The 288358-nt window shown below is 34.5% G+C and overlaps 1 protein-coding gene across 2 annotated transcripts; it reads left to right on the top strand.

Annotated features, from left to right (window-relative positions):
* Positions 1-65814: 65814 nt before the first annotated feature.
* On the top strand, positions 65815-222528 carry LOC148941599 (cytochrome P450 2U1-like). Of its 2 annotated transcripts, none has more exons than XM_089103924.1 (7): positions 65815-66435; positions 109607-109811; positions 113158-113283; positions 123545-123744; positions 144261-144423; positions 197904-198175; positions 222334-222528. In XM_089103924.1, the coding sequence occupies exons 1-7, from the start codon at positions 66081-66083 to the stop codon at positions 222513-222515; spliced, it is 1503 nt and encodes a 500-aa protein (XP_088960050.1). In that variant the 5' UTR covers positions 65815-66080; the 3' UTR covers positions 222516-222528. The 2 variants fall into 2 exon arrangements, with proteins under 2 accessions (XP_088960050.1, XP_088960051.1); XM_089103925.1 differs by lacking the exon at positions 65815-66435 and adding an exon at positions 87785-88136.
* The last annotated feature ends 65830 nt before the right edge of the window (positions 222529-288358 follow it).

Raw genomic sequence — 288358 nt, 5'->3', positions numbered from 1 at the left:
TTCCATAAGACCCATATATACCCCCAAGACATAACTTATAAGGTCTGCCCCGGGCCCTGGTGGGTTGTGTCAATACCGGAACTTTGGTTATATAATCTTTGAACTATTTTTAACAAAATAGTTATCTTAAAATTTGTATTGGATGTATTTGGAAAAATAGGGTTTAGGTGGGGGGAGCTGGTTACCCTCCAATATCTTTTGAAGCTTAAAAAGTGAACTAGAACTTTCAATTTCCAATCAAATGAGCCCTCTCGGAAGTTTATACGACAATGTTGTCTATAAAAAACCTTATATGCCCCTAGGGCATAACTTACAACATTTGCCCCGAGGGCTGTGGGGGAGTTCTCATCCTCAAGGACCTAATTTCCAGAACTTAAAACTATGTTTAATAAAATGGCTGTCTCAAAATTTTGAGTGGATGTGTTTGGGCAAAATGTGGGCGTGAGAGGGGGGTTAGTTGCCGTCAAATCACATTTGACTATGAAAAAGGGACTGGTCCTTTGGATTTCCAATCTAATGAGCCTTTTTTGAAGTTTCTACGACACCGCCTTCTATAAAAACCTTATATGCCCCAAGGATATAACTTAAAACCCTTACCTTGAGGGTTGTGGGGGAGTGTTCTCCTCAAAAATATATTTTCTATGTGTAAATCAACTACGCTGAACAAAATGGCTATCTCAAAATTTTGATTGGATGTGTTTGAGGGAATGATGGCCGGGGGGGGTAGTTGCCCTCCAATCACTTTTATCTATTGAAAAGAGCGCTAGCCCTTTGAATTTCCAATCGAATGAGCCTTTTTTGAAGTTTCTACGACAACGCCTTCTATACAACCCTATATGCCCCCAGGGCATAACTTAAAACGCTTGTCCTGAGGGTTGTGGGGGATTGTCCTCCTCAAAATATATTTTCTATCTGGAAATTAACTACACTGAACAAAATGACTATCTCAAAATTTTTATTGGATGTGTTTGGTGAAATGATGGGCGTGGGGTGGGGGCAAGTTGCCCTACAATCATTTCAAATATTATAGAGGGCACTAGCCCTTTGAATTTTCAATCGAATGAGCCTGTTTTGAAGTTTCTACGACAACGCCTTTTATAAAAACCTTATATGCCCCCAGGGCATAACTTAAAACCCTTGCCCCGAGGGTTGTGGGGGAGTGTCTTACTCAAAAAAATATTTTCTATCTGTATATCGAATAGGCGGAAAAAAATGGCTATCTCAAAATTTTGATTGGATGTGTGTGGGGGACTGAGGGGCGGGGGGGGACTAGTTGGCCTGCAATCAGTTTTGACTATTAAAAAAGGCACTAGAACTCTCGATTTCCAATCGAATGAGCCCCCTTTGAAGTTTCTATGACGACCCCTTCCGTATGAAGTGCTTCTGGGGAAAAAAATAAAACATTGGAGCCGTATGGTCTTTACTATAGGCAACGCTACAGCGTTGCCTCTAAAAGAGAAAAAAAGTTCCACTTCAGTTCTGAACTTTCTCAAAGAACAGAAAAAAAGATCAAGTTCTGTTTTGAATTTTTATATCCGAGAGAAAAAAGTTACGCTTCGATTCAGAAAAAGTTCAATGAGTTCTTTGATGAGTTCAATGAGTTCAATGAAGTAGATTTCAATGAAGTTCTACTCCAAAGAAGAGAAAAAGTTCTACTTCAATCCTGAATTTTCTCACAGAAAGGAAAAACAGTTACATTTCGATGCTGGATTTTTCCAAAAAAAAGGGGCAAAATTATTCATATCCCAGCACAAGATAAGCTTTTCAAAAATATTTATGATATCATTTCAGAATAAGTTCTTTTCTTAATATTCCTCCTAACTCCATCTTTTCAAGTTGAATTACATATCTTTTCACTCCCAAATTCGACTTTATGCATATCCCAACACAAAGCCGTTTTTTCTTCAAGATTTTTTTGTCTTCTTTTTGAGTTTTTTTTCTTAATGATGTTTCTTTTTCTTCCTGGCTTTTTTCTTCTATTTGTTTTATTTTCTTCGAGCTGTTTTTTTCTTCGCGAGTGTTTTTGGGACATTTTGTACTTCGAGACGTTTTTCTTCCGAGACGATTTTTTTCTTCGTGACGGTTGGAGTAAACAGCTTTTTCACTCTCAAATTCGACTTTATGCATATCCCAACACAAAGGACGTCTTTTTTCTTCAAGCTGTTATTGTTTTGCTTCTCCGGGCCTTTGGTTCTAACTGTGTTCTTGCCTGTTACTAAGTCTGTCTTTGTGTCTTTTTGTGTCTGACTCTTTTCGTTTATTTGTGTTTTGTCTCTCTCTCTCTCTCTCTCTCTCTCTCTCTCTCTCTCTCTCTCTCTCTCTCTCTCACACTCCGTGCTGTGTGCCTGACTGAGGGTTTGCCTGTCTCTGTGTCTGGCTCTGTGTGTTTTTGCATCTTACTCTTTTTTTGTTTTGTGTGTTTTCTGTCTCTCTTTCTCCTGTACCTGTGTGTCTGACCATGTGTTTGCCTGTCTCTGTGTGTGTCTTTGTTTGTGTTTTTGTCTCTCTCTTTGTGCCTTTGTGTCTGACCTTGTGTTTTCCTATCTCTGTGTCTGTCTTTGTCTGTCTGACTGTGTGTGTTTCTGTGCTTTTTTAATGTCTCTCTCCGTGCCTGTGTGTCTAACTGTGTGTTTGTCAGTCTCTTTTTCTAGCCTTGTGTGTTTGTGTGTCTGATTCTGTGAGTTTTTTGTCTGTCTCTCTCCGTGCCTGTATGTCTGACTGTGTGTTGAACTGTCTCTATGTATATTATGTGTGTTTATGTGTCTGATTCTGTGTGTTTATGTGTGTGTCTTTCTTTTGTCTCTCTCTCCATTACTTTGAGTGAAATTTTGTCTTTGCCTATCTCTATGTCTGTCTTTGTGTGTTTGTGTGTCTAGCTCTGTGAGTTTGTGTGTGTCTTGTGTCCGTCTCTCTCCGTGGCTGTGTGTCTGACTGTGTTGATGTCTGTCTTCGTGATTGAACGTCTGACTCTGTGTATTTGTTTGTGTTTTTTTTTGTATATCTTTCTCCGTACCTGTGTATGACTGTGTGTTTGCCTGTCTCTGTGTCCGTCTTTGTGTTTTTTGTCTGTCTCGCCCTGTCCCTGTGTTTTTGGCTGTGTGTTTACCTGTTTCTGTGTCTGTCTTTTTTTGTCTTTTTGGCTGACTCTGTGTGTTTTTGTGTTTTTTCTGTCGCTCCGTGGCTGTGTGCCTGACTGTGTGTTTGCCTGTGTCTGTGTCCGTCTTCGCATGTTTGTGTGTCTTACTCTGTGTGTTTGTGTATTTATTGCCTCTCTATCTCCGTGCATGTTTGTCTGACTATGGGTTTGCCTATCTGTATGTCTGTCTTTGTGTGTTTGTATGTCTGACTCTGTGTGTTTTGTGTGTTTTTGTTCATTTGTCTCTCTCTCTCTCTCTCTCTCTGTATGTTTGTCTGACCGTGTGTTTGCCTCTCTCTTTGTCTGTCTTTGTGTGTTTGTGTGTCTGACTCTTCGTGTTTTTGTTCTCTCTTTCTCTCTCTTCGTGCATGTGTGTCTGACTGAGGGTTTGCATTTCTCTGTGTCTGGCTTTGTTCGTTTTTGTGTCTGACTCCTTGTGTTTGTTTGCGTGTGTGTTTTTGTCTCTATCTCTCCGTGCCTGTGTGTCTGACTGAGGGTTTGCTTGTCTCTTTGTCTAGCTTTGTTTGTTTTTGCGTCTGACTCTTTGTGTTTGTGTGTGTGTTTTTCTGTCTCTATCTGTCCGTGGCTGTTTTTCTGACCGTGTATTTGCCTGTCTCTGCGTGCGTGTGTCTTAGTGTGTACTTTTTGTCTCTCTCTTCGTGCCTTTGTGTCTGACTTGTTTTCCTGTCACTGTGTCTGCCTCTGTGTGTCTTAATCTGTGTTTTTGTGGGAGTATTCCTCTCTCCGTGCCTCAGTGTCTGACTGCGTGTTTAGCTGTCTCTGTGTCTGACTTTGTCTGTTTGACTCTGTGTTTTTTTTGTGTGTCTCTCTCCTTGCCTGTGTGTCTGACTATGTGTTTGCCTGGGTCTGTGTTTGTCTTTGCGCGTTTGTTTGTCTGACTCTGTGTGTGTTGTTTGTCTCTCTCTCTCCATGCATGTGCTTCTGACTGTGTGTTTGTCTGTCTTTGTGTGTTTTGTGTCTGTCTCTGTGGGCTTGTCTGTGTATTTTGTCTGTCTCTCCAAGCCTGTGAATCTGACTGTGTGTTTACCTGTCTCTATGTCTGTCTTGTCTGACTCTGTGTTTTTGTCTGTGTGTGTGTGTATTTCTGTGTTCCTATGTCTGACTCTGTGTTTGTGTGTGTGTGTGTTTGCTTATCTCTCTCTTTGTCTATGTGCCTGACTCTGTGTTTGTGTGTGTTTTTGTCTCTGTTTTTGTCTTTGTGTTTGTGTGTCTGTCTTTGCGGGTTCGTGTGTTTGACTCTATATGTTTGTGAGTGTGTTTTTGTCTCTTTTTCTGTTCCTGTGTATCCTTCTCTGTGTGTTTGTGTGTGAGTTTTTATTTTTAAGTCTATCTTTGTGTGTTTCTGTGAGTGACTCTGTTTGTTTGCGTGTTTTTTTGTCTCTCTCTTTCTCTCTCTCTCTCTCTCTCTCTCTCTTTCTCCCTCTCTCTCTCTCTTTGTGCATTTGTGTCTGACTATGGGTTTGCCTGTCCTTGTGTCTGTCCTTTTGTGTTTGTGTGTCTGCCTCTGTGTGTTTGTGTGTTTTTTATCTATCTATTACTGTGTCTGTGAGTCTAAGCATTTGTTTGACTGTCTCTGTGTCTGTCTTTGTGTGTTCGTGTTTCTGAATTTCAGTGTTTGTGTGTGTGTTTTTTTCTCTCTCTCTCTGTACCTGTGCGTTTAGCTGTGTTTTTTTCGTCCCTGTGTCTGCCTTTGCGTGTTCGTGTGCCTGACTCTGTGTGTTCGTGTATGTGTTTTTGTCTCTCTCTGTGTGTCTCTGTGTCTGGCTCCGTTTGTATGTTTTCGTCTCTGTGTCTTTCTTTGTGTGTTCGCGTGTGTTTGTTTGTTTGTGTGTTAGTCTGTCTATGTTTTTGTCTCCGTCCCCGTGCCTGTGTGTCCGACTTTGTGTTTGCCTGTCTCTGTATCTGTCTTTGTGTGCTTGCGTATCTGGCTCTATGTGTTTGTGTGTGTGCTTTTGTCTCGCTCTCACGGTTCCTGTGGGTCTAACCATGTGTTTGCCTGTGTCTTTGTGTTCGTGTGTTTGAATCTCTGTGTTTGTGTGTGTGTTTTTGTCTCTCCCTCTGTTCCTGTGTTTCTGACTTTGTGTGTTTTGTCCCTGTATCTGTATTCGTGTGTCTGACTCTGTATGTTTGTGTGTGTGTTTTTTGTCTCCCTCTCTGTGTCTGACTTTGTGTGTTTGTGTGTGTGTTTTGTCCCCCTCTCTTTACTCGTTTGTCTGAATCTGTGTGTTTTTGTCTCTGTGTCTGTCTTTGTGTGTTCGTGTGTCTGTATTTGCGTGATTGTGTGTCTGACTGTGTGTTTTTTGTGAGTGTATTTTTGTCCCTCTTTTTTTACCTCTGTGTCCTACTCTGTTGGTTTGTGTGTGAGTTTCTATTTCTGTGTCTATCCTTGTGTGTTTTTGTGTCTGACCCTGTGTATGTCTGTGTCTCCACTTTGGTAGTGGTGTTTTTGTTGGACAATAGCTTAAAAAAAGCGTTAGGAGTGATCATGTGTGCCGTAGGGTGCCACAGGGCTTTCAAATATTGCCACGGTGGAGCGTAAAGCGTGTTGAACTGGCGTAAAATGCGCTTGTAAATCTGGGAGAATGTGCAAATCAGCGCTTGCACAAACCAATGGAGTAAAAAAATTATATTTATCAAGAAAATGTCCGAAAATGCCTTAGAAATTATAATGTTTGCCAGACGGTGCCACGAGCTAGCTAGAAAGCTTTAAATGGTGGGAATTGTCATAGAGTTTCACCATCTAATAATGAAATGGTATGTTCCCACTGTTCAAATAATAAATATCTGTTAGGATATTCAAACGTCAGACAACGCTACAGGAATTATAATGGGTGTCACAGGCTGCCATCATGCAGCCAATTCTTACGAAATAACTAGAGGTAAAGAGAAGGCTCATTCGAGAAAATATTTTAAATTCTATGCCCTTTTTAACAATAAGGAAATATAAAATTCAAGACGAAAAGTTACTGAAATATATCAAGTGTTTTTCTAAAAGTAAGGGGTTATGTTAAAACTTAAGACCCATACCTCAAATGCACGGAGGAGGTTTTCCTCTTTTTAGAAGGTAATTTCTGTGTGTTGTAGAAGGTTTTAATTTTAACAGGGCAAAATTTATGAGACCACTGGTTGAAAGGAATAAGGAAAATGTTTATTCAAGAAAATTTTAGATACATTATATGGTTTATAATCGTTCTTTTTGAATTACAAAGATTCTCAGACCAAATGAGAAAGTGAGTACAAGATTTATGGATTAGAAGTAACGGTTTTAGATAGATAAATATTGGCAAAAGAACTATCACAAACCATAATGGGCCGAATTTGCATTTCTTAGTGAAATAAAATACAATAACAAAAGTAATACAATAACAACACATAGTTACCACTGTAACGAAAACACAACAGGTAACAGTCAGAAAATACAAAATACAAAAGTCATAAATATAGGTCATAATTATAAAATATTTTATAGGTCATAATATAAAAAGATAAAAAGGGTAACAAATAAAATAACCAGATATTCAAAAATGAAAAAATAATATATAATAAAACAGTTTAAATTTTTGGCAAACATTTGGCAAAAAATTTGGTTGATTTTATTTGTAAAAAGGGTAATAAAAGTTTTTTTTATAACTTAAGGAAGAAAAGGGCACGGGAGAAAAAATGGGGCTGGGTTGGGACACTATACGGGGTTTCTTTTGGGTGAATGGTGGCTAAGAGAGAGGTTTTCAGTACAGGGGTTTATTTATGCTGACTTCCCAAAACGGAGGCATAAATTTTTTTTCTGGACTCGAGGGTATCAAGTTTTGAAGTTTCAAGAAGGTAGGAATTTGGGACCTTGCCTTCCTTATCAATAATCCTCAGGGCTTTTTTTTGAATATTTTAGTTTTTTTGGGTACTTCAATTGAGAGACCCGGACGCCAGACAGGACAAGCGTACTCGAAAAAAAAGACGTACAAAACAAATATATATCTTTAGTAACTGAGATGGGGGGGGGGTCAACTAAATTTATTCAGAATTTTCAGAAGAAAAAGTTACAGGTTTGCTTGACGGAGGATGTTATTTACATGGGTGTCCTACTTCCAATCAGAAGATATGGTAACACCTAGGAGTTTAAAGTAAGAAGCTGAAATCTCAGGGGGAATAGGATGAAGAAAAAGAGGAGGGGACTGTAGGAAACTGACAGATTATATGGCGGATTTAGAAGGATTAACCGCCATATCAAGAGAAGAAGCCTCGCCTGCAATGTCATGGAGGATACCCATTGGATTGCTATAAATATTTTTATAACACGTCTCTACAACTGGTAGGTTATCGACAAATTTCTATTTGTTAGGGTAATCCATTAAAAGGCTGTTGAATCATAACAGAGAACAGGAGGGGGCCAAGAAAAGTAGCTCGGGGAATACCATTGTGAATACGAATTTGGTTGGAATAGCAATCCTGATATTTGAATGCCTTCGATCTGTTAGAAAGAAATGAAGCAACGAGCTTTACTAAAATTTTTCGACCTGGAATTCGTTGATAAGTTTTTCTATCAAGATATTATGGTTAACCAGGTCGAAAGCCTTTAAACGTCAACAGAAATTAGGCTTAGCCAGGTGTTTGTTCTCTCAAGTAGCTTCTCCATGGAATCAACGAGGTAGATAAGGTAATGTGAGGTTGATGTAGATTTAAGATTTCCAAACTGCCTAGGATCAACAAGGAGATGAACTTGGTCCCTAAGCCATTCAGCAAGAAGGCTTTCGTACAATTTTGAAAAAATAGAAGTCAGAGAGAAAGGACGAATGCCATCAAAGTCTGGCTTACCGTTTTTCTTTTTTATTGGAGTTATGAAATCTTGTTTCCAAACAGAAGGGAACAGTCCAGATTGGGTGCACTGATTGAAAAGAATAGAAACAGGCTTTGAGAGGTAATCACTTAAGGCTTTAATAAATGGGACAGGAGTATCCAGTGGGTAAGTGCTTGATTTTTTTTTTTTCGATTTTTTTTATCACGTCAAATGGATAAGTATTAAAGAAATTAAAGGGGGTTGCAACACTAGAAGTTACATAGGATAGGGGAAGTTGGTTTTGGACAATTGAAGCAGAGAACTCGTTCAAATTATTTGCTGTTGTCTTTGGGCGTTCATCTAAATTGAAGTTTAGTGGTTTTGGTCTCTTGCTGGCAAGTATTTTGATCTGGGAATACCAATTTTTGGGTTTATCCTAACCCAAATGTAGACAATCCTCGGTTGAGCAACCTCTTAGTGGAAAATAACCGTTCCCTAGCTGTATAATGTTGATTTCAGTGCCTTAAGAAAAATCTGTTTCAATAATGTTTGTAAATTTGTTTATTGATAAAAATTGTATGTAAAATAAGAAGTCTTTGTCTTACAAAGCCATTCGAGAATCAAAACAGAGTCTTTTCTAGCTCACGTCAGAAAATTAATAACAATATAACAGCCAGGTGGGTCTAATAGATCAATGGACAATTACAGTGTTGGATTCTTGCACGACCTCGGGGAGAATTGATATATAACACGCAATCCATAGCTTTATCGATCTAGGAACTCTGCAGATATTACTACGAAAGAGCTTATCACATACAATTTATTTCTTGGAATACAACATTCGGAATAATTTGCTGGTACTGATGGTTAAGGCAGCATTTCGTTGGGGACATCTCTGGTCCTACGTTTGATTCCTAAAGTGGACAAAAATGTCTCGAAGATAAAATTTTTAAGAAAAAGAAAGAAAATAAATCTTGAAGAAAAAGAAATATCGAAGAAAAAAACTTGAAGAAAAAGAAATCTTAAAGGAAAAATATCTCGAAGAAAATAAAACCTTGAGGAAAAAACCTTGTTGCATAAATCTCTTAAATTATTACCCACTTGACTAACCTATCCCTACGGTATTATATAACACCCAGGTATACATAATCAATACCACTATCTTGAAGAAAACATTTGCATAGGCAAACAAGAAATTCCTGTTACGTAACAAACATGTGTACTATAGCATTACGTAACAAACCGCTTTACTATAGTATTACGTAAGACCCAGCTGCGCGTACTAACGTCTTGAAGGATTGGTAATTCCAATAGTATACCCCTAAGGGCTTCATAGCAAGCCTTATGGCGTCACTACTCTGATCGTCGGAATATTTGAAACAAACTGTCAATCTAAAAAATTTAATTGGATACACTTGGGAAAAAGAGGTTGTGTGTCTGTGGGGGGAGGGGGTTTAGATGCCCTAAGCTCACTTTTGACTCATACAAAGGTAAGCAGACCTTTCAATTTCCAATCAAATGAGCCACCTTTGAAGTATGTATTACCACCCTTTACATAAAAACTTTATACGCCCCGGGGTATAGCTTAAAACACTTTCCTCTCGGCTCTGGGGGGTTGTGTCAACCCCGGAGTTTAGGTTATCCGATGGTTGAACAATTTACAAGAAATTGGTGTCTCAAAATTTGTATCGGATTGGTTTGGGGGAAAAGGGCGTGAGGGAGCTAGCTGCCCTTCTATCTCTTTTGACTCTTAAAAATTGAACTAAAACTGTCAATTTAAAATCAAACAAGCCCTCTCTGAAGTTTTTACGAGTATCCCTTCCATATGAACCATATATGCCCCCAGGGTATAACTTACAACGCCTGCCCCGGGCCCTAGGGGTTGAGTCGACAACGGAGTTTTTGTTATCTGACCTTGGAACTATATTAAACAAAATGGCTATCCCAAATATTTATCTGATGGCTTTTGGGAAAAAAGGGCGTGGTGATGGGGGGCTAGTTGCCCTCCAATCACTTTCGACTCTTAAAAAGAGGACTAGAATTTCGGATTTCTAATCGAATGAGCCCCCTCAGAAATTTAATAGTTTCGGTTAATAGCAACTTCAACCAATTTTTTTTTACTATGTAAGGTATGGGAGTTTAGTTTTTTTGTTTTTTTTTACCTCAATTTCTTCTTCTTCTGAGTATGAGCAAAAAAAAATAATTTGTCCAGCAAATAATTTTCGTATACTCGTAAAAGAGCTATACTACGTATAATTACTACGATATCGAATCTTAGACATGATCATAATGCGCTTTTTGAGTCCGACGGAATAATGCTTGAACTGTGAAATGTGAAATGTTGCTCACTTTTTCCTTAATAATATAAATATGGCCCTGACTCTGTTTATCATTTGTAAAATATAAATAAAGGCAAAACGAATATTGCAAGTTTAAACATAATGTGGCAATGAAAAAGCATAAAAATGACAAGTTCGTACCTAAAAACATTAACATTTTTTAAGTGCTCTATGGGTTTTTCCTTCCACAGCATAGTTGCCAGGTAGTGCGCGTTTGCGTCATTATGGCACAAGTGGCATCCAAATGGTGCCATTCTGGTGATTGCGCATTGAATTTTTCAAATTGGCGCATTGTGCATGTCAAAAAAATTCGGCGCAAAGTGGGCGCATTTTGCTTTCACAATAACAATGACAAAACTCAAAATTTTAAAGTCTAGTGTTCACTGACAGCTTCTACTGACAGATTTAGGAATCTGTCTATAAAGACAGGTGGAATATTCCGAACCCCGTAAGGATTCTCATATTGCATTCCAGGTTTTATGACGACCTAAATTTTAAATTATCAAAGCGTGCATTATCCTTAGCGTGAAAAATCAAATGGGACAGTGGTCAAATTTCGATAAAAAATAATACAGAAAAGAGTGGGAAAAGCTGACCATTGTTTGACATAGCTCGAGCAGCTCTTTCTGTTTTAAGCTCACCCATCAGCAACCCCTTCGTCGAGAGAGTGTTTTCTGTTATGAATCTTGTCAAGAACAAAATTCGAAACAGGATGCAGTTTAAAATGCTTAACTCTACTGTGACCATCCGACTTAGGCTAAATTGCCAGGGAAAGTGCTGCAGGGACTTAGATCCTACACCCGCTATGCTGAATAGATCTCCCATTGACATATATGACATCAAAAAACCATTCAATGGCAATGACAATGAAACTCTTGAGGAAATTTTGGGTGATATAGAAGGAGGGTTTGCTGTTTAACTTTGAAAATGATCTTGAATACTAGTAGAAGATAAATACAATATATGATTAAAAATGTAAAAAACTAATTCGAAGTTCATTAAAAGGAAAACACAAATAAAACAACAATAGGAACTGTTGAAGGGCCTTGCCAAGCACAGTTTTGTCTCATATGTATGTCTTTCGCTTCTGTTTCATGACAAAATCTTAGAACATTGTCCTTAGCCAGCAATTTTATTGATAGTTGCATTAATGACGGCCGGTCTAATTTCTTATCTTTGACATTAATGACGGCCGTTGCATTAAGTTGCATTAATGATGGCCGGTCTAATTTCTTATCTTATCTTTCGGTCGCTTTTGTCGTTCTAATTTATATTTTGAAAGCTACGAAACATTGTGTTCTCATAACAGTAGTAAGCTAGAATGCACTCAAGCCAGTGATTGCGTAATATGCCTTACCAGGGCCAGTCACCTATTACTAGGAACGGTACTTGCCCTACCAAACGGGTTTTCTGGATATGCGTGGTAGACGGGTTTCTGCAAAGTGTTATGGGCTTCATTGAAAAAATACCAGTTTAAAAAAAAAAATAAACATGTATCCATGATCTTTCTTCTGGCAAAAAAAAATACAATTTCCAATCAAAACTGGTCAAACGTGTTAATAACCTGTAAGTTATACCTATCTGATAACTCGTTCAGTATCGCATATATTATTAGCGGTATCAATGGTATTTCATTTGCGTAAAGCTATCTCGATTTGACAAAACTTTTATCGTTCGCATAAAACTAACTCAATTTGTAAAAATGGTATTCCATTTGCGTAACTCTGCTCTGAATGTACTTAATGAGGATATAAATAATATAGAATGACATTGTGACTTGACCTAGCTTTACCTCTCCGATGTGGTCTGTATAATACACAAGTAACGTTTGAAAAGTATTGTCAATTTAAAATAGGATATTAAGTTCCCTTCGTCCCCCCAGTTCTGAGGGGGCAGGGGATGGTAGGAGAGGGGGAGGAGGAGTCAATTTTGGAGATTTCTGATAACAAATACCATTCATTGCGATCGTAGCTCTATGTTGGCTCGTTTTAAATACTTCAGCTTATCTATTCATTTGTGTTAAATAAAAATCTTGAATCTGGAAAATGAAAAAATAAGTATTTAAACAAAATGTACGATGCTGCTAATTAAAGAATAGTAGGCTACACTCAGAATTGTTTGCTTGAGGGTTCAGTTAAAGAGGTCTCACTTGCACGAGGGTTCAGATGCATGGGGGTTCACTTGTTTGGGGTTCAGTTACACGGGGATTCAGTTACAATGGAACCCACACAAAAACAATGGGGCACACATAAAAGCCAAATGAATGACATTGCGACTTGACCTAGCTTTACCTCTCCGATGTGGTCTGTATAATACACATCTGGGGACCATTTATCAGATAGCGAAGGAGGGTTCAGTTACATGAGGGTTCAGTAAAAGAGGGTTCAGTTGCGTGAGGGGATTCAGAAGCTTGGGATTCACTTAAAGAATACCTCCTCGACAGATATATTTTTTTAGTGTATTTTATAGCTATTACCAAAACGTCTAGAATAAAGAACAAGGTATTTCGGAGGGGGCAGCTCGCTTCATATACGGGATAATTTGCATTCGTTTTAGTTTTTAATGATATTCCTTATTTCCACTTGAAAATGCTTATTTTTTAATTTAATTGGGATGAAAAGTTAAAGTCTAGCATAAAGAGAGCGCCCAACTTATGTTAATTTCTGCTCGTTTTGAGTTTGACTCGGTTAATTATTGTAATTTCTGTTCATTTTGGGTTTCATTTATTTATCGATGCTGATTTGTGGCAGTTTCACGATTGGTAGATTATTTGATGTTATTTTTGCTAATTTTTTGTTTGATGGAGTTCTTTACTTTTCTTTGAAAAACTTATTTGTGGAAAAAGTGTTTTTTTTTAATTTTTTCTAATTAAGAACGAAAATCCTTTTGTGGGAACAACTTATGTTTTTGCGAGGAACGTCATTTTTGTAATGAGACCCAGAAAGCGTTTCAAAAAAAAATTCTTCCCTGGATTTGCCATAAATTCGCTGCTTACGCTGAATAACCAAGTAAGCAAATACATCGAAGAAAAGAAGGTGCCTGTAAAGGTATTTCAGTCCTTTACGTACACGTAAAGGAACCAAAATCTTCCCTCAAAAAGATAATTTTATAAAATGGTGCACATTTCAACTGGACTCAGAAATACTACGCTTTAATATCGTGAATCGTGCTTCAAAAATTCCGGATTGTTACAAGATTAATTAAAAATAGGACGTTAGCCCAATAAGTTTTATCAAATAGTTCATAGTGTTAAATTGTTATGAAGGAGCGACTTAGCTCAATTGTAATCGAAACTCAAAAATGGAATTTTGATAACAGATGACAAGAATTGGGTTTTTATGCAGATTGCAAATATATAAATTTCATTACGTTTAATATCTAGCCACCAAATGCTCCAATGCATGGGGGTTCAGTTGCTTGGGGTTCTGTTACACGGGGATTCAGTTACAATGGAGCCCAACAAAAACAATATTTTGACTACTTTATATGAAGTGAGGGGGATGGGGGCAAGTATTCAGTTAAAATAAAGCTAGGAAGGGGGAAATTAAGTTTTGAGGGATGTGTAAAAATGCTACTTATTTAATACCCCGGTAAACATTTCAATTGAAATGCTTCAGGAGAAATAGACTATTGCTTCTTTCTGAACTGTCTGGGGGGGGTGGGTAGGGACAAGTATTTAGTGAAAATAATGCTAAAAAGGGGGAAAAATAGAAGCTGTTTCCAAAAGATTTTTTAATTTTTTCTAATTAAGAACGAAAATCCTTTTGTGGGAACAACTTATGTTTTTGCGAGGAACGTCATTTTTGTAATGAGACCCAGAAAGCGTTTCAAAAAAAAATTCTTCCCTGGATTTGCCATAAATTCGCTGCTTACGCTGAATAACAACATCATAACATATATCAAATAAGACAAAACGCGTGTAAGAGGATCTCCGTCCTTTACGTACACCTAAAGGAACCAAAAGCGTCCCCAAACAAGAGAATTTCCTAAAATAGTGCACTTTTAAACTGGAATCAGACATACTAAGCTTTAATAGCGTGAATCGTGCTTCAAAAACTCCGGTTTGCTACAGGATTAATTAAAAATAGGACGTTAGCCCAATAAGTTTATCAAATAGTTCATAGTGTTAAATTGTAATGAAGGAGCGACTTAGCTCAATTGTAACCGAAACTCAAAAATGGAATGTTGATAACAGTTGACAAGAATTGGGTTTTTAACCAGATTGCAAATATATAAATTTCATTACGTTTAATATCTAGCCACCAAATGCTCCAATGCATGGGGGTTCAGTTGCTTGGGGTTCTGTTACACGGGGATTCAGTTACAATGAAACCCACACAAAAACAATATTTTGACTACTTTATATGAAGTGAGGGGGATGGGGGCAAGTATTCATTTAAAATAATGCTAGGAAGGGGGAAATTAAGTTTTGAGGGAGGTGTAAAAATGCTACTAATTTAATACCCCGGTAAACATTTGAATTGAAATGCTTCAGGAGAAATAGACTATTGCTTCTTTCTGAACTGTCCGGGGGGTGGGTGGGGGCAAGTATTTAGTGAAAATAATGCTAAAAAGGGGGAAAAATAGAAGCTGTTTCCAAAAGATTTAGGATTCATTAACATTTTTCAACTTTTATTTTTTTTTTTTTGTACATATATTAAAATGTCAAAATATGCTTATGGTTCTAACAATTGTGCTCTATGATTGGTCAGAGACACGATGTGGCTTTCCCAATGGAGGTTTTATGACTCCTCCCCACAATGAATTCAGATGGTTTTAGGACTCATCTCACTACCCATAACTCCACTCAACCTTGAGCGAAGGTATAAAAGTTTGATGAAGTATTTTTCTACTTAACAACTACATTAATAGCCTCCAAGATGATAGGACTGTATGACACAGAATTTATCGGATTAAAAAAATCATCTTGTGGTGTTATATTTGAATGTGCTTTTTTATTATTCTCTATGGATCTCGAAGAAATTGACTGTTATCATTGGATAGTGAACTATAATCTGTTTGAGTATGATAAAAGCTTGTGGAGTACTACATTACGTTATATAAACAGACTGGGATTCTATGATAGAGTGATTACACCACTTAATAGTACTGCTCAGGAACTGAGAAATGTTCAGGAGGAAGTCAGTGAAATTTGCAGCTTTTTCGGGGTTGAAGCACTCTACGTAAAGGGTAATGTACCTACAGATAAAGTTTTAATTCAAAAGTGTGACCCTAGGATTCCACTTTTCAATCTAGAAGAGATTAAGTGTCCTAAATTTGAAGGGGGTTATCACCGTCCTGAAGACGAGGTTAGGTTCTTCGTGCAGTGGATACCTAAGGACATACCTGATCGTGATAAATCCACAAGACATGGTGAAAAAAAAACTATTCTATATCCTGGGATCATCGTTTCTGGATGTTTAAGTGTGAACTATAAGTACTTTTTTAATTTAAATTTTTGGTTTTGTTTTTTTTTGTTTTTTTTTCTCAAAAAAAAAATTTTAATACGTTTAATCAATAAAAATATTTAATCTCAACCCGTCTTTATTCTTTAGAATAGTTTTATTCATTTCATTAAATTATGAAGAAATTGTAAGTAAGTAACAGTAGCTTTCTTGAATTCGCTTCCTGGAGACAATACATATATTTAATTCAAGTAATCATAATAAAATAGCAAGTAAGCAATAAAGTATTTATTGTTTTCACATATTGGATACACAATACTGAAATTTCATTCAAGAAATTATGAAGGAATTGTAAATAGGTAACACACTCATTCTTGAAGTCACCTCTTGTATACACAATGAGGAAATTTCATTTAAGAAATTATCAAAAATTGTAAGTAAGTAGCAAATTCTTTCTTGAATTCGCCTCCTGGATAAATAAAAAAAGACATTTCATTCATGAAATTATGTCAAAATTCTAAGTAAGTAACAAACTCTTTCTTGAAGTTACCTCATGGATACACAATGCAGAAATTTCATTTAAGAAATTATCAAAAATTATAAGTAAGTAGCAAATTCTTTCAAAAATATGTTAATACGTTTAAGCAATAAATATCTTTAAGCTTAACCTGTCTTTATTCTTTAGAATAGTTTTATTCATTTCATTAAATTATGAAGAAATTGTAAGTAAGTAACAATAGCTTTCTTGAATTCGCGACAATGCAGAAATTTCATTTAAGAAATTATCAAAAATTGTAAGTAAGTAGCAAATTCTTTCTTGAATTCGCCTCCTGGATAAATAAAAAAGACATTTCATTCAAGAAATTATGACAAAATTCCAAGTAAGCAACAAACTCTTTCCTGAAGTTACCTCATGGATACACAATGCAGATATTTCATTTAAGAAATTATCAAAAATTGTAAGTAAGTAGCAAATTCTTTCTTGAATTCACCTCCTGGGTAAATAAAAAAGACATTACATTCAAGAAATTACGACAAAATTCTAAGTAAGTAACAAGCTCTTTCTTGAAGTTACCTCATGGATACACAATGCAGAAATTTCATTTAAGAAATTATGAAAAAATTGTAAGCAAGTAACAAACTCTTTCATGAAGTCACCTCGTGGATACACAATGCAGAAATTTCATTAAAGAAATTATGAAAAAAATGTAAGTAAGTAGCAAATTCTTTCTTGAATTCACCTGCTGGATAAACAAAAAGACATTTCGTTGAAGAAATTATGACAAAATTCCAAGTAAGTAACAAACTCATTATTGTTTTCACAACTTAGATACACGATGTAGAAATTTAATTCAAGAAATTATGAAAAAATTCTCAGTAAGTAACAATTTCTTTCTTGAAGTCAACTATTGGATACACAATACGGAAATTTCATTCAATAAATTATGAAGGAATTGTAAGCAAGTAACAAACTCTTTCCTGAAGTCACCTCTTGGATACACAATGCAGAAACTTCATTTAAGAAATTATCAAAAATTGTAAGTAAGTAGCAAATTCTTTCTTGAATTCGCCTCTTGGATAAACAAAAAAAAAGTCATTTCGTTCAAGAAATTATGACAAAATTCCAAGTAAGTAACAAACTCATTATTGTTTTCACGACTTAGATACACGATATAGAAATTTAATTCAAGAAATTATGAAAAAATTCTCAGTAAGTAACAATTTCTTTCTTAAAGTCAACTCTTGGATACACAATACGGAAATTTCATTCAATAAATTATGAAAAAATTGTAAGCAAGTAACAAACCCTTTCCTCAAGTCACCTTTTGGATACACAATGCAGAAATTTCATGTAAGGAATTATCAAAAATTGTATGTAAGTAGCAAATTCTTTCTTGAATTCGCCTCTTGGATAAACAAAAAAAAGTCATTTCGTTTAATAAATAATGACAAAATTCTAAATAAGCAACAAATCCTTTCTTGAAGTTACCTCATGGATACACAACGCAGAAATTTCATTTACGAAATTATCAAAAATTGTAAGTAAGTAGCAAATTCTTTCTTGAATTCACCTCCTGGATAAATAAAAAAGACATTTCATTCAAGAAATTATGACAAAATTCTAAGTAAGTAACAAACTGTTTCTTGAATCCTCCTCCTGAATGCACAATACAGTAATTTCAATTAAGAAATTATGAAAAAATTGTAAGCAAGTAACAAACTCTTTCTTGAATACACCTCGTGGATACACAATGCAGAAATTTCATTAAAGAAATTATGAGAAAATTGTAAGTAAGTAGCAAATTCTTTCTTGAATTCACCTGCTAGATAAACAAAAAGACATTTCGTTCAAGAAATTATGAGAAAATTCCAAGTAAGTAACAAGCTCTTTATTGTTTTCATGACTTAGATACACGATGTAGAAATTTAATTCAAGAAATTATAAAAAAAAGAGAGTAAGTAACAAACTCTTTATTGATTTCACCTCTTGGATACAAAAAAAAACAAAAAACATTTCATTCAAGAAATTATGACAAAATTCTAAGTAAGTAAAAAACTCATTCTTGAAATCGCCGTTTACATGTACAATACAGAAATTTCATTCTATGGGACCTCTACACGTGATTAAACACGTTTTGAAACTACATGCTATTTGCTTGCCTTTCCTTGGCACCTTTCCAAACGAGCGGGGATTCCCCACTGGTTCCTACACATTGCAAAAAAGTGACCAGTACGAAAACTCCACGTTTTCAACCAGACTGATATATATATATATATATATATATATATATATATATATATATATATATATATATATATATATATATATATATATATATATATATATATATATATATATATATATATATATATATATATATATATATATATATATATATATATAAAGGAACTTGCTCTGAAATGTTTTTTGAAAAGTATTTCATCCAAAAAGTTGGGTTGATCTAGGTTCACTTAGAGTGGCGCGCCACTCTTTTTTTACTGACTTGGAACTTACTTGTTCCAAGTTTGTTACTTACTTGGAATTTTCTCATAATTTCTTCAACGAAATGTCTTTTTGTTTATCTAGCAGGTGAATTCAAGAAAGAATTTGCTGCTTACTTACAATTTTCTCATAATTTCTTTAATTAAATTTCTGCATTGTGTATCCACAAGGTGTATTCAAGAAAGAGTTTGTTACTTGCTTACAATTTTTTCGTAATATCTTAAATGAAATATCTGTACTGTGCATTCAGGAGGAGGATTCAAGAAACAGTTTGTTACTTACTTAGAATTTTGTCATAATTTCTTGAATGAAATGTCTTTTTTATTTTTCCAGGAGGCGAATTCAAGAAAGAATTTGCTACTTACTTACAATTTTTGATAATTTCGTAAATGAAATTTCTGCGTTGTGTATCCATGAGGTAACTTCAAGAAAGGATTTGCTACTTATTTAGAATTTTGTCATAATTTCTTGAATGAAATGACTTTTTTTGTTTATTCAAGAGGTGAATTCAAGAAAAAATTTGCTACTTACATACAATTTTGATAATTTCTTAAATGAAGTTTCTGCATTGTGTATCCAAGAGGTGACTTAAGGAAAGAGTTTGTTACTTGATTACAATTTTTTAATAATTTCTTGAATGAAATTTCCGTATTGTGTATACAAGAGTTGACTTCAAGAAATAAATTGTTACTTACTGACAATTTTTTCATAATTTCTTGAATTAAATTTCTACATCGTGTATCTAAGTCGTGAAAACAATAATGAGTTTGTTACTTACTTGGAATTTTGTCATAATTTCTTGAACGAACTGACTTTTTTTTGTTTATCCAAGAGGCGAATTCAAGAATGAATTTGCTACTTACTTACAATTTTTGATAATTTCTTAAATGAAGTTTCTGCATTGTGTATCCAAGAGGTGACTTCAGGAAAGAGTTTGTTACTTGCTTACAATTTTTTCATAATTTATTGAATGAAATTTCCGTATTGTGTATCCAATAGTTGACTTTAATAAAGAAATTTTTACTTACTGATAATTTTTTCATAATTTCTTGAATTAAATTTCTACATCGTGTATCTAAGTCGTGAAAACAATAATGAGTTTGTTACTTACTTGGAATTTTGTCATAATTTCTTGAACGAAATGTCTTTTTGTTTATCCAGCAGGTAAATTCAAGAAAGAATTTGCTACTTACTTACAATTTTTTCATAATTTCTTTAATGAAATTTCTGCATTGTGTATCCACGAGGTGACTTTATGAAAGAGTTTGTTACTTGCTTACAATTTTTTCATAATTTCTTAAATGAAATTTCTGCATTGTGTATCCATGAAGTAACTTCAAGAAAGAGTTTGTTACTTACTTAGAATTTTGTCGTAATTTCTTGAATGAAATGTCTTTTTTATTTACCCAGGAGGCGAATTCAAGAAAGAATTTGCTACTTACTTACAATTTTTGATAATTTCTTAAATGAAATTTCTGCATTGTGTATCCAAGAGGTGACTTCAAGAAAGAGTTTGTTACTTACTTAGAATTTTGTCATAATTTCTTGAACGAAATTTCTTTTTTATTTATCCAGGAGGCAAATTCAAGAAAGAATTTGCTACTTACTTACAATTTTTGATAATTTCTTAAATGAAATTTCTGCATTGTCGCGAATTCAAGAAAGCTATCTTTACTTACTTACAATTTCTTCATAATTTAATGAAATGAATAAAACTATTCTAAAGAATAAAGACAGGTTAAGCTTAAAGATATTTATTGCTTAAACGTATTAACATATTTTTGAAAGAATTTGCTACTTACTTACAATTTTTGATAATTTCTTAAATGAAATTTCTGCATTGTGTATCCATGAGGTAACTTCAAGAAAGAGTTTGTTGCTTACTTAGAATTTTGACATAATTTCATGAATGAAATGTCTTTTTTTATTTATCCAGGAGGCGAATTCAAGAAAGAATTTGCTACTTACTTACAATTTTGATAATTTCTTAACTGAAATTTCTACATGGTGTATACAAGAGGTGACTTCAAGAATGAGTGTGTTACCTATTTACAATTCCTTCATAATTTCTTGAATGAAATTTCAGTTTTGTGCATCCAATATGTGAAAACAATAAAGACTTTATTACTTACTTGCGATTTTATTATGATTTCTTGAATTAAATATCTGTATTGTGTCCAGGAAGAAAATTCAAGAAAGCTATTGTTACTTACTTGCAATTTCTTCATAATTTAATGAAATGAATAAAAATATTCTAAATAATAAAGAGGGGTTAAGCTTAAAGATATTTTTTTCTTAAAAGTATTAAAATATTTTTTTTTGAAAAAAAAAAAAAAAAAAAAAAACAACACTACATATTTATTTAAAAATAGCACTTATAGTTCACACTTAAACATCCAGAAACGATGATCCCATGATATAGAATAGTTTTTTTTTAGCATTGTCTTATGGATTTATCCCGATCAGGCATGTCCTTAGGTATCCACTGCGCGAAGAACCTAACCTCGTCTTCAGGACGGTGATAACCCCCGTCAAATTTAGGACACTTAAACTCTTCTAGATTGAAAAGTGGAATCCTAGGGTCACACTTTTGAATTAAAACTTTATCTGTAGGTATATTACCCTTTACGTAGAGTACTTCAACCCCGAAAAAGCTGCAAATTTCACTGACTTCCTCCTGAACATTTCTAAGTTCCTGACCAGTATTATTAAGTGGTATAATCACTCTATCATAGAATCCCAGTCTGTTTACATAACCTAATTTAGTACTCCACAAGCTTTTATCATACTCAAACAGATTATAGTTCACTATCCAATGATAACAGTCAATTTCTTCGAGATCCATAGAGAATAATAAAAAAGCACATTCAAATATAACACCACAAGATGATTTTTTCAATCTGATAAATTCTGTGTCATACAGTCCTATCATCTTGGAGGCTATTAATGTAGTTGTTAAGTAAAGAAATACTTCATCAAACTTTTATATCTTCACTCAAAGTTTAATGGAATTATGGGTAGTGAGATGAGTCCTAAAACCGTCTGAATCCATTGTGGGGAGGAGTCATAAATCCTCCAGTGGGAAAGCCACATCGTCTCTCTGACCAATCATAGAGCACAATTATTAGAACCATAAGCATATTTTGACATTTTAAGATATGTACAAACAGAAAAATAAATAAAAGTTGAAAAATGTTAATGAATCCCAAATCTTTTGGAAACAGCTTCTATTTTTCCCCCTTTTTAGCATTATTTTCACTAAATACTTGCCGCCACCCACCCCCCCGACAGTTCAGAAAGAAGCAATAGTCTATTTTTCCTGAAGCATTTCAATTCAAATGTTTACCTGTGTATTAAATAAGTAGCATTTTTACACCTCCCTCAAAACTTAATTTCCCCCTTCCTAGCTTTATTTTAACTGAATACTTGCCCCCATCCCCCTCACTTCATATAAAGTAATCAAAATATTGTTTTTGTGTGGGTTCCATTGTAACTGAATCCCCGTGTAACAGAACCCCAAGCAACTGAACCCCCATGCATTGGAGCATTTGGTGGCTAGATATTAAACCTAATGAAATTTATATATTTGCAATCTGCATAAAAACCCAACTCTTGTCAACTGTTATCAAAATTCCATTTTTGAGTTTCCGTTACAATTGAGCTAAGTCGCTCCATCATTACAATTTAACACTATGAACTATTTGATAAACTTATTGGGCTAACGTCCTATTTTTAATTAATCCTGTAACAAACCTGAGTTTTGAAGCACGATTCATGCTATTAAAGCTTAGTATTTCTGAGTCCAGTTGAAATGTGTACCATTTTAGAAAATTCTCTTTTTGGGGGAAGCTTTTGGTTCCTTTACGTGTACGTAAAGGACTGAAATACCCTTACAGGCGTCTTCTTTTCTTCGATATATTTGCTTACTTGGTTATTCAGCGTCAGCAGCAAATTTATGGCAAATCCTGGGAAGAATTTTTTTTGAAACGCTTTCTGGGTCTCATTACAAAAATGACGTTCCTCGCAAAAACATAAGTTGTTCCCACAAAAGGATTTTCATTCTTAATTAGAAAAAATATAAAAAAAAACACTTTTGCCACAAAATAAGTTTTTCAAAGAAAAGTAAAGAACTCCATTAAACAAAAAATTAGCAAAAATAACATCAAATAATCTACCAATCGTGAAACTGCCACAAATCAGCATTGATAAATAAATGAAACCCAAAATGAACAGAAATTACAATAATTAACTGAGTCAAACTCAAAACGAGCAGAAATTAACATAAGTTGGGCGCTCTCTTTATGCTAGACTTTAACTTTTCATCCCAATTAAATTAAAAAATAAGCATTTTCAAGTGGAAATAAGGAACATCATTAAAAACTAAGACCAATGCAAATTATCCCGTATATGAAGCGAGCTGCCCCCTCCTAAATACCTTGCTCTTTATGCTAGACGTTTTGGTAATAGCTATAAAATACACTAAAAAAATATATCTGTCGAGGAGGTATTCTTTAACTGAATCCCAAGCTTCTGAATCCCCTCATGCAACTGAACCCTCTTTAGCTGAACCCTCATGTAACTGAACCCTCCTTAGCTATCTGATAAATGGTCCCCAGATGTGTATTATACAGATCACATCGGAGAGGTAAAGCTAGGTCAAGTCGCAATGTCATTCATTTGGCTTTTATGTGTGTCCCATTGTTTTTGTGTGGGTCCCATTGTAACTGAATCCCCGTGTAACTGAACCCTAAGCAAGTGAACCCCCATGCATCTGAACCCTCGTGCAAGTGAGACCTCTTTAACTGAACCCTCATGCAAACAATTCTGAGTGTAGCCTACTATTCTTTAATTAGCAGCATCATACATTTTGTTTAAATACTTATTATTTCATTTTCCAGATTCAAGATTTTTATTTAACACAAATGAATAGATAAGCTGAAGTATTTAAAACGAGCCAATATAGAGCTACGATCGCAATGAATGGTACTTGTTATCAGAAATCTCCAAAATTGACTCCCCCCCCCCGCTCCTACCATCCCCTGCCCCCTCAGAAATGGGGGGACGAAGAGAACGTAAGATCCTATTTTAAATTGACAATACTTTTCAAACGTTACTTGTGTATTATACAGACCACATCGGAGAGGTAAAGCTAGGTCAAGTCACAATGTCATTCTATATTATTTATATCCTCATTAAGTACATTCAGAGCAGAGTTACGCAAATGGAATACCATTTTTGCAAATTGAGTTAGTTTTATGCGAACGATAAAAGTTTAGGCAAATCGAGATAGCTTTACGCAAATGAAATACCATTGATACCGATAATAATACATGCGATACTGAACGAGTTATCAGATAGCTATAACTTACAGGTTATTAACACGTTTGACCAGTTTTGATTGGAAATTGTATTTTTTTTTTTTGCCAGAAGAAAGATCATGGATACATGTTTATTTTTTTTTTAAACTGGTATTTTTTCAATGAAGCCCATAACACTTTGCAGAAGCCCGTCTGCCACGCATATCCAGAAAACCCGTTTGGTAGGGCAAGTACCGTTCCTAGTAATAGGTGACTGGCCCTGGTAAGGCATATTACGCAATCACTGGCTGGAGTGCATTCTAGCTTACTACTCTTAACTAAGTTTTAGAACTCACATCTTTTTGAAGCCTAGAATTGCAATGTCATAAAAACATTGTATAAAGAAGTAAACTTTGGAGTTACTTACCTAAATAACATTTTGGAGAGATGTGACCTTCAAGGATCATGCTTATCTTTAGTTCTATAACAGAAAATCACATCTATTCAAATCTTTATCAAATGCGCCTTTAACTTCCACGTTTTTGTATAGCTTATCCATGGTGTATAGCACGACCAGTTTACTGAGTACCTATTTCTTTCTTTTTTAGTTCTTTAATCACAATTCCTATTGTTGATAGGGATTAATTCAGCATATTACCCAGAAAGTAATGTAAAATACCACCTTAGATATTGGCGAGTGTTTTTTTTTTTTGTTAGATCTTCTTTAATTCCCTTTTTGTTTAATTCTCTGACATACCAGAGAACTAAGGAAAATATCTTTCTTTTCAAGCCAGAGACTGAGAACAGAAAATTTCAACCACAAAAGCGCAAGTGAAAAATGCTTCACTGTTTCAGATTTCGGAATATAAAGCCGAAATCTGTCAATGAAGAATTTATCCTACCAATTTTGAGTTCTAGTATTCTGAAAAGCAAAATTCACACTATTTGGTAACATTGTCTCTGAATTTCTTTTTTTTGCACTGATCCCTGCAAAATCTAATTTACCCTGAATTTTGAACTCTATCTAAATAATATATAGCAAAAATGCACCGATGGCGCATTTTCGCTTCCCTTGATGCGCTATCTAAAGTCAGTTACCTGGCATCACTGCTTCCACACATAATAAACTGTGCGTTATTTAATTTGGGTTCTTTGGGGAAATGAAAATATACAAAAGAAAAGAAAGAAAAATAATAAAACCCTTTCTAGTTATTATTTTTTTTAATGCCATTACACTTAAACCATATAATTCACAGAAATATTTAAGATGGAACTTATAGTTGTAATACTGTAGTTGTGTCAATTTTTGGAAGCAGTATATTAATATTGAGTTTGACAAATGATATATACACAAAATATTTTTTTACTAAATGTAAAAGTCCCAAATATTAATACTTTGAAATACCACATACGTATTGATTTTAACATTCAAAGCTCGGAATAGTGGCACTTATCATTGGAGTCGCCATGAAAATATATTCTCAAATATATTCTTCATTTTTTGATAGATTTCCATTTATATACTGTGAGGAGGCGTGTTTGAATCAATATAGACATTCAATTTTGTTTATACGCCAATGAATGGAAGTGTTTATTTAATATGTGAGTTCTATTTCCTATTTATTTATATTTTTTCTTTTGTTTGTTTTTTTTGTGTGTGTTTTTTTTTATTTTGATGTAAGTTAAGGTTTTTAAAAAGAACATTTTTTGTTTCATTTTTTTCTTTTCTTTTTTTTCCGTTGAGAAAGTCTCCCGGACGTGGGGCCGAAATATTAGGAGTATTTTTGTTTAATTAAGTATTTATTTTATTGTATTCACTGATTTATAAAAATTAAAACCCGTTTTAATTGCTTAATTTTTCCTCAAACTAGGCCACCTCCTTCTGTATAAACACCTTAGGGGAGTCCGAAGCGAATGTACAAAACTGTTTTCTACGAGTAATGTTTCCTATAGACGTTACTAAAGTAAGTGTTATTCTCCCTGTCATACAGCCACTCCTCTCTACCTATCCCTATCACTCCTCAAATGAAGCCACGCCTGTTCTCCACTCCTAGGCGTTGTCGCCTTCTGGAGCTGGAAAATTTGGGCTCAAGTTATATTTGTGAGATCACAAAGTGTTTTAAGAGCCACAGCCCCCAAATTACCGGCACCCAAGGTAGGATATCCTTTATGCGCCCTCGAGTAGAAGCATTAGCTTTATGATGCAAACATTTTTTTTTGGTTAGTTCAATATCCCTCACAACAAGCCCTGTTAGTTTCAACTTCACACACCAAACTGTTCCTAAGATATTGCTGTTATACCCTTTTGACAACCTGCATACAGAGGGAATGTTCTGATTCAGTTCATCTCCCCCATCAAAATTTCCTGAAAATTTTCCTTTCATACCATAGGCATAGTTGTAATAGTAGTCACAGTAGTAGTATTGAAATTAATAGTAATAATACTGAATAGCGGTAGCACTACTAGCAGCAGTAATATTAATCTATTGCCTTTTGGTCAATAAAAAATCCCTCTAATCAAGTCCTGGAAGTTTCAACTTAATACAATTTGCCACTGCTATGATATTGATGATATGTCCTTTTGATAACCTGTATGTTCATATACTTCTTGAAAGGTTCATATCAATGCTCTTAGCCCTACAAGTAGTTGCAATAGAAATTGTAGCAGGAGTAGTAAATGTAGCAGTAACAGTAGTATTAGCAGTAGTGCGTACATATTGGCTGTTGGTGAGATGATCTTCCCCTTTAAGTATTCTCTAGAAGTTCCAACTTAATACCCAAATCAATTCTTAAGATATGCTTTTTTGACAATGGGCAGGCATATATCCAGTGGCTACGTTTGGGGGGGGGGCCAAATGACGCCATTTCGAAAACATTAAACATTTACATTTCGAAAAAAATCAAACATTTCGAAAAAAATCCAAAATAAACTTTGAAACGTCAAGAGAATGTAACAGTTACGTGGTAAATCACAACAAAACACTATTGAAATATTTCAACTCTTTCATTTCAACGAAAAAAATCCAAAATGAACTTTGAAACATCACGAGAATGTAACAGTGACAATGTGAACAAGGACAAAATACTACTGAAATATTCCAACTCCTGCATTTCAACGAAAAAAAATCCATATGAACTTTGAAACATCACGAGAATGTAACAGTGACATGGTAAACCATGAGAAAACACTACTGAAATAATCCAACTCTTGCAATTTCAACGAAAAAGATCCAAAAAGAACTTTGAAACATCAAAAGAATGTGACAGTGACATGGAAAACCATGAGAAAACACTACTGAAACATTCCCACTCTTGCATTTCAAGGAAAAAGATCCAAAATGAACTTTGAAACGTCAAAAGAATGTAACAGTGACATGGTAAACCACGACAAAACACTACTGAAATATTCCAACTCTTGCATTTCAACGAAAAAGATCGAAAATGAACTTTGAAACATGAAAACACATGTGCACAAAAAAAAGTATTAAAAAAATGGGAGGAGGGAGAGGAGAGGGGAGGGGGAGAGAGGAGGGGGAGAAGGGGGGGAGGAGAGGAGAGGAGGAGGAATGGGAGGAGAGGGGGAGGTAGGGGAGGGAGAGGTGGCCCCTTCGGGGGGCTCGCGGGGCCTTTGGGTAGAGGGACCGCTTTGGTGGCCCGCGGGGATGGGGCCCTTTGGGGTTGGGGTAGAGGACCTCACAACACTATTCAAATGGAACTTGTGTATTATAACGACCACAGAGTTTCACCCCAAATCATCTTCTAAAATTTCTCAAACTGTTTTGCCTAAATCATCTTCTAAAATGTCTCAAACTGTTTCGCCCAAATAATCCCCTAAATGTAATTTCTGCGTTGTCCTTTGTTTCGGCATCCCTGCGCTGTCACATTTGAAATTCCCAGGAAACCATTTCCCGCGTAAAAAATATTCAATCTGTGTTCATCTCTAAGGTGTTCCTAGCTACACTATTAAGGTTTCGATAGAATATTAATTTTTCTCTCAGACCTAAAGAATTTTAAATTTGATATCACATATACACTGCAAACTACATGCTTCATCTCTTCCCCTAAGTGAAGCCATATGCATTCCGCTCTGTATCTGTTGCACTTAGAAACATCTTAAATCTATGTTATCCAAGAGATGAAGTCAAGAATCAAGTTGCGTTATTAAGACTTTGAAAGAATATTAATTCCTGAATTTATCACTAAGCCTAAAGACCAGAGAAGCCATATTTAAAAATGGAATCCCTCATGAGAGAATTCCCCGTCAGATCACGTAAATCAATTTTGTTGGACTCATGTCTACATCCAGCAATTGTTTTTGAACAGATGCTGACATCCAGCAATTGTTGTTGGACAGATGTTGACATCCAGGAAAACAACAAATAAATTGACCAACACACATAACCATCAAACAATCATCCAATAACCAGATGTCTACATCCAAGTTGTTGTTGGCCTTATGTTGACATTCAAGAAAACAACAAATAAATTGACCAACACTCATAACCATCCAAGAAACATCCAGCAATTGTTATTGGACTTATGTCTACATCCATCAACAGTGAGAAAAACCATGAAAATACATCAAAGTGAGAAAAACCATGAAAAACATCCTCAGTGAGAAAAACCATAAAAACATGCATAATATATGTTATTTTCGGAGTAATACCTGACTTCATACTGTCAAGATAAGTACTGTTGAAGTATTACAGTCCTTTCTATCAGAAGAATTTTTTTCTCAAATTGTTCAATCATAGCTCAGAATTAGCTAATAAATGTGGTTTTAGAGGTCCTGAATTGCCCCGCAACGTAAAGTTCAAGTGAAAATAGGTGGGGGTACAATACTTCCACATGAGACAGCGCTAGAATTTTTCAAAAATACAGTGTTGTATCCTGTTATTGATGTTTTAACTACACAAATTGAAAGTAGACTAGAAGAGAACAGTTTGGACGTTTTGAACAACTTATGCGTAATGCTAGGTGCAAATAAAATGGACAAAGACGCTGTAAGCCTTGTGCGTGAATACTATAAGCTCGATTTCGGACGTTGTATGTCTGAGCTACAGTGTTTGTACGGTGTTGAGGATATAAAAAAAAGAACATTCTAGAAAGAGCATCTGTTTTTGATGAAAAACGCTTGAAATGTGTGTTTTCTCTGATATTTGATTTATTTAAACTGTACTTCACTATTCCTATGAATTCTGCGTCGTGTGAAAGATCTTTTTCTTGCCTTCAATGGTTGAAGACATACTGTCGCAACACCACGAGGTAAGAAAGATTTTCTTCACTTGCATTTTTGGCAATTGAAAGAGAACTACAGATTGACCATGAAAAAGTGATAATGGAATTTAAGATAGAAAAACATAGACGACTACAATTTTCGTAACAAGTCGGTGTAATACAGAGCCAACACATTGATTTTTTTATTCCAGGATTAGTGTGTATTGTAGCTTTATTTTATATGTAAATTTGTCTAATTTTGAAGTGTCATATGATTCATATTACAATATAACATTAGATTTGGAATTATATGTAATAAAACTTGGAATTATCCTGTATTTTTGCTTTATGTGGCCCGCTTATTTCAATACTATTTATTAATATAAAGCAGTGATTTTACAATCAAATCAATTTAATAAAAATTCACAAATAATATCTCAATGAATCGCGCATAGTAAAAGTTTAGCACGACAAATTTAATCTTACAGAGTCAAAATCTGTTCAGAATTGCCTGCAACTAAATAGCACAATACACGGGGATGTTAGGATGGTGCTTGGTTCAACTATAAGATTGAGCATCCTTTGCTTGGAAGCGAGGTTGGGGAAGTCGAAGGGGATGGGCTTTGCAACATTAGTGATGAAGCCTGCTGAAAAAAGTCCAATGTATATGAAATTCACCTTAGTCCACACAAAACCTTTTCTAAACTATACTACTGTAACCTGTATCAATTCATTGATCATAATTTTAGTAAAAGCTTGATCACCATATTACTAAATTTTATGGTTATTTAATGTGTGTTTATTGTTTGTTATGTATTGTATAATATTTTGAATTTAACCTAGTAGCGTCTTCGGTAAACGGTAACTTTTCTTCAGTAGCGGTGGAATAAAATTCTTGCACCCCCAATAAAATGCTAGCGCTACGCCCCTGCATATAGCGTCGTTTGATTTAGTTCAAATTTCACCTTAATACTGTCGATGGAGTAGTGTGGTAGTAGCAGTGGTGGTAGTTGTAGTAGTATTGATTGCATGCAAATATTGCCTTTTTGATCATATCCCTTATCGTTTCCTGAATTTTTCAAATTAATGTAGATAGATAGATAGATTTTTTTTTCCATATACCATACTCAGTTATTTCTATGTTGAACCTTTTTGACAATCCATATACGCATAAAGTGTTTTGATTTAGTTCAACACTCCCCTCATTATTCCCTGAAAGACCCACCTGAATCCCATAGTCTTTTTGGAAAGCAAAGTTCAAACATGCATACCTTTCTCAGTAACATATACTAGGTGTAAACAATGAACTAAAATCCTAACTTACAGCCCTTGTCCTGAAAACTGTGGGGAGGTTAAAATTGCCAAAGAAATAATTACTGGACTTTCAACAAGGCTGAACAAAATAGCTCTCTTAAATTTTGATCGGATATGAAATGGGGAATGATGGGCTTGGAGGGAGGTGGCTGATTACCCTCCATTCACATTTGGCTCATGAAAAGGGCACTACTACTTCCAACTTCCAATCAAATGAGCTCCATATGATCCAAAGTCTATACAACTACCCGTTCCATAAAAACCTTATATGCCCCGGGCATAACTTACAACCCTTGCCAATAAGCTGTGGGGGATTGTGTCCACCCTAAGGACACTAGGCTCGTTTTTTAGCATTAAGATCTTACATCTAAGATCTTACATCTTTCTGCAAAGATTATCGTTTTTTAACTCATATTTGTTCTAAGATCTTACTGATCCATATATGGGCATAGACTCCCTAGGGGAAATGGATTTCTGAGAAATTGATTGCGTAATCGAAGAGAAAGTGGATTTCCGAGAACTTGATTGCGTAATCGATTGTGAATTGTATTGATCCGATAACGAGAAACAAATCACGTGTCTCCTTCTAAGCCAATCAGAGAGCTGGTTACATATTAGCGGGAGAGGATTGCAGGGAATATAAGGAAAGGATTTTTGCTATAGTTTTTATTAGTCTGTGAATAAAATTCCAAGGAGTGACAAGAAGAACAGAAAAAAAAAAAAAAAAAAAAAAACGAAAATCTAACCTTTCGAAGTTTACTGTACAAAGACAGAACAGACACTGAATAAAAAATTCACTGTTTTTTTTTTTTTTTTTTTTTTTTTTGTTTAGCACTGAGGAAGACTTGGCGGAGGTCCTTGTCGAAATATTTGCTTATATTTTGTCATCTTCATGGTTCGCTGGCTGACAAAATCCTCGTTTTTCACCCTTTTTTGATTTTATTTTTCATTTTGTTACTTTCTCTCCTCTCTGAGTTTCGTTTGTCAATTAGAGAGAGAGGGAGACAAGGGGACCTCAATTAAGATAGAGTGATGGAGAGGGGGGAATGCTACGCTGATTAGTGACGCTCAATACCACCCCCATTTTTTTTTAAATAGCCCAAAAATTAGGACTATTGGGAATGTATCAACTCATAGAATCATTAAAAGGACAAAAAATTGTTTTTCTCCTATCACATTAAAATTTTTAGGGTTTGTACACTGGACCAAGGGGATCTTAACAAGAACAATAAATTTTAGAAGAAAAATGCGGTTATATCGATTTTTTTGTGCGAAAAATTAAAGTGATTGTAATTCATGCACAGTTCTAACTAGCTAACGCTAAATTTGTTAAAAATGGGCCATTTTCCTAAGAAAAAACTCAAATTTACGGAAAACCAAGTCAGTTTCAATTCATTGAAAATTAGCAAGTGTCTATCTTCATTATACAAAAATTCAATCATGTCTTAAAAAGTTATTTAAACTCATATCAACTATTGGAAAAACATCGCCTACATTTGAACTATTCATCATTATATCTCTGTCTATTTTTCAATTTGCACTGATTTTAAAACCTTCAAAACCACGAAATAAACTATAATAACGGTTAATTATTACGAAAATCAAACGAGGTGAAGAATACAGAATACTAATTGTCCACCATTTATCACATATCCCCCTTGGGAAAGGTTTCGATCAGATACAAATATCTTTCATCAACATTTATATTTATCTTTCTAAACCCTAACGGCACTTTTCCCCAAATTGTCTGGAAAAAGTGACGGGGGTAAAGGTTTCTTCATCCCCCATGGGGAAAGGTTTTATAAGTTATGAAAACTATACATAAAGCCAGTAAAAGTTGCGATATAGTTCGATTAGGATAATTAAATGATATTGAGAAAAAATTACCTTTCGATAATTCAGTTATATCAATCAGAGAGTTTTATTCATAAAATGAATACATTGGTTTATCATTAAAGACATTTTCAATCTCATATCTGCAAAAATGTGGAATTTCATAATTTAATAAATGAAATATCAAGGATGCATGTTTACTTATTGTTTTTTTTTTCAAGGGATGATCCCATTGATCCAGTGAATACAGACCGTCAAGAGAATGATTCATTCTGATGGAAAAAAGATTCTAGTGCCCCTTTTAAGTCACAAAAATAATTGGAGGACAACTAGATCCCCCTCACGCATCACCTTTTTTGCAAATTCATATAATCAAATTTTGAGATGGACTTTTTCTTCAACATAGTTGAAAGGCTCAATAACTATGTCTTTAGAGATAAAATGACCCCTTCAACCCCTGGGGAAATGTTTTAAGTTATGAAATTTATACATAAAGCCGGTTAAAGTTGGGACTGAAAAAGATTCGTACTCCAGATCGAAACACGACCGTCGAGAGAGGGTTCATTCTAATGGAAAAAGATTCTAGTGCCTCTCTTAAGTGACAAAAATAATTAGAGGACAACTAGGCCCCCTCCCACATTACCTTTTTCCAAAATCGTCTAATGGGAGTCGTGGAGCCGAAGGCCGGCTGCGGACGAGACCCTCCACCCCCCGGGAGCGCAGACTGAAGGACCACCGTGGGCGGGACCCTCAAGTCCCCGGGGTCACAGGACAAAGACCGGCAACGGGACAGGAGCCCCCACCCCCAGGGGGGCAGGCTGAAGGCCCACCGTGGGCGGGACCCCCCATTCCCCGGGGCCGAAAGCCGGCCACGGAACAGGATCTCCCATCCCCGGGGCCACAGGCCGAAGGCCGGCCGCAGGCGGGACCCCCCCCCCCCCATCCCCTGGGGCCACAGGGCCAAAAGCCGGACACGGACGGGACCCCCATCCCCAGGTTAGGTTAGGTTACCTAACATTTCTAGGGCTAGCTTAGGTTAGGTTACACAAGGTTAAGTGGCGCGCCAGTTAACCTAGTGTAACCTAACCTAAGCTAACCCTGGAAATGTTCGGTAGCCTAACCTAACCTGGGGATGGGGGTCCCGTCCGTGTCCGGCTTTCGGCCCTGTGACCCTGGGGGTCTGGGGGGGCCCGCCTGCGGCCGGCCTTTGGCCTGTGGCCCTGGGGGTGGGGGATCCTGTTCCGTGGCCGGGCTGCAGCCCTGGGGAATGGGGGGGTCCCGCCAATGGTGGGCCTTCAGCCTGCACCCCCGGGGGGTGGGGGATCCTGTCCCGTGGCCGGCCTTCGGCCTGTGCCCCCGGGGAATTGAGGGTCCCGCCCACGGTGGTCCTTCAGCCTGCGCTCCCAGGGGATGGAGGGTCTCGTCCGTAGCCGGCCTTCGGCTCCACGTCTCCCATTAGACGATTTTGGAAAAAGGTAATGTGGGTGGGGGCCTAGTTGTCCTCCAATTATTTTTGTCACTTAAAAGAGGCACTAGAATCTTTTTCTATTAGAATGAACCCTCTCTCGACGGTCGTGTTTCGATCTGGAGTACGAATCTTTTTCATTCCCAACTTTAACCGGCTTTATGTAAAAATTTCATAACTTAAAAACCTTTCCCCCAGGGGTTATTTTATCTCTAAAGACATAGTTATTGAGCCTTTCAACTATGTTGAAGAAAAAATCTATCTCAAAATTTGATTATATGAATTTGGAAAAAAGGTGATGTGTGAGGGGGATCTAGTTGTCCTCCAATTATTTTTGTCACTTAAAAGGGGCACTAGAATCTTTTTTCCATCAGAATGAATCCCTCTCTCGACGGTCTGTATTCACTGGATCAATGGGATCATCCCTTGAAAAAAAAACAATAAGTAAACATGCATCCTTGATCTTTCATTTAGTAAATTATGAAATTCCACATTTTTGCAGATATGAGATTGAAAATGTCTTTAATGATAAACCAATGTATTCATTTTATGAATAAAACTCTCTGATTGATATAACTGAATTATCGAAAGGTAATTTTTTCTCAATATCATTTAATTATCCTAATCTAACTATATCCCAACTTTTACTGGCTTTATGTATAAATTTCATAACTTATAAAACCTTTCCCCATGGGGGATGAAGAAACCTTTACCACCGTCACTTTTTCCAGACAATTTGGGGACATGTGCCGTTAGGGTGTAGAAATATAAATATAAATGTTGATGAAAGATATTTGTTTCTGCTCGAAACCTTTCCCAAGGGGGATATGTGATAAATGGTAGACAATTAGTGTTCTGTATTCTTCACCTCGTTTGATTTTCGTAATAATTAACCGTTATTATAGTTTATTTCGTGGTTTTGAAGGTTTTAAAATCAGTGCAAATTGAAAAATAGACAGAGATATAATGATGAATAGTTCAAATGTAGGCGATGTTTCTCCAATGGTTGATGTGAGTTTAAATAACTTTTTAAGACATGATTGAATTTTTGTATAATGAAGATAGACACTTGTTAATTTTCAATGAATTGAAACTGACTTGGTTTTCCGTAAATTTGAGTTTTTTCTTAGGAAAATGGCCCATTTTTAACAAATTTAGCGTTAGCTAGTTAAAACTGTGCATGAATTACAATCACTTTAATTTTTCGCACAAAAAAATCGATATAACCGCATTTTTCTTCTAAAATATATTGTTCTCGTTAAGGTCCCCTTGGTCCAGTGTACAAACCCTATAAATTTTAATGCGATAGGAGAAAAACAATTTTTTGTCCGTTTAATGATTCTATGAGTTGATACATTCCCAATGGTCCTAATTTTTGGACTATTTAAAAAAAATGGGGGTGTTTTTGAGCGTCACTAAGCAGCGTAGCATTCCCCCCTCTCCATCGCTCTATCTTAATTGAGTTTCCCTTGTCTCTCTCTCTCTCTCTCTAATTACCGCGTAAGTCTAAGCCGATCAGAGATGCGGGACCCACACCCCCCCCCCCTCGAGCCCGCACTTTACTTTTAGTTGAAAAATGCCCTCTTGTGGAAAAAAAAGTTTTTGTCACTCTAACGAGTTTATCACTAGATATAAGTTTACTGAAAATTTAAGTTTGAACAATTATTCGTTATTATTTCTGGTCGTCCTTGATTTTGTCTATCTGCTCTTTAACTCTCGTTGAAAAAAATGCTCTCTGGTGGAAAAAAAAAGTTTTTGTTATTAACAAGTTTATATCAGTACACAATTTTACTGAATATTTAATTTCTAACAATTATTCCTTATTGTTCCTGGTCTTCCTTTGTTTAGTCTAACTGCTCTTCACCTCTCGTTGAAAAAAATGCCCTCTTGCGGAAAAAAAGTTTTTGTCGTTCTAGCAAGTTTATCACTAGACATAAGTTTACAAAAAATTTAAGTTCGAACAATTATTCGTTATTATTTCTGTTCGTCCTTGGTTTAGTCTAGCAGCTCTTTACCTTTCGTTGAAAAATGCTCTCTTGTGGAAAAAAAAAGTTTTTGTCACTATCAATTTTATATCTGTACATAAGTTTACATAAAATTTAAGTTTGAAAAATTATTCTTTACTATTTCTGTTCGTCGTTGGTTTTGTCTATCTGCTCTTCACCTCTCGTTGAAAAAAATACCTTCTTGTGGAAAAAAAAGTTTTTTTCAATATAAAAATTTTATCAAAATACATAATTTTACAGAAAATTTAAGTTTGAAAAATTATTCGTTGTTATTTCTGTTCTTCCTTGATTTATTATAGAAGCACTTTACATTTAGTTGAAAAAAAATGCCCTCCTTTGGAAAAAAAGTTTTTTTCACTAACAAGTTTATCAATAGATATAAGTTTACAGAAAATTTAAGTTTGAACAATTATTCGTTATTATTTCTGGTCGTCCTTGATTTAGTCTAGCTGCTCTTTACTCTTAGATGAAAAATGCCATCATGTGGAAAAAAAAAGTTTTTGTCACTCTAAAAAGTTTATCACTAGATATAAGTTTACAGAAAATTTAAGTTTGAACAATTATTCGTTATTATTTCTGGTTGTCCTTGATTTAGTCTAGCTGCTCTTTACTTTTAGATGAAAAATTCCCTCTTGTGGAAAAAAACTTTTTGTCACTCTAACAAGTTTATCCCTAGATATAAATGAAAGTCCGGAAATCCGATAATACAATACCAATTCGGGCCCATGGAATATCCTATGAAAATTGTATATTACATAATTTATTTCGTCAAATCAGTGTCTACATCAATGGCACGCTGGTGAGCACAAGCAACAATCTCTCAAATTATGCAAGTTATATACAATTGATGCTGATGACACCCAAGTCATACAAGGAATTGAGAGGCACTTCTATTGGATGTGAATATATTAATAATACCGATACTACGGATTCACTTAAAAAGGCTACAACTAGTGAGTTAAATCTAGTTAGAAAAACAAGTAATGAAATATTTAATTTACCCCTATGGCTATCACCCAATATTAAATTGGATATAAAACTGACGCTTGCGCCATCTAATTTCATATTGAGAAAAGAACTTGCTGCCAATTCTGATGTATGTCTCTCCCTCACCTCGGCCATACTTCATGTACGCTAACAACAGGTCATGAGTTCTGTTGCTTTGGCAGTGGAAAAACTGAGAGCCAATGGAAATAATATTAAACTACTTGTTCCTCATACAATCACCAATCAACGTCATATTGCCTTGGGGTTACGCACCTTCACCGATTCATCCTTTATCAATGGCGAAATTCCGTCAAAACTTGCTTTGGAATTTGTAAAAAGCGCTAGTGCAATAGGATCGTGGACTGGATGCCCACATAAATTCGAGATGTTTGGGCTTTCATCTCTTATGTGCAAAGTGAATGGTCTCCCACTCTACAATCTATCTTTAGATAAATCCTATAGAAGATAGTTCGAGTTGACCATACAAACCCTAGATCATAATTCACAACTATTAAAAAATGGTATAACCGAAGAAATGTTTGCTGAAACACATGGTATCATTGTATTGGATTTGTCTGGTACACAGGATTTGAGTATAGTACGTACGGAGACTATGCGTTTAGAGGGTACATTTACTGACCCATTAGCTGAGAGAATTGCACTAATCTCACTAAATCAATATAAAAGCTATTGGGAAATCACTCCCGAAGGCAGTGTTCTACTAGACTTGGCACCATGAACACCAGTCAAATAATCAATGTATTTAATATGGATCCCTACATGTCCCAGTACAAATCCTATTGTCTGCCCTCAGACTTTCTTGGAAAAATTCAAAGCGCGAACAATAGCTTAATGAATGTTAATAGCAGTCCGTCGACTGTGCTGACGGGTCATTGGCTGTGCATCTTTCAAACAATGAAGACGATTGAATTTTTTGATCCTCTTGGCCTACCCTATACATTCTACACACCCTACATCAGCAACTATATTGAGAGTAGTGGGAAAACTATTATTCAAAATTGGAAGAGGGTGCAGGATCTAACGACTAAAAGCTGTGGCTTCCATGCACTACTATATCTTTTGTTCCGTTGTCATGGTTATACTTACGAGAAGTTTCTCCACATTCATGATGACAATCCACGTCTGAACGACTTTCTAGTGGAAAATATCCTCTCAGACCTATATAATATTGATTTCAGTGCCCTAAGAGTAAAGTGCTTAAAAAATGTTTGTGAATTTGTTTGTTAATAAAATGCATATATATATATATATACAACAATGTTTTTAAATCTTCACTTTAGATTTCTTCATCGGTGTATAGGCAACTGTCGTAAACCACTAATGCCGGTAAATCATTTGGACTCACCTTATATTGATCTTGCTTGACTGCAAAGTCAGGGTCACATTTTCTACAGTATAATGTAACTTCACTCTTGTCATATCTCTTTGTATAGTCAATGATACTATTTGCATTCATATTATGAAATTCACGAGTATCAATCTGTCTATTTGAAGCAATATCACATACAGTATTTTCAAATGGTGAATCACATTCGGTAACTGCCAATTAAAAATCACTAGGTTTATAGTCATAGTAGGCAGTGTCGTCACAACGATGACGTAGAAACCAAATTGTCTTGTTACCCCAAAAGTTGAATCGTAGACCTGATTCCTCTTCCCAGAATAATTTAAATCCACGACGATACCAATCTCGTAGAAATAAACTAAAATCACGTTTGGGATTCTTTCCAATCATAGCGGGGTAAGTATTCTCCCACTGATAACATTTATCATAGTGACAATTGGAGTACAGATGTCCTCTAGGGTGAGATTCACAAATCTCCTCAAGACATGAATTACATCCTTTAATTTGTACTGCATAGTCTCTATGTAATTTACAAGGATTACATAACTTACACTTTTCACTATAGTCATCAATAATTGTACAATTCTCACATTGAGTCCAACTGTCAAGAGTGTATATGCATAATGGACATGTATAAAACATTTTTTGGCTCCAATGTCACTTGACTCTCTCACAGCTAAAACGAAACTGATCGTTCCTGACGACAGATAAATTCAAAGTGGAGGAATGAGGGAGGAGTAGTTCTGTGACCTCACCACTTTCGAATGGTGTATGGGAGCCATCTACATTGAATCCATTGGCAATGTTTTCAAAAGTGTATCCACGATATTATTCTGCTTTGTTCCAATTAATATATCAATAAATTGAGCATAAGCATTTGAGTCACATCTTAAAAGTTTCATACAATAGTCCAATGGCGGAGAATCAGTTTTCATTATATTGTCAAGTGTTCTCTGAGAGAATATCCTGCGTTGAAGAGATAACTCGAGAAAATCGTCATCCAAAATCAAATGTTTTTCCATAAACACTAGATTTGATCTAATTCTCTCTTTCTCAAATTTATTCATTTTTCAATCCTTTCACTCTGACTGCTGACTCTAGACTGACCATGAATCGTTAGCCCTAGCTTTCTAACCTAACCAGAAAAGAAAGCGAACATTTTTGATTTCGAAACAATTTTATTGAATAATTAAAACAACAATAATACTAAGCATGTACAATTAGCGATACAGGTTATTGTCTTCGATTTGTTTCACTAATGCACTTAAAGCACATTGAAGTCTATTCACATGTGCTATATCTACTTTTCCAGTGAAACATAATTGATCCTCCATTTTAAATTTTCTCAAGGATATTACATATCTTGCATATACTTCATCCCATTCCAGACAAAGTCGTGATCCTCTCGTGATTTCCACCGCAATGTTTGGTGCTATTTTATTATTACCAGCGACTCCACTATCAACTTCTAATAGGGTAAACATTCCACTCGTCAACACAAATATATATCCAAATGAGTAAAGTCAAACTGTTCTTCTTCTCACTCCTTTGAATTCTATGCACAGACTAATAGAAACTATAGCAAAAATCCTTTCCTTATATCCCCTGCAATCCTCTCCGGCTAATATGTAACCAGCCTTCTAATTGGCTTAGAAGGAGACACGTGATTTGTTTCCCGTTATCGGATCAATCAAATTCACAATCAATTACGCAATCAAGTTCTCGGAAATCCACTTTCCCTTCGATTACGCAATCAATTTCTCAGAAATCCATTTCCCCTAGGGAGTCTCTGCCCATATATGGACTCCCCCGTCACGAGCTCATGAGGTTAGGCTAGGTTACGCAATCAATTTCTCGGAAACGTGTTCTCCCTGGGGATTCCATGCCCATATATGGTGCCCCGTCAGACTGACAGCACATCTGTTCTCCCTAGGGACTCTATGCCCATATTTGGAGTCCCCCCGGGAGTACTAGGGTCCTCTCTACTAATATATTTAAATTTAAATAATCTAAACCACGCCGATACACAAGCCGTTCCTAATATCTTAGGAACCGCTTTGTGTATGAAAGTAAAACCTAAAGGGTATGTTGTGGGGGATGTTCAACTAACCAAAAAGGCATATTTGCATCCTACTGGTACTCTGCTACTACTTCTACTGCTACTACTAATACTACTGCTGCTAATCCTATTGCTACGGCTACTTCTACCATTGTTGCTAGAGAAAAGGATATCGTGTTATGTACATACAGCTATTAATGAAAGAGTATAAAAGCAATATCTCAGGAACACCTTCGATTATTAAATTGAAACTTTCAGGGTACGCTGTGAGAGATTTGAACTAACACAAGGCACAAATTATACTGCTAATATTTCTACTGCGATTGCTGTAACTAATGATGCTAAGGGTATTAAAGCGAAAATCTTAGGGAACACTTGGGGGGAGTTTAAATTACCGTAAAATCTATATGCATGCAGTTTTCAAAAGGGCATATAAACAATATCATAGACAGCGCATTGCAATCGATGACATTTTGGACGGAGCTCATTCAACAGTAAATTAAAAATTCTAGTAACCCTTTTAACAGCAAAACGTCATTGAAGGGAAACAACCTCTTTCAAGTGCAATTATTCTCCAAACACATCCAATCGAAATTTTGAGATGGTCGTTTTGTTCAGCATAGTTGAATTGTTCCCCAACTATATTTCTGGGAGTGTCAACCAACCACAACTTTCAGAACAAGGGCTCTGAGTTATGCAATATGCCCATTGCTTTATATATATAGTATTATTATTGAGAAAGAAGGCATGTTTGACCTTTAGTGTTCAAAAAGACCAATTGCATTCAAGAGAAGCTTTCGGAGAATGTTGAGGGGAGTGTTCAACTAAATATAAACATGTTATGTGCATACAGGTTGTCAAAAGTGGGAAACTCAGGAATTACTGACGGTATTAAGTTGGAGTCATCAGGGAATGATGAGTGGATGATCAATTGACCAAGGGCATGTTGAATTAACCTAAGGCGCTATGTGCATGTTACCAATATTACTAATATTACGACTGCTACGACTTCTACTTTTACAGAGGTTAAGGGTATTTAAGTTAACATTTCATACAATATTTATGGGGCTTTTGTAGTAAATCAAAACAAACCGTGTGCATTGAGGTTGCCAAAAGGATGTATGAGCAGGAACAGCTTAGTGTAGGCTACTTTCAGGTTGAAACTTTCAGGGCGTGTTGAGAGGGAAGTCCAACTAACCCAAAGCCTTCTGTGTGTACTGCTACCACTAGTACAGCTCTAAAAAAAAGTATGACTTTCTCTTCGACGAGATATAAATAAGAAAGTTTCGAAATAATCCTACTCCTAGCATCAAATGTGCCTTTATTATCCATTATAGAAGCTATATATAATATGTCAAATTGCATGATTTACGACTCTTGTCCCAGGGGCTCTAGGGTCCACTCTACCCACAGAGGTATATTTATTGGACCTATTGACTACTGTGGAAAAACTGGGAATATCAATATTTTGATTGACTGTATTTGGGGGATAAGGGAGGGAATATTGTAAAAGAAAATTGCCGCATAATTACCTTCAACTTTATATAAGGCATTAGAAATTTCAATTTTAAACCGAATGAGCCACCTCTAAAGTGTCAAAGATCATTACTTCCATACGACTTAGCATGGGCGATACTGCGCTGCTCATGACAGCCTTCACTATATGGCATGATAAGCCATCTTTGCTTTTCATCGGATATTGGTCACTGGTAATTGTGTTGCTACTATTTCTTATATTTCTGTCTCCATTTAATGGTGATCACCAAGCTTTACTCTCTCCACTTTGAGGGCTAAACAAGTAGAGTTTTGAGAATATTTGATGTTTTTTAACAGAAGGATATGCCCCAAGCACCTCTTCCATAATGCTTCCGGTGTTAGTCACCAAATTTGACTAGTTTATTGGCCACTCGATAAAGAAACAGAGAGACTACCCGTAATAAATGTTGGGACTTACGAAATTTTCGTTCTATTTATTGGCTTAAGATTTCAAACAGAAGAATCAGTCAGGTGGAATATAGCTTCTTTCTTTTTGCTGGTCTGTCTTGACATAGGAGAACCATCCTGTTTTTAAAAAGGCAAGCTTATTTGTTACTCCAGAAATTAAATAAATACAGCAACAATGTGATTGGGTTGGGAGAAGACTTCACAAACGTTAACCAACGATATTAATTCGCACATTATACCATTACAAAAACTGCTCTCACTTTTTGTCTTCGACTGCATATGGTGCCGTGTCTACAAATGACGCAGTTAATAAAGCCCGTTTTTTTTTTTCAGATAACACGGTTAGGACAATAGAAGCATGGTCAATTTTCAAATAATTTGCCTTTTTAGTCGATATTTGCAACAAATCTCACAGAAGGTGTAATAAAAGGTCTTTGCTTTCCATTGGATATTCGTGACGGGCAGTTTTGTTGTTAAGATATGGTTGTTCACGAATATCTCCTCTATTTGTGAATTACAGTCGATGCTTCGATTCTAATATACATTCCACGTGCACCATTTATCATGCAATCCATGAAAAATGAAGCTACATTAAAAGGAAGAAAAAGAGGCTGACTATGAATACTTCCCTTTGGATTCAACGAACCATTATCAGTAGAACGGCGGGGAATTTTCAGAGAAACCTAAAAAGATGTGTCAAACGAAGCACAATGAACTGATAAAAATAAATAAAATAGAAGACACAATAAATGAAGAAGAAACAAAAAAAAATAAAAATGAGAATTAACAAAATCCAAGAAAACTAAATGCAAAGAAGACGAAAATAAACGTTTTAGATGAGGCATGATGAAGCAATTGAAAAAAAACTCAAACAGAGTATGGTTTAAAACGCACAAGGGGAGGTAAAACACTTGGAATCTAAAGGAAAGAAAAAAAAGACGAAAACCTAACGAAAAGTTTGTTTTTTAAACATGAAACTAAAATAGCAGATATTTTGAAGAACGAACGGAGATCTAAATTGTCGCTCACTCAGGCTGACCCTAATAACTTTTGATGGGCGTGTGGGTTTCATATTTGCAATCACTATGAAAAGCACAATCTTTTTACGTATATATTCCTATGAACATTCGTTTTAGACTTATTTGCAATTGGCATACTCACTCTTTGCTTACAGCTTGGTTAAATAATCATTGCCGTTAAAAGGGAACAGAGAAGATTATTATTAATTAATAACGAAGTTTTATAAGAGTAATAATGATGTCGTCATTAGATTGTACTCACCTTTATTCTAATCTTTAGAAAGCTCCAATGATTAGACACGACGTCCCAGAGGAGATACTTACAAGAAATGTTCAAGAATTAGCCTTTATATAATATCTCCAGGTTATAGTAACTCTATTAGGGCAGAACATGTTTTGTACTTTTCTTACTGCATTCTCCATTATTCAAAGAGAGAGTGAGATATGAATATTCTTGATTCAAAAGGAAAGACTGTTTATCTTGAAATAAGTGATGATAATAAAAAAATTCTTGATTACGAGAATATTCCACGAAACTAAGCGATTATTCCAGTTTTTCTAGCATTAATGTATTAAAGGTTCCATATAAGATTTGATATTATATATTGATTATATTAACTAATGTAATTATTAAAATGATTGTAATTAAACTTAAGTAACTATCATAATTTAAATAATTATTTTGATACTATAATTTAAATTCGTTGCTGATTGTTTTCATCAACAGTTGTTGGGCAGGTACCTATTTTTGGTTACGATAACGCGCTTGTTGAACAAAGATATCTTGTAAGGACAAGTTTTTGGTCCCCTACCATGACCAATACTATGACAAGAAAAATTGCTTTTCGCATTTTTGTACATTAGAAGACAAAAAGCCTTCGTAGAGTAACTCGTCACTCACCAGTAACCACTCACAACTCACCACTGGAGTAGCTCAGGACGGAGGCTTCCCTTCATTCGAATAACTATTCATGATGGGCCTGTTGTGGATCGATGGAGAGTCGAAGGGTGCGAGGTGAGTGTAGGTGGGAACAATTTTTTAAAGGCATCTTAAAGGGTATTAATGAAGATGATGATACTTGAGGTCAATGATAACCTCAAATACAAAAGGTCCACATAAAAGACAGCAAAGATGATTTTAATAATGAAGAAGATTAAAATTGCACTAATAAACAAAGATGTCGATGGTATTGTTAGCTCCAACGCTTGCATTCTATGTTCATGACGACGAAGATAACAGGAAAACTGTTGTCAAGGGTGACAACAAAACAAAATGGTACTTTCCGATTATATGGGCCTCTCTAAAGAAGTTCAATAAGAGATGCTACAGTCAAACGGGAGAGACGCAATGAAAACCCCGTTTTTACGAGATGATTCAATACACCGCTGCAGAGAAATACATTGTATAGCGTGGTTTTAAGATATTTAAAGTGTTATTTTTTGGGGTTTTGGGAGGGAAAAAGGTACCTAGGTTAGATTAGGTTAGGTCACGTATTTAATATATACTATGCTTTGCCCCCCGCTTTCCAAAATGTGCACAATATATAGCCCAAATTTGTTTCTAAACTATTGTATCTTCGTCCTACTTTAGTTCATTTCATTAGCATTAACCAAACTTGACTTTTAGAGAGGCCCGGATAATGGGAAAGTACCAACAAAATTTCTTACATGATCATATCGAAACATTGATGATTATGTCAATCTTACGAAACTAATTGACTATTTTTGCGCGATTATAATAATGATTACATTTTATTATAGTTTATTTATAAAAAAAAATGTATAACAAAATAAATTATCCGAATAATGATAGGATTAAAAAGGAGAAACAGCAGAAATGGACTTTTAAAAATATAATAGTATAAAGAAAATAAAAAGAAGGAAACGTATGATTCTTGTATTGGTTAAATAAAAAAGACAAGTTTTTTTTTACAAAAGTAAAGAGTGAAACTATGTCTTGAGCAGAGCAAGAAACTAGAAAAAATTATAGTGAACAATGAATTAAAAGTTAAAAGAAACAGATATTAGACTTAACTTATAATGCACCAAAAATAAAACTGATATTCAACACATAACGAACAGGAATTACTAGATATATGAAGTGGGAAGTTGTCCCTCTTGTAGCATAAGTATAGCGCGGGTGTCATTCGCACTTCACTGAAAACAATATATATTTTAAGAGATTTCAAAGGGAAAGCAAAAAAAAATGACGTTTTGTCAAATAAAACTCAAGGACGTAGCCAGAGTGAAGGGTTCACCGGGATTCACCTCATCCCCCCGCAACTCCCGAAGGTTTAATTTTACCCGTAAGAAGGCTACGGATATGCAAATAAACAAATCTTAATACGTTTTGCAAGGTTTTTTTAGTACCCACCCCCCTCGAAAAAACATAAAAACAAAGCATCCAGAGCAAAGGGCCGGGCTTCGGCACTCAAATCTGATCTAGTCATAGAAAGGCTACAAACAAATTTTGATGCGTTTTGAAAATTATTTCGTTTGAAAATTTTGATGCGTTTTGAAAATTTTTGTACTCTACCCCCAAACAAATCATAATCTTTCCCCTAAGAAATCTAGATATGACCCTATAAAAGCTAAGCTGTTTAAAATACATGTTGTTTTCAATGAAATCAGTTTAGAAATTGTAAAACGAAGAAAGAGCGAAAAACACACTTTTTTTGTAAATATTGATTAGTCCAGGGATGTCATTTTTCTTTGCTGTAGTGTTGTTGATGTTATAACAAATAAAAACTAATTTAATTTTTAAATGAACTACTAAATAAACCAAAATAAATTGAAAACTAAAATTATAATTACTCCGGGAGCCACTAAAGCGTATCTCGTTTATTTCTGAGTTGAGGTGGTCAGAAAGACACAGTCAGTTTGACAATAGTTTCCGACTATATTGACCACGCTGAATCCGAATATGGGTGGAGGCAAAGTTGGAGATCACGGCTTGACCTTGTAAAAGCAAAAAACACCCTTTTTAGGCCTATAAAACGTGTACAGACTCTTTATTTTTTTTTTCTAAGGTTCTACCACTCCTACTTAGTGGTGCGACATCTCGATTTGGTCCTAATATGGTCTTCTCATAGAATATGCTAATTTTTTTTCGATATCTTGCATAGCCCAGGAGCTATAGGCTAATATTTATTAATTTTCCCCGAAAATCTTAAAATTCAAAGGTTCATTTTCAACTAAACCACGTACCTCGGACCTTTCTATAATTATTGTGTTTTTCATTCTTTTCCAGAATTTACCTTTTGTATTTAGGTTCACTTTGCCGTAAAGCTCAAAGCTTAAACTATTCGGTGAAGCCGTGTAGAATTTTTTGAAAAAGTATAGGCCAAAAAATATCTGCAAAAATTCATTTTTCCAAAATGGATGATGTGACACATCTTTTATGCTAGAATTTAATACTAAATCCGAATATGAACTTTACTTTTCAACCAAATATCAGCTTTTTTTTTGTCTTAATTCAAACTGTATTTACAATGCTGACTGATTTTCAGTTTATCTGCTGATAAGACTTCGCAGCCCAATCTTAAATTTGTTTGTTATAGGCTAATTACTTAATTGTAGGCCTAAATTATTTTATTTTTTTTATTTATGGTATTGCAGGACATGTTTTTATGCCAAATTTTGACGCCGAGTCCAACGGTAGTGTTATCTTGGTCATCGTGATTCAACTTCAACGATTCGTATCAAAAATGCCTCAACGTTTCCAATGCTTTTAAACCACTAGCACGTGCACTCAGGAGGGTCTTTGCCACTGCTTTATCAGCGACTTCATTTGAAATGATATTCACCAATGATTCCTCGTCACATGTAAAGGGATCAATATGGTCTTCGACAACAGAGACCACATTACTAACAAGGTTTTCTCGGCGCTTCTCAAAGGTTCTATTTTTGCTTCCTTCACCATCAAATTCACTCATGCTCTCAATTCCAGCAAGTCGATAAAGAGTAGAGGAAACTTCAGCAGAGAACGGTATGGTGGTAGTCCACTTGGCAACTGCCAATGAGTTCAGTGTGATTTCCTTTATTCCTCCCTTTTGTTTTGATTCAAAGTTGAGTGTGGATTCCAGTGCATGATCTGGGGAAACACAATTCATCTTGCAGTTTTTCCGCTTCACGTTCAATAGTCCTTTGACAAAGATATCATGCAAGCTAGGTGGCAAGGTTTTCATGTCATTCAAATACTGGAGTAGGCATGTAGTATACTTATAATACCCCGCAGCTGTCAAATACGGCAACATGAGGGTTATACCAATAATATGACCTTCCCAGTCTCCCCCACGCTCTGCAATCAGGAACTGGAGAAGAATCAGCACAAGATTCATATACTCCATCCACAACTTCGTTGTAAGGTTTTTGTCACGCGAATTGTTGAACTGGTTCATCAAAGGCTTCATATATTCCAGGTGTTTGTCTAGGTTGTCAAAGGAGCCTCCGCAATTCATGAACGCAGACATTAAATCTGACAGCTCATCAAAAATACTTGCTTCTTTGTCTGATTCAATGCAATACTGTTCAAGAGCATTCCAATATACTCTATACAAGGCCTCTACTACGATGATGTGAGCCGATGATGTAATAGGGTTTTCCAGTCATAGCTTTTTTAGCAGTTCCAGAGAGTAAGATTTTTTTTTTTTTATTCTAATATTCACGGCGCCAGGTACTTCAAAGTATCTGATTTGCTGGTATTCATTTACCTCTTTCAATGGCCTCGAGGTTTTAAATGTCTATTGAACCTTCTTTTGAAGGTGTCAAGAGAGGGATTTGCAGGGATAATATCCCCAGGAAGATCGTTCCAGATAGAAGTGCAACGCCGGATGAAGCTGTTCCTCAAGTACTTGGTTTTCGGCGTAACCTTCTTTAGATAATTGGACCAAGCTGTGTGCCTTCGCGTCTGCCTTGTCGGCTGGACAAAGGGGGGCAAAATTTGAAAGAGCTCGTCTGAGGGAGGCGAATTCATGTACTTGTAGAAAACAGCCATCGACGCTACATCAAACCTTTCATTTAGAGGCTGGAGCAATTATTGTGTAGAGGCGCAGCCCGCCCTATTTGCCCTATTCTTGATCTTCTGAAGTGGTGCCAACAGCGTTTTCGGAGCACCAGCAAATAGCGGGCATCCATATTCAGCTATGGGTCTGATGCAAGACTTGTAGAGTGGGATGATCGAGCTTCATGGAAGAAGGTTTTTGAAGCGAAGAGTAACTCCCAGCCTTCTTGAGCAGAGGGTTCTCACCCGATCAAGGTAATTGTTCCAAGTGTAATCGGTGGCGAAATGAATCCCCAGTAGACGAAGCTTGTCGACTCTCTTTATAGCTTCATTTTTGAAGATGAAACTGGGGTTTTCACGTGGCACCTTTAATCGGGTAATTAGAAGTTCCTTTGTTTTCGATGCATTGAAATTGATCATCCATGCATCAGACCACTTTTCAATTTTCAAAAGATCCATCTGTAGGGAAAGGGAGGCTTGTGTGGGGTCTTCGTGCTTAGGGACGGTTGAGTGTGTCGTGGTATCGTCGGCAAAGTAATGCAGATGGTTTGCGAGGTTGTCTCCCATGTCGTTTATGTAGATAAGGAAGAGCGTAGGTCCCAAGACACTGCCCTGGGGTACCCATGCTTTCACTGGATATTCGCAGGAAATAAACCCGTCAAGAACAACCCGCAATGAACTATCGGAAAGTAAGCTCTCAATCACTTTTAACAGACATCCACGAACACCATACACATAGTTTTTTTAGCAGGCCACGGTGCCATACTCCTTCAAAAGCTTCCGCAATGTCGAAGGATAGTAGCCTGATGTCGTATCCCATTGCCAGTAGTTCTATCCACTCCTGATACTGGGCCACTAGGCAGTCTAATGTTGAGTGTTTCCGGCGGAATCCATATTGGCGATCACCTAGAAGGTTATTTGACTCCAGGTACTGATGGAGTGTTTTATTGGAGACGCTCTCGTAGACTTTGCCAACACAGGAGAGAAGGCTAATAGGCCTGTAGGATCCCACGCTCGTTAGATCGCCTTCTGGCTTTAGAGTAGGCATAACATGGGCGGACTTTGATGTTCGTGGGAAGGTACCGGAGCAAAAGCACAGTCGGAAAAGCAATGACAAAGGTCCAGCTAGTTCGGCACTGCAGGACTTGAGGACAACATTTGGTATGTTGTCAGGACCCGTGGCTTTGGTCACATCCAGATGTTGCAGAATGCGAAGGATCTTGGGAGAAGAAAAACGAAGATACCAGCCTTACTAAGGATTTCTTCAAGCCCTGAGCCTTTCTTGAGGTACCCAATCACACCAAGGAAGTTCATACACAGATGCAATCCACCCATGCTTGGAATAACTCTTGAACAGTATTACATTGAATCAGACAAAGTAAGCAAGAAGCTACAGGCTTTGCCTGTAGCTTTAATTACAGTAATTAAATTAATAAACCCTCTTTAATCATGTTACAGGTTTAAGCTTTCAGCTTCTGTCGAGCATGGTTCTTCCGTGGCCGTTTACTACCTTGCAAAGCATCGTGGGTTGATTATGATCTAAATTTACAACAATATTTGTAAGGAAATCGAAATTTACAGCAAATTAAATAGCATATAGCAACTAAAGTTAAAACACGATGACCAAGTTAACACTAGCGTTGGACTCAGCGTCAAAATTTTGCGTAAAAACATGTCCTGCAATACCATAAATAAAAAAAATAAAAAAATTAAGGCCTACAAATAAGTAATTAGCCTATAACAAACAAGTTTAAGATTGGGCTGCGAAGTCTTATCAGCATATAAACTGAAAATCAGTCAGCATTGTAAATACATTTTGAATTAAAAGAAAAAAAAAGAAAAAAAAGTTGATTTTTGGTTTAAAAGTAACGTTCATATTGGGATTGGGCGTTAAATTCTAGAATAAAAGATGTGTCACATCATCATTTTGGAAAAATGAATTTGTGCATATATTTTTTGGCCTATACTTTTTCAAAAAATTCTACACGGCTTCACCGAACAGTTTAAGCTTTGCACTTTACGGCAATGTGAACCTAAATACAAAAGGTAAATTCTGGAAAAGAATGAAAAACACAAAAATTATTAGAAAGGTCTGAGGTCCGTGGTTTAGTTGAAAATGAACCTTTGAATTTTGAGATTTTCGGGGAAAATTAATAAATATTAGCCTATAGCTCCTGGACTATACAAGATATCAGAAAAAATTTAACTTATTCTATGATAAGAGTATATTAGGACCAAATTGAAATGTCGCATTACTAAATCGGAGTGGTACAACCTTAGAAAAAAAATAAAGAGTCTTTACACGTTTTATAGGCCTAAAAAGGGTGTTTTTTTGCTTTTACAAGGTCAAGCAGTGATCTCCAACTTTGCTTCCACTCATATTCGAATTCAGCGTGGTCGATATAGTCGGAAACTATTGTCAAACTGACTGTGTCTTTCTGACCACCTAGTTGTCACATTATAGTGGTCTGGCTCCCGGTCTAAATAACAATAAACATCACGCAAAAGAAAATATGTATGTCTTAAAAACAGTTTTATTTCTAAATTCTTCTTTTTCGGTCAATTTTAATTATATATACGGAGCAATGGTACATTAATTACATTTTAGAAATGAATAGTTTTAATTTTTGAACAAATCCATTTCATTCTTTGAATAGAAGTTTTGCAATGAATCTATTCGGTTCTTGTATGCATTTTAAAGGAAATTGTTTAGAATGAAGAAAGTATTAATGGATGTCTAGTATATATCAGCCTCATGGAACTAGATTGATAGTATAAAATACAATCGCATTAATATCAAGATCTTTCGTTAATCTATTTATTTCTGAATGTTACTATTATAAAAGAAAAATTACTTAAAATATATATTACTTTCAGTTAAGCGCGAATTACATCCGTTCTATAATTGGGTTGCAAGGCCAACTATCATGAATATATAATAAGTCGGAAGTAATAGGCTTGAGACTTTCTGTGCAGGATTTCGACTCTTGTTGATAGAAGCGTATCGCCAAGTGCTGAAAACACTGTTGTAACCAAGATGAAAAGAGGATTGCACAAAGCCTCCATTCATGCTGGATGTCCCAGGGACTTCTTGCTGTCCGGTTCTAAGGCGGCTTGCACTTCGGTGTAGACTCGAAAAAATATGATGATCCCAGTCCTGCACTTGTATCCGGGATCATTGCTTTTCCTGCGGCCAAAATGATTTCAATGATTTAAAAAACATGTAAATTGGAAATTGAAACATTATGACGTTAAAAAATGGCTATCATATCGACGTTTTGAGTAAAGTCCTTCTATTGAATTTGCCAAGGTCCCCGTACCAAACAGGTTTTTCTGATAGGTATAGTATGCTACTGGTCATTACACCCTTTCAAAGAGATTTACGCAATTAATTAAACCTGTATTATAAAACCAGCGCGTCTTGTTTCGAGTTTTAACGGACAAGTTTTTGAAAAGCAGACAGTTTTTTTTTTCTTGTTTAGCATTTGCAAAAAAGGGGTAATTAGTGAGTGGAAAATTTTTTAATGCATTTTCAATCGGAGATGTTTGATTAACCTTTGCAAAAAAAAGAGGTAATGGGATTTGTGAATTGGAGGAGATGCCATGGTTATGCACTGTATAATACACAAGTGATGTTTTGGAGCGTATTGTCAATTTTACGAGAAAATGACTGAAAAGTGTTTTGAGGGAGATGGGTTGCATGGAGGGTTGAGTTGCATGAGAGTTCAGTTAAAGGGGGTACAGTTACACAGGGGTTTCGGTTATACAGGGGTTCAGTTACAAGAGGGTTCAGTTGCACGGGGGTTGAGTTAAATGGGGGTTGAGTTCCACGAGAGTACGAGAAAATGACTGAAAAGTGTTTTGAGGGAGATGGGTTGCATGGAGGGTTGAGTTGCATGAGAGTTCAGTTAAAGGGGGTACAGTTACAAGGGGTTTCGGTTATACAGGGGTTCAGTTACAAGGGGGTTCAGTTGCACGGGGGTTGAGTTAAATGGGGATCGAGTTCCACGAGAGTAGTGCTTTGTCGTGGTTTAGCTTGTCACAGTTTTAAAAGAGCTTTACGGGGATTGAGAGACTCAGTTGCATAATTCCTTGTGATTTTTCTTTACTTGATGGACATTAAAAAAGAAATTTTTGTTTTAAATAAGTAGTTTTTGTATCTTTTAAAAGAGCTTTAAGGGGTTTGAGAGACTCAGTTGCCTAATTCCGTGTGGTTTTTCTTCACTTGGTGGTCATTAAAAACGAAATTTTTTTTTTAAATAAGTAGTTTTTGTATCTTTTAATAGAGCTTTACAGTGTTTGAGAAACTCAGTTTCCTGATTCCGTGTGGTTTTACTTTACTTGGTGGTCATTAAAATCTAAATTTTTGTGTTAAATCAGTAGTTTTTGTATCTTTTAAAAGAGCTTTAAGGGGACTGAGAGACTCAGTTGCCGGATTCCGGGTGGTTTTTCTTTACTTTGTGGTCATTAAAATAGAAATTTTTGTGTTAAATAAGTAGTTTTTGTATCTTTTAAAAGAACTTTACGGGGATTGAGAGACTCTGTTGCCTGATTCCGGGTGGTTTTTCTTGACTTGGTGGTCATTAAAAACTAAATTTTTGTGCTAGATAAGTAGTTTTTTTATCTTTTAAAAGAGCTTTACGGGGCTTGAGAGACTCTGTTGCCGGATTCCGTGTGGTTTTTCTTTAATTGGTGTTCATTAAAAACGAAAATTCTGTGTTAAATAAGTAGTTTTTTTATCTTTTAAAAGAGATTTACGGGGATTGAGAGACTCAGTTGCCGGATTCCGTGTGATTTTTCTTCTTTTCAGTAAAGACACTCGATATCCTAAAAGTGTCTAATTCAAACTTTTTTAAAACTTCAAAATTTTTCAACTTTATTTATTTTTTCTTTTTGTACATAACTTAAAATGTCAAAATATGCTTACAGTTCTAACAATTGCGCTCTGTGATTGGTCAGAGACACGATGTGACTTTCCCACTGGTATTCTATGACCGGTTATTGACACTACCTAATCTCTTGCATGTATTAAATCAGTATTTTTTACTCAGTGTAACGATAAAAAAATAAGTCATATATATAAAAAAAAGTTAAGATGTATCATTTTAATAAAGTGTTTTTACATAACAAGGTTATTGTAGCATTGAATGCTGACAAAGAGAAGTATTTAAACTTTGAAACAAGTACAGGTGGTAGCACTATTGGAAATGTATGCATGCATAGTCATGACAGTAAGGAATTAAATTTCTTTGGAAAACCGAAAAAATTCAGCTCTTATGTTGGTGGTTATGTGAGATTGAGATCTCCAGAGATGATTGCACTAAAAAAGAATGCCAACATAAAAATAATCATTGATGATATAGGACAACTCCTTGCTACTGTTGCAGGTAACACATTACCTACTGATACATCCAATCGTCACCTTTCAGGTATTAGCATTCAACGGAAGATCAATAAAAGAAAGGCCTACTCTTCTACTAATATCGTAAACCATATCTTGTCTATGTGCCGAAACTGTTACCTGTGTAGAAATAATGTGATAATAGACAGTGAAATTGCCGGAAAAATAAAAAGGGCATTGTCAGAAAATATCACGATGGAATATAAAGATGAATCGATGAAAAACAAAGCACCAGCAAACGTTACTGCCATTGAGCAAACAGTCATTGAATCAAATAATACCAAAGACGAAAAGCATATTGAGCCTGTTGATGAGACACCAGTAAAAATTGTGGATGACTCAAAATGGAATAATGATTATTCTACTGATTACGAACTAAGAGAAGACAATAGCTATAATATCAAGAGAGAACATGGTGAACTATTTTATGGAACAGATTCAAAATGTCCAAAGTTAATCATTGATAATAATAATGTAACGTAATATATTTATTGTATTAATATTCTACATAGCATTATTTCATTAAAAATATATTATTCATTACATTGTTTTGTGTTCATTATTTTTAGAGTAAGCTAGCATGTCAAACGTTTAGAATGTCTAATAAAACGTCGGAGATGTAAGAAAAGGAATTTTCATACATCTATTGTCAGACACATGGGAACAAATTCTTTCTTGAATTCGACTCCTGGATAAATAAAAAAAGACATTTCATTCAAGAAATTATGACGAAACTCTAAGTAAGCAACAGACTCTTTCTTGAAGTTACCTAATGGATTCACAATGCAGAAATTTCATTTCAGAAATTATCAAAAATTGTAAGTAAGTAGCAAATTCTTTCAAAAATATGTTAATACGTTTAAGCAATAAAGATCTTTAAGCTTAACCCACCTTTATTCTTTAGAATAGTTTTATTCATTTCTTTAAATTATGAAGAAATTGTAAGTAAGTAACAATAGCTTTCTTGAATTCGCTTCCTGGACACAATATAGATAGTTAATTCAAGAAATCATAATAAAATCGCAAGTAAGTAATAAAGTCTTTATTGTTTCCACCTATTGGATACACAATACTGAAATTTCATTCAGGAAATTATGAAGGAATTGTAAATAGGTAACACACTCATGTTACCTCATGGATACACAATGCAGAAATTTCATTTAAGAAATTATCAAAAATTTTAAGTAAGTAGCAAATTCTTTCTTGAATTCGCCTCATGGGTAAATAAAAAAGACAGTTCATTAAAGAAATTAGGAAAAAATTGCAAGTAAGTAGCAAATTCTTTCTTGAATTCTCCTGCTGAATAAACAAAAAAGACATTTCGTTTGAGAAATTATGACAAAAGTTCAATTAAGTAACAAAACCTTTATTGTTTTTATGACTTAGATACACGATGCAGAAAGTTAATTCAATGAATTATGAAAAAAAATTCTCAGTAAGTAAAACTTTCTTTCTAGAAGTCAACTCACGGATGCACAATACGGACGTTACATTCAAGAAATTATGAATTAAAAACAATTTCTTTCTTGAAGTCAACTCTTGGATACACAATACGTAAATTTCATTCAAGAAATTATGAAAATATTTGTAAGTAAGTAACAAACTCTTTTTTTTTTAACCTCTTGGATATACAGTAAATATACTTCATTCAAGAAATTATGAAAAAACCGCAATTAAGTAACTTTTTTTTTCTCTTTATCAAAAACAATTTTCAATTAGCTACACGATGTAGAAATTTAATTCAAGAAATTAGGAAAAAATTCTCAGTAAGTAACAATTTCACCCAATTTCTTGAAGTCATCTCTTGGATACGCAATACGGAAATTTCATTCAAGAAATTATGAAAATATTTGTAAGTAAGTAACAAACTCTTTATTGATTCCACCTATTTGATATACACTACATATACTTGAGAACATAATGTGTTAAAAACACGCCATGACTTCTATTAATAGCCTATTACTCAAATATAAGGGTATCGTAGATCACTGATGGAGACATTTTATAACTTACATATTAGATATTTTACAAGAAATTAACAATATCATTCTGTTATTGAATACCGTTATATGTACTCCGTTCCTTTGATTCAAGAAATTATAAAAAATTGTAACTAAGTACCAAATTCTTTCTTGAATTTAACTCTTGTACAAACAAAAAAGATATTTCGTTCAAGAAATTATGGCAAAATTATAATTAAGTAACAAACTCTTTTTTGTTTTCCCAAGTTAGATATATGACGTAAAAATTTAATTCAAGAAATTATGGAAAAATTATCAGTCTAAGTAGCAAATTCTTTCTTGAATTCACATGTTGGATAAACAAAAAACATTTCGTTAAAGAAATTATGACAAAATTATAAGTAAATAACAAACTTTATTGCTTTCACGAGTTAGATATACGACGTAGAAATTAAATTCAAGAAATTATTAAAAAATTTTCAGTCTAAGTAGCAAATTCTTTCTTGAATTCACCTGTTGGATAAACAAAAAAAAACAAAAAAAAGACATTTCGTTCAAGAAATTATGACAAAATTCTAAGTAAGTAACAAACTTTATTGTTTTCACGAGTTAGATATACGATGCAGAAATTAAATTCATGAAATTATGAAAAAATTCTCAGTAAGTAACCATTTCTTTCTTGAAGTCAACTCTTGGATACACAATACGGGAAATTTCATTCAAAAAATTATGAAAATATTTGTATTTAAGTAACACACTCTGTATTAGTGTCTCCTCTTTGGATATGCAGTACAGATACTTCTTTCAATAAATTAGGAAAAAATCACTAGTAAGTAGCTTTTTTTTTCTTTTTATCACAGACAATTTTCACTTAACTGCGCGACATATAAATTTAATACAATAAATTATGGAAAAATTCTCAGTAAGTAACAATTTCTTTCTTGAAGTCAACTCTTGGATACACACAATACGGAAATTTCATTCAAGAAATTATAAAAAATATTTATAAGTAAGTAACAAGCTCTTTATTGATTTCACCTCTTGAATATATAGTACAGATACTTCATTCAAGAAACGTGATTAAACACATTTTGAAACTGCATGCTATTTGTATGCCTTTCCTTGGCACCTTTCCAAACGAGTGGGGGTTCCCCACTGGTTCCTACACATTGCAAAAAAGTGAGCAGTATAAAAACTCCACAGTTTCAACCAGACTGGTTTTTTTGGGTCCAATAAGGGGTGTTATGCAAAGTCGACATAGCTTTATTTCATTTTTTTAAGGTTCATTTAGACGAGGTTACGTGCGCGCACGTAACGTACGTGCGCGCACGTTACGTGCATTAATTTCTACGTCGTATATCTAACTTGTTAAAACAATAAAGAGTTTGCTACTTACTTAGAAATTTGCCATAATTTCTTGACCGAAATGTCTTTTTTGTTTGTCCCGCAGTTAAATTCAAGAAAGAATTTGCTTATTAGTTACAATTTTTTCATAATTTCTTGAATCAAATTTACGCATTACGTATCAAAGAGGTGACTTCAATAAAAAAATTGGTACTTACTGAGAATTTTTTCAAGAATTTTTTGAATTAAATTTCTACATCATTTAGCTAAGTGAAAATTGTTTGTGATAAAGAGAAAAAAAAGTTACTTACTTGCGATTTTTTCATAATTTCTTGAATGAAGTATCTGTACTGTATATACAAGAGGTGGAATCAATAAAGAGTTTTTTACTTACTTACAAATATTTTAATAATTTATTTAATGAAATTTCAGTACTGTGTATACAAGAGTTGACTACAAGAAAGAAATGGTTACTTACTGAGAATTTTTTCATAATTTATTGAATCAAATTTCTACATCGTGTATCTAAGTCATAAAATTCTTGAATGAAATTTCCGTATTGTGTATCCATGAGTTGACTTCAAGAAAGAAATTGTTACTTACTGAGAATTTTTTCCTAATTTATAGAATTAAATTTCTACATCGTGTAGCTGAGTTAAAATTGTTTTTGATAAAGAGAAAAAAAAAGTTACTTACTTGCGGTTTTTTCATAATTTTTTGAATGAAGTATCTGTACTGTATATCCAAGAGGTGAAAAAAAAAAGAGTTCGTTACTTACTTACAAATATTTTCATAATTTCTCGAATGAAATTTCCGTATTGTGTATCCAAGAGTTGACTTCAAGAAAGAAATTGTTTTTATTACATAATTTCTTAAATGAAATTTCCGTATTGTGTATCCAAGAGTTGACTACAAGAAAGAAATTGTTACTTACTGAGAATTTTTTCATAATTTCTTGAATTAAATTTCTACATAGTGTATCTAAGTCATGAAAACAATAAAGAGTTTGTTACTTACTTAGAATTTTGTCTTAATTTCTCGAACGAAATGTCTTTTTTGTTTATCCAGCAGGTGAATTCAAGAACGAATTTGCTACTTACTTACAATTTTTTCATAATTTCTTTAATGAATTGTCTTTTTTACTTAACCAGGAGGCGATTCAAGAAAGAATTTGCTACTTACTTAAAATTTTTTATAATTTCTTAAATGAAATTTCTGCATTGTGTATCCATGAGGTAACATGAGTGTGTTACCTATTTACAATTCCTTCATAATTTCCTGAATGAAATTTCAGTATTGTGTATCCAATAGGTGGAAACAATAAAGACTTTATTACTTACTTGAGATTGTATTATGATTTCTTGGATTAAATATCTGTATTGTGTCCAGGAAGCGAATTCAAGAAAGCTATTGTTACTTACTTACAATTTCTTCATAATTTAAAGAAATGAATAAAACTATTCTAAAGAATAAAGGTGGGTTAAGCTTAAAGATCTTTATTGCTTAAACGTATTAACATATTTTTGAAAGAATTTGCTACTTACTTACAATTTTTGATAATTTCTTAAATGAAATTTCTGCATTGTGTATCCAAGAGGTAACTTCAAGAAAGAGTTTGTTGCTTACTTAGAGTTTCGTCATAATTTCTTGAATGAAATGTCTTTTTTATTTATCCAGGAGGCGAATTCAAGAAAGGATTTGTTCCCATGTGTCTGACAATAGATGTATGCAAATTCCTTTTCTTACATCTCCGACGTTTTATTAGACATTCTAAACGTTTGATATGCTAGCTTACTCTAAAAATAATGAACACATAACAATGTAATGCATAATATATTTTTAATGAAATAATGCTATGTAGAATATTAAAACAAAAAATATATTACGATACATTATTATTATCAATGATTAACTTTGGACATTTTGAATCTGTTCCATAAAATAGTTCACCATGTTCTATCTTGATATTATAGCTATTGTCTTCTCTTAGTTCGTAATCAGTAGAATAATCATTATTCCATTTTGAGTCATCCACAATTTTTACTGGTGTCTCATCAACAGGCTCAATATGCTTTTCGTCTTTGGTATTATTTGATTCAATGACTGTTTGCTCAATGGCAGTAACGTTTGCTGGTGCTTTGTTTTTCATCGATTCATCTTTATATTCCATCGTGATATTTTCTGACAATGCCCTTTTTATTTTTCTGGCAATTTCACTGTCTATTATCACATTATTTTTACACGGGTAACAGTTTCGGCACGTAGACAAGATATGGTTTACGATATTAGTAGAAGAATAGGCCTTTCTTTTATTGATCTTCCGTTGAATGCTAATACCTGAAAGGTGACGATAGGATGTATCAGTAGGTAATGTGTTACCTGCAACAGTAGCAAGGAGTTCCTCTATCATCAATGATTATTTTTATGTTGGCATTCTCTTTGAGTGCAATCATCTCTGGAGATCTCAATCTCGCATAGCCACCAACATAAGAGTTGAATTTTTTCGGTATTCCAAAGAAATTTAATTCCTTACTGTCATGACAATGCATGCATACATTTCCATTAGTGCTACCATCTGTACTTGTTTCAAAGTTTAAATACTTCTCTTTGTCAGCATTCAATGCTACAATAACCTTGTTGTGTAAACACACTTTATTAAAATGCTCCATCTTCACTTTTTTTTAAAGATATGACTTATGTGTTTATCTTTCCACTGCGTAAAAAATACTGATTTAATACATGCAATAGACTAGGTAGTGTCAATAACTGGTCATAGAATACCAGTAGGAAAGTCACATCGTGTCTCTGACCAATCACAGAGCGCAATTGTTTGAACTGTAAGCATATTTTGACATTTTAAGTTATGTACAAAAAGAAAAAAATAAATAAAGATGAAAAATTTTGAAGTTTTAAAAAAGTGAATTAAACACTTTTAGGATATCTAGTGTCTTTACTGAAAAGAACAAAAATCACACGTAATCCGGCAACTGAGTCTCTCAATCCCCGTAAAGCTATTTTAAAAGATACAAAAACTAATTTTTAAACACAAAAATTTCGTTTTTAATGACCACCAAGTAAAGAAAAACCACCCGGAATCCGGCAACTGAGTCTCTCAAACCCCGTAAAGCTCTTTTAAAAGATACAAAAACTACTTATTTAACACAACAATTTCGATTTTAATGACCACCAAGTAAAGAAAAACCACCTGGAATCAGGCAACAGAGTCTCTCAATCCCCGTAAAGCTCTTTTAAAAGATACAAAAACTACTTATTTAACACAAAAATTTCGTTTTTAATGACCACCAAGTAAAGGAAAACCACCTGGAATCCGGCAACTGAGTCTCTCAATCCCCGTAAAGCTCTTTTAAAAGATACAAAAACTACTTATTTAACACAAAAATTTCTATTTTAATGACCACCAAGTAAAGAAAAACCACACGGAATTAGGCAACTGAGTCTCTCAAACCCTGTAAAGCTCTTTTAAAAGATACAAAAACTACTGATTTAACACAAAAATTTCTTTTTTAATGACCACCAAGTGAAGAAAACCACACGGAATCAGGCAACTGAGTCTCTCAAACCCCTTAAAGCTCTTTTAAAAGATACAAAAACTACTTATTTAACACAAAAGTTTCGTTTTTAATGACCATCAAGTAAAGAAAAATCACACGGAATTAGGCAACTGAGTCACTCAATCCCCGTAAAGCTCCTTTTAAACTGTGACAAGCTAAACCACGACAAAGCACTACTCTCGTGGAACTCAATCCCCATTTAACTCACCCCCCTTGCCACTGACCCCACTTTTAACTGAACCCCTGTATAACCGAAACCCCCGTGTAACTGTACCCCCTTTAACTGAACGCTCATGCAACTCAACCCTCCATGCAACCCATCTCCCTCAAAACACTTTTCAGTCATTTTCTCGTACTCTCGTGGAACTCAATCCCCATTTAACTCAACCCCCGTGCAACTGAACCCCCTTGTAACTGAACCCCTGTATAACCACCACAGGGAATCAGGCAACTGAGTCTCTCAAACCCCTTAAAGCTCTTTTAAAAGATACAAAAACTACTGATTTAACACAAAAATTTAGTTTTTAATGACCATCAAGTAAATGAAAACCACACGGAATTAGGCAATTGAGTCTCTCAAACCCTGTAAAGCTATTTTAAAAGATACAAAAACTACATATTTAACACAAAAATTTCGTTTTTAATTACCACCAAGTGAAGAAAAACCACTCGGAATCAGGCAACTGAGTCTCTCAAACCCCTTAAAGTACTTTTAAAAGATACAAAAACTACTTATTTAAGACAAAAATTTCGTTTTTAATGACCATCAAGTAAAGAAAAATCAAACGGAATTAGGCAACTGAGTCTCTCAATCCCCGTAAAGCTCCTTTAAAACTGTGACAAGCTAAACCACGACAAAGCACTACTCTCGTGGAACTCAATCCCCATTTAACTCATCCCCCGTGGAACTGAACCCCCGTGTAACTGCCCCCCTGGCTATCCGATCCCCCCGTGTAACTGTACCCCCTTTAACTGACCTCTCATGCAACTCAACCCTCCATGCAACCCATCTCCCTCAAAACACATTTCAGTCATTTTCTCGTACTCTCGTGGAACTCAATCCCCATTTAACTCAACCCCCGTGCAACTGAACCCTCTTGTAACTGAACCCCTGTATAACCGAAACCCCTGTGTAACTGTACCCCCTTTAACTGAACTCTCATGCAACTCAACCCTCCATGCAACCCATCTCCCTCAAAACACTTTTCAGTCATTTTCTCGTTAAATTGACAATACGCTCCAAAACATCACTTGTGTATTATACAGTACATAATCATGGCATCTCCTCCAATTCACAAATCCCATTACCCCTTTTTTTTGCAAAGGTTAATCAAACATCTCCGATTGTAAATGCAATAAAAAATTTTCCACTCACTAATTACCCCTTTTTTGCAAATGCTAAACAAGAAAAAAAACTGTTTGCTTTTCAAAAACTTGTCCGTTAAAACTCGAAACAAGACGCGCTGGTTTTATAATACAGGTTTAATTAATTGCGTAAATCTCTTTGAAAGGGTGTAATGACCAGTAGCATACTATACCTATCAGAAAAACCTGTTTGGTACGGGGACCTTGGCAAATTCAATAGAAGGACTTTACTGTTTTGACTGACGAATTCAGACGATTCAAACTGGACTTATTAGGAGTTTCAGAAACTCATATCCCAGGGGTAGGAAGCATGAAATTACTTGATATAACGTGAATTTGTATACCCATGCAGGAAGGATGGGGTACATAGACAGGGAGGAATGCTCATGATGAATAAGGAAGCTGCTATGTCTTGTTCAGACTGAGACGGTATTAATAATAGAATACTAATTACTCATTTTATAACTAAAAAGTGCAGGGTACCAGTTATAGTAGTATATGCCCCTGTAGAACCGACTGACGGAGAAACTGGTGACTCAGATGAATTTTACTTGCAGTTACAGGAGCAAACAGACAGGGTCCGAGATAGAAATATTGTGTTTTTAGTGGTAAATTTTAACGCTCAGATCGGTAGAAATAGGGATAGATAGTATCCTAGCCTAAACAAATTTGGTGTAGGAAAAAAAAACAGTAATGGCTACAGACCTTTGCAATTTTTTAGGTTTAATAATCTAGCTATAACCAATACGGTGTCTGGTCATCAAATGGCCCATAAGTTAACATGGTATTCACGTGATGGTAAAACAGCAAAACTTATTGATTATTTTATAGTAAACCGAAGACTGGCAGGATCAATACAAGATACTAGGGTATATAGGAGTGTTGTTATTGATGTTAAAAGAAATGATCACCATCTAGTAGTACCTCCCAGGAAGTTATGATGTTGGTATACTCCAGGATGATAATCTGAGAGAAACTTTCCAGGAACAGTTGAATACTAAACTTGAGAATTTAAAATTTGACAATGTGGAAGATGATTGGAATAATTTTAGAAAAAAAATTGTCAAGCTGCTAATGGGGTCTTAGGGATGAAAGTTAGGACTGCAGCTAGGAATATAGTGAAAAAGGTTCATGTTACACAGAGAGAAGGTGGGGCTTATACAAGAATTGTCTGAGTGATAAATAATACGAAAACAAAAGGAATGTAAAGAGAGTGGAGAAATCATTAAAATATGAACTAAGGAGGTGTGAAGTGGAGGCCATGGATAAAATTACCGAGGATCTGGAAGATGCAGCTAGACGGCATAATGGTAAAATATTGCAGTGGTATGTTAATAAATTGAGAGGGAGTGGTCTATCCAGAATTAAAGTCCCAGTTAAAGATAGGAACGGTACTACAATTAGTGTTAAGGAAAGAGTTGAAAAGAGATGGGCACAACATTTTGAGAATGTGCTAAACCGAGATAGAGTTGCAGGAAAAGATATAGAGGAAAGTGAAAACGTTTGTGATACCTTGGAAGTAAGGAAGATTTGTTTTGTGAGGATAAATAGCGACAGTATTAAAGGATTGAAAAATAATACGGCTCCAGGTGCTGATTGTGTGGTAAATGAGTTTCTTAAATATTTTGGTTCTGAGGTTAGAATTAAGTTGCTGAAGATTATGGATATGATCTTTGAAAAAGGGGAAGTACTTAACGATTTTAGGAAAATCTTAATTAAACCATTGTATAAGAAAGATGATAAGAGTGAGTGTGTTAATTATAGAGGCATTAGTCTGGTCTCTGTAGGTAGAGAATCACTTAGTAATATAATAATTTTTAGATGGAGAGATGCTGTAGACAAAGTTTTAAGAGAGGAACGGTGCGATTTTAGAAATGGTAGAGGATGTGTCGACCAAATTTTCACTTTTAGGTTAATAATTGAGAAGTGCCTGAGTTGTCAAACACATTTGGTCTTAAGTTTTATAGATTATGAGTAACAGTTTGATTCTATTGATACTAGAGCTTTAGAAAAGGTCTTATCCTTGTATGGTATACCAGACAAAGACGTTAAAGTGATTAGTGCTATGTACGAGAATAACACTGCTGCGGTTAAGGTAGGAAATGAGGTTAGCAGCTGGTTTTTGTATTAAATCAGGATTTAAGCAGGGTTGTATTCTATCCCCCTTTATATGGGTCATTTTGATGAACTTTGTCTTAAGGAGCAAAGGAAAGGCAATTGGAGACCATGGAATCAAATGGGGGGACTACCCTGGACTTAGATTATGCTGATTATTTAAGCATCCTAGATGAAAGTGTGGGCAAAAGGAATGCATTTTTAGAAGTCTTGCGAGTTCAGGGTGCAAAAATACGTTTGAAAATTAGTGTTAATAAGACTAAGTCACTAAGGCTGGGACTAAGTGAAGTTGAAAAGGTGATGTTGGATAAGGAAAAGATTTATTAATTGGGAAGCTTCTCTTACCTTGGTAGTATTATTAGTAAAGACGGTGGGAGCAGCTAAACTATTAAAAGTAGAATAGTCAAGGCTCGGGGTGTTTCTTCACAATTTAAAAAAGTTTGGAAGAGTGGAAAGATAAGTCTGCAATTGGCTTTTCGGTCAATTGATAATATCCCTTACCATTTCCTGAAAGTTCAAAATTAAGACACTCAGTCATTCCTGATTTACGTACTTTTGATAACCCTTATGTACATAACGTGTTTTGATTTAGTTCAACACTCGCCTCAACACTCTCTGAAAGGTTCACCTGAATGCCCTTCGTCTTGTTGGACACCAAATGCCAAACATGCCAACCTCTTTCCCTAGCAAAAACTATATGTAAACAATGGGCAAATTGCATAACCTGCAGCCCTTTTCCCAAGGGCTGTGGGGGAGGAGATGCATTACCCAACAGATATAGTTACTAGACTTTTCAACTATGCTGAGCAAAATGGCAGAAATTTTTTATTGGATGTGTTTGGGGAACCGATTGGCGTATGAGGGGGGGTGTGGTTGCCCTCCAATCACTTTCGGTTCTTGTTTGGCTTTAAAACCACTTGTGAATTCCACTGTTTTCTTAATTTTGTAAACCAGTAGCTTCGTGAAATTAATTTTAGGAAACTTTACACAGTTATGTCTTCAGACATAATCATAACTTCAGACATAATCATTCTTAAGGAAACTTCAGTTATAATCATCAATTAATAATGCTAGTTTGTTTTAGATAATTGACAAGGACTATGAAAGCGTGGTGAATTTTCAAACAGTTTGATTTTACAGACAGTATTCCGGATAAATTCACCAGATGGTTTCATTATACTGCTTCCTTGTCCATTGAATATTCATAACTGACACTTTTTTGGATTTAAAATACAGTTTGTTGCGAACATCCCCCTTTAAGGGAGTTTTGCGAAGGCCCTGTGGGTCTTTTAAGGCTTTTTCAGTGAACTGAGGTTACTTGCAACAAAGAAACAGTGATAAAAAAAATATTCCAATTTATATTCTTTTGACTAGCTTAAACTAAACAAAGCAACACATCGGGTTTAAAAAGGCGGATCTTTCCTCGCTGGCACACTCTTAAAGAATCTTGTGATTGGCTTACGAAAATACATTAAAGGCAAGAGCCAATAAAACGCGACTTCAGAAAAGGAATCTCTTTTCTTCTCCTGTAGGAGATTATTATTGCACAAACTGAAGTTTGTTTGAAAACTAACATTATATAGATGGTAATTTTGAAATTATTGTGAAGATGAGCATTCTTTTAGGAGTGACCTTCTTCTTCTTCTTCAGCAAAGTTTTGTCGAGCTAGGTCGTAGCAATGTTTTGTCGAGGTGTGTTATCTGCATATCTATCTATCATCTATCTCAACAGATTGTATAATTATCTTTCTATAATTATTTATCATCCTAAATGTTACTCACTAATGTAAACATTTTCCTTATCTTGTTCTTTCCATAAAGTACAGTTTTTTGAAATACTGAGATCACGTCTAGTTATGATCGCAGAGCTTATGATTGACTTTAATTTTGTTCATCAGTTATGTTCAGGGTTTCCACAGGCGGGACATTTTACAATTTCCTGTAGATTTTATTTCAGATTACTGGCTTGTGACTATATCTAACAGTTAACTTGAAAAAAAATTTGTATTTTGCGCAATGTATTTGAGTTTTGTAGTGTTATATTTTGTTTTTTCGTATCGCAGTATTTGTTGCTGGTAAAGGAATAAGTTTCAGGAAGCAAAGAGGCAAAACTAGTAACGTAATTACTTGTGTGATTTTTAATGAAAAGTGCGATGGAAATACTAATTCTGTCAATGTTTCTGCTGTTACTATTCTTCCATTGGCTATATCAGTATTTCCTTAGTGATATTAGCTTAAAAAAGTATAGACTCCCACCCGGTCCGAAAGGATGGCCACTGGTTGGAATACTCCCATCTTTTATAGGAAAAATAGGCTTGGAGGAATTCCAGAAGTGGAGTGATATATATGGTGGGATTTATTTTTGTAAAATTGGTTTGCGGAATCTTGTCGTTGTTACTGATTCAAAAGTTGCACAGGAAATGACGATCCGGCAAGTGGATAAATTTCATACTCGTCCTAAGGATTTACTGCTTGGCAAAATCTTAGGTGGAAAAGGTAAGACTCTTTCAGTCTTTATCATATTTGCACCGTGAGACTGAAATCTATTCATTCGCAAATGATAATTTTTTAAGCTAAATAGGGTAACTGCATTTTTATTCCATCTATTTTTATTGTTCAAAACCATTTCGTACATGCCATTCTAGGCATATAAATTTTTAACATTTCAAAGAAATTGGAAATGTGTTCGCGAAATGCTCTAGCAAACTAACACTTATAGCCTTGTGCAGGATATATCTCACAAAACATTTCAACTATCCTGTATCCCTGGCGTATAGCTTACACAAAGAATGGGGGACTTCTAGGCTAACCCCCCCCCCCCTAACAAGAATCCTAATTTTGTATAGTTGTTCATGCTAAATCCAATGTTAATGTATCTTTTCAAATTTGCCCCCCCCCCTGAAAGATTGAACCCTCACCAACTAAAGGCCTACTACTTTCTTAGTGTGTCTGAGAAATCTTGCCTGAAATAATTCATTGATCCAACCTAGAAAGTTTAGGTGCATACCCGCGCCTCGAGCAGGATTTACATTTTGGGATGGAGAGGGTGTAGACACTAAATTCTGGAGAAGGGATGGGTGCCGAGGGTCGGAGAGCCTCCAAAATGCAACTGTAGAACCAATCTCCTTCTCGCACCCCTTCCCTTAAAAGGTTGGAAAAAATTGTGCATATTATTTGGTCCAATAAAAATCAAAGGACTAAAGATCAACTTCACTTATATAAAAACTAATCAGGAATGCCAAGACTTGAAAACTCATAGGGTGAAAAATGTTGGCGCTTTGGATTTATTACAAGTGGCCGAGGATAAAATTATCTCCAAAACTATTATTGAAGGCTATTCTCTCCCCCCCCCGCCCTCAAAAGGCTCAAAACATGTTTGCATATTATTTGGTCTGCCACCACCCGAACGAACAAAAACCCATTTCAGTTGTATAAAACCAGTTTAAAGATCATCAGACTTGAAGATATGGGGTGAAAACTTCTGTTACTTTTAGTTAAATTCTAGCAGAAAAGACTGTCGAACAACCCGCATGAAAACAAACCAGGCGTGAAATATTTTGTGAGGACATAGGAAATTTTTATTTACCCCTTCTCCCCAACACAAAATTGAAAATCCCCTTGTTAAAATATCCAAAAAGGTGATAAGGGTAATACTTGCTTGGTTTCAGGTACCCATTATATACCTTTACAGATTTTTTTCGAATCTAAAGATTGGTGATTGACCCCATGGCAGCTATAAAGGCAAACTGAATAATGACAGCAATTCAATATTTTTGATAGAAATTCTGTTGTCTCTATCACTGCTCCCTTTACCAATCTTCGGAGGCAAATAGCAGATGGTAATAGCCATGGTAATAGACCATGGTAATAACACAGGAAGAAGGTTGTTTTGATCCACAAAACAACAAAATATTTCCCTAATAAATAAATATCTGTTAAAAATTTCGTGTTTGTAAACCAAATTCATCTTTTTGTCTAAGGTTGTGTTTCAACTCGTTCAAAACTAAAAACACTGTTTTTGCGAAAAATATTAGCAAAATCACAAAAACAGGGTATATAGAAGGGATGCTGAACCTAAAAAAAACATCATATTCCTTCAGTTTAAATTTTGCATGAGTTTGACAAAAACAGCATTTGCCTTAAGTATAAGAATGAGCTATCAACCCGTCACGGCACCTACATTACAGAATTCGTTAGAAAGCTTCAACAGTTAAAAAATTAGGAGTAGCCTATAAATATAATTTTCGAGACTTAAGGCACACTCCACACACACTCACACATACACCTACAAAAGGATATACCAGCCCTCCTTCATAATATACGACACGCAATTATACATCACTGTACATAATTTCATCAAGCCTGAAACATAGGCGCCCATAAGCTGAATTCCAGGGGGGGGGGGAAACTCGTCTAATTGACACTTTTAATGCTACATAATAAAAATCTCAGAACAAAAATATAAAAACAAGGCGGCATCATTCAGCCGGGGGGGGGGGGCGCCCCCCTGTCCTCCTTATGGGTGCCCATGGCCTAAAATGGATCTACTTAGTTTAATGTGGATTTCTTAGTTTAATGTGGAATTAATAACTATAGTAAATGTTATTTTGTATGAACTACGCGCAACTTCACGAGCGATCATCGCACGGCATTTCTGTCTCTGAAACTGAGAATCTCCCTACACAATTTTCGGTACTTGTCAATAAGCTGGAGCCCACGCGAGAAGTGAAATTTGGTTAATGCTAATGAAATAAATCAAAATATGATGAAAATATAATAGTTTAGAAGCAAATTTCGGCTATATATTTGCACATTGGCTATCTCAGATTTTTGTATCGGTAGCATTTGCTCCCTCTACGGGGACTCCCTCTACGCGCAACTTCACGAGCGAATTTGCCAATTATTGTATAGCCCGAAATGGTTGAAAAAACCACTATCCCTTGGCATATTCTTATAAGCTACCTAAGAGGTACATTATAACTTTTAAACGATGTTCAAATAACTCTGGTTCAAATTTTTTAAGACCATTGGTTCGATCCGATCACTTCTGAAAAAAAAACCTACAAATGAATGAACACGGCTCCGTGATAGTTCTTCTCAAAAAAAAAAAATCCAAAATTTCACGTATTTGTAAATAAGCATCTGAGGCCTTTGCAATCGGATATGCTAAATTTGATGATGCAATGTTTATCAAGATCAAATACCTTTTCCCCAGTGTTTTGCCCTTTTTTAAAACCATTCAAACTTTTCTTAGGCTCGTAACTTTATCTGGGTCGCCTTGAATTTAATGAATTTTACATATCCAAAATTACCCTAAAAAGTCAATTCTTTTGATGTATGTGTTACCATAAAAACTTCTACTTTCGGAATGTCGATAATTAGCAAGAGTAGCTCCTTCCTTGCAGCTTGTTACACCAAACTTTCGGATAACCAGACTTAACGCAATTAAATTACCGTCCCTGTTGCTGCACCCAATGTTCTAAATAAGGTATTACACCATTATACAACTTTGACAAGAAGGTTAACGCAATTAAATTACCGTCCCTGTTGCTGCACCCAATGTTCTAAATAAGGTATTACACCATTATACAACTTTGACAAGAAGGTTAACGCAATTAAATTACCGTCCCTGTTGCTGCACCCAATGTTCTAAATAAGGTATTACACCATTATACAACACTTTGACAAGAAGGTTAACGCAATTAAATTACCATCCCTGTTGCTGCACACAATGTTCTAAATAAGGTATTACACCATTATACAACACTTTGACAAGAAGGTTAACGCAATTAAATTACCGTCCCTGTTGCTGCAACCAATGTTCTAAATAAGGTATTAAGTAGTAATCAAGGTTATACTTTGGGTAGATTATGTTCCATCCTGTGTTATTTGTCCCACTTTACATTCCATGGCACCTTTCCCTGGCACCTTTCCACTAGACTGATCATTGCTATTGATGTCAATTGAATATGAAATTATCGCGAAATACACATGTACTTTCACAAGCCTGAGGCATGGATATGTATGCAGTTTAACCGGTATATTGACTTACCACGGGTCAGTCAACTATTACTACGAACGATACTTGCCTTAGCAGACGGGTTTTCTAATGTAACACACATTTTTTTGTGTGTCAGTCGGTTAGGGGGAGCTGGCGGTTAGTCCATATGATGACTTGATTAGTCGGTTTTTTAAAAAACTTGGCAAGCTATAATGTACTCAAGCAAAGTTTAACCGGTACATTGGCTTACCACGGGTCAGTTACCTATTACTACGAACGGACTTTCAGTCCTACATTCACGGGTGTCTGCAAAGTGTTATGGGCTTCATTGAAAAAATACCAGTTTAAAAAAAAAAATAAATAAACATGTATTCGTGATCTTTCTTCTGGCAAAAAATACAAAATCCAATCAAAACTGGTCAAACTTGTTAATAAGCAGTAGGCTATAGCTACCTGATACCTCGTTCAGTATTGCATGTATTTTTAGCGGTATCAATGGTATTTCATTTGCGTGAAGCTCTCTCGATTTGCCAAAACTTTTATCGTTCGCATAAAACTAACTGAATTTGCAAAAATGGTATTCCATTTACGTAACTCTGCTCTGAATGTCCTTAATGAGGATATAAATAATATAGAATGACACTGTGACTTGACATAGCTTTACCTCTCCGATGCGGTCTGTATAATACACAAGTAACGTTTGAAAAGTATTGTCAATTTAAAATAGGATCTTACGTTCCCTTCATCCCTCCCATTTCTGAGGGGCAGGGGATGGTAGGAGAGGGGGAGGGGGAGTCAATTTTGGAGATTTCTGATAACAAGTACCATTCATTGCGATCGTAGGTCTATGTTGGCTCGTTTTAAATACTTCAGCTTATCTATTCATTTGTGTTAAATAAAAATCTGGAATCTGGAAAATGAAAAATAAGTATTTAAACAAAATGTACGATGCTGCTAATTAAAGAATAGTAGGCTACACTCAGAATTGTTTGCATGAGGGTTCAGTTAAAGAGGTCTCACTTGTAGGAGGGTTCAGATGCATGGGGGTTCACTTGCTTAGGGTTCAGTTACACGGGGATTCAGTTACAATGGAACCCACACAAAAACAATGGGGCACACACAAAAGCCAAATGAATGGCATTGCGACTTGACCTAGCTTTACTTCTCCGATGTGGTCTGTATTATACACATCTGGGGAGGGGAGAATGGAGGTAGGTATTTAGTTTAAAAAATGCTAGGAGGACTTGAGTTTTGTGGGTAGGGTGAAAAATGGTACTTATTCAATATCCTGGTAAACATTATACCTCATTCTTTTATTCTAACTTAACTTCTAGGAATAGGACTTCATTCCATCGGCTAAATCAGTTTATTCATCTATAACGGTGAACAAAAAGACTATTAATTCTCCATATTCTTCTGATCTTGCACCCATTCCTCCTTCTCTCTTCTTCCTCTGATCATGCGCCCACTCCTCCTTCTCACTCGGGGTCAGTTGACGTCTCAGTATCCGGTAAAAAGCCATGTTATTTGCTTGTGTGTATAGGAATTCCCTTGTTATTTGCTTGCGTGTATAGGAATTCCCATGTTATTTGCTTGCATGTATAGGAATTCCCACGTTATTTGCTTGCGTGTATAGGAATTCCCATGCTATTTGCTTGCGTGTATAGGAATTCCCATGTTATTTGTTTGCATGTATATGAATTCCCATGTTATTTGCTTGCATGTATAGGAATTCCCATGTTATTTGCTTGCATGTATAGGAATTCCCATTTTATTTGCTTGCGTGTATAGGAATTCCCATGTTATTTGCTTGCGTGTATAGGAATTCCCATGTTTTTGGCTTGCGTGTATAGGAATTCCCATGTTATTTGCTTGCGTGTATAGGAATTCCCATGTTATTTGCTTGCGTGTATAGGAAGTCCCATGTTATTTGCTTGCGTGTATAGGAATTCCCATGTTATTTTCTTGCGTGTATAGGAATTTCCATGTTATTTGCTTGCGTGTATAGGAATTCCCATGCTATTTGCTTGCATTTATATGAAGTCCCATGTTATGTTCTTGAATGTTTAGGAATTCACTTGGGATTTTCTTTAGAGTATATTAATTCCCATGGTAGTATATTGATTGTATATGAATTCCCTAGTTATTTGCTTGAATGTATAGGAATTCCCACGTTATTTGCTTGCGCGTATAGGAATTCCCATGATATTTGCTTGCGTGTATAGGAATTCCCATGTTATTTGCTTGCATGTATAGGAATTCCCATGTTATTTGCTTGCGTGTATAGGAATTCCCATGTTATTTGCTTGTATGTATAGGAATTCCCATGTTATTTGCTTGCGTGAGTAGAAAGGCCTCAGGAGGTCCCACGATTACCACGTGGTTTATGGTTTTGTCAGTGAGAATTAAAAAACAGGAATTTTCTCAATTGAAAAAACATGAATTTTCTCACTTTGATGGTTGTTTTCTTGGACGGTTATGGGTGTTGGTCAATTTATTTGATGTTTTTCATGGATGTCAACAGTAATTCATGTCTGTTTTATGGTTTTTGTCAGTGAGAATGAAAAAACAGGAATTTTCTCACATTTATGGATGTTAACAGCAATTTATGTCTGTTTTATGGTTTTTGTCAGTGAGAATGGAAAAACAGGAACTTTCTCACTTTTATGGATGGTTATGGGTGTTGGTCAATTTATTTGATGTTTTTCATGGATGTCAACAACAATTTATGTCTGTTTTATGGTTCGTTGTCAGTGAGAATGAAAAAACAGGAATTTTCTCACATTTATGGATGTCAACAACAATTCATGTCTGTTTTATGGTTTTTGTCAGTGAGAATGGAAAAACAGAAACTTTCTTACATTTATGGATGTCAATAGCAATTTATGTCTGTTTTATGGTTCGTTGTCAGTGAGAATGTACATGTTCGACACGAATGTTATGAGTTTCCAGGAAACAGTTAGATCACGTGTTTCCTTCTCAGCCAATCAGCGAGTTGGTTACATCTCCCTTCTCGGCCAATCAGAGGGCTGGTTACATATTAGCGGCGGTGGGAATATAAGGAAAGGGTTTTTTGCTATAGTTTTATTAGTCTGTGAATAGAATTCAAAGGAGTGAGAAGAAGAGCAGTTTGACTTTACTCATTTGGATATATATTTGTGTTGATGGCGATGAGTGGAATGTTTACCCTATTGGAAGTTGATAGTCTAGTTGATGATAATAATACAAGAGCACCAAACATTGTGGTGGAAATCACGAAAGGATCACGTCTTTGTCTGGAATGGGATGCAGTATATGCAAGATATGTGATATCCTTGAGCAAATTTAAAATGGAGGATCAATTATGTTTTGCCGCTAAAGTTGATATAGCACATGTGAATAGACTTCAATGTGCTTTAAGTGCATTGGTGAAACATATTGAAGACAATAAACAGTATCGCTAATTGTACATGCTCTGTATTATTGATGTTGTTGTAATTATTCAATAAAATTATTTCGAAATCGAAAATGTTTTCTTTCTTTTCTGGTTAGGTTAGGCTATGGGGCTAACGAATCGAGTCAGTCTAGAGTCAGCAGTCGGAGTGAAAGGATTGAAAAATGAATAAATTTGAGAAAGAGAGAATTAGATCAAATCTAGTGTTTATGGAAAAATATTTGATTTTGGATGACGATTTTCTCTAGTTATCTCTTTAACACAGGATATTCTCTTGTCAGGGAACACTTGACAATATAATGAGGAGTGATTCTCCCCCCTTGGACTATTGTATGAAACTTTTAAAATGTGAATCAAGTACTTATAGTCAATATATTGATATATTAATTGGAACAAAGCAGAATCATGTTGTGGATATACTTTTGAAAACATTGCCAATGGATTCAATGTAGATGGCTCGTCCTTCAAAAGAGGTAACGTTACAGAGCTAATCCTCTCCCCCATTTCCCCTCATTGAATTTATGGAGCGAGGACGATCAGTTTCGTTTTAGCTGTGAGAGAGTCAAGTGACATTGGAAACCAAAAATATTCTATACATGTCCATTGTGCATGTACACTCTTGGCAGTTGGACTCAATGTGAGAATTGTACAATTATAGATGACAATAGTGAAAAGTGTAAATTATGTAATCCTTGTAAATTACATAGAGGCTGTGCAGTACAAATTAAAGGATGTGATTCATATCTTGAAGAGATTTGTGACTCTTACCTTAGAGGGCACCTGTGCTCCAATTGTCACTATGATAAATGTGATCAATGGGAGAATACTTACCCCGCTATGATTGGAAAGAATCCTAAACGTGATTTTAGTTTATTTCTACGAGAATGGTATCGTCGTGGATTTAAATTATTCTGGGAAGAGGAATCTGGTCTACGATTCTACTGTTGGGGTAACAAAACAATCTGGTTTCTACATCATCGTTGTGATGACACTACCTACTGTGACTATAAACCAAGTGATTTTTATTTTACAGTTACCGACTGTGATTCACTAGTTGAAAACATTGTATGTGATATTGGTTCAAATAGACAGATTGAAACTCGTGAATTTCATAATATGAATGCAAATAGTATCATTGACTATACAAAGAGATATGACATGAGTGAAGTTAAATTATACTGTAGAAAATGTCACCCTGACTTTGCAGTCAATCAAGATCAATATACAGTGAATCCAAATGATTTACCGGCATTAGTGGTTCACGACAGTTGCCTATACATCGATGAAGAAATCTAAAGTGAAGATTTAAAGACATTGTTGTATATATATGCATTTTATTAATAAACAAATTCACAAGCATTTTTTAAGCACTTTACTCTTAGGGCACTGAAATCAATACTATATGGGTCTGAGAGGATATTTTCCACTAGAAAGTCATTCAGACAGCCGGCCGCGGGCGGGAACCCCCACCCCCCTGGGTGGCCACGGGAAGGGCCCTCCCCCCCACCCCCGGGAGCCGCGGGGCGAAAATGGATTGTACACAATAGTTGTCCGGTCACTGCTGTTGCTGCTACAGGTTAGGTGGGGGTTGGGTTAGTTGAGGTTAGTTAATTTATGAATGGGTTCAAAGTGGTTAGTTGGAGCATTTAATTTATGAACGGGTTGGGTGGAGGGGGGGGTTAATGGTTGGGTTAGTCAGGTTAGGTTAATTTATCCAGACCAAGTTGATTGCGATAGTCTATGAATTCAACTCGGTCTGAAATACGGTAGCGGCCATGAGGTTGGACACTCACACCATTCATTGCGCCAGTGGAATGTGACCGTCAATTTCAAAGAACCATCCTTGTGGCCCATTGTCCTCGACGGTGGTAATGTCGGGGAACTCACAAGGATTCTCAAGCCATTGATAGTCTATGTGCTCGAGAATGGTGTGAGTGTCCAACCTCATGGCCACTACCGTATTTCAGACCGAGTTGAATGCATAGACTATCGCAATCAACTTGGTCTGGATAAATTAATCTAACCTGACTAACCCAACCACTAACCAACTAACCACCACCAACCCGTTCATAAATTAAATGCTCCAACTAACCACATTGAACCCATTCATAAATTAACTAACCTCAACTAACCCAACCTCCACCTAACCTGTACCAGCGGCAGCAGTGATTGGACAACTATTGTATACAATCCATTTTCGCCCCGCGGTTCCCAGGGGTGGGGGGGGCCTTCCCACGGCCGTCCAGGGGGTGGGGGGGGGGGGGTCCCGCCCGCGGCCGGCCGTCTGAATGACTTTTTAGTGGAAAATATCCTCTCAGACCTATATAGTATTGATTTCAGTGCCCTAAGAGTAAAGTGCTTAAAAAATGTTTGTGAATTTGTTTATTAATAAAATGCATATATATACAACAATGTCTTTAAATCTTCACTTTAGATTTCTTCATCGATGTATAGGCAACTGTCGTGAACCACTAATGCCAGTAAATCATTTGGATTCACTGTATATTGATCTTGATTGACTGCAAAGTCAGGGTCACATTTTCTACAGTATAATGTAACTTCACTCTTGTCATATCTCTTTGTATAGTCAATGATACTATTTGCATTCATATTATGAAATTCACGAGTTTCAATCTGTCTATTTGAAGCAATATCACAAACAGTGTTTTCAAGTGGTGAATCACATTCGGTAACTGCAAAATAAAAATCACTTGTCTTATAGTCATAGTAGGTAGTTTCGTCACAACGATGGCATAGAAACCAGATTTTCCTTTTGGTCCAGCAGTTGAATCGTAGACCTGATTTTTCCTCGAATAATAATTTAAATCTGCATTGATACCAATCTTATAGAAATAAACTAAAATCACATTTGGGATTCTTTCCAATAATAGCGGGGTAAGTATTCTCCCACTGGTCACATTTATCATAGTGACAATTGGAGCACAGGTTCCCTCTAGGGTGAGAATCAAACACCTCCTCAAGACATGAATTTCATCCTTTAATTTGTACTGCATAGCCTCAATGTAATTTGCAAGGATTACATAATTTGTACTTTTCGCTATACTCAGCAATAACTGTACATTTCTCACATTGAGTCCAACTGCCAAAGTGTACATGCATAATGGACATATATAGAACATTTTTGGTTTCCAATGTCAATTGACTCTCTCACAGCTAAAACGAAACTGATCGTCCTCGCTCCATAAATTCAATGAGGGGGGAAATGATGGAGACGAGTAGCTCTTTGACGTTACCTCTTTTGAAGGAGGAGCCATGGACATTGAATCCATTGGCAATGTTTTCAAAGATGTATCTACGATATGATTTTGCCTTGTTCCAATTAATATATCAATAAATTGACTATAAGCACTTGAGTCAGATTTTAAAAGTTTCACACAATAGTCCAATGGGGGAGAATCACTCCTCATTATATTGTCAAGTGTTCCCTGACAAGAGAATATCCTGCGTTTAAGAGATAACTCGAGAAAATCGTCATCCAAAATCAAATGTTTTTCCATAAACATTAGATTTGATCTAATTCTCTCTTTCTCAAATTTATTCATTTTTCAATCCTTTCACTCCGACTGCTGACTCTAGACTGACCCTGATTCGTTAGCCCCATAGCCTAACCTGACCAGAAAAGAAAGAAAACATTTTCGATTTCGAAACACTTTTATTGAATAATTACAACAACAACAATAATACAGAGCATGTACAATTAGCGACACTGTTTATTGTCTTCGATATGATTCACTAATGCACTTAAAGCACATTAAAGTCTATTAACATGTGCTATATCAACTTTAGTGGCAAAACATAATTGATCCTCTATTTTAAATTTGCTCAAGGATATCACATATCTTGCATATACTGCATCCCATTCCAGACAAAGACGTGATCCTTTCGTGATTTCCACCGCAATGTTTGGTGCTCTTGTATTATTATCATCAACTCCACTATCAACTTCTAATAGGGTAAACATTCCACTCATCGCCATCAACACAAATATATATCCAAATGAGTAAAGTCAAACTGTTCTTCTTCTCACTCCTTTGAATTCTATTCACAGACTAATAAAACTTTGGAAAAAAACTCTTTCCTTATATTCCCACCGCCACTATTATGTAACCAGCCCTCTGATTGGCCAAGAAGGGAGATGTAACCGACTCGCTGATTGGCTGAGAAGGAAACACATGATCTAACTGTTTCCTGGAAACTCATAATATTCGTGTCGATCATGTACATTCTCACTGACAACGAACCATAAAACAGACATAAATTGCTATTGACATCCATAAATGTGAGAAAGTTCCTGTTTTGTCATTCTCACTGACAAAAACCATAAAACAGACATGAATTGCTGTTGACATCCATAAATGTGAGAAAGTTTCTATTTTTCCATTCTCACTGACAACGAACCATAAAACAGACATAAATTGTTGTTGACATCCATGAAAAACATCAAATAAATTGACCAACACCCATAACCATCCATAAAAGTGAGAAAGTTCCTGTTTTTCAATTCTCACTGACAACAAACCATAAAACAGACATAAATTGCTGTTAACATCCATAAATGTGAGAAAGTTCCTGTTTTTTCATTCTCACTGACAAAAACCATAAAACAGACATGAATTACTGTTGACATCCATGAAAAACATCAAATAAATTGACCAACACCCATAACCGTCCAAGAAAACATCCATCAAAGTGAGAAAATTCATGTTTTTTCAAGTGAGAAAATTCCTTTTTTTTCATTCTCACTGACAAAACCATAAACCACGTGGTAATCGTGGGACCTCCTGAGGCCTTTCTACTTGCGTGTATAGGAATTCCCATGTTATTTGCTTGGTTTTTCTTTACTTGGTGCCCATTAAAAACAAAATTTTTGTGTTAAATAAGTAGTTCTTGTATCTTTTAAAAGAGCTTTACGGGGTTTGAGAGACTCTGTTGCCTGATTTCGTGTGGTTTTTCTTTACTTGGTGCTCATTAAAAACGAAATTTTGTGTTAAATAAGTAGTTATTGTATATTTTAAAACAGCTTTAAGGGGTTTAAGAGACTCGGTTGCATTGTATTTTCCATAATTTTCTTACAAGAAACTAGAGTTTACGACCAAAAACCCTTATTAGCTCAGATTCTATAGAAATGGTTTTATTTTTCGATCTGAAAATAGACTAAAGTTTCAGATTTGAACCAGAGAATTGTATTTTCCATAATTTTCTTACATCTTTGGAAATCATTAACGATAACAAACATGTTTTCGACCAGATAGGTTTTTGAAGGCACATTCAGCATGGCGTGCGCTATTTTTTTATCATGAACCCTTTAAAGACCAATTTGATCAACTTGGAGAAAGCTCAAATAGAATCGTTACTGATATTGATATTAGTGCGTAAACTACAAACTGACAAAAATATCCAGAACTTTTTTTCTTATAGCCTTGACTTTGAAGACATTTCTTCATCTTAATTGGCCTTAGAAATATCATGCAAAATAAAACTAACCAAACAGTCGTTGCTTTATCGAATTTTGAGCAAACAAAAGGATTGTAACACCTGATTGGCTCGTTTGTATGCAATTTCAAGCCAGTGAAAAGAACGAAGTTTTTCAGTAAGGACACTCGATATCCTAAAAGTGTTTGATTCAAACTTTTACCTTGAGAATCGATGTTGTTAGCAGAATTTCAAAAGGATCGTTTATGAGTGCTGACGTATCTGATGAAATAATTTAGGTCGTATGATAATTTTTTTTTTTTTAATGCAGTAGTTTTTAGTAAGGACATTCGATATGCAAAAGGGTTTGATTCAAACTTTTACCTTGAGAATCGATGTTGTTAGCAGAATTTCAAAAGGATCGTTTTTGATTGCTGGCCTATCTGATGAAATAATTTAGGTCGTATTATAATTTTTTTTTTTTTTTTAATGCAATAGTTTTTCAGTAACTTTTATTCTGCGTGTTTTTTTTTATTATTTACTTAGTGATCATTCAAAAACCGAGGATTTCAGTTAAATAAATAATTATTGTAACTTTTAAAATAGCTTTACGAGGTTCGAGAGACTCTGTTGTTTTATTCTGTGTGATTTTTTCTTTACATGGTGATCATTCAAAAAGCGAGGATTTCTGTTAAATAAATAATTCTTCTACCTTTTAAAATAGTTTTACAGGGTTTGAGAGACTCTGTTGTTTTCTTCCGTGTGATTTTTTCTTTACTTGGTGATCATTCAAAAAGCGAGGATTTCTGTTAAATAAATAATTCTTGTACCTTTTAAAATAGCTTTACGGGGTTTGAGAGACTCTGTTGTCTCCAGCGATCAGAAATTAAGTTATAAAAAAGTTTCTTCACCTCTTGAATACACAATACCGAAATTTCATTCAACTTTCATGTAAGAAAATTATGGAAAGTACAATTCTCTACTTCAAATGAGAAAATTAAGTCCGGTTTTGGATACTCATAATGATGAGGACTGATGGCACTAATTCAATATTTTTTTTCGTAAAAACATACTATTTTTTTCTTTTTTAATTTCGAAATTATTCAACTTTATTTTTTTTATTTTTTTATTTTTTTTTGTACGTATCTTAAAATAACAAAATATGCTTACGGATTTAACAATCGTACTCTATGATTTCTCAGAGACACGATGCGGCTTTCCCATTGGTGCTCTTTGGCCGGTTATCGACACTACCTAGTTTATTGCATGTATTAAATCAGTATTTTTACGCAGTGGAACGATAAACACATAAGTCATATCTTAAAAAAAAAAGTGAAGATGGAGCATTTTAATAAAGTGTGTTCACATGAGAATGTTATTGTAGCATTGAATGCCAACAAGGAGAAGTATTTAAACTATGAAACAAGTACAAGTGGTACCACTATTGGAAATGTATGCATGTATTGTCATGACAGTAAGGAATTAAATTTCTTTGGAATACCGAAAAGATACCGTTGTACAAATGGTGGATATGCGAGATTGAGATCTCCGGAGATGATTGCACTCAAAGAGAATGCCACCATAAAGATAATCGTTGATGATAGAGGACAACCCCTTGCTACTGTTGCAGGTAACACATTACCTACTGATAAATCCAATCGTCATCTTTTAGGTATTAGCATTCAACGGAAGCTCAAAAAAAGAAAGGCCCACTCTTCTACCAATATCATAAACCATATCGTGTCTACGTGCAAATACAGTTTCCTGTGTAAAACTAATATTAGAACGTATAGCGAAATTACAGGAAAAATAAAAAGAGAATTGGCAGAAAATATCACTATGGATAATAAACAGGAATCAATAAAAAAAAAAGTACCAGCAAACGTAATTGCCATTGATCTAACAGTCGATTAACCAAAAAATACCAAATACGAAAAGTATATTGAGCCTGTCGATGACACGCCAGTAAAAGATGTGTATGACTCAAAATGGAATAAAAGTTATTCTACTGATTACGAGCTGAGAATACAATGGATACAGTATCGAGAGAGAAAATAGTGAAATATTCTATGGAACAGATTCATAATACTCAAAGTTGATCATTGATATTATTAATGTATCATAATATGTTTTTGTATTAATATTCTACATAGCATTATTTCATTAAAAATATATTATACATTACATTGCTAGGTGTTCATTATTTTTAGAGTTAGCTAGCATATCAAACGTTTAGAATGTCTATTAAAACATCGGAGATGTAAGAAAAGGAATTTGCATGCATCTATTGTCAGACACATGGGGAACATGTTGAACTATTTTATGGAACAGATTCAAAATGTCTAAAGTTGATCATTGATATTAATAATGTATCATAATATATTTTTGTATTAATATTCTACATAGCATTATTTCATTAAAAATATATTATGCATTACATTGCTATGTGTTCATTATTTTTAGAGTATGCTAGCATATCAAACGTTTAGAATGTCTATTAAAACATCGGAGATGTAAGAAAAGGAATTTGCATGCATCTATTGTCAGACACATGGGATAACATTGACGAAATCTAGGTATCAGAATGAATAAATTCTTTATCAACATCCGTTGTTGGATATGTCATTATTTCATTATGAAAAAATTTTAAGTAACAAAGTAACTAACAAAATCATTCATGAATTCACCTCGGGGATTAACAATACAGAGATTTCATTCATAAAAACATGAAAAAGACTTGAACAGATCTCTTTTTAACATTCATTATCGATTGAAGTCGTTTCCTAGACAGACAATACAGCAATTTCACTAAATCTAAGTATAAGAGTGATTAAATTCTATATCAACATCCATTTCTCGGATACATAGGAAAAAGTTAACAAAATCTAAGTGTTAGAGTGAATAAATTTTATTTATCAACATCTTTTGTCAGATACATCGGATAAAATTGACAGAATCTAAGTATCAGAGTGAATAATTTTTCTTTATCAACATCCTTTATCAGATACATTAAATAAAATTGACTGAATGTAAATTTCATAATAAATAAATGTTTTAACAACATCCTTTATCGGAAATTTTGGATAAAATTGACAAAATTTAAGTATCAGAGTGACTAAATTCTATATCAATATCCTTTTCTCGGATACATAGGATAAAATATCGGATAAAATGGACAAAATCTAAGTATCAGATTGATTAACTTCTATATCAACATCCTTTTCTCAGATACATGGGAATAAAATTGACAAAATCTAAGTATTAGATTGATTAAATTCTATATCAGCATCCCTTTCTCGGCTACATGGGATAAAATTGACAAAATCTAAGTATCAGAGTGAATAAATTCATTATCAACATCCTTTGTCGGATATGTCGGATAAAATGGACAAAATCTAAGTATCAGAGTGATTAATTTCTATATCCACATCTCTTTCTCGGATACATGGGATAAACTTGACAAAATCTAAGTATCAGAGTGAATAAATGCATTATCAACATCCTTTGAATGCATAATCTAAGTACCTCAAGGTAAAGGTAAGTACCTCAAGGTAAGTATTCTCAAGGTAAAAGTTTGAATCAAACACTTTTAGGATATCGAGTGTCCTTACTGAAAAACTTCGTTCTTTTCACTGGCTTGAAATTGCATATAAACGAGCCAATCAGGTGTTACAATCCTTTTGTTTGCTCAAAATTCAATAAAGCAACGACTGTTGGGTTAGTTTTATTTTGCATGATATTTCTAAAGCCAATTAAGATGAAGAAATGTCTTCAAAGTCAAGGCTATAAGAAAAAAAGTTCTGGATATTTTTGTCAGTTTGTAGTTTACGCACTAATATCAATATCAGAAACGATTCTATTTGAGCTTTCTCCAAGTTGATCAAATTGGTCTCTAAAGGGTTCATGATAAAAAAAAATAGCGCACGCCATGCTGAATGTGCTTTCATAAACCTCTCTGGTCGAAAACATGTTTGTTATCGTTAATGATTTCCAAAGATGTAAGAAAATTATGGAAAATACAATTCTCTGGTTCAAATCTGAAACCCTAGTCTATTTTCAGATCGAAAAATAAAACCATTTCTATAGAATCTGAGCTAATAAGGGTTTTTGGTCGTAAACTCTAGTTTCTTGTAAGAAAATTATGGAAAATACAATGCAACCGAGTCTCTTAAACCCCGTAAAGCTCTTTTAAAAGATACAAGAACTACTTATTTAACACAAAAATTTCGTTTTTAATGGGCACCAAGTAAAGAAAAACCAAGCAAATAACTTGGGAATTCCTATACACGCAAGCAAATAACATTGGAATTCCTATACATGCAAGCAAATAACATGGGAATTCCTATACACGCAAGCAAATAACATGGGAATTCTTATACATGCAAGCAAATAACAAGGGAATTCCTATACATGCAAGCAAATATCATGGAAATTCCTATACTCGCAAGCAAATAACGTGGGAATTCCTATACAAGCAAGCAAATAACATGGGAATTCCTATACACGCAAGCAAATAACTTGGGAATTCCTATACAAGCAATCAAATAACATGGGTATTCCTATAGACGCTCGCATAGAACCTGGGAATTCCTATACACGCAAGCAAATAACATGGGAATTCCTATACACGCAAGCAAATAACATGGGAATTCCTATAAACGCAAGCAAATAACATGGTATTTCCTATAGAGGCAAGAAATTAACCTGGAAATTAATATACTCGCAATCAAATAACAGGGGAATTCCTTTATATTCAATTAAATAACATGGAAATTCCTATACACGCAAGCAAATAACATGGAAATTCCTATAAACGCAAGCAAATAACAGGGGAATTCCTATACACGCAACCAAATAACATGGGAATTCCTATACACGCAACCAAATAACAAGGGAATTCCTATACACGCAAGCAAATAACATGGGAATTCCTATACACGCAATCAAATAACATGTGAATTCCTATACACGCAAGCAAATAACATGGGAATTCCTATACATGCAAGCAAATAACATGTGAACTCCTATACACGCAAGCAAATAGCATGGGAAATCCTATACACCCAAGCAAATAACGTGGGAATTCCTATACATGCAAGCAAATAACATGGGAATTCCTATACACGCAAGCAAATAACATGGGAATTCCTACACACGCAAGCAAATAACAAGGGAATTCCTATACACACAAGCAAATAGCATGGCTTTTTACCGGATACTGAGACGTCAACTGACCCCGAGTGAGAAGGAGGAGTGGGCGCATGATCAGAAGAAGAAGAGAGAAGGAGGAATAGGTGCATGATCAGAAGAATATGGAGAATTATTCGTCTTTTTGTTCACCGTTATAGATGAATAAACTGATTTAGCCGATGGAATGAAGTCCTATTCCTAGAAGTTAAGTTAGAATAAAAGATTGAGTCATAATGTTTACCAGGATATTGAATAAGTACCTTTTTTCACCCTACCCACAAAACTCAAGTCCTCCTAGCATTTTTTAAACTAAATACCTACCTTCATTCTCCCCTCCCCAGATGTTTATTATACAGACCACATCGGAGAGGTAAAGCTAGGCCAAGTCGCAATGTCATTCATTTGGCTTTTGTGTTTGCCCCATTGTTTTTGTGTGGGTTCCATTGTAACTGATTCCCCGTGTAACTGAACCCTAAGCAAGTGAACCCCCATGCATCTGAACCCTCGTGCAAGTGAGACCTCTTTAACTGAACCCTCATGCAAACAATTCTGAGTGTAGCCTACTATTCTTTAATTAGCAGCATCGTACATTTTGTTTAAATACTTATTTTTCATTTTCCAGATTCAAGATTTTTATTTAACACAAATGAATAGATAAGCTGAAGTATTGAAAACGAGCCAACATAGACCTACGATCGCAATGAATGGTACTTGTTATCAGAAATCTCCAAAATTGACTCCCCCTCCCCCGCTCCTACCATCCCCTGACCCTCAGAAATTGGAGGGACGAAGGAAACGTAAGATCCTATTTTAAATTGACAATACTTTTCAAACGTTACTTGTGTATTATACAGACCACATCGGAGAGGTAAAGCTATGTCAAGTCACAATGTCATTCTATATTATTTATATCCTCATTAAGAACATTCAGAGCAGAGTTACGTAAATGGAATACCATTTTTGCAAATTGAGTTAGTTTTATGCGACCGATAAAAGTTTTGGCCAATCGAGATAGCTTTACGCAAATGAAATACCATTGATACCGCTAAAAATACATGCAATACTGAACGAGGTATCAGATAGCTATAACTTACAGCTTATTAACAAGTTTGACCAGTTTTGATTGGAATTTGTATTTTTTGCCAGAAGAAAGATCATGAATACATGTTAATTTTTTTTTTTTTTTTAAACTGGTATTTTTTCAATGAAGCCCATAACACTTTGCAGAAACCCGTGAATGTAGGACTGAAAGTCCGTTCGTAGTAATAGGTAACTGACCCGTGGTAAGCCAATGTACCGGTTAAACTTTGCTTGAGTACATTATAGCTTGCCAAGTTTTTTAAAAAACCGACTAATCAAGTCATCATATGGACTAACCGCCAGCTCTCCCTAACCGACTGACACACAAAAAAATGGGTGTCACATTAGAAAACCCGTCTGCTAAGGCAAGTATCGTTCGTAGTAAGAGGTGATTGGCCCGTGGTAAGCCAATGTACCGGTTAAACTGCATGCATATCCATGCCTCAGGCTTGTGAAAGTACATGTGTATTTCGCGATAATTTCATATTCAATTGACATCAATAGCAATGATCAGTCTAGTGGAAAGGTGCCAGGGAAAGGTGCCATGGAATGTAAAGTGGGACAAATACCACAGGATGGAACATAATCTACCCAAAGTATAACCTTGATTACTACTGTATTTGACCATTATACAACTTTGACAAGAAGGTTAACGCAATTAAATTACCGTCCCTGTTGCTGCACCCAATGTTCTAAATAAGGTATTACACCATTATACAACTTTGACAAGAAAGTTAACGCAATTAAATTACCGTCCCTGTTGCTGCACCCAATGTTCTAAATAAGGTATTACACCATTATACAACACTTTGACAGGAAGGATAACGCAATTAAATTACCGTCCCTGTTACTGCACCCAATGTTCTAAATAAGGTATTACACCATTATACAACACTTTGACAAGAAGGATAACGCAATTAAATTACCGTTCCTTTTGCTGCACCCAATGTTCTAAATAAGGTATTACACCATTATACAACTTTGACAAGAAGGTTAACGCAATTAAATTACCGTCCCTGTTGCTGTACCCATTGTTCTAAATAAGGAAATTACTCCATTATACAACTTTGACAAGAAGGTTAACGCAATTAAACTACCGTCCCTGTTGCTGCACTCAATGTTCTAAATAAGGTATTACACCATTATACTACTTTGAATAGAAGGTCTACGCAGAGCCGTTCCCAGGATTAGTGGTGACTGGGGAAAATTTATTACAGCACCCCCTCTCGTAAATACAAGCAAAACAACGAATCAAAGTGGGCAGCCCTCCAGCCGTGGCGTCGTTCCCAACCATGGCACCAGGGCCAGCTGTCCCGGTTGCCGCCTTTGAGCGGTTCCTGGTTTGTGCCCAAAAGAAAACCCAAGACTATGTTTTCAAGCTTACTACTCCAGCTTTTTTATGCCCTTGATATGTAGCAAAGAAAAACACTTGCGATTATTCAACATTAGAAAAGATTTTAGTTGTTAAACCAAAACCTGATTTTAGGCATGAAAAAATGGGTACTGGTCTTTATATGGACACTTCTAAAAAGTCAAGTTTGGTTAATGTTAATGAAATAAAATAGGATGAATACATAATAGTTTATAAACAAATTCGAGCTATATATTTGCACAGTGTGGGGGGGGGGTTAAACTTAGCATATATTAAATACGTAACCTAACCTATGTACCTTTTCCCCCCTTAAACCCCAAAAACAATCGTTTAAATATTGTAACTCATTGAGAAACCATGGCTTTGCAGTCATTTATGTATAGCGGTCTCTTGAGAACAGCTTGTTTGACGGGTTTTTCGTGTCTAGCTTCCTTGTACAATATATAAAAGTGTCCGTGTTACGCACCAGTGCCAAAAAATATCCTTAGGCCTAACGTACATCCCTCTTCTAACCGCCAACTGTTAAATATAATGGTGGCGGTTTCTGGTACTTGCGTGTTATAGCTAATAATGGGTAAATGGTAATAAGCTTACCTAAGCTATGGATGCCACATCTTGATTATGTTTAAACATTTGAATTTTAACCTGATGATGACCGGCACAGGTCCTGTAGAAATTATCATTTAAACAAAATCAAGACCAAAACTTATTACCATCTACCATTATTATGTATAATAGTCAGGTTGGCCCCAGAGAATATAGCGACCACACTCAAGTTCTTGATCTGACTAAAATTGGTTTCTCTGTCTGCATTCGAAGATAATTAGCTTAGTGTTAGTGAGATAAAGTACTATAAAGGTATGTTTCAATTAAATATTTAATATATAAAGTTTGTTAGGTATTTAATATATTGAGTTTTGAGCGGCCTGGTTTCAATAATTCTCTATTGTATTCCATAATTTTGTTTCTAAAATATTATATTTTCCTCATATTTGGTGTATTTCATTAGGATTAACCTAACTTCACTTCTTTGCTAAGGTCGCTATAATTTTGTAAATTTCAAGTTTATTTCACCTTTTTACAATACACATTTTTTTTTTTATTTATTTACTAAAATCTATAACCGAAAACACCGCCTCCTTGTTTTGAGAACGAGGCTGGCAACTGAAAATATTTCCCGTCATTACGCTTCTACAATTTTTATAACCGGATTTAGAACAATTAAATTAGTCACGGAGAAAATCCCTAACTCTTTCCGATTGATTACATAAGCGTTCTTAAACCGCTGTCCAAGCATTTGCCGCTCAACTTTGCATCAAAAATCCAGTTTATAAACAGCTCTAGTAGCAAAATGATTTTACTCATAACACTGGCTCTGCTCATAATAATTCATTGGATTTATCAATATGCAATTAGTGATATTAAGCTAAGGAAGTTCAACCTACCACCAGGACCAAAGGCATGGCCCCTATTTGGTGTCCTTCCATCTTTAGTTGGTAAAGTAGCGTTGGAGGAGTTTCATAAGTGGAGTGATATATATGGTGGAATGTATTTTTGCAAGATAGGAGTGCATAATATTGTAGTTGTGACTGATGCCAGAGTTGCCAATAATATGACGATAAATCAACCAGATAAATTTAGTCAGCGTCCTAAAGACTTGCTTCTGGGGAGAATTCTTGGCGACAAGGGTGAGTATGGTAACACAAGCGCTTGTAAAACCAGCTGAAATTCTGTTATTGTGGGTCACTGTATATAAATTTATATACATACTTATATGCATATAGATACATATATAAATTTGTATACATACTTATATACATATATACATAAATTTATAATTTATATACATATACTTTGTTTAAATTACTAAATTTTCATGTTTCTAAGATTTACTAGATATGGAGACTTTAAGATTTACTAAATTTTCATGTTCGATTTTTTTTTTCAAATACGGTTTATCATTTGTCAATCGGGAAAGAGAGATCGAGCGGTTGCGTTAGCCTTGTGTAAATAAATTCCATCTCGGGAAGGGGTATAGAAATAAAAAAAGAAGTGACAGCAAAAGGAGAGATTGAGGGAACATAGGAAACTGGAAGAATTGCATAAAAGTTGAAGTTGGAGGGCAGAGAAAGAGCAGAGGTCTAAACCCCCTCCCCCCCCCCCCCCAGCGTATTTGCTTAAGGGTAGTTGGAGTAAAAAAAAATTTTTTTTGGGGGGGTCGAAATATAATGCTTAGGTATTAAATTTAACGTTGGAAGTCAGAGATAATCCTATTTTTAATGCTTCAGTCGAAAGGTAACAATAATTTTGGTTTATTCCAAAATTCGCATTTCTGAATCTAAAAAAGCTTTCATCGGAAGATAATTTAATAATGATAGGTGACAACCACTAGAGGGTTTTATTCATTTGGTTAAAAGATTTGTTAAGTAAATCTCGGTTTAGGCGTGGAATTTTTCTTTATTTCATAAAAAAACAGAGATTGACCAATTATTTGTGAAAAATCCACAAGTCAAAATGACCTGCAAGTTAGCTTTTATGTATCCTCTAACCCCTATCCATCTTACAATTTTGACTGTAACACATTTGCAGCTATGTTACCAGAGGCTTGGTTTATGATTGCGCAGTCTGAAAAAAGTGTACAAAAGCTATTTTGGTACTTGTTTAGAATCCAGTAAACACGCGAGAAAGACTGCATCGAAATCTCAAAGATGCTATATGAAAAATAGGTTTTCGCTGCCTAATGCGGTATTGCTCACTCCGTGACAAAGATTTAAACTTGAGTTTTGGGGTTGAAGGGGCAAGAAAAAGGTAACTAGGTTAGGTTACGTATTAAATATATGCTATGCTGACCAAACCCCCCCCCCCTAATGTGCAAATATATAGCCCAAATTTGTTTCTGAACTATTATATTTTCATCCTGTTTTGTTTTATTTCATTAGCATTAAGGAAACTTCACTTCTCGCGTGTTTACTGGATACTAAATAAGTACCACTATTTTTTTCAGTATTTACCTGTTATAACCACCATACTCAAGTTCTTCATCTAAGTAGAACCGATTTTTCTGACCATGTATGAAATTCATTTAGTTTTCGATCTGTATTGATAGAAATTAGTGTCTGATCATGGATGGCTGACCTAACCTAACTTTACCATAATTTTGTTAATGAATTAGGCCTATTATATTTTCATCACATTTTGGTATATTTCCTTAGGACTGAGCGTCAGGGAAACCGGTCTACTCAAAAGAAGAACTTAAGCGTGGTGGCTATAACAGATAAGTACCTTTTTTCGACCGAAAATGTATCAAAAGCCAAATTAAAATCGCCTTGGGAAGCCTGCCAAATTGAAAAATTCAATGCGCAACAACCTCAGGAAAGTGCCTAGACGGTGTAAATTTGCCCAATCTTGCAACACAGCCTTACAAAGTCTTACAAAGCTACCGAATCTTTTGTGCCTGTATTCTCATTTCACATACCTATGCTGACAAGAGCTTCCCTCCCCTATATCTTGACCTGTGTGCATATAGGTCTACATAGTTGCATTTCACTCTTTCTCCTGCAAAATGATGATGATGATGATCTTTCTCCTACCATTCCAATGATTACTGCACACATCGGGCTAAAACCATGTGAAAAAGAAGAAGAAGCGACAATTTCGTAGTGACAAAATAATGTTAAATGTTCTCTTGATATTTAATGTTTACAAAATTAGTCCAATGCTCAAATTTAAGTAATTTATAACTCTAATTACTTAACATAATTAAGTACTTGAATTCAGAATTTTCTTAAATTTTTTTTTAGTAGATTCCTTGTTGTGTCAGGTCTAAAGAATAATCAGGACGGGATACACCACTAGTTAGTCCCATTTTTACCCAGGGTTCTACCCTATTCCTATTTTTATTGAATTCTATCTTACAGAATCCAATCAATGGGATGTTAGAGATTATGCCCCCCACGAGACCAACCCAAATGGCAGTACAGCGTCTGACAAAGCTAATCTTTTAATGCTCAGTACAACTTGTCCATTCTTATAGGCTAGGGTGTCCTTATGGAAACTAGTATTTTTTTTTTTTTAGAGAGAGAGCGAAATTTATTAAAAAGAAAATAAGGGAAAAATTACATAACAAATACTACAAATTTAAATCAACAACTCTTTCCCTAGAGACCTCGGTGAAGTCCGTTTTAGGGTCAATTCTCATTATAATTTGTTTTTTATTTAATGTCACGTCAAGTATCATTGATGCCATGTCAAATCTCGAGAAGGTGCCATGGTGTCCGATCGGTAGCCTTCTACACCTAGTCCCTAAAATAGCCTACTATTTAGACTCATCTGATGTGGGATCAACGGAGTCTTAGGTGGTCCTGCTGGAAGCTTATGTGCATATTTGACAACAGGATAGATAGAAGGCTTTTAAAAAGAGGTGATTGAGCTAAATGGTTCTTAGAAAGAAGATCTATACAACTCTATCCCGCTGGAGGACTAGGAGCGATTGAGGTGTGCTCCCCCATTCGTGAAATGTCTGATGAGAAACGCATTCCTAGACGACGTGTCTCTTGAGAGCTTATGTTTCAAAGGTGGTCAGGATGTCAACATAGGACCTTTGAATGGGTGACTTGTACCAAGTTATTTAATCAATGGCCATTGCCTATATCCTATATTGAAAAAAAAAACAGTAATTAAATAGCATAGTTAAAATAAAAGAACGTTTGCTTATCACAAACGCCGCATCCTAGTTTTTGTTTTAGATCTTTACATGAAAATGTTAAAAAAAAAAGATTGAGCGCAGGGCTTCATTTCCATTTTCTTGTCAGATAAAGGGGGGGGAGGCATTTTCTAGTGGGGGGATAAGAATAAATTAATCTCTAGACTTAAAAATCATGGTGGTCTTAGCACCCTTCTCCTTGAAATGATGTCCCTGAGTAGCAATAAATGAACTACAGAACTCACTCATGTGCAGACCATTCATGTGAAAGGCAAAATCACTGTCGGCAAAATTTCTTGAACTATTCTTGGAACTTTGTTCAGGTTTTATCTGGAATATTAGAAGAACATTTCCCAAATTTTCTCGAAAATATGGTAATCCTAGCTTCTCGCATGAAAAGACATGGAATTAAGTAAAGGATGCCTTAGACCTCGGAAGTTCAAACTCAAATAAACTCTCATGTCTGCGGCTATTCTATGTCTTGCTAAGTAAGAAACTGATTAATCATGTTTCCCATTCCAAAAGTTTTGGAAGATCGACATGGTCTGAATTCCAAATTCCAGATTATAGCTCAAGCTCCACTTTGAGCAATACAATCGATCTTTCAAGCTATTTGGCATTTAAAATCGAAGAATAAAAAGAAACAGTTTGTTCGATTAGAAACTAAAACACAAGCTTTTAATAAGAATTTTAGGTATAATTTGAAATTGTAATTACTGTGTTTTCATCATTTATAGTTTTTGTTTAATGTTTTGCTTTAGAAAATGAAGTGTTTCGGATTTTTCAAGAAAATAATTTTAAGTCCTTCCGCGAAGTCTCTTGTTTCTTTAAGCTGAACTAAAAAATTAATAATTTGAATTTTTTATTCAGAGATCATAGTCCTTTGTGTAATGATTTCAAATGATAAAAATGCAATGGGACCTATTAAAGTCTTATCAATATTTCAAATTTAACAAAATGAAAATTCAGTAGGTAACTATGAAACATAATTAGAACTTTTTTTCGCAAAAAAACCCTAATCCCCCAAATAATATTCAATCAAACTAAATTTGGGTTACACATTCGAAATGTTGGGCTAAAAACGTGTATATTGTTGCTCAGTTGTAAACTTTCATAAGATGTCGACATAGTAAAAAAAAATCCCAAACGACGTGCCGTCTTCTTTCATGAAAATGGAGAAGCTCTGCTTCCAAGATGTTTAATTTTTCCAGCATTGTTGATTTTTTGGACCTCTCATCGGAAAAAAATAAGCGTGTCGGTCATCGGGATTTTGCCAGATTTTCGGTAAGAAACATCCTTATGTCTGATTTCTAGCTCTTTTAGATTTATTTTTAACTTTAGAAGGATTTTCGAAGTAGCAAAATTGGTGAGCCTTTCTATTAGTTATTTGCAAAAGACCCTTACCCCTAGTTCATAGAGGAAATAATCTTGAAAGTTTGTGCGTGTGCTTTTGCACCTTCTGTCAATTTCAGATCTAAGGAATCTTAAAGTAAGTTTTTTTGCCAATTAACTTTGTATGTTATTGTTAACAAAGTCAAGGAGATCTTGAGTAATATAGTTTACTATGGCTGCTCATGCAGGTTCCACCGAGTTTTGTCATTTGTATCTAGACCCAGATACCTTGCTTCTTCTCAATTTTTTTTTAGGTTTACCCAAATTGGGGCTGTGAAGCATATATAATTCAGTAACAATCTGGCATATTCCATTGCATATACCCTCTGAATTATCTAAATTACACATTAATAAAATTTTGGCGTTATTCTTTAGTTTCAAGTCATAGGGTAGCAAATCAGCAATTTCAGTTGAATTAAGAGATTTTGGCCTGAATTGAACTCCTTCTTCCTATTTATCTTTTATAGACGCTCAAATAACATGCCCCACCATTAACCAAAAATTCCAGTATTTCTACAGCGCCAAACAATAACAACTTCAAGCATTTTTCTTCCCGATCCATTTCGTTCCTGTTTCATTCACCTATGGTACACCTCTCCTAAGAATCAAATCAAATCAATTTAATTTATTTATCAATACAAACAAATTTACAGCAACCATCTACAAAAACCCGAAGGTTTGTTTACGATGGCTGCAAATTTATTATTATAAAGCTCTACAACTACTACATAAAAAAAAAAAAAAAAAAAAAAAAACAGCCACATAACAGCTATCTCTTGAAAAATCACCATTTGAATTAAATCATCATAAATAACATCCACTCTAAAAGGATTGCTCTCTAGAAATTAACAAGTGAGAATATCATCCATCATTCTTACAACATCCACTCAAAAAAAAAATTGCAACAACAGAGGTAAGAAAAAAAAATTGAGATACTTCTAACTAAATCAACTATGACAAATTCAATAAGTATCAGCTAGGCTATAGAGCCTACGTGGTGCGCTTTGGCTGGGTATTTTCGCGGAAATGCGACTTTTGTTTGTCCTAGCATTTTTCACACCAAACATTTTTCACATCCAACTTTCTAATCATTCAATTTGTTATCCAAAAGGTAACACTTCAATCTACTCTTGAGCTGGCTTACATTATCAGCTTGTCTAATACCATTTGGGAGGGAATTGTACACCCCCGGTCCTGCAAAACGAGGCAGAAACGCAGCACGTTGAGTCTTCCGGAGCTCAGATGCAAGGACATTCGTATTTCTAGTCTCATAACAGTGATAAGATGAATTAGCTTTTAAAATTTCCCAAGATACCTCCGGTGAACAGTTATTCAAACATGTATAAATAAAAATTGCTAACTGGTAATCCCGTAACTGATAAATGTTTAAAATTTTCAAGCTTGTAAAGCAATTCAACGTGCTATTATCAAACTGAATATAATTACCTAAAATACGAACTATTTTATTCTGTAAAATTTGGAGCTTTCTAAAACTTGAAATAAAACTACTAGTCCAAAGCATGCAACTACTACTACTACTGCTACTACTAACAACTCACTACAGCACCAAATCGTTTGATGCCAACGCAGCTATGCATGCTCCTCCTCCATTCCAATCTATATAATGCCTCCATTTTTACACCCGCCAACAAAGTTCCCATTTCCTTCAAATCTTTCTTTATGACGTCCTCCCAAACCCAGACGGGGGCGACCTGCTTTCCGTTTAGCCCTAGATGGTTGGCCAAAAAGAACAATCTTCGGCAATCTGTCATCCTTCATCCACACAACATGCCCTAACCACCTCAACCTTTCTTTCATTATAGACCTAGAGAGCGGTTATTGAACCACATTTTTCGTATAGCCTATTGTTTGAATTATGGTCAGTCAGCCGGGTACCCAGAACCATCCTTAAGTAGTTTCTCTGGAAAATATCTTCAGCAAGTCTCCACCTAGTTTTCTGATGGTCCTTGCTTCAGAGCATTATTGGACCAGTGTCACCACTATTGCTCCTAATATTCCAGTATTGTTTTTCAGACTAATCTTCCAATCCTTCCCAACTTTTTTTTAACTATGAAAAAAACACCTAGAGCCTTGGCTATTCTACTTTTAACATCTTCACTGCTCCCACCATCTTTACTAATAATACTACCAAGGTACGTGAAGCTGCCTACCTGATCAATCTTTTCATTACCCAACGTCACCTTTTCATCTTCACTTATTCCTAGCCTTAGTGACTTAGTCTTCCTAACATTAATTTTCAAACCAATGCTAGCTCCCTGAACTCGCAAAACCTCTAAAACTTCATTCATTTTGCTCACACTTTCATCTAGGTTGCTTAAATCATCAGCATAATCCAAGTCCAGGAGACTTTTTCCTCCCCATTTGATTCCGTGGTCTCCCATTGCCTTTCCTGTGCTCCTTAAAACAAAGTCCATCAAAATAATCCATATAAAGGGGGATAGAACACAGCCCCGCTTAACTCCTGATTTAATACAACACCAGCTACTAACCGCATTTCCTACCTTAACCGCTGCAGTGTTATTCTCGTACATAGCACTAATCACTTTAATGTATTTGTCTGGTATACCATACAAGGATAAAACCTTTACTAAAGCTCCTCTATCAACAGAATTGACCGCTTGCTCATACTCTATAAAACTGAGGACCAAAGGTGTTTGAAAACTCAGGCACTTCTCAATTATTAGCCTAAGAGTGAAAATTTGGTCGACACATCCTCTACCTTTTCTAAAACCGCACTGTTCTTCTCTTAAAACTTTGTCTACGACATCTCTCAGTCTAAAAAGTATCATATTACTAAGCAATTTGCTATCTACAGAGACCAGACTAATGCCTCAATAATTACCACACTCACTTTTATCACCTTTCTTATAAAGTGGCTTAATTAAGGTTTTCCTAAATTGTTAGGTACTTCCCCTTTTTCAAAAATCATGTTCATAATCTTCGATAACTTATTTCTAATCTCTGAGCCACCACATTTAAGAAACTCATTTACCACCCTATCAGCACCTGGAGCCTTATTATTCATTAATCCTTTAAGTACTGTTGCTAATTCCTCCTCACAAAACAAATATTCCTTCACATCCAAAGTATCACATACTTTTTCATTTTCCTCTATATTTTTTCCTACAACTCTATCTCGGTTAAGCAAGTTCTCAAAATGTTCGGCCCATCTCGCTTTAGCTTTTTCCTTATCGCTAATTGCCACCCCATTCCTATCTTTAACTGGGACAAGTCTGGATTGACTACTACCTCTCAATTTGTTAACGTGCCAGTACAATATTTTACTATTATGCCGTCTAGCTGCATCTTCTAAATCCTCGGCAATTTTATCCACTTTCTTTACATTTCTTTTGTTTTCATGCGATCTATCACTCAGATAATTCTTGTTCAAGTCCTTTCTCCTTTCTATTAAACATAAAGCTTTTTCACTAATATTCTTAGCTGCAGTTCTTGCTTTCTTCCCGAATACACCTTCAGCAACTTCACAAATTATTTTTCTAAAATTATTCCAACCATCTTCCACATTATCAAATTTTAAACTTTCAAGCTTAGTATTCAACTGTTCCTGGAAAGTTTTTCTCAAATTCTCATCCTGGAGTCTACCAACATCATAACTTCCCGGGAGGTAGTTACCCTTCATATATTTCATCTTTAAATTAACCCTTGACACTATTAGATGGTGATCCTTACTTTTAACATCAATAACATCCCTCCTATATACCCTAGTATCTAGTATTGATCCTGCCAGTCTTCGGTTTACTATAACATAATCAAAAAGGTTTGCTGTCTTACTATCACGTGAATACCATGTTAGCTTATGAGCCATTTTATGACCAAACACCGTATTGTTTTAACTAGATTGTTATGCCTACAAAATTGCAAAAGTCTGTATCCATTACTGTTTTTTTGTCCTACACCAAATTTACCTAATCTGGGATACCATCTATCCCTATTTCTACCAACCTGGGCGTTAAAATTTTCCCAGTAATATCATATTTCTTCCGGGGACCTTGTCTATTTGGTCCTGTAACTGTAAGTAAAATTCATCTGAGTCCCTAGTATCTCCGCCAGTCAGTTCTACAGGAATGTATACTACTATAACTGATTCCATGAACTTTTTCGTCATAAACAGAGTAATTAGTATTCTATTTTAAATACCTTCCCAGCCTAAAAAAGACTTAACAGCTTCCTTATTCATCATGAGCTCTACTCCCTGTCTATGTACCCCATCCTTTATACCTGAGTAAACAAATTCTATTTCACCTAATTTCATGCTTCCTACCCCTGGGATATGAGTTTCTGAAACTCCTAATAAATCCTGTTCGAATCGTGTGAATTCGTCAGTCAAAATGTCGATACGACAGTGATTTTTTAATGTCGTGACATTCCAAGTTCCAATTTTCATGTTCTTTAAATCATTGAAATTATTTTCGCCTTAGGAAAAGCAATGATCCCGGATACCAGTGCAGGAGGGGGATCACATATCTTCTCAATTCTACACCGAAGTGCTTAAGCCGGCTTAGAACTGGACAGCAAGAAGTCCCTGGGACCTCCATGAATGGATGCTTTGTGCAATCCTGGGCCCATCTTGGTCACAACATGGTTTTCAGCACTTGGCGATGCTCTTCTATCAACAAGAGTCGAAATCCTGCACAGACAATCTCAGGCCTATTACCTCCAACTCATTATATATTCATGCCTACAAATATCATGCTACTACGGGGAGGCAGCCCATAATAGATAAATTAGTTAGGAAGAGGTTTTTCAGCCCGAAGACGCCCATAAAAACATACCAAGCCCAGAAAAATTGTCCATTAGTCAGAATCCCGTGCGAATGCTGTGTCGTTTACTAGGCTATAATTTCCTCGAGGGTTGCCACTTCTCAAGTGGGAACAGAGTTGACCGCAAGGTCCCCAGTCTTGCAGGTACCCCGAAAAGGTCGAGGCAGCCCTTTGCAGAGGCCGTTGTCCATAGATCTGGATCTCACGCCCTGCCGCATTTGTCCTCCTATAGAGGATCCTCCCGTGATGGTGTTCTGCATCACCATGCAATTTAACCCATTACTGGGAGAAGGTTTGCAACTCATGGAACTTGTGGACAAACCAGTGGGCCCTTTTGAGTGTGCAATTGAGGGGCTTTCTTCCTCCTCCGCCTGTATTTATGACCCCGGGTGAGGGTGCCCCAGATTCTATTATGGACCCCCAGGGACAAGGTCCCCCTTGGTCCATGCGTCCTATGGAGGTACCCTACATATCTGTAGAGTGTTCCCCTATTGCCACCTGGGGACACGCTGAATGGCCTGGGGGAGGCCAGATAAACGGATCACTTTTGTTTTGCAAAGGCCATAACTCAGTGACATATTTAACCTACTACTTACAAATATACATAACTCACTGACTAGACCTATATAAGTTATATACAGAAATATATAACTCAGTGACATATTTAACCTACTACTTATAAATATGTGTAACTCACTGATATAAATATGTGTAAATATGTGTGACTCACTGAAGTTAATTTCTGACTAGGCCTGTATAAATAAGATAAATTCTGAAGTTCCTTGGCAAACTTCTTTTTTGTTGTGATGCAGATGGAACTAACAGGACTACTACTACTACTACTAACAACTCATTGCAGCACCAAGCTACCTGAGACCAACACAGCTGCGCACGCTCCTCCTCCATCCCAATCTATTCAAAGCCTCCCTTGTTACACCCTCTCATGAACTTCCCATTTCCTTTAAATCTATTTTATGACGTTTTCCCACCCCAGACGAGGACGACCTGTTTTCTTTTTAGCCCTAGACGGTTGGCCGAAAAGAACAATCTTCAGCAATCTGTCATCCTTCATCCGTACTACGTGCCCTAGCCATCCCAACCTTTCTTTCATTGTAGCTCTAGAAAGCGGTATTGAACCACATTTTTCGTACAGCCTACTGTTTGAAATACAGTCAGTCAGCTGGGTTCCCAGAACAATCGTTAAGGAATTTCTCTGGAAAACATCTTGCAAATCTTCATCCCCTTTTCGAAGCGCAAATACTTCAGACCCATATTTGACTGCTGTCATCACTGTAGCTTCTAATATTCTTCTTCTTCTTCTAATCTTGATTCTAATCTTGATATTCTAATCTTGGTTTGCAGACTTATCTTCCAATTCCTCCAAACTTTTTTTAATTGTGAAAAAACACCCTGAACCTTGGCTATTCTACTTTTAACATCTTCACTACTCACACCATCTTTACTAATAATACTACCAAGGTAAATGAAGCTGCCCACTTGATCAATCTATTCATTACCCAACGTCACATTTTCATCTTCACTTATTCCTAGTCTTAGTGACTTGGTATTCTTAACATTAATTTTCAAACCTATTCTAGTAGGCTACCCTGAACTCGCAAAACCTCTAAAAGTTCTTTCATTTTGACGGTAGTTGATATTTCAGTCTTCTTATCACACCCAACCCTCTTGATATCTTAACTGCCACAAGATCACAATGTGATTTCCAACTTAAATTAAAATCAAGACTAAAGCCCAAGTATTTAACACAATTTACATGCTTTAAAAATTCACCATTAAAAATAATTGTATTATCTAAGACACATGAAACTCCATTTCTACAGAATGCCATGAAATTTGTTTTTGAAATATTCACTGCCAAATAATTAGAATTTGTAAAACTTATCAATTCAGCGAGGGCCTTATTTGTCTTCTCACATTAACTGGCTCAGACAATTAGCTGTAATCGTAAACACCGTGTCATCAGCAAAAGACGTTATCAGTGCATCTGATATATAAAAACGCATGGTATCAACGTAAATTATATAAAGAAGTGGGCTAAGCACGGAACCCTGAGGCACACCAGAATTAACGATAGAAGTTTTTGAAATAGAATTTTGAATACAGATGTGAATAATACGTTGGTTAAGATATGATTCAAACCATTTCAGAATAACACCTTGGATCGCTAAACGGCTTAGCCTACGTAATAAAATTTCATGAACCACCGTGTCAAATGCCTTTATAAAGTCTATAAATACTAAAAGTACCAGTACATTTTTTTTGACAGTACTATTAATGAAATCTATTAGGTGCTGGAATGCATGTATTGCAGAGGGCTTTTTCCTGAATCCAAACTGGGTATCACTAAGAAAACCGAAAGTAGTAAGATGGTTATAAAGTCGTCGATGCATCACTTTTTCATACAGCTTAGCAAATAGGGGCAATATTGAAATCGGCCTCCAATTAGACGGATCTGTCTTTGAACCCCCTTTGTGAAGCGGAATAACCTTAGCCTCTTTTAGCCGAGTAGGAAATTCACCTTTCTTCAAAGAAAGGTTAATCAAATTAACAATACAAGGCAACAACTATACCATAACATGCTTGAACGTTTTCAGCTTAATTCCATCATTCCCTGAAGAACTTGATTTTATCAATCCTATTATCTAGCGGTCAAGGCACAAACCAGTGTTTTATTGTATTAGCGGGATTTTAGGCTTTTCTTGGGAGGACAACGATCAGAAGAGGGGAGGGCACCTGTTGCAGCGGCCGCAGAGGTACCTGCCTGGTCCTTTGACTCTTAAACTTCTAGGAATAGGCAGCGGGGCTCTATGCTTCCCTCATTTTCTTCGACGTAAAAGCTCTTAAGAGAGTATTGAGCTGTACCATCTGTAAGCTTCATACAAAACAGGGCGATTCCCTGTCCTGCAACAAACAGTTCCATACGAAATGCTTGAAGATTCTGTCTGCCGACGCAAAAGTGATTGCACAGAACTGGGAATGCAAACTTTGCGCCTCCTTTTCGCCCGAAAACACCAGAGCCCAAGCGGGGTGAGTTGTGACCTCTTCTTCTGGTAATTAAGGAAATCAGTTTCCCCTTCCCTTACCCTTGTCTCAAGGAAAACAGCCAATTGCAGTCAACAACCGAAACGACCCACCCCAATAGACGAAAATATCTTTCCAAACTTCAGACGAACCGTGCAGCTACTGCACCTCACCGGTTAGAGAGGAAGCTGCGGCTTTTTGTGGACTGCTGGAGCATGCCACTTCTAGAGGAATCTAAGATGTTCTCTTCCTTGCAATCAACATGCACGATCAGAATTTGACCGTTTTCAAGTACGATTGCCGAAGCTGCTGTAAAGAAGTGTCTCTTACCTGCAGCTGAAGCTAAGGGAAAGCCTTCAAACAGGTGGAACTTCGGTTTCGTAACTAGTAGCGCTGGCCTCTCATCAAACTGCGAACCAAGCTCCCATCAAATAATTCTCGACTCTAGCCCTACTGTCGATGTCCTGCTCAAAGCAGAAAACGAGAAAATACTGAGGGAAGAGAAACAAACAAACTGCGTTGTTTTTGGACTTCCAGAATCAAAGTTCGTGCCTGACAAAGAGACGGTGATCAAACTAATTGCAAAAAAAACATGAGCGCAGAACTGCAAATCGACGACATATCCGACTAAACTGACGACAGAGAAATCGAAGAAAACTGAGAAAACAACTGTCAAATGCATTTACTTCAACGCTGACTCGCTTTTCAATAAACTCTCAGAAACAAAGGCATTAATCAGGAAGCAAAACTGATATTGTTGCTGTAGTCAAAGTGAAGCCGAAAAATTGCAGATACTTACCGACACGGGCCGAATTTAAACTGGATGGCTACACTACCACTGCCTTAAGCCTGTTAGATCAAAGCGACAGAGGAATAATATGCTACTGTTCCGAAGAACTCTCAGCTCAGCGCGTTTCCTTCGGAAATTCTAACCCTCACGAGTGCCTTTGGATCAAGCTAAATATCCCTAACGGCAACAGCATTGTTGTAGGGGTAGCCTACAGAAGTCCCAACAGCTTTTTGGAAAATGATCAGGCAATATTTTTCACAATCTCCTCTGTAGCAAGTGAGCAAGATCTGAGGCTTGTAATTTTTGGTGACTTCAACTTACCTAAGGTTGGCGGGCAACAACGCTACACTGGCACTTTGACGCATGGGCCAACACGACTTCACATAAAAACGTTCAACGAAAACTATCTGGAACAGCTGATAGATGAGCCCACGAGGGTGTGTGGCACCAACACCCCAAGCCTCTTAGATCTCGCGAGTGATATTCCATCTCTTTCCATAATTCGGACGAACCTTGCAGGTACTGCAACTCACCAGTTAGAGAGGAAGCCACGGCTATTAGATGCTCTTTTTGCGGAGAGCTGGAGCATGCCGCTTGTAGAGGAATCGAAGCTGCTCTCTTCCTTGCAATCAAGATGTACGATCAGAATTTGACCCTTTTCAAGTACGAGTGCCGAAGCTTCTATAAAAGAAGTGTCTATTATCTGCAACTGAAGCTAAGGGAAAGCCTTCAAACAGGTGGAACTTCGTTTTCGTAACGAGTAGCGCTGGCCTCTCATCAAACTGTGAACCAAGCTCCCATCAAAAGCTTCTCAACTCTAGCTCTACTGTCGATGCCCTGCTCAAAGCAGAAAACTAGAAAAGACTGAGGGAAGAGAAACAAACAAACTTTGTTGTGTTTGGACTTCCAGAATCAAAGTCTGTGCCTGACAAAGAGACCGTGATCAAACTAATTGCAGAAAGCAACATGGGCGCAGAACTGCAAATCGACGACATATCCGAAACACTGAGAATAGGAGCCCAAAGAGGAGACAAAAAGCCCATAAAGTGCACCCGAAACCTTAGAAGTTCTAATGACAACTTTATGAAATCTAACATTTTCATAAACCTTAATCTTACACCATTGCAAAGAGCTAATCAAGCTGCAAAGCGTCAGGCTAGAAGGTTGGAAAACCTGTAAAATCACTTGAGAAACCCACAAGGACTGTCCAAAATCCCAGGAGATCCTATTGAATAGATACAACTAAACTGACGTCAGAGAAATCGAAGAAAAACAGAGAAAACAACTATCAAATGTATGTACTTCAGCGATGACTCACTTTTCAATAAACTATCAGAAACAAAGGCATTAATCAGGAAGCAAAACCCAGATCTTGTTGCTATAGTCGAAGTGAAGCCAAAAAATTGCAGATACTTACCAACACTGACCGAGTTTGAACTGGATGGCCACACTACCACTGCCTTAAACCTGTTAGATGAAAGTGGCAGAGCAATAATATGCTACTGTTCCGACGAACTCTCAGCTCAGCGCGTTTCCTTCGGAAATTCTAATCCTCACGAGTGACCTTTGGATTAAGCTAAATATCCCTAGCGGCAACAGCATTGTTGTAGGGATAGCCTACCGAAGTCCCAACAGCTTTTTGGAAAATGACCATGCGATATTTTTCACAATCTCTTCTGTAGCAAGTGAGCAAGATCTGAGGCTTGTAATTGTTGGTGACTTCAACTTACCTAAGGTTGACTGGCAACAACACCACACTGGCACTTTGACGCATGGGCCTACACGACTTTACATGAAAACGTTCAACGAAAACTATCTGGAACAGCTGATAGATGAGCCCACGAGGGTACGTGGCACCAACACCCTAAGCCTCTTAGATCTCGTGAGTGATATTTCATCTCCTTCCATAATTCGGACGAACCTTGCAGCTGCTGCAACTCACCAGTTAGAGAGGAAGCTGCGCCTATTAGATGCTTTTCTTGTGAAGAGCTGGAGCTTGCCGCTTGTAGAGGAATCTAAGCTGATATCTTCCTTGTAATCATGATGAATGATCAGAATTTGACCCTTTTCAAGTACGAGTGCCGAAGCTTCTATAAAAGAAGTGTCTCTTATCTGCAGCTGAAGCTAAGGGAAAACCTTCAAACAGGTGGAAATTCGTTTTCGTAACGAGTAGCGCTGGCCTCTCATCAAACCGCGAACGAAGCTCCCATCAAACGCTTCTCAACTCTAGCTCTACTGTCGATGCCCTGCTCAAAGCAGAAAACTAGAAAAGACTGAGGGAAGAGAAACAAACAAACTTTGTTGTGTTTGGACTTCCAGAATCAAAGTCTGTGCCTGACAAAGAGACCGTGATCAAACTAATTGCAGAAAGCAACATGGGCGCAGAACTGCAAATCGACGACATATCCGAAACACTGAGAATAGGAGCCCAAAGAGGAGACAGAAAGCCTCATCTTCTGGTGGTCAAGCTCAAGAAAAATTTGTCCGATTACCTCGAAAAGCGAAATAAGACAGTAAAGGGCACCCGAAACTTTAGAAGTTCTACTGACAAATTCATGAAATCGAACATTTTCATAAACCTTAATCTTACACCTGTGCAAAGAGCTAATCAAGCTGCAAAGCGTCAAGCTAGAAGGTTGGAAAACCTGTAAAATCACTTGAGAAACCCACAAGGACAGTCCAGAATCCCAGGAGACCCTATTGAAGAGATACAACTAAAATGACGTCAAAGAAATCGAAGAAAAACTGAGAAAACAACTATCAAATGTATTTACTTCAGCGCTGACTCGCTTTTCAATAAACTCTCAGAAACAAAGGAATTACTCAGGATGCGAAACCCTGATCTTGTTGCTATAGTCGAAATGAAACCGAAAAATTGCAGATACTTACCGACACTGACCGAGTTTAAACTGGATGGCTACACTACCACAGCCTTAAACCTGTTAGATGAAAGTGGCAGAGCAATAATATGCTACTGTTCCGAATATATCTCAGCTCAACGCGTTTCCTTCGGAAATTCTAACCCTCACGAATGCCTTTGGATAAAGCTAAGGGAATGGACTGGCTGATGGAAATTAATATCCCGAAAAGCCAACACCTGATGGCTTTATATATATATATATATATATATATGTATATATATATATATATATATATATATATATATATATATATATATATATATATATATATATATATATATATATATATATATATATATATATATATATATATATATATATATATATTGCCGCCGCTGGTGAAAAACTGTGGCAATTTTCCCCACAGATTGTACACTTTTAGTAGCCATACTGGTCGGAGCTTTGTCACCTCCACAGCACAAATAATGGTAGGGGCAGTACTCGTAGCATCTGTGGCCCGTCACAGATAGTCCACAAGGGAACAAGGCCATTTGGCACTCACACTGGATCCAGCGTTGGCCCTGTGCTACTAAGAATTGGAAACAAATTATATTAATTAGTGAGGTTACTAGATGCTATACTTTCTTTGGCGTTAACTGCAATCTTCTTATACTAAATCGTAAAAGATCTAACTCTTATCATTTTTCCGTTTTGTTTGGGATGTGTTGTTTACTAATATTTTCAGATATCGAACTCTTTGAATTTTCCAAATATGAAAACCCTTTGTTCGTTTCTATATGGTGCTTCATTGAGGCATATTTACGTTGATCCACAGTTGTGAACAGCACTTGATACTAACAAGTTTTTGCTTGCTCCCGGAAACAGAATTGTTAATTAAATAATGCTTGCTACTAAGAATTCGCTGAAACATATTAATTGGTCTCAATTATAAATGGGACACTCAAATATAAAAAATGGTTTAAAACACCATTCCGAACTTCAAAAAAGTATAAAAATGATTCATAAGATTATATGATTAATGTTAGAAATCTTTGAATCTCATACTCAAAATCAAGCGAATTTTCCCCCGTAGCATTTCGAACTGTAGAGAATTTTCCTAACAGTTTTTAATAAAAATTTCCTGTTAGCTTAGGAGACGACAATATTTTGTGGGAATGGTGAAATTTCTCAGATCTGTTTCTTTTCTTGGCGCTGAGCATCTGTTTGAAAGAGTTCTTCAGAGGTAAATGTTCCATCCGAGTGTTCAATGGAATCCTTAAAATGAAAATCTGGCAAATATATCATCGCTATTATCCCTATATGTCGTACCTAACATTATCAAATGTCTGAGCTAACTGCCAAAATTGTTTACTAAGGTGTTCTCAAAGGCTTCAAAGGTCAATGTATGTTTCATATTTTATCGCGGTAAGGCCAAAGAGTCATATCTGATATACTTACACCTATAAAATAATTGCCAAAAATCGTTCGCAATGCTGTTCTCCGCAGCTTAAGCTGAGAACCCGCAGGTGAATGCATGTTCAATGTCACTCTATCTTCTAGATCAACCTTGCCCTTCTGATCCCTCCTTCAAGTACAGCTGAGAAACGGTTTCTGGTGACTATCTCAGACATATGAAAATGTCAGATACGACCTTTAAGGCTGTCTGCGGTGATTTCCCTCGGAACATGAAAAAATTAGGCAGCAGTGATTTATTTTACTTGTGTTATCATTAACTGGTTATTCAACTGCGATATAGCTTGTCACCCGTAAGTCAAACTCATGCGATGGTGACGAAAGTGGTGAAATATATAGAATTTAAATACATTGTCAGCTCTCAGAGGGATAATCAGCAGATCAATGCACGTGTAATCATACTCATATCCACCATGGCCAAGCACATATTAATACTACTACTAGCAACTCACCACAGCACCAAGCCACCCGAGGCCTACATAGCTACGCACGCCCCATAACCATCCCAACCTATTCAAGTCTCCCTATTTACATCCTCCGATGACGTTTCAAAGCTAGTAAATAGCTTTTGGCAATTATTGTAGGTTTGTAAAAATATCAGATATGCCCTTTAGGCACGACAGCATTAAAATAGGGGTTCACTTAAAGTGGAAAACCTTCATTTTGACATTTCTAAGTACCATTCTAAAGCGTATCTGAAACTGAAGATTTTTTCACGTGTGTAGATTGAATAAATTCTAATTCTTAGATTTTAAGGATATTTCAATAGTTTCTGAAAGGTCTACAAAGAGTAAGAAGTTTTCCTATCATAGTAACCAGGGAAAATATCCATGGGGCTTTAATTTTCCTTTCTTGCTTTTTTGTTCTCAGCTGTTACAGACACTTATTACAGCAAACTCGTACTAAAATTGCATACTTTTCACCGTTCTTACAAAATTGTTCCAAAAATGAGGAATTTTAAGCACTTCACTTCAGGCATAGCCATCTCAAAAAAAAAATTCTTGGGCATCACTTCTAATACCATACCTTTTAAATACGACCTGTGCTAAACTTTATCAAACATTGAACCAAACAACCCTTACCCGTAGGTTTGAATCAATTTTTCAAATATTAATTTTTGCGAATTTTTGTGGACTAAATTTCTGAAAGCTAGTCTCTGGAGAGTCCTGAAGCAATACAAGCAAGAAGTTAAAAAACCCTTCCTTTTTAATCATTTATTAGTGTTTTATATTATATCTCTATTTTTATGGCTTCAAAAGAATAAAAGGAATTTCAAGGAAAACCTACTTAAAGTATTATCCTAAAAAAAAAAAAAAATAACAAATACTTCTAAAGGGATTTTAAGTGCTTCTTTTTTGCTCATAGGGATTCATTGCATTTGAATTCCTTGTTGTTGTTTTTTGCGTTGTTTTATTTAACACAAGCTTGTTAAAAGGATAAGCTTGAGCCATACCTGACAAAATTCAAAGATTATGCAACACCCAAAACAAACTGCGTGTTTGCAAGGTACGTCTTTCAGAAACGTGACCAACATGAGGGAGAAAAAATAGAAAGCTACATAACAGAGATGAAAACCTTGGTTAAGGCCTGTAGCTACAGGGACGCAGACGAAATGGTACGAGATAGAATAGTCTGTGGAATACTGAACCCAAGTATCAGAGAGTGCCTGCTAGTAAAAGGGGATGCCCTGACCCTTGAAACAACTATAAAGAAATGTCGCATGTTTGAAACAACCCAGACACAGCTAAGAACGTTTGATGAAGGTAGGATAAAAAAAAAGAAGTTGCTTCCGTTCACAAAATCAATTGCCATCCAAGCCGAAGAAACGACGAGTTCAAGACCACAAGCCTAAGATCTAGAGAATGCTACTTCTGTGGAGGCAGTTACAGCCCTAATCCTGCATGACCTGCAAAAGGAAAAACATGTACAAAGTGCCGCAAGCCTAACCATTTTGCACGCGTCTGCAGAAGCAACAAGGTCGTAAATGTAGTTTCAGGCACCAACAACATACTTGAAAACTCTGATGATAAGGACGAGATATTTCTGCATGAAGTCTCAGAAACAAATAATAAGGAAGAAGCCATAGTTTTCCTCACAATAAACGCCCAGTTGCCAGTTAGCTACAAAGTTGACACAGGAGCGCAAAGCAAATATCCTTCCTATTAAGTATTTTGACATGCTCTTGCCAAAGCCAGAAATAACCAAGGCTAGGCAGAAGCTTACTAGTTACTGCGGTGGCAGGATTATATATAGATATATATATATATATATTTTTTTTTTTTTGATATTATACATATATATATATATATATATATATATATATATATATATATATATATATATATATATATATATATATATATATATATATATATATATATATATATATATATATATATAAGGATCACGGTTAAAAAACGCAATTAAAAAACGCGATCACAAAAAATATCATCATAAAAGGATCACAATTAAAAAACCGATATACATACACGATTACATATGCACACATATATATATATATATATATATATATATATATATATATATATATATATATATATATATATATATATATATATATATATATATATATATATATATATATATATATATATATATATATATATATATATATATATATATATATGTGTGTGTGTGTGTGTGTGTGTGTGTGTGTGTGTGTGTGTGTGTGTGTGTGTGTGTGTGTGTGTGTGTGTGTGTGTGTGTGTGTGTGTGTGTGTGTATATATATCCGTTTTTTAGTGTGATCCTCTTATGAGCAGTAATATATATATATATCTGATATATAATAGTCATATATATATATATATATATATATATATATATATATATATATATATATATATATATATATATATATATATATATATATATATATATATATATATATATATATATATATATATATATATATATATATATATATATATATATATATATATATATATATATATATATATATATATATATATATATATATATATATATATATATATATATATATATATATATATATATATATATATATATATATATATATATATATATATATTTTTTTTTTTTTTTTTTTTTTTTTTTTTTTTTTTATTATATATATATATATATATATATAAGATAATTTCTTAAACCACATTGGCCTGACATCACATAAAGAAGAGAAAACGAGCAAAAATGGGTTTTATAGGTCAAATGAAGATACCGAAAAAACGAAGCGAATATTTCGAGAGGACAAACGCCTCTCTTCTTCAGCGCGAAAGAAGAGTTTCGCGCTGAAGAAGAGAGGCGTTTGTCCTCTCGAAATATTCGCTTCGTTTTTTCAGTATCTTCATTTGGCCTATAAAAACCCCATTTTTGCTCGTTTTTCTCTTTATGTATATATATATATATATATATATATATATATATATATATATATATATATATATATATATATATATATATATATATATATATATATATATATATATATATATATATATATATATATATATATATATATATATATATATATATATATATATATATATATATATATATATATATATATATATATATATATATATATATATATTTTTTTTTTTTTTGACAGTGGTTGCATTCCACTGTCTTGTATAAAAATTTCCCTGTTGTTCCCTGTTGATTTTAGGTCCTTCCTTCTTCCTGTCCCCCACGCAGACATTCATCTGATAATCAGGGCCAGGGGCCCAAAACCAATGCTATTGGATTAAGAGTGAAGTCTCAGTAAGGGATAATTAATCTGTATTTATCTTGTTTTCAAGAATTATTTTATCTCAAAGTTCAGTCTGCAAAATTGTCGACTTGAGATAACATTGGCAGCTCAAGTATACTAGTTGACTTTTTCCTGGTAGGTCTATCGGTGACAAAATTTCCCTTTCTTTTCGCCTTTCCTACGTTTTAAAGCATCTGAAATGAAAAGTATGCATATGTTTAGAGTAGGCTAAAAAAGTGACCAACTCGCTAAATGATCAATGGTGCAGTTGAAAGCGCCAGTTACAGCTCTTGTAAGTTTCCTCCATACTTTGGTACATTTTTCATGCCTATTTTTTTGTTTTTAGGCATACCATTTAACGATGGACCATCATGGAAAGAACACAGGATGTTCGTGGTTCAGGAATTTAGAAAGTTTGGACTAACGAAACCAGAAGTAGAGACTAGAATCCATGATGAAGTTCAAATATTCTTGGAAAAGCTATCAAAAAGAATAGGGGAACCGACTTCTATCAATACCTATCTTGCCACAGTTACTTACAATATAATCTGGTAATTTGTTTTAGCAGTATATACTTCCTGAGACGACACTGTCTATGCCGTCACCTAGCTAGGCTAGTATTGGCTATAAATCATCCCCCTTTTTTTCTTAACTATTTTTCTTCGTTATTCGTGTTTTTCATACATCATTGTTTAGGAGCATTTTACTGTCAAGCCCTTGCTGTCACAATCGAGAGAAAAATATAAATCATCGTCATTGAATTAGCACATCTTAGTGGCATTGGGCGATTTGTAGTTTTCTCGCTTGTAACAAAATTAACGGATTTAAGAAACAAATTTAAGAAACAAAATTTCTTTCAAGTCTCTATAGAAATACTTTACTTCTAGCAATCTTCCTATAAAAAGGCTTAGAAAACACTAATACGATAATTAAAAAGTGACGCATTTTAAAATAAGGAATTTTAAACCAAATAATGAGCGTCTACATTTATGTATATATATATATATATATATATATATATATATATATATATATATATATATATATATATATATATATATATATATATATATATATATATATATATATATATATATATATATATATATATATATATATATATATATATATATATATATATATATTTAAGTGAATGAACGAAAGTTATTTCCCTTTTTAAATATTAGTAAAAAGATAGCAATAAAAAAGACAAAGGGGGAATTTTAAACCAAATAATGAGCGTCTACATTTATGTATATATATATATATATATATATATATATATATATATATATATATATATATATATATATATATATATATATATATATATATATATATATATATATATATATATATATATATATATATATATATATATATATATATTTATATATATTTAAGTGAATGAACGAAAGTTATTTCCCTTTTTAAATATTAGTAAAAAGATAGCAATAAAAAAGACAAAGGGGGAAAAAACAGAAATATGAATTGCGATACAATATGCACAACAACAAAAACGAATATTTTTCAACAAATCAACTAAAACAAAAGAGATAGAATATACTTTAATAAAATAACACGTAAAAACCATGGTTCGGATCAAACGAACTTCTAAATTTATTCTTTTTCAATAACAGCAGTAAGAGGATTTGTAGCTCCATAATTTACTGTTTCTCTGGAATTTCTGGTCCGAGGTGGGAGGTAAAGAAGGTTTAAGAATGCTTATAATAATGAAAACGGAGAGCTCTTTTATTCCCTTCCGATAGGATGGGCCGTAAGGGAGATAATGATAGAATTTGCAGGATAACGAAGACGCTATAAGAGCAAACAAGTAATAAAGATTAAGCATAAGTTTACTGCCAACAAGGACTCTGTAGGTACGAGTGGGCTTTTTCAGAAAAATGGTGAACAAAACCTGAACGAGTCAATTTGAGATTTGACGGAATTGGAACGCCCAGATAAGTAATGTTACTAGATGCGATATAAACTTAAGTGCCGAGCCGAACAGAAGTTGTTGAGAACGAGGTGATAGCTTATAATGCTGAAGAACACTTAAAAGGAGGGTGCGCATGTGCACTGGGATAAAAAGCTCTCCTAACATTGTGCGCTGCCAATATAAGCTTTTCATCCTTATCATTAGCATCATTCAGCGCCGCTGAATGATGCTAATGATAAGGATGAAAAGCTTATCTAATGATGCTAATGATAAGGATGAAAAGCTTATCAGCGGGTGTGTAAGGAGGCATCGTAGATAACTTAGGCCTGCTTTATAGCCAAAACTGGGATTGGATGTTTGATTGGGAGTTTGATTGTATTGATAATTAGGAAATGGTCAGATACTTTAATGTCAATCATCACTTTTGTCATTGCTTCAGCGTTTGTTTGTTTAAAAATCAGGAAGAAGTCCAGATAAGAGGTTGAATCTCAGTTTTGAATATGAGTGAAGTCGATATAATTTTTTACATTATCCAAATCCTTATACAAAGAAAGAAGGATATTAGCTCGTGGGCTAGATTCATCTTAAAAATTAGAATTGAAAACTCTAGTATAATATATATATATATATATATATATATATATATATATATATATATATATATATATATATATATATATATATATATATATATATATATATATATATATATATATATATATATATATATATATATATATGGTCCACCTGATTGCGTAGTAATAGAAGGGGAACCCCCCTCCCGCTTATTTGGAGGTTGTGTTATTTGTTACAGATTTAGCCAACATCACCTTTTTACCCTCATTTATTCTTATCCTAAGGGACTTGTTATTCTTAATACTAGTTTTCAAAGCTATTCTTGTATCTTAAACGCTCAAAACATCCAGAAATTCATTAATTTCTGAGCGGTATAGTAGAGGTGACAGCTTTTATCCGTCAGATCCAGGAATACCCACATTATTGATATTGAAACTTGCCTATTATTCTCACCCACACTCAGTGTAGCCAATTGGCTTTGTTGACTTGGAATCAGGGGCGTCGTTCGGGGAGGGGGGAGCAAGGGGGTAGTTGCCCCCAACAATCTGGAGAAAAAATTATTATATATCCAATGCCGCTTGACTATCCGAATATGGACCGCTCTTGCCCCTCCTCTCCCCCGCCCCCCCCCCCCCCAATAAAATGCTGGAGATTCATTCCTGCCTAAAAACCGTTCAAAATCATACTCCAGAATGGAAGCTCTCCTCTCTTTACTTCTAGGTTATCAGCTGTTGCTAGTCAAAGAATGTCATTAAATTATGCTGTTGGGTTAGCTCTATCTCTGATCATGTACATCTGATGATGTTTTTCTAAAAAGAGGGGAAAAGGCAGTAAAAAGTGCAAGTTAATAATCTGAAATTTTTTTTTGTGGACAAAGGGCTTTTAGTCTTCGATTAGGGGAGTTGAGGAAATTTTAAAGTTGACCCCGCCGAGTGTAGGTTTCTATGTCAATGATACAGTATTTTAACACTTATTAAAAAAAAATCAAATGGAAGAGGTACGCTACTATTTTATTGAAGATTTTCAAGAAACCCTCGAAAGAGTCAGCAAATGCTTTTAGTTCTACTGACAGGTTCTGCTGTAATAAGCTTTTTTTTTTTTTTGCGGCACTCTATATTCCAGACTTCGAAGACTATAAATGAATACGACCGCCCGACTTGCCAAATTTGCCTAAATTGAACTCCTCTCATATTTTGACTCGAAATATATGTTTTGTGGAATAAAAGAGATTTCAGATGCATTGAAAAAGTGGCAAATATTATCCGATCCAGCCAATTTTTTTTTATAGATTAATAGCTAAACAGGGCTAAACTAAGGGATTAGAAAGTTGCATATTTTTGTTTCATTTTTCACTGGTACTGTAACTATTCTTCCTCTTCTAGGTCAGTCATAAGTGGTCAAAGATTCAATTGGGATGACAAGCAATTATCTAACCTATTTAAGAATATGGAGGCAAACCTAGATGCCGTTGAAATCGTTGGAGCTCACAATTATTTTCTCCCGCTAATGTTAGTAAGGATATACGCTGTTCAATCACTAGTGAATAACTTCTTCTTGTTTAAACAGTGGCCTGGAAATCATTCCTACTAAGTTGATGTTTTAGCGGATCTCTCGATATCAATATTGAACACATTTAGGTTTAAATTTAAAATATGTAATAGTATTTTTCAGGTGAGTTAATTACAAAAGAAATAATAGATACAGAAATATCAGATCTAAAGTCTACATGCCAGATTAAACTTTAAATGAGAACATTTGGGATATTGCTCAAAATTTCTCGGACTAAATGAGTTTGCGGTGAAATTTATGTTCTTCTCATGCAGCTGCATCTGTGCGACTTCAACTGCAGTTAACAGTAGTAATAATTGTAAACTTCCTATTTTTACAATTCACTACTGCTAAAACTCACTGCAATACCGAGCCATCTAAAGCCAGCACATCTAAGCGCGCCCCTTCTCCAACCAAGTCTTTTCAAAGCTTCACTTTTCACCCACTCCTATGAAATTCTGATTTCCTTTAAATCATTCTTAATGACAGCTTAATGACAGCTCATTGACAATTGACAGCTCAATGACAGCTCATTGACCTGACAGCTTAATGACAATAATTCTTAATGACAGCTTCACCTCCCATTCGGAGATTAACTCTTTTTTGCTTGGCCCCAGGGGAATGGCCTGAAAGAACAATCTTTGGAAATCGGTCATCCTTCGTTAGTAAGACGTGTCCAAACTACCTTGACCTTTCTTTCATTATGGCCCTAGAGTATCTACAGTTATCAAACCACAAATACGAATGTAATGAAATTTTCTAGAAATAACCCAGAGAAAATAATAAAATACTAAACAAAATACATAATAAATATGATATACTTTGATTTTCAATTTTTTGATTTTGAATTCAAATTTTGAACAAATTTGCACAAAACTCGATGCATGGCCATAACTGCTCGGTGAGTCACCATTAGCCATAATTGTTTCCAACTAATTGTCTCCATTTTCCTTACACAAAAATACATCGTGAAGACCTAGACATTATTGAGCCAGTGGAAGTATATTTAAAGTAATACATAAAGTCTTATTGTTCATTTTAGGGAAGCATATCATCAAACAGTTCGCTGTAATGAACTGTAAGTAGGAGCGATGCAGCTCAATAGTAAAAAAACTCTAAAAAATGGAATATATTTTAGCCAATTCCTTTGATATTAATAGATATATCAAAAGATTTGGCTTATTATTCTGATTTCAAATATATAAGATTCATTAAGTTTAGTGCTACCCACCAAGGGCTATGAGCCTGACAAATTTGCCTGAATTTGGTAAAAACGGGGAAACACCCCCTGAAAGTCAAGGAATTTTAATGAAAATTACGACATCAAATTCAGCGTATCCGAGAACCCCACTGAGGAGGTTTCAAGCTCCCATCTGGAAAAATGTGGATTTTTTTGCCAGAAGAAAGATCACAGATGCGTGCTAATTGTTTTTTTTTTCACTGGTGATCGTATCGAATCAATGGCTCTAGAATATCGGGAGAGGGCAAATTTCAACTGAAATTAAAAGTTCAAGTGCCCTTTTTAAGCGACCAAATATATTGGAGGGCAGCTAACCCCCCCCCCCCTCTCACACCTCTTTTTCCCCAACGTCGCATTTGATCAAAAATTCGAGAAAGCCATTTTGGTCAACATAGTTGAAATGTCCTATAACTCGAAAGGTCCTTTGGAGATAACATGACCGCCCACAGCCCCTGGAGAAAGGTTTTTAAGTTATGAAATTTGCCATTGGTTACGTATAGTATTTGCTATTGGGAAGTATGCATACATGTTTTGCTTCGGGGGGGGGGGATTTTCCACAGGAAGAATTTTCAATGCGGAGGGAAGTTTACGATGGTGAACTTTTCATGGGAAATTTACACTGGGGGAATTTTCTAAAATGCCTATATTAAATTCTTTTTATTTGTCTTACTTCCTCTTTTGCCGATTCAATTTTACATGTAAAGACGTTAAGGGTGATTGTCTGGGGTAAATTTTCACAGGGATTGAAATTTTTAGAGGATCTTTCTGTGGTGGAGGAGTTTGTTCGTTGAGAGGGAGACGAGTTGGGATTCACGACACTATTGAAAAAGTTTTCAGCTGAAAGTAAGGAGTCATTTAAAATGAAAAGAAGTTGTTACATATGCGAGGGGTTTGTACCCTCCTCAACATCTCGCTGTTTACCCTAAAGTTTGACTTTTTGTCCCGATATTCTATTCCCAATGCTGCATGTGACATACACTGAGATCAAGCTCGTTAAAATGAGCGAATCTTATAATTTTCCAGAATTTGAGCTCACTGATAAAATGGCTCCAAAAAAATCACTGATCCTCTTTTACGTCTCAGGATTTCGTTAGTATATGTTTTTTTTCCGCACATGATATTTTGAGGTAACATTGCCATTCTGATCTCCGTGTATCCAATTAATCTGCCAGTACCAACTGAGAAACAAGATAAGTCTATTGATGTTTAAGTTGAACAGGTGGCATGGAAAAAAATACTTTCTTATTAATTCATAATGGAGTATTAGCTCCTCTTATATGATGCTAACTCATCATCTTCTTCTTTCTCAATCAGCTCTCTCCACGTGAAATTGAAATCAAAGGGATTTTGGTGATGATGGCAAATTTAAGAGTGACTACCATTCTTTAATACCCAGGTATGATCCTGAACCCCAAAAATGGCAAAATGGTGAGAAGCGTATTGACTTAGCCATCTTCACGGGGTTTGTTCTGTTACACTCTATTAAACAGTAAACTTTTGATTAAAACAGTAAGTGATCATTTTATATGCAGCCATACCAGATTTGCAGCATGTTAGAATATTCCAGGGGGGGGGGGGGGGTGAAAAAGAAAAAAATGTGTTCTTGCACCACATTTCTTTCAAATTTTGTAAAGGAGAATTATCTATAAGATTCTGTGGAGGTATCATCAGTCTCCCCCTTTGCGTAGTAAGGGTGATTGACTCGGCTTTTCTTTGACCAAATGGTTTGCAGTGATGAGAAAGTACATTTTATTGGCATTCAATATAAAAAGTTAGGGATCATAGCCCCTATAAGAAGAAAGAATTTGCTTTCCAAGACCCTTAAATAACATGGCCATTCAGCCTCCCCCAGGCCATTCAGCGTGTCAGTTGGCGATAGGGGAACACTCTACAGATATGTAGGGTACCTCCATAGGAGGCACGGACCAAGGGGGGACCTTGTCCCTGGGGGTCCATAATAGAATCTGGGGCACCCTCGCCCGGGGCCATAAATACAGGCGGAGGAGGAAGAAAGCCCCTCAAATGTACACTCAAAAGGGCCAATTGGTTTGTCCACAAGTCCCATGAGTTGCAGACCTTCTCCCAGTAATGGGTTCAATTGCATGGTGATGCAGGACATCATCGCGGGAGGATCCTCAATAGGAGGACAACTGTGGCAGGGTGTAAGATCAAGATCTATGGACAACGGCCTCTGAAAAGGGCTGCCTCGACCCTTCGGAGTACCTGCAAGACAGGGGACTAGCGGTCAACTGTATTCTCACTTGAGGAGTGGCGGCCGTCGAGGAAATTATAGCCTAGTAAACGACATAGCATTCGCACGGGATTCTGACTAATGGACAATTCTTCTGGGATTGGTTTGTTTTGATGGGCGTCTTTGGGCAGAAAAACCTCTTCCTAGCTAATTTATCAATTACGGATTGCCTCTCCGTAGTAGCATAATATTTGTAGGCATGAATATATAATGAGTCGGAGGTAATAGGCTTGAGATTGTCTGTGCAGGATTTCGACTCTTGTTGATATAAGAGCATCGCCAAGTGCTGAAAACCATGTTGTGACCAAGATGGGCCCAGGATTGCACAAAGCCTCCATTCATGGAGGTCCCAGGGACTTCTTGCTGTCCGGTGCTAAGCCGGCTTAAGCACTTCGGTGTAGACTTGAGAAGATATGTGATCCCCGTGCTGCACTGGTATCCGGGATCATTGCTTTTTCTGAGGCGAAAATAATTTCAATGATTTAAAGAACATGAAAATTGGAACTTGGAATGTTACAACGTTAAAAAATGACTATCGTTTCAACATTTTGACTGACGAATTCGGAGGATTCGAACTGAATTTATTAGGAGTTTCAGAAACTCATATCCCAGGGGTAGGAAGCATGAAATTAGTTGATATAGAATTTATTTACTGAGGGAGGAATGATGGGGTAGACAGGGAGTAGGGCTCATGATAAATAATGAAGCTGCTAAGTCTTGTTTAGGCTGGGAAGGTATTAATAATAGAATACTAATTGCTCATTTTATGACTAGAAAGTTCAGGGTATCAGTTATAGTAGTATACGCCCCTGTAGAACCGACTGACGGAGATATAGATATAAATAGGGATAGATGGTATCCCAGCTTAGGTAAATTTGGTGTAGGAAAAGAAAACAGTAATGGATACAGACTTTTTGCAATTTTGTAGGTATAACAATCTAGTTATAACCAATACGGTGTTTGGTCAGAAAATGGCTCATATGTTAACATGTATTCACATGATGGCAAGAAAACAAACCTTATTGATTATGTTATAGTGAACCGAAGACTAGCAGGATCAATACAAGATACTAGGGTATATATGAGTGATGTTATTGATGTTAAAGGTAAAGATCACCATCTAGTAGTGTCAAGGGTTAATTTAAAGCTGAAATATCGGAAGAGTAATTACCTCCCGGGAAGTTATGATGTTATTAGACTCCAGGATGAGAATTTGAGAGAAACTTTCCAGGAACAGTTGAATACTAGACTTGAAAGTTTAAAATTTCATAATGTGGAAGATGGTTGGAATAATTTTAGAAAAATAATTTGTGAAGTTGCTGAAGGTGTATTAGGGAAGAAAACTAGGACTGCAGCTAAGAATATTAGTAAAAAAGCTTTATGTTTAATAGAAAGGAGAAAGGACTTGTACAAGAATTATCAGAGTGATAGATCGCATGAAAACAAAAGAAATGTAAAGAAAGTGGAGAAAGCATTGAAATATGAATTAAGGAGGTGTGAAGTGGAGGCCATGGATAAAATTGCCGAGGATCTGGAAGATGCAGCTAGACGGCATAATAGTAAAATATTGTACTGGCACGTTAACAAATTGAGAGGTAGTAGTCAATCCGGACTTGTCCCAGTTAAAGATAGGAATGGGGTGGTATTTAGCGATAAGGAAAAAGCTAAAGTGAGATGGGCCGAACATTTTGAGAACTTTCTTAACCGAGATAGAGCTGTAGGAAAAAATATAGAGGAAAATGAAAAAGTTTGTGATACTTTGGATGTGAAGGAAGATTTGTTTTGTTAGGAGGAATAAGCAACAGTACTAAAAGGATTAAAGAATAATAAGGCTCCAGGTGCTTATAGGGTGGTAAATGAGTTTCTTAAATATGGTGGCTCTGAGGTTGGAAATAAGCTACTGAAGATTATGAATATGATTTTTTTAAAAGGGAAGTACCTAACGATTTCAGGAAATCCTTAATTAAGCCACTTTATAAGAAAGGTGATAAAAGTGAGTTTGGTAATTATCAAGGCATAATTCTGGTATTTTTAGGTAGCAAATTACTTAGTAATATGATACTTTTTATACTAAGAGATGCCGTAGACAAAGTTTTAAGAGAAGAACAGTGAGGTTTTAGAAAAGGTAGAGGATGTGTCGACCAAATTTTCACTCTTAGGGTAATAATTGAGAAGTGCCTGAGTTTTCAAACACCTTTGGTCCTCAGTTTTATAGATTATGAGCAAGCGTTCGATTCTGTTGATAGAGGAGCTTTAGTAAAGGTTTTATCCTTGTATGGTATACCACACAAATACATTAAGTGATTAGTGCTATGTACGAGAATAACATTGCTGCAGTTAAGGTAGGAAATGAGGTTAGCAGCTGGTTTTGTATTAAATCAGGAGTTAAGCAGGGTTGTGTTGTATCCCCCTTTATATGGATTATTTTGATGGACTTTGTTTTAAGGAGCACAGGAAAGGCAATGGGAGACCATGGAATCAAATAGGGAGGAAACACTCTCCTGGACTTGGATTATGCTTATGATTTAAGTATCCTAGATGAAAGTGTGAGCAAAATGAATGAAGTTTTAGAGGTTTTGCGAGTTCAGGGCGCTAGAATTAGTTTGAAAATTAATGTTAGGAAGACTAAGTCACTAAGGCTAGGAATAAGCGAAGATGAAAAGGTGACGTTGGGTAATAAAAAGATTGATCAGGTGGGCAGCTTCCCTTACCCTGGTAGTATTACTAGTAATGATGGTGGGAGCAGTGAATATGTTAAAAATAGAATAGCCAATGCTCAGGGTGTTTTTTCAAAGTTAAAAAAAATTTGGAAGAATATGAATAAAAGTCTGCAAACAAAGATTAGAATATTAGAAGCTACAGTGATGACAGTGGTCATCACTATGGCTGGTCAAATATGGCTCTGAAGCATGGACGCTCCGAAAAGCGGATGAAGATTTGCTAGATGTTTTCCAGAGAAATTGCTTAAGGATTGTTCTGGGTACCCGGCTGACTGACCGTATTGCAAACAATAGGCTATACGAAAAATGTGGTTCAATACCGCTTTCTAGGTCTATAATGAAAGAAAGGTTAAGGTGGTTAAGGCATGTTGTGCGGATGAATGATGACAGATTGCCGAAGATTGTTCTTTTCGGCCAACCATCTAGGGCTAAACGGAAAGCAGGTCATCCCCATCTGGGGTGGGAGGACGTCATAAAGCAAGATTTAAAGGACATAAGAACTTAATGGAAGGATGTAAAAAGAGAGACGTTGAAAAGACTGGTATTGAAGAAGATCATGTGAAGCTGTGTTCTCATAAGATAGCTTCGTGCTTCGATGAGTTGTTAGTAATAGCAGTAGTAGTAGTAAATAATATGGTGACTCTTAGCCTACATTGATACTACTTTTGCTGAAAACCAACTACCCACCGAATCATACTGTGGCTTCTTTTTTAGAGAACTTACTCGCAACCCTGCTTTTAGCAATCACTGGGAGACTTTTAGCCCACTTTGACAGTAATTTTGCTAGAATCCAACTACCCACTAAATCCCCGAATTCACTCGCGACCCTACTTTTTATAATCACGTGGAGCCTTTTAGCCCGCTTTGAAACTACTTTTGCTGAAATCCACCTAAACATCAAATCTCTATAAGACTTTTTTTTAAGAGAACATAATTGCAACCTTGCTTTTTGCAATAAGTTTTTCTAAAATAAAGGGGGTTATACAGTGCGAAAGATGTTATGAGAGAAAAGTGGCATGATAATCAGAAAAGGAAATATCTTGACGAAAAATACAAAAATAATTGCTATTGAAACTTTTTGGCAGTGTTTATAAAATGTTTGGTTTCTTTCACAAAGTAACTTCATAAGCTAAAACCTTTATATTTGAGACATTTTGAGCGTCGTTGATAGAGTTTATGTTCACAATTATTTTCTCTCATTAACTTAATGTTAGTAACGGTCTGCGTTGTTCGCTCACTAATGGGCATCATTTCCTTGTTTTTGCAACAGCTTCCATGAAGGAAAGGGAAATGTTCATCATGGAAAAGGTTATAAGAGAATAATTATTGAGTGGGATAGTTCTAAGGAAAATATTTTAAAGGGAGAAAAACGTGAGTGTGTTAAAACAATTAAAGAATTTTGTAAGAAAACAATTTGTTTGAGAAAACAGTGAATTTAATATAATATTTAATTTTAATATTTAATTTAATTTAATATTACCTGGTCTTTCAATAGAAAAAAGTCCATAAAAAAGTTCATAAAAAGTCCATAAATGTTTGAGAAAAGCATGAATAATGACATATCCGATGCAGCTGATCATCCAAACAAATCATTCGAAGACTCGGCTAGCTTCAGCTTCATTGTCCTATTGCAAATTGGGATAAGCAAGACAATGTTGACGTCTTAGAAGGTTTGACTCTTTAGCTCTCTCAAATAATTCCTTTTATTCTACATTTAAGCGAAATTTGGTCAGTAAAGACTGATAATTATCAGAAAATAGTACCCACGTTTGAAATTATTCAATACCTACTAATGAAGACCTAGGTAGGCTCCTTCACTCCTTCATTTGACCACGGACCAAAGCACAAATAAAAAATACCACCGGCTAATGAATTTCAGCCAGCCAGCTATCAAAAATCACCTTATATGGACAAGAAACAGCACGTGCCTTCAACAACGACTTCATAAGAGATGGACAGACAACATCCAGACCTATAAACTCTGCCAGCTACTCCATCTATGATTGTATTGATCAGAATTTAAAAACCATACTCCATACATTTTCGGAAGAGACAAAGCCCAAATACAGCTTTAAAGAACGGAATGGACTGTAGTCAAGTAAGTCAAGATACGGAACGTTCAAAATGTTCCCGGACCTCAAGGCTAGAAGGCTCCTTACGAGGTATTTTTGGTAATGTTAAAGTGTATGGTACAAATTAAATTGCTTTTGTATTATACTTATCATCGAAGCATTTTAATTTTTGAATTTCTTGTATTTCTTTTTGATTGAATTTGCTCTCAGCATGTTTGAGAGAACCTAAACTACAGGATACAGTTCAAAATCTTAGCTGCAGAGAATGTCAGTTAAACTACACATACAATTATTTTTAATTAATGCCAAGAGCTAGTGCCATCATGGAAAAAAGGTGTTAGGAGGGTCCAAAAAATTGGCCCCCTGAGTCCAGCCTTGACTCTGGATGATCTACAATATAATTTTCGGAAATATAACCGGTATTCCCTTACTTCGTTCAAGAATTAAAGCAGGTGAAAACCATACAGCGGTATCTTCGCAAGAGCCTTTCTTTAGCATAAGTTTTGAAAATGAATTTTTTCACATGGCTTAAAATTTAAGTATTTAATTATTTTAAAGTGCTTGGACGATGTCTCAACCCTTGAAACTTATCATCCACTGACCACAGCATAAATATTAAATAACATATAATTTATGCTGTGTCCAGTGACAGATAATTTTCTAGAAAGGGTCACTGCTAGCCAATCAGGTAAATTCAAAGCATATACTCTTTAAGATAATGGTTGACATAATCGCTAATAATTGTACCAAACGTCCAAGTGACATCTTTTGTCTTTCAATATCCAACTGATTTATCAATAAAGACTTTAAAAAGCCTATTTTGCTAAGCCTTCAGTTTTATATTTTTTCTTAAGGTTTAGCGTATGAGTACTTGATTTACTCTCAGTTTTATTCAGTCACATTGATAGTGATATTAAAAAAATAAGGGTTGATGTTGAAGTGGAACAAAGCACTTTTTCGCCATTAAATATTAAATAACTAGCTTCAAAGGTAATTTGATCAGGGTAATTAATGAGCTACTGATATATTGAAAACAGTTTTTTTAATTTTAAATTAAGATTGTTTGACATATTATGTGCAAAAACTCAATAAATATTTACTATTATAAGGTGCATACACTTGAGATCTTAAAATTCACAAGTTCTGTAACATGTTGCTATCTTTTTTTGATGACGGGTATGACTATTGACGTATATCAGAGCCCTTATAATATACCAGAAGTATACCATATGCCAGAACCCTTTAGAAATCCTCCATTGCCTTACAAACACTAAGAAAAACGTATCTTTCTGTTGGTAAATAGCAAGGTGATAGGGGCGTATTAACAGGGGCGGGATTTCGTCAAAGTCGTGGGGGGAGGGGGGTCAAATTAGAAACCAATTTTCCCTAGTCATGTGATAATGAGCCATATAGTATCCTAGAAATAAAGGTACACTAAAAAAAAACCTGATCTGTTTCTATGAATGCTTGAATTATGAAGGCCTATCTTACTTTTGACAAGATTTTTGAAGACAGCAAATTTCAGCTGGAGAGGGGGGCCAACTGGGGTCTGTGGGGGACGACTGTTAGCCCCCTGCCCTATAGCAAATTAAATCCCTGGATATTAAGGGACATATTATATTTTATTATTTTGATAGATAAAGAAAATTTTCCATGTTTATGCACAAATACAAAGCCAAAATGTTTAAGGAATTTTTTTCACCAGATGATTTTATGTATTGAATTATAAACCACAGCAAATTTTTACTTGGAACTTCCTCTATAGTTACCATTACGGACTTGGTAAAAAATAACCTCTAAACCAACTTCACATTCAGGGACTTCTACTGCTCTTTGTGCTGCAACTTTTCAACACATTTCTAAAGGACATTTAATTTCCCCTTTTGTGTGGAAGAACGTTGGCTTGTGGAGATGACATTAATTACTTTTTCTCCTTAGGGCCTACCAACTGGTGAGGAATAATCCACCAAAGCTGTTAAAAATCGTAATTTCCCGCTTCATGTATTTCAACAGATTAATTAATTCTTCTCAAAACCGGCAAGAAGAAGAAGAAGATACTATTTCAGAAAATATGATTTTTGACTACTTGAAAGAACTCAACCAGCGGAAAAAGACAAACAAAGGAACAACTTTCTCAAGTAAATAGATTTGATGAGATTCTTGCCTCTAGTTTCATAGCTAAGCTTGTTATTTGCATTGCCAAGAGGTAGAAGCGAGTAACGAGTGGAAAGTAAATAACCTTTTCCCTGTTCAAATTACAATTGTTTTCTTCACACTTGCGTTTAGAATATTTTGTCAAAAATTACATAATTTTGGCAAACTCTGGAAAACAAAAATCAAGCCATCCAAAAGAACATAGCGTACAATTGGAGAAATTCAGCCTACACTGGATTCCCATCGTTCAATGTTGTTTCTAAAAAATATATAGGTTTGATTCGCAAATTAATAAAAATAAACTTTTATTAACTTACTTATAAACTTAATACTGAGGAATATAAAAAAAGGAAAAATATTCTCCTAAGAACTCACGGTAGCACCAAACAGCCTGAGGCCAATATAGCTGTGCACACTCTTCTTCTGCCCTAACATATTCAAAGCTTCACTATTAACTCTCTCCCGCTTTTTGTTTCTCTTCTGGTGGATGGCCAAAAATTACAATATGTTTGGCAATATGACAATATTTGACAATCTTTGGCAATATTTTATCCTTCACCCGCGTATAGTGCCCTAGCCAACGTAGTATTTCCTTTATAATAACCCTAAAAACTGGAATCGAACAACCTTTTTAGTACAGCTCAAACTCAATAATATTTGGTCAGTAAAATGAGCACCTAAGACACCTTAAAGATTATCCCAAGACATTTCTTCTGGAAATCATCCATTAAATCTTCCTTAGACTTTCACCCAACTACGTTTCAGAACCGTACTTTACACATTATCATTACCATGGCTTCCAATATTCTAGTCTTACTTTGCAGAACTGTCTTCCATTTTTTGCTGCCTTTTTTTAGTTGTGAAAAAAATAACCTCCCCTCCCCTAGATGCATGGGATAAGTAATCCGTGATTAATATCTCTAGAGTTTTGAATGACACTAAGCAGTAGACTGATCATCCTCTTAACACATACTTCAAAATTATCTCGTATTGAGAAATTTTAACTATTTTTCAACTGATGGCAGTTCGGCTATTTTCACTCTAGATAACACACGCGTGTCATGGGATTGGCTGTTCCGGGAGGGATTGAACATTTTTTGTATTGTACTAAGAAACCTTATAAAGACCAATCATCCGATAAAACGATTTTCTTGTCTTTTATCCATATGGAAGGTCTTGATCCTCAAACCTTATCCCCTTGTCCACTATTACTTCTGAAATCTCATTAACCCACAAAAATAGTCAAGGGTCTAGCTGGGGGGCAATCACGGCCAAAAATTCGTCCCTACTCGACTATCGAAGCAAGTGCAATGCTGGGATCAGATAATAAAACCACACTCGTTTGCCATCCTCACCTTCTAGATACCCAATTGGCCTCTAGAAGAAGCCTCTAGAAAAACAAGACAGGAATCTTCAGAAATTATACAATACTATTGTTTATCCAGTTGTAGATGTTATACATTTAGTATATTGCGACCCAAGCTGCCTTTTCAGTCATATTAAAATATAGAAACTGGAGGGGGAAAATAGCATACTTAAACATAATTTTTTCTCTACGCTGATTTCCGATATCTAACTCTTGTCAAGGTTAGAACTATAGCTCTCCAGTAAGGCTAGGAGATCACTAATCGCAGCAACACCCATCTCTGAACGTATGATCATGATCAGCCTGAAAGGCTCACCAGCGAATTTTGCAATTATACAAATATGCGCACCCGACTCTAGCAGAGATGATGAAGAATCAAAAATTTCTATCTTCAGTGTCTAGTGAACTCCGTGCCAACAAAAGATATAGCGTTTATCATCGGGGACTTCAACTCCGTTTTTGGTGGCAACCCATCTGACAACGAGGACGTAATGAGTAAACTTGGCCATGGCAAGCTGAACAAAAGAGGTGAACGCCTAATCGAATTTTACCGAGATGACCTTGTTATCACTAACACATTTTTTTCTTCATTTAAACTACGTCTAAAACCAGCCCCGAAACTCTCCAAAAAGCCCCTCAGATTCAGAGTAGACCCCTTAAGAGACCAATCTATCCGACAAAATACATCGCTACTCTTTCCAAAAGAATTTCTGAACTCCTCTCTACATCCCCACAAACTCTATCAAAGGATGACATCGATAATCTTGTACAGATTAGCTCGTAGGTTATTTGTGATGTTGCCCAGTTGACCCTGGGAGTCCGAAAGACGGACAAAAAACCTTGGATTACGGATGAAATAATCTCACTATGCGAAGAAAAACACAACCACATTAATAAACTAGATAGAGAAAGTTTGGATATGTACAAACGATTGAAGTGTGTGGTAGAGAAAGTCACTCGCCGGGCTCACCACCTCTATATAAGGGAACAATGTGAGTAATGCGAAATGGCACTCAAGAACGGTGACACTCACTTCATGTACAGGCGAGTGCAGGAACTAACCAAAAAAAAAGGATTGAAAGCCTGTACACTCTTCGATGAAGAAGGTAACCAGATCCAAACTACAGACGGGATCAAAACCAGTTGGAAAGAACACTTTGAGAGCAAATTAAACTCAACGATCCTCCCAGACCCAGAGTTGCTTAAAAGTCTCCCCGTAATCACAGCATACCCAATCCCACCCCCACTTCTTTCTGAGATAGAATCGGCTATCAAGGGCTTAGGGACAAACAAAGCTGCATGCCCAGATGGAATCCAACCGGAGCTGCTAAAAGTAAATTGCGATCCCCTTGTTGACCTATACCTTAAACTTGCTGCTGCTGCTTGTGAAGAAGTTCACTTCCCCTCCTCATGGTGTGAAGTCACGATAGTTCCATTTCATAAGAAAGGCTCAAAAGTAATATGTGATAATAACCGGCCTATAAGCCTTGCGAGCCACATCACTAAAATACTCACTAGAGTAATGCTAGAACGTATAAGAGCTACAGCTTCAAATGTTATTCCAGAATATCAGGCTGGTTCCTGCCCAAACAGGTCAATAATTGACCAGATATTTACGGTCCGTCAAATTATATAAAAATATCTTGAATTTGGACGTAGTATTTTCCAGCTCTTTATTGACTTTCAGCAGGCTTTCGACCTCATATGGAGAGAAGATCTTTGGCACATTCTTTTCCACTTTGGTATACCACAAAACTTAGTATCGATGATCAGAGATATGTACTCAAATTTCAAAAGCCGCGTCATGACGAAAGAGGGCCTTTCCGATAGCTTTGAAACATTGACTGGTGTGCTGCAAGGTTGCTTACTTTCACTGGAACTGTTTAACTTGTTCCTTACCGCTGTCCTATCACTCCTTGACAACTCTTCGGGTGTCCTCAACGGGGGAATATTGATTGATAAATTAGCTTATGCAGACGACATAGACCAAATAAATGAAAACCTTGGGGATCTTCAGTCCCAGGCCGACAACATCCAATCAACCACCAGCCGATTTGGAATGACCATCAATTTCACAAAGAGGAAAGGCTATGCTCTGTTCACGAAAGCCAGAAAACAAAAAAAGCCTAAGCCTCCAGCTCGGTGGCAACAACATAGAATGGGTTGAAGATTTCACCTACCTTGGTAGCCTTATAACATCTTATAAGCACCACTCGAAATATATTAAGAGGCGCCTGATGCTTTCCAGCTCTAGCTTTAAAGCCTTGATGCCGAGCTGGAGGAACAAGAATTTGTCGACACTGCTAAAAGCAAGACTGATTTTCCCCATTGCCATTTGCGTTTGTGAATCATGGACCCTCAAAACAGATGACCAACGTCGCCTAGCTGCATTTGAAACAAAGTCACTTTATTTTATGGTGGGCATTATATACCTGGACATGGCCTCTAATATTAGGCTGTTCGAAAACCTCAAGATCAAACACACCATACCTGACAGAACAAAACTGCAATAACTTAGGTGGCTAGGTCACATCCAGCGTAGGGAAAATTCCCGTATTCCAAAAATAGTCTTCCAGGGTCGCTTGCATGGTTCTTGCCCAAGAGGTTGGCCCCCGAAGAGATGGAAAGACAACTTCTCTACACTCAACCTGCTGCAACTTCTACGCCTGTGTGAAGATAGATGCTCATACAGACGCCACATCAATTATATAGTGAATGAAGAGGCCCCAAAACAACCTTCGAGGATGGATGAGACTTAGGTCAAGTAAGTCAGAATTGTGTATTAGAAAGTCTGTTTGATTGAAACAAATTGGGAGAGTTTTAGACAACCCATATATTTTTTTAGTTAATTCGGGTATGCAACCACCCTCATAGAGTGCTTATTTGAGGGTTATATTTGAACAGAAATTTGTTCTATCATGCGTGCAGCAGTAGCTGAAGCCAGGTAGAGAGTGGACCAGCGCCTGCAATACCGTAAAAAAAACAGATTTTAAAAGAAACCGTCTTGTGACCAATATCCTCATGTAATACTATTTTGGAAATAGTAACGTTTAATTGATAAATTAAACGAAAACTTACCAAGTTTGAAGTTTGATTGTAATTCTACTCCAAAGAAGGAGCGCCAGCGTAGCTGCGAGTTCAACTGAGATAGACGCGTGCAATCGCATCGATTGACCAAAGCAACACCAGTACTTTCAAATCATTATAATATACAGCAGTTAAGCTCATGATGAAACGCTGAGAGTTCAACGGGAAGGGAAATTGGGAGTGCAGTTGAACTCTCAGCTACGCTGGCGCTCCTTCTTTGTAGTAGAACTGCAACCAAACTTCAAACTTGGTAAGTTTTCGTTTAATTTATCAATTCTACTCCAAAAGGAGCGCCTTAGCTCGGCCTTCGAGTTCAACTGAGATTTTAAAGTTCAGCATGAGCTTATACCAACACTAATGATCAATAATAGCCCAATTCATTAAAAGAGGCTGTTATACAAAAATTCATTTATAGGAAGATATTTCAAATATAACAAATTACAGTGAATAAATTCAAAAGACAGATAACTGCTGACCACTTTCAATTGGTTTATTATAAAACCTTGCAAATGTTTTGGCATTTGTCCAGCCTATATGTTTTATGATTTTATCTAGATCAACTCCTCTTGCTTGAAGGTGGGACGTTAAGGCAGACCGTGTGCTATGAGCACTATAAAAACTGATATCTATACCTGCAAGAAATATAACTTCCTTCATCCATCTAAAGAAAGATGACTTGGACGCAGCAGTATGAGGCTTACGATATGTAAGAAAAAGTGCGTCGTTTCTGTTTGGATGTGATGTCATTCTAATATACCTAGCTAGGTGCGTCGCCAGACACAGGGACGACTCTTGAAAAGGCCGAAATTTAACTTCTGATTTGTGGTTGCCCGGTTTCGTTGTTTTTAAAAACACATTGATTTGAAAATCAAAACTTCCTTCGTCATTGTGTATCATATTACTAAATGATAAACTTGTCAAAAACTGAACTCTTTTACAAGCTGATAAAATAAATAAAACTGCTAATTTTTGTGTTAGTGTCTTTAATTGAAGATTTTCAATATCCCAAGCTGGCAGTCTAAAGAGATCGAATACACATTTTACAGCCCAAATACTTGAAATCTTCGGTAGACTAGGTCTTCTATTAAAGACACCTCTCATAAACTTCTTTGTGATGTGATTACTGCCTAACTGAAGGCTTGGTAAAATTGCCGATAAAGCACTCCTCGCAGTATTAATAGCACTGTATCCAACACCTGAGTGAAAAAGTTCTGTAAAAAAGGTCAAAGTCTCCGGTAGAGTTGCCTCCAAAGCCTGGATTGTGTTTCTTCCACAAAAGTCAATCCATTTTTCAGTGTTAACTTTGTACTGGTGTTTAGTGGAATCCCGCAATCCATCCATTATAATATCAACTGCGGAGGGAGAATATCCTTGGTAGTGAAGTCCTTGCTGGAGACGACCCAATCCTCTAGGCTTGTGTCACAAAGGATGGTGCAAGGTCGGTTTCTGGGGGAGAGACAAAGTAAAAATATCTTTTTGTAGAAGTATGGGACTTCCTACTAAAAGCTTTAATAGTAAGCGATACCAGACTTGAGTGGTCCAATTTGGAAAGATCAAAATACCAGTGGCTTGATCTGTTTCCACCTTCTGAAGGGTCCTCAGAAGTAAACTGAATGGGGGGAATGCATAAAAGAAATAAGGCTTCCAATTCATTGCAAATGCATCTACGAAAAATCATTCTGGATCTGGTTTCCCAGAAACAAATGGTTTAATCTAAAAATTTAATCTTGTCGCAAACAAATCAATATCTATTGACTGACATACCAAAAAAATCAAAATAATAAATATTTCCGAATCCAATTTCCATTCCTTTTCATTATCAAATTTTCGTGATATTTTATCTGCGATATTAGCAACCCCAGGCACATGTTCTGCAGATATCCACTCTTTGCCCTGCAATACTAGCTGCCAGACCTTATTTGCGAAATAATTGTAAAACTTAGATTTTGATCCTCCCATTTTATTTATATAAGCTACTGTGGTTATATTGTCAGAACGCAGCCGGACATGCATGCCTTTAATATCCTGGGCAAAACATTTTAATCCCAGATAAACGGCCTTCGTTTCTAAGACATTGATACCGAATCTCTTCTCTTCTGAGGACCATTCACCTGTGGCCGTTTTCATGGAATATTCATCACGAGTGCCCAACCTAGTCTCGACGCATCACTACACAAATATTTGTCAATTGATCTAGACTCAATTGGTTTAGAAGCATGATTGGCAATATCCAACCACCATTGTAGTTCCGAATTTACAACGGATGTTAAAACTATACTTGCCGCAAAATCACCCTTCGCGTACTTTAATGCTTGAGTTCTCAACGATTCCGCTTTCCAGTAATATAAAGGCCCTAATTCTACTGCTGGAAATGTTGAAACAAGAACGCCAAGAGTTTCGGCCAATTCTTGAATCGTAGTCATTTTTTGACTAAGAATTTTTGAAACCAAATGTATAACTTTTTTAATTTTTCTTTCCGGCAGGAAAATACGCATTGATCGCGAATCTAACAAAAAACCCAGAAATTCTATTTGTTGGCTTGGAATCAGAACTGACTTTCCTGGGTGAATCACAAACCCCAGCTCTGACAGTAATTTCGCTGTTTCATAGACATTATTTTTACATTCTAAATATGACCTTCCCAGAAGGAGAGAATCGTCTAAATACACAACTGACAAATACCCTTTTCTTCGAAGCAGGGAGATAACAGGTTTCATAAGTTTCGTAAGAACCCTTAGAGCAGATGATAACCCATTTGGCAGTGAAGTGAACGCATAACAAACGTCTACTTCAAAACAAAGCCACATTTGATTATCAAAGTCAACAGGGCATGAATAATAAAAATCGACTGGGTCAATAGTGGCCATATAACAATTTTTGGTCATCAAAAGAACCGCAGAATAAACACTTTCCATTTTAAAATGGTAATAATTAATGTTTTCGTTTAAATTTTTAAGATTAAGAATAAACCGAGTAGACCCATCTTTCTTTGGGTCTGTAAAAATGGGAGAAAAACAACGTATTTCCTTTATTCTGAAGTCGGGTACTTTAACAATAACACCTTTATGCAATAAAATATAAACTTCTTTTCTTAAAGCCTGCATTTCTTCAAACATAAAACTTTTGTTTTTTTTTCAAAGTTTGTATTGGTGTTTTCTCAAATTCAATCTTATAGCCTGAGGCTACAATATTCAAAATATTCAAATCACTGGTTATTGACTGCCATTTTGAGATGTACTTACTAATTCTCCCAGCTTTAAAGTTATCAGCCAAATGTTGTGACTGCCTATTGAAATTAACAACAAAATCATAAAAATCAAGGGCGGGGTATGTTAAATAGTACATACCAGCTATTTGCGATCCCTTTTCTGGAAATTCTGGAATTTCTGGAATTTGGACCTCTCTTGACGGTCCTGGCCCTGCCGTCTGCGATAATTTGGACGGGGGGCCTCGTTCTGCCATCGGCAATAACGGTAGCCCCCCCCCCTTGTGTGTTTTTTGGTTTTCCAAAAGATTTTTTCAAATCCGCCACGGATTTAGCTTTAGATGTTGTTTTTGCAACATCTTTGCCAAAAAGAAACTCCGTGACTTTGATTTCAGGAGCACATAAAGCTGATGCTACAGTGGGATCTGGGCTCAATTCGAATTTCATCGCATGCGGTCTTTTTAAACTTAGATCGTAATTGGTGAGGCCAAGCATGTGAACTGCATCTGTAAGGTTTTTGACAACCTTTTTGTTGGGGTTCAACTCCTGTTTCTTTTCCTTTCAGATAGATGACCTATTTTCGTTTCTTTAATTACATTTGCTTATAGTATAATTTCAAAAGACAGGTTAAATTCCCGTTACTAAGCGAAAGGGATTTTGCAATAGGTAAGCTGTGAAGCAAGTTTATTTTTACTTCCTGGTTGGGAGTCATTGATAGATAAATCTAAGAGGTAAAATTGGGTCTGAATGAGGAGGTAGCTGATTGGCGTGGCCAATTGACGGTCCACCCATACAAACAGTGCTGTACAAATTATTATTATGTTTTTAGTCTGCGTTTGGATCCAAGTCAGGGATATATATATTTTTGAGGTATTTACGACCCTTTTTGGAAGAATACAAGCAAGGTATTTTCTACAAACTGTGTACTATTTTCTGTAACCTAGCCAGGGTAGGAATAGAGCTACAAGGTACCGTCATGATTATATTGACAGGGAGGGTTGTTACCTCCAAGGAGAGAGTAGCGATTTTCTAGCCGTAACCCAAGGCGGGTACATCGGGCTTTAGAAAATGGCCATTTGACCACTCGATCGCGTTATCATACCCTGGGACAGGGTATACTGTAAATAGGATAGTACCAAACCCGATATTTGCAGAACCGTTGGGGTAAGAGCGGGAAACTCACTAACATTTGGGCCGACAAGGGGTTCTCCCCTTCGAGTAAGTGGCATAGCAACCTTTTTTGCGCCATTTTTGCCTTTAAAAGTGGTGACCCCGCACACACACCCCAATAAGTGGTGCCAGCGGTAGCTAGCACTACGAACATTGGCGGCAGCGGCATAAGTAAACACGAACATTGGTGGCAGCAAGAACAGGAATTATTAGTAGCGTTGATAATAAAAGAATTTTACGCTTTCGAAGAGACAAGTAATTTAGCCTACAAAAGTAGCCTATTGTGGTTACAGAGGCTATATATAAAAAATCGCAAAGAAAATTTTTTATCTGAGCTGTGCTTAGTCGGATAATAATAAGTAATTGGAAAATTTACGAATTAATATATCACGCAACTAATTAGTATTCAAAAATATAAGGCTAAAATTGCTGCGTGTCAAGACAATTTTCGCGAGAGACCGGAAGTAAATGATAAAAGAATTTTCATTTAGACTGAAGAGGTAATTTGAAGTTAACGGAATTTTGAAATTATGTCGGACAGAGATGAGATTAACTCTAGACCGAAAAGGGCGAGTGAAGCCCATAGAAAAAGTAGGAAAATAGAGGAGGCCTTTGAGAGAGAGCACCGAGAATATATGAAAAAATTACAGGATGAGAGAGATAAATTTGAAAAAGATAGTCAAACATATTGAATACTTCATCACAAATTGAAAATTTGAAAAAATTTTATGGACAAAATTGAAAAAGATAGACGAGAAAGAGAGAAAGATAGACAAGAAAAACAGAAAGAGAGGAGAGATAGAGAACGACAAGAAGAGGCTGATAGAATAGCCAGGGAACGAAAGGAAGAGGCTGAAAGAAAAGCCAGAGAGCAAAAAGATGAGGAAGATAGGAAACAAAGAGAGAAAGAGAAAAGAGAAAAAGAGGAAGAAAGACAGTCCCGTAGGGAGGCCGATAAAAAATATTACCAGGAAGTTGCAAAAACAATTGACAGACTAATGAAAACTCGTTGGGGAAATTCGCAAAGTGACGTTTTATCACAAGTTACTTATAGACTGTCAGATACCCATAATAATTTGTCTAAGAATCGATTGCGAGAAAAAGAAAATTACCAGACATTAAACACTTTTACGGGAAAACATGATACTTTGTTGACTGCGGGAGAAGATGGACTAGCCCATAAAACAAATTGGGAGACTGTTGCGCCCTATCGGAAAAAAGAAATGATTTATAGTCAAAATGATGATAATCTGGTAAAAATTAATTTCTCGTTGCCTTGTTCTAAGAATTGACATAATAAAGAAAAGAAAGTAACCTATAAAAGATCGAATCGGGCTATAGCACATAACCAAGGAAATATTGACGAGTTTTTGAAATCACATAAAATAGAAGGAAAATTAAACGGAAAATTGACCAAAATGGTAATTAACTCAGGGAGTGAGCAGACTTTTTTGCTAATCGACCTAATTAAAAAGACAGAAATAGACCATACAAATAAAATTACAACATTATTTTATTATGTAGATAAGCACCAATGCCCGTCTGCTTGGTTAATAATAGAAATTACAAGGAACGACGGTACGGTCCAGAGAAAAACGATAACAAGTAGGGTTAGTACCTATGCTAGCAGTGGATGTTTTACTAGGAGGAGACTTTGGAGATATCGTTGCAGAAAATAGAAAACTTGAGAACACTTTTAATGAATATGAGACGATAACAAGTACAGGCCAAAATGAAACGCTGATTGTACCAGAGAATAAGGAGACGAAATTTATTGTACGCGCTTTTCCGCGTAAAAATTGAGAAATTTTAGTACAATATGAAAAACCAAATGTCGGAATTCAGTTCCCATTTGATAACGAACTATTTGTTTCTGCGGTAAAAATAAAGAAGACTAGGAGAGAGTAAAGAAAGATTGGGAGTACTCATTCAGTCTCTGACCAGTTCACATCTTAAAATAAAAATTACATTTCATGGATTAATTTTTTACTTGTGGATAAACCTAGGTACGGAGCCAATTGATTTTGCGTAAAAGGAAATTATCAAGTTAAAATCTGATTACACAAGTGACTTGCATGTGATTATGGCTTAAGGATTATTCATGGATTGCGGCTTTAGATTAGTATTCAGCACTATTATCATCTGAATCGTGCATTGAAATACTTGGACTACTCGCAATTACTTGAAATTATTTGGAAATTACTGGATTAATTGGCCCACTCAATGATGAGTAATTATTTATTTTCAGTGCTACGCTCATGTCGAAATTCAAGCCTTTTGACATTGTTCTCGCTAGTTTCAAAAGTTACCCCCCTTGGCCAGCAATTGTTTTGCAGTCAAAAAGTGGTGCTAAAGGATTATGGAGATATACAGTTTTTTGTTACGGCGATCATTCTGAGCACCAAGCGGCAGAGTCTAATTTGAAATTACTTTCGGATAACCCTAGTGCTCGCAAAAGAACAGAAAAAGATGTTGGTAAAGCATTTACCGAATTGGATTCTGTTTCCAGACATTTACAAATCGTCATCACTTACTTATCTAGCATTAAACCCAGCGAGCGTTATTGCAGAAGACTCGCTGGCACCTAGCCTAATCCTGCAAAAAATAGCTTTTACCCTGGATGAATTAAATCGGACACAAATGAATCTTACAGCTGAGATTTCCCGTCAAGTTAAGGCTAAACTATCAGACCCTGATACAGCAAATCAAGCAATTGATATTATAGTCAAAATAATTCATGATGCTATTTCCATTGATTGCAACCCAAAATTCCAAGAAATAGAAAAATCACTCAAAGGACTATTTGCAATGGTTAAAAGCTTGGAAAGTAGGATTTTGTCATTGGAATCGAAAGTGGATGATTTTGAACAAGAAAAGATGTTGGATTGCTTAGTGATGAATGGAGTAAGGCAGAGGCCTGGAAATGATCTAAAGAAAGAAGTATCGGTTATCATTAAAGACAAGATGCTGGTCCCTGGTTTTGAAGTTAATAATATTGTAAATGTTTATCGATTAAGTTTGAATGACTCTAATGATCAATCTAAAGTGTCTCCAGTGCTAATACGCTTAAAAAATGTGGAATTAGCTCGAGTGGTTTTCAAAGAAAAGACTAGACTAGCAAAGAGTGGAATATTTTTATCAGAATCGCTAACAAAAAAGCGTCGTGAAATTTTAAATGCGGCAAGAGATTGCTTCGGTAAATTTAATGTATGGACTGTCCGCGGGCAAATTTTGGCCAAACCACCTGGTCAATAAATGATACGAAAGATTCGATCATTTGCAGTTTGTGCTTAGATATTTTTTTTTTTTTTTTTCTTTTTTTTTTTTTTTTTTTTGTGCATATATATTTTATGATTTAATGCCATATCTTTAATCGATTGTGTTTTTTTTACTGGCAAATTAGAAAAGCCCCCAGTTGTAGGACGACTTTTTGAGCTTGAAAATAACCCGTTAGATGTTTTAAGCATTATCAATAATTCTATCGGACATGTCAACAGTGATTTGACCACAGTGAACCACACAGTAATAAGTAAATATGTTTCTAGTCTGAGGGAGGCTGTCAAGCGGGATGTATATTTTTCAGTGGTCCAGTTGAAAATCCAGGGTCTTTGTTCTTCAATTGACCATCTAAAACAGATTGTTTCTGATGGGCTACCTGACGTTGTTGGTTTATGCGAGACTTTTTTAGATTCTAAAAATGATATGCCTTTGGATTTGCAAGGTTATAAAATGGAACGACTGAATCGACAAAAGATGGCCAAGGGTGGTCTTGCTTTGTATATTTCTAATAATCTCCCATATTCTCTTAGAATGGATTTATCCAGAAATATTGAAGGTGTCTTTGAGTCACTTTTCGTAGATATTAAATGTGAAGGTGAGGATTTAATTTTTAGTATTATTTATCGATCTCCTAGTTGCTCTATTCCACTGTTTCTAAATACTCTAAATGATCTACAGGATACCATCCTAAAACAGTCGACTGAATTATTTATTATGGGAGATTTTAATATAAAATTGATGGATATAAAGTCTTCTGTATCTTTGGATTTTCTGTCGTCCATGCTTGCCGTAGGTACTTTACCTTCTGTATGTATCCCATCTCGCATAACAGAGAGTACGTCATCTCTGATTGACAATTAAATAAAAAAAACAAGTTTTTTAAACTGAAAGTAAGGAGCGACATTAAAACTTAAAACGAACAGAAATTATTCCGTATATGAAAGGGGCTGTCCCCTCCTCAACGCCTCGCTCTTTACGCTAAAGTTTTTTTATTGTTTAAAAAAATAGAGTTGTGAGAAAGTCAAACTTTAGCGTAAAGAGTGAGGCGTTGAGGAGGGGACAACCCCTTCATATACGGAATAATTTCTGTTCGTTTTAAGTTTTAACGTCGTTCCTTACTTTCAGTTAAAAAACTTGTTTTTTTTATTTAATTTTTGAACGTTTTTGAATTAATGCAGGTTTTGATGTTGGCTCACCGTACATGAATAATTAAAACAAAATTTGCATATTATATTTGGTTAAATGGCTTTCTCGAAACTTGTTTAATTTTATTTACGAACGTTTTTATTAGTAATAAATATACGTAACTTAGAATTAACTTACGTAACGAACTTCTATATTCATAAATTTTTAACACGTATATTAGGGGGTTCGCCCCCTAGTCAATACCCTGCTCTTTAAACTATAGTTCGAATTTTTTTTCCAGTTCTTTAAAAATGACCTCTTAATCACAATCAGTTGATCAGTTGAAAAACTTGTTTTTTTTTATTTAATTCCTGATCTTTTTCTTTAATAATGCTGGGAAATCCAGCGCCCCCTTCATAGCAATGTCCCTTCCCCCATGAAAACTTCCTTCATGGAAAGATCCTTCCATATAGCCCCCGAACCTCTCCGTCCCCCACCTACCAGAAAAAATCTCCACGGAAAAAGTCTGTATACTTCCCAATAACCAATACTATATGTTAACATTGAGTAAAGTTCATAACTTTCAGCCCTCCCCCTGGGGACTTTGGGGGATCAAGTCATCCTAAAAGACATTTTTATCATATTTTCGACCATGCTGAACAAAATGGCTATCTCAAAATTTTGATCGGGTGACTTTGGGAAAAAAATGAGCGTGGGAGGGGGCATAGTTGCCCTCCATTTTTTTCGGTCACTTAAAAAGGCCACTAGAACTTTTAATTTCCGTTCGAATGAGCCCTCCCACGATATTCTAGGACCACTGGGTCGATACGATCACCCCTGGGGGAAAAAAAACAAAAAAAAACAAACAAATAAACACGCATCCGTGATCTTTCTTCTGGAAAATTCCACATTTTTGTAGATAGGAGCTTGAAACCTCTACAGTAGGGTTCTCTGATACGCTGAATATGATGGTGTGATTTTCATTAAGGTTCTATAACTTTTAGGGGGTCTTTCCCCCTTTTTTCGAAAATCAGCCAAATTTTCTCAGGCACGTAACTTTTGATGGGTAAGATTAAACTTAATGAAACTTATATATTTGAAATCAGAATTGAAATCTGATTCTTTTGATGTATCTATTGGTATCAAAATCCCGTTTTTTAGAGTTTCGGTTACTATTGAGCCGGGTCGCTCCTTACTTACAGTTCGTTACCACGAACTGTTTGATATTTTCTGTACGGCCACCTTGATCCAAAATCATGTTTTAGTGAGCGACATTTCCGATCATTTCCCTGTTTATTCTAGATACTGTTTTGATAAACTGGCTATTGAAAGGACTTGTGAGTCTGGTACGAGGCCTCTTAGATTTGATGAAGTGGAATTGACGCTTCTTAGGTCAAGATTGAGAAATTTCTTGGAGTAATTTTGAGAGTGACTCTGATTTTTGTAATTTATTTAATACTTTTTACGAGTCTATTAAAGAAGCTGTTATTGACATTTGTTCTGTTTCTCCTTCTAATCGTAAGTCTAAGAAGGCCTTTCCTCTAAATCCTTGGATGACCCCTGGTCTCCTTAGGAGTTGTAGGAGAAAAAATAATCTCTGGAGGGCCTTTAAGTCTGCTACCCCTTCAATGAAAGCTATTTGCTTTCAGCGATTTATAATTTATAGGAATATTTATAATTCTGTGTGTCGAAAGGCCAAGTCACAGTATTATTTTAATTGTTTTTCAGATTGTTGTAAAGATATACGAAAAACATGGCAGGTTATAAATTCTGTGCTTAGGCCCTCTTTTCAGTCTCCATCAACCCCTTATTTTTTGGATCTCGATGGCAAAATCATCGAAGGTGAACTGAATGTTCAAGATGCATTTACTTCATATTTTGCGAATATTGGTAAAACGACTGCTTTGGCTGTTGGTTCTTCTCCTTCTGGATCCAACTTCAGGTCTTATCTTGGGCCACCTTGTATGAAATCAATGTTTTTGGAACCAGCAATGGAGAATGAAATAGCTAAAATTGTTATGGGATTGAAAAATTGTTCGTCTTCTGGCCCTGATAATATTCCTACTAAAGTAATTAAGTTCATACTTCCTTCCATTATTTATCCCTTAACAAAACTTATTAACCTCTCCTTTCAGCATGGTATTTTCCCGAGTAGTCTCGAGCGTGCTCGAGTCATCATATTATATAAGGGGGGGACACGAAATGATCCAGACAACTATAGGTCAATTTCTTTGTTGTCTGTGTTTAGCAAAATATTTGAGAAGGCGATGCTTTCTCGTCTTAATAATTTTCTTACTTCTAAAGATTTTTTTCACAATTTTCAATTTGGTTTTCGAGGAAATCATTCGACTGAGCATGCTTGTGCAGTTTTACTGAATTATCTTCACTCTGCCATAGATTCCCATTTGATTCCTGCTGCTTTGTTTCTGGATGTTCGTAAAGCCTTTGATTCTTTAACCCACAGTGTTCTTCTATTTAAACTTTCTCATTTTGGCGTAAGAGGTAGTGCGTTTTATTGGTTCAAGTCTTTCTTGTCTGGTAGAATAATTTCTGTTGATCCACTTTTTCGCTCACCCTCAAGTGTTGACCAGGGTGTCCCTCAAGGGTCAGTTTTAGGGCCGGAACTGTTTTTAATTTATATAAATGACCTAATTTTTGCAGTTATAAATAAAAATTCTCTTTATTGCTGTCGTCTATGTCATCCAACAGTCTCCCTTACCAATAACTATTGTTTGCATACCTCGGATTCTCTTGTTACTTTTGCCGGTGATACCACCCTTATTACGTCTGGGAGAACAGAGGATGAGGTTCGTACAAAGTTAGTGGACCTCTTCGAGAGAGTTTCAATTTGGTTTGATGCTAACTCTCTTGCCTTAATTGTTTCTAAAACTAGTGTTTTTGTTTTTTCTCGTATATCCCAGGCTTGTCCTCAATTATCTGAAATTCATATATCCAAAGGCTGTATTAGTAGACTAAAGGATGTCCATGTCCGTTTCCTAGGTATCCTCCTAGATGAAAATTTATCTTTTAAACACCATATTGAATTGATTAAAATGAAGGTTTGCAGAAACATCGGTATTCTAAGAAAACTAAAACATATCTTTCCAGGACCAATTCTAAGAATCCTATTTCATAGCTTTATTCATTCTTATGTTTCCTATTGTTCAGTCATATGGATGTCTACTTCCCCTTCTTTTCTCAAACCGCTTTCGAATACTTATGATAAAGCTATAAATCTTATCCAGGATGTAAATCGTTCGGCAACTAAACCGTTACTTGATATTAAAAAACTTTATATTCTTTCCTGTGCGTCTTTCGCTTTTCTTCAGCTTCAGGGTGATATTCCTAGGTCTCTAAGATTTACGTCTTCTTTTTTATCTGATCGGTCAAATTATAAGCTACGTAGTTCTCTAAATATAAAAAAATTCACCATACACCAAAAAAAAGATACGATTTTAATCCTCTTGTTGCGTGTCATTTGACATGGTACACCCTTTCCGATTCGGCTCGAGAATGCCACTCGTTTAGCACCTTCAAAAGACTAGTAAAAAAATATTTGTTTTCGTGTGATTAATTTTCTTTACTTTTGTCTGCTGCCAATAGTTTTTTCATTTTTTTTTTTTTTTTTTTTTTTTTTTTTTTTTTTTATAGATGTTGTGATTCAATGTAGTTTGATAAAGCTTATTTAGTGAACTCTCCTTTTTTTTATAGATGTTGTGATTCACTGTAGTTTGATAAAGCTTAGTTAGTGAACTCTCCTTATTTTTTTTTTTTTTTTTTTTTTTTTTTTTTTTTTTTTATTAAGCAAATGCTTTACATGTTAAAAGTTCAAATGGTTATGTTTATATGTTTAAATATTAATGTTATGTTTATATTGTTTAAATCTTAAGCGTTTAAATGTTTAATGTTTATTTGTTCTTTTCATAATCCCCCTCCTACAGGCCATGGAGCCTTTGTGGGGATTTGTAGATTGTTATGTAATTATTTTACTGGTATATGGAAAATAAATCTATCTAAATCTATCTAAACGGACCTACAATGAAGTTATGCAGTCAAAGATGGTGGACACTGGAGTCCAAATCAGATTTAACGATGATTTAGTATTTTGCGAGAATGACAGAGTTGAGAAAAGTAGAGATGAAAAGAAGAATGAAAAGAAGAGACAAAATTGGGAGATTCAGCCTGCAGTGGCGAAAAATAAAAAAATGTTGGATGGGCTTGGCCTTGAAAACATGGATAATAAGGGGGAAAAAGAGGTAAAAGACCCATGGGGAATAAAACAAGATGGTTACAAAATAGAGATGAATGACATACAACGGGTTGGGGGAAAGTTGGGAAATATTGAATGTCGATTCGGATTGAAAAAACTTAGAAAGGAATCTAATATTGGTCTGATCAACTCAAAAGAGGGTTTGTTCCTTTATGAGGGGGAGGAATCCCTTGGGGAAGATCCCCTGCGGGAGGATGTTCAACATTATTTTCATCCCTCATCGCCAAGTATTATTCATTCGATTATTTTAAGGGATGGGAACCAGAAAAAGGCGATTCATGGTTCGCTCAGATTTTTACTTCATTTTCCTGAACCCTTATCGTTTTCACAGGCCTTTGTATTTTCGGCCTTAGATTATTTGAAATTGTGCCAAGGGGCAATTTGCTTTTTTATTGAAATGTGGGGTTGTTTCCACAGATGGAAATTAAGAGGCTAGTGCAGCCAATTTTTCACGATGGCTGGCATCATCACATGTGCCAGAAACTGATTCTCTGCTCCTCTCAAATGTAAATTCGTGAGAGCGAGAAAATTTGTTGCTTTGAATTGTGCTGCACACAATCATTATCTATGAATCTTGAAGACTTGAAATTGCAAAATCTAAGGCGGATGCTATATAATTTAGACCATCGTGGTTCTACAGTAGACACGTGGTGAGGACGACCGTTCCAGTGCCAAGCGGTGGAAGTAGCAGCACAGACACTGGTGGAAGAGAGAAGGCAAATAATTTGTAAAGTTGAGGTTAAGTGTTTATGGTTGTAAGGGTGGACCACGGTAGCGCGTGGGCGGTCATTTATCTTACGGGGGGAGGTGTTGGGGTTCCACCCTTGTTTCTTTTCCTTTCAGATAAATGACCTATTTTCGTTTCTTTAATTACATTTGCTTATAGTATAATTTCAAAAGACAGGTTAAATTCCCGTTACTAAGCGAAAGGGATTTTGCAATAAGTAAGCTGTGAAGCAAGTTCATTTTTACTTCCTGGTTGGGAGTCATTGATAGATAAATCTAAGAGGTAAAATCGGGTTTGAAGTAGGAGGTATCTGATTGGCTGGGCCAATTGACGGTCCACCCATACAAACAGTGCTGTACAAATTATTATTATGTTTTTAGTCTGCGTTTGGACCCCAGTCAGGGATATATATATTTTTGTGGTATTTGTGACCCTTTTGGAAGAATCCAAGTAAGGTATTTTCTACAAACTGTGTACTATTTTCCGTAACCCAGGCAGGGTAGGAATAGAGCTACAAGGTACCGTCATTATTATATTGACAGGGAGGCTTGTTACCTCCAAGGAGAGAGTAGAGATTTTCTATCCGTAACCCAAGGCGGGTACATCGGGCTTTAGAAAGTGGCCATTTGACCACTCGATTGCGTTATCATACCCTGGGACAGGGTATACTGTAAATAGGGTAGTACCAAACCCGATATTTGCAGAACCGTTGGGGTAAGAGCGGGAAACTCACTAACATTTGGGCCGACAAGGGGTTCTCCCCTTCGAGTAAGTGGCAAAGCAACCTTTTTTGCGCCATTTTTGCCTTTAAAAGTGGTGACCCCGCACACACACCCCAATAAGTGGTGCCAGCGGTAGCAAGCACTACGAACATTGGCGGCAGCAGCATAAGTAAACACAAACACTTTTCTTTAATATGCTCATTTTCTAGCTCAAGAATCGCATTTGCTGCCTCTAAAACACAAAATGTTGAGTGAACAGTTCTCCGCTACACTAGAAGTGTCTTAGCATCCCTCTATTTAGCCTGTGAGGAGTGAATAGCCCAAATTTCCCTATTCACATTTGGAGGAACAATTTTATCGGTATTCGCAGGCCTAGGGTGGCGCTCAAATAACTCTTTTAGCTCCACTATTTCCAAAGATTCAGAGAAAGCTCTATTTGCAACTTTGGCAAGTTTCTTATGGATCTTGGGACCCTCTTTAGTATCAGAATGTTCTTCAGAAATCTTTTTGAATAGAGTGTCATTTAACGTGTTTTCTTTTAATCTTTTACTTTTGTGCTTTTCCGGAGAAGCCTTCCGCTTTGTGTCATGGATTTTTGTGGGGCTCCGAGAGCAAGACTTTTCGGTCCTAGAACTAATTTCAGGGCTCCGAGAGCCATATTGAGCACGAGTTTGAAACTCTGGGCTCCGAGAGCCATTTGTTTGATCACGATCATTCTCACTTGAGAGTATTCTGTGACGCGAGTGAGCTTCATATGGCCTTCCACGATCATAATCCTTGTCGACTAAATTGTCCAACAATCCAATCACTATCTCACTATCACTCATTATTTAATTTGGTCCGAATCAAAGCGAATGCTAACGTCCGGTGAACTGGTGTTGCTTTGGTCAATCGAGGCGATTGCACGCGTCTATCTCAGTTGAACTTGAAGGCGGAGCTAAGGCGCTCCTTTTGGATTACAATTAATTTTAACTGAAAATGGTTTGCAATTCCGAGAAAAATTACTGAAGAAAGAAGAAAAAGAGACTGAAAGTCAAAATCAACACCCAGTTCCAATACAAGATTCATCATTGAAACATTCATAAAAATAATTAAATTGGAGATTACTGTCCCCCACCTCAAACAACAATGAAACCCCTTCGTATAGGAATTTTAGGGTAAAATATTTTTAACCGTTATTTTATTGATAGTTTATTAGGCAATTATTTTAGTCCTTATTTTATTGATACTTTATTGAGCAATTTTTTTAGCCGTTATTTTATTGCTAGTTTATTAGGCAATTTTTTAGCTGTTATTTTATTGCTTGATTATTAGACAATTTTTTAAGCCGTTATTTTATTGAAAATTTATTAACCGTTATTTTATTTTTGTAGTTTATTAGCCAATCCTTTATCTGTTATTTTATTGCTAGTTTATTAGGCAAATTTTTAGCCGTTATTTTATTGCTAGTTTATGAGGCATTTTTTAGCTGTTACTTTATTGCTAGTTTATCAGGCAATTATTTTTAGCTGTTATTTTATTGCTAGTTTATTTTGCATTTTTTTTTCAGGAACACAGCTCTTATTTATGGTATCCGATCTTTTTGTTGCTGGAGGAGAAACTACAATAACCACGCTTCAATGGAGTGTTCTTTTCCTTGCATTATATCCTGAATGGCAGCAAAAAGTCAGGGAAGAAATTAGAACTGTCTATGGAAAAGAAAGACTTCCAAGGTAAAATATTTTTATTTTCTGTGCAGATGAAGAACCTGCTCTGCTTTTCCTGGATTACAGGACCGTCTAGATGATGAGCTTTGCACTAATCTAGAGAATAGTTGTACCACGACAATGCAATTTAATGAAATTAGAGCCTAAATTATGCCCCGGGAAGGTGTTTTCGATCTTCTATCTCTATTCCTTCCCTATTTCTAAGGTTAAATTGTTTCTTAGAAGATATACATGTCTTAAAAAGTTACGTTTTTCCTTTATTCTGGTCTGGCTCTGCTTTTCTTTGGCTACAGGTTTTGAAAATACACTTCTAATGAGTTTAGCAGATTTTAAGCCATGTTACAGTTTTTTTCCAATTTACTATCCATTCTTCCAAATTTTTAATACCTTAGAAATCTGAATTTAGCTAAGTTGCGAAACTCAGGACACATTTTTGGGCCTTATGTGCTTAGCATATTTATTTCTGAGAGTTTCATTTGTATAATACAAAGTTAGTGGAAGTTTATCAAAGGTCAGTGCCATTTGCAGGGAAAACAGGCTGAAGTATTGACTTAAAGAGACCTTTTTGTGACATAGTTTATGCTCTGGAAACATTCCTTAAAGTTTCGTTCGCTTTGCTCACCAACTTTCCAAGATAGCTAGAAACCCCTTATCTAGAATTTTTCCAGAGACTTTCACGCGAGTGATAAAGGCTACTGCCGTAATTTCACAACGGTAAAGCCACACACCATTTCATGTAAACATTTCCAGTTCAATCTGGAGTACGACAGGGGGAGTGCTATCGCGTTATCTATTGAATGCTTGCATTCAAAATGTGTTATCAGGAATCAGACCTCCATATTTTCAAAATTTATCTGATGTGTCAAATATTGCGTACGCGGACGACCTGCTAGGCTTAAGCCGGAACAAGTTTATTTTGGTATAATCTGTACAACGTATTTCTATGATGTTTTGGAATATTGGTCTGTCTTTGAATGTTGACAAATGCGAATATTTAGTTTTCAATCCCATATCATCAACTCTTAATTTGCCCTGCGGTTCCTGAGTAATTCGTAATGCTGCGAGTTTACGGTGGTTAGGGATTAGAATTTGTTCTACATTCCCTTTTTTGCGACTCCAGGTTCTGAGAGATGTTAAAGAAAAGTCGAAGATTGGAATTCGAAAATTGCACATAACTTTGGAAAATATTCACACCAAGCCTTAGCTAAAATGTATTCCACATATTGTGACCATTCTGTCTTGTTTTTAAGTGGTATGTATTCGTTATTCAATAAGAAAGATTTGTGTCAGGTCCGTATTGCGTATCTTAGATATTGCAAATTTTTGGTGTACCTTCACACTTCATATCTTAATACACATATTATTGAGAGGTATGGTGCTACGGAAATTGTTCAATCGTTTGAGTTGCTTAGTACTAAGTTAACAAGAAATGTCTTTGTGTCCCTAGGCCCAAACCATATTACTATCCGTGATTTTTCGTGTGATTTACTCCGCTTGTTTTGTTTAAAACTGGGTTATAAATAAATTGTTATTATTATATCTTCTGTACCTTGGAGCTTGCATCTAGCTCCCGCCCTTTCCTCCAGTCCCCTCTTTTTGACTCCTATTTCAATAATATGAATCTGCTTATTTAGTGATATTCTCTTTCTATGGCAAAGGTTTCTCCTAGAACGTTTGGGAAAGCTTAAGCGTTTTTAGTTAACAGTCAGCAATATAAATTAGAAGTGTTTCAGAATAGTTTCTGCAACCTTTTTAAGTAATTATTTGCTCATTTTAAGTTTTCTTTCTAATTGCTCTAATTATTGTCTGATTTGATGTTGATTATCTATAATGTACAATACTTTTAAGAAATATACAATGTTCATCTTCAAAAAGATTTCAGTGATCTTCTGAATATTGTGGCCTCAATATGGTATGTGGCGTATAAAATTATATAAAAATAAAGTCACATATTTTGTGAAATTTCTTCACAAAATATATCAAAATTATTTACAGTTACAATACTTCTCTATATGCCATAGAGACTAAAAGCTTTTATTCTGTGTCGTGGCTTAGGACGGTGATTCGACTGCGACTGACATCCACTGTTTTGTATTGTCTATCATTTAGGCTGCTTCCAGCCGTTTGCATTAGGGTTAAAATGGAATGTGAAAAAGGTTGTTGTTTTAGCGGGCAGGCAAACTAAAAGACCTTACAAACGCAGTTAGCAAGACCAAAGTTACTCAACCAGGAATGGCAGTTTGAAGGACTGTAGAACCTCCATGTTTCGTTTCTTGTCAAACCCTTCAGTATCCTTGGTGTTGCGTATTTAATTCAGTTAGACAACATTTACCTTTATTGTCTTTGTTATGGGCAACGTTTCTGACGAGCACAGTGTGAAATTAGCTACTGAGGTAGAGCGCATTTGTACTTCTTTCAGGTAGGTGACAAAAGGCTTAATAATAATCTTTATTCGTTTCCTTTATCACACTGCAATCTCATGGGCATCGTCAAAAACACAAAATAAAGAAAAGCACAAAAAGACGCAACACCCAAAAAAACACAAATGATGAGCTATCACCTCTACTTTAGGACACTGTTGTTGCAACACCTGACGTAGTAGGGCATAAAGGAACTTAAAAATTTTGTCGTCGAGTGTGTAGGCGGGCATTCCAACAGTTTTTTCCCTCTTTCAGAGTTGCCAACCTTGTTTTGTGAGCATGGGTCTCTGAAGTAAATGGAGCCAGGATATCTCTGTGTGTTGAGGACTTCAGGATGTCAGCTCCAAACTTAAGCTTGTTATATGTGGTAAAATTATTAATAAGATAAAGGTTTTGTATTAAAAATAAATATCTAATTCAAACTACTACCGCTGCTATCTATTTTAAAATGAATAGGAGATGGTAATAAGAATATCTGAAATAAAATTATGTTTAGAAAAGAAACTGACTAAGGAACATGGAAACAGAAAAAGAACAGTCTCAGTTTTTTTTGTTTTTTTTTGCATTGAAGTTAGGGTGTTTAACCAAAAACCCACTGACCTAGGTAAAGTGTTCAGGAGTGTGAGGTGAGTCTTATTACCGTAGATTCCCAAATCTCATTCAAAACTAATTATTTTTTAGGACCTTTGCGTAGGAGAGAGGCCTTTGGGCTTACCTTCCCCTCTGTCCAGAGTATTGTTTTTTGTCTTAGTATCTTTTAGAAATTACGTGACCATTTCTAAATGATAAACAATATTTAGGCCTACTCATCTATGATTGACAACCAAAGTTCATTTAGCTAAATCTAAAAGAACCGTTGAACCGTTATGTAATTCAAAATTTAAAGACAACTCAAATTTCAAAATTGAAACAAAAACAGTAAAAACAGTGAATTTGGTATCACATGCGATCTACGTGTCGTTGTTGTCATCTCAAAATATATTAGCTAAATTATGCCAAGAGCAGAGAAAAGGATATTTTTGGAAAATTGTCCTTCTTGAAATTGCATAATATAAGATAAGGATTATTAGGCTAAATAAAATTGCACAAAAAATTTTTTGATGTAATGAATTTACATAAAATAAGAATCTAGCTTTATTCTTTATGACAAATGAACTAAACGTTTTACCGATAGTGATATGAATAAAGGAATAATGAGATGACAGTGACATAAATGCCAGTGAAATGAATAATTACCGACAGTGATATGTATAAAGGAATAATGAAATAACAGTGACACAAATGCCAGTGGAATGAATAATTACTGACATTGATATGAATAAAGAAATAATAAAATGACAGTGACATAAATGCCAGTGAAATGAATAATTACCGACAGTGATATATTCACAGAAAAACCTTCCTATCAATTTAAACAAGACGAAAGTTATTAAGAATTTCAGTTTGAATCTGTCTATTAATTGAATTCCCCGAAAAATTCCATGCTTGAATGAATTCGTGTACACATGCTGCTGACACTAATCATTTCAAACAGTTGCAAATAAAAGAGAGACCACTTTTATTCAATGGCACCCGAAACTCTAAAAAACAGAAGTTTTGAAAAAAATCTACATCACGAATGATTTATCTTATTCTGATTCCATATTTGTAAAATTTATTAAGTATAAAGGTGTCCATTTAAAGTTGTTATTATAATTACTTCTTACTTCCTGGAATATCCTTAACATGATACCAACACTAAATTTCAAATAATTTTTAAAAATTCAAATAAAATTAAAGACGAAAATTAAAGCTTAGTAGGCTACTCGTGAAAAATAATCTGTATAAGGAAGTCTGATTAATTTCATAATTACAAAAAAACGGTTTTAAATGTAAATGCACTGAAAACAAGAAATTTTTTTTTTGCTACCAGGAGAATTTGAACTTTTTAAAGATTAAAAATGAAAGCCTAAAGCGGGGAAGATACGAAATTTAAAACTATTCAAAAATAAATTTGATGTCATTATCCACAATGTTTATATTTTCATTTTATGAAATCTTCAATTTTTCGTGGTAGAAGAAGGATTTATTGAAAAAAAAAAACATATCAACAAAAAATTACTGCTGCCTCCCCTAAAAAGCAACGCTTGTCCGTGGGGGAGGTAGAGAAAACAAAATCCTTAAAACAAAGAACACTTGGCCACCGACACCACTAATACCATCACACTAAACAATAAATACAAAATAATATCATATATTATACATCCTCTGGGAACATCATATCAACAAAACCCCCACAATAAATAAATGAATCAATCAGTCAAAACTCATATTCAGCAAAAAGCAGTTCCTTACTGATTTTTCTAAAAATATTGGGGTCACCAATAGTCTTAATATCATTATTCAAACTATTCCATTTCCGCGTACCTCTATAAAGAACAGAAAAACATGAACGGGAAGATATACCTCTAGGTACACAGAAGTCGGCGCTACCCCTTGTATCATGAGAATGAACAGTAGACCTAATGGACAATAAATCACCAAAACAACGAGGCTGAACATCCTGCTGCAGTCCAAAAATAAACCACAATACATAGAATTCACGAAGGCCTGCAGCCGGCAAAATTTTTAAATCTGGGTAAATTTCTCGAACAGACATACGTGAAGATATACCGGCTAAAATTCTTACTGCAGGATTTTGTAGAACTCCTATTGGTTTTAGGGTAGAAGAAAAAGTAGAGAGCCAAATACTTGAACAATAAAGTATATACGGGTGTATTAAAGAAAAATAAAGATGGCGAAGGACAGACTAGGGAAAACAATGTTGGAGTTTCTTCATTATACCGAGATTTCTTGCCAGAATTTTGCTAGTTAAAGTAACATGTTCCTTAAAAGATAGAGTTTCATCTATTACAATCATAAGGTATTTAAAAGACGCAGTCCGTTTTATAACGCCATTGGGCATATCTAATTCCTTTATCCATGGGTAAAAGTTTGATGATCGCGAGAAAATAATAAAGTTAGACTTAGCCATGTTAATCCTTAATTTATTTACCTTCAGCCATGTTATAATTCTATTAACTGATTCCTTCATGGAAATCTACAGCAACTCCGCTGTCTTAGCTGTGCTAATGGCTGTTGTGTCATCAGCAAAAAGTGAAACTGTTTCATTAGTCGGGTTTACCGTTAGTTCATTTATTCTATAGCAAAAATTATTTAGACAATTTGGTAAATCATTAGTAAATATCAAGAATAATATAGGACCGAGAACTGATCCTTGCGGAACACCTATTTCAATACGCTTTTTTTCTGAAGAAGAATCTCTTAGTTGGACATACTAATAACGATTACTTACAAAACTTCTTAAGAACTTTAATGAGTTTCCCCTTAAGCGATACACCGCACACTTCTTAAGTGGAGATTCATGATCCCGAGAGTAGAAAACTTTCATGAGATCTAAAAATATAGCGCCTATTTTGAAAACTTTGTCTAATACATCATTAATAATAGTTGTCAAATAAATCATTGCCTGTTCCGTTGTCCTTTCTCTACGGAACCTAAATTGTGTCTCTACCAGTAACTTATGATCCTCCAAAAAACTCATCATTCTAATACTAAAACACTTCTCTAAAACACGGGAAATGATGGGTAAAACAGATATCGGTCTATAGTTTCTTGGGTCAGTTTGAATACCACCCTTATGAATTGGGGTTATTCGGGCAATTTTAAAACAGTCTGTGAATTTTCCTTGACGAAATTACTCATTAATTAACCCACATAAAACTTCAGTTATTACAGGAAAAATACATTTAAGTGTTTTTAGAGTAATATGATAGCTGCCATATGAATTACTACGCAATCAATAAATAATTTTTTTAATTTCATCAAGTGTTAGAAGTCTAAGGTGAAGAGACGCATCAATCGGGTCCTTAAGTAAGGACTCGAACGTCGGATTATCATTATCAGGTACAACTGACATAGCTATATTCACACCAATATTCGAAAAATAACTCTGAAATTCATTGCATATGTCCTTATCAGAATTCAAAGTCTTTCCCATAACACTAACTAATTCATCAGGTACACTATTTATTTTTAATCAAATCACTTCTTTTATTAGCCCCAAGGTTTTCTTAAGTCATCTTTCAACCTCCTTAAACTTTTTCTCACAATATTTCTTTTTTTCATTTATTAAAATTGTATTAAAACTATTTAGATAAATTTTATATAATTGCTTATTTTCTTGTGTCGGGTTAATTATTTGAGCTCTAAGTAATTTACCTCTTACATTTATTTGCTTCAAAATCACAGGACTAATCCAAGGTTTTTTACTTAAGTGCTTTCTATTAAACGGTTTCAATATGACTACCTGACTTATCAAACTCTGCAACTTTTCATAAAATAAAACAAACCTTGAAGTGGTAGTAAGAAGAAAAATTGAATTTTTGGTGCATTTGAACTTAAGAAATTTATTATTACTTTTCAAATACTGTTATTTTACTCTTTTTAGTCTCTGCTCTTTTTACTTGTGCCCAAAGGGTCCCAAAGCAAACAAGGTGGAACAAATACCTTAGAAAATGAGATTTTTCACTATTTGTCACTTTGACAAATTCTAAGAATAGAAAGCTGTTCTTGATTCAAGATAGCCCCATCCCCTTTATATAAGGTGGGTCTGCCACCCTCGGCCCTCCATGCTCTAAGCTAAGGTTTTAGTTATTTCCATTAATGATTCAAGAACGAATGCTCTGATAGAGGAATAACATGATAAACGAAAAAACATATCCTGAAATACCCAAATAATGGAAGGGTCTCTTTATCCTGATCAGCTTTGCGCAATAAAATTTTCAATTAATGTGTTTTGAAAGGCAGCTGGTAAATAAAACCCTTATTATATATTTATTAATCTGTATATTTATATTTATTAATCTATGCATACTTATTATTAATCTATGCATATCTGTATCTTTTAATCTATGCCTTAGCTGAAAAATCCAGGTAGGCGAAATTTTGAGATGTATCGGACACGTAGAATTTTTAGATGCCCCCCCCCCCCCCAGCATCATAAAATTTAAAATCTTACTGCTCCTTTCTCCTCCTTCGTGACCTTAAAATTTCAAATTTCAAATCTAGTCCCCAAACTGTTTCGAAGGTATTGGCATTTCGGCATTTTGATAAACTGGATATACATAGTTTCTTCTGATTCAATTTTACTGTCTCCTCCCAGGTATTAATTCAACTTCAATTGCTTTACTTTATTCACCCTGGCCACTCAGAAGGTATTGTAGATATGTTGTTTCAAAGAACTGAAAGGTTCAACTTTATCCCCTGGGCTGTTCCCGTGTTTTTGAAGATGAGGCATTATGATATCCTGGCTGCACTTAGAGGCATTCGATTTAGCTGTACCCTCTCCTTTAAGACATTGCTCAATGTTCACTTGCATCTCTCTCCTTCCTAAACCCTCCCTGGAAATTTCAACTTGATATCTCAAGCCCTTCCTGAGAAAATGCAAACACAACATTATGAAAACCTGGAAAGGCTTAGTCCTTTTGATATACATCTCTTTTTAAATATTTGAGGTTATAAGTCCCATTTGAGCTTATAGCTCAAAACTGTTCGTGTTAACCCCTTTCCTATCTCTCAAATGCAAAAAATTTGAAAACCTGTCGTCCCTGTTTCCTCCTTCCTTTCAGAACAATGCCTTTAAAATTTTAAAGTGACCCTGAACTGTATGGACTTGGTGTCTTCTAATTTAGTTCTGAAACTCAATAAATATGCTCTGAAAGTTTCAAATTATCACCCATAGCCGTTCCTGATATAATGCAGACTCGCCATTTTGACTCGCATTCACATTTTGTCTTTTGATTTTGTTCAACATCCCCCTTAACATTCCCTGATAGTTTTAAACTGATACTCTGAGTCGTTCTCGAGATCTACAGGTGCACCATTCTGACAATCTGGATGACCGTCATGGTTTTATTTAGTTCATTATCACTCCCCCCTCCTACATTTCCTGAAAGTTTAAACTTATACCCTTAGTCGTTCTCGAGACATTGTAGACATACCATTTAGACAACTTAGATGCACGCAGTACCTTTTAATTTAGTTCGAACCCCCCCCCCCCAACATTCTCTGAACATTTCATCTTAATAACTTCATTCGTTCCTGATATTTTGCACACATCTTTACGACCGAACTGGATGCACGTAATGCCTTCTGATTTGTTTGCAAATCCCGCTCAACATTTTCTGAGACTTTCAAATTAAAACCCAAAGCCATCCATGAGGCATTACAGATTGCCATATTCACAATGTGGATGCAGATAGTATCTTCTAGTTTAGTCCAATATCCCACTCAACATTCCCCGAAAGTTTCAACTTAATACCTTCAGCTGTTCCTGAGAAATTGCGGGCACACCATTTCGTCAATTTGGATACACATAGTCTTTTAATTTAGTTCAATATCCTCTTCACCATTCCCCAAGACTTTTGGCTTTAAACGTCTTGCCGTTCCTGAGATACTGCAAATGCAGTCTCCTACAACCCGGACATACGGAGTTTCTGCCGATTTAGTTCAACATCTTCCTTAAGATTCCCTGAAATTTTCAACTTATTGCTCACAACCATTCCTGAGATATTAGAGATACACATTTTTGACAATCTGAATGGCCGTCTTGTCTTTTGACTTAGTTTACTGTCTGCCTCAGTATTCCCTGAAAGTTTAGATTAAATAGAAAAAGTTAGTTTAGATTAGACTTCATTGCGACAAGCCTCTGGCTTTCTCCTATATTTAATAAAATCAATAAATGTCTTTAGCTTTTCCTGAGATAATGCAGACACGATATTTTGACAACCCGCATGCATATTTTCTCTTTTGGTTTAGTTCAACGTCCCCCTTAACCTTCCTTGAAAGTTTCAACTTGATACTCTCAAATGAGAAGGAAAAAGTCTCCTGGACTTAGATTATGCTGATGATTTAAGCATCCTAGATGAAAGTGTGAGCAAAATGAATGAAGTTTTAGAGGTTTGCGAGTTCAGGGGGCTAGAATAGGTTTGAAAATTAATGTTAAGAAGACTAAGTCACTAAGGCTAGTAATAAGTGAAGATGAAAGGTGACGTTGGGTAATGAAAAGATTGATCCGGTGGACAGCTTCACTTACCTTGGTAGCATTATTAGTAAAGATGGTGGGAGCAGTGAAGATGTTAAAAGTAGAATAGCCAAGGCTCAGGGTGTTTTTTCGTAGTTAAAAAGAGTTTTGAAGAATAGGAAGATAAGTCTGCAAACCAAGATTAGAATACTAGAAGCTACAGTGATGACAGTGGTCAAATATGGCTCTGAAACATGGGCGCTCCGAAAAGCGGATGAAGATTTGCTATATGTTTTCCAGAGAAATTGCTTAAGGTTTGTTGTGGGTACCCAGCTGACTGACCGTATTTCAAACAATAGGCTATACGAAAAATGGGGTTCAATACCGCTCTCAAGGGCTATAGTGAAAGAAAGGTTGAGATGGCTAGGACACAATTTGTGGGAGAAGGATGAAATATGGCCGAAGATTGTTCTTTTCGGCCAACCACCTAGGGCTAAACGGAAAGTAGGTCATCCTCGTCTGGTGTGGGAGGAAGTCATAAAGAAAGATTTAAAGGAAATGAGAACTTCGTTGGCGGGTGTAAGAAGGGAGGCTTTGAATAGATTGGACGGAGGAGGAGCGTGCGTAGCTGTGTTGGCCTCAGGCGGCTTGGTGCTGCGGTGAGTTGTTAGTAGTAGTAGTAGTAGTAATTCCTGAGATCTACATATTCACTATTTTGACAATCTGGATGACGATCATATCTTTTTATTTAGTTCATTATTCCCCTCTGCATTTTCCGAAATTGTACACTTATACCCTTAGTCGTTTTTGGGACACTGCAGATGCGCCATTTTGACAACCTGGATGCACTAAGTATCTTATGGTATAGTTCAGGATCCCCCTCAACATTCTCCGAAAGTTTCAACATAACACCATCAACCATTCCTTAGATATGGCAGATACCCCATTTTGACAATTTGGATGCATTTAGTCGTTTAATTTAATTCAACACCCCTCAACTTTTCCTGTATTTTCAGCTTTATACCCCTAGCCATTAGCTGAAATATTCCTTGGAAGATTCAGCTGAATAGCCATTGCTGTTCCTGAGATATTGCGGATAAGATATTTAACAAACTGGCTGCCCAAAGTGTCTTTCGATGTAATTAATTAAAAAAAATTTTTCCACAAAATAAGTTTTTCGAAGAAAAGTAAAGAACTCCATTAAACAAAAAATGAGCAAAAATAAAATCAAATAATCTTCCAAGCGTAAAAATACCACAAATCAGCATCGATAAATAAATGAAACCCAAAACGAACAGAAATTACAATAAATAACCGAGTCAAAGTCAAAACGTGCAGAAATTAAAATAAGTTGGGCTCAAAACCCCTTTGCCTTCCCAAGGCCAGAATATAATTTACACTTTACCGAAATAAATATATTTTTTTGTTGCTTTTATAACTTTAATGAATCAAATAATATTAACATTTTGATTACTAAATATCAGTATATGCATATTAAACTGACAATGCATATTCATGTGTATTTTTTCAGTAAAGTGCAAATTTTGTTCTGGCCTTGGGAAGACATAGGTGTTTTGAGCCCTAATCATGTTAATTTCTGTTCGTTTTTACTTTGACTCGGTTATTTATTGTAATTTCGGTTCGGTTTGGGTTTCAGTTATTTATCGATGCTGATTTGTGGTAATTTCATGCTTGGTAGATTATTTGATTTTATTTTTGCTCATTTTTTGTATAATTGAGTTCTTTACTTTTCTTTGAAAAACGTGTTTTGTGGAGAACGTTTTTAAATTAAATTCTGTTCGTTTTATATTGACATAGTCTTTTCAGGGGAAAAGAAAAGAATATTTCAAATCTTCGTTTTTTTAAGAATTTATAGGGCCTGCTATTTGTATGCTGGAGAAAAATTTTCAGCAATTTTTAACAATATACACCCTTTTAAAAATCTGGACATAAATAGTAGTGTTTAATTCAGTTTCATACTTCCTCTAGTTGACCTGAAATGGAAAACTGGATACCATTCGCAAAAAAATCTGTTTACTTTCTTTGATAGCTTGGATGCACTTACGCTATTTTGATTTGGTTAAATTTTAAGAGCAGAAGTAGCCCCGAAAGTTTGAACATAACACCCTCATTCGTTCTTGGGATACTGCTGAGATGCCTTATTGGGAATTAGTATTAACAGAGTGCATTTTGATTTAATCTTGAGGCAACATTTAGTTTTTAAACATAAAGCCAAATGTGAGGATGGGCGTGGGAGGGGATTAGTTGCCCTCCAATCACTTTCGACTATTAAAAAGGGCATCAGCCCTTTCTATTTTCAATCGAATGAGCCCTTTTCGAAGTTCCTACGACAACTCCTTGGATACGAAGTGCCCTGGTCTAAACAACAACAACAACAGCAAAGTAATACATTATACCCACATCGATCTTTACTAAAAACATTTCAAGCCTTCCAATAACTTTTGACTATTAAAAAGGGCATTCGGCCTTTTGATTTCCAATCGAATGAGTTCTTTTTGAGTTTCTACGACAACCCTTGCTATAAACACCTTATATGCCCCCAGGGCATACATTACAACTACATTCTTAGACCACACTGGCTATACATGACAAATGAAACTCAGAGAGGAAAATAAATGTAACAAAATGAAAAATAAAATAAAAAAAGGATGAAAAAACGAGGATTATATCAGCCAGTGGTGAACCATGAAGAAGACAGAATATAAGCAAATATTTCGACAAGGACCTCCGCCAAGTCGTCCTCAGTGCAAAAAAAAAAAAAATAAAAAAAAGAAAGAAAAAAAAAACGAAAATTCGAAGTTTTTTTCGACAGAATAGACACTGAATAAAAACCAGGCAGGAATCAATGAAAAAGAATTTTCCAAGATGATTGGGAAAGAATCTTTTGCTTTGCAATAGTTTTAGCTGGTCTACATTTTCTTTTTTCATTAGATATGCAAATAGGTTCTTTTAAGCCCTTGCCCTGAGGGCTGGGGGGGGGGTTGTCATCCTTAATGACCTAATTTCTAGAAGTTTCTGCAACGTTGAAAACAATGCCTATCTGAAAACCTTGATTTTATGTTTTTGACGGATATTTCTGCGTGAGAGGGGGGTTAGTTGCCCTTATATCATTTTTGAATAGGTAAAATGATCCTGGTCCATACCGGTTTCGCTTCAATGAACCCCTTTTGAAGTTTTTAACAAGAAGCTCACTATAAAAACATTGAATGCCCCCAGTGCATAAATGACAACCTCTATTGTTTAGGCTCTGGGGGGTTCGTTATTCTTAAATACATAATTTCCAGAACTTTCAACTACTCTGAACAAAAGGACTATCTCTAAACTGTGATTAAATGTGTTTTTGGAAATGGTGGGTGTAGGAAGGAGGTCAAATACTCTCCACTCACTTTTGACTATTAAAAAGGGCAATTTCAATTTCCAATCAAATGAGCCCTTATGAAAATTTCTACAAAAACTTTCTTATATGCCCCCAGGGCATAACTCACAACCGTTAAATTGAGGGCTCTGATGAGGTTGTCATCCTAAAAGGCCTAATTTTCAGAACTTTCGACTACGTTGAACAAAATCGATATCTCAAAACTTTGGTTGGATGTGTTTGGAGAAATGGTGGGCGTGAAAGGGGGGCTAGCTACCCTTCAACCACTTTCAACTATTAAACGGATACTAGCCCTTTCAATTTCCAATTGAAGGAGCCCTTTTTGAAGTTTATACAACATCGCTTTCTATAAAAACCTTATATGCCCCCAAGGCATAGCTTACGACCCTTGCCCTGACGACTGTGGGGGTGGAGAGATTGTCATCCTTAAAGACCTAATTTCCAAAACTTTCAACTACGTTGAATAAAATGGCAATAAAATGACTAAAATGGCTGGATGTGTTTGGGGAAAAGGTGAGCATGAGAGGGGGGTTAGTTGTCCTCAAATCACTTTCGAGACTTTCGAGAAAGGGCACTAGCCCTTTTAATTCCAATCGAATGAGCCCTTATTCAAGTTTCTACGACAAAGATTAAAAAAATTATATGCCCCCAGGGCATAACTTATAACCCTTGTCCTGAAGAATGTGGGGGGAGTATTCTAATCAAAGGTATAATTCCCTGTACTTTAAACGGCGTGGAACAAAATGGCTATGTCAAAATTTTGATTGGATGTTTTTGGGGAAATGGTGGGCGTAGAAGGGGTGTTAGTTACCTTCCAATCACTTTTGACTATTAAAAAGGGCACTAGCCATTTCAATTTACAATTGAATGGGCCGTTTTTGAAGTTTCTACGACAACGGGTTCTATAAATACCTTATATGTCCCAAGGGCATAACTTACAACCCTTCCCCTGAGAGCTGTGGGGGGGGGGGGTTGTTATCCTCAAAGACCAAATTTCCAGAACTTTCAACTACGTTGAACAAAATGGCTATCTTAAAATTTCGATTGGATGTATTTGGGGAAAAGGTGGGCGTGAGAGGCAGGTTAGTTGACCTCCAATCACTTTTGACTTTTAAAAAGGGCTTTAGCCCTTTGAATTTCAAATCGAACATTGGATGTGTTTGGGAAAAAGGTGGGTGTGAGGGGGAAATAGTTGCCCTCAAATCACTTTCGACAATTAAAAAGGGCGCTAGACCTTTGAATTTCGAATCGAATGAGCGCTTTTTCAAGTTTCTACGACGCAGATGTCAATAAAAACTTATATGCCCCCAGGGTATAACTTATAACCCTTTCCCTGAAGACGGTGGGGGGAGTGTACCTGCTCAAAGTTATAATTTGCTGAACTCTAAACTACGTGGAACAAAAAGGCTATCTCAAACTTTTGATTAGATGAGTTTGGAGAAATGGTGGGCGTGGAAGGGGTGTTATTTGCCTTCCTATCATTTTCGACTATTAAAACGTGAACTAGCCATTTCAATTTCCAATCAAATGAGCCCTTTTTGAAGTTTCTAAGACAATACGTTCACAAAAACCTTATATGTCCCAAGGGCATAACTTACAACCCTTGCCCTGAGGGCTGTGGGGGATCGTCATCCTCAAAGACCTAGTTTCCAGAACTTTCAACTACTTTGAAAAAAAATGGCTATCTTGAAATGTTGATTGGATGTGTTTAGGGAAAAGGTGAGCGTGAGAGAGAGGTTAGTTGCCCTCCCATCACTTTCGACTATTAAAAAGGGCACTATCCCTTTCAAGTTTCAATCAAATGAGCCTTTTTGAAGTTTCTACGACAACGCTTTCTATAAAAACCTTATATGCCCCAGGGTATAACTTACAACCCTTGCCCTGAGGGCTGTGGGGGAGTGTCCTCATCAAAAACATTATTTCTATCTGGAAATTAACTACGCTATGTTTGGGGAAATGGTGAGCTTGAGAGGGGGTTAGTTGCCCTTAAATCACTTCCGACTATTAAAACGAGCACTATCCCATTCAATACCCAATCGACTTAGCCCTTTTTGAAGTTTCTACGTCAACGCTTTCTATAAAAACCTTATATACCCCAGGGCGTAACTTACAACCCTTGAAATGAGGGCTGTAAGGGGGTTGTTATCCTCAAAGACATAATTTCCGGACCTTTGAGCTATGTTGAACAAAATGGCTATCTCAAAATTTTGATTGGATGTGTTTGGGGAAATGATGAGTGTAAGAGGGGGTTTACTTGTCATCCAATAACTTTCGACTATTAAAAAAGGCACTTGCCGTTTCAATTTCCTACCGAATTATTCGTTTTGGGAGTTTCTACGACAACGCTTTCTATAAAAAAAAACCTTATATGTCCCCAGCACCAAACTTATAACCCTTGCGCTGAGGGCTGTGGGGGAGTTTTATCCTCAAAAACATAATTTCCAGACTTTTTTACTACGTCGAACAAAATGGCTATCCCAAAATTTTGATTGGATGTGTTTGGGGAAATGGTGGGTGTGAGAGGGGTGTTAGTTACCGTCCAATTACTTTCGACTATTAAAAAGGACTTACGCCCTTCTAATATCCAATCGAATGAGCTCTTTTTGAAGTTTCTACAACATCAATATCTGTAAAAACCTTATATGCCCCCACGGCATAACTTACAACCCTTGCCCCGATTGCTCTGAGGATGTTATCATCCTCAAAGAACTAATTTCTAAAACTTTTAACTACGTTGAAAAAAATGGCTATCTAAAAATTTTCATGGGATTTGTTTAGGGAAAAGGTAGGCGTGAGAGCGTGGTTAATTGCCCTACAATCACTTTCGGCTATTAAAAACTTTCGGCACTAGCCCTTTAAATTTTCAATCGAATGAGCCCGTTTTCAGGTTTCTGCGACAAAGCTTTCAATAAAAACCTTATATTCCCCCAGGGCATTACTTACAACCCTAACACTAAGGGCTGTGGGGGAGTGTTATGCTCTTACATATAATTTCCGGACCTTTCAGCTACTTTTAACAAAATGGCTATCTCAAAATTTTGATTGGATGTGTTTGGATAAATGGTGGGATTGGAAGGGATGTTAGTTGCCTTCCAATCACTTTCCACTATTAAAAAGTGCACTAGCCATTACCAATCACATGAGTAGAAAGGGGTCAGGAGGTACAGAACGAACACATGTGCTGCCATCTACAATTTAGTCTAACGCTGACGGGACATAATTTATTCAAGGATTATTGATCCACGAAGGGGAGAGAATTTCTGAGAAATTGATTTGCATAATAGAGGGGAATGTATTGATCGACTCGAGGGGAATTAATTTGTTGTTTCTAAGGGGAATTATTAATTCAGGAAAGGAGAATTAGAAATGACATCACTTGTTATCTTGGAATTATGCGGGAGTCTAAAGAGATAGAAGTTCTATTTTTAAATACGGCTTCTTCGATCTTTAGGTCACAGATATAAATTAATATTCTATCGAAACCATAATAGTGTAGCTAGGAACATCTATGAGATGAAGAGATTAAGCCGGGAAATGGTTTCCTAGGAATTTCAAATGTGACAGCGCAGGGTTGCCAAAACAAAAGGAACTTGATTTACATAATCGGTAAGGGAATGTATTGATCTAGGTTAGGTTAGGTTAGAAATGACATCACTTGTTATCTTTGAATTATGCGGGAGTCTAAAGAGATAAATTAATATTCTATTTTTTAAATACGGCTTCTTTGATCTTTAAGTCAGAGGGATAAATTGATATTCTATCGAAACCGTAATAGTGTAGCTAGGAACATCTATGAGATGAAGAGATTAACGCGGGAAAGGGTTTCCTATGAATTTCAAATGTGACAGCGCAGGGATGCCAAAACAAAAGGAACACGCAGAAATTACATTTAGGGATAATTTGGGTGAAACCGTTTTAGACATTTTAGAAGATGATTTGGGCGAAACAGTTAGAGACATTTTAGGAGTTGATTTTAGAAGATGATTTAGAAGATGATTTGAGGGTGAAACTCTGTGGTCGTTATAATGCACAAGTTCTATTTGAACAGTGTTGTGAGGTCCCCTACCCCAACAACCCCCCTACCCCAAGCCCAAAGGGCCCTCCTACCCCAACCCCAAAGGGTCCTCCTACCCAAACCCCGAAGGACCCCCTACCCCAACCCCAATGCCCCCCTGGCCCCCCGAGCCCCCAAATGCCCCCCGGGTCTCATACTTTTGATTCTATTTGTTTGCATGTCTCGGTTGATGTTTGCAAGTTCAAGAATTTGTCTTTGTTGGGTTGAATGTCTAAAGTGTCTGTCATTCTCTGTTTGCATGTCTGATTCTATTTGTTTGCATGTTTGGGTTGATGTTTGCAAGTCCAAGAATTTGTCTTTGTTGGTTTGTATATCTAAAGTGCCTGTCTTTCTCTGCTTGTGTGTCTGATTCTATTTTTTTGCATGTCTGGGTTGGTGTTTGCAAGTCAAAGAATTTGTCTTTGTTGGTTTGAATGTCTATAGAGTCTGTCTTTCTCTGTTTGTGTATCTGATTCTATTTGTTTGCATATCTGGGTTGATGTTTGCAAGTCCAACTATTTGTCTTTGATGGTTTGAATGTCTATAGTGTCTGTCTTTCTCTGTTTGTGTGTCTGATTCTACTTGTTTGCATGTCTGGGTTGATGTTTGCATGTCCAAGAATTTGTCTTTGTTGGATTGTATATCTAAAGTGCCTGTCTTTCTCTGCTTGTGTGTCTGATTCTATTTTTTTGCATGTCTGGGTTGGTGTTTGCAAGTCAAAGAATTTGTCTTTGTTGGTTTGAATGTCTATAGCGTCTGTCTTTCTCTGTTTGTGTATCTGATTCTATTTGTTTGCATATCTGGGTTGATGTTTGCAAGTCCAACTATTTATCTTTGTTGGTTTGAATGTCTAAAGTGTCTGTCTTTCTCTGCTTGTGTGTCTGATTCTATTTGTTTGCATGTCTGGGTTGGTGTTTCCATGTCCAAGAATTTTTCATTGTTGGTTTGAATGTCTAAAGTGCCTTTCTTTCTCTGTTTGGGTGTTTGATTCTATTTGTTTGCATGTCTGGGTTGATGTTTTTGCAAGTCTAACTATTTGTTTTTGTTGGTTTGAATGTCTAATGTGTCTGTCTTTCTCTGTTTGTGTGTCTGATTCTATTTGTTTGCATGTCTGGGTTGGTGTTTGCAAGTCCAAGAAATTGTCTTTGTTGGTTTGAATGTCTAAAGTGTCCGTCATTCTATGTTTGTATGTCTGATTATATTAGTTTGCATGTCTGGGTTGCCGTTTGCAAGTCCAAGAATTTGTCTTTGTTGGTTTGAATGTCTAAAGTGTCTGTCTTTCTCTGTTTGTGTGTCTGATTCTATTTGTTTGCATGTCTGGGTTGATGTTTGCAAGTCCAAGAAATTGTCTTTGTTGGTTTTAATATCCAAAGTGTCTGTCTTTTTCTGTTTGTGTGTCTGATTCTATTTGTTTGCATGTCTGGGTTGATGTTTGCAAGTCCAAAAATTTGTCTTTATTGCTTGGAATGTCTAAATTGTCTGTCTTTCTCTATTTGTGTGTATGATTCTATTTGTTTGTATGTCTGGGTTGGTGTTTGCAAGTCCAAGAATTTGTCTATGTTGGTTTGAATGTCAAAAGTGTCTGTCTTTCTCTGTTTGTTTTTATGATTCTATTTGTTTGATTTTCTGGGTTGGTGTTTGAATGTCCAAGTATTTGTTTGTTGGTTTGAATGTCTAAAGTGTCTGTCATTCTCTGTTTGTGTGTCTGATTCTATTGTTTGCATGTCTGGGTTGGTGTTTGCAAATCCAACTATTTGTCTTGGTTGGTTTGAATATCTAAAGTGTCTGTCCTTTTCTGTTTGTGTGTCTGATTCTATTTGTTTGCATGTCTGGGTTGGTGTTTGCAAGTCCAAGAATTTGTCTTTGATGGTTTGAATGTCTAAAGTGTCTTTCTTTCTCTTTTTGTGTGTCTGATTCTATTTTTTTGCATGTCTGGGTTGGTGTTTGCAAGTCCAAGAATTTGTCTTTGTTGGTTTGAATGTCTAAAGTGTCTTTCTTTCTCTGTTTGTGTGTCTGATTCTATTTGTTTTCATGTCTGAGTTGGTGTTATTGTCTAAAGTGTCTTTCTTTCTCTGTTTGTGTGTCTGATTCTATTTGTTTGCATGTCTAGGTTGGTGTTTGCAAGTCCAAGAATTTGTCTGTATTGGTTGGAATGTCTAAAGTGTCTGTCTTTCTCTGTTTGTGGGTCTGATTCAATTAGTTTGCATGACTGTGTTGATGGTTGCAAGTCCAACTATTTGTCTTTGTTGGTTTGAATGTCTAAAGTGTCTGTCTTTCTCTGTTTGTGTGTCTAATTCTATTTGTTTGCATTTCTGAGCTGGTGTTTGCAAGTCCAAGAATTTGTCTTTGTTGATTTGAATGTCTAAAGTGTCTGTCTTTCTCTGTTTGTGTGTCTGAATCTATTTGTTTGCATGTCTGGGTTGATATTTACAAGTCCAAGAATTGATTGAATGTTTTTTGGGGAAATGGTAGGCGTGAGAGGGGGGCTACTTACTCTCCACTCACTTTCGACTATTAAAAAGGGCAATTTCAATTTCAAATCAAATGAGTCCTTTTTGAAATATCTCAACAACTTTCTTTATAAACCTTAAATACCCCCAGAGCATAACTTGCAACCCTTGCACAGAGGGTTCTGAAGGAGTTATCATCCTAAAAGACCTAATTTCCAGGACTTTCAACTACGTTGAAAAAAATCGATATCTCAAAATTTTGATTGGATGTGTTTTAAATGGGGGGCGTGAGAGGGGTGTTAGTCACTCTCCAATTACTTTCAACTATTAAAAAAGGCACTAGCCCTTTCAATTTCCAATTGAATGATCCCTTTTGAAATTTCTACGACAACGCTTTCAATAAAAACCTTATATGCCCCCAGGGCACAACTTATAACCCTTGCCCTGAGGGCTGTGGGGAGGAGGGGTTTTCATGCTTAGAGACCTAATTTCCAAAACTTTCAACTACGTTAAATATAATGGGTATAAAAATTTTGATTGGGCGTTTTAGGGGGAAAGGTGGGCGTGAGAGGGGGGGTTAGTTGCCCTCCAATTACTTTCGACTATTAAAAAGGGCAGTAGCCCTTTGAATTTCCAATCGAATAAGCCTTTTTTGAAGTTTTGACGACAACGCTTTCTAGAAAAACCTAATATGCCCCAAGGCATAATTTACAACCCGGGCCCTGAGGGCTGGGGGGGGGGGGTGTCCTCCTCAAAAACATACTTTCTATCAGGAAATCAACTACGCTGAACATAATGGCTATCTAAAAATGTTGATTGGATGGATTTGGGGAAATGGTGGGCGTGAGAGGGGGGTTTCTTGCCCACAAATCACTTTTGACTACTAAAAAGGACACTAGCCCTTTGAATTTCCAATCTAATGAGCTCTTTTTCAAGTTTCTACGACAAAGATTTCAATAAAAACTTATATGCCCTCAGGGCATAACTTATAACCCTTGCCCTGAAGACTGTGCTGGGGGTGTCCTGCTCAAAGGTATAATTTCCTGAACTTTAAACTGCGTGGAACAAAATGGCTCAAAATTTTGATTGGATGTGTTTGGGGAAATGGTGGGCTTGGAAGGGATGTTAGTTGCCTTCCAATCACTTTCGACTATTAAAAAGGGCACTATCCATTTCAATTTCAAATCGAATGAGCCATTTTTGAAGTTACTTCGACAACGCGTTCTGTAAAAACCTTATATACCCCCTATAAATAACCTTACATAACTTACAATCCTTGCCCTGAGGGCTGTGGGGGGGGGGGGGGGTTGTCATCCTCAAAGACTTAATTTCTAGAACTTAAAATTACGTTGAATAAAATGTTTATCTCAAAATTTCGATTGGATGTGTTTGGGGAAAAGGTGGGCGTGAGAGGGGGGTTAGTTGCCCTCCAGTCACTTTCGACTATTAAAAAGAGCACTAGCCCTTTAAATTTTCAATCGAATGAGCCTTTTTTGAAGTTTCTACGACAACGCCTTCTATAAAAAGCGGAGTGTCCTCCTCAAAAACATAATTTCTATCTGGAAATCAACTAAGTTGAATAAAATGGCTATCTCAAAATTTTGATTAGATGAGTTTTGGGCAATGGTGGGCGTGAAAGGGGTGTTAGTTGCCTTCCAATGACTTTCGACTATTAAAAAGGGCACAAGCCACTCCAATTTCTAATTGAATGAGTACTTTTTGAAGTTTCTTCAACAACTTCATCGATACGAAGTATCCTGATCTAAAGGAAAAAATTAATAAATAATACATTGTGCCAACATCGTTCTTATGCGCCCCCAGGTCTTAACTTAAAACCCTTGCCCTGAGGGTTGTGGGGGAGTGTCCTCCTCAAAAACATATTTTCTATCTGGAAATCAACTAAGCTGAACAAAATGGCTATATCAAAATTTAGATTGGATGTGTTTGAGGGAATGAGGGTCATGGCGGGGGGGGGGGCTAGTTGCCCTCCAATCACTTTCTACTATTAAAGAGGGCACTAGCCACTCCAATTTCTAATCGAATGAGTCATTTTTGAAGTTTCTACGACAACTCCTTCGATAGCCTACGAAGTGCCCTGGTATGGAATAAAAAAAAAAACAATATATTGTGCCAACATCGTTCTTTTCTTAGGCAGCGCGATTGCGCTGCCTATGATTCAACGAAAAACAAACATTCATCGAAATTTTCAAATTGATACCCTCCCCGAGGTATTGAAAATAAGATTTTATTTTTCACGCTTGCCAATTGGTATTATTGATGGCCCTTGCTCCAGGGCATCTGGGGGTCATTTAATAACTAGGATAGTATTTACTGAGTCTCTCGACTATTTTAAACAAAAAGACTATCTCAAAATTTTGATCAGATGTCATTGGAGGTTACTGGGTGACTGGGTTTTAAGTAGGGTAATGGAGGAAGCACCTTGCTCTTTAATCACTTTAGAATTTTAAAAAGAGCACTGGAACTTTAAATTTCCAGTTGAATACATTTTTCACTAATTTTCCTAGCTGCAGTTAAGACTGCAGGAAGGAATATTAATGAAAAAGCTTTATGATTAATAGAGAGGAGAAGAGTTTTTACAAGAATTATCTTTGTGATAGATCATGTGAAAACAAAAAATTTCACATGATAGATCATGTGAAAACAAAGCTTTCTCCACTTTTGATAGATCAAAAGTGGAGAAAGCATTAAAATATGAACTAAGTAAATGTGAAATGGAGGCCATGGATAAAATTGCCGAGGATCTGGAAGATGCAGCAGCTAGACGGCATAATAGTAGAACATTGTAGCCTACTGGCGTAATGATAAATTGAGAGGAAGTAGTCAATCCGGACTTGTCTTAATTAAAGATAGGAACGGGGTCACAATGAGTGATAAGTAAAGAATTAAAGAGAGATGGGTGGAACATTTTGAGAATGTTCTAAACCGAGATACAGTTGCAGGAAAAGATATAGATGAAAATGAAAAAGTTTGTGATACCTTGGATGGGAAGGAAGATTTGTTTTGTGAGGAAGAATTAGTGACAGTACTAAAAGAATAAAAAAAAATAATAAGGCTCCAGGTGCTGATAGTGTGGTAAATGAGTTTCTTAAATATGGTGGCTTTGAGGTTAGAAATAAGTTATTGAAGATTATGAATATATTTTTTTGAAAAAGGGGAAGTACTTAACGATTTTAGGAAAACCTTAAATAAACCCCTGTATAATAAAGGGGATAAGAGTGAGTGTCGTAAATATCGAGGCATTAGTCTGGTCTCTGTATGTAGCACATTACTTAGTAAGATGATACTTTTTAGGCTGAGAGTAGAATGGGGGGTTCTACTCCCACGATTACAATACCCCTTCGAATCCCGATCCGGACACTTTTTTTTAAAACTCCCACGATCACCACGTGGTTTATGGTCCTAATATGGGCATAGAGTCCCTAGGGGAAATGGATTTCTGAGAAATTGATTGCGTAATCAAAGTGTGTCAATGACCCAAATTTCCAAGGTCGATGTTGTTGTTGTTGTAAGTGCACGCTCTCAGCGAATGTTATGAGTTTCCAGAAATAGAAAACAGCATTTGTTGTTGTTTTGGACATGTACATGCTCGAGGCGAATGTCTTGGTGTCCAGAAATAGTATTTGTTGTTGTTGCTCGAGCCAAATGTTATGAGTTTCCCGGAAACAGTTAGATCACGTGTTTCCTTCTCAGTCAATCAGCGAGTCGGATACATCCCCCTTCTCAGCCAATCAGAGGGCGGAAATATTAGAAAAAGAGGATTGCAGGTTGGGCTAGTTTAGATTTTAGTTTATTATTTTATTACCTATTTAGTTTAGATTTTTAGTTTATTCTAAGTTTATTTATTACCTTTATTTTAGTTTAGTTTTAGTTTGGTTTAGTTTAGATTTTAGTTTAGTTTTAGTTTAATGTTTAGTTTTGTGTTATAATTTATATTTTGTTTAGTTTTAGTTTACTTTTAGTTTAGTTTAGATTAGAGTTTTAGTTTAGCTACAGTTTGCTAAAGAGTTTTAGTTAGAGTTTTAATTTAGTAGCTTAGTTTGGTTTTAGTTTAGTTTTAGATTAGTGTTTAGTTTTAGTTTAGAGTTTTAGTTAGTTTAGTTTAGTTTTAGATTAATTTTTAGTTTTAGTTAGAGTTATAGTTTAGTAGTTTAGAGATTATAATTTATTTATAGTTTAGTTTTAGTTAGTTTAGTTTTAGTTTAGTCTAGATTTTTAGTTTTAGTTTACTTTTAGTTTAGTTTAGATTAGAGTTTTAGTTTAGCTACAGTTTGCTAAAGAGTTTTAGTTAGAGTTTTAATTTAGTAGCTTAGTTTGGTTTTAGTTTATTTTTAGATTAGTGTTTAGTTTTAGTTTAGAGTTTTAGTTAGTTTAGTTTAGTTTTAGATTAGTGTTTAGTTTTAGTTAGAGTTATATTTTAGTTTAGTTTTAGATTATTGTTTATTTTTAGTTTAGAGTTTTAGTTAGTTTAGTTTAGTTTTAGTTTAGTCTAGATTTTTAGTTTTAGTTTTAGTTTACTTTTAGTTTAGTTTAGATTAGAGTTTTAATTTAGCTACAGTTTGCTAAAGAGTTTCAGTTAGAGTTTTAATTTAGTAGCTTAGTTTGGTTTTAGTTTAGTTTTAGATTAGTGTTTAGTTTTAGTTTAGAGTTTTAGTTAGTTTAGTTTATTTTTAGAATAGTGTTTAGTTTTAGTTAGATTTATCGTTTAGTTTAGTTTTAGATTAGTGTTTAGTTTTAGATTAGTGTTTAGTTTTATTTTAGAGTTTTAGTTATTTTAGTTTAGTTTTAGATTATTGTTTAGTTTTAGTTAGAGTTATAGTTTAGTTTATTTTTATATTATTGTTTAGTTTTATTTTATATTTTTAGTTAGTTTAGTTTACTTTTATTTTAGATTTTTATTTTTATTTTTATTTTACTTTTAGTTTAGTTTAGATTAGAGTTTTAGTTCAGCTACAGTTTGCTAAAGAGTTTTAGTTAGAGTTTTAATTTAGTAGCTTAGTTTGGTTTTAGTTTAGTTTTAGATTAGTGTTTAGTTTTAGTTTAGAGTTTTAGTTAGTTTAGTTTAGTTTTAGATTAGTGTTTAGTTTTAGTTAGAGTTATATTTTAGTACTTTAGAGATTAGTGTTTAGTTTTAGTTTAGTTTTATTTTAGTTTAGTTTTAGTTTAGTCTAGATTTTTAGTTTTAGTTTAATTTTAGTTTAGTTTAGATTAGAGTTTTAGTTTAGATACAGTTTGCTAAAGAGTTTTAGTTATAGTTTTAATTTAGTAGCTTAGTTTGGTTTTATTTTAATTTTAGATTAGTGTTTATTTTCATTTTATAGTTTTAGTTAGTTTATTTTAGTTTTATATTATTGTTTATTTTTATTTATATTTATAGTTTATTATTTTATATATTATAATTTATTTATATTTTATTTTTATTTATTTTATTTTTAGTTTAGTCTAGATTTTTATTTTGAGTTTTAGTTTACTTTTAGTTTTTTTAGTTAATAGTTTTCGTTTTAAATATGAGTTTTAGTTAGAGTTTGAATTTAGTAGCTTAGTTTGGTTTTAGTTTAGTTTTAGATTAGTGTTTAGTTTTAGTTAGAGTTATACTTTAGTAGTTTAGTGATTAGAATTTATTTCTAGTTTAGTTTTAGTTAGTTTAGTTTTAGTTTATTTTGGTTTTATTTTAGTTTTAGATTAGTGTTTAGTTTTTGTTTAGAGTTTTAGTTATTTTAGTTTAGTTTTAGATTAGTGTTTATTTTTAGTTAGAGTTATAGTTTATTTTAGTTTTAGATTAGTGTTTAGTTTTAGTTTAGAGTTTTAGTTAGTTTAGTTTAGTTTTAGTTTAGTCTAGATTTTTAGTTTTAGTTTTAGTTTACTTTTAGTTTTTTTAGTTAAGAGTTTTCGTTTTACATATGAGTTTTAGTTAGAGTTTTAATTTAGTAGCTTAGTTTGGTTTTAGTTTAGTTTTAGATTAGTGTTTAGTTTTAGTTTATATTTTTAGTTAGTTTAGTTTAGTTTTATTTTAGTTTAGAGTTTTAGTTTACTTTAGTTTTTTATTTAAGAGTTTTAGTTTTAAATATTAGTTTTATTTAGAGTTTGAATTTAGTAGCTAAGTTTGGTTTTAGTTTAGTTTTAGATTAGTGTTTAGTTTTAGTTAGAGTTATACTTTAGTAGTTTATGGATTAGAATTTATTTCTAGTTTAGTTTTAGTTAGTTTAGTTTTAGTTTAGTTTAGATTTTTAGTTTCGTTTTAGATTAGTGTGTAGTTTTAGTTTTGAGTTTTAGCTAGTTTAGTTTAGGTTTAGTTTAGTCTAGATTTTTATTTTTTGTTTTAGTTTACTTTTAGTTTTTTTAGTTAAGAGTTTTCGTTATATATATGAGTTTTAGTTAGAGTTTTAATTTAGTAGCTTAGTTTGGTGTTAGTTTAGTTTTATATTATTGTTTAGTTCTAGTTTATAGTTTTATTTAGGTTATTTTATTTTTATTTTAGTTTATAGTTTTATTTTAATTTAGTTTTTTAGTTACTAGTTTTAATTTTACATATGATTTTTAGTTAGAGTTTGAATTTAGTATATTAGTTTGGTTTTAGTTTAGTTTTAGATTAGTGTTTAGTTTTAGTTAGAGTTATACTTTAGTAGTTTAGGAATTAGAATTTATTTCTAGTTTAGTTTTAGTTAGTTTAGTTTTAGTTTAGTCTAGATTTTTAGTTTAGTTTTAGATTAGTGTTTAGTTTTAGTTTAGAGTTTTAGTTAGTTTAGTTTATTTTTAGTTTAGTCTAGATTTTTATTTTTAGTTTTAGTTTACTTTTAGTTTTTTTAGTTAAGAGTTTTCGTTTTACATTTGAGTTTTAGTTAGAGTTTTAATTTAGTAGCTTATTTTGGTTTTGGTTTAGTTTTAGATTAGTGTTTAGTTTTAGTTTAGAGTTTTAGTTAGTTTAGTTTAGTTTTAGATTAGTGTTTAGTTTTAGTTAGAGTTATAGTTTAGTAGTTTAGAGATTATAATTTATTTTTAGTTTAGTTTTAGTTAGTTAAGTTTTAGTTTAGTCTACATTTTTAGTTTTAGTTTTAGTTTACTTTTAGTTTAGTTTAGATTAGAGTTTTAGTTTAGCTACAGTTTGCTAAAGAGTTTTAGTTAGAGTTTTAATTTAGTAGCTTAGTTTGGTTTTAGTTTAGTTTTAGATTAGTGTCTAGTTTTAGTTTAGAGTTTTAATTAGTTTAGTTTAGTTTTAGATTAGTGTTTAGTTCTAGTTAGAGTTATAGTTTAGTTTAGTTTTAGATTAGTGTTTAGTTTTAGTTTAGAGTTTTAGTTAGTTTAGTTTAGTTTTAGTTTAGTCTAGATTTTTAGTTTTAGTTTTAGTTTACTTTTAGTTTAGTTTAGATTAGAGTTTGCTAAAGAGTTTTAGTTAGAGTTTTAATTTAGTAGCTTAGTTTGGTTTTAGTTTAGTTTTAGATTAGTGTTTAGTTTTAGTTTAGAGTTTTATTTAGTTTAGTTTAGTTTTAGATTAGTGTTTAGTTTTAGTTAGAGTTATAGTTTAGTTTAGTTTTAGATTAGTGTTTAGTTTTAGTTTAGAGTTTTAGTTAGTTTAGTTTAGTTTTAGTTTAGAGTTTTAGTTAGTTTAGTTTAGTTTTAGTTTAGTTTAGAGTTTTAGTTTACTTTAGTTTTTTAGTTACGAGTTTTTGTTTTACATATGAGTTTTAGTTAGAGTTTTAATTTAGTAGCTTAGTTTGGTTTTAGTTTAGTCTAGATTTTTAGTTTAGTTTTAGATTAGTGTTTAGTTTTAGTTTAGTTTAGTTTTATTTTATTCTATATTTTTAGTTTTAGTTTTAGTTTACTTTTAGTTTTTTTTTATTTTATTCTAGATTTTTAGTTATAGTTTTAGTTTACTGTTTGTTTAGTTTTATATTATTGTTTAGTTTTAGTTTAGAGTTTTAGTTAGTTTAGTTTAGTTTTAGTAGCTTAGTTTGTTTTTAGTTTAGTTTTAGATTAGTGTTTAGTTTTAGTTTAGTTTTAGTTAGTTTAGTTTTAGTTTAGTCTAGATTTTTAGTTTTAGTTTACTTTTAGTTTTTTTAGTTAAGAGTTTTAGTTTTACATATGAGTTTTAGTTAGAGTTTTAATTTAGTAGCTTAGTTTGGTTTTAGTTTAGTTTTAGATTAGTGTTTAGTTTTAGTTTAGAGTTTTAGTTAGTTTAGTTTAGTTTTAGATTAGTGTTTAGTTTTAGTTAGAGTTATAGTTTAGTAGTTTAGAGATTAGAATTTATTTATAGTTTAGTTTTAGTTAGTTTAGTTTTAGTTTATTATAGATTTTTAGTTTTATTTTTATTTTAATTTTATTTTAGTTTAGATTAGAGTTTTAGTTTAGCTACAGTTTGATAAAGAGTTTTAGTTAGAGTTTTAATTTAGTAGCTTAGTTTGGTTTTAGTTTAGTTTTAGATTAGTGTCTAGTTTTAGTTTATAGTTTTAATTAGTTTAGTTTAGTTTTAGATTAGTGTTTAGTTATAGTTAGAGTTATATTTTAGTTTAGTTTTAGATTAGTGTTTAGTTTTAGTTTAGAGTTTTAGTTAGTTTAGTTTAGTTTTAGTTTAGTCTATATTTTTAGTTTTAGTTTTATTTTACTTTTAGTTTAGTTTAGATAAGAGTTTTAGTTTAGCTAAAGTTTGCTAAAGAGTTTTAGTTAGAGTTTTAATTTAGTAGCTTAGTTTGGTTTTAGTTTAGTTTTAGATTAGTGTTTAGTTTTAGTTTAGAGTTTTAGTTAGTTTAGTTTAGTTTTAGATTAGTGTTTAGTTTTAGTTAGAGTTATAGTTTATTTTAGTTTTATATTAGTGTTTAGTTTTAGTTTAGAGTTTTAGTTAGTTTAGTTTAGTTTTAGTTTAGTTTAGAGTTTTAGTTTACTTTAGTTTTTTAGTTACGAGTTTTCGTTTTACATATGAGTTTTAGTTATAGTTTTAATTTAGTAGCTTAGTTTGGTTTTAGTTTAGTTTTAGATTATTGTTTAGTTTTAGTTAGAGTTATAATTTAGTAGTTTAGTGATTAGAATTTATTTCTAGTTTAGTTTTAGTTAGTTTAGTTTTAGTTTAGTCAATATTTTTAGTTTCGTTTTAGATTAGTGTTTAGTTTTAGTTTAGAGTTTTAGTTAGTTTAGTTTAGTTTTAGTTTAGTCTAGATTTTTATTTTTAGTTTTAGTTTAATTTTAGTTTTTTTAGTTAAGAGTTTTCGTTTTATATATGAGTTTTAGTTAGAGTTTTAATTTAGTAGCTTAGTTTGGTTTTAGTTTAGTTTTAGATTAGTGTTTAGTTCTAGTTTAGAGTTTTAGTTAGTTTAGTTTAGTTTTAGTTTAGTTTAGAGTTTTAGTTTAATTTAGTTTTTTATTTACGAGTTTTCGTTTTACATATGAGTTTTAGTTAGAGTTTGAATTTAGTAGCTTATTTTTGTTTTAGTTTAGTTTTAGATTAGTGTTTAGTTTTAGTTATAGTTATACTTTAGTAGTTTATGGATAAGAATTTATTTTTAGTTTAGTTTTAGCTAGTTTAGTTTTAGTTTAGTTTGGTTATAGTTTAGTTCTAGATTAGTGTTTAGTTTTAGGTTATAGTTTTAGTTAGTTTAGTTTAGTTTTAGTTTAGTGTAGATTTTTAGTTTTAGTTTTAGTTTACTTTTAGTTTTTTTAGTTAATAGTTTTCGTTTTACATATGAGTTTTAGTTAGAGTTTTAATTTAGTAGCTTAGTTTGGTTTTAGTTTAGTTTTAGATTAGTTTTTAGTTTTAGTTTAGAGTTTTAGTTAGTTTAGTTTAGTTTTAGATTAGTGTTTAGTTTTAGTTATAGTTATAGTTTAGTAGTTTAGAGATTAGAATTTATTTTTAGTTTAGTTTTAGTTATTTTAGTTTTAGTTTAGTCTAGAGTTTTAGTTTTAGTTTTAGTTTACTTTTAGTTTAGTTTAGATTAGAGTTTTAGTTTAGCTACAGTTTGCTAAAGAGTTTTAGTTAGAGTTTTAATTTAGTAGCTTAGTTTGGTTTTAGTTTAGTTTTAGATTAGTGTCTAGTTTTAGTTTAGAGTTTTAGTTAGTTTAGTTTAGTTTTATATTAGTGTTTAGTTTTAGTTAGAGTTATAGTTTAGTTTAGTTTTAGATTAGTGTTTAGTTTTATTTTATAGTTTTAGTTAGTTTAGTTTAGTTTTAGTTTATTCTAGATTTTTAGTTTTATTTTTAGTTTAATTTTAGTTTAGTTTATATTAGAGTTTTAGTTTAGCTACAGTTTGCTAAAGAGTTTTATTTAGAGTTTTAATTTAGTAGCTTAGTTTGGTTTTATTTTAGTTTTAGATTAGTGTTTAGTTTTAGTTTAGAGTTTTAGTTAGTTTAGTTTAGTTTTAGATTAGTGTTTAGTTTTAGTTAGAGTTATAGTTTAGTTTAGTTTTAGATTAGTATTTAGTTTTAGTTTAGAGTTTTAGTTAGTTTAGTTTAGTTTTAGTTTAGTTTAGAGTTTTAGTTTACTTTAGTTTCTTAGTTACGAGTTTTCGTTTTACATATGAGTTTTAGTTAGAATTTTAATTTAGTAGCTTAGTTTGGTTTTAGTTTAGTCTAGATTTTTAGTTTAGTTTTAGATTAGTGTTTAGTTTTAGTTTAGAGTTTTAGTTAGTTTAGTTTAGTTTTAGTAGCTTAGTTTGGTTTTAGTTTAGTTTTAGATTAGTGTTTAGTTTTAGTTTAGTTTTAGTTAGTTTAGTTTTAGTTTAGTCTAGATTTTTATTTTTAGTTTACTTTTAGTTTTTTTAGTTAAGAGTTTTCGTTTTAAATATGAGTTTTAGTTATATTTTTAATTTAGTAGCTTAGTTTGGTTTTAGTTTAGTTTTAGATTAGTGTTTAGTTTTAGTTTAGGGTTTTAGTTAGTTTAGTTTAGTTTTAGATTAGTGTTTAGTTTTAGTTAGAGTTATAGTTTAGTAGTTTAGAGTTTAGAATTTATTTTTAGTTTAGTTTTAGTTAGTTTAGTTTTAGATTAGTCTAGATTTTTAGTTTTAGTTTTAGTTTACTTTTAGTTTAGTTTAGATTAGAGTTTTAGTTTAGCTACAGTTTGCTAAAGAGTTTTAGTTAGAGTTTTAATTTAGTTGCTTAGTTTGGTTTTAGTTTAGTTTTAGATTAGTGTTTAGTTTTAGTTTATAGTTTTAGTTAGTTTAGTTTAGTTTTAGATTAGTGTTTAGTTTTAGTTAGAGTTATAGTTTAGTTTAGTTTTAGATTAGTGTTTAGTTTTAGTTTAGAGTTTTAGTTAGTTTAGTTTACTTTTAGTTTAGTTTAGATTTTTAGTTTTAGTTTTAGTTTACTTTTAGTTTAGTTTAGATTAGAGTTTTATTTTAGCTACAGTTTGCTAAAGAGTTTTAGTTAGAGTTTTAATTTAGTAGCTTAGTTTGGTTTTAGTTTAGTTTTAGATTAGTTTTTAGTTTTAGTTTATAGTTTTATTTATTTTAGTTTAGTTTTAGATTAGTGTTTAGTTTTAGTTTAGAGTTTTAGTTAGTTTAGTTTAGTTTTAGTTTATTTTAGAGTTTTAGTTTACTTTAGTTTTTTAGTTACGAGTTTTCGTTTTACATATGAGTTTTAGTTAGAGTTTTAATTTAGTAGCTTAGTTTGGTTTTAGTTTAGTCTAGATTTTTAGTTTAGTTTTAGATTAGTGTTTAGTTTTAGTTTAGAGTTTTAGATTAGTTTAGTTTTAGTTTAGTCTAGATTTTTAGTTTTACTTTTAGTTTACTTTTAGTTTTTTTTTAGTTTAGTCTAGATTTTTAGTTCTAGTTTTAGTTTACTTTTAGTTTAGTTTTAGATTAGTGTTTAGTTTTATTTTAGAGTTTTAGTTAGTTTAGTTTATTTTTATTAGCTTAGTTTGGTTTTAGTTTAGTTTAGAGATTAGAATTTATTTTTAGTTTAGTTTTAGTTAGTTTATTTTTAGTTTAGTCTAGATTTTTAGTTTTAGTTTAATTTTATTTTAGTTTATATTCAATTTTTATTTTAGCTACAGTTTGCTAAAGAGTTTTAGTTAGAGTTTTAATTTAGTAGCTTAGTTTGGTTTTAGTTTAGTTTTAGATTAGTGTTTAGTTTTAGTTTAGAGTTTTAGTTAGTTTAGTTTAGTTTTAGATTAGTGTTTAGTTTTAGTTAGAGTTATACTTTAGTAGTTTAGGGATTATAATTTATTTCTAGTTTAGTTTTAGATAGTTTAGTTTTAGTTTAGTCTAGATTTTTAGTTTAGTTTTAGATTAGTGTTTAGTTTTAGTTTAGAGTTTTAGTTTAATTTTTAGTTTTATTTTATTTATTTCATTTTTATTTTAGTTTTATTTTATTTTAATTTTATTAATTACCTTTATTTTTAGTTTAGTTTTAGTTTAGTTTTAGATTAGAGTTTTAGTTTATCTAAAGTTTGCTAAAGAGTTTTAGTTAGAGTTTTAATTTAGTAGCTTAGTTTGGTTTTAGTTTAGTTTTAGATTAGTGTTTAGTTTTAGTTTAGATTTTTAGTTAGTTTAGTTTAGTTTTAGATTAGTGTTTAGTTTTAGTTAGAATTATAGTTTAGTAGTTTAGAGATTAGAATTTATTTCTATTTTAGTTTTAGTTAGTTTAATTTTAGTTTAGTCTAGATTTTTAGTTTGAGTTTTAGTTTACTTTTAGTTTTTTTTAGTTAAGAGTTTTCGTTTTACATATGAGTTTTAGTTAGAGTTTTAATTTAGCAGTTTACTTTAGTTTAGTTTAGTTTTATTTTAATGTTCTAGTTTAGATTTTAGTATTGTTTAGTTTAGTTTATTTTTAGTTATGGTTTTGAAGTGCCTAAAGGGAAAATAAATGGCGTTGTTCTTGTAGTTTCTTCAATGTCATAACGTCAACTAATAGCCTTTTTTACTGTTCACCAGAAGATATACTGTAATTTCATTGTCGAAAATCTCGGTGACTACACGTAGATCCTCGAGCGTGCTCTGATTAAGATCCAGCAAAATGTAACCGTAGGGCTTGCTAGTCGCCTGAGTGTACGCTGACAACAGAAATTTTGGAGCACCAGGGTATATCTGTTTATTGAGAGTTATGAGTGAGCTAGAATCACGAACAACTCGATAGATAATATAGATAGTACAATTCAAAGCAAGGACTCGCATACATTTGCTCTGATGAAACAGATTGGGTAAAACTAGGGTTATGGAAATATGTTCATGATGAGATCGGACAGTGAACAATTGTAGCATTTCCTGTGAGAACTGTTCAATGGATTCAGTTAAATCATCAATAATCAGCCACGAGTTCAATTCAATACTATTGAAAACATCAAGTCCTCGTATGAATTGTATTGGTATGCTGTGGCAATAGCTTTTATTTTATCATAGGACTCTTGCCAAATACTATAGCAATAGTAGATTTTTTTCGGCTTTTCCAAAAAACATTTTATCGCAATTTTGAATTATTCTAGCTAAAAGTGTTGTTTTCCCTGACATTGAGGGCCCGCACAGAAACGATCTGAAGGGTGTTTTAAATTGATACATGCTGTTGACAACAGCCGGACTATGACTAACTGTAAACCATATGTGTACCATGAGTAGGTAGTAATTTTCCCATAGATCTATCTATTCAAGAACAAAAACAATATTTCATGGCAACATTTATTACAGCAATATGAACATTTGTTCAACGTGACAAAATTCCATGGTCAACATGAAAACTCTATTTGTTCAACATGAAAAATGATAACACATTTTGTCTTTAAACACTTTTGTCCATATACAGCACTTTTTGTACATCATCACTGTTATGTCAAACAGTTTTCTCTACAACAACATGAACAATATTTCAACTTGACAAAATTTCATGATCAACTTGAAAATCCTATTTGTTCAACATGAACAATGATAACACTTTTTGTCTTTAAACGCTTTTCTGTACAGCACTTTTCTGTACAACACTATTGTCCATCTACAGCACTTTTTGTACAACACTTTTCTGTGCAATAACACTTTCTATACAACAACAAAAAATACACTTGGAACAATAGCACAGTTGAACATTACAGTGAATTTAAAAATAGGGTCCCCCCCCCCCCAGGGCCGTGGGGCCGAAGGCCGGCCGGCCGCGGGCGGGACCCCCCTGGGCGGCCGCGGGAAGGGTCCCCCATCCCCCCGGGAACCGCGATGGAAAAAAACAATAGTTGTCGTCACTGCTACTGCAGGGTAGTGGTGGTAGTGAGATTGGGTTAGATTAGCTGGTTAGGTTAATTTATGAAAGGTTGAGTGGTTAGTTGGTTAGTTGGTTAGGTTAATTTATCCAGACCAAGTTGATTGCGATAGTCTATGCATTCAACTCGGTCTGAAATACGGTAGTGGCCATGAGGTAGGACAGTCACACCATTCTCGAGCACATAGACCTTGTCGGATATACACGACATTGCATTTTTTTCCACTCTCACAGTATAATTTCTATACTGTAGAGAGCTAATTGCAAGCACTTGTGCTCTTGGCACTAGGATACTTTCTACACAGTCTCTATACACACTAATGTGAAAATTGCTCTTTACAAAGTGTGTAGGTACCCTTTTACACGCCTTCTTTTCATCCCCACTATGTGTTCCAACGCAATAGACTTTGGGACCCGGGAACAACCCCCAGGCTATTAAATCACTCCTTGTCTCTGATTTTAATATTAATAGTTGGTTGGGGGCTTGACGTTTCACCAACTCTGGGTAGAGTGATGGATTCCAGTTGGTGAAATCCATCCGCGAGCTGATGTGCACCCCCTTTTCTAAATCACCCAATAAATCTTCAGTCCCATTTACCTTTAACAGCAGAGAATCTGTATCACCACAGTAAACTTGAACTTCCCCCTCCCGGTGCCAGTGCACCTTGCACACATTGTAAAAGAACGACAACATGAGATTTTTTTAAATTTCCAGTACTGAACTGCCGCCTGCAATATTCTTGTTCAGTACCACATTTCGCTTTCACCTGTGTAGAAGAACCATGCCAGTCTCTATGCTCGTGAACGATGTAAAATTGGGGTCGGAAATAATTCGTGCACACTCGAGAGGGTCAGTCACGACGTCGCAGCGAGATCTATTACGTACGCTTTCACACATTTTGCCAAACGCTGAATTTAGGATGAGCTTATACATTTCCTTCTCCACCTTTGAATTTGCTCTAGAACGTTTATCGACAAAAGTATCGATGAACATTTTCAAGTAGGGTCACTGATTGAACTGCAGGACCCTGTGTATTTTGGTTATCTTGAAGCCATTGCTCACCATCCAGTGCAAAAGCATATGGTGAAAAACGATATTATCTTGAGGGTCCAAATCAGCAATCAGTTTCTGTTTAGAGGGAGTCCAGTGCATCCCCATATCCTCAACCACTGACCTATTGTAGGGGCTCAGAGAGCCCCTGCTCAAGGGCCGAGTGATATAGGGAAAGACAAAATATTTGACTGAGTCGTGAAGCGCCAGCGGACTGTGACCGTCAACTTCAAAGAACCATCCTTGTGGCCCATAAAAATAAATTCTAATCTCTAAACTAAACTAAAACCAAACTAAGCTACTAAAACTAAACTAAACTAACTAAAACTCTAAACTAAAACTAAACACTAATCTAAAACTAAACTAAAAGTAAACTAAAACTATAACTAAAAATCTATACTAAACTAAAAAAAAACTAAAATTAAACTAAAAATAAAACTAAAAATCTAGACTAAACTAAAACTAAACTAAACTAAAACTCTAAACTAAAACTAAACACTAATCTAAAACTAAACTAAAAATCTATACTAAACTAAAACCAAACTAAGATAATAAATTAAAACTCTAAATAAAACTAATATTTAAAAAGAAAACTATTAAATAAAAAACTAAAGTAAAATAAAAATCTAAACTAAAATAAAACTAAACTAACTAAAAATCTAAACTAAAACTAATTAGAAATCTAAAACTAAACTAAACTCAAACTCTAAACTAAAACTAAAAACTAATCTAAAACTAAACTAAACTAACTAAAACTCTAAACTAAAACTAAACACTAATCTAAAACTAAACTAAAACCAAACTAAGCTACTAAATTAAAACTCTAACTAAAACTCTTTAGTAAACTGTAGCTAAACTAAAACTATTATCTAAACTAAACTAAAAGTAAACTAAAACTAAAACTAAAAATCTAGACTAAACTAAAACTAAACTAAACTAACTAAAACTCTAAACTAAAACTAAACACTAATCTAAAACTAAACTAAACTATAACTCTAACTAGAACTAAACACTAATCTAAAACTAAACTAAACTAATTAAAACTCTAAACTAAAACTAGACACTAATCTAAAACTAAACTAAAACCAAACTAAGCTACTAAATTAAAACTCTAACTAAAACTCTTTAGAAAACTGTAGCTAAACTAAAACTCTAATCTAAACTAAACTAAAAGTAAACTAAAACTAAAACTAAAAATGTAGACTAAACTAAAACTAAACTAACTAAAACTAAACTAAAAATAAATTCTAATATCTAAACTAATAAACTATAACTCTAACTAAAACTAAACACTAATCCAAAACTAAACTAAACTAACTAAAACTCTAAACTAAAACTAAACACTAATCTAAAACTAAACTAAAACCAAACTAAGCTACTAAATTAAAACTCTAACTAAAACTCATATGTAAAACTAAAACTCTTAAATAAAAAGACTAAAAGTAAACTCAAACTAAAAATCTAGACTAAACTAAAACTAAACTAACTAAAACTAAACTAAAAATAAACACTAATCTAAAACTAAACTAAAACAAAACTAAGCTACTAAAACTAAACTAAACTAACTAAAACTCTAAACTAAAACTAAACACTAATCTAAAACTAAACTAAAATTAAACTAAAACTAGAACTAAAAATCTAGACTAAACTAAAAAAACTAAAAGTAAACTAAAACTAAAACTAAAAATCTAGACTAAACTAAAACTAAACTAAACTAACTAAAACTCTAAACTAAAACTAAACACTAATCTAAAACTAAACTAAAAATCTAGACTAAACTAAAACCAAACTAAGCTACTAAATTAAAACTCTAACTAAAACTCATATGTAAAACGAAAACTCGTAACTAAAAACTCGTAACTCGTAACGTTTAGTTAGAGTTTGAATTTAGTAGCTTAGTTTGGTTTTAGTTTAGTTTTAGATTAGTGTTTAGTTTTAGTTAGAGTTATACTTTAGTAGTTTAGGGATTAGAATTTATTTCTAGTTTAGTTTTAGTTAGTTTAGTTTTAGTTTATTCTAGATTTTTAGTTTAGTTTTAGATTAGTGTTTAGTTTTAGTTTTTAGTTTTAGTTAGTTTAGTTTAGTTTTAGTTTAGTCTAGATTTTTATTTTTAGTTTTAGTTTACTTTTAGTTTTTTTTAGTTAATAGTTTTCGTTTTACATATGAGTTTTAGTTAGAGTTTTAATTTAGTAGCTTAGTTTGGTTTTAGTTTAGTTTTAGATTAGTGTTTAGTTTTAGTTTAGATTTTTAGTTAGTTTATTTTATTTTTATATTAGTGTTTATTTTTATTTATAGTTATAGTTTAGTAGTTTATATATTAGAATTTATTTTTAGTTTAGTTTTAGATAGTTTAGTTTTAGTTTAGTCTAGAGTTTTAGTTTTAGTTTTAGTTTACTTTTAGTTTAGTTTAGATTAGAGTTTTAGTTTAGCTACAGTTTGCTAAAGAGTTTTAGTTAGAGTTTTAATTTAGTAGCTTAGTTTGGTTTTAGTTTAGTTTTAGATTAGTGTCTAGTTTTAGTTTAGAGTTTTAATTAGTTTAGTTTAGTTTTAGATTAGTGTTTAGTTCTAGTTAGAGTTATAGTTTAGTTTAGTTTTAGATTAGTGTTTAGTTTTAGTTTATAGTTTTAGTTAGTTTAGTTTAGTTTTATTTTAGTCTATATTTTTAGTTTTAGTTTTAGTTTACTTTTAGTTTAGTTTATATTAGAGTTTTATTTTAGCTAAAGTTTGATAAATAGTTTTAGTTAGAGTTTTAATTTAGTAGCTTAGTTTGGTTTTAGTTTAGTTTTAGATTAGTGTTTAGTTTTAGTTTAGAGTTTTAGTTAGTTTAGTTTAGTTTTAGATTAGTGTTTAGTTTTAGTTAGAGTTATAGTTTAGTTTAGTTTTAGATTAGTGATTAGTTTTAGTTTAGAGTTTTAGTTAGTTTAGTTTAGTTTTAGTTTAGTTTAGAGTTTTAGTTTACTTTAGTTTTTTAGTTACGAGTTTTCGTTTTACATATGAGTTTTAGTTAGAGTTTTAATTTAGTAGCTTAGTTTGGTTTTAGTTTAGTATAGATTTTTAGTTTAGTTTTAGATTAGTGTTTAGTTTTAGTTTAGAGTTTTAGTTTAGTTTAGTTTTAGTTTAGTCTAGATTTTTAGTTTTAGTTTTAGTTTACTTTTAGTTTTTTTAGTTTAGTCTAGATTTTTAGTTCTAGTTTTAGTTTACTTTTTGTTTAGTTTTAGATTAGTGTTTAGTTTTAGTTTAGAGTTTTAGTTAGTTTAGTTTAGTTTTAGTAGATTAGTTTTGTTTTATTTTAGTTTTAGATTATTGTTTAGTTTTAGTTTAGTTTTATTTAGTTTATTTTTATTTTAGTATATATTTTTAGTTTTAGTTTAATTTTAGTTTTTTTATTTAATAGTTTTCGTTTTAAATATGATTTTTAGTTATAGTTTTAATTTAGTAGCTTAGTTTGGTTTTAGTTTAGTTTTAGATTAGTGTTTAGTTTTAGTTTAGGTTTTTAGTTAGTTTAGTTTAGTTTTAGATTAGTGTTTAGTTTTAGTTAGAGTTATAGTTTAGTAGTTTAGAGATTAGAATTTATTTTTAGTTTAGTTTTAGTTAGTTTAGTTTTAGTTTAGTCTAGATTTTTAGTTTTAGCTTTAGTTTACTTTTAGTTTAGTTTAGATTAGAGTTTTAGTTTAGCTACAGTTTGCTAAAGAGTTTTAGTTAGAGTTTTAATTTAGTTGCTTAGTTTGGTTTTAGTTTAGTTTTAGATTAGTGTCTAGTTTTAGTTTATAGTTTTAGTTAGTTTAGTTTAGTTTTAGATTAGTGTTTAGTTCTAGTTAGAGTTATAGTTTATTTTAGTTTTAGATTAGTGTTTAGTTTTAGTTTAGATTTTTATTTAGTTTATTTTATTTTTATTTTATTCTATATTTTTATTTTTAGTTTTATTTTAATTTTATTTTTTTTTATATTATAGTTTTAGTTTATATAAATTTTGATAATTAGTTTTAGTTAGAGTTTTAATTTAGTAGCTTAGTTTGGTTTTAGTTTAGTTTTAGATTAGTGTTTAGTTTTAGTTTATAGTTTTAGTTAGTTTAGTTTAGTTGTAGATTAGTGTTTAGTTTTAGTTAGAGTTTTAGTTTAGTTTAGTTTTAGATTAGTATTTAGTTTTAGTTTAGATTTTTAGTTAGTTTAGTTTTAGTTTAGTTTAGAGTTTTAGTTTACTTTAGTTTTTTATTTAAGATTTTTCTTTTTACATATGATTTTTAGTTAGAGTTTTAATTTAGTAGCTTAGTTTGGTTTTAGTTTAGTCTAGATTTTTAGTTTAGTTTTATATTAGTGTTTAGTTTTAGTTTAGAGTTTTAGTTTAGTTTAGTTTTAGTTTAGTCTATATTTTTAGTTTTACTTTTAGTTTACTTTTAGTTTTTTTTAGTTTATTCTAGATTTTTATTTCTAGTTTTAGTTTACTTTTAGTTTAGTTTTAGATTAGTGTTTAGTTTTAGTTTAGAGTTTTAGTTAGTTTAGTTTAGTTTTAGTAGCTTAGTTTGGTTTTAGTTTAGTTTAGAGATTAGAATTTATTTTTATGGGCCACAAGGATGGTTCTTTGAAGTTGACGGTCACATTCCGCTGGCGCTTCACGACTCAGTCAAAGATTTTGTCTTTCCCTGTATCAATCGGCCCGTGAGCAGGGGCTCTCTGAGCCCCTACAATCGTTCATTGGTTGAGGATATGCGGATGCACTGGACTCCCTCTAAACAGAAACTGATTGCTGATTTGGACCCTAAGGAAAATATCGTTGTTCACCATGTGCTTTTGCACTGGATGGTGAGCAATGGCTTCAAGATAACAAAAATACACAGGGTCCTTCAGTTTAATCAGTGACCCTACTTGAAAACGTTCATCGATACTTTTGTCGATAAACGTTCTAGGGCAAATTCAAAGGTGGAGAAGGACATGTATAAGCTCATCCTAAATTCAGCGTTTGGCAAAATGTGTGAAATCGTACGTAATAGATCTCGCTGCGACGTCGTGACTGACCCTCTAGAGTGTGCACGAATTATTGCCGATCCCAATTTTACATCGTTCACGAGCATAGAGACTGGCATGGTTCTTCTACACAGGCGAAAGCGAAATGTGGTACTGATCAAGAATATAGCAGGTGGCAGTTCAGTACTGGAAATTTCAAAAAAGCTCATGTTGTCGTTCTTTTACAATGTGTGCAAGGTGCAATGGCCACGGGAGGGGGAGGTTCAAGTTTACTATGGTGATACAGATTATCTGCTGTTAAAGGTAAATGGGACTGAAGATTTATTGGGTTATTTAGAAAAGGGGGTGCACATCAGCTCGCGGATGGATTTCACCAACTGGAATCCATCTCTCTACCCAGAGCTGGTGAAACGTCAAGCCCCCAACCAATTATTAAAATTAAAATCAGAGACGGGGAGTGATTTGATATCCAGGGGGGTGTTCCCGGGCCCCAAAGTCTATTGCGTGGACACTCATAGTGGGGATGAAAAGAAGGCGTGTAAAGGGGTGCCTACACATTTTGTAAAGAGCAATTTTAACATGAGTGTGTACAGAGACTGTGTAGAAAGTAGCCTAGTGCCAAGAGCACAAGTGCTTGCAATTCGCTCTCTACAGTATAGAAATCATACTGTGAGAGTGGAAAAAAATGCAATGTCGTGTATATCTGACAAGGTCTATGTGCTCGAGAATGGTGTGACTGTTCTACCTCATGGTCACTATCGTATTTCGGACCGGGTTGAATGCATGGACTATCGCAATCAACTTGGTCAGGATAAATTAACCTAACCAATTAACCACCACCACTCAACTTTTCATAAATTAACCTAACCAGCTAATCTAACCCAATCTAACCACCACTAACCCATCCACTAACCTGCAGTAGCAGTGACGACAACTATTGTTTTTTTCCATCGCGGTTCCCGGGGGGGGGGTGGGGGACCCTTCCCGCGGCCGCCCCGGGGGGTCCCGCCCGCGGCCGGCCGGCCGTCGGCCCCACGGCCCTGGGGGGGGGGGACCCTATTTTTAAATTCACTGTAATGTTCAACTGTGCTATTGTTCCAAGTGTATTTTTTGTTGTTGTATAGAAAGTGTTATTGCACAGAAAAGTGTTGTACAAAAAGTGCTGTAGATGGACAATAGTGTTGTACAGAAAAGTGCTGTACAGAAAAGCGTTTAAAGACAAAAAGAGTTATCATTGTTCATGTTGACCATGAAATTTTGTCACGTTGAACAAGTGTTCATGTTGTTGTATAGAAAAGTGTTGTACAGAAAAGTGTTGATGTACAAAAAGTGCTGTAGATGGACAAAAGTGTTTAAAGACAAAAAGTGTTATCATTGTTCATGTTGAACAAATAGAGTTTTCATGTTGACCATGAAATTTTGTCACATTGAATAAATGTTCATATTGCTGTAATAAATGTTGCCATGAAATATTGTTTTTGTTCTTGAATAGATAGATCTATGGGAAAATTACTACCTACTCATGGGACACATATGGTTTACAGTTAGTCATAATCCGGCTGTTGTCAACAGCATGTATCAATTTAAAACATCCTTCAGATCGTTTCTGTGTGGTCCCTCAATGTCGGGGAAAACAACACTTTTAGCTAGAATAATTCAAAATTGCGATAAAATGTTTTTTGGAAAAGCCGAAAAAAATCTACTATTGCTATAGTATTTGGCAAGAGTCCTATGATAAAATAAAAGCTATTGCCACAGCATACCAATACAATTCATACGAGGACTTGATGTTTTCAATAGTATTGAATTGAACTCGTGGCTGATTATTGATGATTTAACTGAATCAATTGAACAGTTCTCACAGGAAATGCTGCAATTGTTCACTGTCCGATCTCATCATGAACATATTTCCATAACCCTAGTTTTACCCAATCTGTTTCATCAGAGCAAATGTATGCGAACCCTTGCTTTGAATTGCACTATCTATATTATCTATCGAGTTGTTCGTGATTCTAGCTCACTCATAACTCTCAATAAACAGATATACCCTGGTGCGCCAAAATTTCTGTTGTCAGCGTACACTCAGGCGACTAGCAAGCCCTACGGTTACATTTTGCTAGATCTTAATAAGAGCACGCTCGAGGATCTACGTGTAGTCACCGAGATTTTCGACAATGAAATTACAGTATATCTTCTGGTGAACAGTAGAAAAGGCTATTAGTTGACGTTATGACATTGAAGAAACTACAAGAACAACGGCATTTATTTTCCCTTTAGTCACTTCAAAACCATAACTAAAAATTAACTAAAATAAACAATAATAAAATCTAAACTAGAACATTAAAATAAAACTAAACTAAACTAAATTAAAGTGCTAAATTAAAACTCTAACTAAAACTCATATTTAAAACTAAAACTCTTAACTAAAAAAAAACTAAAAGTAAACTAAAACTCAAACTAAAAATCTAGACTAAAATAAAATTAAACTAACTAAAACTAAACTAGAAATAAATTCTAATCCCTAAACTGCTAAAGTATAACTCTAACTAAAACTAAACACTAATCTAAAACTAAAACTAAACTAACTAAAAAACTAAACTATAACTAAACCCTAATCTAAAACTAAACTAAACCAAACTAAGCTACTAAATTAAAACTCTAACTAAAACTATTTAGGCAACTGTAGCTAAACTAAAACTCTAATCTAAAACTAAACTAAAACTACACTAAAAATAAAGGTAATGAATAAACTTAGAATAAACTAAAACTAAACTAAAACTAAACTAACTAAAAGAAAACTAAACATTAAACTAAAACTCTAAACTAAAACTAAACACTAATCTAAAACTAAACTAAAAATCTAGACTAAACTAAAACTAAACTAACTAAAACTAAACTAGAAATAAATTCTAATCTCTAAACTACTAAAGTATAACTCTAACTAAAACTAAACACTAATCTAAAACTAAACTAAACTAACTAAAACTCTAAACTAAAACTAAACACTAATCTAAAACTAAACTAAAACCAAACTAAGCTAATAAATTAAAACTCTAACTAAAACTCTTTAGCAAACTGTAGATAAACTAAAACTCTAACATAAACTAAAATTAAACTAAAACTCAAACTAAAAATCTAGAATAAACTAAAAATAAACTAACTAACACTAAACTAAAAATAAATTCTAATCTCTAAACTAAACTAAAACCAAACTAAGCTACTAAAACAAAACTAAACTAACTAAAACTCTAAACTAAAACTAAACACTAATCTAAAACTAAACTAACAGTAAACTAAAACTAGAACTAAAAATCTAGAATAAAATAAAAAAAAATAAAAGTAAACTAAAAATAAAACTAAAAATCTATACTAAAATAAAACTAAACTAAACTAAAACTCTAAACTAAAACTAAACACTAATCTAAAACTAAACTAAAAATCTAGACTAAACTAAAACCAAACTAAGCTACTAAATTAAAACTCTAACTAAAACTCATATGTAAAAAGAAAACTCGTAACTAAAAAACTAAATTAAAATAAAACTATAAAATAAACTAAAAATAAACTAAAATAACTAAAACTATAAACTAAAACTAAAAAATAATATACAACTAAAACTAAACTAACTAAAACTCTAAACTATAACTAAACACTAATCTAAAACTAAACTAAACCAAACTAAGCTACTAAATTAAAACTCTAACTAAAACTCTTTAGCAAACTGTAGCTGAACTAAAACTATAATCTAAACTAAACTAAAAGTAAACTAAAACTAAAACTAAAAATCTAGACTAAACTAAAACTAAACTAAACTAACTAAAACTCTAAACTAAAAATAAACACTAATCTAAAACTAAACTAAACTATAACTCTAACTAGAACTAAACACTAATCTAAAACTAAACTAAACTAACTAAAACTATAAACTAAAACTAGACACTAATCTAAAACTAAACTAAAACAAAACTAAGCAACTAAATTAAAACTCTAACTAAAACTCTTTAGCAAACTGTAGCTAAACTAAAACTCTAATCTAAACTAAACTAAAAGTAAACTAAAGCTAAAACTAAAAATCTAGAATAAACTAAAACTAAACTAACTAAAACTAAACTAAAAATAAATTCTAATCTCTAAACTACTAAACTATAACTCTAACTAAAACTAAACACTAATCTAAAACTAAACTAAACTAACTAAAACCCTAAACTAAAACTAAACACTAATCTAAAACTAAACTAAAACCAAACTAAGCTACTAAATTAAAACTATAACTAAAACTCATATGTAAAACGAAAACTCTTAACTAAAAAAACTAAAAGTAAAATAAAAATAAAAATCTATAATAAACTAAAACTAAACTAACTAAAACTAAAATAAAACTAAACACTAATCTAAAACTAAACTAAAACCAAACTAAGCTACTAAAACTAAACTAAACTAACTAAAACTCTAAACTAAAACTAAACACTAATCTAAAACTAAACAAAAATTAAAATAAAACTAGAAATAAAAATCTATACTAAACTAAAAAAAACTAAAAGTAAACTAAAACTAAAACTAAAAATCTAGACTAAACTAAAACTAAACTAAACTAAAACTCTAAACTAAAACTAAACACTAATCTAAAACTAAACTAAAAATCTAGACTAAACTAAAACCAAACTAAGCTACTAAATTAAAACTCTAACTAAAACTCATATGTAAAACGAAAACTCGTAACTAAAAAACTAAAGTAAACTAAAACTCTAAACTAAACTAAAACTAAACTAAACTAACTAAAACTATAAACTAAAAATAAAAACTAATATAAAACTAAAATAAACTATAACTCTAACTAAAACTAAACACTAATCTAAAACTAAACTAAACTAACTAAAACTCTAAACTAAAACTAAACACTAATCTAAAACTAAACTAAATTCAAACTAAGCTACTAAATTAAAACTCTAAATAAAACTATTTAGCAAACTGTAGCTAAACTAAAACTATAATCTAAACTAAACTAAAAGTAAACTAAAACTAAAACTAAAAATCTAGACTAAACTAAAACTAAACTAAAATAACTAAAACTCTAAACTAAAACTAAAGACTAATCTAAAACTAAACTAAACTATAACTCTAACTAGAACTAAACACTAATCTAAAACTAAACTAAACTAACTAAAACTATAAACTAAAACTAGACACTAATCTAAAACTAAACTAAAACCAAACTAAGCTACTAAATTAAAACTCTAACTAAAACTCTTTAGCAAACTGTATCTAAACTAAAACTCTAATCTAAACTAAACTAAAAGTAAACTAAAACTAAAACTAAAACTCTAGACTAAACTAAAACTAAACTATCTAAAACTAAACTAAAAATAAATTCTAATCTCTAAAATACTAAGCTATAACTCTAACTAAAACTAAACACTAATCTAAAACTAAACTAAACTAACTAAAACTCTAAACTAAAACTAAACACTAATCTAAAACTAAACTAAAACCAAACTAAGCCACTAAATTAAAACTCTAACTAAAACTCATATGTAAAACGAAAACTCTTAACTAAAAAAACTAAAAGTAAACTAAAACTAAAACTAAAAATCTAGACTAAACTAAAACTAAACTAAACTAACTAAAACTCTAAACTAAAACTAAACACTAATATAAAACTAAACTAAAAATCTAGACTAAAATAAAACTAAACTAACTAAAACTAAACTATAAATAAATTCTAATCCCTAAACTACTAAAGTATAACTCTAACTAAAACTAAACACTAATCTAAAACTAAACTAAAACCAAACTAAGCTACTAAATTCAAACTCTAACTAAAACTCATATGTAAAACGAAAACTCGTAACTAAAAAGCTAAAGTAAACTAAAACTCTAAACTAAACTAAAACTAAACTAAACTAACTAAAACTCTAAACTAGAACTAAACACTAATCTAAAACTAAACTAAAACCAAACTAAGCTACTAAATTAAAACTCTAACTAAAACTCATATATAAAACGAAAACTATTAACTAAAAAAACTAAAATTAAAATAAAACTAAAACTAAAAATCTAGACTAAACTAAAACTAAACTAAACTAACTAAAACTATAAACTAAAACTAAACACTAATCTAAAACTAAACTAAAAATCTAGACTAAAATAAAACTAAACTAACTAAAACTAAACTAGAAATAAATTCTTATCCCTAAACTACTAAAGTATAACTCTAACTAAAACTAAACACTAATCTAAAACTAAACTAAAACCAAACTAAGCTACTAAATTCAAACTCTAACTAAAACTCATATGTAAAATGAAAACTCGTAACTAAAAAACTAAAGTAAACTAAAACTCTAAACTAAACTAAAACTAAAATAAACTAACTAAAAATCTAAACTAGAACTAAACACTAATCTAAAACTAAACTAAAACCAAACTAAGCTACTAAATTAAAACTCTAACTAAAACTCATATGTAAAACTAAAACTCTTAAATAAAAAAACTAAAATTAAACTAAAACTAAAACTAAAAATCTAGACTAAACTAAAACTAAACTAAACTAACTAAAACTATAAAATAAAACTAAACACTAATATAAAACTAAACTAAACTATAACTCTAACTAAAAATAAACAATAATCTAAAAATAAAATAAACTAAATAAAAATATAAAATAAAACTAAACAATAATATAAAAATAAAATAAAACAAAAATAAGATAAAAATAAAATAACTAAAACTAAACTATAAATAAATTCTAATCCATAAACTACTAAATTATAACTCTAACTAAAACTAAACACTAATCTAAAACTAAACTAAAACCAAACTAAGCTACTAAATTCAAACTCTAACTAAAACTAATATGTAAAACGAAAACTCTTAACTAAAAAAACTAAAAGTAAACTCAAACTAAAAATCTAGACTAAACTAAAACTAAACTAACTAAAACTAAACTAAAAATAAATTCTAATCTCTAAACTACTAAACTATAACTCTAACTAAAACTAAACACTAATCTAAAACTAAACTAAACTAACTAAAATTCTAAACTAAAACTAAACACTAATCTAAAACTAAACTAAAATCAAACTAAGCTACTAAATTAAAACTCTAACTAAAACTCTATAGCAAACTGTAGCTAAACTAAAACTATAATCTAAACTAAACTAAAATTAAAATAAAACTAAAAATATAGACTAAACTAAAAATAAACTAAAATAAAACTAAAATAAAACTAAACAATAATCTCTAAACTACTAAAATATAAATCTAACTAAAACTAAAAACTAATCTAAAACTAAACTAAACTAAATAAAACTCTAAACTAAAACTAAACACTAATCTAAAACTAAACTAAAACCAAACTAAGATACTAAATTAAAACTCTAACTAAAACTCTTTAGCAAACTGTAGCTAAACTAAAACTCTAATCTAAAATAAACTAAAAGTAAACTAAAACTAAAACTAAAAATCTAGACTAAACTAAAACTAAACTAAACTAACTAAAACTCTAAAATAAAACTAAACAATAATCTAAAAATAAACTAAACTATAACTCTAACTAAAACTAAACAATAATCTAAAACTAAACTAAACTAACTAAAACTCTAAACTAAAACTAAACACTAATCTAAAACTAAACACTAATCTAAAACTAAACTAAACTATAAATATAAATAAAAATAAACACTATTATAAAAATAAAATAAACTAACTAAAACTCTAAAATAAAACTAAAAAATAATATAAAAATAAAATAAAAAATAAATAATATAATAAATTAAAAATATAAATAAAAATCTTTATAAACATTTATATAAAATAAAACTCTAATATAAAATAAAATAAAAGTAAAATAAAACTAAAAATAAAAATCTAGACTAAACTAAAAATAAACTAAACTAACTAAAACTCTAAACTAAAACTAAACACTAATCTAAAACTAAACTAAACTATAACTCTAACTAAAACTAAACACTAATCTAAAACTAAACTAAAAAAACTAAAACTCTAAACTAAAACTAAAAACTAATCTAAAACTAAACTAAAACCAAACTAAGCAACTAAATTAAAACTCTAACTAAAACTCTTTAGCAAACTGTAGCTAAACTAAAACTCTAATCTAAACTAAACTAAAAGTAAACTAAAACTAAAAATCTAGACTAAACTAAAACTAAACTAACTAAAACTAAACTAAAAATAAATTCTAATCTCTAAACTAGTAAAGTATAACTCTAACTAAAACTAAACACTAATCTAAAACTAAACTAAACTAACTAAAACTCTAATCTAAAACTAAACACTAATCTAAAACTAAACTAAAACTAAACTAAGCTACTAAATTAAAACTCTAACTAAAACTCTTTAGCAAACTGTAGCTAAACTAAAACTCTAATCTAAACTAAACTAAAATTAAACTAAAACTAAACAAAATATAAATTATAACACTAAACTAAACATTAAACTAAAACTAAACTAAAATCTAAACTAAACCAAACTAAAACTAAACTAAAATAAAGGTAATAAATAAACTTAGAATAAACTAAAAATCTAAACTAAATAGGTAATAAAATAATAAACTAAAAATCTAAACTAGCCCAACCTGCAATCCTCTTTTTCTAATATTTCCGCCCTCTGATTGGCTGAGAAGGGGGATGTATCCGACTCGCTGATTGACTGAGAAGGAAACACGTGATCTAACTGTTTCCGGGAAACTCATAACATTTGGCTCGAGCAACAACAACAAATACTATTTCTGGACACCATGAAATTCGCCTCGAGCATGTACATGTCCAAAACAACAACAAATGCTGTTTTCTATTTCTGGAAACTCATAACATTCGCTGAGAGCGTGCACTTACAACAACAACAACATCGACCTTGGAAATTTGGGTCATTGACACACTTTGATTACGCAATCAATTTCTCAGAAATCCATTTCCCCTAGGGACTCTATGCCCATATTAGGACCATAAACCACGTGGTGATCTTACTTACTTACTTACTTAAAGCTCTTGCTCGGCAGCGTCGCCAGCGTAGAGGGAACCAGTCGTCAGCGCCGTCAGTCTTCTCCAGAGTGGTCGGTTCAGGGAGAGGGTTGTCACTTCAGCCGGGTTGATGTTTCTGGAGGCGAGCCGATCACGGATGACGTCCGCCCATCTGGTGTGTGGTCTTCCCCTAGGACGCCTCCAGCCGTTTGCAGCTGGGTCGAAATCGAAGATGAGCCGGGCGGGTGTTTGAGCAGGCAGACGGAGCAGATGACCATACCAACGCAGCGAGCGAGACTCAAGCTGCTCGGACAGGGGTGGGAGTTTGAAGGACCTGAGGATTTCTGAATTTCGTACCCTGTCGGGCCATCGGGAGCGTTCTATTTTTCGGAGGTGTTTCGTCTGGATGGCATCTACCTTCAGCGTCTGTGTCTGAGTCAGCGACCAAGTCTCAGCAGAATAGAGCATAATGCTGGCAACCGAAGCAGAGTATATTCGTGCTTTGGTGAGACGGCTGATCTGGGGTTTATGGAAGACTGTTTTTAGAAAGCGACCGAAGACAGAGTTTGCTTTTGCCGCTCTTGCTGATATTTCGGCATCGAGGCTTCCGTTTGAGCAGACAATTGAACCAAGGTAGGTAAACTGCTTGACTACCTCTACAGTCTGGCCACAAATTTCCACAGATGACAGGGGGTTGGACGGCGTTTTCTCAACGGGCATTATCTTGGTTTTCAACCAATTTATTTTCAGACCAATTTTCTCAGTGGCAGAGGCCAGTGTTTCCAGTGTAGTTTTGAGGTCACTAATGTTTTCGCATATTAGCGCCACGTCGTCGGCAAAGTCGACGTCTGAAAGAACTCTTCCAGCAAAGCCTATGCCAAACGGCTGCATGACGTGGTGATCGTGGGAGTTTTAAAAAAAAGTGTCCGGATCGGGATTCGAAGGGGTATTGTAATCGTGGGAGTAGAACCCCCCATTCTACTGCTGAGAGATGCTGTAGACAAAGTTTTAAGAGAAGAACAGTGTGGTTTTAGAAAAGGTAGAGGATGTGTTGACCAAACTTTCACTCTGAGCTTAATAATTGAGAAGTGCCTTAGTTGTCAAACACCTTTGGTCCTCAGGTTTATAGATTCTGTGCAAATGTTCGATTCTGTTGATATAAGAGCTTTAGCAAAGGTTTTATCCTTGTATGGCATACCAGACAAATATATTAAAGTGATTACTGCTATGTACCAGAATAACACTGCTGCGGTTATGGTAAGAAATGAGGTTAGCAGCTGGTTTTGTATTAAATCAGGAGTTAAGCAGAGTTTTGTGCTATCCCCCTCTGTATGAATCATTTTGATGGACTTTATCTTGAGGAGCACAGGGCAGGCAATGGGAGACCACGGAATCAAATGAGTAGGAATAACTCTCCTGGACTTAGATTATGCTGATGATTTAAGCATCCAATATGAAAGTGTGAGCAAAATGAATGAACTTTTAGAGGTTTTGCGAGTTCAGAGTGCAAGAATATTTTGAAAATTAATATCAATAAGACAAAGTCACTAAGGCTAGGAATAAGTGAAGATAAAAAGGTGACGTTGGGTAACGAAAAGATTGATCAGGTGGGCAGTTTCACTTACCTTGTTAGTATTATTAGTAAAAACGGTGGGAGGAGTGAAGATGTAAAAAATAGAATAGTCAAGACTCAGGGTGTTTTTTCACAGTTAAAAAAAAGATTGGAAGAATATGAAGACAAGTCTGCAAACAAAGATTAGAATATTGGAAGGTACAGGGATGACAGTGGTCAAACATGGCTCTGAAGCATGGGTGCTCTGAAAAGCGGATAAAGATTTACAAGATGTAATCCAGAGAAATTGCCTACTGATTGTTCTCGGTACCCCTCTGACTGCGCGTATTTCAAACTGTAGTACGAAAAATGTGGTTCAATCCCGCTTTCTAGGGCTATAATGAAAGAAAGGTTGAGATGGCTAGGACACGTTCTGCGGATGAAGGATGACAGATTGCCACTGATTGACCTTATCAGCCAACCATCTAGGGCTAAACGGAAAGCAGGTCATCCTCGTCTGGGCTGGGAGGATTTCATAAAGAAAGATTTAAAGAAAATGAGAACTTCCTGGGAGGGTGTAAAGAGGGAGGCTCTGAATAGTTTGGGAATGGAGGAGGAGCGTGCATAGCTGTGCTGACCTCAGGCGGCTTGGTGTTGCGGTGAGCTGTTAGTAGTTGTAGTAGTTGTAAATTACAACCACCCCCTCCATATGAAGTGAATCTTGGAGTTGATACTTAATAACAAGGCACTAGAACTATCAATGTCCAGTTGAATGAGCCTATTCCAGAGTTTCTGCGACCACACATTTCGTACAAAGTGGTCTTGGGAAAAATATTAATTAAATTATTCATTACATGCTGATGAATCTTATTGTTGCCACTGAAAGCAAGTGACAAAATTATATGTCGTATTCTGTTCAGCTGTCAACAGCTTTTCATAGGCAGCGCGCTAGCGCTGCCTAAGTAAAGAACGATGTGGGCACAATCTGTTGTTTTTTGGTTTCTTTTTTCTCCATACCCCGGCACTTCGTATCGAAGAAGTTGTCGTAGAGGCTTCGAAAAGGGCTCATTCGATTGGAAATTGGAGTGGATAGTGCCCTTTTTAATATTCGAAAGTAATGGGAGGGAAAATAGCCCCCCCCCCCCCCCACGCCCATCATTCCCCCACACACATCCAATCAAAATTTTGAGATAGCCATTTTGTTCACCGTAGTTGATTTCCAAATAGAAAATATCTTTTTGAGGAGGACACTCCCCCACAACCCTCATGGCAAGGGTTTTAAGTTATGCCCTGAGGGCATATAAGATCAATGTTGGCAATGTACAGTTGTTTTTTTTTCTTTAAAGCAGGGCGCTTCATATAGAAGGGGTTGTCTTAGAGACTTCAAAAGGGGCTCATTCGAATAGAAATCAAGATTACTAGGAGCCTTTTTCAATAGTCGAAAGTGATTGGAGGGCAACTTGCCCCCTCACGTCAATCATTCCCCCAAACATATCCAATCAAAATTTCGAGATAGCCATTTTGTTCGGCGTAGTTGATTTACAGATAGAAAATTTGTTTTTGAGGAGGACACTCCCCCACAACCCTCAGGGCAAGGGTTGTAAGTTATGCCCTGGGGGCATATAAGGTTTATATAGAAGGCGTTGTCGTAGGAACTTCAAAAAAGGCTCTTTCGATTGGAAATTCAAAGGGCTAGTGCTCTTTTTAATAGTCGAAAGTGATTGTAGGGCAACTGCCCCCCCCCCAAAGCCCATCCTTCCCCCAAACACATCCAATCAAAATTGTTAGATAGTCATTTTGTTCAGCGTACTTGATTTTCGGAGAGAAAATATTTTTGTGAGGAGAGCACTCAGCCACACCCCTCGAGGCAAGGGTTTTAATTTATGCCCTGGGGGCATATAAGGTTTTTATTGAAGCCGTGGTCGTAGAAACTTCAAAAGAGGCTCATTCGATTGGAAATTCAAAGGGCTAGTGCCCTTTTTAATAGTCAAAAGTCATTAGAGGGCAACTCCCTCCCCCCACGCCGATCATTCCCCCAAACACATCCAATCAAAATTTTGAGATAGGCATTTTTTCAGCAGAGCGGATTTCCATATAGAAAATATCTTTTTGAGGAGGAAACTCCTCCAGAACCCTCGGGGCAAGTTTTTTAAGTTATGCCCTGGGGGCATATAAGGTTTTTATAGAAGGCGTTGTCGTAGAAACTTCAAAACAGGCTCATTCGATTGGATATTCAAAGGACTAGTGCCCTTTTTAATAGTCGAAAGTTATTGGAGGGCAACTAGCCCCCCACGCCCATCATTCCCCCAAACACATCCAATCTAAATTGTGAGATAGCCATTTTGTTCAGCGTAGTTGATTTCCAGATAGAAAATATGTTTTTGAGGAGAACACTCCCCCGCAATCTTCAGGGCAAAGGTTTTGAGTTACGCCCTGTGGGCATATAAGGTTTTTTATAGAAGGCGTTGTCATAGAAACTTCAAAACATGCTCATTCGATTGGAAATTCAAAGGGTTAGTGCCCTTTTTAAAAGTCGAAAGGGATTGGAGGGCAACTAGCCATCACCCCCACGCCCATCATTCCCCCAAAAACATCCAATCAAAATTTTGAGATAGCCATTTTGTTCAGCGTAGTTGGGCGCAAAACCCCTATGCCTTCCCAAGGCCAGAACAAAGTTTGCACTTTACTGAAAAATACAAATGAATGTGCATTGTCAGTTTAATATACATATACTGATATTCAGTTATCAAAATGTTAAAATTATTTGATTTATTAAAGTTATAAAAGTAAAAACATTTATATTTTTTCAGTAAAGTGCAAATTTTGTTCTGAACTTGGAAGGCATAGGGGTTTTGCGCCCAACTTATGTTAATTTCTGATCATTTTGAGATTGAATCGGTTATTTATTGTAATTTCTGTTCCTTTTGGGTTTCATTTATTTATCGATGCTGATTTGTGGTAGTTTCAAGCTCGGTAGATTATTTGATTTTATTTTTGCTCATTTTTTGTTTAATATAGTTCTTTACTTTTCTTTGAAAAACTTATTTTGCGTAAAAAGTTTTTTTTAATTAATCAAATAAAGAGTGAGCTCAGTTGAGCATGGTATTGACGGTCAACTTCTGTCTCTCATGACTTTGATGTCACTAACGTATTTAGTGCCTTCAGTAAATTTGTTTTTTTAAATCAATAAAATGATTTCATTTTACAAGTTCTCTTATTACTGGTAAAGTTTTATAAGTAATGCTGTATCTCTTTATTTCTTAGAGTTATTTTACTTGGCATTAGCATATATCTTACAGTTTTTGCACATGGATGCACAGCTTCTCATTACAATTATTATTAATATTGTTAAACATATATTACTTATACACATATCTATCTTAGCTACTCAGAGAAAAGTTCCTGTCCTATCCTTGAAGCGTTTATCAGTGAGTCACTCAGATATAGAACTGCAACCGCAGCAATGTGGCACTCTACCACAGAAGATTGCAAAGTAGATGGATATGATATTCCTGCCAATACATGGGTGCTGTTCCATTTCCAGGGGATGCATAACAATAAAGAAAACTGGCCCGAGAGAGACAACTTTAATCCGGGACGTTTTCTATTGGACGGCGTGTATAAGAAGAATGAGTTATTCCTACCGTTTTCTTCAGGTATATTTTCTTCTTTTTTTATTTTTTTGTTGTATTCCAATTAGTGTAATTAGAGTAAAAATATATGTTCTGTAAATCCAAAATAATAAGATTACAAGTCTTCTACAAGAGACCAAAATAACAAGTCATCTACAAGAGACCCTTCAGATCTATAAGAAAGGCGAAGGAATTACCTATTGACGTTACTTCATTTTGAGAATTCTAGTTGAAAAAAAACATTGAAGGTGGTTGAGGTTTGATAGATCCTCTCTTATTGCGGAAATAGTATATTTCGCCTGAAAACGATAGCTGTTAGATAGGTAAAAGAAAAATGTTAACCCCCCAGCGGGAATTGCCCATTAACGGGAATTACCCCTTTAGCGTTGCTTCATTTGAGAAGTCAATTGGAAAGAAACATTGAATATGGGGGGCTTTTGATAGCTCATCTCTTATTGCGGAAATAGTATGATTTCGCGTGAAAACTATAGTTGTTAGATAGGTAACAGAGTGTAGCAAAAAGATGAACTTTAATGTAAATTCTTTTCAATGGAGGGAGGCAGATCCTATTTTGTTGTATAAAGCAAATACATCTAAATTAACACTTATTTTTGAAGTTTTGTAACAGAAAATTTGAAATTCAGCGGAGAGAACAAAGTTTTGAGGGGGCATAACCCTCCTCTTTAGCAGAACAACTTAAAGTATGATTTAACATGAACAGAAATTAAGTGTAGAAAAAATTCAGACGAAACAACAAAGAGACGCTAAGACGTAGAGGGAGGAGAAGTTGCCCCTTAAATAGGGGGCTATCGCCCCCGTCTCTTTGCCCTAATGTTTGAAATGTTATCATCTTGATAGTTGAAAATCAATAGGCTACTCAGAATCCTTTTTGTTTAAGAACAAAGTCAATTTTAATTAAAGACCACTATTCTCAAGATAATCATGTCAAACAAACCTGCCACGAAAAAATGTATACAGATTTGCTTATAGCAGGACTTTTTCAACACAAGAAAACAACACTCTAATAAAATGTATAATTTTGTGCCTCAATGCTTCGAGACGGAAAAGGGCTCATTTAGTTGTATTTGCTTTAAACAATGAAATTTCTTTGTTCAAATGTTATAAAAGACAAACAGTAAATACAGTAACACACTTTAAATTAGCCAGTGACAATATTTATTGCTTTCTAGAGTATTTTCAGCCAAACACTCCTCAAGATTCAGTTCAGTGGCGTCAGTGGCCTCTTGTCAGGTGGCGAGTTGAGAGCTCAGACGTTTGATTGTTAAAGCTTAAACGTCGCTCTTTATCTTCGGTTGAAAAATATTGTTTTGTTTGATCGTCAGAAGCTAGAAGATAAGATGTCTCAAATTTCAACCAAATCTATAAATTTGTTTTTCAACGGGTTTGATCTACAGGGCAGGGGTAAAATCAAAGGTAAAAGAATTTTTGTGCATTCTGCCTGGTAAAATACGTTTAAAGATAACTTTGAAAAGACATATTGATTTTGCCATTCCCAGACATCCTTGACTTTCCCCCCCCCCTAATTTAACTGAAGTAGGTGTATAAACAATGGGGTATATCACCTTTTCAAATATAGATGCATTTGATTTTTTTAAAGCGAGGTATTCAATCTACATTCGAGGTGTCTGATAAGGGTGTATTTTGATTGTTTTTTTTTCTCTCTCTCTCTCTAATTTAAATGAGGTAGATACATAAACAGCGGGGTATATCACCTTCCCAAATATAGATGCATTTGATTTCATTCAAGCGAGGTATTCAATCTACATTTGAGGTGTCTGATAAAGCTATACTTTGAAAACCATGGAGTAAAAGGTAAAGGAATGGTAAAGGATGCGGCACTAGACCCTTAAGGTCCAAACCGGCGGTGCTGATCTCCGTTTCGTGGCCCTTCAGCCAGGAAGTGCAATGGGGGGCTGGGGGCCAGCCAACCTATGCTTTCGCAAACCCTTCCTGTTTTACCGTCCCCAGATTTCTCCAGGTACCCATTTAGAGCTGGGTTGACTCTGGCTAAGCTTACAGGGTCACACCACTGACCCGCGTCCCAAACTAAGAAACTGACCACACCAGGGATCGAACCCGAATTCACGGATTCTCAGCCCAGCGCGCGTCCACTTAGCCATGGAGTGGAGCAATATAATTTCTATTTTAACCAAGATCTCCTTTATATATTTTTATGGCGGTGGATGGGGTGGTATTAGTTGATTCTTCTGTGGGTTACAACTCTGGAATTGTAAACTATAAATATAAAGACTCCATAATGTTCCTTAGAAACTATTAAGGTTCTTTTTGCATAGAATGAGAAATGTGCCCTTATGGTGCCCTTAACGAGGTCAAGGTTGAAGGCCTCGACCGAATCCGTTGATTTTGAATTGAAATCAAGTATTTTGCAGTAGGCATCAAGACATGGCTAATTGTAGGAAAAAACCCAAGACGATGGTCAGAGTAATCGAGAGGCAAAAATGTTTAAATGGCACGGGTAAATGGTGGGATTAAGTATGACTCTTATTGGACAATTCGTTTTCATCGACAATTCGTAATTCGACTATATTGTCTTCATCCTCTTCTTGTTTGGATTTTAATGGTAACTCTTTTGTATAATCTCGTCACTGTGGCCCAAATCCCGGGTGACACAATACCGTCATTATATTAAATACAATTTTCTATTTAAATATGGATTTGTCATCCTTTACTAGCTTCCTGGGAATGTGTATATTGAAAGGGACGTGATCTCTTCAATTTTCGAATGTCATGTGCAGCGAACTTTGAGATAGCTTAGCTTTGAACTTGAAATTTGTAACGGACTATGGAAATTCAACTGCCCCTAATATTAGTTTCCTACTTTGTATATCTGAAAATAAAAAGGACTTATTTATGTTTGACAAGAATTTCAAACATTCTTGAGCTTAAAATAGGCAAATTGATGGATATAGCAAATTATAAAAATAAAGCATGTGTGTGTCCACGGCAAGAAGTTAATTTGCGTTTTTCAATTAGTTTTAAGTTTTTCTATTTCAATTTTTATTCTCCATTTATTGCACTTTGTATTTATAGATTAGATATTGATATAGATATAGATATTGATATAGATTAATGATTTAATGATATAATGATATAGATTAGATATAGATATTGCACTTTGTATGTATTTATTGCTATGTCATTTGGGCATTCAAATATTTAGATATAGAAAGCTGAATATTGAAATTATTTTTTGTGACAATCGTGTTTCAAGAACATCAGTGTGAATATAGACACGACACAAACCGCATGCTGCTGAGACACGCTAATACCGCAGGTTACTAAGACCTTTCAATGGAAACTAATGTTTGGATCATACCATATCCATACCTGTCAATAAAACCCTAAATTTACATATGACACGTGTCTTATGCAATTTTCAATATACCTGTAATACAGAAATGACAAGGGGAAATAATCAGTTTGAAAAGATTTTGTCAACGGTACTTTTCTGCCAACTACTTTCCTTCTAACATTCCTTCCAACCTAACGTCCTCGTATCATTTTCCAAGGTCATCCAATAGATAGGACAACTGCTGTTCTAAGCCTCCATCTCTATGTTCCTAAAAATTATACCTTAAAGCTTTACTGTGATTGGTCAATCATAAATTTTATACTTGGAAGTTGAACCAAGTTTAACTCGACAAATTACTATTGGGACACATAATTGGTATTTTAGTTGTGCGTAATTTTTATTTTGTCCAAAATTGGGACTAGAATGAAGTACAAGGGTCCTTGCTTATGTCCCTCTAAGCTAGTTACATATGAGATTGGTAAGTAGAGTAATCAACTTAACAATAAGATGGGAAGATGGTAAATTGGTATGTTGAGTTATCTCTGATATTCTTCAACGCTGTAGATAGGTGAAGACAGCATCTTGTCTAGGGGGGGGGGGCAGCCGGTTCTGTGATGTAGGAGGGGGGATTATGAATGTTTTCTGAGGTCCATTGAATATAGGTCCTTAGCAACTCGTCTCTGTATACTTTGCTAAAACTCGGCCGTTAGTATTTTCCATGTTTGACTTTTCCGGCAATACTGTAATATAATAAACCCACTATTCTACTTCCAATTCCTAGAAAATATAAATATCATAAAAGAAATTTGATGCAAGTCACATTACGTTTAGATAACAGCTTCTTGTTCCAAGATTTCAATTCAAAAGTCTAAAGTTGGGAGAAATTAAATGTCAAAATTTGTATTGAGGAGACCGGCCCACGTCTAGCCAAAGAAAATAATCTCAATACAAAAACCTATGGGGACTTTGTTGAATTATAAAATCTCTGACAGATAGCAGAGTATGTTTTTAAAATGTCTGGCCTTAATTAATACTTTGGCCCAAAAAATATCAAATTGGATTACGTTTTATGGTGATTAAATCTGGAATTTTGTTCAATTTTTGTCTGAAGGCCTACGCCTAATTATGAATACTAGAAAAGCCGTAGACTCACGTTGTATTCTCTTATTATTTGCCTGTCTTTTGGTAGCTTCTGAGAAGTGCCATCTTCACCAGTTCGCTGTTAGGCTTTTTTTTCATCCTATGGGATGGTGAATTCCTACGACAACTTCTTCGATACGAAGTGCCCTGCTCTAAAGGAAAAAAAAAATAATAAATAATACATTGTGCCAACATCGTTCCTATATGCCCTCATCGCATAACTTAAAATCCTTGCCCCGAGGGTTGTTGGGGAGTGTCCTCCCTAAAAACATATTTTCTATCTGGAGATCAACTACGCTGAACAAAATGGTTATCTCAAAACTTTTATTGGATGTGTTTGGGGGAATAATGGGCGTGGGGGGCTAGTTACCCTTCAATCACTATCAACTATTAAAAAGGGCACTAGCCATTTCAATTTCCAATCGAATGAGCCCTTTTTGAAGTTTCTACGACAATTCCTTCGATACGAAGTGCCCGGGTATGGAAAAAAAAAAAAAAAATAACACATTGTGCCAACATCGTTCTTTACTTTGGCAGCGCTATTGCGCTACCTAGGATAAGCATAAAAACAACTACAGGTAAAACAACACGAAATCTATCTAAGACAGTGAAATTTGTTTAAACATTAAAAGAATATTTCGGTTCTATATCTAAAAGTCGTCCTAAAAAAACTACGTATATAGATCAAATAAAACCTACAACAAAATGGGATCTTTAAAACTAAAATCGAAAAACAATAACAGTCCCAGGACCTTTACTTCAAAGAAGTTCAACCGGGACTGAAGATGAAACCATGCGAAACGAGGACTTCATTCAGGTTCAAATTTGTTACATATTTCTAATGATATTCTTGCCTTTTTATCATCTAACCTTAAAGATAAATTCTAACTGGTTCATCGACCATAATGGTTCATCATAACCCATACAAATGGGGATGCAACACAACCCTGCTTAACTCTGATTTAATATGAAACCAGCTACATACATGATTTCCTACCTAAATCGCAGCAGTGGTATTCTTGTAAATAGCTCTGATCACTTTAATATATTCGTCTGATATACTATACAAAGATAAGACCCTCAATAAAGCTCTTCTATCAGCTGAGTGGAACGCTTGCTCATAATCTATAAAACTGACAACTAAAGGTTTTTAATGACTTGAGCCTTCTCAATTTTTAACCTAAGAGTGAAAATTTGGTCATGAGGCACCCTCCACTCTTCCCGAAAATGCACTGCTCTTCTCTTAAAACTTTGTCTGCAGTATCGCTAAGTCTAAAAAGTATCATCATACTAAGTAATTCGCTACCTACAGAGACCAGGATAGTGCCTCTATAATTACAACACTCATTCTTATCACGCTAAAATTGCTAGATACTTCCCATTTTTCAAAAATCATATATACTTCAATAACTTATTTCTAACCTCATAGACACCATATTTAAGAAACTTCTATACTCATTTTTAATTCTTTTAGTACTCTCACTAATTCTTCCTCTCAAAATAAATCTTCCTTCGCATCCAAGGCGTCACTAACTTTTTCATTGTCCTCTATATCTTTTCTTGCAACTCCATCTCGGTTCAGCACAATCTCAAAATGTTCTGCCCATCTCTTTTTAACTCTTTCCTTATCACTTATTGTGGCCCCGTTCCTATCTTTAACTGGGACTATTCCAGATTGCCTACTCCCTCTCAATTTATTAACATGCCATTACAATGTTTTACCTATTATGCCGTCTATCTGCATTTTCCAGATCCTCGGCAATTTTATCCACGTCTTCTTCTTCACAACTCTATAGTTCATATTATAATAATTTCTTCATCCATCAATTAAAATAGGAGCAATTGTAGATCACTAAAGTCTTTTCTTTTTTTTCCAATGAGCAGTATAACAAAATGGTTAAAGTCAAAGAAGTAAAAATAACTAAAGCATAAAGCTTTCGTAAATAATATGAACTGTACAGCTCAATTCTTTTAATAGTTTCATAGTTAATTAAATTTCTGATTTACAACTCCTAAAAGATAGCAGGGATAAATAACCCATGAACGCTTTTTGTACAAATCACAGATTTATAAGGCGAAGCTTAAGAGAGATGTGAAATTGAACGTATATTTAATGCCCTGTTTTTAGTAAAAATACATGTTAACTTCATTAATTTCCTTGTCTAAGTTTGAAAAAAAATTTAAGTTTTATTTTCACTATTTTTAAAACTTAAAAAAAAATGACAAAAAAAGTTTTTCTAGGGAAAATGATGAGTGAATTTGGAAGTTAAGACTAAACAAAATTACTCCTTCGCAGAATATGTTTTTTTTTTTAATGTTTCGAACAGACTAGGTCGTGATATTTCCCTAAATTTTTAGGGAAATATCGTGTTCTTTTTTTAATTAAAAAAAGAACACGCCTTCAGTAGTCTGCTGAAAAAAAAGAATAATTCCCAAAGTTCTGAGCAGTCTTTTACCGACCATGATATTAATAAGTTCAACGACACAACTTTTACTCTCTAAAAAACTCAAAAATGCTTAGTTTTCCGTAAAGCATTTGTTTTCCAGGATTCTATAAACATATGATAATATGATGAGCCAGTTTGTTTGAAACAGATTTTTTTTTAATATTTTTTTATGTTGTTGTTTTATTTTTTTATATGTTGCGTATATCGAGAAGCCGTATTTTTGTTTGTTTTATGTTTCAAAGTCGCTCTTTACTTTGTTCAGAAAACTTTATTTTGGAAAAATTATATTAATAAAGGTTAAACCTTCCAATAAATCCGCCAAATGAAGAGAATCTTTACTGAAAGAACGCAGAAAAAGACGAAACACCGAGGATAAGTACTAATTTAAGCTTACTATTTCAATTAGTAATATTGCCCGTATCTGATGCGTTTTTTCAGTATTTTGCTTGTCCTTTCGTTAACTTTTTTTAGAAGGTTAACCTTTCAACACGGTCGCCGCCTTAGGGAAAACTAAATGAAGAATTAATCTTTGCCCATAGTAAACGAAAATTCAAAAACGTGTTTTGAAGAGAGACTGTCAAGTAATTAAGAATCGTCATTTAAACTAGATTCCGGAAGGGTGACAATTATTTTTATTGATCTTAATGCTAAATGTTTGTTGCGAAGACAAATCTATGGGAATAAAAAAAAACAGTCTGAAACACAACAAAAATAGTGTCAGATCGAAATGAAAACTTCACCATTAGAATCTACTGCTAGTAGCCTATTTGCACATGCCTATTTATAGTCCACTGCTTAATTATTCTACTGTATGTCATTGATGCTCAGTACCGAAAACACACGAAGAAAACGGACAAAACGTTTTTCTCTGGTTTTCACATAAAAACAGTTATCTTTCACTTTTTTATACCCGCTTTCTGACATGCTTTTTGTCTAGTTTTCATATAACTTTCATTTAATTTGTCTGTTTTGTTTCTCCGTTGACCCCCCCCCCGCCTCCCCTCCCTGCTAACGAGTTCCCAAACTACTACTAACGAGTCACTGCAGCAACGAGCTACCTGAGACGAGAACAGCTTCCTCTATCCGTTCTTCCTCTAACCCAATCCATTCAATGCTTATCTCTTCGCGCCCTGTCAAGAAGTTCTAATTCCCTTTGAATCCTTTCTTAAAACTTTCTTCCCAGCTTATTTGGGAATGATCTAATATTTGTTTAAATTTAGATAGTTGGCCAAAAGAGGCAATCTTTGGTAATCTGTCATTCTTAATCTGTGAAACTGGTCCTAGGCATTTCAAAATTTCTTTGATTATAGCCATAGAAAGCGGGACACAGCGATATTTTTCGTACAGCCTACTGTTTGAAATATGGTTTGTCAGATGGGTACCCAAACAACCTCTAGAACAAATATCCAACAAACATTCATTTAGAATATATCCAACAAATTCTCCACTGTTTTCCGAAGCGGTGACTTTTTAGAACCATGTTTGACAACTGTCAACACTGTAGCTTCGAATATTCTAATTTTGGCTCGCGAAATTATCTCCCTATTCTTCCAAACTTTTTTCTATTGTGAAAAAATATGCCTGGTCCTTGCTTTTCTACTTCTAACGTCTTTACTATATCCACTGTCCTTACTAACGATACTACCCAGATAAATGAAGCTTTTCACTTGATCGAAAGTTTTTTAGTACTTTTAAAAAAGCGTCTTATTGTTCTAATTAAACGGCCCCTATGTTCTATGAGTCTTTACTAAGAAATTGTGAGAAAATCAAACTTTAGCATGAAGAGCGAGGTGTTGAGGAGCCGGGTCGCTCCCTACTTACAGTTCTTTACCACGAACTGTTTGAAAACGTCTGATGACCAGGCACTTCTCTATTATGAACCTCAGAGTGAAAATTTGGTCTATGCATCGTTTCCACTTCCTAAAACAACGCTGTTCTTCTCTTGAAACCTTACCTACAGCACCTAAGTTCAAAAATTATCATCCTACTAAGTAATTTGCATCGCTAAAAACCAAGCTATTAAGCAATTCAATCTTAAACGCCTCTGTAATTACTTATCACTTTTATTATCTTTCTTATAAACGGGTTAAATTAAATTTTCCTGAAAGTCACTAGATGTTTCCCATTTTTCAAAAAGCATATTCATATTTTCAATAATTTATCTGTAACTTCAAAATCAAATATTTCTTAGCCCTTATTATTTTTGAACTCTTTTAGTAAAGTTTCCAAATTTTCTCGCAAAATTAACCTTCCTCCCCTTCCAAATTGTCATAAACCTTTTCAATCTTTTCTATATGATTTCCTCTAACTTTATGACGGTTTAGCATTTTTTCAAAATATCTTTCCTATCTTTCGTTAACTTTTCCTTATCACTAATTGATACCAGTTCCATTATTTAACTGGGACAAGCCCAGATGGACTATTCCCCCTCAATTTTTTAGCACGCCAATGCAATATTTTGTTATATTTTGCCTCCGCTTTCCACATCCTTGATTCATTATTGCTTTCTCTACTTTCCTTACATTGCTCTCAATCTCATGTTTTTCCTGCAGGCTTGTCACGGTTTTGGACGTCTTAAAAATCTTCTACACATCTCTCTTTATCTCTTTGTCCCTGTTCCTACATTTAACTGTTCCTCTCTTGTCCTGTTCCTCTGTACGAAACTTGAAGCAGTTTCACTAATATTCTTAGCAGCGTTTCAAACTTTCCTCCCTAAGACGCCATCTGCAGCTCAACAAACTCTTTTCCTAGAATTATTCGATCCATCTTCTACATTTTTAAATTTTAGACTCTTGAGTTTATTATTCAACTTTTTCTGAAAAGTTTCTCTCAAATTCTCATCCTGAAATTTACCAACGTCATGACTCCTCGGAAGGTAGTTCCTGGGTAAATTTCAACTTTAGATTAACCCTAGACACTACGAGATGCTGATCCTTATAGAGTAATACTCCTATATGCCCTGGCATCTTGTATTGATCCTTCCAGTCTTCAGTTTATAATAACACTACATGATTGTATATCACACAGGATTAAGCCTTCGGCTTTTTCTTAGCTGGCTATACCAAAAAAACGAACCCCTAGTGGCAACTGACGTCATCATATAACTTTTATTATAACGGAATTTATGGTTGCATCCTACGATTATGACGTTATTCATCATCTTGTATACGAGGGTGCAGTTTTTGTCAAATAATAAGTTTCATTTTCCATTTTAAGTTTTGTTACTTGCAATAGGCACTAAATATAGAAACTTCCTTTCATATGAGCTCTTAAATAGCTAAGGACAACAAATTCAAAAAGTGATTTCCCTTGTTCTTCAAGCCAGAGGACTGTAAGTTTATTTTGCTAGATTATCGGCCATCGTAATTCATGGTAATTCCAGGGGTACTTATTGTTTCGATCTGACGCCATTTTAAGGCACTTCAGGCTGATTTTCGAATTTCTTATAAATTTGTTTCTGAAACAAAATTTTAATATTCAGGCTAATCCAGATAATAATTACCAGTCCTGAATCAGCTATAAAATTTTCAGTTCTTTTTAAATCGCTGTTTTTGTTACTATGAGCACTGGTTCGTCCCCTGCAAGTTGTGGCTACAAAATGCGTTAAATATTGCAACTCGCTTTCAAATGAGCCCTTAAACAGCTCTCTAAGTTTTTCCAGTGCCCCACTAGCGGTGATGACAAACAAAAAGAACAAAAAAAGAGGACGCATCCGCACTATCCATGCAAAAAAGTGATTTCTTTGTTTTTCAAGAAGGGAGGGGGATTGTAACTTTTGTGTGAGTTGTTTTCTATAACGATGATTGCAGTAGGGCAGTTTTCGTTTTGATCAAACATGATTTTCCGATGTTGACAGGTAATCTTTTGGAATTCTCTAATTTTTATTTTAAACAAAAATTACCGTAAGGCTAATCAAAATCGTAGTTACCATTGCTGAATCAGCTTCAAATGGTCAATTGTTCTCACTGTGTTTTAAAATACATATCTCAATTAACACTTTTTTTTCCAAAAAGTGTTTTGAAACTTTGTTACTATGGTCCGTGGCTCATTCTTTATTAGTTTGCAGATGCCACATCCATGATATTGAGCTCTTGGGAGGAAATTTTCTCCTTTACTACATATATGAGCAGTTGATTATAGATGGGCACGTTTAAACCTTATAAATTTTACATTTTTGGATTTAGCATGAAATTGAGATTTTTTCCGGTACATGTGTTATTTCAAAAAGTTTTACTTTTTTAAGAGTTTCAGTTATTATTAGGAAAGGTAGCTCTTTACTTTTGGACTTTTAATTGTAGTAGGTTACCATGAAATTTTTCATTCTTAAAAAATGGTTCATCGGGGTGCAACTTCTTAGTCCTAAGTAATTTCACGAGTAAACAATAATAAGCTTTTTCTTCAAATACAGAAACACAACAAAATTTTACAGAAAGAAGGATTTATTTAATATATCCTTCTTTATAATTTTGAACCTATAAGATAAAATAATTCCGGTTACAGTTTATTATAGATATAATTAAGTAAGTCATGGCTACAACTAAACATTACTGTATTAAGTATGTAATGAGAGAAATACAAAATATCATTATATACATTATCGTTACATCATCGGTCGGGCTATCGGTCGGGCTCTTTACTTTTAAACTTTTAATTGTAGTAGGTTACCATGAAATTTTTCATTCTTAAAAAATGGTTCATCGGGGTGCAACTTCTTAGTCCTAAGTAATTTCACGAGTAAACAATAATAAGCTTTTTCTTCAAATACAGAAACACAACAAAATTTTACAGAAAGAACTATTTATTTAATATATGCTTCTTTATAATTTTGAACCTATAAGATAAATTAAATCCGGTTACAGTTTATTATATATATAATTAAGTAAGTCATGGCTACAACTAAACATTACTGAAGTGTGTAATGAGAGAAATACAAAATATCATTTTATACATTATCGTTACATCATCGGTCGGGCTAGTACAAGCCCGACCGGTGATTCTTGCAGATATGCGAAGCCTTGAGTTAACAACGACCAAACAACACATAGAAGAGCTATCCTCCACAGATCTTGAGACTGGAGAAATAGAACACCATCTCTTTCCAAATCCCGATGAACGTGCTGAAGAGATACACGAATACATAATTAAACTTGAATCCATAGCTCATGTAATAAAACTACTGGATATTAATTCTCAGTCCAAAAATGAAACAAAACTCATTTTAAAGTACAACTTTTTCATTAATATTCTCAAAAATGAGCTCTCGGGACTCCTCAGAGAATATCGCTATCTTCTTGATATAATTAGTTTGAATGAAAATGATGATATCCAGAAGCAATGGGATTCAATTTTAAAGACCCTTCTGGTTGTTTTAATTACCCTCAGAAATCGTTGTTCAAAACTGATCGGGAAAAAAAGAGAAAAGTTACAATCTAGCAATGCCAATGTCACCGATCTTCTTATGCTCATGACAATGAGAAGTATCGATAGACAAATACCTGACTTACACGATATTCAAAGAAGTATCGATACACAAGTCCCTGATTTACGTCAAGTTCAAGATAAAAATACTGTTCTGCAAAAAGGAGGGATTGAATCATCCAATGTGGAACGGAAAAGGATCGGCAATAGAGAGCAAAACAAAGAACAGGTGGAAGAGAGTGAAGCTGATAGTTATTACGAAAAATACGAGGAGGAAGAGAATAGACTTCACAATAGATCCCTTTCGCACGATTACGCAATTTATATTATTGGGTTGTTTTTTATATGTTTTGTAGTAGCCCTGCTTTTCACATATCTTATGCTTCGAGTAAAAGTAAAGTCAAAAAAACACAATAAGATTAAAAGAAATGCCAAGATGGGAAATGCTGAAAATTGCCATAGCTCTAAACAGTCATCCTCGCCAGTGTCGTCATTGCGATTAGACTCGTCGTTACAATCAGTAACAAAGAGAAATTCACACAATACGGTCGATTCATTGGTGTAGTTTTTTTTAAATCCAATGAGGTCTGGTACGCTCTTTACTAGTTCTCAGTCATCACTGCAACCATGATTAGCACCAGAGATGGAATAGCGGAGAACAAAGATGGCTTAGCGGCCTTAATACGTGCTTTTATGATTATTCCGTTTTACTGACTAAAATTCTTCCACTTTGGGATTTTGTTCACAATTTTTCCTTTATCGTTTGTTATGTTTAGCCATTGCGGTCTTTAAATATATTATTTAAAAATTTTTAGGAATTTACATAGTTTCATTTCATAAAGTGAAATTGTTACTAAAACATCCTCAATATTTTTGCAGTTTACAAAGTTTTTGTAGTTTTTTCTTGTACCTTTAGCTTTATCATAATTAAATACTTTAATGATTCTTCATTACAATTTGTTCCTTACTAGGTTTCAGCTATATCCACTGAAACTTATATTATATAGAGGTAACAAATTCCTAATGTTATAATAACAAAAGCTACTACAGTGCTATAGAAAAATGCATTTTGTAGTAAAAAAACTGATTATATTTTAAAAATAATTTTTTTCAACTACAAAAGGCACTAGATGTGGCAATTTCCCTTAAAATGAGCCATTACACAACTCTCTAGGATACTCCAGTGCCAAGCTAGCTACGACGAAAAATAAGAAGAAAAAAAATGTCGTTTATGGGAATACCGTGGTTTCAGCCACTTTTCTTGATTTTCAAGCCAGTATGTTTCCCTTGTTGTTCAAACCAATGGACAGTAAGTTTCTTATATAGGAGTTTCGGACAAGGCAGTTCTAATAGTTTACTTATTTTCTTTATCTGATTCTAGTTATAGGATTTACGAGCTAATTCATATTTACTATGGGGCGTGATCGTCTCTTACTAGGTTGCTAACTACCGCTGCAACCCGGATCAAATATAAAAGCAACAGTTACTAAAGTACATTGACTGCATGGCTAAGCACTAATTGAAAATAATAAAAAGAAATTATCAGTTTATGCTCGTTGTTTCGTCTTTTTTCTGCGTTTTTTCAGCATCGTTTCTTCGTTTCGTGACTTCTTTTACTATTATAACTTTTTTAAAGAAAATTTGTTTGATTAAAGCAAAGACGGAGTTGAAACTTAAAACGAGAAAAAATTAGTGATTCGTGATTAATGCAACATATTTGAGACTCAAAATTGTCCATCAAGTTTTGTCGATTTTTGTTCGTTTTAAGTTTCAACTTCACTTTCATCACTTTCATCAGAAAAACTGTTTTTTTTACGTTTTTTTTTAAGTTTTAAAAATAGTGACAATTAACCTTATAAATCTTTTTTTTCAAGCTTAGGCAGAGAAAATAATGAAATTAACGTGATTTTTTCTAAAACAGGGTATTTAATATAAGTTTAACTTCCCATCTCTGTCAAACTTTGCTTTAAAAGTCTGGGATTTGTTGCAAAAAGAGTCAATGGGGTATTTATCCTTTGTAAATTTGAGTAGGTGAAAATAAAAAAAATCAATTACCTGTGTGAGTGAGGAAATGTCTTCTTACAGCCAAATGCCATTTTCGAAACATACTTACCAGAATTTTGAAAAAGGGTTTAAAATTCCACAAGGATGGCATCGTAACGAAAAAGACTCTGCCATCGAAGTTACTATTGTCAGAAACCCTATTCAGGACATTTAAATTCCCCAACCTTGAACTAAAAAGGAAAATGTTTTTTTTTTTGCATGAGTCCACTTTTTTTATCGAGAGCGACTGATGGGTCCTCTATTTGCTTCCTTTGCCACTTGGGGGGAGGACAATGGAACATCATAAAGATTTTCTTAAGGGTTCATTTAAAATAATATTTTTATATCTAATCTCTTTTTATAGAGCCTACTTGATGGTGCCATCACAAAGTGCTTTATGGCACAAAAAATAAAATTTGCGTGCCATTCCTGGAATGGAGAGGCTGGATGGGACACTTGAAGATCATCCAGAGCTGTTCAAGGGCTCGTTTAAAGTCTAATTTTTATATCGAATCGCGTTTTTTAAATTTGACTTTAAAATACATATATGGCACGACATAATGATATATGGCACCCAAAAATTGCTATAGGTGCGATTCCTGGAATGAAAAGGCTGGGAAGAACGAAGGGTTACTGTCTTAATCTATACGGTTGAAAACCCTAACCCTAAGGTTTGAAATTCCCCTCTTCAATGTTTCCCTCTCTTAGTCCTTTTTCTATTACTAAAGAAATTCCCTACTGACCAACAGAACTAGAAGGTAGCTGCAACAAGATAGAGAGCTATTTAAGGATCATTTAAAACTAATTTTTATATCCTGTAGCTTTATATTAAGTTGACTTAATAATGCCATCATAAAGTGTCATATGGCGCTCAATAAATGCAATTTGGTTTTTTTTTTATTTTTTTTTTTTGTAATGAAATTACCAAAAACAGCCTTTTTTACTTTTACCTTGTAGACATATAGTTGAAAAAGCATTAACAGCCACCTCGATCGGTGTTAAAACTTTAACGTCTAAGTTACCTTATAGTCTTAAATGTTTAATTTGAAAAAAAAAATATTACAAAGAAGAGTCTTATGGACATGATGCCTTAATTAGGTGGTAATAGTACAGCCTTGTGCCAATATTTTTTTTTTAATTTATTTATTTATTTATTTATTTTTTTTTTTTTATATGTAGCCTCGTTCAAGTACCAATTCATTTCCAATAACCAGAAAAACTAAAAGGATGAAGTCAAAGAAGCAAAAATAATGAAAATACCAATATACAAACATCTTAAATTCTTTTAATAATTCTATGGATGATTGTATTTTTTATTTGCAACTCTTCAAAGGTGCCAAGGATAGACTCAATAAACTCTTTTTGTGAATTCAAGGGGAACTCATCTCCCTTACGTACATGCCTGATTTCAATTAGCAAAATTAGAACGTTTAAAGAAGAAGATCTGTTAGAAAATCTGAAAATCTGTTAGGAAATCTTATGTGCTTAGAAAATACAAAGTGCTGTCAGGCACACTCTCAGGCTTTCGTTAAACACTTAACTAGGCATCGTATTGAAAACATGAACCATTTTCTTTCCTTTGAAAATCAATATAATTTTTCTCGTGGAACAACATTGTGGTTCCCTTGATTTCTCTGTCTGAAGTTTTTTCTGACACGGACATAAATTGTACATTAGCAATGTTTCAGTGTATACTATACACCTCCAAAAATAATTCCCTATTGAACTTGCCAGCAGTACAAAATCAGTTGACGTTGATTGTGTTCCCATGCCCAAACGATTGGTGGTCTTTCTCAATCAGAAGAAGTATTATCTGAATAAGTGCGGATAGCAACTGAGATAACAAACATTTCTCCAAGGACGATGAGGCGGGGGGTATCTAGTAAATTTTATTTCCAGGGTGGGGGCAAATTTTTACAGATGTAGTTTCTTTACTCTTCTGGGTTTGGGTGTCCACACTATACTTGATTAAATTCTGACATGAAGCTTACATTTTTTTTGCATTTATATATATTAGAAGGGTCAAATAGTTATAAACTTTATGTGGTAAAAATGATTATGACCTATCATTCTATTCCATCCTAAGGATGGAATAGTCCGACCCCATAGTTCTAGCCCGACCCCTTAGTTTATGCAAAATTTGCTAATGAGTGTATGCTAGGCTTCATGTGAGCTTCTAGATGTTTCTTAATTTTCAAACAGTTCGTGGTAACGAACTGTAAGTAAGGAGCGATCCGGCTCAATAGTAACCAAAACTTTAAAAACGGAATTTTTATACCAATAGATACATCAAAAGAATCAGATTTTTATGCTTATTTCAGATATATAGGTTTCATCAAGTTTGGTCGTACCCATCAAAAATTACCCGCCTGAGAAAATTTGTCTTATTTTCGAAAAAGGGGGGAACAACCCCTAAAAGTCATGGAACTTTAATGAAAAAAACACCATCAGATTCAGCGTATCAGAGAACCCTACTATAGAGGTTCCCAGCTCCTATCTACAAAAATGTGGAATTTTGCATTTTTTGCCAGAAGAAAGATTACGGATGCTTGTTTGTTTGTTATTTTTTTTTTTTTTTTTTTTTTAAGGGGTCTTTGTATTGATCCATTAGTCCTACAATATCGTGAGAGGGCTCATTCGAACGGAAATTGAAAGTTCTAGTGCCCTTTTTAAGTGACCACAAAAATTGGAGGGCAACTGGGCCCTCTCCCCCGCTCATTTTTTTCCCGAAGTCAGCCAATCAAAATTTTGAGATTGTTATTTTGTTCAGTATTATGAAAAATCTAATTAATATGTCTTTGAGGATGACTTAATCCCCCACAGTTCCTAGGGAAAGGGCTGTAAGTTATAAACTTCGCCCGTTGTTTACATATAGTATTGGTTATTGGGAAGTATACAGGCGTTTTCAGGAGGAATTTTTTTCTGGTGGGGGGTCAGAGTAAGGATTATGAGGGAGAATCTGTCCATGGAGGATGTTTCCTTGGTGGAAAGGACATTTCTATGAATGGGGCGTCAGATTCCCCAGCATTATTTAAAAAACGATCAGAAATTAAATAAAAAAAAACAAGTTTTTTTCAACTGAAAGTAAGGAGCAACATTAAAACTTAAAACGAACAAAAATGATTACGTATATGAGGGGGGTTCGCCCCCTAGTCAATACCTCACTTTTTACGCAAAAGTTTTTTTTAGTACTTTCAAAAGAGCTATCTATTCTAATTAATCGGCCTTTGTGATTCAAGGGTTTGTGATTCGAACAAAATTCGAACTTTAGCGTGAAGAGCGAGGTACTGAATAGGGGGCGACCTCCCTAATATACGTAATAAAAACATACGAATATTATTATTATTATTATTATTATTATTTTTATTATTTTATTACCCATTATTACAAAATGTAATAATGGGAAATACATTTATACAAAATGTTGTAAATGGAGTACAAGAAAAGAAAAAAAAAGTAACATCAAATAACAACAAAATATCCGAAGAAAACTCAACTACAGAAAAACAAGATTAAGAACATTCCTACGACAAAAAAAAAAAAACAGAATTAAGTTATTGCGACATATAATGAAGAGAGGCTTGGTTCAAACGCCTTTGCAAATCGAACATGGCGATTCAGTACAGCTATAAGCGGGTCGGCTATACCATACTTCAGAGATATATTCGAATTCCTCATCCAAACTGGAAGACGAAGTAGATACTTGCCATATCTGTAGAAAATAGACTTGTAACGAATATAGAAATTCGTTACGTAAGTTTATTCGCAAGTTACGCCAGAAAAAAATTTCAAGAAAGCCATTTAACAAAAAAAACGGAAAATTAATGTGCGAATTTCGTTTTAATTATTCATGTACGGTGAGCCAAAATCAAAGCTACATTAATTCAAAAACGTTCAGAAATTAACTAAAAAAACTGTTCGTTTTAAGTTTTAATGTCGCTCCTTACTCTCAGTTAAAAAAAAACTTTTTTTTTCATATCTGCAGACTCACTGCCTTATAGGCGGAAATTATGGTGCAGAAACTGGTAATGAGCAGCCTTTAGCATGTCACTTTTGGATGTGGCTTCTACAGCATAGGTGCTCTACAGTAGTGAAAATCTGTTTCAGAAATGGGACACATCACAGCGGGCGACTTGGGAAATTTCCCAAAGCGTCACAGCAATAGCTTCAACTGCTACTTGGCCACAGCATAGGTACTGCGGTTGCGCAAAGGTGGAGTCATGAAGAAAAGTGTGCGAATGACGTGTTCCAAAAATCTTCAATGAAGATTATAAAAAGTTTCAGTAGTGTATAATATTTATGCTGTGGTAGCTGCGTGCACATAAAACTTATTTTTGGTATTTTTAAATTCAATGGCTAATGTGCAACGGAAATTGTAGCTTATCCCTCTATCTCCAAAAAGAATACTTGTTTGTCGTGGACCACAAGCATAGTCACAGGCCATAACTGCTGCAACAACTATTTACAAGTTTTAGGAACTAGAGTTCTGGTTAATTTTTCTCGCTTGTCGATTGAAATTTAGTTGTTTTAACCACCAGGTTATTCCGTTTCGTTTTGACATGGGATATCCTTTAGGGGGAAATAGGGACCCGGCTCTTTCCTTATTTTTTGAACATGATTACGAAGGTTGGGAAACTGATTGTGTAAACTTAAAAATTTGAGGCTATTGCAATGTTTCGCTACCCTTCATTTGTGTTCATGTTATCGAACTAGAAATCAAACTTCCGGAATATACGAACACATGCTTTATTTTGTGAAATTCAAATCACTAAAGATGAAAAGACTTATAGATGTTTTTTTTCAGAAAGTAATTTTTTATTCCTAGATAAGCTAAATTTTTTGCACTTATTTGGCAACAGTTTTTTCAGAATTTTCGAACAAGTTATCGCATGACTAGAAAGTATCAAATTCGTTTTACTGACTTGTCAACAATTTTTTTTTCAGTTCTGAATCTTTTTTATTTATTTTTCTTGCTGGGTGCTAATAAACTGCTTGCTTATAAATTTTTCCATATTTCCCAAAAAGTAAAGTTTGGAGTAGTTTAAATAGAAATGTTTTCCTTTTTTGGACTTCTGCGTAGCTTTTTTTCTTTTTAAGACTTCCTTATGTTCCCTAGCAGATATTTATTGATAAAATGATAGTTTGGCAACATTTGATCTACCTCTCTAAACCTTCTTAAGGAGATGTTAAGAAAACAAAATCAGGATCTGATGCTTTGACGCCATTTGTTGCGAAATTTTCCCCGATGTTGCAAAGCGATGTTGCAAGTTATTGCAGTGAAAAAAAGCCTTTTTTATTGCTCTTTATTGGAAAGTTTGCGTCTATCTATGGACTTAGATCTGCAGTTTGACTTTTAAATTTGCTTAAACCAAGGGCTTTTTATAGACAACCCAAGTTCTTGAAGGAAGATTTAAGATTATCAGAGGAACAAAAGAGTTTATAAAGTTGAATTAAAAGACTTGATCGTCAAATTACAAAATGCGAAACATCACAATTTGAAATACCGAAGAACATGAAAAATCAACTGACAAAACCCCCAATCTTTTTTTCCAGTACGATTGTGAATTTCACCATCTAGATTATGAACTCACGATCTCAATTATTAGTGAAACGACGTTTTATGTTCTACATTATCAGTGGAGTGGCATACATTACACTCCAGACAATGGATTTAAAATCCGGTTCGTTTATGAAGAAAGTCTTAGCTATTGACTGTTCAACAAGCTTATAATTAAGGCAGGAGCTAAGAGTTACAAACGCTTAGAACTAGAAAAGCTGCATATTTGAGTTAGCCCTGATCAACTCCTCTAGAGTTGAGCCACTTACTGACATAAATTATTGCAACAAACCTACGTGACAAGCCGGTGCTCCTGGGTGCTCATCCCGGGTGCTATCATCTCTCCCGGGTGCTCAGAAGTTAAACATACTTTTCTTTCCAGGTTAAGAAATTTTCTTGCTTATCTTAGTTCATAAGAGGTGACAAGCGGTAATGATGACCAATCAAGCCCATCTTCTGCCATTTTGGCATATGACACCTAGGAGCTCCAACTCGGTCTGGATTGCGGCAAGCAAGGTCTTGTGTGGAAGACTAGGGTGTTTCTTCCGAAAGGCCATTGGTAGGTCAGTTAATAATTTCTTCTTGAGATGGTCTTCAGTTTGTCAGCAGACATGCCCGTCGAGAGATGTGACCTACACCGTCGTATGGAAGACCTTAATTGTATATCTGTTTTTGTTCTTAACCTTAACAGTTAGTCGAAGTCTCAGTGTTCTGTGAAGGAATTTGTGGTCGACTACTCTAAGCGCTTCAGCATCAGCAGTTTTCGTGGTGTAAGTTTTCCCTCGATGCAGCAGTACCAAGTTGACTATTTCTTCATTAATTATGATACTTGATATCGGAGATTAGTTTGGTGTCCACTCGAAGCGCTTGGCTCAACTGAGCAAAACTGCTCTGTTGATAATATTCTAAGTTGAAACTCATATTTTAAACTAACCTGTAACTCAGTGAGCCTAGATAATTGAGGCCCACTTCTCTTTCGGTCTCATCAAATCAAGGTGGAGATAGACAGCTCAAAACTAGCCTTAAAATATGCCATCCTACAAGTCGTAGAGTAGGTATTTGTTAATGCTCTCATGAAAGCTGGGCAGAGCTAGTCAGAAGGAGCTGAGAATACAGTAATGAATACAGACAAAATGTAAGATCAGAAAACATGACGTTTTCTTAGAGAGAAATCAGTTCAAGAGATAAGCATTTTGGAAAAACTGACAAGAGGCTGACAAGTTCATTGTCATGGTTGGCTTTTGAAGTAAAAAAAAAAATGGATAATAATTTAGTACAGAAACTAGCTAAGCCCTAATTTGGGGCGAAAATGAGCCAAATCCTGACTTGGTGTAAAAACAAGCTGAATACATTATGGTGCTTCGTTCACTTCCCTTTTATTTTGATTTTCTAGGAGAATGATTGAGATGTAGCAGCTTGTTTTAAGCAGAATATCACATGTAGTTCCAACCTGTATTATTTGAGGCACATTGTGCAACACTCCCCCCTTTTCCCCAGTTGACTTCTTAGCAAAAAAGTGAATACATTGAACCTTCTTTAAAATAAAACTATGTAAAATTTCTGCAATTAGAGAATCATAGTTAGTCCTTTTTCTTCCGCCCCTCTCACTTCCAACTTTGTAGCAGAAAAATAGTTATGTTTAAGTTTTGTCTTAATCGAATATAATGCCTAATTACCAAGTAATAATAGATGATCAAAGTGGGAACGCGGCCTCTGTACTGCTAAGCATCCCTGCACCAGCTTCTTTGTAAGAAGTTAAAAGTGTGGCTTCTTTTTTAACCAGAATCGTGCAACCATTTTCAATCAATGGGTGCTCACCTGCAACATAAGGCTTCCCAATGTGTATGATTGGAGACAGAAATTGAGATCCAACACCCGATACTCTCTCCCTGCCACTTTTTCTTGAAGAAACATAGACATGTTACACGCTATTTCAAGTGTAAGACCACATAGATTACAGCCTATTTGGACACATAAAACCGACCAATGGTCCTTCCAATATTCCCTCACCTACACATCCATCAACTTTCTCATGCATATTATAACATTCATGCGGACTTATTTGCAAAAAGATAGTGATGGAGCATATATTTTTAGCCGGAATTTTACTATGATTTTTAATCTTTAGAATTGGAGTACCAATGCAGCCCAATACATTCCTCCGATACCCCTACCCCGTACTGTCTTCAAATATTTAGTAGAAATACAACCATGATTCACATTAAGTCAAAATCTGCAACGATATTCGATTTATACAATTTTAGATTAAGATCGGTCTTTGGCTCCTTTATAACCTTCCACTTAACTACCCGCTTGCTTTTTAGAAGAAACTTAGGCATATTTAACATTATTTGAACATGATTCCTACAGTAGGTTAAACTGTGTATAATTGGAGGCATAAAGAGGACATCTAGCAACCCTCCAGCAATCCCTCACCGCTATCTTTTTAGCAGAAAGGTTGGCTAGATTTTTTCACAGCCTGTTTTTCCATCTATGGAGAAATTGCGTTGGGTAAATAGGGCATGAGAATAAAGATTTTCAAAGGCTATATCTTTTCTCTTCTTCTAATTTCAAAAGTGCTCAGATTTGCTAGAAACTCATCTGGGCAATTTGTAAGGGCAAAAGGGCATACGGGAATGAATCATCACTTGTTTTCTGTAGTAAAGTATCCAGATTCACTTGGAATTTGGTCGGTAAATATTTACAACCAATGAGACTAAAAACATGAAATTTTAGATGGGAGTCTTGATCGAAGAGTATGGGTAGCTTATAAGAGCGGAAAATGGTTCTAATATTTTAAATATCACCATCGCCATCTAGCGTCCCGAGTTTCTTGACATTAGTTTCAAATATAATGAACTTTCCAGAAACTAAAATTAGACACTTATTACTACACTACTTTTGACAGTCGCAGTAATTACACTAGGTTTGCCTTATTGTTACTAAAAAACACCAAGAAACGCCTAACGCTAGTTGGCACTGGTGTGTTTTCCAACCATTGCCATCAGTTTCTACTCTTATAATTTACCCATACTCTTTGGTCTAGGTGTTAAGCTTCAATGTTAGAAGAGTTCTGCTCTATCATGAACGAAGGCTTGCAAGCAAGAATCGGAAAGCTTCCTTACCTTCAGAGACAAAGGGGGACAAAAATTTGGAGATTGATCCACTTTTTATTCGTTTCCGATATATTTCAGGCTAGGGAAATTTATCATCGCCCAAATGCTTCTGCAGCAACTGTAAACAATAATTAAAGGTCATGGTGGGGTTCTGCAATTATTAGTAAATTATTTTGCATGGTAATCACCCGGTGATACAGTTAATTAAATTGCTATTGTCATTTAATACATCAAAACAAATAGCAGCAAAGATTGGGTTAGATTTGATGTTATGTGACAAATAAATACTGCATTAGATAGATGGTGCATTTTAAAACTGTTAACATTTCTTTGTTGTATTTTGAAATTAGGAGTATTTGGCAAAATAGAGAATAAAGTTAATTTTAAACAAAAAAGGGATACTTATCTGTTGGCCAGCACACACTCAAGAACTTGGATCTACTGGCACGGGGTTGAAACAACTCAGACGCTTGGGAGATAAGATATACATAATTTGGGCTGTATATTTGCTCATTGGGGGGGGGGGGGTTAAGTATAGCAGGGCTCCAAGCAGAATGTAACCTAACCTAACCAAAATATCAACTAAATAATTATTGTAATATAGCTACAATGTAGTTTTCCAACGAGCCGAAGCTAATTGTCTCCATATACAAACAGCAATAAACCAGTTATTATCTGAGTTTATAAATGTAAATTCTCGAGTGTGTACTGGCTAACAGATATGTACTAAAAAAGGTGTTTTGAGACCATTTTTAATAAACCTAACACATTTTAATTTAAAGTAAAAACTCTTCTTAGGATACATCTTATTAAGGTGTTGTGGGGTTGGCAGCTACACTATTTAATTCAAGTAGAAGAAACAGAGTAGAAGTGCTACCCCATAGTATTTGTGATGGTGAACCCGACCAAAGGTTGTCGCAGCACCCCAAATTCCCCAGGCAAAGTCTTTATTTAAATTGTATAATACTCTAACGTAACCTGAATCTCTTTTGCACCATTACCCTCCTCGAATTAAAGGCCAGTGAAAAAGTTGCATGAACAAGTCTTGTAAAAATTCAGTACTGGCTCTGCTGTTACTTGTACCAATTGTACCTGTCAAATACAGTAAAATCTATTCAATTTTGCAGGGAGACGTGCTTGTCCTGGAGAGTCACTAGCTAAAGCCGAATTGTTTATTATGCTTGGTTCTTTGGTACAACATTTCAAAGTTTCTCTACCCATAGGTAAACCCCCTCCAAGTTTAAAAGGAATTTTTGGTGTTACCTTGAGGCCTGAGCCTTATGAAGTGGTTATTAACAAAGTGGATTAAATGGTTTATCTTATATGTTCTTGTAATCCTTGATGACAGAATAGGCGGTTATAATCAAAGAAGATAAACAATCTGTTGTTTCAAGTTGAAAATCATACTGGCTGCTTACAGGCAAACAGCCACCAATTTTAAAAGAGATTCTTGGTTTAACCTCGAGACCCGATCATTATGAAGTAGTTACTAATAAAGTGCGTTAAAGAAATTATTAAAAAATTTGTTTTAGTGCTTGATGATAGATTACGCTCACTAGTAATAATTAAATAATTTATTTTTTAACCCACTATACAGGAAATGAAGTGCAGTAACACAATAAAAGAGAAAAAAACACAAAAATACATTTAACATAAACACAAATAAATAAATATTACACTCAATGCGCTATGGCTACCCGGATAAGAGGGTGGTTAACACCCAAGGTAGCATAAATAATGCCCGTTTTTTAGCACTAAGATCTTACATCTAAGATCTTGCATCTTTCTGCAAAGATTATTGTTTTTTAACTCATCTTTGTTCTAAGATCTTACAGCTCACTGATGTTAGCAAAAAGTGTGAAGACCGCCACTGTGCTGCCATATAGAACAATGATGAGAGAAATTTGATGATTTACTCATCATTGTTCTCAGACGGCTGATCAGAGCAGAATGATGAAAGACGTTTGCACAAAAATGACCAAAGATGTAAGATCTTTGTTCAAAGATTTTATTTTAAAGCGTTTTCTGACAAAAGTTGTAAGATATTAGCACATTGATGAGTGAAAAAACGGCCCTATATTCTCTTAAAGACGTCTACTTTGTTTGACAAAACAACTTACAATATCTGGAGCACCAGAAAACCGCATAATCTTTCTATTACTGTATCTGAGAGGCAGATACAATAAAAACTTGCAATATCGGAAATATATAATTCTAATATGGTTAATATTCCCTGGTCGAAGCAGGATGTGAAGGCCAGCTGGGAACAAAACTGCATGGTCACAAAAACTCGAGTACAATTTAGCCAGTGCTTTTCTGTTATATCTCCCCCTGTTGGGGACAATTTTGGCGTACCCCAGTTAAATATCCTCTTTAATATAACTCAATGCTCGGAAACAAAATAACGTAAGCGATTTGCAAATATTGATCCCAAGCCATCGGAAAGATTCGACACAATTTACAGAAAATAAACCGCAATCAAGCAGGCTTGGGTTCCTCAGAATATCCACTTACAGGTCTAACTGATTATTTACATGGTACTTGAAGACCTACGCACAATAAAGTATTTATACATGAAATTGATTAAAGACGTTTTTATGTTATTAGTTATTTATTCCACAGCCACGCATTTCATTAAATAAAGGTCTACGTCCTCTGTGCAACTTGTGGTATGTTATTTTTCTGCAGTTCTACGATTTTCAATGTTTTAATAAAAGACAGAAATTTTGCTATCTTTCGATGGCATACATTCAGCTTTACTTCTCGACATAGTCTTCAGAATTTCTGTACTTTTTCTAGATTGAAAAATACGTTGAAAGTACGCCAAAAACATGAGGAAAATATGTGGCATAGCCACATATTACACTAATTTAAGGCTTATGTCCACTTTGTAACAGCGACGTAATTTGCTATCGGGCAAGGGGGCAACTGTTCCTCCCAGACATCTGTTTGTCCCCCAGACCCGAGTTTGCCCCCCCCCCCTCCCTAGCTGAAATTTAGGTTCTTCAAAACTCTTGTCAAAATTAAGATAAGCTGCATAATTCAAGCCTCAACAGAAACGGATTAATTTTCTTTAGTATATATTTACCTTTATAGTACTATAAAGTATTTTATATAGTACTTTAATAGTAGTAAATAGTCACTGTATTGTACTAAGTGGTTCATTTTTTAGTTTTACTTTCATTTTCACTTAATTTGGAAAAATTGGCTCCAGCTTTATCCCCCCCCCCTCCCATCCCCTCCAGGATTTTGACAAAATTACGTCACTGCTTCGCAACTTGTGGTATGCTATTTTTCTACAGCTCTACGATTTTTGAGCTTTCAATTTTGGCACAGATTCAGCTTTACTCCTCTAAATAATTAGTCTTCAAAAATTGGTTCACATTTTTTAGATTGAAAAATCCGTTGAAAATACGTCAAAAAAATGCAGAAATAAAACAAATTCCTACTTATTAAAAAGCTGAGATCATTCTCTATAAAAAAAAATTAGGTTGTAACCTAATTCAGGCTCTGCTACAGGATTGTCCCAAAATCGCACATTTACAAGAAACATAAGCAAACAAGGTGTTCCAAATCGGAAACAAGGCTAATAGTCCGTAATTAAACTACCTCCAACTTTAAGTGGAGGGTTTTGTTTATTTACCCGAGCGTTATGAAGTAGTAATTGAAAAAAAATATTAACAAAATGAATCACTAAAATGTGTGTTGTTTTATATACCTTAACATTGGTTGCTTTAACCATGAAAAAAATTATCTCCTATTGGAATAAAATTAGAATAGCATTTGATTTGGTATACTTGGACTCTATTGAATAGAACACAAAAATGTTCTAGGAAGAAACACAAAAATGTAATAAAATTCTTCGACCACAATGTTGTATAATGAAAATTTGAACTAAAATCGTTCTATTAAATTCCAGCATTTTCGATTTTGCTTTTGGCACTTCCAAACGTAAAGAAAACGGCAACATAACCTACGAAACTACTTTAACTGATACTCTAAACAATACATAAAATAAATAAATGAAATAAATAACTGATACTCTAAATAAAATAGCCTCAATGTTCTTACCCTATCTTTCTCTTGTATTACATAACCCCTTTCTCTTTTTTATATGGGAATACAAAATTTATAATGAGAACTTCTTTATCATAGAGAGAAAAATAAATAAATTAAACTGAACCCTTATTCAGTATGAAACAAAGGAGGGAAAAATACGAACAAGAGATAGTTGAAAAAAATAAAGAAAACAAATTAAAAGTTACATCCATTAATTACCAATTAGTTACTGGTTCTTAACATAAGCATAAAGATAAAGGCATAAAGCATGCTACCACAAAACATTTTGCAAAGGTATTATCGCAATTGAATGCACATATTAGGTTTTGACAGAGAACAGCCGAGATGCAATGGATAGTGTTGTACAATCAATATAGTATCCGGATTTTACTATATTGTGCAGTGGCTTCAATTGCGGGGGAGGGGACATTAGCGCTCCGAAGATCTTGCCCCCTAGTTTTATAATACGTTTTTTCAGGTATTTTCATTGAAAAATGGCTCTTACTGGTACCTTCATTGGTAAAGCGAAAAACTAACAAAATTGCTCCCCCTAGATTAAAAAAATGCCCCCACCCCCTAATTTATGTGAACCGACGCAACCAATTTTTTGTCAGTCTTTTTTAAAGGAAATCACTCACTGTTGCAAACTCGTGACAAAAAACTGTGTTCTCCAGAAATATTTGTCCATAAAGAAGTAACTGACCTTTATATATATATATATATATATATATATATATATATATATATATATATATATATATATATATATATATATATATATATATATATATATATATATATATATATATATATATATAATCTGTATATATAATATATAATATTAGTCTTGCTTTTTATTGCTAAAGCAGAACCTATTCCCTGATTGTTTAAATTATCTGTCTTTTGATATTTGTTCTTAATTTGTAAATATGTTATTGTGTAACCGATATTTTATTATTTAGGGTTAACATACTCATGTTCAACTAAACCAGCTTTAGTTCATTTTGATAGGCAGAGAATCGGAATAAAAAAGTCAAATGTATATTATAATCACACAGCCATTTTATAGGTCTTAAATAAAATATGTTATCACATTATCAGTCTGTCCATCTCTACGCTGAAGAATTATTGTTTGTTCGTTTCGCAAAATGAAAACGTAATTCCTGAGTGTTGCTGCTATAACAGATAAGTACCCAAACTTGTTTTTCTTCCAGGGAAATTGGATCTCCTAAGCTTTTTTTTAGAATTATATTTAGTTTATTATGAAGCTAACGTAACTAGTGATGATAGTGATAAATTCAGCTGTCAAGTTCTTTTTTGCATTCCTCGATTAGTTTATGGATATCCTTTTTACTTCATGGAGGTAAGACTCAATCAATGGTTATGCCATTAAAACCCTGAGAAGCTCAAAGCGTAAATAGCACTAGCATTAGCTATTTCTCGGAATTAATTTAAAAAAACTTTGCGAAAAATAAATTTTTCAAAGAAAAGTAATAGCCATTTTAAACTTAAGCTCAGCAGATACAAATACCTTTCAAAATTCGAACTCAAAACGAACAGAAATTAAATAGACAATCATAGCAAAAACATACAACAAGTAATAATATAAATTAATAAATAGATATTAAAGCGAGTAATGCTTAGATTGAATATGAATATCAAGCTTAAAACGAAAAAAAGTATTTTCCTATTGTAGTATAAATGAAACTAAAAACGAATAGAAATTAAATAAACAATCAATGCGCAAAAACAAACAACAGATAATAATGTAAATGAATAAATAAATCTTAAAACGAGTGAAACTTTAATTGAATATGCAAATCCAGCTTGAAACGAACAAAAATCGCTACAAACAAGAGTTTGGGTATGACCTCCTTCTCTCACTGTGAACGTCTAAAACCTGCTGCGTCATTTGCGCTTTACTGAAAACCAATTTTATGACAAATAGTTCTTTTGTACTTAATATTGAAAATAAACATTAAAATTATAGTAACATTTTGAACTGATGAGCTTTCAGCAATTAATATCATTATGCATCAAATATTCAGCTTAATTTATTAGCTCTTTTTAAAGTTGTCAAAGACGAATATAGTTTCACTACATACAAGTGTTTGGATACTGCCTCCTTTCCTAACTGTAAATAAAAACCAAAAGCCTGCTGCGTCATTGGCACTTAACTGAAAACGGATTATATTACAAATATTTTCTTTTCCAGTTCTTACAGTATTGAAAATAAAAATACAATTACAGTGGAATGAATTCTTGAACTGATGGATCTTTCAATAATTAATATCATTATACATAAAATATTCAATTTGATGTTGTTTATACTTTCCAAGACTGTTCAAGACGAATATAGTTTTCAGTAAAGCGCCAATGACGCAGTAGGTTTTTGAGTTTTAACCCTTAAAACCATAGACTTAAAAGCCTTGCCTTGAGGGTTGTGGGGGAGTGTCTTCCTCAAAAACATATTTTCTATCTGGAAATCAACTACGCTGACCAAATGGGCTATCTCAAAATTTTGATTGGATGTGTTTGGGGGAATGATGGGCGTGGGGGGGGATAGCTGTCCTCCAATCATTTTCGACTATTAAGAAGGGCACTAGCCCTTTGAATTTCCAATCGAATGAGTCTTTTTTGAAGTTTCTACGACAACACCTTTAAAAAAAACAAAAAAACTTATATGCCCCCAGGGCATAACTTAAAACCCTTGCCTTGAGACTTGTGGGGAAGTGTTCTCCTCAAAAACATATTTTCTATCTTGAAACCAACTAAGCTGAACAAAATTGCTATCTCAAAATTTTGATTGGATGTGTTTGGGGAAATGATGGGCATGGGGGGGGGGCTAGTTGCCCTCTAATAACTTTCGACTATTAAAAAGGGCACTAGCTATTTGAATTTCCAATCGAATGAGCCTGTTTTCAAGTTTCTATGACAACGCCTTCTATAAAAACCTTATATGCCCCCAGGGTATAAATTAAAACCCTTGCCCTGAGGGTTGCGGGGGAGTGTCCTCCTCAAAAATATATTTTCTATCTGGGAATCGACTACGCTGAACAAAATGGCTATCTCAAAATTTTGATGGGATGTGTTTGGGAGTATGATGGGTGTGGGGGGGGCTAGTTGCCCTCCAATTACTTTTGACTATTAAAAAGAGCACGAGAACTCTCAATTTCCAATCGAATGAGCCCCTTTTGAAGTTTCTACAACGACCCCTTCCATATGAAGTGCCTCTGGGAAAAAAATAATAATAAATAATAAAACACTGGAGCCGTCTGGCCTTTACTATAGGCAACGCTATAGCGTTGCTTCTTATCTGATTATCGAGGACCAGCAAATACGTGAGAGTTCTACTTTTATGCAATTAAAACCAAAATTGTGACAATTGCAAGTGATACAAATATTTTGGCAGTAAGTGGCCTCGATGCCTCGGTGCCCGCCCGCGCAACAGAGTCTTAAGTTTTTCATGGATTTCAGAGCAGTTGTTATTCAAATTATCAAATAAGATTTCGTCTTTATCCCCCCCCCCTCGATGAAGAACCACGCGAAAGTGCATGATTTAATCAATGTGAAATGTAAAAGTATCATTGTCACTCATAACCAACAAAAGAATCTAGGAAAAAGATGGTTTAATAGAACATTACTTGAGATTAATTGCGCATCTAGCCACAAACCCCCAGACCGTAACTTTTTTAGCCCCTTTGCTCAATGCTTCTCAGTTATGTACTAACTCTTAAGTCCTTATTAGAAAACTATTCTTGTTTGAAACATCTGACATTAAAGTCATTGCTAATATATTAAGCAAAAGCTGATATTGAACAAAAAGGGATCCAGGAGGCAGGAATATGCAACTGGCCCACTTCCTTAGTCCATGGCCAGGCTGCGTTTTTACTTAAATTCATATGGGTCTATAAAAGGAAAACTTTGAAAATGTGGTTTGTTGATTTTAATTATCCCATTTTTACGGAACTAGGTCAAGTTTACTAGTTCCTCGTCCGTGGAATTTCCCAACTTCCTATATCAGCATCCCCGTTTTTACTTCTAAAGCGTTCGATTGGATATCATTAAGAGAAGTTTACTTGACCTGCCATTTGACATTGAAGGACAGCGTGCAAAGAAATTGCTTCTGAAAACTCCCTTAGGATAGTGTCTCAACGGAGCAACCGAATATTTAATTTTGTTGAAAATTACTGCTACATATGGAAAAAAACAACATTGAAACGCAATCAAAGAGTGAGGTTAAACCATAAAAAAGAGGGGAAATAGGTCATATGAAAGATTAAAACATATAAAAAACAGGAACTTATGTGAATAATAGTCAGCTGTACTCGGGCTTTGATGTTTACAAGTTATTCCAGTGGCGCAGAATCAACGCCGGACACGCAAGTTTAGTCTCAAACAAGCTAATGAAATTTTTTTAATTTTCTTTAATTTTTTGTAAATAGCCTAAACAGAAGCTTCGAACAGGGGGAATGGCTAAGGAGTGTTAGTTCGATAAATCAGTCATGAGAGACTCAATATTGCAACAGTATTTGTTATAAAACAGCTTTGAAGGAGTGGAAAATTTGTGTTCAAAAATATTCGAGCTATACTCACGTAATATTTGATTTACGTGAGCAGACAATATCAAGGCTGAATCTAGTACTATAGCTGCACAAAATAGCTATACCGTATGGAAATATATTAATATAGAGTATATTGATGTAAATATAGGCGTACTATACATTCAATATAAATATAGAGAAGCTATACAAAATATTTGAAGCTATACCACTGTATTGACATTACCTGAGCAGAGAGTATAAAGGCCATAGGTAGATCCAGGGGGGCCTGGCCCCCCCCGACGATTTCGTCTGGTGCCCTCTTTCCCTGCTTTTTTTGTTTTTTTAGCTATTTTTTTAGAATAAATTTGTTCAATTATCGGCACCTTTGTCACATTGCCCCCCCCCCAATGTTTTGCTCATTGATGCCCTTGTCAGATTGCCCCCTCCCAAGATTTTGCTCTATATCCGCCCCTGATAAAGTCTGAATGTAATACCATAGCTATGTAATATAGCTATATCATATGGAAATACGATATTATAGTGCATATTAACATATATTGTATACTCTAAATAAATATAGAGCATAGATGAAGACATACAACATATTTTGAGCTATTCCACTGTACTTGTATTACCTGAGCTGACAGAATCATGGCTGAATTTAATACTATAGCTGTACAAAATAGCTTTACTATATGGAAATATGGTATTATAGAGTATATTGATATATACTCTATAAAAAAAAAGAGTATAGCTGAAGCTTTACAAAATATTTGGAGCTATACCAATGTATTGGCTTATTTGAGCAGACAGTATCAAGGTTGAATGTAATACTATAAATTCAAGCCTACCCTTACCCTGTCTGTACGATTTGCTTTGCAAGCTTTTTTGCTTTCAGATTTATCAATTTTTATCTTTTCACAGACACAAAATGATTCCTTAAAAGCCAGGAGCCTTAAAATAAAAGATGGCAAAAAGAAAATACTACTTTAGCAAGAACTAGAAGCAAAATATAAGGAAAAAATATAGCCCATAAGCAAAAAAAAGTAAAAAAGCCCCCTCAATTCTGGGATCCGTCACTGGTATTCATTAAAGTTCTTATAGCATTCTTAATAAAATGCTTTGTAGAGATTTAGCAATCCAGTTCTTAAGGATTTTGCTCAATTTTATGAGTAAGGGCTGTATCAATAGAATTTCGGAAATGTTTACGTCAGCATCCTCTTTTTTTGTTTTTGGAGTGCTCGAATAGAAATCCGTGAGGGATATTTGATTGATATACTATTCAATACTGAAGGACGGCGTCCAAAAAGATTGCTTCAGAAAAAATATCTAAGAGTAATATCTCAATGGAACAGCTGAAGATTCTATTTCGGTAAAACTGACTATGTTAAAATGTTACATATAAGAAAATATTTCAAACACAAAAAAGAGTATCTTGAAACCGGAAAAAGTAGAAATAGCTTAGCAGACAAAAAGATATTGCTTTGAATAATATTCGAGACGTCAAAAGTTTAGAAGTTGATTTCAACCCCAGCACCTATAATATAAAACACAAAATAAGCAAAGCAAAGCAAAGCACATGGGGTAGCATTGACCACTTGTAAGGGGAAAGCATATGCGGGCTAGATGGGTAACACTACATCTCCTTTCTTCTCGATTAAGCTGTCTCTAGGGGAGGGGGACGAAGTCCATTCTAAATTGCTCATAAATTCATCTTTCTGACGGGTTTCACTGTCCTGCCATAGCGCGTTTGATGAGCACTCGCAGTAGAAGCTTAGGACCGGTGTTTGGGGCTAGTCTGGTCAGCGCTGGTTGTGGAAATCGAGCTTGTCACTGCATTACAACATTAAGACGTTTCTTTTGGAGTCCATGGTTCAGATGGATGGGAGGCATGACGTGTTGGCGTTATAGCAGGAGACGAAGCACTTGGTCTGGAGGACGGGGTGAACCTATCCTGGACAATTCGTACCTCCTTTTCTACAGTCCCTTTTCTAAGGATTCGTTGGGACCTGGGTTACTACTCCTTGGGCACTGAGCTGTTGATGTCACTTTAGGTAGCAAGGGATAGGGCCGGGATATATTAATCTGGTTTCTTCTTAGCAAGGACCCAGCTGCTGTTCTTACGAGGTATGACCTTGGATTTTCGCTGCACGACACAACTTCTACTTTGGTCAATTTCCCACTTTCCTTTTCTTGTATAGAAACCTTATCCCCTGCGTGGAGTTTTGGCAGTTCTTAAATTTTTTCGTCAGAATAGGAAGTTTTCTTTCTCAGATGTTGGTTGGTGCAGGGCAGGATTTATAGAAGTTGACGGCTCATTAGCAGTTGAGCAGGGGAAACTAGCCCATCTATTTGAGATGGTTGAAGATCTGAAGAAACCTTTTGAAGGAATATCTGGAAAGCAAATGAACAGTTTAATGGACAGTACAGGACACTCTCCCAAAACGATGGAGGTCAACCCCAGAAGTAAATTTTAAGACATCAACGTCGGAGACTTGAAGTATCTTGTTTTGGCACCCAGGCTCAAATCCAAGTCGTGATCTCTATTCATCAGTTCTACGGACAACCTTTTAGGATCTTCGGTGATAAGTTGACAATGATAGTAGAGTAGTACCTTATACTTTGCTTGCAGGTATAGGAATTACCATGCTATTTGCTTGCAGGTATAGGAATTCCCATGCTATTCTACGGGTCCTCTACACCTTTTCAAAGAGAGTCAGAACTCCCTCACACAGTTTGACCAGTTTGACGTGTTTGGGGAGATTACGTTCCTTGACACCTTTCCAGAGCATGTACTTGACGATGGAGAAAAAGGGTTAAAGTGATTAGCAATTACGAGCGGGGATTCCCCGCTGGTTCCTGAATTGCCTTACGTTCCTTGACACCTTTCCAGAGCATGTACTTGACGATGGAGAAAAAGGGTTAAACTGATTAGCAGTTAAGGTAACCTCAATGGCGTTTGAATAGTGTTGTCAGTTTAAAATAGGGTCCAACGTTATAGTATGCTAAAAAGTTGATACTAAGAGAGATGTAGATGGCAAGAAAAGAATTTTAAAAAAGAAATTCAGAACAATCCATAGAAATCCTTACAGATCAAGTAGTGAGGTATATATGAGTATGAACCATCATGGATCATAAGCACCAACGACCCTAACCACCAGGGACTTCAACCCTCCAAAGGTCCCCTATCCCCAAACTCGAAAAGTGCCCCCTCCCCTCCCACTTTTTGGCCCCCTACCTCCATTTTTTTAAAGTTTTTTTATAACTTTTTTTTAAAATGATATATTTTTTCAAATTTTTTTTACATCTCTAAATCATATCAGAAAAATAGAATGAAACTTGATTTAAATTTTAAAATATATTCTTGTGCATACCCATACTCCTATTGATGAGGACTGATGGTTCTAATTCAATATTTTTTTCATGAAAGCAAACTATTTTTTTTTAACTAAATATTTTTTTGGACTTTGAAATTATTCAACTTTTTTTTTTACATCTCTAAATCATATCAGAAAAATAGAATGACACTTTTGATTTAAATTTTAAAATATATTCTTGTGCATACCCATACTCCTATTGATGAAGACTGATGGTTCTAATTCAATATTTTATTTTTCATAAAAAACAAAATATTTTTTTAACTAATTTTTTTTTTGGATTTCGAAATTATTCAACTTTTTTTCAAATCTCTAAATCATATCAGAAAAATAGAATGACCCTTTTGATTTAAATTTTAAAATATATTCTTGTGCATACCCATACTCCTATTGATGAGGACTGATGGTTCTAATTCAATATTTTTTTCATGAAAGCAAACTATTTTTTTAACAAATTTTTTTTGGACTTCGAAATTATTCAACTTTTTTTTTACATCTCTAAATCATATCAGAAAAATAGAATGGCACTTTTGATTTAAATTTTAAAATATATTCTTGTGCATACCCATACTCCTATTGACGATGACTGATGGTTCTAATTCAATTTTTTTTTCATGACCCTTTTGATTTAAATTTTAAAATATATTCTGTTGCATACCCTTACTCCTATTGATGATGACTGATGGTTCTAATTTAATATTTTTTTCATGAAAGCAAACTATTTTTTTTAACTAATTTTTTTTTTGGACTTCGAAATTATTCAACTTTTTTTTACATCTCTAAATCATATCAGAAAAATATAATTGCACTTTTGATTTAAATTTTAAAATATATTCTTGTGCATACCCATACTCCTATTGATGAGAACTGATGATTCTAATTCAATATTTTTTTCATGAGAGCAAACTATTTTTTTTTTACTTCGAAAATATTCAACTTTCTTTTTTTACATCTCTAAATCATATCAGAAAAATATAATGACACTTTTGATTTAAATTTTAAAATATATTCTTGTGCATACCCATACTCCTATTGATGAGGACTGATGGTTCTAATTAAATATTTTTTTCATGGCCCTTTTGATTTAAATTTTAAAATATATTCTTGTGCATACCCATACTCCTATTGATGATGACTGATGGTTCTAATTCAATATTTTTTTCATGAAAGCAAACTATTTTTTTTACTTTGAAAATATTCAACTTTCTTTTTTAACATCTCTAAATCATATCAGAAAAATATAATGACACTTTTGATTTAAATTTTAAAATATATTCTTGTGCATACCCATACTCCTATTGATGAGGACTGATGGTTCTAATTAAATATTTTTTTCATGGCCCTTTTGATTTAAATTTTAAAATATATTCTTGTGCATACCCATACTCCTATTGATGATGACTGATGGTTCTAATTCAATATTTTTTTCATGAAAGCAAACTATTTTTTTTTACTTCGAAAATATTCAACTTTCTTTTTTTACATCTCTAAATCATATCTGAAAAATAGAATGACCCTTTTGATTTAAATTTTAAAATATATTCTTGTGCATACCCATACTCCTATTGATGATGAATGATGCTTCTAATTCAATATTTTTTTCATGAAAGCAAACTACTTTTTTTAACTAAATTTTTTTTTTTGACTTCGAAATTATTCAACTTTTTTTACATCTCTAAATCATATCAGAAAAATAGAATGGTACTTTTGATTAAAATTTTTAAATATATTCTTGTGCATACCCATACTCCTATTGATGAGAACTGATGGTTCTAATTCAATATTTTTTTTATGAAAGCAAACTATTTTTTTTTTACTTTGAAATTATACAACTTTATTTTTTTTACATCTCTAAATCATATCAGAAAAATAGAATGACACTTTTGATTTAAATTTTAAAATATATTCTTGTGCATACCCATACTCCTATTGATGATGACTGATGGTTCTAATTCAATATTTTTTTTTCATGAAAGCAAACTATTTTTTTTAACTAAATTTTTTTTTGGACTTCGAAATTATTCAACTTTTTTTACATCTCTAAATCATATCAGAAAAATATAATGACGCTTTTGATTTGAATTTTACAATATATTCTTGTGCATACCCATACTCCTATTGATGAGGACTGATGGTTCTAATTCAATATTTTTTTTCATGAAAGCAAACTATTTTTTTAACTAAATTTTTTGGACTTCGAGATTATTCAACTTTTTTTTACATCTCCAAATCATATCAGAAAAATATGATGACACTTTTGATTTAAATTTTAAAATAAATTCTTGTGCATACCCATACTCCTATTGATGAGGACTGATGGTTCTAATTCAATATTTTTTTCATGAAAACAAAATATTTTTTTAACAATTTTTTTTGGACTTCGAAATCATTCAACTTTCTTTTTTTTACATCTCTAAATCATATTAGAAAAATAGAATGACAATTTTGATTTAAATTTTAAAATATATTCTTGTGCATACCCATACTCCTATTGATGATGATATTTTTTTCATGAAAGCAAACTAATTTTTTAACTAATTTTTTTTTGGACTTCGATACTATTCAACTTTTTTTTACATCTCTAAATCATATCAGAAAAATAGAATGGTACATTTGATTTAAATTTTAAAATATATTCTTTTGCATACCCATACTCCTATTGATGATGACTGATGGTTCTAATTCAATATTTTTTTTTCATGAAAAACAAACTATTTTTTTTAACTAAATTTTTTTTGGACTTCGAGATTATTCAACTTTTTTTTACATCTCTAACTCATATCAGAAAAATAGAACGAGCCTTTTGATTTGAATTTTAGAATATATTCCTGTGCACACCCATACTCCTATTGACGAGGACTAATGGTTCTAATTCAATATTTTTTTTATGAAAGCAAACTATTTTTTTTTAAAAAAATTTTTTTTTGGACTTCGAAATTATTCAACTTTTTTTTACATCTTTAAATCATATCAGAAAAATATAATGACGCTTTTGATTTAAATTTTAGAATATATTCTTGCATACCCATACTCCTATTGATGAGGACTGATGGTTCTAATTCAATATTTTTTTTCATGAAAGCAAACTATTGTTTTTAACTAAATTTTTTTTTGGAGTTCGAAATTATTCAACTTTTTTTTTACATCTCTAAATCATATTAGAAAAATATAATGAGACTTTTGATTTAAATTTTAAAATAAATTCTTGTGCATACCCATACTCCTATTGATGAGGACTGATGGTTCTAATTCAATATTTTTTTCATGAAAACAAACTATTTTTTTAACAATTTTTTTTGGACTTCGAAATTATTCAACTTTCTTTTTTTTACATCTCTAAATCATATCAGAAAAATAGAATGACACTTTTGATTTAAATTTTAAAATATATTCTTGTGCATACCCATACTCCTATTGATGATGATATTTTTTTCATGGAAGCAAACTATTTTTTTTAACTAAATTTTTTTTTGGACTTCGAAATTATTCAACTTTTTTTTACATCTCTAAATCATATCAGAAAAATAGAATGGTACATTTGATATAAATTTTAAAATATATTCTTGTGCATACCCATACTCCTATTCATGAGAACTGATGGTTCTAATTCAATATTTTTTTTTCATGAAAGCAAACTATTTTTTTTTACTTTGAAATTATTCAACTTTCTTTTTTTTATATTTCTACACAATATCAGAAAAATGGAATGATAATTTTGATTTAAATTATAAAATATATTCTTTTGCCTACACATACTCCTATTGATGATGACTGATGGTTCTAATTCAATATTTTTTTCATGACAGCAAACTATTTTTTAACAAATTTTTTTTTTGGAGTTTGAAATTATTCAACTTTTTTTTTACATCTCTAAATCATATCAGAAAAATAGAATGATACTTTTGATTTAAATTTTTAAATATATTCTGGTGCATACCCATACTCCTAATGATGAGGACTGATGGTTCTAATTCAATATTTTTTTCATAAAAAACAAACTATTTTTTTTGGACTTCGAAATTATTCAACTTTATTTATTTTTTTTATTTATTTTTTTTGTACGTATCTTAAAATGACAAAATATGCTTACGGCTCTAACAATTGTACTCTATGCTTGTTCAGAGACACGATGCAGCTTTCCTACTGTTACTCTATGGCCGGTTATCGACACTACCTAGTTTATTGCATGTATTAAATCAGCATTTTTTACACAGTGGAACGATAAACACATAACTAATATCTCTAAAAAGTGAAGATGAAACATTTTAAGAAAGTGTTTTCACATGATAGTGCTATTGTAGCATTGAATGCTGACAAGGAGAAGTATTTAAACTATGAAATAAGTACAAGTGGTAGCACTATCGGAAACGTGTGCGTGCATTGTCATGACAGTGAGGATTTAAATTTCTTTGGAGTACCAAAAAAAATTTAACTCTTATGATGGTGGATATGTGAGATTAAGATCTCCGGAGATGATTGCACTCAAAGAGAATGCCAACATAAAAATAATCGTTGATAAAGAGGGGCATCTTCTTGCTAATGCTTGTGGTAACATGTTACCCTGTGTTAAACCATATCGCAGCTTTCGGGTATTAGCATTCAACGGAATGTCAAAAAAAGAAAGGCCTACTCTTCTACTAATATCATAAACCATATCTTGTCTACGTGCCGAAACTGTTACCTGTGTAAAAATAGTATGAAAATAGACAGGGAAATTGCTAGAAAAATAAAAAGGGCATTGGCAGAAAATATCACTAAGGAATATAAAGATGAATCGATGAAAAACAAAGTACCAGAAAACGTTACTGCCATTGATCAAAAGGTCAATGAACCAAATAATACCAAAGACGAAAAGCATATTGAGGCTGTTGATGACACACTATAAAAATTGTGTATGAGTCAAAAATGGAATAATGATTATTCTACTGATTACGAACTAAGAGAAGACAGTAGCTACAATATCAAGATAGAACATGGTGAACTATTTTATGGAACATATTCAAAATGTCCAAAGTTGTTCATTGATATTAATAATGTATAATAACATGTATTTTTGTATTAATATTCTACATGACATTATTTCATTAAAAATATATTATGCATTACATTGTTATGTTTTCATTATTTTTAGAGTAAGCTAGCATATCAAGCGTTTAGAATGTCTAATAAAACATCGGAGATGTAAGAAAAGGAATTTTCATACATCTATTATCAGACATATGGGATAACATTGACCAAATCTTGGTATCAGAATGAATAAATTATTTATCAACATCAGTTGTTGGATATGTCATTATGAAAAAATTGTAAGTAAGTAAGTAACAAACTCTTTCTTGAATTCACCTCTTGGATACACAATACAGAAATTCAATCAAGGAAATTATGAAAAAAAATTTTTAAGTAAGTAACAAATTCTTTCTTGAAGTCACCTGTTGGATACACAGTGCAGAAATTTCATTTAAGAAATTATCAAAAAATTATAAGTAAGTAGCAAATTTCTTCTTGATTTCACCTCCTGGATAAATAAAAAAGACATTTCATTCAAGAAATTATGACAAAATTCTAAGTAAGTAACAAACTCTTTATTGTTTTCACGTCTTAGATACACGATGCAGAAATTTCATTCAAGAAATTATGAAAAAATTCTCAGTAAGTAACAATCTCTTTCTTGAAGTCCCCTCTTGGATACACAATACGGAAATTTCATTCAAGAAAATATGAAAATATTTGTAAGTAAGTAACAAACTCTTTCTTAAAGTCACCTCTTGAATGCACAATACAGATACTTCATTCAAGAAATTATGAAAAAATCGCAAGTAAGTAACAAACTCTTTCTTGAATTCGCCATTTGGATGCACAATACAGAAATTTAATTCAGGAAATTATGAAAAAAAATGTAAGTAAGTAAGTAACAAACTCTATGCTTTTTCACCATCAATTGTTGGATATGTTGAATAAAATATGCAAAGTCGACATAGCTTTATTTCATTTTTTAAGGTTAATTTAGACGAGGTTACGTGCGCGCACGTAACCTCGTCTAAATTAACCTTAAAAAATGAAATAAAGCTCTGTCGACTTTGCTTATTTTATTCAACATATCCGACAATTGATGCTGAAAAAGCATAGAGTTTGTTACTTACTTACATTTTTTTTTCATAATTTCCTGAATTAAATTTCTATATTGTGCATCCAAATGGCGAATTCAAGAAAGAGTTTGTTACTTAATTGCGATTTTTTCATAATTTCTTGAATGAAGTATCTGTATTTTGTATCCAAGAGGTGACTCCAAGAAAGAGTGTGTTACTTACTTACAAATTTTTTCATATTTTCTTGAATGAAACTTCCGTATTGTGTATCCAAGAGGGGACTTCAAGAAGGAGATTGTACTTACTTAGAATTTTTTCATAATTTTTTGAATGAAGTTTCTGCATCGTGTATCTAAGCCGTGAAAACAATAAAGAGTTTGTTACTTACTTAGAATTTTGTCATAATTTCTTAAATGAAATTTCTTTTTCATTTATCAAGGAGGAGAATTCAAGAAAGAATTTGATACTTACTTAAAATTTTTTGATAATTTCTTAAATGAAATTTTTGCATTGTGTATCCAAGAGGTGGCTTCAAGAAAGAATTTGTTACTTACTTACAATTTTTTTTTCATAATTTCTTTGATTAAATTTCTGTATTGTGTATCCAAGAGGTGAATTCAAGAAAGAGTTTGTTACTTACTTACTTACAATTTTTTCATAATGACATCCAACAACGGATGTTGATAAATAATTTATTCATTTTGACACCAAGATTTTGTCAATGTTATCCCATGTGTCTGACAATAGATGTATGCAAATTCCTTTTCTTACATCTCCGATGTTTTATTAGACATTCTAAACGTTTGATATGCTAGCTTACTCTAAAAATAATGAAAACATAACAATGTAATGCATAATATATTTTTAATGAAATAATGCCATGTAGAATATTAATACAAAAATATATATTATTATACATTATTAATATCAATGAACAACTTTGGACATTTTGATTATGTTCCATAAAATAGTTCACCATGTTCTCTCTTGATACTGTAGCTATTGTCTTCTCTTAGTTCGTAATCAGTAGAATAGTCATTATTCCATTTTTGACTCATACACAATTTTTATAGTGTGTCATCAACAGGCTCAATATGCTTTTTGTCTTTGGTATTATTTGGTTCATTGACCGTTTGATCAATGGCAGTAACGTTTGCTGGTACTTTGTTTTTCATCGATTCATCTTTATATTCCTTAGTGATATTTTCTGCCAACGCCCTTTTTATTTTTCTAGATATTTCACTGTCTATTATCACACTATTTTTACACAGGTAACAGTTTCGGCACTTAGACAAGATATGGTTTATGATATTAGTAGAAGAGTACGCCTTTCTTTTTTTGACCTTCCGTTCAATGCTAATACCCAAAAGCTGACGATATGGTTTAACACAGGGTAACATGTTACCACAAGCACTAGCAAGAAGATGCCCCTCTTTATCAACGATTATTTTTATGTTGGCATTCTCTTGGAGTGCAATCATCTCCGGAGATCTCAATCTTGCATATCCACCATCATAAGAGTTGAATTTTTTTGGTACTCAAAGAAATTCAATTCCTTACTGTCATGACAATACACGCATACGTTTCCGATAGTGCTACCACTTGTACTTATTTCGTAGTTTAAATACTTCTCCTTGTCAACATTCAATGCTACAATAACACTATCATGTGAAAACACTTTCTTAAAATGCTTCATCTTCACTTTTTAGAGATATTAGTTATGTGTTTATCGTTCCACTGTGTAAAAAATACTGATTTAATACATGCAATAAACTAGGTAGTGTCTATAACCGGCCATAGAGTAACAGTGGGAAAGCCGCATCGTGTCTCTGAACAAGCATAGAGTACAATTGTTAGAGCCTTAAGCATATTTTGTCATTTTAAGATACGTACAAAAAAAATAATTAAAAAAAAATAAATAAAGTTGAAAAATTTTTAAGTCCAAAAAAAAATAGTTTGTTTTTCATGAAAAAAATATTGAATTAGAACCATCAGTCCTCATCATTAGGAGTATGGGTATGCACAAGAATATATTTAGAAATTTAAATCAAGAGTGTCATTCTATTTTTCTGATATGATTTAGAGATGTAAAAAAAAAGTTGAATAATTTCGAAGTCCAAAAAAAAAATTTGTTAAAAAATAGTTTGTTTTAATGAAAAAAATATTGAATTAGAACCATCAGTCCTCATCAATAGGAGTATGGGTATGCACAAGAATATATTTTAAAATTTAAATCAAGTGTCATTCTATTTTTCTGATATGATTTAGAGATGTAAAAAAAAGAAAATTGAATAATTTCGAAGTAAAAAAAAATAGTTTGCTTTCATGAAAAAAGAATATTGAATTAGAACCATCAGTTCTCATCAATAGGAGTATGGGTATGCACAAGAATATATTTTAAAATTTAAATCAAATGTACCATTCTATTTTTCTGATATGATTTAGAGAATTAAAAAAAGTTGAATAATTTCGAAGTCCAAAAAAATTTTTTTTTAAAAAAAATAGTTTGCTTTCATGAAAAAAATATTGAATTAGAACCATCAGTCTTCATCAATAGGAGTATGGGTATGCACAAGAATATATTTAAAAATTTAAATCAAGAGTGTCATTCTATTTTTCTGATATGATTTAGAGATTTTAAAAAAAAGTTGAATAATTTCGAAGTCCAAAAAAAAAATTTTTAAAAAAATAGTTTGTTTTCATGAAAAAAATATTGAATTAGAACCATCAGTCCTCATCAATAGGAGTATGGGTATGCCCAAGAATATATTTTAAAATTTAAATCAAATGTACCATTATATTTTTCTGATATGATTTAGAGATGTAAAAAAAAGTTGAATAATTTCGAATTCAAAAAAAAATTTAGTTAAAAAAAAAATAGTTTGCTTTCATGAAAAAAATATTGAATTAGAACCATCAGTCCTCATCAATAGGAGTATGGGTATGCACAAGAATATATTTTAAAATTTAAATCCAGAGTGTAATTCTATTTTTCTGATATGATTTAGAGATTTAGAAAAAAAGTTGAATAATTTCTAAGTCCAAAAAAAAATTGTTAAAAAAATAGTTTGTTTTCATGAAAAAATATTGAATTAGAGCCATCAGGCTTCATCAATAGGAGTATGGGTATGCACAAGAATATATTTTAAAATTTAAATCAAAAGTGTCATTATATTTTTCTGATATGATTTAGAGATGTAAAATAAGTTGAATAATTTCGAAGTCCAAAAAAAATTTTGTTAAAAAAAAATAGTTTGCTTTCATGAAAAAAAATATTGAATTAGAACCATCAGTCCTCATCAATAGGAGTATGGGTATGCACAAGAATATATTTTAAAATTTAAATCAAAAGTGCCATTCTATTTTTCTGATATGATTTAGAGATGTAAAAAAAAGTTGAATAATTTTGAAGTCCAAAAAAAAAATTAGTTAAAAAAAATAGTTTGCTTTCATGAAAAAAAAATATTGAATTAGAACCATCACTCATCATCAATAGGAGTATGGGTATGCACAAGAATATATTTTAAAATTTAAATCAAAAGTGTCATTCTATTTTTCTGATTTGATTTAGAGATGTAAAAAAAGAAAGTTGAATAATTTCGAAGTCCAAAAAAAAATTGTTAAAAAAATAGTTTGTTTTCATGAGAAAAATATTGAATTAGAACCATCAGTCCTCATCAATAGGAGTATGGGTATGCACAAGAATATATTTTAATATTTAAATCAAAAGTGTCATTATATTTTTCTGATATGATTTAGAGATGTAAAAAAAGTTGAATAATTTCGAAGTCCAAAAAAAAAAATTTTGTTTTTAAAAATAGTTTGCTTTCCTGAAAAAAATATTGAATTAGAACCAACAGTCCTCATCAATAGGAGTATGGGTATGCACAAGAATATATTTTAAAATTTAAATCAAAAGTGCCATTCTATTTTTCTGATATTATTTAGAGATGTAAAAAAATTTGAATAATCTCGAAGTCCAAAAAAAAATTTAGTTAAAAAAATATTTTGTTTTCATGAAAAAAATATTGAATTAGAACCATCAGTCATCATCAATAGGAGTATGGGTATGCACAAGAATATATTGTAAAATTCAAACCAAAAGTGTCATTATATTTTTCTGATATGATGTAGAGATGTGAAAAAAAGTTGAATAATTTCGAAGTAAAAAAAAAATAGTTTGCTTTCATGAAAAAAATATTGAATTAGAACCATCAGTTCTCATCAATAGGAGTATGGGTATGCACAAGAATATATTTTAAAATTTAAATCAATAGTACCATTCTATTTCTCTGATATGATTTAGAGATGTAAAAAAAAGTTGAATAATTTCGAAGTCCAAAAAAAAATTAGTTAAAAAAATTAGTTTGCTTTCATGAAAAAAATATTGAATTAGAAGCATCAGTCATCATCAATAGGAGTATGGGTATGCACAAGAATATATTTTAAAATTTAAATCAATAGTACCATTCTACATTTCTGATATGATTTAGAGATGTAGCAAAAGTTGAATAATTTCGAAGTCCAAAAAAAAATTAATTAAAAAAAATAGTTTGCTTTCATGAAAAAAATATTGAATTAGAAGCATCAGTCATCATCAATAGGAGTATGGGTGTGCACAAGAATATATTTTAAAATTTAAATCAAAAGGGTCATGAAAAAAATATTGAATTAGAACCATCAGTCATCATCAATAGGAGTATGGGTATGCACAAGAATATATTTTAAAATTTAAATCAAAAGTGTCATTCTATTTTTCTGATATAATTTAGAGATGTTAAAAAAGAAAGTTGAATATTTTCGAAGTAAAAAAAAATAGTTTGTTTTCCTGAAAAAAATATTGAATTAGAACCATCAGTTCTCATCAATAGGAGTATGGGTATGCACAAGAATATATTTTAAAATTTAAATCAATAGTACCATTCTATATTTCTGATATGATTTAGAGATGTAAAAAAAGTTGAATAATTTCGAAGTCCAAAAAAAAAAATTAGTTAAAAAAAATAGTTTGCTTTCATGAAAAAAATATTGAATTAGAAGCATCAGTCATATTTTAAAATTTAAATCAAAAGGGTCATGAAAAAAATATTGAATTAGAACCATCGGTCATCATCAATAGGAGTATGGGTATGCACAAGAATATATTTTAAAATTTAAATCAAAAGTGTCATTCTTATTTTTCTGATATAATTTAGAGATGTAAAAAAAGAAAGTTGAATATTTTCGAAGTAAAAAAAACTAGTTTGTTTTCATGAAAAAAATATTGAATTAGAACCATCAGTTCTCATCAATAGGAGTATGGGTATGCACAAGAATATATTTTAAAATTTAAATCAAAAATACCATTCTATTTTTCTGATATGATTTAGAGATGTAAAAAAAGAAAGTTGAATATTTTCGAAGTAAAAAAAAATAGTTTGCTCTCATGAAAAAAATATTGAATTAGAATCATCAGTCCTCATCAATAGGAGTATGGGTATGCACAAGGATATATTTTAAAATTTAAATCAAAAGTTTCATTATATTTTTCTGATATTATTTGGAGATGTAAAAAAAAGTTTAATAGTTTCGAAGTAAAAAAAAAATTATTTAAAAAAAATAGTTTGATTTCATGAAAAAAATATTGAATTAGAACCATCAGTCATCATTATTAGGAGTATGGGCATGCACAAGAATACATTTTTAAATTTAAATCAAAAGGGTCATGAAAAAAAAATATTGAATTAGAACCATCAGTCATCATCGATAGGAGTATGGGTATGCACAAGAATATATTTTAAAATTTAAATCAAAAGTGCCAATCTATTTTTCTGATATGATTTAGAGATGTAAAAAAAAGTTGAATAATTTCGAAGTCAAAAAAAAATTTTGTTAAAAAAATAGTCTGTTTTCATCACAAAAATATTGAATGAGAACCGTCAGTCCTCATCAATAGGAGTATGAGTAAGCACAAGAATATATTTTAAAATTTAAATCAAAAGGGTCATTCTATTTTTCTGATATGATTTGGAGATGTAAAAAAAGTTGAATAATCTCGAAGTCCAAAAAAAAAATTAGTTAAAAAAATAGTTTTTTTTTTATGAAAAATAAAATATTGAATTAGAACCATCAGTCTTCATCAATAGGAGTATGGGTATGCACAAGAATATATTTTAAAATTTAAATCAAAAGTGTCATTCTATTTTTCTGATATGATTTAGAGATGTAAAAAAAAAGTTGAATAATTTCGAAGTCCAAAAAAATTTAGTTAAAAAAAAGTTTGCTTTCATGAAAAAAATATTGAATTAGAACCATCAGTCCTTATCAATAGGAGTATGGGTATGCACAAGAATATATTTTAAAATTTAAATCAAAAGGGTCATTCTATTTTTCCGATATGATTTAGAGATGTGAAAAAAAGTTGAATATTTTCGAAGTCCAAAAAAAATTAGTTAAAAAAGTAGTTATTTTCTTATGAAAAATAAATTATTGAATTAAGATTTACAGTCTTAATAATTAAGGAATATGTTTATTCACAGTAATACGTTAAAGAATTTCAATCGAAAGGTTCATTATATTTTGCTGATATTATTTGGCGATGTAAAAAAAAGTTGAATAGTTTAAAAGTCAAACAAAATTTATTTTAAATAAAAAGTTTGCTTTAACAAAATAAATATTGAATTATAACCACCAGTTCTCATCAATAGGAGTATGTGTATGCACAAGAATATATTTTAAAATTTAAATCAAAAGTGTCATTCTATTTTTCTGATATGATTTAGAGATGTAAAAAAAAGTTGAAAAAATATATCATGTTAAAAAGAAATAATAAAAAAAAGTTATAAAAAAACAAAAACAAAAATGGGGAAGGGGGCCAAAAAGTTGGGGGGAGGGGGCACCCTTCGAGTTCGGGGACAGGGGACCTATGGAGGGTTGAAGTCCCTGGTGGTTAGGGTCGTTGGTGCTTATGATCCATGATGGTTCATACTCATGTATACCTCACTACTTTATCTGTAAGGATTTCTATGGTTTGTTCTGAATTTCTTTATTAAAATTCTTTTCTTGCCATCTACATCTCTCTTAGTATCAACTTTTTAGTATACTATAACGTTGGACCCTATTTTAAACTGACAACACTGTTCAAACGCCATTGAGGTTACCTTAACTGCTAATCACTCTAACCCTTTTTCTCCATCGTCAAGTACATGCTCTGGAAAGGTGGCAAGGAACGTAAGGCAATTCAGGAACCAGCGGGGAATCCCCGCTCGTTATTGCTAATCACTTCAACCCTTTTTTTCCATCGTCAAGTACATGCTCTGGAAAGGTGTCAAGGAACGTAATCCCCCCAAACACGTGAAACTGTGTGATGGAGTTCTGACTCTCTTTGAAAAGACGTAGAGGACCCGTAGAATAGCATGGGAATTCCTATACCTGCAAGCAAATAGCATGGTAATTCCTATACCTGTAAGCAAAGTATAAGGTACTACTCTACTAATGATGATGGAAGATAACCTTGGAACCAACCTTCTGATTTTCACCTATATTACTTCTTGCTTTAACCACTTTTCAAAAAGAATTTCAATTGTAGATAATAACTCAGAAACTTCATTTTCATAAGCCTAAAGAGCTACAGATGCTATAGCTCTACAAGTAGAGCTTCCAGTTTTTTTTCAGTTTTTTTCCAAGTCACTGCTTGTTTGAGTGAAGGTGAATGGCCTAGTCTGAAACATCAGCTCAACCCCGTCTTTACTAATTGGAACAGCACCTGCTGAAATTCGTATTGCCGAAAGAGCATTGAGCAAACTCAACCTTTTTATGATTCGGCTGAGAAATACTATAGTTATTTCTAAACTATATTCCTTCATGTTGTTGGCGAGTAAAATTTAGCTCACTGGTGCTTTTGATTTAAACGAGACTGCCCAGTAATTGTCCGTTTAAAATCAAAAATTTAGTAAAATTTAGCGAGTAAAATTTAGCTCACTGGTGCTGTTGATTTAAACAAGACTGCCCAGTAATTGTCCGTTTAAAATCTAAAATTTAGTGAAATTTAGCGAGTAAAATTTAGCTCACTGGTGCTGTTGATTTAAACGAGACTGCCCAGTAATTGTCCGTTTAAAATCAAAAATTTAGTAAAATTTAGCGAGTAAAATTTAGCTCACTGGTGCTGTTGATTTAAACAAGACTGCCCAGTAATTGTCCGTTTAAAATCTAAAATTTAGTGAAATTTAGCGAGTAAAATTTAGCTCACTGGTGCTGTTGATTTAAACGAGACTGCCCAGTAATTATCAGTTTTGAAGAAGAGCTGAATTTGCGCATGGTATTCTCTTTTGTTTCTTCGTTATTTTTGTAGATGAATTTCTTCGTTATTTTGTAGATTTTCTTCGTTATTTTTGAATGATGAAAGGTATTGGCTAAGAACCTTTTTTTAATAGTATGATATAATCATAGAATATGATCTAGAAGTTTTTTATAGATGGACATCACCCCTCTCCTGGCCTGAGTGCTTTGAGCTATGAGTGCTTTGAGCTACCTCAGTTTTTAAATGGCTATGCTGGAAGCAACTACATTTTTTAACCCAGCAGAGCTTCAGATACTACTGCTCTTCAAATAGAGCTTCAGATTTTTTTTTTCAATTTTGCTAAGGCACTACTTGCTGCAGAGAAGTCCTGGATGAACAGCATCGCCGGCATAACCTCCTCGAGCAAGCTCATCGTCTTTGCAAATTTGCACTGTACCTATTGTAGTTGTAACTGCCGAAAGAAGATTCATCAAACAAGCTTATTGTGATTTGTATGGTTTAGAACCTCTGCATAAGAATTATCGGTTTTGATCGTAATTAATAAAAAAAAAAAAAATCCAGAAAATAAGTTTTCAAAGAAAAGTAAAGAACTCCATTAAGCAAAAAATGAGCTAAAATAAAATCAAATAATCTACCAAGCGTAAAACTACCACAAATCAGCATCGATAAATAAATGAAACCCGAATCGAACAGAAATTACAATAAATAACCGAGTAAAACTCAAAACGAGCAGATATTAACAAAAGTTGGGTGCAAAACCCCTATGCCTTCCCAAGGCCAGAACGAAATTCGCAATTTACTGAAAAAAATATAAATGTTTTTACTTTTATAAATTTAATAAATTAAACAATATTAACATTTTGATTACTAAATATCAGTATATTTATATTAAACTGACAATGCACATTCATTTGTATTCATTAGCAAAAAAAAAATAATAATACATTGCGCCAACATTGTTCTTAAAAGCCCTAAGGGCATAACTAAAAACCCTTGCCACGAGGGTTATGGAGGAGTGTCCTCCTCAAAAACATATTTTATATCTGGTAATCACCTACGCTGAACAAAATGGCTATCTCAAATTGATTGGATGTTTTTGGCGGAATGATGGGCGTTGGGGGGGATTGGTTGCCCTCCAATCACTTTCTACTGTTAAAATGGGCACTGGTCACTCCAATTTCCAATCGAATGAGCCCTTTTTGAAGTTTCTACGACAACTATTTCGATACGAAGTGCCCGGGTATGGAGAAAAATAAATAAATAATACATTGTGCCAACATTGTTCTTTATTTAGGCAGCGCTATTGCGCTGCCTATGATAAAATCCATGCATGTGTAATATATGACCGTAAAATATGAACTTAGTGCGTAAGTTTAAGCGAGTGGTAAGTTTTTAGCCTATTTCTACTAGCAAAAAAGAAACAAGGTGTCAGTTTAAGAATTCCTTTAAGGTCTCAAAATGGAACTTGTGACGGCGCCTACTAAAATATTTAGAAAGAGGGAGGAAAAATTTAGAAAGAGGGAGGGAGGAATATTAGAAAAAGGGAGGATATCAGGCACCCTCATCGTCTTTGCAAATTGGCACTTTACCTATTACAGCTGTTGTTGTCGAAATAACATTCAGCAAACAAGTTTATTGTGATTTGTCTTAGAAGCACTATGATGATTCTCGATTATATTCATGTAGTCGAGTTGATAGCAAGTGAGAAAGGCCTCACTGATGCCGTTAACTTGAACAAGATTGTCTAGCGATTCTTAATTTTCAAGAAGAGGTGAATCGACATCCAAGCTGTTCTTTGCTGCTCATTCTTTGCTGCTCATTCTTTGCTGCTCATTCTTTGCTGCTCATTTGCAAATGATATTCTATTTTGTTTCTTCAATATTTCTGTAGCTAATTAATAAGCAATGAAGAAAGATTAATCCATAGACTTTTAGGTAATAATATGATACAATGGTAGAATGTAATCTAAGTTACATTTAAACCAGGGATATCAGCCTCCCCCCTATCCTGAGGGCTTGAAGTTATTCCTGGCCTCAGTCCCTCTACTTTTTACGTTAAGTCTTGTCTTACTGCACTGAAACAATTGTTTAGTTATTTTCTTCAAAATCGAGGAGTATGTAAAATACATAAATGAAATTGCAAAACAAAAATAAATACTTCCAACAAACAAAACATGAGTGCAACAGATCTAGTTAAATGGCTTCAACTTAAGATTACTAAGTTGAATTAAAAGCAAGTCTCTTATTTACCGTTTGCATTTTGAATGTATGAACTGATTTTTTTTTTAACCGAAAAAAATTATGCAAATGTAATATATCAAATTCAAGTCTAGGAAATGTAGATTATTAAGTTGAATTAAAATCAAGTTGCCATAAATCCATGACTATTTAGAGAAAAGCCAAGACAGATAGTATGAGTGAGAGGCACAGCTGGCATAAGCCTTTTTCAGGAATGTATAATAATGATGTCATTTTCATTTGTTGGTATCATCCGCCCATCCCTCTTAGGGCAGACTACTAAGGTAGGTAGTCATAGAACTTTAGGGATGATCGAGATTTTTGGGTTGACTCATGGCGGACAGTGTCGACTGGACTTGTATGCAAAAGGGGGGACTGAATTTGCTTGGACTCACAGGCAAACAAATGATCTAGGCTTATTAGGCTTACCTGCTTGGAGTTTCAGGCAGACTACCGTGTGCTTGAAGTATTGTGTAAAATATTTTTTATCCCATCCCAATTACCATTGTGCTTGAGCATTGTTCTCAAAGCATTTAGGACAGAATGTCAAACTTTAGCAGAGCCCTCTTTTATGAAGAGCCCTTTTATATACGGGGAAATTTATGTTTGTTTGAAGTATTGTTGCTCTTTCTTTTTGTTGAAAATGATCGTTTTTATTGAATGGAAGTTAAACGACGGTAATTTTGGGAAAAAAGAATAACTTAAATTCATGATAATTCATAAGAGCTAAATTTCGTCCGAGCCCATTGTTCTGGTGGCATTTTACAAGGATCTTTTAGATTAATAAATAATCTCCGTAGGTGACTTTATGCATGTGGGTAGGGTTGCTAAAAAGGGAAAACGCCACCTTCAGGAATCAAAGTTCTTTTCTGTATTTAACCAAAAGGCATTTATGTTTTCCTACCTGTGAGTAGATCCATTAGCTTTAAAGAGTAAATGAGTATTCACCAGGAACGCCATCTCGGGGGGGGGGCAATTCCCCTTGACTTTGAAATTACTTTCTTATTGCTATTTTGTGACTATTTTCTATTCTATTATTGTTAACTGGTCGATTTTGCCTCCCTCCCCCCTACATTTTCGTGAACCGATACGACTACTATCACTCGTATTTATTTGACCAAGTCCTTCAAAGTGTTATTAGCACACCTACTTAATGAAATATCTCTAGAAATCACACTTCCAAAGCAATTTCTCTGAAAGCATACTGGATTGTCTACTTCAGCATATTTCAGCATCTAAGTGCGTGATTGGAAATCCTTGTGAGATATGTATCTGTTGGAGTATCCGTTGTCAAATGGATATAATCTAAAGAATGGGCTTCAGAGAATCCCCCGGGATATTTTTCTTACTTTAGCAATGGCGCATATTATCTTGATGGATGATAGAAAATAGCAATTTTTAAGAGATAGAAAATAGCAATTTAGGCGATAAATTTTCATATATATTTGAAATATAAGTTTAGAAGTAATGAAAAGTAACTAAAATTACAATAGGTTATACGGCTTAGACATTTAAGGAAAATTGGCACTTCCTGGGAGGGTGAGAAAAGGAAGGCTTTGAATAGATTGGGATGGAGGAGGAGTAGGCGTGGCTATTTTCAGGAATAAAAGGAGATTTGAGAATACTCCCGCTCCCCACCTACAAAGCTCCTTCTATATTAACTAGAAAGTTCATAAAGAGCTAGAAAATTTCCACACAGTCCACCCCACCTCCTTAATAACTGATGTACAAGTACTCTTCACCTTAGGTAATTTTATCAAACATAAAACGACTCAAATTAGTTGAATGGTTAATTAACATATTAATAAACTTCTTAATTAATTTCTTAATATGAATCGTTTATTTTATATGCACTGGATCCATATTTAGGAGCGAATGCGCCAGCGCGCAGCATTAACTGTCTTTGAGCCTCTTTAGCCCTCCTTTGCGCCTTCTACCTAACATTTCTCTCTTTACATTGAAGTTTATAGTGGCATTCTGAAAGCATGTACAATTGTAATTGGTTATTGCATGTTTTTATTTACTTGTCGATTGCCTTTTAAACCATTTGAACTGACAACTCTATTGTTTAAAGCGTAGATATTGATAGACTTTTCCATTTTTTAAATATTATCAACAATACTATTATCCCATTCCAATGACACTTATGCTTGAGCATTCGTTATTGAGGCACTGGAGAAAAAAAAAATCATATTTAGCGTCACTATTATAGGGCCCAAGGAGGGGGCATTCCCCCATTTACGGAAAAATTTCTGTTTGTCTTAGGTTTTAATGCTTGCCTTTTTGTTCATTTAACACAAGCTCTTTTTCAAATTTACTTTCTGTCCATTTTTAATACCACATCCGAGACTACTGCAAATATGAGAAGATTTGGAGGCTATATAAATATATTGTAGATATTTCTCACCATTCTTACCTGGGAACATTTTGGCCCGGTAGGCTATCTAGAATGTGCAGCTTTCCTTTGATGTGATCTCTTTCGTTTCTCGTATTAAGTCCCGGGTATTTAAATTTTCTTCCGAATGAGCCCTTCTTTAAAAATCTACGACTGTGGAGCATGTGTGATATCAAGCACGATTATCCTCCTCAGAAAAAGAAAATTTCATATTTCCTAGATACAAGAGTCTCTCTTTACTTATATTTTGTTAATACGAACTATTCGATCCAAGGCTTTGTTAATTATATGGTAGGTTATTACTTCCTCCTTCAATACCCGTGGCTTATCAATTTTAATATTCGTAGAACAGGGTTTTGGAAATCATAATCATCCCTGAAAACATATCTCCAAATATTTATTTTGAAGTAGGAGGGGGTCTGAAACATCAAAAATAAATTATAGGGACATCATTTTCATCATTGCCCTGGATTCCAAGAACAGTTGTCCGAACAGATCTGTGCAGGGATGCACCTAATGAAAACCGGTACCGAGGATGGAGGTCAATAGCTACCGGAGACAAAAGACATTATAAAATGTATATGAAAAGGAAAACATTTCCCTCTAAATCTTGTTAAAAACAAAGCTCCTAGTAGCAATTGCCCCTCCACCGGAAATTTTTCCTGGTGGCGCTCATTCTTCATCCCCCTACCTCTTCATATTTGATGTCGGTACGAATATCAATGTGATCTTTTATGCCCCAGAGAAAAAATTTTTTTTTATAATTAGAGAAAAAATATCACACCTAGCACCTGTATTACAGGCTTAGATAAAAAAGAAAATACATCTTACAGGAAAGAAGCGAGATACTCATTATTCCCACACCGACCTCTATGTTTATGTGAAAACTCATGAAGAGAAAGAGAATTTTGAAATAAAAATGCAGTTTTTAAGGCTTTGGGCACATCCCCCACCTTCTACACATTGATCCACTTACCCTCTTCTATAATAGTCAAGACTTTATGTAATTTTTCAGGTCTCAAATGGATCAACTCAACTAATCAAAGTTCTAAGATATATATCTACATTAACCGTGTAATTGTATGGAATGTGTGTATCTTTAGTAACGATTGCCCCACCATGCATCATTAGTATGTTTGATTATACAGTTTTTTGATGACATTAAATCGATTGGTTATCTAAAAATATTCACTTCATGGCCTGTTGCCCCTGTTTTGGCAAAAAGTTCTATTTTTCACAAAAAAAAAAACAGAAAACACTACTTTGTTGTGGTACAGTCTTTTTTGCTACTTAAAACGGTATAAGAAATTTCAATTCATTTTCAAATGAGCCCTTTCGGATTTTCTAGAGCCTTTGGGTGCCTTTTGGATACTACCACACCTGGGGATAAAAATATACACGCATCACCGATCAACCATCTGGGAAAAAACATGAAATTCCGAGTTTTTGTAAATAGGGGCTTGAATCTTCTGCAAAAGAGTTATAGATTTTGATCGTAATAAAATCCATGCACGTGTAATATGTGACCGTGAAATATAAACTTAGTGTTGGACTTAGAAGCGAGTGGTAGGTTTTTAGCCTATTTCTGCTAGCAGAAATAAAGGAACAAGGTGTCAATTTAAGAATCCCTTCAAGGTCTTTAAAATGGATTTTGTGATGGCACTTACTAAAATATTTAGAAAGAGCATAGAAGGGACATCGGATGCTAAAAAAAAGGGTAAAGAATACAGCATTGGATTTCATGTTTGTTTTACGGCTCTTCATCCAGGAAGTGCAATGAGGGGCTGAGGGCCAGCCATCCTATGTTTTCGCAAAACTTTCCTGTTTACCTTCCTCATATTTCTCCAGGTACCGATCTAGGGCTGGATAGACTCGGGCTGAGCTTACAGAATCACACCACTGACCCCCGTTCCAAACCAAATAACCAGCAAATTACTAGGACTCAAAACCCTGTCATCATGGAAAAAAAAATTCAAAGTATAACGTATCTTTATCTTCTGGCAAGTGAATTAATAAAAGAGAAAATAGAGGAACTGTTTTGGTTCTACTCAAATTGAACAAAAAAAAAACAATCAAGTTTTTCAACTGAAAGTAAGGAGCAACATTAAAATTCAAAACGAACAGGAATTATTACGTATATGAGGGGGTTGCCCCTTCCTCAATACCTTGCTCTTTACGCTAAAGTTTGACTTTTTGTTTCAATTATTTAGGAAGAACTTCTGGTACACAAGGACCGTTTAGTAAGAATAATAAGGTTTTTACTAATTCAAAAAACACTTTAGTGCAAAGAGCGAGGTACAGAGGAGGGAGCAACCCTCCTCTTATACATAATTATTTCTGTTCTTTTTAAGTTTCAATCTTGCTCCTGACTTTAAGTTGAAAAAACTTGCTTTTTATTTAATTTCTAATAGTTTTTTAATTAATACTGAGAAATCCAGCTCCCCTCCCATGGAAAATTACCTTCCCCACAAAAACTCCTCCATTGCAATATCCTCCCACGTCAGCACCCCCACCAGAACCCCCATCCCCCGAAAATATCTTTATACTTCCCAATAGCCAAAACTACATATTCGGGGGCTGTGGGGGGTCAAGTCATCCTCAAGGACATAGTTATTAGATTTTTGACCATGCTGAAGAAAATAGTTATCTCAAAATTTTGATCAGACAATTTTTGGGTAAAAAGGCGGGAGGGGTGGGTGCCCTCCAATATTTTTGGTCACTTAAAAAGGGCGCTATAACTTTTTATTTCCGATCAAATTACCCCTTTCCCGATCTTCTAGGATCACTGCTTCGATAAAATGATCCCTGGGAAAAAAAAACAAAAAAAAAACAAAAACAAAAAAAATGAACACTCATCCGTGATATTGCTTCTGGCAAAAAATTCAAAATTCCACATTATCAAACAGTTCGTGGTAACGAACTGTAAGTAAGGAGTGACCCGGCTCAATGGTAACCGAAACTCTAGAAAACGGTATTTTGATACAAATAGATACACCAAAGTCCAAAATAATCAGATTTTAATGCTGATTTCAAATATATAAGTTTCATCAAGTTTAATCCTACCCATCAAAAGTTAGGCACCTGAGAAAATTTGGCTGATTTTCGAAAAAAGGGAGAAAGACCCCCTAAATAGTATAGAACCTTAATGAAAATCACACCATCATATTCCGCGTATCAGCGAACCCTACTGTAGAGGTTTCAAGATCCCATTTACAGAAATGTGGAATTTTGCATTTTTTGCCAGAAGAAAGATCACGGGTGCGTGTTTATTTGTTCGTTTGTTTTTTTTTCCCCAGGAGTGATCGTATCGAACCAGTTGTCCTAGAATATCATGGGAGGGCTCATTGGAATGGAAATTAAAAGTTCTAGTGCCCTTTTTAAGTGGCAAAAAAATGGAGGGCAACTAGGCCCCCTCCCACGCTCATTTTTTTCCCAAAGTTACCTGATCAAAATTTTGATATAGCCATTTTGTTCAACATGTTCGAAAATATTATAAGTATGTCTTTTAGGATTACTTAATCCCCCAAACTTCCCAGGGGGAGGGCTGAAAGTTATGAACTTTACCCAATGTTAACGTATAGTATTGGTTATTTGGAAGTATACAGACGTTTTCGGGGGAAATTTTTCCTGGTAGTGGGGGGGGGGGTTATGTGGGAGGATCTTCCCATGAAGGAAGTTTTCATGGGGGAAGGGACATTGCTATAAAGGGGACGCCGGACTTCCCAGCATTATTTAAAAAAGATCAGAAATTTAATATAAAAAAACAAGTATTTCAACTGTAACAGCAGCAACATCGAAACTTTAAACCAACAGAAAATATTATATATATAATTGGGTTCACCCCGTAGTCAATGCCTCGCTCTTTATGCCAAAGATTTTTTAGTACTTTCATAAGAGCTATTTATTCTAATTAACGGCCTTTGCGATTAAGCGGTCATTTTTAAAGAATTGGAACAAAATTCAAACTTTCGCTTAAAGAGCAAGGTATTGACTAGGGAGCAAACCCCCTAATAAACGTATTAAAAATATATGAATATAGAAGTTCGTTACGTAAGTTAATTCGTAAGTTACGTATTACTACTAAAAACGTTACGTATTACTAATAAAAACGTTCGTAAATAAAATTGAACAAGTTTCGAGAAAGCCATTTAACTAAATAAAAGTAAATTATGAAAATTTTGTTTTAATTATTCATGTACGGTGAGCCAAGATCAAAACCTGCATTTATTCAAAAACGTTCAAAAATTAAATAAAAAAGACAAGTTTTTTAAACTGAAAGTAAGGAGCGATATTAAAACTTAAAACGAACAGAAATTATTCCGTATATGAAAGGGACTGTCCCCTCCTCAACACCTCGATCTTTACGCTAAAGCTTGACTCTGTCTCACAACTTTATTTTTTAAAACAATAAAAAACTTTAGCGTAAAGAGCGAGGCGCTGAGGAGGGGACAGTCCCTTTGATATACGGAATAATTTCTTTTCGTTTTAAGTTTTAATGTCGCTCCTTACTTTCAGTTTAAAAAACTTGTTTTTTTTATTTAATTGTATATAGGAGCTTGAAACCTCTACAGTAGGGTTCTCTGATATTCGGAATGGTGTGCTTTTGATTAAGATCACTTGATTTCTTAGGGGTGTTTCCCGCTTTTTCAAAAATTAGGCAAATTTTCTGAGGTTCATAACGTTTAATTGGTAATATTAAACTTCACGAATTTTATATGTTTTGAATAAGCATCAAAAATTGATTCTTTTAATGTATCTATTATTATTAAGACTCTGTTTTTTTAGAGTTTCGGCTACTACTGAGCCGCGTCGCTCCTTTCTTACCGTTCGTTACCATGAACTGTTTGAAATTTAATCGTCTATGCAAGAATAATCCTACCCAATTTTTTTAGCTCTTTTGAAAAAAAACAACCAAAAGTAGCCAAAAAAAAAAAAAAAAATCAAGTCATCATAATGGAAAAACATCACAAAAAATCCCCGATTACTTTAGAAATTGATTCACTTTTGGTTCTCATATGTTTGTGCACTTTTGGATCTCATACGTGATTGAACTTTTGGTTCTCATATGTGTCTGCACTTTTGGTTCTCATATGTGTCTGCACTTTTGGTTCTCATACGATTTTCACTTTTGGTTCTCATATATGTTTGCACTTTTGGTTCTCATATGTGTCTGCACTTTTGGTTCTCATACGAGTTTCACTTTTGGTTCTCATATGTGTTTGCACTATTGATTTTCATATATGAGTAGAGAGGGGGGTGTTACTCGTGTCACGCACCCCTGCTGCCACCTACAACTTTTTTAACACCATATATTAGCACGAGAACCACGTGGTTTATGGTTTTTGTCAATGAGAATTTGAAAAAACAGGAATTTTGTCAATTTTATGTATGTTTTCTTGTATGGTTATGTGTGTGTTGGTCGATTTATTTGATATTTTTCATGGATGTTTAATGGTTTTTGTCAGTGAGAATTTGAAAAACATGGACTTTGTCACATTTATGGATGTCAACAGCAATTCATGTCTGTTATATGGTTTTCTCAGTGAGAATGAAAAAACAGTAATTTTCTCACTTGAAAAAACATGAATTTTGTCACATTTTTGTATGTTTTCATGTATGGTTATGTGTGTGTTGGTCTATTTATTTTATGTTTTTCATGGATGTTTTCTGGTGTGTGTAAGTGAGTATTTTAAAAACATGAATATTGACACATTTATGTATGTAAACAGCAATTCATGTCTGGTTTATGTTTATCTAACTTAGAATGGAAAAAAATAATTTTTCTCAATTGGTAAAACAGGAATTTTGTAGAAGTTATGTTTGTTCTCTTGGTTGGTTATGTGTGTTGTTCGATTTATTTGATGTTTTTCTCGGATGTCAACATCAAATTATGGATGTTTTATGGTTTTTGTCAGTGAGAATTTGAAAAACAGGAATTTTCTCACATTTATGTCTGTTTTCATGGATGGTTATGTGTGTTGTTCGATTTATTTGATGTTTTTCATGGATGTTTAATGGTTTTTGTCAGTGAGAATTTGAAAAACATGGACTTTGACACATTTATGGATGTCAACAGCAATTCATGTCTGTTTTATGGTTTTCTCACTGAGAATGAAAAAACAGGAATTTTCTCACTTGAAAAACCATGAATTTTGTCACATTTATGGTTGTTTTCATGGTTTTTGTCAGTGAGAATTTGAAAAACAGGAACTTTCTCACATTTTTGTATGTTTTTATGGTTTTTGTCAGTGAGAAGTTGAAAAAACAGAAACTTTCTCACATTTATGTCTGTTTTCATGGTTTTTGTCAGTGAGAATTTGAAAAAACAGGAACTTTGTCACATTTAAGGATGTCAACAGCAATTCATGTCTGTTTCATGGATGGTTATGTGTGTGGGTCGATTTATTTGATGTTTTTCTCGGATGTCAACATCAAATTATGGATGTTTTATGGTTTATGTCAGTGAGAATTTGAAAAACATGAACTTTGTCACATTTATGGATGTCAACAGCAATTCATGTCTGTTTTATGGTTTTCTCAGTGAGAATTTGAAAAACAGGGACTTTGTCACTGAGAAAACCAAAAACCACGTGGTGCTGTCACGAGTCAGGACACCTGTGCTGTCGACCTCAATTCACCTATCGTGAATCAATAATTCCCCTTAGAAACAACAAATTAATTTTCCCTTTCTTGACAGATCAATCAATCAATGACATCATCTGTCAGACTTTAAAAATTTTCGCCTAGAAACATTTCTCCAGGAATAGATCCAAAATCATTAATGTCTTTGCCTCGGGAACAGTTCTACTGGTCGAACTCCAAAGGATATTAATAACCCCAGGCCATGGAAACAATTAGGCAAGAAACATCTTAGCGATGAATTGTTTTAGCGCGCGAGAAGGTTTCATATTAATTTGAAATGCATTAGCACAGAGATGCCAATAACAAAGGAACACGCTGAATTTGCGTTTAGGGATTATTTGGGCGAAACCGTTTTAGACAGGTTATGGAACTATTTCGGCGAAACAGATAGAGACATTTTAAAAGAAGATTTTTGAAGAGATTTTAGAAGAGAATTTAAAGGTGAAACTCTGTGGTCGTTATAATACACAAGTTTCATTTGAACAGTGTTGTGAGGTCCTCTAACCCAACCCCAAAGGGTTCCAATCCTCCTATCCCCAACCCCGAAGGAAGCCCCCGGTCCTCAAAAGCCCCCCCCCCCCAAGCTCCCAAAGGCCCTCCACCGGTCCCCAAATGTCTCCCAGGCCCCCAACTGTCCCCCCAGACCCTCAAAGACCCACCAAGCTCGCAAAGGGCCACCGGCGCCCCCAAAGGCCCACCCCGACCCCCAAATACCAACACCGGGCCCCCCAAAGGCCCCACCAGCTCCCCAACGACCAACCGGGTCCCAAAGGTCCTCCACCGGCCCCCAACTGCCCCAAATGCCCTCCCATGGTCCTCAAACGTCCCCCGTGCTCCCAACGTACAACCCTCGCCCCAAAGGCCATCCACCGGTCCCCAAATGTCCCCCAGGCACCCAAAAGCCCACCCCGGCCCCCCAATGCCATCCCCGGTCCCCCAAGCCCCACCCCCAGGGCCCCCCACGGCCCCCCCCGCTCCCCAAGGGCCCCCCGCACCCCCCAAGACCCGCCCCCCGGCACCAAAAGGCTAACCGGCTCCCCAACGACCCCCCGCGCCCCAAACGCCCCTGAGCCCCCATTTTTTAATAATTTTTTTAAGGCTTTATTATATCTTTTCAGAACAAGTTCTTTTCTTAAGCTCCTTCCTAAACCCATTTTACAAGTTGAAGTACCCATCCCTTTCACCCACAACTATACTCTACAGCTTTTTGGTTACCTCAACACCAAGCAATACTTTTCAATGGCATTTGAGAACAAGTTCTTTTCCTAATATCCTTCTTAAACCTATTTTACAAATTCTAAATTTTTCCTTAGTACATAGAAAAAGCTATATCATAGTCGCGAATATTTTCTCGGAAGATAAGCAGTTCTATTTCAATTTTAAATTTTATCAATGAAGTTAAGAAAAGTTAAAGTTCTCTTCTGAATTTTCTGAATGAAAAAGAAATTAGTTATTAATCAATTCTATTTTTTCCGAATAATATAAAAATTTTTCACTTCGGATCAAATTTTTCTCAAAGAGATGAAAAAATTTTAAATACTGTTCCTAATTTTTCACGGAAGATAAAAAAGTTCAAGTTCTCTTCTGAATTTTACCAAAGAACACACTCCAATTGTAATTTCTCCAGAGAAAATAAAAATCTTCCACTTCTGTTTTAAGTTCACCAAAGACCTAAAGAAATTTAAAGTTCTATTCTAAATTTTTCCGTAGTAGATAGAAAAAGCTATAGCATACTTGTGAATATTTTCCCAGAAGATAAAAAGTTCTACTTCAATTTTTAATTTTCTCAACGAAGTGAAGAAAAGTTCAAGTTCTATTCTGAATTTTTTCAATGAAAAGAAATTAGTTATTGATCATTTATATTTTTCCAAATAATATAAATATTTTAAAACTTAAAAATGGGCAAACCAAAAATATTAAACACACAAACACAAACAAAATTAAAAACACACACACACAAAAAAAAAAAAATTAAAAACACACACAAAAAACTTATACACACACACACAAACACAAAAAACTTACACACACACACAAATTTACACACACACAAAAACTTACACACACACACACACACAAAAACTTACAAACACAACGGCTAAGTATGTTAAAGGCTAGCTATTTTCTTGCGAAAACACAAAAAAAAACAGAAAAAATGCTCATTGTTCCTTTAGTAGCCACACAATTAGACTAAAATTACGATATTTTTGCACAGTTTTAACTAACTATGTATAATTATCTTAAAGGCTATACATTTTCTTTCGATAACACAAAAATAATAACACACACAAAAACTTACACACACACACAAAAACTTACACACACACAAAAACTTACACACACAAAAATTTACACACACACACAAAAACTTACCCACACACACAAAAACTTACCCAATCTGGAAACGTAAAGTGTGATTTATGAAAATGCACAAATGTAATTTTTATTTTCTAATCAGAGTTCCCTTTTTAAGTGACCAAAAAATGGAGGGCAACTAGGCCCCCCTCCCACGCTCATTTTTTCCAAAAGTCACCTGATCAAAATTTTGAGATATCCATTTTGTTCAGCAGGGTTGAAATTATGATAACTATGTCCATTAGGATGACTTAATTCCCCCCGAGCTCTCGGTGGACGGGCTTCAAGTTATAAGCTTTGCCCATTGTTTACATATATGGGGCCATTCTGTTGCGAAAACACACAAAGTTAGAAAAAATACAAAATAATCCATTATTACCTCTTAAAATCGGCTAAAAATGAAGAATTCATACAAATTTTCAAATAGCTAAGGCTAAGTGTTTTAAATATGAGACATTCTGTTATGAAAACACACAAAAGTTAGAAAAATTACAAAATATCCCTATATTACCTATAAAAAACAGCTAAAAATGAAGAATTCAAACACATTTTCAACTAGCTAAGGTTGTTTTTTAAATATGAGCCATTCTATTGAAAAAACACGCAAAATTTATAAAAATTACAAATTTTCCTTTATTACCTCTGAAAAACGGCTAAAAATTAATAATTCATACACATTTTCAACTAGCTAAGGGTAATTGTTTTAAATATTGGCCATTCTTTTGCTAAAACACACAAATTTAGAAAAAATGCAAAATTTTCCTTTATTACCACTGCAATACAGCTAAAAATGAAGAATTCATACACATTTTCAAGTAGCTAAGAGACATTCTGAATTTTATTCGAGTCAGGTGATCTTGTTCAATGAGTTCGTGTTAACGAATTGTATGTAAGGAGCGTCCCGGCTCAATGGTAACCGAAACTATTGAAAACAGGTTTTTAGCTCCATGAAGGTAAAGCAAGTTGACATTTCCTTTACAGACTCAGAGGTCCCTTTTTAGGTGACCAAAAAATGGAGGGCAACTAGGCCCCCCTCCCACGCTCATTTTTTCCAAAAGTCACCTGATCAAAATTTTGAGATATCCATTTTGTTCAGCAGGGTTGAAATTATGATAACTATGTCCATTAGGATAACTTAAGTCCCCCACAGCTCTCGGGGGAAGGGTTTCAAGTTATAAACTTTTCTCATTGTTTACATATATGGGCCATTCTGTTGCGAAAACACACAAAAGTTAGAAAAAATGCAAAATGTTCCTTTATTACCTCTGAAAAACGGCTAAAAATGAAGAATTCATACACATTTTCAACTAGCTAAGGGTAAGTGTTTTAAATATGAGCCATTCTGTTACGAAAACACACAAAAGTTAGAAAAAATACAAAATATCCCTATATTACCTCTGCAATACGGCTAAAAATGAAGAATTCATACACATTTTCAACTAGCTAAGAGAAATTCTAAATTATATTCGAGTCATGCGATCATATTCAAAGACTTAGTGTTAAAGAATTGTATGTAAGGAGCGCCCCGGCACTATTGTCACCCAAACTCTTGAAAATAGGTTTTTAGCTCCATGAAGGTAAAGCAAGTTGACATTTCCTTTAAAAAATCAGATTTCAATGCTGATTTTAAATATATAGTTTAGTCCTACCCATCAAAAGTTACGCGCCTGAGAAAATATGGCTGATTTTCGGAAAATGGGAGAAATACCCCTAAAAGTTATAAAACCTTAATGAAAATCACATCATCATATTCATCGTACCAAAGGTTCAATACCTGAGTTAAACTAAGAGGTTTCAATGTCAGGAAAAAATTACATTTAGACAACATTTGACAATTTACCAAATTTTAAAGTTTTTGTTAGAACCTCGGATATGCATTTTCATCATATTTTGCTTATTTTCGTTGGAAAACACACTGAAAAGAAATATTATTGGACTCACATCAAACATTGTCGGATTTGCATTTGAAGAACCTTCCATCATTTTCTATCTTGTCCTTTATTTCAACATATACTGACTTTCAAAGCTTTTCAAAGATCTTAAATATACTTACCTAACTGTTATTTATTTACGAAATCGTGCAAACTGTTGATTTAGAACAATAATTACCTTTCTATATATCAATTAACACTCACTAGAATTGCAACTTTTCACTCGCGGAGAATGCTTTCAAAACAATACTTCTTACATCGCAGAGACTAATTATGTCAAACGAGACACGAGACATCTTCAAAGCAGATTAATTAATTGCTACGTTCGATTTTCTTTTGGACATAGGAAAGCATCAATGAGGGTGAGAATTTCTGTAAAACTATCAAAGATTGATCAACTCGGGGATTTCACACTTCTTGTGTAATCAGAAAGAAAAAAGAAGAAAAATTTATAAAAGTTATTTTGAAATATGCCCCAAACTCAGTGCTATTACATCTTAAATGATGCGAGGGGGCATGAACACTATGGTCTTTAACTTTGATATACAAGACTAGACAGAATAGTCTATAGGAGTGGGGATGCCACCCACCTCAACCCTCTCTCTCGAAATCCCCAACACCCCGTCCCCCAAACTCAAATTTTCCAGAGGATTTTAAAATCTCCCAGTCCCCCCAAACACAAAAATTTCTAGTAACTAATTTTCTTAGTATTTAAATTTTTTCGTTGTAAAACCTGCATACCGAAAATATAAAAAACGGAACTTTAGTAGCTAGTACGTATTTTCATCGTATTTTAAATATTTTCGTTGGAAAACACACTGAAAAGCCATATTAAGAGCTATATTAGGAATAACAGGTTTGGTTAGGTTACCCTCGCTCTTGAAATCCTCCACACCCCCCTCCCCCAAAACAAAAACTATATATATAAACTATAAAAAAAAAAAAAAACACAAACGTACATTTATTTTATATAAAAAAATTAAAACAAATTTTAAAAATTTTCTTTGTAAAAAACATAATAGCAGGTTAGGTGTGATTAGGTTAAGTGGCCGATCCCCACCCCCGGGCCCACAGGCCGAAGGCGTCATAGTCGGGATATCCATCCCCAGGATAGGTTAGGTTAGGTTAAGTGGTCTTAACCTATCCCAGGTTAGGTTAAGTGGTCTTAACCTATCCCAGGTTAGGTTAGGTTACCTAACCTAACTAGGGTTAGCAGGTTAGGTTAGGTTAGGTTTGGTTAAGTGGCCGGCCACTTAACCAAACCTAACCTAACCTAACCTGCTAACCCTAGTTAGGTTAGGTTACCTAACCTAACCTGGGATAGGTTAAGACCACTTAACCTAACCTGGGATAGGTTAAGACCTCTTAACCTAACCTAACCTATCCGGGGGATGGATATCCCGACTATGCCGCGTTCGGCCTGTGGGCCCGGGGGTGGGGATCGACCAATTAACCTAATCGACCATCCCCTGAAAGGTGTTTTTTAACCACTAAAATATTAAAAATTTGTTTTAAATTTTTAATATAAAATTAAGTTCCGTTTTTTTTTTTTGTTTTTTTTTATATTGTTATATTTATTTTTTTTTTTTTGGGGTTGTGTGGTGTGTTGATTTCAATATAGATGTTAACCAAAACAAAACTTTTAATACTAAAATATCTATTACTATGGCTTTTAAGTGTGTTTTCCAACGAAAATATTTAAACTACGATGAAAATACGTACTAGCTACTAAAGTTCCGTTTTTTATAGTTTGGGTATGCCGGTGTTCCACTTAAAATATTTAAATACAATTAAAATTAGTACCACTAACTTTTTGTGTGGGGGGGGGCGGGGAGATTTTAATAGCATCGTGACAATGTGGGGTGGGGGGCAGGTGGGGGGGGGGAGTTCGAGAGTGATGGTTGAGGTGGGTGGCACCCCCACTCCTATAGACTTTTCTGTCTAGTCTTGTATATCAAAGTTAAAGACCATAGTTTTCATGCCCCCCTCGCGTCATTTAAGCTGTAATAGCACTGATTTTGGGGCATATTTAAAAATAACTTTTATCAATTTTTCTTCTTTTTTCTTTATGATTCACATGAAGTGTGAGATCCCCGAGTTGATCAATCTATGATAGTTTTACAGAAATTATCACCCTCATTTACGATTTCCTATGTCCAAAAGAAAATCGAACGTAGCAATTAATTAATCTGGGTTGAAGATGTCTCGTGTCTCGTTTGACATAATTAGTCTATGCGATGTAAGAAGTATTGTTTTGAAAACATTCTCCGCGAGTGAAAAGTTGCAATTCTAGTGAGTGTTAATTGATATATAGAAAGGTAATTATTGTTCTAAATCAACAGTTTTCACGATTTCATAAATAAATAACCGTTAGGTAAGTATATTTAAGAGCTTTGAAAAGCTTTGAAAGTCAGTATATGTTGAAATATAGGACAAGATAGAAAATGATGGAAGGTTCTTCAAATGTAAATCCGACACTGTTTGATGTGAGTCCAATAATATTTCTTTTCAGTGTGTTTTCCAACGAAAATAAGCAAAATATGATGAAAATGCATACCAGAGGTTCTAACAAAAACTTTAAAATTTGGTAAATTGTCATATGTTGTCTAAATGTAATTTTTTCCTGAAATTGAAACCTCTTAGTTTAGCTCAGGTATTGAACCTTTGGTACGATGAATATGATGATGTGATTTTCATTAAGGTTTTATAACTTTTAGGGGGTATTTCCCCCATTTTCCGAAAATCAGCCATATTTTCTCAGGCGCGTAACTTTTGATGGGTATGACTAAACTATATATTTAAAATCAGCATTGAAATCTGATTCTTTAAAGTAAATGTCAACTTGCTTTACCTTCATGGAGCTAAAAACCTGTTTTCAAGAGTTTTGGTTACCATTGAGCCGGGACGCTCCTTACTTACAATTCGTTAACACGACCTCTTTGAACACGATCGCATGACTCGAATAGAATTCAGAATGTCTCTTAGCTAGTTGAAAATGTGTATGAATTCTTCATTTTTAGCAGTATTGCAGATGTAATAAAGGAACATTTTGCATTTTTTATATCTTTATTGTCTCTGGCTCGTAACTTTTGATGGGTAGGACTAAACTATATATTTAAAATCAGCATTGAAATCTAATTCTTTAAAGGACATGTCAACTTGCTTTACCTTCATGGAGCTAAAAACCTGTTTTAAAGAGTTTCGGTTACAATTGAGCCGGGACGCTCCTTACTTACAATTCGTTAACACGAAGTCTTTGAACACGATCCCCTGATTCGAATAGAATTCAGAATGTCTCTTAGCTAGTTGAAAATGTGTATGAATTCTTCATTTTTAGCTGTATTGCAGAGGTAATAAAGGAACATTTGCATTTTTTTTCTAACTTTTGTGTGTTTTCGCAACAGAATGGCCCATATTTAAAACACTTACCCTTAGCTAGTTGAAAATGTGTATGAATTCTTCATTTTTTACTCATATTGTAGAGGTAATAAAGGAATATTTGTATTTTTTTCTAACTTTTGTGTGTTTACGCAATAGAATGGCTCATATTTAAAAAATTTAAAATTAGATAGTTGAAAATGTGTATGAATTCTTCATTTTTAGCAGTCTTTCAGATGTAATATAGGTATAGTTTGAATTTTTTATAACTTTTGTTTGATTTCGCAACAGAATGGCTCATATTTAAAAAACTTAACCTTGGATATTTTAAAATTTGTATGAAACCTTTATTTTTAGACGTTTTTCAGAGGTAATAAAGTAATATTTTGTATTTTTTCTAACTTTTGTGTGTTTTCGCAACAGAATGGCCCATATATGTAAACAATGGACAAAGTTTATAACTTGCAACCCGTCCACCGAGAGATGTGGGGGAATTAAATTATCCTACTGGACATAGTTATTATAATTTCAGCACTGCTGAACAAAATGGATATTTCAAAATTTGATCAGTTGACTTTTTGAAAACATGAGCGTGGGGGGGGGGCCTAGTTACCCTCCATTGTTTGGTCACCTAAAAAGGGACATCTGAGTCTTTAAAGGAAATGTCAACTTGCTTTACATTCACGGAGCTAAAAACCTGTTTTAAAGAGTTTAGGTTACCATTGAGCCGGGACGCTCCTTACATACAATTCGTTAACACGAACTCATTGAACAAGATCACATAACTCGAATAAAATTCAGAATGTCTCTTAGCTACTTGAAATTGTGTATGAATTCTTCATTTTTAGCTGTATTGCAGTGGTAATAAAGTAACATTTTACATTTTTTCTAACTTTGTGTGTTTTCGCAACAGAATGGCCCATATTTAAAACACTTACCCTTAGCTAGTTGAAAATGTGTATGAATTATTCATTTTTAGATGTATTTAATAGTTAATAAATGAATATTTGTATTTTTTATAAATTTTTCTTGTTTTTGCAATAGAATGGCTAATATTTAAAACACTTAACCTTAGCTAGTTGAAAATGTGTATGAATTCTTCATTTTTAGAAGTTTTGTAGAGGTAATATATGGATATTTTGTATTTTTTCTCACCTTTGTGTGTTTTCACAACAGAATGGCACATAAATAAAACACTTAGACTTAGATATTTGAAAATATGTATGAATTCTTCATTTTTATCAGTTTTTCAGAGGTAATAAAGGAATATTTTGTATTTTTTCTATCTTTTGTGTGTTTTCGCAACAGAATGGCCCATATATGTAAACAATTGGCAAAGTTTATAACTTGCAGCCCGTCCACCGAGAGCTGTGGTGGAATTAAATTATACTAATGGACATAGTTATCATAATTTCAACCCTGCTGAACAAAATGGATATCTCAAAATTTTGATCAGGTGACTTTTGGAAAAAATGAGCGTGGGAGGGGGGCCTAGTTGCCCTCCATTTTTTGGTCACCTAAAAAGGGAACTCTGAGTAGAAAATAAAAATTACTTTTGTGAATTTTCATAAATCCCACTATTCGTTTCCAGAGTGTGTTAGTTTTTGTGTGTGTGGGTCAGTGTTTGTGTGTGTGTCAGTTTTTGTGTGTGTAAGGTTTTTTTTGTGTATAAGTTTTTGTGTGTTTGTTTTATTGTTTGTGTGTGTTCTTATTTTTGTGTTCTCTAAAGAAAATGTCTCGCCTTTAAGATACTTAGCCATAGTTAGTTCAAACTGTGCATAAATATCGTAATTTTAGTGTAATTTTGTGTCTACTAAAGGAACAATGAGCATTTTTTCTGTTTTTTTTTGTGTTTTCTCAATAAAATAGCTAGCCTTTAACATAATTATCCGTTGTTTTTGTAAGTTTTTGTGTGTGTGTGTGTGTGTAAGTTTTTGTGTGTGTTTTTATTTGTGTTTGTGTGTAAGTTTTTTGTGTTTGTGTGTGTGTTTCTAAGTTTTTTGTGTGTGTGGGTAAGTTTTTTTTTTGTGTGTGTGTGTGTGTAAGTTTGTTTGTGTGTGTGTGTTTAAGATTTTGTGTGTGCCCATTTTGAATTTGTAAAATATTTATATTATTTGGAAAAATAGAAATGATCAATAACTAATTTCTTTCCAATGAAAAAATTCAGAATAGAACTTGAACTTTTCTTCACTTCGTTGAGAAAATTAAAAATTGAAGTAGAACTTTTTATCTTCTGGGAAAATATTCACAAGTATGCTATAGTTTTTTCTATCTACTACGGAAAAATTTAGAATAGAACTTTAAATTTCTTTAGGTCTTTGGTGAACTTAAAACAGAAGTGGAAGATTTTTATTTTCTCTGGAGAAATTACAATTGGAGTGTGTTCTTTGGTAAAATTCAGAAGAGAACTTGAACTTTTCTATCTTCCGTGAAAAATTATGAACAGTATTTAAAATTTTTTCATCTCTTTGAGAAAAATTTGATCCGAAGTGAAAAATTTTTATATTATTCGGAAAAAAATAGAATTGATTAATAACTAATTTCTTTTTCATTCAGAAAATTCAGAAGAGAACTTTAACTTTTCTTAACTTCATTGATAAAATTTAAAATTGAAATAGAACTGCTTATCTTCAGAGAAAATATTCGCGACTATGATATAGCTTTTTCTATCTACTAAGGAAAAATTTAGAATTTGTAAAATAGGTTTAAGAAGGATATTAGGAAAAGAACTTGTTCTCAAATGCCATTGAAAAGTATTGCTTGGTGTTGAGGTAACCAAAAAGCTGTAGAGTATAGTTGAGGGTGAAAGGGATGGGTACTTCAACTTGTAAAATGGGTTTAGGAAGGAGCTTAAGAAAAGAACTTGTTCTGAAAATATATAATAAAGCCTTAAAAAAATTATTAAAAATGGGGGGCCCAGGGGCGTTGGGGGCGCGGGGGGCCCTTGGGGAGCCCGGTGGACCTTTGGCGCCGGGGGGTGGGTCTTGGGGGGGTCGGGGGGCCCTTGGGGTGCGGGGGGGGACCTTGGGGGCCCGGGGGGTGGGGCTTGGGGGTCCGGGGATGGCATTTGGGGGTCTGGGTGGGCTTTGGGGGGCCGGGGGGGCATGGGGGGACGGGGGGATGGCCGGTGGGTCGCCGTGGGTCCTGTGGGAGCTCGGAGGACCTTTGATGCCCCGGGGAGGACATTTGGGGCAGATGTGGACTGGTGGACGACCTTTGGGATCCCGTTGATCCTTTTGGAGCTCGATGGGCCTTTGGGGGGGCCCGGAGATGGTCTTTGGGGGTCTGGGTGGGCCTTTGGGGGCACCGGTGGCCCTTTGCGAGCTTGGTGGGTCTTTGAGGGTCTGGGGGGACAGTTGGGGGCCTGGGAGACATTTGGGGACCGGTGGAGGGCCTTTGGGAGCTTGGGGGGGGGGGCTTTTGAGGACCGGGGGCTTCCTTCGGGGTTGGGGATAGGAGGATTGGAACCCTTTGGGGTTGGGTTAGAGGACCTCACAACACTGTTCAAATGAAACTTGTGTATTATAACGACCACAGAGTTTCACCTTTAAATTCTCTTCTAAAATCTCTTCAAAAATCTTCTTTTAAAATGTCTCTATCTGTTTCGCCGAAATAGTTCCATAACCTGTCTAAAACGGTTTCGCCCAAATAATCCCTAAACGCAAATTCAGCGTGTTACTTTGTTATTGGCATCTCTGTGCTAATGCATTTCAAATTAATATGAAACCTTCTCGCGCGAAAAAACAAGACATCGCTAAGATGTTTCTTGCCTCATTGTTTCCCTGGCCTTTGGGTATTAATATCCTTTGGAGTTAGATCAGTAGAACTGTTCCCGAGACAAAGACATTAATGATTTTGGATCTATTCCTGGAGAAATGTTTCTAGGCGAAAATTTTTAAAGTCTGACAGATGATGTCATTGATTGATTGATCTGTCAAGAAAGGGAAAATTAATTTGTTGTTTCTAAGGGGAATTATTGATTCACGATAGGTGAATTGAGGTCGACAGCACAGGTGTCCTGACTCGTGACAGCACCACGTGGTTTATGGTTTTCTCAGTGAGAAAGTTCCTGTTTTTCAAATTCTCACTGAGAAAACCATAAAACAGACATGAATTGCTGTTGACATCCATAAATGTGACAAAGTTCATGTTTTTCAAATTCTCACTGACATAAACCATAAAACATCCATAATTTGATGTTGACATCCGAGAAAAACATCAAATAAATCGACCCACACACATAACCATCCATGAAACAGACATGAATTGCTGTTGACATCCATAAATGTGACAAAGTTCCTGTTTTTTCAAATTCTCACTGACAAAAACAATAAAAACATACATAAATGTTAGAAAGTTCCTGTTTTTTCAAATTCTCACTGACAAAAAACCATAAAAACATACAAAACTGTGAGAAAGTTCATGTTTTTCAAATTCTCACTGACAAAAACCATGAAAACAACCATACATGTGACAAAATTCATGTTTTTTCAAGTGAGAAAATTCCTGTTTTTTCATTCTCACTGAGAAAAACATAAAACAGATATGAATTGCTGTTGACATCCATAAATGTGACAAAGTTCCTGTTTTTCAAATTCTCACTGACAAAAACCATTAAAAATCCATTAAAAACATCAAATAACGCGAACAACACACATAACCATCCAAGAAAACATACATAAATGTGAGAAAATTCATGTTTTTCAAATTCTCACTGACAAAAAACATAAAACATCCATAATTTGATGTTGACATCCGAGAAAAACATCAAATAAATCGAACAACACACATATCCATCCATGAAAACAACCATAAATGTGACAAAATTCATGGTTTTTCAAGTGAGAAAAATCCTGTTTTTTCATTCTCACTGAGAAAACCATAAACCAGACATGAATTGCTGTTGACATCCATAAATGTGACAAAGTCCCTGTTTTTCAAATTCTCACTGACAAAAACCATTAAACATCCATGAAAAACATCAAATAAATCGACCAACACACACATAACCATAAATGAAAACATAAATAAATTTGACAAAATTCCTGTTTTTTCAAGTGAGAAAATTCCTGTTTTTTCATTCTCACTGAGAAAACCATATAACAGACATGAATTGCTGTTGACATCCATAAATGTGACAAAGTTCCTGTTTTTCAAATTCTCACTTACAAAAACCATTAAACATACATTAAAAACATCAAATAAATCGACCAACACACACATAACCATCCAAGAAAACATACATAAAATTGACAAAATTCCTGTTTTTTCAAATTCTCACTGACAAAAACCATAAACCACGTAGTTCTCGTGCTAATATATGGTGTTAAAAAAGTTGTAGGTGGCAGCAGGGGTGAGTGACACGAGTAACACCCCCCTCTCTACTTATATGATTGCACTTTTGGTTCTCATATGTATTTGTACTTTTGATTCTCATATGTGTCTGCACTTTTGGTTCTCATACGAGTTTCACTTTTGGTTCTCATATATGTTTGCACTTTTGGTTCTCATATGTGTCTGCACTTTTGGTTCTCATACGAGTTTCACTTTTAGTTCTCATGTGTTTGCACTATTGATTCTCATATATGATTACACTTTTGGTTCTCATATGTGTTTGTCCTTTTGGTTTTCATATGTGTGTTTAGAATCTAGAAAAAGTATTTCAAAAATCTAAGAAGGGGACTTTTTTGGTTTTCTTTCGATTTTTCAAAATAAAGATGAGAAAAACTTTTTAAAGCCTACGGGGGGGGGCGCAATGGCAGACCCCCCTCCATCCTCCTAATTGGTGTGATTGTTCTGAGGGTTGGACCTCTAAAAAAAATTACTGCAATTTTCTTCTGTAAGGACAACATCAATTACATTGCAGCAAACAATAGCTAAATCTAATACCTAAATTTTTCGCTCTTAGGGAGAGGGAGAGGGGGAAGTAGTATGTCCCATCGGTACCCGTCATGTCTACTGTCACATTATGTGAAGTGCTTTATTGATATTCATGAGCACCAACATTAGTAACCAGCATCCGTGATTTTATGCAGCTTCAACTTTCTTGGGTACCGAAATTGGAAAGCTGCTGTCCCGACTTTAGATCGAAAGAGGCCCGACACGGGTACGAAAGCACGGACTTCATTTTTACCACACTTTAGATCATTACTTGCAAAAACCATTTTGCTGGGATTACACAGTCAATAATGTAGATGGGAAAAAGCAGGAGAAAATATATTTGTCGATGTACTATATCCAAAAAAAATTATTATATATATAACACAGTATATAAATTATAGGCAGTATTATCTTTCCTATCTCACCCATTAAAAAACCCGGACCGAGGTGCGAGTGCCCCAGAGAACGTAGAAACATACGCGACATTAGATCTTTTCACGGATAGACAAGTGGGATTTCTCTTGAATGCGAAACTTGGCTTCAGCGTTGTAACACTAAATTTTAAAGAAACTAATTTTAAATTAATTTATTCCAATACATAGATGAAAATCAATAATTAGTAGTGCAATGTTATCATTCGATGTTTCTAGGAATTAAAAGTAGGTTTCGAAGTCTCAGGTTGGTTTCAAAGGATTTTTGAGAAAGTTTCTGCCAAAATACGTGTTCCAGGGTTATTGGACTGATCAAATGTTCCAGGGCTGATGGCAGATCAAATGAGGGGAGCTGTTTTTTACGCGCTAATGCAAGAAGAAGTGGGAGGATCTGTTTGTTCGCACCGAGAATGAAGAGCCAGAAATTATCTGCGGTAAACTTACTGCTATTATCTTTATACTTTGATAAATACTATATAAAAAAAATTGTCATAAGAACGAAACATTTAGGTCTTGCTACCAAGCATCTGCGGTTGTTCTAAAAGATGAAAATTGCTGGAAAAATTTCCCAGAGGCCCCACCCCTTCAAATTGTCACACCGATTGCAATTACTCCCCCCCCCCCTTGACTAAAAAAAACAACATTCTTCGTACTATTTTTATCGCAAAATGATAAAAAATGCCCCATTATAAATTCTAGAAGATACCTTTTTTTATCTTCACAAAAAAAATTAAAAGATTCTGGCCCCCCTCTTACATTTTTGTGATTTGTTGCCACTAATCGGAACTGAATTAAAAAAATACAGAAGAGGAAGCTAATAGTTCTATTTTCTAGGGTACCAAAATTACCAAGGTGCCCTCCCAAATATAGGTGTCTTTGGGTTCCAAGATTATTAAACTGCTGCCCTTATTTCACATCCCAAAAAGCATCGAATCGGGTACGAACAACCCGATTTTAGTGAGAACTGTTGTAGGCCCTTCGCCTTATAAAAACGATAGTATCCCATTTTTTGGGCGGTGTCTGTAACAAAAAGAAAACAGGACCTGATGAAATTACAATAAATATGGTTTTCAAATAAGCTTAGGTAATTAATTTAAAAACAAGTAAGAATTTTTCTTGATTAAAATACTGTGCACTTAATAGAAAAGCTAGAAAACAGCATATTTAACTAATTTTGAGGAAATAAGATGAAGAACCATAAAGCAATCCTTTATTGATTTTTGCGTCATATTGTTTCCAGCTTTTTTTTTGCAGTTATTTTTTTCTGTATTTTGTTGTCTTTGTTTCTCATTTCTTTTAGGGTCAATTTACATTTTTGTTGTGGTTGTAGATATGAAATACCGGGTTTCCGGTTCAGTCACTAATAAAGTATACATCTATCTGATGCAAGGAATCAAGGCCCCTGTACAGCAAAAGTTTGTTTGCCATTGATCCTTCTGCCCCTCTCTGTCGGTGTTTCTGGGTGTATCAGTTCTGTATCTGTTATATACCACCTTTCATCGAACTCAACGTTCATGAGTTCGTGTCAGTTAAAACTAGTTACTCAGAAAGCCTTAAAAAGTAGAAGAAGCATTGGATGGGTTATTACTAGCTATCACCAGTGATTGCCCTTTGTCAAACATCTTGAAAAGTATGTGGCATGCAGCTTGCGTCAAGGAAGTGTTATGCTTCTGGAGGTAATGTGCCACGCGTGACGAAAAGAGACACAGGTTGGCAGAAGCGTGGTGGAACAAATGGCCCTCCGAGATGTATACCAAGTGACTAAGTGTGAATAACCTCTCGAATTGCTAAATAATAAAAGAAAATAAAAGAAAACATAAAAAACAATAAAAGAAACTATAAAAAAATAAAACAATAAAAGAAACTATAATAAAAGAAAACATTTTAGTCTCTTTTCTACACAATGTGGAGAATGTCTGTTTCGGAATTTTTTTCCTTCTCAATTCCTCTTTAGATATGATTAGAAATCCTTGCGAGGCATCTATTTGATGTAACATCTGTCATTAAAAGAACTCTATCTAGAGAGATCTTCTAAGAAATCCCCAGGGAGGCTTTTTTTATTGTAATAAATGTGTCTCTTAATAATATAAATACATTTTTTTCGAAATACGGAAAGTACTTCGGCATACACCTGACATTTTAAATTGAAAACTAATTGTTTCAAATAAAAACATTGAAACAGCAAATAGTCAAAATCTGTAAAAATGGTTCTTCACACCATCAAATGGAGTTTAGAACAGTATCGAGAAAAATATTCCTGGAAACTACCTATAATGAGTTTCAACCGTTGTACACAATAAAAAAAATAAAAAATAAAAAATAAATAGGGACTGCAATGAGGTTGTAACTTTAACTGATAAAATTAGGATTACAGCATCCTAATTAAAACCCCCCCACTGAAATAAAATTCACCCTTCTATTTATTTGTAACACCGGTAACTAACGAACATTTCATTCAACGGAGCGCTAATTCACCAAACAGGCGTACATCTGGCTGAACTATTATAATAAGTTGAAAAGTAAGTATAATACATTTACTTCTGAATCTTGAAGCCGCTACCAAAACAAAATCACCATATTCCTATCACCCCCCCCCCCTTAGTCACATAGGTAAGGTAACACTCTACTTTAGTTTAGCCACATATCCGGCAAACGCTTTGCTTCCTCTGCATGAACACGAATCCAGCTCACTCTTGATTCGATGGTAGATGACAGGCTAGAAGAAAAAAGTGAGCAAAATCTTCGCTGTTGCGTTACGGCTTCGATGAACCAATTTTGGGGGAGTTCGAGGCGAACAATGAGATGGCAAGATTAGCCGACTACGGTAGTCATCTGGTACCATCAGATGGAAAGAGTAGAACCATCATTCCTTTTGGTACACCGATATAAAAGACCGTCCCAAAGCTCGAAACGGGCTCCTTTTTCATCTGCCTGGTTAGTGACTTGTAAGTTGAAAAATGGGCGAGTTTGATGCCCTTCTGCTGACTATCCTTGAAGTCTTGGAACGGATTGGTCTATCTATTTCCTTCGAGGAACTTCTTCAGGAATATGGGCATAAACTTAGTACTCATCTATAAGGATACAAAACGAATATTATTTTTTCTATTTACAACAAACGGGACAATGCATCAGCATTCCCGTTTACTAGCCCACTCCAACTACAAATGTCGAAGTGGTACTCTTGGAGCGCATGGGACCAGCGTGTCAGGCGAGCGTTGTTGCTCCGAGCCACGATCAACCAGCGAAGCGGGTTATGATCAGTTTCGACAGTAAACTTCCGGCCTTCGAGGTAGTATTGAAAACTTTCCACCCCCCATTCTAACACCAAAGCCTCAGGAATCACTGCCGAATGGCACTGTTCCGCTGGCAATAACCTCCCAGTTTTATACGCGATGGGAAGCTCCTCCCCATTCCGTGAGTCAGGACTGCTCCAATCCCCATTTTTGAAGCATCCGTTTGAAACACAAGCTCTTTGGCAAAGTCTGTACTGGTAAGGACAGGGTAGGCCATGAGTGCTGTCTTCAAGACCTCGAAGGCTACTCTCTGCTCCTTAGACAGCGTAAAGTGGCTTGTATTTCGCTTCTGAAGAAGATCTTTCAGCGGCAATGCAACCGAAAAGAAATTGCGGACAAACCTCTGGTAACATGCAGCGATGCCAAGGAAAGACTTCACTTCATTTTTGATGGTGAGCCCTGGAAAATTCTTCACAGCCTCAACCTTGCTTTGAAGCAGTGTGATTTTTCCATCTCCAACTTTGTGGCGGAAATACTGAACTTAAATCTAGTCCGAAGTTGCATTTGTAAGGATGAATTTGAAGACCAGAAGCCGCTATCCTTCTCTAGACCTCCCTTGGATGTTGTTCGAGATCTTCTCAGCTAACAGAGTATATTATAAGGTCGTCAAGGTACACCCTTGCAAAGCAACGGTATCCTGTCAAAATCTTATCCATGGCACTCTGGAAGGTTGCTTGTGCCCCGTGAAAACTAAAAGGAAGGACTCTGACTAATAGAATTCGGGCTTCATTTGGAAGGCCGTCTTTTCCATGCTGTCTGGCGTAAGTTCTACTAGCCAGTACCCTTTTTTAAGATCTAAAGCCCTGAAAACTTTTTTGTTAACTACTTTCTCTATCAATTCTTCTATGCGGGGAAAGGGGTAGGCATCAAAATTGGATAACCGATTTAAACCTCGGAAGTACAAACAGAAACGAATGCTTCCATCCGGCTTGCAAACCACGACTACCGGAGAACACCAAGGACTTGAAGACGGCTGTAGGATCCCCAATTCCAGCATTCAATGGACTTCTTATTCAATGGCTTGTTGTCAGCTCTGTGGTACCCTGTAGGGTTTCTGACGCACTGATGGGTATTACCTGTATCAGTATGATGTCTGAACATTGATGCTCATCCGGGAATTTTTGAGAAGGAATTTCTAAATCCCATTAGTATGCCAAAAAGTCCTTTCTTTCTCCTTTCACTCTTTTCACTAAATTGACTTGACCGATCTACCACAATCTGGATGTCATCCTGGTTACCAGAATTATCTGTCTGGTCAAGCGTAGGCATACTCCAAGCTTCGTGAGCAAAGAGAAGGAAATCCATTGGCCTACTCTCAAACTTCTGAACAAGATTGATGTGCAGAATCTTCTTCTTCTGTCTTCCTTCAGTGAATGGGACTACTTAGATCAAAGTCCCGGCTTTCCGAGATATCCTCAAGGGTCCTTGCCATCTGGTTTACAATTTATGAGTTCCAGTTGGCGGACGAGGACCTCGTCGTTCACTTGCAGATCTCGCTGCTTGGCCATCTTTTTTTATTGGATTGTCTTTCTTTCGGGCACTTCAAGAAGATTTTTATGGGCCTCTTCCAGGATCTGACGCAGTCGTTCTCACATGGACAATAGCTCATGCGCAGATCTAACGGCAAATTTTCCAGCTTATTCCCATTGTTCCTTGATGACGTCCAATGGTCCTTTTGGCCTTCGCCCTTAAAGAAGCTCAAAAGGACTAAACTTGGACGAGGCTTTAGGAGTTTCTCGATAAGCGAACAAAACGTAGGAGATAAAATGATCCCATTTTTTCGGATTATCCAGGACGAACTTCTTCAAAAGCCGAACAAGTGTCCCGTTCAAATTTTCAAACAGGCCATCTTCTTGCAGATGAAAGGTTGGCTTCCGTATAGGTTTTATTCCTTGAATTCTGTACACCTTAAGTGAGCTCTTAGTGACAAAATTTGAACCCTGATCTGTCAGGATTTCTTCAAGAACACCAGCCCGACAAAAGCACTACTCAAATACTTCTATAATTTCCCTGGCATTCATCGATCTAAAGGGTATCGTATCGGAATAACGAGTGCAATAATCCGATATCACCAAAAGGAATCCAAGACCGTTCTGATATGGTACCAATGGTCCCACAATATCTGCTGCAATCTTCCTGAAAGGCTCTTCAATGACCGCTAGTCGTAACATGGGGAACCGTTCTCTTGGCTTCAGTCATGCAACTAGCTAGCAGGGCTTAAAAGTACATACAAACCGTGACATCTTGACGTACCCCACTCCACAAGAACCTATGAAAGATCGAATCCAGAGTGCGTACAACTCAAGTGTGACCACACATTGGAATATCATGGGCGATTCTCAGCAGAAACAACCTACAAGGCTTGGGAACTACCAGCTGGGCCATCTCTTCATTATCCAACAAAGTTCCGATCTTCCTGTACAGTAGATCGCTGACGAGCTCAAAACAATGGCCTAAACTAGCCAGAGCGAAACATTCGGTCAGTGTAGAATCTTGTTGTTGAAGGTCAACCAAATCCTTAGAAGTTAGCTGTTCATGATCAGCTTGTAAGGGGGTGTCTTGAAATTTTTCTTGTCTACACTCTGCTTTCTCTTTTAGTCGGCATCGTCGACTCTTTTTTTGCCTCAAGTTGCCATTCCCATTCTCCGGCTCTACCATAATCTGGGATATATCATTTTTTGGAAGATTTGTGGCTGGCGCTGGGGTCTCAGCTTCCGATCTAGTGCAGTCTTTCGCTCTGGTCGACAGAGGAATACAGGCAGAAGGTCTGTCTAGTTCTAAACTTCGGCTACAAAGCTCTAAGAATCCTGGCAATGATCTTCTGATAATACATGTACAGATAGATCATCAGAAACTGTGACTTCTACGTTGCTTCGGAAGGTATAACTGCCACATCCTATCTCTACATAGCCCTTATGTTGAGGGTACTGCTTAAAGCCTTCGTGGACACAACAGATTTCCCGTGGTGGACGAGGTTTCTTCACCCAGGATTCCGACGTACCTTCTATGGACGATAGTGATGAATACTCCACTGTCAATAAGGAGTTCTGCTGGCTTCTCATCTATCAGACTACTGACACGAAATCTCGCCTTGATTCTTCCTTCTGGATCGGGACTGCGAGCCAACAAGTTTTCCCGCCTCCTCGGTTCCCTACAACAGCTTTGTGACCCAAGTTTCCACAGTTGAAAGAATCTCGTGCCCCTCTGTTAGTTTGCTGTCGCGGAGCGTCTCGACTGCTGGATCCTGTTTTTTTCCGATTTGGCACTTACAGGCTTACTCGCGGGTTTAACTTGTTGTGCTTGCTTCGGATTCATTCTTTTCCTTGAATACTGATGAAGCTTCCTTTCAATCCTTCGTTTCTGTCATCTGTTTGGGCTAGAAAGAAGTTTTCTGCCACCTTGCAGGCAGCAACGAGATTTTGGTCCCCAAGTTCTCTCAACCGGATGCGTAGCTGTTCATTCTTGATGGGAGTGATGTATTGTTCAACATCCAGTTTGATCTGCAATCTTCGTTCTCAGCACATCTGCGGTTGCGATCGATCTGTAGTCTGCGACGTCCAACCATTTGGTCAGCCGCTGCTCTACCTTCTTACCGTAATCAGTAAACGACTGATCTGCTTCCTTCTGTGTCGTACGAAATGACTGGCGATAGACTTCAGAAGTCACTCAAAATCTTCTTAGAATAGCTTCTTTTACGAGGTCGTAGTCCGAGCTATTGGCCATCAGAACAATTGCAGCAGCTTCTGTGGCTTTATCTGTCAGCAAGGCCTGGAGTCTAACTGCCCAGGTAGCATGATTCCAGTTATTTTAGGTGGCAGCTCACTCGAAGGTTGTGAGGTATGCATCGGTATCCTTACCATCCGTAAACTTGACAATCTTGATCGTAGTATTATCAGCTGTAGCTGGCGCATTCTGAATGGCAGACTCATTTGTCTGAACAGTTTGAACAAGAGGAGTAAACTGCGAAGTCAACGATTCCAGCTGGTGTTGCATCTCCCGTTGGCTTATTCTCGCTCTAGTTCCGCCTGAATTGTTTCCATGCTCACTTTCATGGAGGCACGAAACATGGCCATCAGACGTTTTGCGTCAATTTCCTCGGTCTTATCCTTAGCTAGGCGTTGTTCTGCCCGTGTCGGCGATATCGTACGCGCTTTGCCCTTGTCCTGTTCCTTCAGACTCATACAGCTGTAAACGTGGCTGTTGGGGAGTTACAGACGTTTCCAAAGTGCTATGAAGCACAGTCAGTGTGCTATAAAAGCACGCACAATATGCTTTGAAAGCACGCCCAAATGTACCATGAAGCACGTGCAAAGTGGTAATATAGCACGCACAAATTTGCCATTATATACCCGCAATGTGCTACGAAAGCACGCCCAATTGTGCTACGAAGCACGCGCAATGTGCTATGAAAGCGCGTACAATGTGCTATGAAAGCACGCGCAAATCTGCCATGAAGACTCCGCAATGTGCTGTGAAAGCACACCCAAATGCGCTATGAAGCACGCGCAGTGTGCAATGAAAGCGCGTAGAATATGCTAAAAAAAAGCACGTAGAAAGGCTATTAAGTACCCACAATGTGCTTTGAAAGCACCCCCAAATGTAGATAATTTTGGAAACCGCGCTGCCTTTCCATGACGTAAAATAAAACTTCAAATAGGGATAAAATCCTTTTAATAGACAGTGTTTCACAAACAGTGATAAAAATTCACAGTTAAATTGTTTACATTCACAATTAAAAACAATTGTTTTTAATTGTTTTAGTTTAGTTTTACTACTGATGACGGTCACTGCATATGTGACCGAAATATTTAGTATTTTTTGAAATTGTATCAAGTCTGTGAAACACTGTCTATCGAAAGGATTTTATCCCTATTTGAACTTGTATTTAACGCCCAAATGTGCTATGAAGCACACGTAATATGCTATGAAAGCGCATCCAAATATGCTATGAAGCACGCGCAATGTGCTATGAAGCAGAAGAGTGTGTTATGAAAGTACGTACAATATGCTATGAAAGCACGTACAAATGTGTTCTGAAACACACGCAATGTGCTGTGAAGCACGCCCAAATGTACTATGAAGCACCGCTTTCACATTGGTACCCTGTCACCACTGGGGGGGGGGTGCTCAAACGTCGTTCACAAAGAACACGCAGTAAATGCAGAGCTAGCTATCAAACAGTTCGTTGTAACGAACAGTAAGTAAGGAGCGACCCGGCTCAATAGTAACCGAAACTCTAAAAACCGGAATTTTATACCGACAGATATATCAGTAGAATCAGACTTTTATGCTGATTTCAAATATATAAGTTTCATCAAGTTTAGTCCTGCCCATCAAAAGTTACGTGCCTGAGAAAATTTGCCTTATTTTCGAAAAAAGGGGAAGCAACCCCTAAAGGTCACAAAACTTTAATGAAAATCACACCATCAGATTCAGCGTATCAGAGAACCCTACTATAGAGGATTCAAGCTCCTATCTGCAAAAACGTGAAATTTTGTATTTTTTGCCAGAAGAAAGATCACGGACGCGTGTTTATTTTTTTTTTTATTTTTTTTTCTTTTTGTTTTTTTCCCTAGGGGTGATCGTATCGATCCATTAGTCCTAGAATATCGTGAAAGTGCTCATTCGAGCGGAAATTAAAAGTTCTAGTGCCCTTTTTAAATGACCAAAAAATTGGTGGGCAACCTGGCCCCCTCCCTCACTCATTTTTCTCCCGAAGTCATCCAATCAAAACTTTGAGATAGCCATTTTTTCGGCATAGTCGAAATATAATTAATATGTCTTTGAGGATGACTTAATCCCCCACAGTTCCCGGGGGAAGGGCTGCTTGACTATGTCTCACGACTTTATTTTTTAAAACAATAAAAAACTTTAGCTTAAAGAGGGAGGCGCTGAGGAGGGGACAGCCCCTTTCATATACAGAATAATTTCTGTTCGTTTTAAGTTTTAATGTCGCTCCTTACTTCCAGTAAAAAAAACTTGGTTTTCTTAGTTAAACGAAAAAACAATGATCGTCTTTAAATCATTGCACTGCTAATCCAGCAACTATCTCCCCTAGCGAAAACAGTTGAATGCGGGAGATAATTTTCGTAAATGATAAAAAAGGTAAAACAGTTTTTTTCACGGATTATTTTAACTAAATATCAAGACATAAGCACAAACAGATTGTGGATATTTTTCAGTTTATAAATAGCGGAAAGTTAAACACAAAACTGGGGCAAAGTCCAAGCTATTGCCAATTCTTCATTACAAACAATCAACACTATCCCCAAAACAAAGATATATCAATGAAGATAACGATAAAAAGCTCCCAAAAGTGTCTTTTAACAGCACAAAATGTCGCAAAAATTTGGGTTCTTTACCTTGATTTACGCTATAATTTAATCGGTCAAAAATCGGAAAAATACAAGTGTCACCATTTCACTATAACTTCGGTTTAAAATCCCACTTCTGACACCTATTATGTCGTAGTCCGTATAAAGAAACACAAGTTTCATTAAGTCTTCGCTACAGCATATAAAAATTCACCCTTCTATTCACTTGTAACGCCGGTAGTTAATTAACTTTTCATTTAACGGGGCTCAAAGTCACCGCACAAGCGTACATCTAGCTGAAGTATATAATAAGTTGAAAAGTGAGTTTAATACATTTAATTCTAAATCTTGAAGCCGCTACCAAAATAAAATCACCACAACGACCTTTTTTCAATTGAGAAAAAGAATTGGCCACTCTGCTTCTTACATCTTCATTACTACCCACGTAAGTAAAGCTAGCTTGATCAATCCTCTAGTTACTAAAAATCACCTGTTCATCGTCATTTATTCGTAGTCTGAGTGATTTAGTCTTCTTAGTATTAATTTTCAAACCTATTCAGCACCCTCAACTCTCAAAACCTCAATAAATTCAGGCATTTTGTTAAAAAATTTCGCCTAGAACTTTCAAATCATCCTCATAGTCTAAGTCTAGGAGAGTTTTACTTTGTCATTCGATTCTATTTTGCCGTCTTCCTTAGGGTAGTCCATCAAAATGATCCATGTCAATGGGGATAGAACACAACCCTACCTAGCTCCTGATTTAACACGAAACTAGCTACTAACCTCATTTTCTACCTTAACCGCAGCAGTATTATTTTCGAACGTAGCACCAATCATTTAATATATTATCTGGTATACGATACAAGGCTAGGACCTTCAGTAAAGCTCTGCTATCGACTGGATAGTCTGTAAAACTTAGGATTAAAGGGGACCGATGATTTATAAACTTTTCAATTATTAATCTACGTGTAAAATCTGGTCGACGCATCCTCTCCGCTTCTTAAGACCTGACTGTTCTTTCTTAAACAGAACCAAAGACAAAAAGCATAAAATTTCTTTTTGGAAGAACAACTCTTTTCCGTGTATAGTTTCATGGTCACTAGTTCGGTATTCGTAAGATTATGCTTTGCTCTCCTTCAGACAGAATTTAAAATATAATCCCTCCGAGAGCTGAGGCAACCAAAATTACTACCTCATTTTTTTATTACCCTCACCAGGAGGCTTTTATTGAAACGTATGAAAAAATTTGAGCTGTGAGTCGGGTCGAATAAACTCCCAGCGGAAAGACTCCTCAGAAATAGGAGTCTTAATCCTTCAACCGGAGTCTTCATCGTTTTAAAAATTGATAATTTGAATTTAATCCTGATATTTGCCAAGCGAAAAGCCAAGTTCTGATAAAGACGCAATAAATTTTGTAGAGTGTAAACAAACAGCTGACGCGGCAAAATTATGATACAGGATAATTACCAAATTATCTAATTTAATCGCCAAATCCATAAAATATTGCAAAGTTCAAAATATTGCAATTTCAGTTTTATTCATTCAACAAGCCAAAATTATACTTTAGCAGCACTATAATTTTTCATAGAAAATTATCTAAACTTGATTAAAATAGGTAAGTAATCCTATATCGATATGTTTCTGTAGTATTTTCAGGTTGTTAGTCAATCTAAAGAAAATACAAAGTAAATTTCAAAATGTGAATTTATCGGTAGAAAAAGCTGAATATCAGCTATCAAATTGTCAGCCTACGCTTATGCATTAAAACATTAGGAGTACAAAACCAAAAACTTATTAAGAATTTGCAAAGGGAATATGTTACTACTACCACTACTTCTAACAACTAACTGCAGTATAAGCAAGTAGTTTTTATTTATTTTAATTACAATTTGACCGCCGGGAGAATCAAATTTTTCAAAACTAATTTGCAACCCCCCTCCAAGAAAAAATGATGTCTCCTGGTACAACGTACATAACTTCGATATCATTACTAGTGACGCCACGAATCATCCAGGAAAAGTGAAGTAAAAGAAGTTTCTCGGTGACACAAAGGTGTATTTTATGAACTTCCAGTTTTTTTTTTTTATTCTATTATTGTTATATCAGCATTATTATCCCACATATTACCTACGCCACAATTAATATAGTGTTACTATAATGTTTACTATTTATTTTATTCAACTGTTATCAAATTATTATTTGCAAATATTTTTTCCTTCCTTAAAATAATAATTAAGTAAAATAAATGTGGAGACAACGTTTTTTTTTTCAATTTTCCACTGCAATTTGGCCTGTAAATTTAGTCTTGCATATCGATTTGGAAGAAAAAGGTATCTCAGGAATTTTTTTTCATTTAATGCCTTCATTTTCAGTCTCATCCAAGGCCAGACTTTTCCACGAGAATTTATATTTTCCAGCTCTCAAAGGAACTTCTTTTTTGGTTAGCTGGACCAATTTCAACTTGACTGATGATGTCTCGAAAAAGAAGTAAATGAAGATTAATTGAAATAATAATGAAATCAGGCTGCTAGTTTCCAATTTTTATTTTCGTTCAAGATAGCGAGGAAAGGCGAAATCACTGAAATTATGCAGGGAATGTATATCATTGTGATTAACAATGGAAAAGGATCGAAGTACACGGAAAAAAGAGTATTTCAGAAAAATAGAGGAAAGTTTATTCTCTTACGTTAATCACATCACTGCCGGTGAAAAGAGGAAGGACACTCTAGGCCTGCTGGCAAAGTTTGGTAATTCATTCCCAAATATGTAGGCTACTACTGCTTTCACTAATAAGACATCACAATAACATGCTGTTTGAGGTCAGCACTGAAAACGCTCCTCCTCCATTCCCTGTGATTGAAGTTTCACTCGAAATTCCTCTCTTGAAGTTCCACTTTCCCTTAAATATTTTCTTGCAACCTCTTTCCACTTCTTTTAAGTACGTCCTAATTTTTATCTGACTCTACCTGAATCTCACAACTGAACGATTTCCAACAGCCTTTCACTCTTCATTCGTCAAACATGACTAAGCCATTTTAATCTTTCTTTCATTATAGCCATACACAGGAGATAAGCTTTCTAAACTACCCTAATTTTTTTTGTATCGAGCTCATATTTGATGTACAGTTCTCAAGCGAGCACTTATAAATATCATTATGTAATCCCTTCCATTATGACATCATTATGACATCAATATCATTATGACATCAGGAATATCTTCCTCAAGTTTTGAAGTATTTAATTTCTGAACCATGCTTGATAACTGCCATTATAATGGCTTCTCGTACTTTTATCTTTATCGCAAGATTTATCTTCACATTCTTCTTAAAATTGTCAGCCAGAAAAAAAGAGGTACTCCTATGTTAAACGTACTCTATTATTTACTGCTTGTTTTGTTAATGGTAATTAAATAAAATAGGATGAATATATAATAGTTTAGAAACAAATTTGGGCTATATATTTGCACATTAGGGGGATTGGGGTAGGGGTAAAGCATAGCATATATTATTACGTAACCTAACCTAGGTACCGTCCCCCCTAAACCCCAAAAAACAACAGTTTAAATATCGTATCCGCAATGAAAACCATGCTATACATTGTATGACTCTATAGCGGTGTCTTGAATTATCCCGTCGAAAACGGGTCTTTCGTGACTGGTTTGCATTGCAGTATATAATAGAGTACGTTTATCATAGGAGTACCAAAAAAGATTATTCCACACTTTAGATTTTCACTGTATCTATCTTTTGAACAGAAATACTATATATATATATATAGATAAAGGTATCCACTCGATCAATTTTCCTGTTTCATAACATCATCTACTTCACCCTCATTTTTACTTAGTTTAAGTGATATAATCTTCTTAATATTCATTTTCAACCCTACTATTGCACCCTGAACTTCCGAAACCTTAAAAAGATCTAATTTTTCTCTCTGGCCCTTCTACGCAGGACTGCAGGACATACAAATCGTTGACATCATCAAATTCTAAAGGGTTTATTACTTCATGCAACATCATGTTCTCTGTTAGGCTTCACAACATTCTTTCAGTAAAAAATGGTACATATAAAAATGATAAGACACAACCCTGCTAACCTCGGGGCTCCTCACTAAATTACCAACTATTTTTTTGCTTCTTACTCTTAACCGCATTTTACTTTTAATCGCCTTACTTTTTACATTAACCGCATCTTAGTTAATTTTACTTTTATCCTTAGTATTATTCACTGTAATATACTTATTTGGTATGTCATGTTAGGGAAGGACATCTACTAAAGCTTTCCTATCAGCTGAATCAAATGCCAGTTCAGAATTTATAAAAGTGAAGTCTAAAGGGTCTAATGGCTCATTAAGATTTCGATTATCAATCTAAGTGTCAAAAATTTAATCTTTGTCTTCTTTTCATTTTTCTTTTCGCCAGACTTCACCTGTAACACCTGTTACTCTCATTAACTAAAAAAAAAGGCAAAATAATCAAACAGTTTGTGATAAGGAACTATAAGTAAGGAGCGATGCGGCTCAATAATAACCGTAACTCTAATAAGCAAAGTTTGGATAACAATAGATACATAAAAAGAATTGAATTTTTATGCTTATTCAAAATATATAAAATCCATTAAGTCTAATGTTACCCATCAAAAGTTACAAACCTGAGAAAACGTGCCCACCTTCTAAAAAGGGGAGAAACACCCCTAAAACATCAAGTGATCTTAATTAAATTTATACCACCAGATCCAACATATCAGAGAACCCTGATGCAGTGCTTTCAACCTCCTATATACAAAAATGTGGAATTCTTCATTTTTTGCCAGAAGAAAAATCACGGATGCATGTTTATTTGTTTTTTTTTCTTTTTTATTTCTCCAGGGATAATCGTATCAAAGCAGTAATTCTAGAAGATCGGAAGAGGACTCATTTGATCGGAAATCACAAGCTTTAGCGCCCTTTTTAAGCGACTATAAATATTGGAGGGCAGCTTACCCCCCTCTCACGTCCCTTTTTTCGCCACATTCACCCGATCAAAATTATGAGATAGCCATTTTGTTAAGCATAGTCAAAAGACCGAATAACTATGTCTTTGAGGATGACTTGATCCCCCCCATATTCCCCGGGGGAATGGCTGAAAGTTATGAGCTTTGCCCATTGTTTACAAATAGTATTTTTTCGGGGGGGGGGGGATTTGCTTAACTCCCTGGTAAGGGAGGGTACGTGGAAGGATCTCTTCATGGAGGAATTTTCCATAGGAGTAGAGTAGTACCTTATACTTTGGGTAGATTATGTTCCTTCCTGTGCTATTTTGGTAGATTATGTTCCTGGCCATGCTATTTGCTTGAAGCTCTACACCTTTTCAAAGAGAGTGAGTATCCCCTCACATGGCCTTATACTTTGCGTAAAGCTATATGAATTACCGTGCTATTTGCAAACAGCTCTACACCTTTTCAAAGAGAGTGAGTATCCTCTCACACCTATAACCCTTGTTACCTTTCCAAGCAAAGTGATCAAACACGTCATAACGTGTTTTTTTTTTTTTTTTTTTTTTTTTTTTTTTTTTTTTACCAAAAGCTAGAAATTGTCAAATTGCGTAATCAAAGGATGGTCTCGTTCTAGGAATTCCGGTTTACAGCTAGCTATAATCATGTTTTTTTTTGCTATATATATATCGAACAAATTGATCATTCTGGGTCAGTTGATAAATAGAAGTTATAATAAGCCTATATGAATCGATTTATTGACTCGTTCTAATAGACAATAAAAGAATTATAACGGTAAGTAAATATACATTATTCATGGACTAATATAAGAAATGACCTTTTTTTATTCCTATCTATCATTTGAGTTTCACACAGAAAGGGAACTTCTGTAATTATGCAAGCTCTCGAAGCTACGATAAATTTCGCATGTTCATAACAGCTGTTTAGATATTTTAGTTAGAAGGTTGTTGCTTTCTCG

The sequence above is a fragment of the Artemia sp. Qi Xiang Cuo genome, chromosome 18 (assembly GCF_049724085.1).
Source record: "Artemia sp. Qi Xiang Cuo chromosome 18, ASM4972408v1, whole genome shotgun sequence".
NCBI classification, from domain to species: domain Eukaryota; kingdom Metazoa; phylum Arthropoda; class Branchiopoda; order Anostraca; family Artemiidae; genus Artemia; species Artemia sp. Qi Xiang Cuo.
Note: the sequence above shows the minus strand (reverse complement) of the source record. Positions and strands in the feature narration are given on the sequence as shown.

Excerpts from the sequence above, each read along its gene's own strand:
- LOC148941599 (XM_089103924.1), top strand. The coding sequence starts at position 66,081 with ATGAAAAGTGCGATGGAAATACTAATTCTGTCAATGTTTCTGCTGTTA. Across the intron at positions 144,424-197,903 it reads GGAAAAGAAAGACTTCCAAG|CTACTCAGAGAAAAGTTCCT; the intron begins GTAAAATATTTT and ends TATCTATCTTAG. Across the intron at positions 198,176-222,333 it reads ATTCCTACCGTTTTCTTCAG|GGAGACGTGCTTGTCCTGGA; the intron begins GTATATTTTCTT and ends TCAATTTTGCAG.